Source organism: Lycorma delicatula, chromosome 7, assembly GCF_047948215.1.
Source record: "Lycorma delicatula isolate Av1 chromosome 7, ASM4794821v1, whole genome shotgun sequence".
Taxonomy (NCBI): Eukaryota; Metazoa; Arthropoda; class Insecta; order Hemiptera; family Fulgoridae; genus Lycorma; species Lycorma delicatula.
This window is the reverse complement of record NC_134461.1, coordinates 144750935-144988595: the sequence shown is the minus strand read 5'-3', so window position 1 is coordinate 144988595 and position 237661 is coordinate 144750935. Positions and strand designations below refer to the sequence as shown.

General features: G+C 32.9%; 2 protein-coding genes across 11 annotated transcripts; both read left to right on the top strand.

Moving 5' to 3' along the window:
* Window positions 1–24950: 24950 nt before the first annotated feature.
* On the top strand, window positions 24951–130570 carry LOC142328185 (facilitated trehalose transporter Tret1-like). Of its 4 annotated transcripts, none has more exons than XM_075371749.1 (3): window positions 24951–25186; window positions 114239–114342; window positions 128571–130570. In XM_075371749.1, the coding sequence occupies exons 1-3, from the start codon at window positions 25098–25100 to the stop codon at window positions 129899–129901; spliced, it is 1524 nt and encodes a 507-aa protein (XP_075227864.1). In that variant the 5' UTR covers window positions 24951–25097; the 3' UTR covers window positions 129902–130570. The 4 variants fall into 4 exon arrangements, with proteins under 4 accessions (XP_075227864.1, XP_075227865.1, XP_075227866.1 ...); XM_075371750.1 differs by lacking the exon at window positions 24951–25186 and adding an exon at window positions 69436–69533; XM_075371751.1 differs by lacking the exon at window positions 24951–25186 and adding an exon at window positions 89880–89898.
* Window positions 130571–151776: 21206 nt separating this feature from the next.
* LOC142327948 (uncharacterized) lies at window positions 151777–230936 on the top strand. Of its 7 annotated transcripts, none has more exons than XM_075371364.1 (7): window positions 151777–151933; window positions 156083–156292; window positions 162200–162346; window positions 167008–167125; window positions 214776–214955; window positions 217802–217941; window positions 230101–230936. In XM_075371364.1, the coding sequence occupies exons 1-3, from the start codon at window positions 151924–151926 to the stop codon at window positions 162310–162312; spliced, it is 333 nt and encodes a 110-aa protein (XP_075227479.1). In that variant the 5' UTR covers window positions 151777–151923; the 3' UTR covers window positions 162313–162346; window positions 167008–167125; window positions 214776–214955; window positions 217802–217941; window positions 230101–230936. The 7 variants fall into 7 exon arrangements, with proteins under 7 accessions (XP_075227479.1, XP_075227476.1, XP_075227475.1 ...); XM_075371361.1 differs by lacking the exons at window positions 151777–151933; window positions 217802–217941 and adding exons at window positions 172636–172809; window positions 221320–221448 and having other exon boundaries at window positions 156153–156292; XM_075371360.1 differs by lacking the exon at window positions 151777–151933 and adding an exon at window positions 172636–172809 and having other exon boundaries at window positions 156153–156292.
* The last annotated feature ends 6725 nt before the right edge of the window (window positions 230937–237661 follow it).

The window sequence follows — 237661 nt, the reverse complement described above, 5'->3', positions numbered from 1 at the left end:
ACTTATTTTGAATTTTTTTTATTTTTAAGAATCACAAACAATATTTATAATATTAAATATATATTTAAAATTTATGTAAATAAATACTGATGAATGAATAAGTAGTTTGTTTCACACAATAAATTTTAATTATTAAGTATTAAATGATGAGTTAATTGATTAATTACCATATTATTTTATATTATCTTCCCTAAAATTTAGTGTATGAATAACATTAAAATATAGCTCAATAATTAATATTTAAATGTAATAATCGTAGGTTTATTGTTAAGATATTAGAAAGTATATTTTTCATGAATGTACTTTGTAAAAATATACTTATAATGTTTTTGTTTTGTTTTGGATTTTGTTGAATCTCTTTAAAACATGTTTACCAAAACAGTATTACTATTGTTAATAATATTATTAATGTGCTTTTTCTAGAAGTAATTTTAAGGATATATTTGTGTGCATATTTTTATAAACTAGGCTAATTTACCAACTGCGTTTCATTTTTTCTGATTATCTGAGTATAATTTTATTTTTTCATTAAAACAAAAGATGTGTTTTTTTTGTCTTGATTATTTATTACATTTAGAAGGTAGGTATGATATTTACAAAGAATTTTTGTAACTGGTTCTTAAATCTATAAGACTTTTTTGTGATTTATGTAAATCTAGAAAATTTCTTTTTATTCATTGCAAATTTTAAAAATGTAAGTTAGTGGAATAAACTAGAAGACGAGAGAAATGTACAAGTATTAAACAATTTTACTTACAAGCTAAATCTAGATGACCATTTTGATCATTAAACAATCAACAGTCATTACAGAAAAAGTATAAATGAATCAAAAAATTAATTAATTAAAAAATAACAAATAATAATAAAAAGAATTTAATTAAAAAATTAGCAGTACTTCCATACCCAACAAAACTGTTGTTTAAAGCAGTCCCAGTGTAAAGTGTAAAGTTTGGCTTACAAACATCTAAATATTTAAACTTGCACTCCATCGTGCAATCTAAATTAAAGATTTAAACAGTTAAGAAGGGTTTCTAATACAAATTTACACATTTTATCGATTACAATTGTTTTTATTACAAGTCGTTTATGTTTATAACATTCTGTAAATATTATTTGTTGATTAATATTTATTATTATTATTATTATTATTTCTTCTTTTATTTATTTTTTTCAATTATTTTATTTATATTTTCTCTATTGTGTTTATTGCTGATTACTGTTTAATGATCAAAATGGTCATTTCAGTTTAGATTTTTTTAGATTTTAAGAAAAATTTTTGTAAACAATTTTAAGCCTGATATTATTTTTCAGTTTATTTCAATAATCATTTACAAAGGTTTATTAGAATTTTTATTCTATTAAAAAAAAAGTAACATAGTGACTGTTTGCCTATTGACAGAAATTTTAGATTAACAGAAAGTTAAAATTTAGTGAGTAAAATAATTAGGAATATGAATAGAATAAAATCTGAATTAAAGAATTTCATTAGGATAAAAGGATTTGCTATGATAAATAAAATTCTGTTGAATAGCTGGATTAACCTTTAGCCTGTGTTTAAAAAGTGAGGTAGCAAATCATTTTGGCATGCCAGACTCTATGGCACAAGTGGTAGCATCTTGTTGTTTCATCTGAGGGTCCCAGGTTCAAATCATGGTCAGATATGACATTTTTATATGCTTCAAAATTAACATTTCATCTCATCCTTTGATACATTGTATTATAATGTGTTATCAATATTTCTATAATTTTAACACTTCACTTTAATCATACCACTTTCATTAAATTTAATAATCTTAGAAAAAAAGCTTTAAGATCCTATGTACCTTTTTCTATGAACAAATCATTCCAAATTTCAAATAAGAAGAAAAAATGAGTATTTTTAATGGTTTTTAAAAAATAAAGAAATTTTTTTCTTTATTTAACATTTTTCAAATAAATTAAAATTTGAATTAACCTAAGTAAATTATTGTACTTGCTGTAATTCAATATTTATTAAATAAAAAAACCACCTTTATTTTAATTGTTGTAAAATACCTTTCTTAAAAGCTACATTATTTTTAGCAAACATTCTGGCTTTTAGAATGATATTATGCAATTCTAAATATGTTTTGCTAAAAATACCACACTTTAGGAGTTGGTTTTTAGATCATTCACTTCAGTTTTAGCAGAAATGTAGAGGTCTATGTCTTTTGGTTTAAAAATAGATTTTTCACAGATATGAAAGTGTCTGAAAGGAATTAAATAGCTCTGTACATTCCTTCTTTTCGATATCAACTTGGGAATAATAAATTGAAAAAAAAAAATCATTGTAATAAATTTTTTTAATTTAATTTATGATACTGAATTCTTATTGAAGATATTTATATAGCTACACAGATATTTGTATATAGATATTTATATATATCACATCTTCATAAGAAGTATAAAAATTAGAACTTTGATATGTGACTGATTTAAAACACTATCATGATGATGGATATTACAAAATGTCATATGAGAGTTTGAAAACTAAAATTGTATTTTGATACTTGTCTTTCTAATTGTGTTTGTACAACATTTGTTGTATTCATTAACACAGATAAACTCCATATCAGGTTAACATAATGTCTTGCGCTCAATTTGCTTAAAACCAATTCGACAACATCAAATTCCATGTAATGATTGTCAAGCTGATTTTCACAACCATGTGTTAATATGAATCACAATGATATTGAACTTGTGATTGAAGAAGATAAGATCTGAAGATGTGAAACTGTAGTAAGGAGAAAAGAAAGTCAAATTATGAAAGCCTATATCAGATGATAAAAATGTATTAGTGTTTAATTTAACAAAAGACAAAACAAGTACAGGTTAAAGATTTTAAAGGTATATTTTGATTATTAACTGTCATTTAAGTCTTATTCTATTAGATGTACTATAACGTTTTTGATTTTTTGTCATTTTTAAGAAATTATATTTTGTATAACACAATAACTTTACTCAGTTTATCTTCAATATAATTTTTAAATCATGTTTTATAGAACTGTAAGGTAGTAATTGTTCTTTTCAGGTAATTTTTTTAAATTCTGACTCTTTTATTAGACAATTTCAACTCCTTGGATTTTTTATACTGCATCTGTTTTTTATTACATTATACATAAGTTCTGAGCATCTTTCTAATTTTATTGAAATACTTTTATTATTTTTATATTTTCATCTTTTTATTAAGTATGGTATCGAGTAAACATTATTTATGGTATGTTCAATATGTATGATAAATCATTTTTAATTTTCTAATTATCCAAACTCAGCCTGTCAAAGGTCAATCCAGATAATCAGCATTTTACTGAACTTATTTTCAATAGAGTATTACCTTCCTTGATTGCTGTTAAGGCTACAATAACAACAATAAAATGCAGAAAAATACTTCTTTTTGAGTGCTACAATGAGGTCAGTCAATTTTGATTAAGAAAAAATACAAAAGTTATGCAAATTATGCTACTATCTACGTTAAAGAAAATAACAACCACAGTCATAAATATATTATTTGCGTGAATGTGTTAATCAGTTACTGGTATAAGTATATTTATTTTAAGGGTTAGATAATAATATAATATTATATACTTGTTAATATATACATGCATATTTACTTATTTTATTATTTTTTTTAATAAATCGCATTTCATACCTGTCTTCTATATTTTAAAAATACATTAATATATTCGATATATTATTTTTTGTATATACATTAATATAAAAAATGTACATATACCCATTATTATATTTGCGTAGTAGCTGTAAATGGAAACACATATTATATTCTAAATCAAAAATATGAATTTAAAACCAATGTATATTTAAAAATATGTTATTATGGTGCTAGTAAATTTAAAAAAAATAATTATTCGTTATTTTAAAAAGTAATAAATGTTTTAATTTATGTTCATGTATTGGTTGTGATTGTATCTACATTATGCAACTGTAATATTTATATTAACAACTAGAATATATTATTTAGTTGGTGTGGTAAATATATATATTTTTCATTTCTCTCATTGTATACATAAATGTAAATTAGTCATTCTAAGTTATCCATGAAACATTTTGATAATACAGGGATTTCCCTGTGAAATCCTTTTAACAATACTAATTTTTCAAATTATTCTGGGAAAATGTTAGGTTCCATAGGGTGGAAACAATTTATGAAATAGTTGTATCCACTTTACCTGGATACTGTACTCTGTAAAGCCTCTTTATTACGTATGTTTTCTAGCACGTCATCATCATTCACGACAAGGCTAAGCCTTGTCGATTTAGCCACGCCACTCTCATCTCTGCATCTCTCTTCAAGTCATTATATGAACCAAGGCTCATCTCTTCTTTAACATTATTGATGATGGTTGCTCTCGGTGTACCTCTACATTTTTTACCCAAAACCTTGTCCTCAAATATATTCGTCAAGGACTGGTCATGTTGTATTACATGTCCTATAAATTTCACTATTCTTCTTTGTAAAACATTTAGCAAGGACCTCCTCTCACTCACTTCTGCTAACACGTGATCATTTCTTTTCCTATCCAACCAGCTTGTTCTTGTTATTCTCCTCCAAATCCACATTTCCATTGCTTCCAGTCTTCTTCTTTCTCTTTCTGCTTTCCCAAGCATTCATATTTTACACCCGTAAGTTAGAACACTCCAGACATAAGTTTTAGCAAACTGTTTCCTTATTTCCATACTCATATGATTATCATTAGTATATTCTTTTTATCCTGGAAAGCTCATTTTGCCTGCTCTATTCCCACATTTATTATCGTTAGTGACAGTGCTTCTCAAATAACAAAAACTGTCAACCTTCTCTACAACAGTACCATCTAATTTAATATCAACCTATGCACTTTCCTCTGTTTTTTCTACAATCATAATCTTTGTCTTCTTCTTATTAATTCTCAATTTTAGATAGTGTTTCTAACATAATCTCCATTCATCTGTCTAATTCCATCAACACAGTATCATCTGCAAAGCAGATACAATGTATGGATTTTCCATTAATTCTTATTCCTTTTGTTTTTTCTTTCATTTCTACAACAGCTTTTTCAATAAACAAATTAAACAGAAGCGGTGACAGTGGGCAACCTTGCCTGACTCCCCTTCTTATTTTGGCCACTTTCTTTAAGCCATTGATTTTAATATCTATTTTCTGCATTTTATACAGATTCAGAATTAATCTTCTATCCTTCCAGTTCAGCTTTATTTCCCTCATTGTTTGAAATAGCAATTCCCAATCCACCTTGTCAAAGGCTTTTTCTAAGTCTACATAAGTCAAAAAGGTCTTCCTATTAACCCCAATTCTTCTCTCCAATAACACTCTCAACGCTGATATCGCCTCTCTAGTTGCCTTCCCAGATCTGAAACCGAATTTGTCTTTTCCTAAATTTGCCTCAATTTTCCCCTTTATTTGGCTTTTAACAATGTTTTCTAGCAAGTTTATGTTGTAAATATATATTTATTATTGTACATTATAGATTTGTAAATATGATGAAAATATTTTACTTTAGGACCAAACGCTTGTTTTTTAATGAGATGTTTTTGATATTAAATGTACAAGCCTTCCAATGTTTGGATGTTTAATCTTATTCATGCAGTAGGGTTTAGTTGTTTATTATTTCTTCATCTTTATTAGATAAAACACAAATAGATGACTGAAGGAATTTTGAACCAGTGTATGTATAAAATCTTTGTTTAGAAAGACGTTGTTGGCAGATAAATAATCTAAACATGACTAGGCTATTTTTAAAGTTTTGAACTATTTTCTGGGTATCATTCTTTTCATCTCTTTAGTACTCGATTCTCTTAATCTTTCATCACTAATCTATCCTAATTAATAATAATAATTTAATTTAATTGATTACATAATGGTTGAACATTGCTTCATGGTAAAATTAATGCAATTTATTTTTATAAAGAAATTGACAGCTTCATAAAAAAAAAAGGAGTCCATGAATCCATTTCAAAAATATTTCTTTGCTGGAATTAGCAATGATATTCTTACCAGATCTTGAACATCTGCTTGTTTTGTCTATGATACACTTTATTTTACCTAGTGCAGATTTAATCCAGTTTTTTTTTAGATTAAGATTTCATCTAGCATTTACATATGATTAAAATAAAGCAAATCTCCTTTAAATCAGTATGGTTATTTTTGAGCTAGGTCTGAACAGACAGATTGACAAACATTTTTAAAATTATTCAGTTTTATATACTAATTAGAGACATAAAATCATTAAAAACAATTATCATTAATATTGATAGAAGAAAATAACAAAAAAATATTTTAGTCAACTGTAAATTTATAAAGAGAGAGTTCACCCGTTGTATTAATCAATTGTTAATTATTGAAACAGTTATATTGTATTATTAAACAAACTACTAGTATAAAAAAATAGTAATATTAAAAAATTCATCCCACTTCAAATAAATTAAATGCAATTTATCTATTTGTAGTTGGAAAGATAAAATACTTTAGCCTCAAAGAGCTAATTTTTCTGTAATAAATAATAATTAAAAAATAAATAATTTGCATTATGCACATGGCATATGTTTACAAATGGTGGTGATGAGTTGGCAAAGTTTATTGAAGATCAAACAGCTCTATAAAGAAACTGGGTTAATTATTATCTTTTTTTTACACTGGAGGAGGGGAAAGCTCTGCCTGCTACTGCCCGCCTGCACAGCTGGTAGTTCAGGCTGTCACCCACTAAAAGACTGTGCTTTGTACCACTAGCAGCCTTATCCAGTATGTTAATTAGTTCTTTATTATATCTATAGTGGGCCTCCCTTCCCCAAATCCAAACTGCCGATCTGAGAGTCCACCACTATACTCAATTTTCCCTTTTAATCTTCTGCATAACATTATCTAGTACTAAGTACTAGTAGTTAAAGTGTTACCTTTCCAAAGAACATTGATAAGTCAAATCCGCCTATAACTTGAGAAATCATCCATCATTCCTGCTCCTTTTTTTACAAATACTAAACAAGCACACTTCCATTCTTCTGAAATCCATTCTTTAAACAAAAAAGTATTCATTATATCCAAGACCATCAGCAGTGCAACTTCAATGGCTACCCTGACCCCCTCCACTGGTATGTCATCTGGTCCCCTGGGCTCTTGCTTACCCACAATCTGCTATTGTACGTAGTGGCTTCTCCATTGTTAACTTAAATCTTGTCTGCAACTATTTTCCTTTGACTAAGTTCAAAAGAACTTAATGTGGTATGGACAGAAATATGTTAGATTTCAGTAAGAAGGAAAGACAGGGGTCAGTATTATTAGTAAAAAAATTTCTATATCAAGTTGAAGAGATGCCATCATTAATTTTACTAAGAGTTCTGCAAAGAACAACATAGGCTTGGGGGAAGTTTATGCCCTAAGATAGGGCATGTAAACATTTAAAAAAACGTTGTATATTTGTACTGTTTATTTATTTATTTTCTTTTGATTTAATATAACTAATATTACAATAACAATTATATAAAAATATATGTTTCCTCTGCATAAATAAATATTAATCATAAATTATATAATACTGTAATTTGTATTTTAATAGACCAACCTAGAAAGATCAGAACGTATTAATTCAAACTACAGGAATAAGCAGATTCCTGTTTTCCTGTTTTTTAAATTTCTTTTTAGTTTAAAAATACTGAATTGCATGTTGCATATATTAATAAGTCTCTTCTTCTTTACCATTTATGTGGTCAGTCTTCTAGTAACAGAATCGCTAGATTTTTACAACCTTGTATGCATTTTTACTCAAAATTAGATTTTTCATCTTTGATTCTAATTAAAATTACTCCAACTTTCATTCCTGTATGAACAAATAGCTTCTTCTGTTTCATTGAGTGTTAAAAAGATAATTGCAATGAATTGATTAAATGTGTAACTTTCTAAACTTACTATTTAGTAGTATTGATTATATATTGACTAACTGGGACCACATTCTTGTACTGAAGTATTAATTGATAAAGCTAATTATCAAATTGGTAGTTTTTTTTATAGTTATAAATTTGTTTGTATTAATCTGACAGGAATCTAAGTATAATATTAATATAAATGAAGAGGCTTTTTTAAAGAAAATCTTTAAAAAAGATTTTTTAAAGATTTAATAAATCTTTCATAATTTCATCATTTGTTTGGTGGTTCATAAATTTATTTTATCTGGGTATTTGTAACTTTAAGGTTTTTCTATAGGTTATTTTTCATATTTATTATTAATTTCAAAATTAAAATTATCAAATAAATAAATTATTTTTTATTTATTTATTTATTTATCAAATAAATTATTATTTCAAATAAAAATTATCATTGTTATTATTTATGCTTGTAATGGTGTGTTTATTTTTAATTGTGTTCCGCTACATTTGTTTGATAATTTATGGTCATTTTTAATTGCAATCATGTCTGGTTTTAAATTATCTGTTTGTTTTTCCAATAAATTGTAATCACAAAAGTCACAGGTGATTCTGAACCATGTTTATCATAATTATTTATATAGTTGGTTTTTTAATTATGTTGCTCATTAAATATGTGTATTTAATTAGTAATTTGGTCTAAAACTAAATATATGTTATTTTTATTATTATCTAAATATTATATATTATTTTTTTCAGTTTTGATTTGATGGTATGTAAAAAGAGCATTTTAATGGGAGTGATGGATTCATTATTGTCTTTATGTCAAGTTATTAAGTTATAATATTTAAAATTATTTTAATTTATACATTTTTTGTTTGTGTTATAGATTAAATAAATATTCCAGGGTCAAATCTCAATGGATCAACATTGACTTACATAATGAATAGGCAAAAGCCAGCTGACTGTCTCATGGTAAGATTGGCCATGACTGAAGTCTACGGACAGTCTCAGATCAGGTTCATCCCCAAACAAAAATTTATTGTTCAACAGAATCCCAATTGATCTGAAGAGGTTGATTTGTGGGTTCCCCAAAAAGGCATGCAGAAGTTTAATTTAAAACAGAAAAAGCCTTCCAAATCTTGTTCCATGGGCCACGGTACATGTAGCAAGAAATAGACTATGGCCTACCTTTTTTTCTGTTTAGGCTCTGGAAGCACTGTAAGGTATTAATTCAGAGGATGATATATGAGTGTAATTGAAGTGTAGTCTTGAACAGTCTCAGGTCAACCATTACTGAGATGTGTGGTTAATTGAAACCCAACCACCAAAGGACACTGGTATCCACGATCTAGTATTTAAATCCTTATAAAAGTAACTAGTCCGTGGCCTACCAAGTTGATTGGCTGATGCTAGATTCATAATGTTTAGCTTTAATTGGTAATTATTCTCACTGATAGGCTCTGATTGATATGATGTAGCCATCTGTTATCTACATGCTGTACTATTTGTATCCAGGGTTCCCATAAGATTTCACCACAGTTGTATTACTTGTTTTGATTGTAATAATACACGAGAATGTTTTAATGAGTTTTATTAAATTTTAATTTTTCCTCAAATTTTACTGCTGGTTCATTCATTTTGTCCACCTATCATTCTTCAATACTACTTAACACTTTGTATGGTAAATAATGAAACCAGTTTTTAGGTTAACATGTTGGTTAGGTACATGTTGAATCTCATTAATTATAGTAGGTAAAATAAATAGTATAGTTATAATTGTATATCAGTGGTACTGTTTTGTTAGTTTATTTATTTTTATTTTAATGTAGTGTAAATTTCTATGTGTAAATTATTATAAAAGAGAGACTACAAGTCACTCTTGTGGAAATGATGTGCCAAATGATGTAAATAAATAAATAATAGTTGTTAGTTATGTATATAATATAGTTATATATAGTATTTAAAAACAAGTAATAATAATCATATTATATTATTATTAGACAGTGTTACTGTAATCATTTGTATGCACAATTGTTGTGAAGAAATATATTATATAATTGTTTTCTGTTATTTTCTGTTTATTTTTATGAATAACTTTCATAGAACATTATACAATGGTATATGAAGTTTTACAGAATTATGAAGTAGTAGAGAGTGTGGCAGCATAATTTGCTGATTTGAATTAGGTGCCAGGAAGTGAGGTTTGGTAGTTAGAGGGTGCAGATGGTCTCATTTGAACGGGTGGGTCAGAAAGTTTTTCCTCGCTTCCACTTCGGTACTGAGAATTTGGTGGACAAAGGAACAACTTGTGTTTACCGTAGAGGCTTATTTTTCTAATGGTCACTGAATTGTCGCCATGCAGTGAGCATTCTGCTCACACTTCAAGATTGCCACCCGATTCAATGTTCCTGGTCGGCAATTGATTGTTATGTGGACAAACATATTCAGGAGAACTAACAGTGTTGAAAAGAGAAGATTAAAGTAATGGTTCGTTAGATCACTTCAAAATAATGAGGTGGTAAGGCATTCTTTTTTGCAATCTCCTCGGCGCTCGGCACACAAGCATGCAGCTGCCCTTGACAAAATGGATCTTGGGGATGTGTGGTTTCAGCAGGATGGAGCCACGGCACACATGACATGAATTGCAATGCGTCTTTTGCGGGAAAAGTGCCCTGGGTACCTGATATCTGAGGGGCGATCTTCAGTGGCCTATGTGCTCACTCGACTTAGCCCCTTGTGGCAATTTTTTATGGGGGTATCTGAAATCCTTTGTGTACACCGATCGTCCAAGGACACTTGCTGAACTGAACTGAAGGAAAATATTCACTAAGCAATAGCCAACATACCCCTTGTTATGCTGGAAAGAGTCGATCGACGCTTCAAAATTATGGTAAATCAGTGTATCGCCAATGGGGGGGTGCCACTTGTTAGATACAACTTTCAAAACTGTGTAACAGTAAATTTCCAATGTAGTAGCATATGATGAAAAAATAATTACAAAGATATCTGAAACATTTTTGTTTTTATTGACCCTTTAAATCAGCAAATTATGCTGCTGCACTCTATACGTTTTCTCTTTCTCCTGTTTAGCCTCCGGTAACTACCGTTCAGATAATACTTCAGAGGATGAATGAGGATGATATGTATGAGTGTAAATGAAGTGTAGTCTTGTACATTCTCAGTTCAACCATTTCTGAGATGTGTGGTTAATTGAAACCCAACCACCAAAGAACACCGATTTCCACGATCTAGTATTCAAATCCGCGTAAAAATAACTGGCTTTACTAGGACTTGAATGCTGGAACTCTCAACTTCCAAATCAGCTGATTTGGGAAGACACGTTCACCACTAGACCAACCCGGTGGGTTAAACTGCACTCTGTACTACCAGTAATTAAACTACACATATTTTTTTTGTTGTATTAATGTGTTTTATAAGTCAGATATAAGAAACTTATCAACTGACATGTTAATAGCAATTTTAGCAGGTAGCACAGAAAAAATTAATTCAGTAAGAAACAATTACGAAAAACCTAAAAAAGATATAAATAACAAATGTGGTAAAGGTAGACAAAATCAATTAGCCAACTGATCACAATAAATTTTCATAAGAAACAAACAGTGTAGTAATGAAACTTTCAAAATGGAATATTACACAACAATGAAATAAGCTTCATTTTTGTATCAAAGGTAAGAGATAATCAATATGATGGTCAGCTGATTAGTATAGTTAGGTGAATTTTTATTTATTTATTTACTCCACAACAATCTGCTGTGTTAAAAAATAATTTTTTTAAACTTAGTAAATTTTTATTTAATTCACTTTAATTTCTTTTTCTTTAATTTTATTATTTGAACTTATTAAATTCGCTAACATCTTTGGTACAGACATTGTAACAACTTTTTATTTATACCATTTTACTTGTCTTAAAGAGACCTTTAAATGATTTATCACACAAAGGGTGTTACCATTTAAAATATTTGAGTTACAACCCCTAGGCCACCCCTCAAGAAGGGGATGAAATTCTGTTTCTTAACAAAAGGTAAAGCAGTTACTGATACCTTACCCTGAAAGTTACAGTAATCTGGAACAATTTTAAAGTTGTTGAGGGATTTCCATTTTTACTCGCTGTGTATTTATAATAAATTATAAAGAATAGATAAAATAAACTGTAATTTATTTTGCTCTCTCTCTCTCTCTCTCTCTATATATATATATATATATATATATATATATATATACATATACATATATTGTATATTTCCGCAGATAAGACAATAATTGAATCATTAAAAAGGTTCCCAAAATCCAGGGTCTTCTTATAGGACAGATACAAAATGTGAGAAATCCCACATTCATCATCTAAGGCAAAATAGCTCGTTTTTGAGAAGCTTGTCATATGGGTCACATTCTGTACTTAGCGAGTTGATTTCTGCTTCATCATCAGTATCCCATAACAAATCGTCCTCAGTACCATCCATAGCATTAGAAATCACACACTTTTGAAGGATTTGATCACAGTTTCCACTTTAACTTTTTCCTATGATTTGATCACGAAATCACAGCACATCAAGTGATGCAGCCCGCGTATAAAGTGACAAATGAAGAGGTATTGCGGCAAATAGATGAAGAAAGAAGCATTTGGAAAAATATAGTTAAAAGAAGAGACAGACTTATAGGTCACATACTAAGGCATCCTGGAATAGTCTCTAATATTGGAAGAACAGGTAGAAGGAAAAAATTGTGTAGGCAGGCAGCGTTTGGAATATGTAAAACAAATTGTTAGGGATGTAGGATGTAGAAGGTATACTGAAATGAAACGACTAGCACTAGATAGGGAATCTTGGAGAGCTGCATCAAACCTGTCAAATAACTGAAGACAAAAAAAAATTTTTATTTTTAAAACATGATTAATTACTCATCCAGTTGAGTAATTCCTTTTCTTTCCTTAATATTTGCGAATGATCCTAACGGTAATAAAAATGATCGATCTACAACAGGTATTTAATGATTTATTTTTTAAACAGTTTGATAAGATTCTGATCTGATGATATCGAAGATTATATTATCGGCTCTCAGTAAACAACAACAGAATCTTGTTTCGATTATAGCTCCACTTTTCGTATACAACTTTTCGCCACTCATCATCTAGTTATTATATTGTTCACATATGTCATCTTTGAATGGTTTATTCAGAGAGATATCTAAAGGTTGTAACATCGAAGTTAAACCTCCCAGTATAGCAGCAATCTGTATCGTTCCATGCTAAGCGATTTTTAGTGTTCTCAGTTACGTGACTGTGAAACATATCCCATACGAACAAATTTTATAGAGCAACCGGTCGCCTCTGCCACACATTTTCCATTCACAATTTTACACCATTCTCGTCCATCCATCCCTTTTCATGAAAATGTACGAAAATGCCTGGCGGGAATTTTATTTTAGTAGTAGTTTTCCTTTTGAAAATGACCATGGGTTTTAACTTTGTTCCATCTGCCATGCATGTTAATACTGCTGTAAACCTGGTCTTCAAATTGCTTGTAATTCTTACTTTAACAGTTTTTAAGCCTTTTTTTCCACGGTTCTGTTGTTTTATCATATCGGTTAATCAGCGTTTCATCCATATTTCCAACATCAGATAATGGCAAGTTGTATTTCTGTCTCATACCAATTACAAACTTTTGAAAACTCGTGACTTTATGTTCAAGATCTTGTGGTTATTTCTACTCAATTTTTGTTTACTATCGTATTACCAGATTTTTTCTGTTAATGAAACAATTGCACCAACCTACTGTTCCTTTAAATTCTTTACTCTGTTCTGGATTGGCCCGGGTCCACTTCAATGCATAAGGCCTTATCATATTTCTTAATAATATAACAATTCTGCCTCTGTTCTTGTACTCATTCTGCAGTGTAATTTTTTAAATCAGGCCAGCAAGCTATTCCTCTCCTCATAGAACTTTTTTTAATAGCATTTTCATTCTTTTTCCAATCTCTTACCATCTTCTCTGTTATTTCGAAAGCCCTTGCTGCAGCACAGTTGTTCGATTCTTTAGCCTGTTTTATGACTTTTAACTTGAAGTTTGCTTCATAATTCCTTCTTTTCGTTGGTTCCATATTAGGCTCACAGTTTACAAATTTTATGCCTTACACTTATAGGTACAAATTGTTTGAACACACGACACAACCTACAACGTAACAATGCTAAAGGAGGCTTTTCCATTATGCGTGCAACCACCGACTGCGACTGATCTTGAAAATTATTACAACTTATCATATTATTTAAATACGCTATATGATAACTCATACATTGTAATAGTAGAATAATACTAAAATAAAATAAATATTGAAAGTTATGTTTATTGAGCTACTGAGGAAAGAACGGACAAATCGTAATTATTTAGTAGTACAGAGTAGAGTATGTCCACAAAATAGAATAGCCCGTATGACAATTTTGTGTATAGTCAAGGTCATTGCCTGAATCAGTGCGAACAGGACGTAATTCATATACGCTATACAGTTTTATTATCCAGATGATGATTGATATAAACTAAATTCTTAGGTTGTTGATAGTTTGGGTGTTGTCTTATAGGACAGATATGTGCTAAAACTATAAAACTTTGATGAAAATTTATGCCTTGTCTTATCTGAAGGTCGCCTTATCTGTGAAAATGTACGGTGTGTGTGTATATATATATATATTTTTTTTTTATTTATTTATATATCTATTCTTTATAATTTATTTCTCCTTAAAATGAGTTGTTTTACCTGGTAACAAGACCCAAGAACCTGGAAATGTAATCAATTGTGAAACAACACATTGTTATCATACTGACTACAATAGAAATCAAGATTATGCCTTTATTACCCTTTTTCTAAAATGAGTTTTTCTATAATATTCAAAAAATAGATAATTAAAATAAGTTAATTTATTATTCCTAATAAATATCAAACTAAAAATAATTTTTATTTCACATTTATTTATTTCTGATATTTCTTTACAGAATTGTTGGATAATAAATTGCAGTGTCAGTATTTTTCAATAACTTTTATGTTTTACATAATAAATAAGTTATTCAACAATATATGTTTAAAGTTCACGACTCAACATTTTTTCCTGTACAAATGTGTTTTTTTTACTAATTATTTCTTATTCAAATATGATTGAAAATATCTACTGGCAATTTAAAGTAGTTATTCTCAAACATTATTTAAGAATTGATCAATAGTATAGTATTGATGAAGTGAAAAAAAATAAAAATAAATTTGGGTATAGTATGATGAATGTGAAGAAAAAACAATATTTTTATTTATTTCCCCAATGTGTGTGAGGTCTGTAAATAAAGTAATGAAACTAGATTTTTGGCAGCCAAAGTGGCAGCACTGTAAAGTTGCTAGTAAACATATGGTTACATGAACAGATTTATATTAGGTTGTGCGTTATAAAAATAAGTGATACTAATTAAAGTTTATGCAAAATTGGTCTCAAAAAACCTCACTGTTGAACAGAAAAACAACACGGTGGAAGTGTGCCGTGATCTTTTAGGGCGAATTGAAACTGATCCTGATTTTCTACAAAATGTTATCATTGGTGATGAATCTTGGATATTTGAGTATGCCCCAGAAACAAAATGCCTGAGCAAGGACTGGTGCACTTCAAACTCACCACATCGCAAAAAAGCAAAAATAAGCAAATCAAAAATCAAAATCATGCTAATTTTTTCTACAAAGTAATGGCATTGTCCATAAGGAGTTTTTGCCTACAGGACAGACTGTAAATAAATATGTTTACCAAAAATTATTTAAAGATTGCGGTAAAGAGTAGTCTGCATGAGACCAGCCATCAAAAACAACTGGATGCTGCATCATGACAATGTACCTTGTCACACTGCACTCTCAATTAATGAGTTTTTGCCAAACCAAAACATTCCTGTAGTTCCCCAACCACCTTATTCACCTGACTTGAGTCCCTGTAATGTTTTCCTGAGTCAGACTGTAAAAAATCACCTCAAAGGACACCATTTTGAAACAGTAGAAAACATTAAAAAAATGTAACTGACCATCTGAAGGATATTCCAATTTCTGAGTTCCAACACTGCTATGAAGAGTGGGAAAACCATTTGAAGTATTGCGTGGCTTCCCAAGGGAACTATTTCAAAGTTGATAGAGTCTATGTATAATTAGACTAAAAAGTTTAATTTAAAAAGTTTTTCTGAACCACTCTCATTACTTTATTTACAGACCTTTTATATTACAATATGTTTAACTAGTGAACAATAAGCAAACCCCCCCCCCCATCATTGCCAATTAGATCAGAATGATGGATATTACATGTAAATGAGATATAGTCATATACAGACTCAGGTCTACCGTTCCTGAGATGTGAGGTTAATTGAACTCCAACCATCAAAGTACACTGGTATCCACTGTCAAGTATTCAAATCCATATAAAATCAATTAGCTTTAATTAGGATTTGAAAAGACAATATGAAGCAACAAAATATAATTTTTAATAAATTTTTTGTTAATTTAGTTTGTTCTGAAAATTGAGATAATTAATTTTCTGTTTAAATAATTAAATTTAGCACAATGGAATATGGAATAAATGAGAAAACAAAAAATAATTTATCAAGAAGCAAAATGAGCATCTGATGAAAATATATAACTCATTTCTCAACTCTAGAAAAATAATAGATCTGAATAACTTTTGCAATGATTTTATCAAGTTGATGATTTGTTAAAGACACACCACAGTCAAAATACTAACAATTTTCTGATTTAATTCAATCTTAAATTGCACAGGGTATTTTCCTCTAAAATCCACAACTTTGGATTTATAATTTAATACGAGAAAACTTATTTTGTTTGTTCAATAAATTCAATGCATTCTGATATTATTCCACATTCTAACATTCAAAAGTATAGTAATGTTATTTAAAATTGGTTGATTTTTTTTATTTTTAGCTTAATTGGTTGTAAATAAGAATTAGGAATAGAATTAATTTTAGTTCTTCCTGAAATTATGTCAGTTATCAAATTTGTCTCTTTAAGGAAAAAATGTAGAATTATCTGTTTAATTAACATCTCTTCAGATATAGTACTTTAGTACAGAATTTTACTTTATCAGTTAAGTTTAAATGAATAGATGATAAAATTTTCAAATACTGATTGCAGTAGGCAGATTATTAGAGAAAACTATAGAAAACATTTTCTCTTTGTAAATCAAGTAAATACCAACTTAATCTAAAAAAAATATTGAAATGTCGATGAATCTATAATATTAATGAATGGCATAGCATTTATGGCATTATTAATCTTGAATATTTTTATATTCTCCAGTGAATCTTTTGTGAGGTTGTATCTGTGTAGAGTAGTAATCAACATATGACTAGTATAAGATGTAGTTTGACAGGTTAGCAATATAGTTTAACAAATTATTTTAGTGAAACTTTTTTGTTTCTCCAGTCAAAAAGCAGTAACTCTTATCCGGCCAGACTTAGATTACTTTAGAATAACATATAATTCTTCTTTTTTTTAAATGGGGATCCAGGAAAAAAATATGTATAATTTAATAAGTGAGCTTTGAAATCCAACATTTCTCACAGTAAAACATTTTGTTTTCTTAACTGTTTATAAATCTATCTACAAAATAAAACTGATCAGGAGTTATTCTAGAATTACTAAATGTAATAAATGCTAAAATTTTGAATCTTATTGCTAAAATTAAGAAGAAATTGTAATTTATCAGTTTCATTGTCACAAGTTTTAGGAATACAAAGCTTTATCCAACAATGTATAATTTTTCCTAAAAAAATTCTTTGAAAAATTTTACTAAATTGTATTAATTTACCATATAAGCTCAAAGCTTATATATGTTTATTGGAATCCAAATTTTTGTAGCACATGAAAAATACTATGTTTGACCAGGATTCAAACCCAGGACTTCCTGGTTGCAAGGTGATATGCTACCATTCTGTCAGTGTGATCAGTTCCTTCTGTTTGTATTACTCTGTATCCATTTCTTAGTACAATGATTTCAGCTTTTACCACACCTGTTCAACATTCTTTGTGTTAACCGTAAATAGCAGTATAATCACCTGGATAACCAAATCATGCGGTTCTTAAAGCAGTCCTTGCAGACCCTCATTTCCAGTGGTATGAAAACCATCCATGTAATACAACACCTATGGGTGTCTGTACCTGGCATTTAATGCATCTTTTACATTTTTAACCACCTTCTACTTTCCCAACTTATTTCTGTACATATACTTCATGGAGAATCAATCCCATTAATTTTAATTACATCCTGTAATAAAAGATTAACAGCTCCTCTCATCTTTCAGCAAACATTTTACCATTTTCTTCAGACAAATCCAGATGCAATAGTATACGCAGATGAGTTGAAGCAGAATGATACCGTAGGATGTGCTTTTGTTGTAAATGACTGAAACTTACGCGTTTGGTCTACCTGGTATTACAAGTGTTTACAATACTGAACTGTACGCCATCAAAATGGCCTTCAATATCATTAAATCAAAATATCGTCGCATCCATATCTGTAGTGATTTGTATAGTGCTCTCAAAGCTTTACAGGATTTGTATTCTAGACATTCTGCCATCACCGAAATACATAATACAGTCGCCGAGTTGATCGTCACAATGAAAAGGTGAATAATTATGGCCCAGGATCCCTAGCCATGTGGGAATCCTGGGTAATGATTGTGCAGATTCCACTGCTAAAGATGCATGTAACCAGCCGTCTTGCACTACTCGAGTTACAATTAGAGATTTCATTAATAACATTAAACATACACTTCAAAGAAGGTGGCAAAGTAACTGGACCACTAAAGCAACGACATCAAAGATACAGTGTGTTACCATGGGACATTTCATGCAGAAAGATTCACCGAGAGGAAGTGGTTCTTTGTTGATTGCGATGTGTCAACATACCAGACATACATATGTGTTGACTTACTAGAGTTACTCATGGATACCTGATGTCAGTGGAGAGTGCACCACTGTATGTAGGATACAACTGCCGCTTGACTGTGCACCACATACTTGTGGACTGCAAATGTTATGCAGCCTTAGGTCACAAATTTAAATTGTGACCTAAGAAAATTCTTGTCATCCTAGGAAATGACAAGAATCTATTAGACCGGGTGTTGTTACGTTTTTAGAATTAATATACTTAATAAGATTTAATCATAAATTTTGATATTACTTTGTTATTCGCGTTACATATATTGTCCTAATTGTTGCGTTTCTTTTACTATTTCAATTTTATTCCTATTATCCTAGTTTTCATCATAGTTTTAACCCTATTATACTAATATTTTAATATCCAAGACGGTGCCTCTTATTATTATTTTGACCCGGTCGATGATAACGCGAAAGAGTTTTTCGCAAAAAAAAAGCAGTATAATACATTAAAACGTAATTACGAATTAATTAGAACAAAATATTATTTATTAATTTAATTTTTGCTATTATAAACGTATTCAGAATTGTTAATGATTTATTTCATTTTCACAATCACTATTTTTATTAATATAAAATTTTACCTTATGAATCAGATGGTTCCTATTTGAAAGATTAACTATTTTATATCCTAATTAAAATGTATGGATCCGATGAAATTGTTCCCCTGCCTAACTACATTCTTTTTCGTCTTACAATCAATTTTAAGGAATGACCCGTGTATATTCATGGTTCAGAGTATGTGAAGATTGATAAAATATAAAAATGTGTGGATAGAGATAATTATAGAATTATATATATATATATTTTTTTAATTTAGTTTATTTATTTTTTGATAAGACTTTGAACTGTTATAATCATCACATCATATTTAATCTTCTTTTACTGATTGCTTTAATTAAAAATAATGCAACAAATTAAAACTTTTTATAAACGTACTACTAGAAAATAATAAACGAAGTTTTGAATAATTTTTTTTTTAATTTAAACATTTTGAAGTCGGTTTCAGATTAAATAAGAAAAGGCGCAGCAAAGGGTTGCACAACTTTCCTGGGTTTGTTCATGTCAAATTTTTATTTCAATACGTCATTAGTATTTATAAATATCAATAATTTTATCTTTTTTACCTCGCCGCCCAGAGCCGAACCTGCAATTAAGCATAAATACACCTTCAGGGGTTCAAGGACAGGTAGAAGGAAAAAATTGTGTAGGCAGGCCACGTTTGGAATATGTAAAACAAATTGTTAGGGATGTAGGATGTAGAGGGTATACTGAAATGAAACGACTAGCACTAGATAGGGGATCTTGGAGAACTGCATCAAACCAGTCAAATGACTGAAGACAAAAAAAAAAAAAAAAAAATAGGAGTTTCCATCGCCTTACCTCGGCAGAACTCAAGGTTCCACCCAGGTAGCCGGGACCCGATCTTTCGATTAGTCGCCATGCCTCAAATGAGGGGATCCCTTCGGGATCCCTCCACCGGGACTATGGTCTTATTTACCCCTCCCATGGTTCCGCCAGGAGTCCCTGTCCATTCATCGGTGATGAGACGCCGGAGCGTACCACCTCTCCTAGACGAGGCTATCCCGCGCAGGAGCCGCCATAATTCTATGCTCCATAGCGAGTTCACTATGAAAAATGTCACTATATTTTTCTGGCTGGAAGAAGGCGACTCAGAGACCTAAATCTCCGCGTGGGCGATCGCAGACTAGACCGTGTGGCAGTAACAAAATATCTTGGTGTCATTATAGACCCAGCTCTAAAGTTTAGTCCTCATCTCGCACTGAAATGTAAAGAGGCAGAGAATACCGCAAAGGCTTTAAATATACTCGACAGAGATTTTGAGACGAGCTATTTTTAAGGAACAATTTGAAAGGGATTGGCGCAAAATTACAGCAGTTATCGTGCCCACAAAAAAGTGAAATATATATTTATATATAAACCATTAAGCGGTGGCTTTGTGGTCTGGTGGATGTGAAACGCGAAGATATATCGAAATTTTCCGGAATTCGAATCATGGTACCCATTACAAGGTAGCTTTCTTATAAAAAATCTACCTTTTTTTTGTTTAACCTTCGGGTCCACAGTTAAGTATTACTTCAGAGGTTGAAATGATTTGTAGCGTGTGAGAAAATGTCAAGCCTGACTGGGATTCGAACCCGGGACCTCCGGGTGAAAGGCCGAGACGCTACCACTCGCGCCACGGAGGCCGGCAAATGAAATCTACCTAAACAAGTAGAAAAAAAAACAGGTAGAAGGAAAATGAAGCGAAATTGGGAATTTATCCATATGAACCTTTTTGTCGAATTTGTTATCCTAAATCAGTTCCTTTAAGTTTGGTTATCACCTCCCAAGGTAACTTCCTGTTGCGAGGAAAAATTGGGTACTGTGATACCCCCTAGTCCATTGGATTGTAAATAAAAAAAATACGGAGGAAAAAAATTATATATATATATAAATATACCAGCATCCTCGTCGCTATATGGTTACTTGCGTTTCCTATCGCGGTTAATGTTTTTTTATTTTATGTATTTTATTCAAGTAACCAGATCCAGGTGCAGCCAGTCGCGTCACACACACAATAACAATGGCAGCGGCTGTGTTGGTTGAGTCGCCGCGCCATACACCCGTCGCAACCCTTAAAAAATCGAAACTCGATATATCATCTCTCGAAAATGGTTTTTAAATATACATCTGAAGAATATTTGCCAGCTCAAACAAATAGAGCATCCTAGTCGCGGCTTCGCCCACGCTGTATGGTTACTTGCGTTTCCCGTCGCAGTCAGGGAATATACTCGTACAGCCGTGTATCCGGCTATACGAGTATACAGACGAGCCATACCCTTATCCTGGCTTCCCGTATATCTAGACGGCTTGCCCCTCGGACTCCGCTGTTTTCATTAAACTAATTCTTGTGAGAATAATAATGGTAAATAAAAATTAAACCTGTTCAATTTATAATAAAAATCGATGCATTGTAATTTATTCAGAGTAACGGTTTGGTCAGTAGAGAACCCAAAACTTTGAATGATCTAAGAATGTAGGTTTCAAAACAGCCGGCCTGCATCCTAAAAATATTAGTTATAGCTAGTTACCCGTACAACGTACGGGTAAAAATGTATTTTGTCCGGTTCTTAGCATTACCCGACAAACACCACTAGGAGATGACCGTACTTCGTTTCTCATTTTTAAAAAACAATTTCTAATTACTTTTACTTTATGTTTTTTAGTCAAGTAACTGGATGCACGTGCAGCCAGTCGCGTCGCACATACAGTAACAATGGCTGAGATGGTTGAGCCACCGTCGCACCCCGTAAAAAATCGAAATTCAAGAAAACCCGAAAATGAAGAGTATTTGTAAGCTCAAATCTAGTGAATATCTCTGTTAGTATTGTCGTAAATGGGAAAAATTTTCAGTCATTGTTCAAATATTTTTACCTTTCTTCACCCCTTTTAACACTCATTTTCAGAAGGGGTCACGGCCCAGGTTTTCGCCAATGACTGTCTCCCTTTAGTTCGTGGTAATTCACGACCACAGCTAAGGGCGCAGGCGGCCTTTTCAACCCCAGAGGGCTGGATGGACATTCAAAATTTAAAGATTTCTGTACCCAAGACGAAGTTTATGCTTCTCAAGGGTGCAGACAAATTGTCGTACAGTCTCAACTCCCATATTAAATATAAAAGCTGTCTAATCAGCCGAGTTAGAGTTCATAAGTACCTAGGTGTTTTGTTTGATGAAAAGTTACTGTTTAGCAACCACATTAGGCAAGTAGCGGCGGACGCCGTCTCAGTGATGCGTAAACTTAGGAGGATTGCTCGGTAAGACTATGGGTTGTCGGGCCGTCAAATGTACATGATGTACCGAGGTGTCTTCGAAAGGATGACCTCATACGAGGCGCTCCTTTGGGCTCACAGTTTGCATATGAATAGAGTATTTGTTCAAAATTTAAGGAATGCCCAGCGCAGAACCTTAATTGTATGCACTGGTGTTTTTAAAACAACCTCCTACGAGGCTACCATCGTATTGGGAAAGGCTCTCCCAATCGATTTAGTGGTGAAAGTTCGGGCAGCCATGTGGAGATTGGTTTTTAGATATTTACATGAAAATTTCACACACATAAAATGAAATTGATATCTTCATTTGTTACCGAGAAATTAAAAAAAAATTAAATTTCATTGTTACTCCATTTTACCCATTTAAACTCAGAATTAAAAAAAAAATCCTTTCTTAGTATTCTCTTACACCGTAAGAAGAACTTGTACACAAATTTTTATCAATTTATCTTCAGTAGTTTCTGCTGGACGTTAATGAATCAATCAGTCAGGACAAGTTGTTTTGTAGGTACAGATATTTATATATATACGTACACATATACGAGTATATAGATATATAACCAAATATTTCTGTCAAATTTATTTTACTTTATTTATTAAAAAAAATGTAAAATGCCATTTTTTTCTAATTATCAGTAAAATACGGGTAAGTGTTTAATGAAAAATACAATTTTTTTATAAAAAAATTTACTATATGAAAATAAACCTTTTCAAAATAAACTTCCAAATCGAAAATTCTGTATTTTTTTTATAAAAGTTTAAAAAGAATGAGAGGAAATAACAAGAAGAGATGTCAACCGAGTGGAAATATATTTTTTCCTGTTTAGCCTACGGGAATTACCGTTCAGGTATTACTTCAGAGGATGAATGAGGATGATATGTATGAGTGTAAATGAAGTGTACTCTTGTACAGTCTCAGTTTGACCACTCCTGAGATGTGTGATTAATTGAAACACGGTGTTCGGTTTTCAGAATTCAACGGAAATATCCATTTTTGACCATCCCTGAATCCACTTTGACTAGTTTCGGTGTGACGTCTGTACGTACGTATCTCGCATAACTCAAAAACTATTAGCGGTAGAATGTTGAAATTTTGAATTTAAGACTGTTGTAACATCTAGTTGTACATTTCTCTTTTTAATTGCAATCGACTTGACTAAAAATATTCAAAAAAGCCCAAAATCCAAATTTTTTTGATTATGTACTTTTTCTTAACTGCAGTAATAGCCCTCACTGAGAGATTTTCAACAATATATCATAAGTGGTACTTATTTTCGTTGGTTCCAGAGTTATAGCCAAATGAAATTTTAATTAATGAAATATTTGGATCTTACAAGGGGAAGGCACACCGGTTCGAATCCGACTTCATTTCCTTTTTTTTAGCTTTTTTTTTAATTTAAATATATTGATTTATTAATAATTATTAACATCTGATTGTAACAAACGTTTTACAATAAATAATAATTCAATAATAACTATAAAAAAATGAAAAAAAAAATCAGAAGTTATTTGTGAAATAAAAGTTTATATGCTTTTAATTAAAAAAAAAAAAAATGTGTATATGTTATTGAAAAGCCGTACAAGGAAGTCACGTCAGATTTTTATTTTAAAATCAGTTAAAAAAATACTGAAGTACCCATGTCAATGCTTTCTATAACTATAAAAGTTTAAAGATGAAAAATACAATTTCCATTTTTTTTTTTTTTTTTTTAAAAAATCTCCTTTGAATTTCTACGAAATGAGATACAGTGCCTATCATTTCATACACAAAATATACACAAATAAATAACACCCATATTTTTCATTTTTAAATGAAACTAAATGTCTTATTCAACTAATTTTAAGCAGAAAATAAAATTATCAATCTATCCAAATATATTTGTTTGTATTAGACATTAAATGTTTTAATACGTTAAATTATTCTCACTTCTTTCTTATAAAAGAACAAAAAAACAAATACTAAATACGCATTTTTTCCGTATAAATAAATATATTATTATTAGATTAAATTAAAATCAAAATTTAAATATATGCTTATCATTGAGACTTCAAGGTTCAGATCGGACTCCTGATGTACAAAAACGCAATAAGATATGTACAAGGATATTTGGAAATGTAGAAGAGCTTTAACCTAATAACCCTGACCACTAAAATAGAAAAAAAAAGATCCATCAAATTGGCGTATTTCCAAAAAGTGAACTTTGTTCACCGGTTTAACAGACAAGAATAGTAATGTCGTCTGTTGTAAGATAACAGTGTCATAAACACAGCCCACTCTCTTCAGTAGTGTAACCTGTTCGGTTAACGATCGCAGCCATTCTTTCTAAATAACAACTATCCAACTTGTTTTTTTTTTTTCAGCTTAACTAAGATTATTCTAACCTCAAACAGACATGCCGGCAGATATTGAATATTGTGATAACGTTAATAACTGTGATTCTGATACAAATCCACTACTATCATCATCATCAAAAACATGCAGGTGAGTATTAAGTAAATAAATTCTGTTTCTTATTTTGTTATTTATTATTTAATTGTATATTTTTCGTTACTTTTAATTAATTACTTTATTTTAGTTTTAAAAATAAGAGATTTAAAGATATGCCTGTTATTTATTTGGTTATGTTTTAATGAAAATGATAAGTACTACATTTCATTTTGCAGAAATAAATTCAGAGGAGTAAAGTAATATTACTCGGACGTGACAGTGACTTGTTACGACACTATCGGCATATATAATAGCAAAATCCTATCCTCAAAGAATCGATATTGCATTATGATATTTTGGTATAAGTAATATTAATAATTTTAAGAACAGTTAACTAAGCATAAACTAATTTTCAATTTAAAATATTAACAGTAATATCATAAATATCTATAATCTTATCTAATTTGTTGCAACGTTAAATCAGGATTATAGAATAACTAATACAAAGTAAAAATTAATTACATTAAACCCTCTCCCCGAAAAAATTAAATCTCCCTTCATGTTACATTCAATTCAGCAAAAAATATCAAAGAAACATTCAAATGCTGCCGTTTTTCCATGACAAAAATAAAAGCAACATTTAATATTTTACGATTACACTTTTTAAATAATAGGTTGGACTTAAATTTTCTCTTAACCAAGGATTGACAAGTCTGTTGTGCTGATGAGCTGAATGACACGGGTTAATAGACTTCTGTGGACTTGGAAAACCTTTTTTTCTTAGTCTCGAGCCTTTTTAATAAAGTTAATCGTTTTTATTTCATTTAATCAGTTTAAATGAAAATGAATTATAGCATTTCATTTCCGGTGCTCGGTTGAGGACTTTCCTTTTTCTTGTTTAGCCTTCGGTAATTACCTTTCAGATAATACTTAAGAGGATGATATGTATGAGTGTAATGAAGCACATGTTGTACTTGTAAAAAGATTATATTTACTGTATTAATCATTGAAATGTAATAAACTACTATACTCAATTGCAGTCAGTCAACTGAGAGATAATAAAACATTGTTTTAGTGTATTTAATTATATTTTTAAATATATGTTACAAATTTTGATAATTTTTTTTAATAAATTTTGTTTAATCATTGTGTTCAAATTTGACCTGTTCAGTAATTATAATTTCATCGCTGTTTTTTATTACACATATTTTTTCCAACTTAAGCGATTTAAACTTATTTATTAATACTCTTCTTTGGCTTATTAATATAAACAGTTATTTTCATTGAATAGGAATGTAAATGCGGCATAAATGATAATCATGTCATGTCTGATCAACTTAAAAAAAAATCTAAAACAGTTACTCGATGAGTTATTAAGTATTTACAGACACCTAGTGCTGTACGTATGGGATTAGCATCCATTTGTATAGCTGTGGCATAGTAAGTTACACCTCTTGGTACAATAAGATGATCAAAATTGAGGTGCTGAAACAAATGCTATTTAAATAAATACATAATAAACATAAATACACATTAACATAAATACATATTTATATAAACACATAAAATTTAAATTCAACATTTAGTGAAATTACAATTCAAGCAATATAATAACTTCAATCAAATGGTCAATAAAAAGAATAATACAGCAATAGTGCTTTAAAAGACCCTGGTTTATAGCATTGCTTATCATATGTAAATTCACATGTATATTCAATAACTGCCATTAATATAAATTTTAAGTTCTATTTTTATAGATTCTCATTAGATTCCAAAGATATTTTATATAATAACAAAAAATAGATAACAGATTAGCAAGAAAACAAGCACAACAAAACAAATTATCAAGATTCATAGGGTAACAAGTTTTAGTAGAATGCATTTCATTATGTAACAATCAATCAACAGGTTTATTTTTATATGTTATTTAATATTTGTATTTAAAAAAATATGAGTTCTAAACTATGTCTGTATAAATCAACAAAATGTAGAGATTTTTTAGACATTAAAAATTGTTTACGTGATTTTGGGTTTGAAGGCAATGTAAATTTAAGTTATTTTGTATGATTTTAATATGTGAATCCCAATTTCTTCCTTGAACTAATCTCTGTCAACTTGTTTCATAACAACAATAATTATAAAAGAAATGAACTGTCTACTGGCACCTGCTGATTTGTTAATTTATTCAAATATCAGAAGAAAGTCCTCATCATCAACTTATTTTCATTTTCTACAAATAAACTTTCAACGAGTCTGAACTGATAAAAAAATTTATATCCTAATCTTTCTTTTCTTTGTCCTGTTTAGCCTCAGGTAATTACCTTTCAGATAATACTTCAGAGGATGAATGAGAATGATACGTATGAGTGTAAATGAAGTGCAGTCTTGTACAGTCTCAGTTCAACCATTCCTGAAATGTGTGGTTAATTGAAACCTAACAACCAAAGAACACTGGTATCCACGATCTAGTATTCAAATCCATGTAAAAATAACTGACTTTACTAGGACTTGAATGCTGGAACTCTCGATTTCCAAATCAGCTGATTTAAGAAGACGCATTCACCACTAGACCAACCCGATGGGTGCTCGGTTAAGGACTGGATTGAGCAAAAGTTGAACGGTAACACCATTTTCTGCGTTTGCTCTTTTAGCGCTTTCTTTTCTAGAGCGTTTGGCCTTATTACTTCTCCGAGATATTTAAATTTTGATACATTTTTAATTTCGTGATTTTCGATAATTTTTAGTGTTTATAACTTTTTTATCGGAGAACCATTTTGTTTTTTTAATTTTTTAATTAAAAAATTTGTTATTACTACGAACCACTGCAGTGGGATGAGTAAAAAAATCTGTATATTGGTTTGAAAGCCTTCTTCTTTCTTTTTCCTGTTTTAGCCTCCGGTATCTACCGTTTAGATAATTCTTCAGAGGATGAATGAGGATGATATGTATGAGTGTAAATGAAGTGTAGTCTTGTACATTCTCAGTTTGACCATTCCTGAGATATGTGGTTAATTGAAACCCAACCACCAAAGAACATCGGTATCCGCGATCTAGTATTCAAATCCATGTAAAAATAACTGGCTTTACTAGGACTTGAACGCTGTAACTCTCGACTTCCAAATCACCTGATTTGGGAAGACCCGTTAACCACTAGACCAACCCGGTGGGTTTGGTTTGAAAGCCTATCGATGTAGAAAATATAGACTCAAAAAACTACCACTAACTCCTTTTCTGAACCATTGTAATATAACTAAAAAAAAAAATAAAGTCCTATTTTTGGGAGATTAAGAAAATATAAAATAAATAGTTTTGGTAATTTGATAAAAAATCCAACTTTTGCAAGAAATTTTGCTAAAATGCCCAGTAAAGATTTGAAATTTCATTTTAGCCAAAACACCCCCATCCTTTTTTCCAATATTTGCAAAAATTTTACTAAATATTAGTACTTTCCTCCCGAAGGGAGGAAAATTGTACTGAAGTTAAAAAAAAATTAAAATCTTTTCTACCAAATTTGAAGAAAATCGATCGACGATTTCCAAAGTTATAAAACCACACATCAACCACATGTGTGGATTCAATTAACCTCAATTCTTATGAATGGTCGACCATTTTGTTTTTTTTTTGTTGGTTTGTTTTACCTCCGGGTCCGCACTCAAGCAATTCATTCCGCAGAGGATGAGATGAATGTTTTGTAGCGTGTGTGAAAAATGCCATGCCTGACCGGGATTCGAACCCAGGACCTCCGGGTGAAAGGCCGAGACGCTACCACTCGCGCATGAATGGTCGACCTGACTGTACAAGAGTACACTTCCTTTACTTTCATACACATGATGCTCATTCATCCGAAGTAATACCTTACGGTGGTTCCCGAAACTAAACAGAAAAATGAAGAGTTATAAGACTAAATACAGCCCAACATTCATACGCACAAACGTAGGTGTGACAAAAAACCTTTTTAGGTCTTGAATGAATTGAAGTAAAATATTTTTTTCGCAGGTTATTAACAGTTTATTTAAATATATTTTTTTGTTAAAATCTGTTTTTTTTTTAATGTCTCCTTAAGGCATTAAACTTAAAAAAAGAACAAATTTTTAGATTTGTTTTGACTGATCTACATACTTTTCCGTTATAGCTATTGCTGACAGCAGCACATATCCCTACAGTCGGGAAAGTAAAAATAGCATTTCTAAATTTTTTTTTGTTACAAGCCGATTTATAATAAACTGACCATTAATTTTTGCATTTTCGGTGTATTTTAAAAATAAAAGTATTTTCGGCTCAAAATAATTTTAAAATAAATTTAATTTAACTTTGGAAAGTTATTCTTAATATCTTGAAAAAAAATAATTTAACTGAAATTAAAAATTGGCCAATAAGGTTTTTCAGGTTTCATCAGGTTTTTCAAAATTGAAAAATCTGATGATTTCACTTGCTGCCAGTATTTTCTGACAAAATTATGTTCTTTGAAAAATATTAATTAATTATTTATTATTAGTTTAATATTCGTGAAACATATGTTTCTTGGAATTTTGATTCTAAAAAAAAATATATACATATATATACGTTTTTTTCTTCTCCGAAACCACCGTAAGGTATTATTGCAGAGGATGATATGTATGAATGTAAATGAATTGTAGTCTTGTACAGTCTCAGGTAGACCATTCCTGAGATATGTGGTTAATTGAAACCCAACTACCAAAGAACACCGTTATCTACGATCTACTATTCAATCCCTATAAAAATCAGTATAGAAACTGCCTTTACAACGATTTGAACCTTAGAATTCTCGTCTCCGATATCACTATTATTATTTAATTTTCTTACAATTAAAATTGAAATACAAAATTAAAAACCTACATGTATTTACTATTTTAAGCTGTTTATTTTGATTACATAATCACTGAACAAAACGTAATAATAGAACTGCATTTAACAACTATTGGAAGCAGAGTTTTTAAATATTAATGGGGCATAACATTTTTAAACAGTTTATAATACAGTAACAATTACATAATTTCTTCAAACATTTTATAAAGTAAATAAACACAATCTAATTTTACTTTTTATATTAAAAAGCAAGGTTATTTGGGTCAGATAAGTTATTCAACTGATTACATCATTATGGCTCTGCATAAAAGTATTGGTAAATAATTAAATGGAAATTTCGTTTGGGAATCTTTTTGGATCTCTAGGACTAGTTTTATGTTGAACCGGTTCTCATACCCTGAAGCCTTTTGACAAAGCTATATCTTAAGGTCAAAAACTATCTACTCTATCGTAACGGATCTGGCGTATAAATTTCTTGTTAAATAACTGTTACCTATTATCATTATAACATCCTACTTCTAATTTTCAGTTTTTTTTAACATGTACAAGTTTAATATTAAATTTAAAATACTAAACATTTTTTTATTATATTTATTTAAAAATTATAAGAAGTAATAAATATTTATTTTCTCATAAAAAACAATAGATTTTTATTATTAAGGTAAATTACATTAAACAATTTTAATAAAATTAAAAATAAGTTTTTATTTATTTACCTCTTTACCAGAGAATTTTATTGGCTGATCTCTTTACCTAAATCATTCTATTAGAGGATATCAACAGACATGTACCCAATTACCGACAGTAGAATACAACGATTTTTTTTTCTGTCGATTTGACCTTGATGAAAAATCTGACCTTCTAAGGACATAGTTCAGACTTCTTTCTTTTCCAAAAACTTTTCATCCTTTCACTAATCTTACTTTTAATCTCATCATTCCATTTTCAATTTTGGTTTTTCTTCTGCTCTTCTGGAAATTTAGATTCTTCTACTCTTTTTCTTAAAGTTTGTCTTCTGATTTTTTGATATATTGAGTATTTTCAAATCTTTTTTCCTTCTATGTACAGCTTTATTTTTTATTTTTTAAATTAAAACTCTGTTAAATTAATCTACTTCCATTCATTCTATTCAGGTTTATAAAATTTTAATCTTTCTTTCCGCTTTGTATGCTCTACTTTTTTTTAAATCTTTATAAATTCCTTAATTTTTTCAAATTTATAAATATTATTTTCATAAAAAATGCTTGTTATTAAGGCAATAATTTCTATTATCTTTTCTGCTAAGATCACTATAGTTTCTAAGCTTAGTACTACCTACCTTTCTTAGCTTAATTTTTTTATTATATGGTGACACGTTTCGGAACTACTTCATTGTCAAAACTTATATTGAACTGATACTTTTAAATTTCTGTTAATATTTATGTAGCGTTTAGTTATCGCCCCTCACTATATTTGACGTCATGCCTTATCTGTCCTTTTTCTTGTTTATTTGTTATTAACGATTATACTTATATTTTCATTTTATTAACTTTTTTTTGTTTTCCATAGAAAGTGGAAAAATTTGCCTGAACTAAATGCCCAGTAGCCTGCACATACTGGGTTTGTGGGGATCACCGCCTATTCGGTGGGACCCACTAAATCCCACTCCCTCACACAGGGTGGTTCTGGAATTGACGTAAAGGCATAATATCAGCACCATCCGCGTCACAGGCACACTACTCATTCACACCAATATTTACATAACATATTCAGACACTACTTACACTTAATATTTACAATTAATAATATACAGCTCAGAATATATACACTATATATATACCGTTCTCAGACAACAGGAACGCGTCCCGCGGGAGCCATTGGTGACGACAATGCCGACGCACCCCCGCCACCCGCCCACAAAGGCTGGCGCCCATCGCTGTCCTCAACCGACATCTCCGTTGTCTGCCTCGCTATCCTTCTCTATTAATTTCTGCTGTAGCACCCTTTTAAACCACCGGGTACACGCAGTCCATCCCTCCATCTGGGGCATACAAAGAAGGTGTGCTCCACCGTATCCACCTCATCACAGTATTGGCACAGTTCTGTGCACCTCTTTCCAATTCTACTGAGGTAGATCGACCCGAACGACCCATGACCCTACAACTAATGATACTGAGCCGTCCGGAAGTCCACCTCTCCATACAGACTATTGACCCAGGCAGCCACCTCCGAGATCAAGGGATAGGTCCATTGCCCCTCCTTCGCACTCCGCCACCTCTCCTACCAGTCAGCCAGCAAGCGGCCCCTCACCTACTCTCTACCATCTGTGGCTCTATCTCTTCTCTCTTTGGCCAGCAGGTTCAACGGCGGCATACCAGCCACCACCAGTTACTTATTTCCTGTTTTATTTGCCATTTATTTATTTATTTATTTCCTGTTTTCAGTAAATTGAAATTCTTGAAAAGGGAATCCGCTTGATTGTTGATCTATTCATTTATGATCGTTTTATTGTTACATTTTAATTTGAAAATTCCTAAATTTTCTAAAATGTTATTCTTCTTCCTTTATACAATTGTAAATTAATTTCACTGTTTCTTCAGTTTTCATTGAAGTATGTCCTTCTTTTAATAAATGTGTTGCATAATTAATTAGAATCTTGTTTTTATTTTTAAAAGATCTCATTGTTCATTGTATCTTAATTTTAATTCTCTTCCCGTTTTGTCATTTGAAATCGGCATTTGAAGTGATGGCAAGAACTGGCAAATAAATATGATTTTCAGTTATCTAACAAAAAAAAAGAAATGTAGGGATCAGCTAAATTTTATACTGGAAAGCAAGGGGTTTGAAAGGTGAATATAACAAGCTGAATATAACATTTTGTATAAAAGTCTGATTTAAAATTTAGGAGATAAGTTGTATATTATGGATGTGTAGAGTAGATTATTTATAAGTGTAATTTTTAGAGATAGATGTGGCCAACTTAAACAATGGGCCTCATAGGAAAAAAGGGAGGCGCTTGTGTTCAATGTGTAACCCACAGGAACTTGAATCCACAGCTCTTTTTTTGGAAACTTGCTCAATTTTAAGAGATATTAGAAGAAAGTAGTTTGATGTTGTGAATGGAGTTATTAATTATTTTAATAGTAAAAAATGGGAAGTATTAGTTGGGTATGTTTGTGAAGAATGGAAATATAGAGGATGTCTGGTTGTAGAATTTAATTGTTAGGGTTTTTTTATGGAAGAAAAGAAAAAAGGGGAGGAAGGAGAAAAGAGGGAAAAACAGAAAAAAGGAATGGAAAACGGGAAACGGAAAAGAGGAAGAAAGAAAAAAAGAAATCTGTATGTAATATTTGTAAGATAACATAGTATGGGTGCGAGCGAGTACGTGAGTGTGTAAAGATTTTGTGATCGGCAGAATTAAAAGTTCAGCTCTTGGAAGCGCAGGACAGCTGATAAAATTAGTATATTACAATTTACTTACAGAACAGCAGTAAGGTTATGTAAATAAATAATTAGTAATTAAATAAATGATAAATTAATTGTTTAAAGATAACTAGTTTTATTAAACAAAATTAAATTTTTTTGAATTTAATTATTTATTTTAAAGTTGAAATAAATAAGCAGATGGTTTAGTTGATGATTAACTTTGTAACTGCTGGAAATTTTACATGTTATTGCATCATCATGCATTTTCAAAGGATTTGTAACGAAGGAGTTAAATGCTAATAGGAAAATAAGGTACTGAATGTTGTGCTACAAAAACATTATTTAAATTAATAATCTTTAAAACTAAAATTATGAGTGGAACAAGATTGTTAGATGTAAATCTTGTAATATTGCTGTTTTTAATAAATGTTTGATTAGTCATGGATATAGTGCCACTATATTATTTCTGTTATTTTATTTCCTAAATAATCTAATTGTTTGTAATCATTTTATTAGTGATAAGACTTCTTTAGGCCTAATTATGTTATTGTAATTTAAGGAACTAAATAAATAATTGTAATTTATATTTTACAGATTGCTTCCTATATTGATAAGGGCACCTTATTTTATATATACTCGTAAATATATATATATATATATGTATATATATATATATATATATATATATGTATATATATATATACATTGTTTGAGAGAAATCGAGTCTGGCCTGGGGTAGTGATTTGAAAAGAAATTAAAAAACACTTGAACTCAGTTGTTAGGTTACCTAACACAAATACAAATGTAAACACAAAGAAAAATAATTTAATATATATGTTGGATAACATTATGGATTCAATGATAGCAATTACAAAAAAATATATATACTTGAAAACAGCTGAAGTCATTTTGAAACGCACAATAAACATAATTTTGAATTTAGTATGTTCTTTTTACTTTTAACGAAATAAACAAACTGAGAATGTGTCCATGGTTACAGTACACTTCTTTTTTTTTACTTGAAAACAGACGAAAATAATATCTTCAAACGGTGACTAAATATTGTTGTTGAGAAATTTGTTTAATATAAGTGAACATTTCATATTTTGTAACATTTATACTTATAAAATATACTTTTATAAGCAAAAATTAGTAAGTTAGTTGCTAACTTCATTTTTCTTCATTTTTCATACTTTAAGCAAAACCCTTAATTATTATTTGATCTCAGTCATCTCTTACATGACTGAGATCAAGTGAGAGTTAATTTACATGCAGTTACGACATGAGTTACCGTGTGGTTTACATGAAACAATATTTGTATTTTAAAACGTTATTAAATTAAAGATGGTTCTCAAACAATGTTGTGTGTGTGATCTTGACCAAAAACTGAACATATATATATATTGATCGCTTTTAATATCTGTAAATAATATATAAATATTTTTGTTTTTATAAAAATTATTTCAGTTTATATTTCAATTCTTAAATTTTCTTTCTTTTTTGAGGTGAAAATATTACTTTTATTCTTTTAATTATTTGGGGTCTTCATGTAACCAAAAAAATGTTAATTTTAAGAATCTGGCATACGGCTTCGTCATGCTATTGTGTTCTGAGAGTAGTTGATTTACGTAAAGTATTCCTTGGTCTGATTTTTTATTGTATTATTATTTACTACTGGAAAATTAACCTGATAATTTTAAAACGCTTAAAAGAACTATCTTTAAAATATTTAATGAACAGTTTATTTGGAATGCCTGTTTAGAACCTCTGATTTAATTTATGTCAAAATGGAAAGAAGCTGTTCACCCTGAACACTATTCAGGTGTGTAATTCATTCAGGGTATATAATTCAGGCTATTCTAAGAGCACAATTCATTCTTTTGCCACAATTTTTGTGTAAATTTTTACTTTAGTTTATTTTACAAATATATAAAGATGAAATATAAATATGTAAATAAATATATATAATGTTAATAAAGTATTGGAACACTTAAATAACTTTTTAACAGTTAAACATAAATGAAATTTATCAGATGCTCCTACTTCAAAATGGTTTATTTTTTTGGTATGAGACCACCACACCCCAAGCATCCAGGGAATCTCCATGGCGGAGGGCGGGAGTGGAGGGGAGCAATCCACTCAAAAGTCTGAATAGAAAGGGTTGGGTTTTGACACACCATTTTAAAGGGCAAAATTAAAAATTTTGACAAAACTTCTGGAAACCTTAATTTTTACAAAATGGCGATCATCTAATGTTTTTCACAGACAGTATCACAAAAGTATTGTGCAGTACTTTAAATATCTACTTAACAAAAAAAAAAGACTAAAAAAAATTTTTAGCAGAACTTCTACCTCATGGTCTATCTTTGTTATGAGATTACCAAACCGTGAAGGCCCCTTGGGGAACGCAACAATTTTATATGAAAATGGTTAGGGTTGTAAACCATTTTAAAAAGTATTGAAAAATAAAACTTTTGATGTAAAATACTTAAGGCTATGACAACTTTAACTAAAATGGTGGCTGATTAATATTTTTCACAGCTATTTCAAATGTGGCATATATTACATCCTAAGAAAAGGTCTCATATAAAAAAATAAATGGTTTTGAGTTAGGAGCATTTGTTAAATTTAAATTTTTAGTGTTTCACTATGGACCAGTTATATAAGGGATACTATAGTCTACTTTTGAAATTAGCAATAAGAAACACTAAAGGCTGTCATTCTGGTAGAGTTACAGCCCAGTGTTTTTACATGAAAATGTTTGTGTTCAATCTCTTTAAATTGATGTCACAATTCTAACCATTCCATTTAAAACTTTTGAGTTGTTCCCATTGGGCCCTCTTGGGGTTTGGGGTATGACAGTCTCTTACCAAAAACATAGGTCATTTTCAAGATAACAGCACTTAGTAAATTTGTTTTTCTACATTTAACTGTAGAGAAATTATTTAAAATTTCCCCATATTTTATTAACATTATACATATTAAAAATTATATTTAAAATTTAAGACAACGTATAGCACACTTTGATATTTAACATATTCGAGTTATTCAAAGATTTGAGTACCAATTAATATAAACTTTTGAAAATACTGATACTCATCCTATAATTAGTGAAAATATTTTGAATACAAGAATGACTTAGACTTCATACTATTACACTGTTAAAATCCAATAACAACGAAACACAAATTAAAGATATTTAAAAAAATTCTTTCTAGATCATGTAATATTTAAAAAATTAATTAAATTTTGTTTTATTTTTAATTTAAAAAGTTTTCTATGTTATTTAAATAAAAGGAAATTATTATATTTTTTTATTTAGTAAGGTTTGTATAAATCGGGTCAAATTGAGAAAACGTAGCCTTTTTTTGAAATTAATTAAAAACAAGCCCTTTAACAGCGTACTACAACAATGCAGAGAAAAATTAGGTTTATATTATAGGAAGTACAAAATAAATTTACTTAAGATTTTTAATTAAATATATATTGAGTTTACACGAAAAGTGGTTTCAACAACCTTTAAATCCTTAAAAATTGTATTTACTCTTTCTACAAAAACTTGTTATTTATAATTTTAATCTTTTTCATTAAAAAATTAACTTGAGGTATAATTGTAGATATAACATATAATTGTATGTATATTACACATATGCATACTATATATAATATACAACATATATATATATATATATATATATATATATATATATATATATATAATTGTATGTGTATGTTATTATGCATAACTGTAGACATATTAGAAATTTATTAAAAATTTTTAAACAAAATGGTTAGTGTATGAATACCACAATTTGCTCACCTATGTTTTGGTGTTAGTAAGGTCATCTGGCATATAAATACTTCTAAATCTTTCATCCATGTAGTCAGAGAAAAAACACAAAAAAATGTATTGTTATTAAAAAACTATACGTATATTGTTCATTAAAAAAAAAAGTGGTTACAACAAAACTCCACTAACCATCCATAAAAAGATTACATGTAATGCTCTGCTCTGTCCAACTTTGTCTCAAGATTATAGAAAACCATTTCAATATTTTTTTTTTTTAAAAACCTCAAAAATATTATTGACTACTTTTAAAAAAAAAGTTAATAAATTTAAATTATGTTACAACCAATTGCATTATAAAGTAACGTGTGACATAATTGCTACATGTTAGAGGCCAAATTGTTATTAATAAGAATTTGGCCTCTAAATCAATTTTTTGGTCTTGCACTAAAAAATTGATCATTTAGGCAGAGTATTTACTAAATTTAATTCTGATTATTGAAAAGTTATTTAATTGTTCATATACTTTGTTATCACTCTGTATTAATATCTGTAATCTTTTTTTTTAATAAAGATAATGTTTTTTATGCATTTCAAAAAAACAAGTATGGTAGGAAATATGAAAAATATAAGTAATCTATTAAAAATGAACAGTTAATTTTTTAAATTATCTAATTTATAAAAAATAACATAAGTAAACAAAATAAAACTTTTTTAATGATTATTTAATTGTGATACCTTTCTCTGTATTGTTTTTTGCGTAGATTAATGATATGTGAATAGAATCTTTTTATCACCCCAGTTTAATAGAAATGGCACATTATAGATAGATCTCTAAAGATTAATATAACTAATATTATGTCATCACATACAAGTATAAGTTATGTACTTGCATTAAACGTTTTTAATAGATACTTTCCTTTTGTAGGTACAACTCTAATTAAAGTCAAAGCGTAATAAGCTAACATATTAACATTATATTTACCTTTTTAATAGTTTTATGAAACTGAAATATCTTTGTGGAAACATTTACCATGTTTATCACCTACTGCCTCAAGGTTTAGCGGAAAGAAATCCAGATGTGAATGCAGGAAATGGACTTTAGCGATATATCACATCCTATAGCTGTGTAAGAATTTATCAGTTTATCCACAATATCCTGGTAATTTTGTGATCTATGGACACCCAGAAAATCGTCACAGGTGTCTTTAAATGCTGTCAAAGCAGTGAGTTCTACACTAGTCAACAGAGATTTAAACACTTTATCTCAGACTAACTCCCTTATTTGTGGACCAACAAAAATTTCTTTAATTTTTGCTTCACTTATTTTTGAGTATTTCTGCCTCATGTACAAGAATCTTTGACTGTCCTTCATAGCTTTTAGAAAATGTGTTATTAATCCCAGTTTGATAAAAACAGGTAGTAAAAATATTTTTTCTAGTTTAACTATAAGTTTTGAATGTTTTTTCACCAGGAGTTAAGTTCTCACATTTCTTCCACTGTTTTACTTCATAATATTGATCCCTACCTCTGCTGTCCTCTTCACAGATAAAACCATAGAATATTGTATATCCTAACTGCATGCCTAATAAAAGAGCTATTATTTTTATAGCTCTACTACTTTTATAAATTTAATTGTGAAAATTTAATAGTAAATACAACTTGCGACTACATTTTTTATGATTTACTTTTTCAGTAACAGTTTTCATAACACCATACATTTTTTTTCATATTAATTACATAATAGATTGGTCCAGAAAGATATTTATTTCTACTGTGAAGCAGAACTGCTTCTAAGCTACACTTGGAGAAATCAGTGAGAAGACACCACTCCTCAAGTTCATGAACATATCCTAATCGTAACATAAGCTCATTAATAATTGTAAATTAAACTGTAATTTTTTTCAGCAAAGTATTGAGAATAATTTTTGTGTTGGCTTTGATAGCCAGAAATTTTTGTATTTTTTAAAATAAATTCCAACCTTGCAATCTTGAGCCTAAAAGTTCAGCTTGATCTTTTTATGCATTTATATCTCTTACCTAGTCATTTAGCTCACCTTGTGGTATAAAATATGGCTCAGTGGATTACAATTCAAAGTCTGAATCATGATTGTTTTTTTTTTCATAATGTCTATTTCTTCATTACTGTTTTCATGAAACAAGTTTTCAGGAACCTTGGGAACTGAAATGGATTTAATGTGAGGTACAGATCCAAGTGCTGATGGCCATGAGATATTGAGTAGAGCGTGCTTAAATGTCTTAGAAATTCCAGATACACTATTTAAACAGAAATAACAATAATTTAAGTGATTTTGTTTGGTTCATATTAAACCATAGGAACACCAAACAGCAAGGCCCTTTTGTGTGCCATCCTTAAATCGACTGCATAATTACTATATATTGTAGGAGGAACCCATATCTTATCTTGATCACTGATTTTACAGTCTCAAAGTGCAATTTATAAGCTTTTTTAATTAAGCATTTTTTCTTATATGTGATTTTACAGAACTTACCACACATGCAATAAAAACTATCTGATTCATTTACACACTTAAAATACATTATGAGACTTCCCTTTTCACTTACTTAATACAGTTACCACATTAACTAAGAGATATATTATTAAAAACAGTAGGGTAGGAAGACCAACAAGCAACTGGTATGACATGTATCACACATCATTACGGGTATGATGTCATGATATGTGATTGTGTTATGACTTAAGTTATTGTTTCATGGTTAACGACTGATTAATAGAATTAAAAATATATACTGAGCACACAAATGTAAAGAGTAATCATATAAAATAAAAAACGTGCATGTACATTTATCTAATAATATTTATTTAGAGATATCTAATATTGTATTTATCTAATATTATATTTATCTAATATTATATTATTTTTTATTATATTTATCTAATATTGTTTATTTTATTCAGAGATATTCTGAATTCCAATTCTTTTCAGTATAATAGAATAGATAGATTTCATGTGCCACATATTAAGAAAAAAAATTGTTTTTATCAGTGAATTAATTTTTTAGCTTGCCGATTTTAAGAGGCATTCGTAATTGTAACGTATGAAATGAAATAAATAGGTTTTTGGAGGTCAATATTGAACATTATTTCAATATAACCTATCCAATAGCTTAGCCATTATAAGTCATTTGCAATATAAACCATTTATATAACAGAAGTTTATACTGATTTATTTAATGAATATCTTTAACAAATATTTTATTAAGTTTTATTTAAACATAACAAATAATGTTAATAAAAATATAATGTAAAATATTTATATATTTAATATCATGACAAATTTTAAACAGATGAGCACTGTGTTCCAAAATACTAAATAATTATATATTTATTCTTCTACAGGAAGTTTATAGCTGTGTTTGTGTATGCATGTATGTGTGTGTTTATGCAGTAAAGCTTAGATATGATAAATGTTATAAAAATTACATTTTAATTATCATATTTATATTTAAGTTTTATTCATTTTATAGCTTATAAATCCTGCTGAATAAAATCTGTTCAGAGATAATTTTATTTCCTCAAGGGACTAATAGAAATGACTTCTCTCTTTTTCTGCCTAGCCTTCAGAACCATTGTAAGGTATTACTACTTCAGAGGATGAATGAGGATAAAATAAATGAATGTAAATGAAGTGTAGTCTTATACAATCTCAGATCAACCATTCCTGAGATGTGTGGTTAATTAAAACACAACTTCCAAAGAACACCGGTATCCACGATCTAGTATTCAAATCCATATAAAAGTAGTTGGCTTTACTAAGATTTGAACTTTAGAATTCTTGACTTTGAAATCATCTGATTTGCGATGACCAGTTTAACCACTAGACCAACACTGTGTTATAGAAATGACTTAGATCAGTCCTTTGTAACCATCTGCTTGATTACAAAATGCATTATAATACAGTTGTTTTATGTTATATTTATGTACCGTAGTATATTATATTATTAACCTGTCTAGCCGGAACCTGGAGCCTCAGGGCTCAGGTTGGCCCAGGCAAACCCCATAGCCAACTCAAGAGCTCCTTGGGCTCCACAGGGCCTACCCAAGGGCTGCAGAGGTCGCTTCGATCACCATTCCCATTGGACTGAACCCCCTGCACTGTTTGTTAACTTCATGATTGTGAGAATAATACTGATAAATAACAATTAAAGTATTCAGGCTATATAGAAACCTGAAAACGGAACTAAATTACAGAATAATAGTAGCTATGTTAACTAAAGTACATACACTTTTGACGATGAAAAATTCATAACTTATTTCTTTGCCATGAAGGTAGAAAGATAATGATGAAGTAAAAAGGCTTAATCTTTTTTTTTCCTAAATGGATATCTTTAATTTACAACTTCATCCTCCTTGGGAGTGAAGAAGTAATGAATATTTTTAATATTTAACTTTCAAAGGAGCCTTGGTCTGTGGCTTAAAACCTTTCATGTATAATACGAATTATCCTGAAAATTTGAAAGCAATTGATTGGTTGATTCTTTGAGATTTTTCAAGATGAAATATATCTAAAAACCTTCTCAGTTATGCCAAGAAACATGGGTAAAAATCTGTTGCAATTGATCAAGTAGTTTTGTTGCTCATCCTGAACAAACAAAAACCCTCTTCATCTTTATATAATAGTATAGATATAGAACTATAGAAGTATATTATATACTATTATAATAATAATAATATCTATAATATCTTTTTTCGATATCTATTTTTCGACATTGGTTTTGCGATCGATATTATACAGCATATTCAAGAGGAATGTAACAAACTTTTATGGCATGTTTTATTTGTAAAAATAGAAAAGAAAGTTCATATTAACATAGGTTTGGTAGCAAGTGCTGGCTGATGAAAGAGTTTGTCCTGATTTCTATATCTTCAGTAAAATTAAGCCAGACTGTAATTCTTAGGACCCAAATGAAGGGGTGAATTTAATTGTGAAAATGTAATATAATATAGTGTCATTTTTGTGGGAGGGGTGATGAATATTAAATAAAAAGTTTTAATAATTGTGATTTTGACAAAAAAAGCTTTTTAAGAATTTTTTGCTGAAGTGTCCCAATAAAGATTTGCACACCTTCACCTCTTTGTTCTAATTTTTTCTTTTCTCTTTAATTTTTTCTCATTTTTTGCAAATAAGATATTTCCTAGCTACCTAGTTTGAAGAAAATCGGTCTACGGGGTTCAGTTATAAGACCAAATAAAGCCCAACAACATGCACAAACGTCCTTCTCACAAAAATAGATTTTTTTGGACTTGGGATCATTGGAATATTTTTTTTAGCAGATTATTTACAATTTATTTAAATTTAATTATTTTGTTAACATTTTTTTAATGTCTCTTTAAGCCACAAAACTTGAAAAAAATATCAATTTTTTTAGATTTTATTTTTTTTTTGTTACTGGTCTATATAATTTGTCGTTATACCTAGGTGTAGCTGCTATACCAGAATATCCCTGAAGCCGGGAAAGTAAAATGTACGTATTATTAGAAAAAAAGAAAAAAATTATTTTCATCATAAATATTTTATTCCGCATAAATTTACACTAATAAGTTTTACTTTATGTGTAATCAGATAACTTATTTCCACTTTAAACTGCTTTCCATAACCACCTCCTTTAGTGTTGCGTCTTTGAGGTTGTTAACTCTAAACCGACATTATTTCCGCTTACTAATTTCATACTCTCCTTTTTACTTCCCCAGATATTATTAATATATCAGAGATATCATATAGATAAAAAAAATGAGCTCTAACTTTTTTTAATTCTCAACTTTTAGATTTAAAAAAAATCTAATGTGGACACCAAATGACTTCCTTTACGCCTATTAAATTACATATACATATTTTTTTTTAAAGTGAAAAGTATATAAAATTTTATTTCACTAATAACTTCTGATTTTTTATAATTTTTTTTACTTCATTGTACGAAATAAAGGAACTATTGTGATCACCAAAAATTTCGGTTTTCAGATTTCAACGGAAATATCCATTTTGATCATCCCTGAATCCATTTTGACTAGTTTTGGCGTGACGTCTGTACGTACGTAGGCATGTACGCATATATCTCGCATAACTCAAAAACGATTAGCCGTAGGATGTTGAAATCTTGGATTTTTGTAACATCTAGTTGTGCACCTCCCATTTTGATTGCAATCGACTGGACCAAGTGTCCAAAAAATCTCAAAATCCAAAAAATTTGGATTTTGGACTTTTACTTAACTGCAGTAATAAGCCCACATTGAGAGATTTTCAACGATGTATCATAAGTGGTAATTATTTTCATTGGTTCCAGAGTTATAGCCAAATGAAAGTTTAATTAATGAAATATTTTGATGTTACAAGGGGAAGGCACATTGGTTCAAACCAGGCTTTATCTTATTTCTTTTTTTAATTTAAATACATTGATCTAATTAATCCGTGATTTAAAAAAAATACAATAAATAATTCAGTAATAATAATAAAAATAATAAAAAAAATCAGAAGTTATTAGTGTAATAAAATTATATGTACTTGTAAAAATGTGTATATATAATTTAATTAATAGGCGTTATTACATATGTGTATATGTAATAGATTTGGTGAAACATCTGATTATTTGAAATTAATTGAAAATTATAATTTAGAATCGTATTATTTTTGGACTTTCTAGTTTAATTTTATTTAATTATTCTACAATTTCAGTTTAATTCTATTTACATTAAAGTTAATTACAATGACTGAAAAATCGATCCTCACAAGAACAACATATACACTGAGGCATACATGCCGGATCTTTATTAAATTGTAAAAATTCTTATTTTTTAATTCATTACTCTTCTGACATTATCGGACAATATTCTCCCTGAAATAAGTCTGAGTTGATCATCATTTCGTTTATTTGTTTTTTGTTGCCAATCATTTAATCACTCTTTGATTTGATATAATTCTTCGAACCTTAATTTGTATACATGTTTTCTATTTTTCAAATTTTCTCTCTCTTTATATTCATCATCCTCTCTTAATCTTTTTATCCTTTCTTTGGTTTTTAACATTTTCTTCCTCTTCATATTCATCTTGTCATTTTTTTGAGATATATTTCTTCATATTATCTTTATTTTTCCTGTATGATTATTTCTTTTCATTTTTGATTATTCATCAAATAATCCAATAATAAAAACGGAATATTTTACACCGCAAGACTGAAATTAACATTTGTAACCGGTATACAGGAGTTTACTAAACGGAATATTTTAATTATTATTAACTTTTATTTTTACGAGATACCAGAAATCTGAAACTTTTGCTAATCAGTAACTCACGAAGATATGATAATTATGATCTAGTAATACGAGTAACAAAGGGAGTTTTACTCTAGCCCAATATTTCATGAATTAATAATGGTATAAATATTTGATGTTATAAAAACTAATATTTCAGCAATTGTGTAACTGTCCCCTTTATTAAAGAATTAGACGATCGTATCTCACTTTCAAATGAAATAAGTTTAAATGAAGTGCAGCAAAAAATGAGTATATGTAATTTAATAGGCGTACAAGGAAGTCATGTGGTGTCCACATCAAATTTTTTTCAATCAAAATAATCAATGAACTATAAGAAACTAGTTCCTTCTGCTGGATTAGTGGTTTGATGTTTATTCCTTTTTTAATCAAAATATTTCATAATAAGTAATTCATAAAGTGTTGGAAAAAAACGTGTTTGTTATAAAATATTCTTCATGCTCATAGATTAAAGTTTTTTTTGTCTAACTTCGCAGTTTTGTTACGTAAAATTTAAAGTTTTAAGATATCTGTTATTATGCTGAAATTTGTTTACAATATTGAACTAAAACTGTTTGAAAATGTTGATCTTTACATATTTGTGGTAAATTAACATTTTAATATAAATTTAGATTATTACTACTCATTTATGTACGTATGTGTATCGCACTGCTTTTGGACTTATATCTCAGGATTCACTAAACCTACTTTTTTCAAATTCGGCTGAAATATTTTTATATACATGTGGAGCATTGATGATATTTTTCAAAATTTGTTTAGCGGGTGGAGGGATATCGGAAAAAGCTAATTTCGATTTTCTTTAGAAAGGCATTTTAGAGGAAATTTGTTAGTATAATTCATATACAAATATTTAGTCGATAAAAATAGGTCGATATTTCATAATATCGACCTCCATCTATTAAAATTAAAATGTATATGTTTTGTACTTTTGTTCTGTCTTCTTTCTGTTTAATATTTTCAATAATTTTTTGAAAGTTTATTCTTCATATATAGAGCTATCAAGAAATATTTACATTTTTAAAAAACTATAGACCCGGGAACTGAATGCGAATGGTTTTTGAAAATTCTGTTTTTCTTATTTTAGTCTTTATTGAAGGGGCTGTTAAATTTAGAGAAAACTTTACTGAAGCAAATTTATTAAGCTTAACCTATATGAATATTTTTAGAAAAAACTTTCTTAAAATATATTCCCCATCTCTAAAAAATATATATTCAATATTTTTGTTTTTGTTTTTCGATTCTAACTTTTTTAATTTTTATTATGACAATTTTTTTGTATTTTCCTTCATCATTTAAACAAATACTAAATTTAAAGCTGCTTTGGCACCCATATTATATTCCGAACCCTAAATGAGAATCTATTTGTTACATTACTTTCATACAAGTTATATCTCATTTTTTAAATATTTTAAAACAATTCTCTTTAATTTTTTTTAGAGGCCACTTCTTTATGAATATTTTTTTCTAAATTTCCCTCATAAGGTAAGGAAACTCTAAAATCAAAATGTTTTTTTATTCGAAATTTGGGAATTTTGATGTTTAAATCTTATTTTGGTAAACATGATAATCAATAAAAAAATCCCGATTGATATTTTGGCTTCCAAATTTTAAAAAATTCCGGACTTTTCTTTTAGTCTTTTCGATCTCAGCGTTTATAAAAAATAATTTTGGTGAATATTAGCGTTATTAAAAAGAGTATTTTGAATACGAAAAAATTGAACAAGAATATAATCTATTTTTAAGGCTCTTTTATTTAAAAATTTCGCCGAATTTTTTACGATTTTATTTTTTTAAAACATGTTTTCCTGTTTTTATTTTATTATTTTATTTATTTTTTTACTACTTTGTAGAAGTTTTACAATTTTAGTTTTAAAATATAATTGTAAATAGCTAACAACACAGAGGTTATAATTTCCTGGCATTAGTTATTTATTCTTATTTATTGGTAAGATACATAAATGATACATGAAAAAAGTTTTAAAAATGAAAATATTCGATAATTTTTTTACTCTTCTATGTTCCCCGTCCGCAAAATCGCCTCCCAAGAAAATTTCTTGATTTATCTACTACGTTAAATGGAAGAAGCCAAAAAAAATCCCAAAGAAAAATGTACAAAGAGAAAAAAATTATCTAAGATTTCATTTTTGGGAGTGGGTTTGAATTATGATGAAATTTTGTTGTAATGTTATAAATTATTAATATTACGTTAAAAGATTAAATAATCGAAAAAAGTTTAATAAGTTATTGGTTTATTAAAAAACAATAACTTATTCTAAACTTTTATTGGCTCCTCTACCTCCAACATTGCTCCCAAATTATTATTATTTTTTTTGGGTTCGTTTGCACAACTAATATGCCTAGGAAGAATGTAAAAATAAATCGTGTTAAAAAATATACAATAAATAAAAAGGTAGCTGATTCACAAATTCGAGAGTATCAAGGTGGATTTAAGAAAGGGAGATATAGTACAGAACAGATTTTTAGCGTGAAAACAGTCATCAGGACGTACAGCTTGGCGAACAAAAGAATAGTGATCACCTTTGTATATTTTAAAAAGGCCTATGATTCAGCTGACCGGTAAACATCGTTTAACATTTTTAAAGAATTTAGAACAGACTCAAAACTAATAAACCTCATCAACCAGATTGTCACGGTCACAAAGTTCAAGAGTAAATTTAAAGGGGAAATATCCCGTCCTTTTGGAATCAAGATAGGAGTAATTCAGGAGAACGGATTTTCTTTTCTTTTCATTAATATAATCTTTAAAAAAGTCATAAGAGAGTGGAGGAAACCTTGCCAAGATAAAGGCCTGAAGCAAGTCAAATTGGGATATACGAGGAAGAATCTGAACGTTGATTGTCTGGCCTTTGCAGACGATCACGCCCTCTTGGGAGAAAATATAGAAACGGCAGAATAACAAATAGATATTCTACACGGAATGCCAAAAAGGCAGACTTACAAATTTCCATAAAAAATTACATAGTATATAAAAAATATTAAAGCCCAAAATTGCTACGGACCGAGCTTGGAAGAATTAAGCGGACTAAGAAAAGATTTACGTACGAAATAAAACTTATTGTAGTCGGTTCTTTATATCCTTAAATAAATACTTTATTGAAAATATCATATAAACGCGTGTATATATAAAATGTACGTGTGTGTGAGTGGTTGAAAATGTTATTTTAAAGCGCAGTATTTACAATAATACGTGAAAAATAAGAATTACTTTTAAGATTATTACTCTAGAATCTTTAAAGCAGGAAGTAGTTTGAAGTTTAACATGGTTCAGTTAAATTTAAAATTAAATGCATTAATAACAATAAATTATCACTTATATATTATAGCATTTAATTGCAATTTAATTAATAAATATAAAATGAGTGAATGTATGTTTGTTAGAGAATATTTTTTATTTGCCTTTTCAATAATTCATAACTCAATTGTATAATAATTTAGATAAAATAAGATGTAAAATTGATTATACTAATTAGTAAGCTATTAATTTTAATTTAAATAAATTAGTAAACCTTTTAACAATTTTTCTTCGGTATCTTAATATAATTAAAGTAATTACATCATTTTCGCTTTTTTTCTTTTGTTTTATCTAATTTCTATGTTGTATTTTAATTAACAAATGACTGACAAAATATCAATACGGATATTTTTTTATTACTTACTGTTTTTACTTAAAATCACGTGAAGTAATTCTATTTTAAAATCTGTAGTATTGTACTCGTATATCATAGATATTATTAATTATTGAAGTTTTAATTCTTGTTATTAATTTTTCATTTATTAAAAAAATGTTCAAATGTTTACATGAGTATATATTATTGTCATAATATATTTTACTGTCTGTCTTAGTCAGCTAATATTTTACAAATAGTGCACTTTCTTCATGACAATTTCTAAATTTATTAATTTGTTTTATTTTTAGGCACAGTCATCAAAATTTGGAATTTAAATAAAAAAACTTGTATCATAACAACGAATATTAATTTAATTCTCATAAAATACAGCGTATTCTCACAAAAAAATTACGTTTGAGTGTAAAATCTTTATGTGTATGTTAGATGTCATATCTAACATATTCTCAAATAAGTCAATGGTTATAGGAGGTACTCAGTCTTCGACTTCCCACATTCAAAATCGATTCCTACCTTCGTGACTTAACCTGATTATAGATAAAAAGTACAGAGTAATCATAATTTATTCAGTGCATTTCAGGTAGTAATAAAAAATTGACAAAGCGATGTACTTACGTGCATTTTTTATTATTGAACAGGGCATTTCAAATAGTTTTGTTTACAACATTTATTAACTTCAAAAAAGATCCACATGAGCACCTATTGTGGCGTGTAAAATGTTTAGACGATATTCAGTATAATGCCGTACATTACGAAGAATATATAGAGTTATTCCATTAAATACACCTTCGATTCTTCTTTTCAGTTCATTGATAATAACCTTCGATGCTTACACGAAAGAAATCAGTGGCATAACGTCTGGGGACCTCATCGAGGCCAATCCAACGTTGGGGAAATTGTTCATGTTGTCCCTAACGTGTAAACCCCAGTGTGATGATAAACATGGGTTATCGATGTTCAATTTGCGGTACTATATACCCCAGTGATATTTTTAAGTAACTAACGCTAGTATCCTTTGGCTCGGCGAAGAAGAATGACGTAGTGACTTCAAAAGTTAATTTTCGGACTATCACGTTGTGTTTCCCGAATGGCATGAGGGTTCTCGGTATTCCAAATTCAACAATTATGGCACGAATTATTGCACGCATCGACTGAATTTTGTATTCATGAGTATCTACATCTCAGCAGCATACATTATGCAGCTCTCAAGAATACTTTAAAGAGAAGTCTTTCATTTTTTTTCTCACAAAATTGAGTTTATACCGCCAATGATAACTGTTCCTTTTTCCTATTTTTTTTTTTTTAATACTATTTATTAACTTTTTTCGATTTTGAATCTTTGTCGTCTGGTGATAAACCATTTTCCAAAACCTGAAATCGAATTCCCATATTTAATGATATTATAGATAGTAGTATTTAGTATTTACTGTAGTATTTTCTCTTTTGTCAAAATTGGCCTTAATCACTCATCATTTTTATTTTTTTATTAATCGTGATAAAAAAATACACTTTTTTTTTAATCCACCATGATCTTTTTTCCCACGGGTGCACAATGAAGTGACGTCATCCGCGCCCGAACACGATAATTATGTAATAAATAAATAAATAGTAAAAAATTAACTTATTATCTAAACAACAGTAATGTAAAAACACAGGGTAGATGGAAAACGCCTATGACGTATACGAAAAGAATATAAAACCACATTGAAATATAACATTAAAAATGTAACTTAAAGAAATAAAATTATCATTTGGCATATGCCAAATGTCACAGATAGACGAAAAAATATATAAATAATTAAACTTTTGAATCCAGATGCACGGCCTTAAAAAATCGTAGGGCATTCGATAACATCGATACATTGTTGTCTAAGATATTTCGGATTTTAGCCCCTAGTTTAAAATTCCTACGCAATGCAGCGTAACAGATACAATCCACAAGGATGTGGTATAACGTTGACTTGAATATCAGCAAAAAGTAAATTATTAGCGAATCGGTCATCCAATTTAATTTCAATAAAAATTAGCATATTCTACTTCATTTTTCCAGTAAATGTTGAGGATAAATTTTTAAAAAGTGTTGCGGAAAGACTACAACCTTGTTTTAAATCCTTTGTCACAGAAACTCCTCCAGAAAGCGTCCTCCCTATATATACATAACTTATGCATCAAGCATATCACAGGATTTACAGTTCTTTTATTACTATTAGTCTTTTGCAAAACCTCCAAAGGCTGTTTGGTTTACTGGCTACTACCGCCACCACCCCATTCGGTCACCGTAAAACAGAAGACCGAATGTCTGTGCCACAAAGGGCCACTGTGCCTCGGAACAGTTTGTGCAACCAGTCTTCTAATTAGCTCCACAGCTAACCTAATAGCGCGAACGGTATAAGAATGATACAATACACCATTCAGCCGTCCACTTGTCATATATTAAACAATATCGGGTAGGCACACCCCGTCTATACTACAATACAGAACAATCATAAATGTAGAATTTACATCGTCAACTTAATTCTAAGGACAGCAATTCGCTGCCACGCCTAGGTCGCTGAATGCCAGCAGATGCCTGTCCACCATTTATAGCCGCTTGGAGCTATCGGTCGATGGCCGACCATGTTTCAAAGGTAGCTTCCCACACTAACGCGGTAAGAGTCATTCCCTTAGGTAATCTACCGATGCCGGTTGATCATCGCAACTGCATCAAGGAACTCCCACACGATCCGACAATTGACTCGCCGCTTGTGAGTGGCCAATTTTCCCCATGACCTCTAAGTTCCAGGGTGGCCCTAGATCTGCCCCCTCCCCCATAAGAGCGGGGCAGTCGAACATCATATCTTTGTTGGATTTGATCTGCCCGCAGACACACAGCTCATCAGTTTCCAGACGGAACGTATGCATATATTGTTTCAAATTAACATAGATGGTGAGCACCTGGGTCTCCCGTTGCCCTTAGAAATGAACTTGAGGCGTACCATTCTCCCCAAGTCCTGTATAAATTTATACAAGGACCGTCCCTTAGTCGTGGTGTGCCATTTTTACTGCCATACTTCCATCGCGAGGCTCTGAAGCCTCTTCCGCAGGCGGGAGATGGGCAACTCTTCGAGATTTAGATCCGGTGCACTGCGATCACCGTTCCTCTCCGATACTGGCCCTGCTCGAAGCCGCATCCCAAATACTTCGGCATCCCTACCTCTTCGCGATTTCCACATGGTCGTCGGAACTTTCACCACTAAATCTATTTGGAGAGCCTTTCCCAACACAGTAAAACCTCATAGGAGATTTTTTTAAAAACAACATTGCATACTATCAAGGCTCTGCGCTGGGCAAATTAAATATTGAATAAGTGCTCTATTTCTATCCAACCTATGCGTTTGGGCGCATAGGTTGGATAGACCTCCAAAGGCTTAACATGAGATACCTAATCGTTCAATTTTTCAAAGCAATTAAGACAGCATGCATTTTATTTCGATGTTCAGTAATAGCAATTTATTTTTTTTACTAAACGTGTTTGGTACTTACGTATTAGCTCGTCGACCATAACCAATGATCCTGTAACTTTGAAAATACTTCAAAGTTACGGGATCATAAACATATTTTACATATTAAAAATATAAACATTATCGCTTATAATTATAATTATAAATCAACCAAACTTAACCTACGTTTGCTTCGCTCGCTAACCTCGACTAATTGACAGTAATATTTTGATTATTTAAATAATAAATAATTGAAATAATTACTGATTTTATTATTTAAATACTCAAAACATTACTGTGTTAATTAGTCTTATCGCTAACTAATCGGAATTATCATACCTAATTAAAAATCTTCATTATAAAGAGCATTCATAATTATATTTTCATTTTCTACCTACGTTTTGTTCGGTGTAAGTTTTGTTGAAGGGTGTAATTAAAATAATAAATTTTACAATTATTTTATATTGCTCAATATGCTGTAAGTTTAATGCAGTTTACTTGATTATGAGGAAATTAAAAAAATTCGTGTTTTGCGAGTAATGAATTTGAAAATTAAAATTCCGCTTTATAATAATTTCTTTCTTTTTTTTAGTAATAGTTATTTCAGTTTATAAATAATTGAAATCAAACCACGATAAGCAAAATATATAAAAAAAAGGGGAATTTTAATTTAACGTATTCATTATTAATAACAGTCATGTGGTGAAATATACAGAATGATTCACGAAGAGTTTAAAAAACTTTCAGGAAATTTTGTACTGGTGAAAATAAAAAAGAAAGTTCATATAAACATAGATTTGAAAAAATTTCAACTTAAAATTTTTTATTCCGTTTCTTGTAAAAATAGATTCATCGTGAATAAAATGTAATGAGCAATATTTCTAAATGTTAAGCAATATTATCTACAGTTTGTTAAACTCTTGATGTATAATAATAATAATATTATTATTATTATTTATTTATTTGTATTTTTTGTGCATTAGGACAGCTACCTAAAGCCTTTGTGTTACACAATAGTACATAAAAACATATACGATAAATATAAATTAACAATTTAGATATAAATTAAAAACACAAAATTAAAAATATATACAATTCGGAATATAATTTTTATAATCATACATTTTAGATTAATATTAAATACAATTCATAAAAATAATAGTAATAACTGGTGTATTTTTTTTTTTTTTTTTTTTTTTTTGAGGTTTTTAGGGGCATCGACTACTTTGGTCATTAGCCCCAACCCACTTCAAAAAAAAATAAAAAAAGGGTTCAAAAATTTCACATTTTCATGTGTCAAAAAAAAATGATCATAATTTTACTTTTCTTATAACTTCTGATCCAATAAAATTACTTTCTAGGCTTTCCTTTCGGCCATCCTTTTTTACGTTTCTCCATTCTTCTGACGGCCTCAACCTCTGATGACAGCGTATCTGATGCCTCAGACATGGCATCGTCTTCCTCTATTTCGGATGCCAGTGACGTTTTCGGCTGACGTCAGTTGATGAAACTTTCGCCGGCGCTGTTAGCATCTTTGCTAAAGAATCTAAATTAATGTGCGATGATGTCTCCGCGGCGGATGAGCCGGACTCTATCTCTACTGCAGTACTGGGTCCGGCTGAAATAGATGCTCTCACCGAAGCTGGTCTTTGCGCTTTGGGAGGCTCTATTGGTACAGGTTTTATTTCATCTGCGCCTGGTGCTTTTTCTATAATAACTTGCACCTCTGTTTCCGCAGATTCAGGTTTTCTTGTCACAATTTCTTTGGATTTGTGACTACACGACGGAGCGATCTGTTTCTCTTTGTCAGATAAATCAAGATTTTTAATTCTTACACAAGTTGGTGACTTTACAATCGCAGATTTAGCTGGTTTTTTAAACGGCGCTGGTGTGTCTCTCATGTCAACGGCGTCAGTCCGGGGATGAGCCTTCTCATCTTTACCTTGTTTTCTCTGATGAGTCGACTCAATCTTTGAATCAATGATTCTTTCAATCATCGTCGCAAGACTTGGTGCCATCGTGTTAAGCAACTGCTCCACACTAATTTTTGATGTGGAAGGGGCAGCCGCTGCTTCTGCATAAGAAGTCGATGGTCGTGGTGTACGCTTATTAACAATCTTCTTTGCTTCAGGATAGCTTACCTTCTGAAGCGTTTTAACTTCCTGAATTGCTGTTTCTAATTTATATGTAGGGCAGTTTCTTGAACGACAATTGTGATGCCCTTTACAGTTAACGCAGGTTGGAGGGTCTTTACATGGGTAACCCTCATGTGTTTTCTCTCCACATATACATATTTCCTGCGCTTCACATCTTGCTGCTGTGTGTCCGAATCGTTGACACTTAAAACATCTCATCGGCTGCGGGATGAAAGCTCGTACATCAAGCCGATGGATGCCAGCTCGTACCTTTTCAGGAAGATTCGGCCTATTAAATGTCAAAACATGCGAGGCCGAAGGAAGAATCTCACCATTTCTTCTCATAGTAAGTCTGCGACATTGAGTTACTCCCTGACTCGACATTTCTTGTACAATTTCTTCTTCTGTACAATTAAGAAGATCGCGACAAACAACAACTCCTCTGGATGAGTTCAGTGTGCTATGCGGTTGGACAGAAACCGCAAATTCACCGATCTTCTTCAACGCCAAAACTTTCTGGCTTTGCATGTCGTTGATGGTTTTGACATGCAATCCATTAAAAGTTTTACGAATATCCTTGACAGGACCACCAGCACAATTTGTAACTTCTCTTGCGATAAGGAATGGACTAACTTTTTGAAAGTTTCCATTCTCCCTTGTAATAATTAAACATCTTGGCTTTGGTGCGCTATAGCCAAATAGACTTTTCTTTAATTCTTTACTGATCCTATCAGCATCTTTCATTATCCTATCAGATTCTTTACTTTTTTCCTCTTCGCTTGCGGCGAATCGGAGGTTTCTAAACGAGGGTGTTTACGTGCACCCTCTGCCACGTTTAAATGTTCAATGTTCATGAACAGTTGATCCCTTCTGTAGCAAGGCTAGCCGCCGGGGTACACCCCCACTCCAGGGCTACTAACCTTGGAGGTCCTATCCGGTACTCCGGTGGAACCGGCATATGTCCTGGCAGAGAGCGGATGCGCAGTCTCTGCACTGACTCCAGGCTCCTACTACCGAAGCTTTCAGAGCTCCCATGCACCGACATACATGGGCACCATTGCTACATGCTTGCCATCGCAGGGGGGCATGTGGACAACGGAAGGGTCTCCGTTACACCTGCAATAACATTGACCCTGGCCGCCACATCGCCAGCTCTAAGAGTGGTATGAATCCATTTCCAAAATCGTTTGTTATTCCATTTCCTGCAGGTAGCCAAAAATCCAGTCCGTTTAGTGACCTGAAGTTGGAACCAGGTCAAACTTAACAAGGCATAACCGAGGAATTTACTCGGAACCCCGTTAGCCAGCTATATGTGATGTACAAAGGTACAGCTGTTGCCGCCCTGGACGTGGAACATAGATGTTGTGTTCCGGACGTGGGGATTATCTACCTCAGGGCACTGGTGTATTAATTATGTTACACAATTTATTATTATTATATTAGTCTTTGCATATATAAAAAATTACGGATAAACATGTACAATTATTTAAAAATACACATAATTCAGAAAACAAATTTAAAAAATAAAATTTAATAAAAAGTATAAATTCAAAAACAACAAAAATAATAATTAGAGATTTTATTAAGGTAATTATTGAGTGATAACTTTAATCATGATTTTATTTATATCTAAGAAGTAGTACATCACATTTTCACGTTTACATCTTATCTCCTTCATCCAATTACATTTGTATTATAATTTAACTATAATTGCTGGTAATTATACAACACTATCAATATATAAATATATGTACAGGTAAAAATAATCACAAAAGAAATTTATATCACTATCATACAATATTAACTGTTTTTATTAATAAAGTATTTATTTTTTTATTAATATAAAATGGTTTTAATTTACATAACTTAACTACGAACAAGCAGAAGAAGGTCTGTAATAATCCAGTTTGATAGCTTTATATGTTTTTAATATCGTTTATCATACCGGAGTTATAACTTTCTCGGTTCAAAAACAAAAACAAAATTCTTCCTCGGTTGGAAAAAGTCTATTTTATCGTATTTGTTTACAGCAGTTAATTTGCATCTTTCTATGGGTGAATTAACTTGCGTATAGTACACTTTTTTTTTGTCTTCAGTCATTTGACTGGTTTGATGCAGCTCTCCAAGATTTTCTATCTAGTACTAGTCTTTTCATTTCAGTATAACTTCTACATCCTACATCCCTAACAATTTGTATTACATATTTCAAACGTGGCCTCCCTTCTACCTGTCCTTCCAATATTAAAGCGACTATTCCAGGATGCCTTAGTATGTGGCCTATAAGTCTGCCTCTTCTTTTAACTATATTTTTCCAAACGCTTCTTTCTTCATCTATTTGCCGCAATACCTCTTCGTTTGTCACTTTATCCACCCGTCTGATTTTTAACATTCTCCTATAGCACCGCATTTCAAAAGCTTCTAATTTTTTCTTCTCAGATACTTCGATCGTCCAAGTTTCACTTCCATATAAAGCGACACTCCAAACATATACTTTCAAAGTAGAGTACACAAGAGGACAAAAGTTTTTAATATTGTGTCCGAGTATTCGTAGCTATATTTCGTTTTCCGTGGTATTACACCCGTGTAATGCTTTATGGAAAAACAATAAATCAAAGTATTCTCTTCGACATACAAGAGATGGTAAATTATGAAGTGAATTAAGCTGTCGTTTGTCAAGATGCTGAAGTTTAAATTTGTGAGAAAGCCAAGATAGAAAGTTGTTCTAAATGGATTCGATGTATAGTCTCTTCAAAAATGCCAGGTTTAGGTGGAATATTCAAGCTGGTTTCGAACAAGTGACTTGAAGAGTAAGACGTAAGTGCGAGGATCAACAAAAGGTCTCGCAATCCATTTCAACAGACCAAGATTTCTCTCCTCTCTGCTCATAATCATGTCTGCGCGATAATAGAAAAGTACAGCTTGGAGTCAAGGAGTATGCCTAGATCGGTGACGGAGTTTACAGTAGTAATAGGAAGAAAATTTATTGTACAATTAAAGCAAGCAATATTAGTCTTACGGGACAACGGGATATGTTTTATTTTTGTGAAATTTAACGGCATGCGATTTCTCATTGTTCATTGGTAGAGATAATATTATGTTGTAACAGTAAAATAATAATAATAATAATAATAGTAATGTAATTTTCCTGTATCAGAAATCTTTTATTTCTTTTCTTTGCCTCAAATCATGGATTTTCATTTTTCTTGTTCAGCATAATCATAAATTAATTCAATTCTTTTATATTTTTCTATGTCTAGTACTATCTACCTTTCTTAGATTCATTTTTTTATCACTTGAGCGTTTCGGAACCACTCCATTGTCAAAGGTTACTGAACTGATATTTTTAAAATTTTGTTAATCTTTATATAGCGTTTAGTCAACGCTCCTTCCTGTATTTGACGTCATGCCTTATCTGGCCTTCTTCTTGTTTATTTCTTATTAATTGTTATACTTATCTTCTAATTTTATTTATCTATTTGCAATAAATTGAGGTTTTTGAAAAGGATATCCGGTTGATTCTTTATCTGTTTTTTAAGATCGTTTTATCCTTACTTTTTAATTTAAATATTTCTAGATTTTTTAAATGTTCATTCTTCTTCCTTTAACACATTTGTGAATTAGTTTCATTGATTTTTCATTTTCATTGGGGTATGTCCTTTTTTTACTAAATGCGTTGCATTATTAGAAACATTTTTTTTTTTTACAAGATCTCACGAGTTCGTTAAATCTTAATTTTCTTCACGTTTGTCCAATATATGTTGTATTGTATTTACATTTTATTTTGTATATATTAATACTGTATATATTTTTTCTTCTATGTTACTATTAAAATTTTTTTTACTGAATTATTTGTATTTATAACCATGTTTGTGTTATATTTACTAAAAAATTGTTTAATTGGATAAATCTCTTTTCCAGTAAATTTTAATTTACTTCATTTAAAGGTTTTTTTTTTTTTATCTTCAGTCATTTGACTGGTTTGATGCAGCTCTCCAAGATTCCCTATGTAGTGCTAGTCGTTTCATTTCAGTATACCCCCCTACATCATACATTCCTAACAATTTGTTTTACATATTCCAAACGTGGCCTGCCTACACAATTTTTTCCTTCTACCTGTCCTTCCAATATTAAAGCGACTATTCCAGGATGCCTTAGTATGTGGCCTATAAGTCTGTCTCTTCTTTTAACTATATTTTTCCAAATGCTTCTTTCTTCATCTATTTGCCGCAATACCTCTTCGTTTGTCACTTTATCCACCCATCTGATTTTTAACATTCTCCTATAGCACCACATTTCAGAAGCTTCTAATCTTTTCTTCTCAGATACTCCGATTGTCCAAGCTTCACTTCCATATAAAGCGACACTCCAAACATATACTTTCAAACATTTTTTCCTGACATTTAAATTAATTTTTGATGTTAACAAATTATATTTCTGACTGAAGGCTCATTTCTCTTGTGCTATTCGGCATTTTATATCGCTCCTGCTTCGTCCATCTTTAGTTATTCTACTTCCCAAATAACAAAATTCTTCTACCTCCATAATCTTTTCTTCTCCTATTTTCACATTCAGTGGTCCATCTTTGTTATTTCTACTACATTTCATTACATTTGTTTTGTTCTTGTTTATTTTCATACGATAGTTCTTGCGTAGGACTTCATCTATGCCGTTCATTGTTTCTTCTAAATCCTTTTTACTCTCGGCTAGAATTGCTATATCATCAGCAAATCGTAGCATCTTTATCTTTTCACCTTGTACTGTTACTCCGAATCTAAATTGTTCTTTAACATCATTAAATGCAAGTTCCATGTAAAGATTAAAAAGTAACGGTGATAGGGAACATCCTTGTAGGACTCCCTTTCTTATTACGGCTTCTTTCTTATGTTCTTCGATTGTTACTGTTGCTGACTGAAATTGTTGGTTCCTGTACATGTTAGCGATTGTTCTTCTATCTCTGTATTTGAACCCTAATTTTTTTTAAATGCTGAACATATTATTCCAGTCTACGTTATCGAATGCATTTTCTAGGTCTATAAACGCCAAGTATGTTGGTTTGTTTTTCTTTAATCTTTCTTCTACTATTAATCTGAGGCCTAAAATTGCTTCCCTTGTCCCTATACTTTTTCTGAAACCAAATTGGTCTTCTCCTAACACTTCTTCCACTCTCCTCTCAATTCTTCTGTATAAAATTCTAGTTAAGATTTTTGATGCATGACTAGTTAAAATAATTGTTCTGTATTCTTCACATTTATCTGCCCCTGCTTTCTTTGGTATCATGACTATAACACTTTTTTTGAAGTCTGACAGAACTTTCCCTTTTTCATAAATATTACACACCTGCTTGTATAATCTATCAATCGCTTCCTCACCTGCACTGCGCAGTACTTCTACAGGTATTCTGTCTATTCCAGGAGCCTTTCTGCCATTTAAATCTTTTAATGCTCTCTTAAATTCAGATCTCAGTATTGTTTCTCCCATTTCATCCTCCTCAACTTCCTCTTCTTCCTCTATAACACCATTTTCTAATTCATTTCCTCCGTATAACTGTTCAATATATTCCACCCATCTATCGACTTTACCTTTCGTATTACATAATGGTGTACCATCTTTGTTTAACACATTATTAGATTTTAATTTATGTACCCCAAAATTTTCCTTAACTTTCCTGTATGCTCTGTCTATTTTACCAATGTTCATTTCTCTTTCCACTTCTCAACACTTTTCTTTAATCCACTTCTCTTTCGCTAGTTTGCACTTCCTGTTTATAGCATTTCTTAATTGCCGATAGTTCCTTTTACTTTCTTCATCACTAGCATTCTTATATTTTCTACGTTCATCCATCAGCTGCAATATATCGTCTGAAACCCAAGGTTTTCTACCAGTTCTCTTTGTTCCGCCTAAGTTCGCTTTTGCTAATAATAATTTCCTTTTTATCATTCTCCCATTCTTCTTCTACATTTTCTACCTTATCTTTTTTACTCAGACCTCTTGCGATGTCCTCCTCAAAAATCTTCTTTACCTCCTCTTCCTCAAGCTTCTCTAAATTCCACCGATTCATCTGACACCTTTTCTTCAGGTCTTTAAATCCCAATTTACATTTCATTATCACCAAATTATGGTCGCTATCAATGTCTGCTCCAGGGTAAGTTTTGCAGTCAACGAGTTGATTCCTAAATCTTTGCTTAACCATGATATAATCTATCTGATACCTTGCAGTATCGCCTGGCTTTTTCCAAGTGTATATTCTTCTATTATGATTTTTAAATTGGGTGTTGGCAATTACTAAATTATACTTCGTGCAAAACTCTATAAGTTGGCCCCCTCTTTCATTCCTTTTGCCCAGCCCGTATTCACCCACTACATTTCCTTCCTTGCCTTTTCCAATGCTTGCATTCCAATCTCCAATTATTATTAAATTTTCATCTCCTTTTACGTGTTTAATTGCTTCATCAATCTCTTCGTATACACACTCTACCTCATCATCATCATGGGCGCTTGTAGGCATATAGACGTTAACAATCGTTGTCGGTTTAGGTTTTGATTTTATCCTTATTACAATGATTCTATCGCTATGCGTTTTGAAATATTCTACTCTCTTCCCTATCTTCTTGTTGATTATGAAACCTACTCCTACCTGCCCATTATTTGAAGGTGAGTTTATCATTCTAAAATCACCTGACCAAAAGTCGCCTTCCTCTTCCCAACGAACCTCACTAATTCCTACTACATCCACATTTATCCTATCCATTTCTTTTTTTAAATTTTCCAGCCTACCAACCTTTTTTAAATTTCTAACATTCCACGCTCCGACTCGTAGAATGTTTTTTAATTTTCTGGTGACCCCCTCCTTAGTAGTCCCCACCCGGAGATCCGAACGGGGGACTAGTTCCGGAATATTTTGTCGTTCGGAAGGTTTTGTTATCGTTTGTTATTTTAATTTCATTTAATTTATTTCTATTATTATTCATTTTTCTGCTCATTTCTTTTTTATACCCGTTATTTTCTGCTATTTGAAAAATAATGTTTAATTACTTATATGTACTGGTTTTCTTTAATGGTAATTTATGTATTCTATCTATCATGTATCTAAACGCCGTTAATTTATGCTCCATTGGGTGATTCGAATTGTAAGCTATGGTGTTGATGGTTTCTTTTCTGTATATTTTCTGAAATATAGGGAGAGACGTTGACTAAACGATATGTAAACATTAACATATACTTTAAAAAAACCATTACAATAAGTTTTGACATTGCAGTGGTTCCGAAACGCGTCAACAAGTTATAAAAGAATGAAGCTACGAAAGGTCCTCAACATAGAAAGGACAGTGATCATTGAAGAAAAGATAATAGTAATTCTTATCTTAACAACAAAAAAATTTTTTTTTTCTTATAATTTTTCGTTAAAGTAAATTTTCTATTGCTTCATTCATGCATTTAAATTTTATAAAAGGACTTTTTAGCAAAAAGAGTTTCATATTTGCGGTCTGTTTAACTAGTAAGTATTGTACAAATTTACTCACCAATCATTCTTAAATTCATTCCTTTATTGTACGCCTGTCCTTTAATAATTAAAGAGACAAATAGAAATAGCGGAAAAACTATTCAATAGAATAAACTGAAACTGTTTGACATTTCTGTTGGAAAAATATTTCCATTATTATAACCTATTTTGTTTATTTCAAAATGTCGAATCTACATGAAACGTGTACCGTGAAAAAATAGAGTCCTGTTATAATATTTTCACTTTCTGAAGGTGTAAACCCGCCCGAAATTAATTTGCAAATGTTAAAACAGTACGGTATACAAATATAAGTCTAATAAGTCAAATTTAGATCATATAGTGTGACCCACCGGGTTGGTCTAGTGGTGAACGCGTCTTCCCAAATCAGCTGATTTGGAAGCCGAGAGTTCCAGCGTTCAAGTCCTAATAAAGCCAGTTATTTTAACATGGATTTGAATGCTAGATCGTGGATACCGGTGTTCTTTGGTGGTTGAGTTTCAATTAACCACACATCTCAGGATTGGTCGTACTGAGAATGTACAAGAATCTACACTTCATTTACACTAATACATATCATCCTCATTCATCCTCTGAAGAATTTTCTAAACGGTAGTTACCGGAGGCTAAACAGGAAAAAGAAAGAAAGATCATATAGTGTGGGCTGTCTTTATGGTTCGCGGTTTGGGCTATCAACAACCCACCCAACGTGCGTCGGGAGCAGCAACCTTGCAACCCGTATAGGCTAAGACCCCGAGCCGGAGGTACTCTGTCACAGCACACACCAACAAGTCTGCCTTGATATGACACTGTACATGCTGATAAGTCGGTGTGTACCCGCATATCAAGGCTCTCACCGTAGAAGCTAAGTTTTATAAGTGGATCGAACAGTTTAAATCGTGCAGAACAAGTGTCAGCGAGTTTCAAAATTTTGCCAGGGCAGACGCTTAAAAACTTGGAAAATCGCTGAAATTTGTAATGCGAGTATCAGCACTATTATTCATGATAAGTTGAATTATCGGAAAACGAGTTCGAGGTGAACTTGGACACGGTCCACCTAAAGTCACAAATACACCCTAATTCATAGCTGTACGGAATTTAAACGATGGTTTTTAGCGGAACGTAATGCCTTTTTAGATCACATAATAACTTGTAATGAAACGTGGATTTTGAGCCGGAATTAGAAGATCAGTGTGCAGAATGGAAACATCTCCCTCCAGAAAAAGATTTAAAATGTTTTTGTCAGTTAGAAGAAGTGATGCTAACGGTCTTTTTTTGATTACAAAGGTCCAATTTATTGAAATTTGTAAGAAAAATTTACAATAAACGCTAAATTTTATTGTGACGTGCGCTATAAAATAAATTGAAACCCGCAATAAGAAGGAGGGTTTTGTCGTGTTTCTCTTATGAAAAGCGTAATTCTTCTGAATGATAATGCCTGCCCCCCCATACCGCTCAAAAGACATGGGAAGCTACTCAAAAGTCGGCTCGAGAAGTGTTGTCATATCAGCCTTGGAATCCCGATCTCACATTATCAGGGTTTTTTTTTCTTGGTGATATCGCCACATAAGCTTGAAGTTTGTGCGTGGGATATGGAAATGGAAATTTTATAGCGTATGAAAAATTCCATGTCTGACTGGGATTCGAACCCGGATATCCGTATGAAAGGCCTAGACGCTACCACGGAAATCGGGGGAGTTTGTTGTATTGTCTTCTCAAAGAGTGTTTACGTAGTATAGAGTTCGTCAAGTATTAGCTGGTCAAAATTTGATACAAGAATTACTAAGACACAGAGATGAACAATGCTTTACTTCTGGAATAAGATCTCTCACAAAAAGATATGACATGTACCTAAATACAGCGGGAGATTATAGTGAAAATTAGATTTAATTTTATTGCCATTGAATAAGTAATAATTTTACAATTTTGTAGAAGACTTTCATCTGGGTACGATCAAACCTTTATGACCGTATTCGCTTAAGTTATGAGTCAACATTTCATCTTTGTGGAAGATTTTATCTTGTCTCCCTAGATATGAATGTATAATGTCCTTTATCTGGATCCTTTAGAAAATCCCTATGAACTCTTATAATGCGAAAGATACTTCCCAAACTTAAATGTTTTCTCTGCAATATACCGACGGCAAGTTTACGCGCAGTTCTTTTTCGCTGAAGCAACCGTAACAAGAGGAGTTGCTTATTTGGATTTTCTGCGTACACGGTTCTTTCCTCAGCTTCAAAATTGGCCAGAGAATTTTGTTTGAAAATGATGCGCCTTCTCACTGTCATAACTGTGTACGGGATCGATTAAAAGACGTTTTCTCGAACCGCTGGATCGATCCGCATGGTCCCGATGACAGAGCTTGATTTCTTTGGCCTCCGAGATCCCCTGATCTGACCTGTGATTTTTTCCTTAGGGGTTTTATAAAGGATCTTGTGTAAGTTTTTAAAGCACATGATTGAAGCAGATGTCGCTTCTATTACTCCAAAATGCTGGTTAAAACATGATGCGAACTTCCTATTGGTGGAAGCTTGCCGCGTAACTAAAGGTGCTCATATTGAACAATTGCTGGGAAAAACTGTAAGAGTTATTTTTGTTTCTATTTGTGATTCATTTTTTAACAGAGTTAATAGATGTTAAATAGCTATAAAACCTGATATTTTTATTTGTAAGATTATATTTAACGGAAAATTTAATAAATAAAGCTAAAATCTTTTCTCTAGAATTTTTTTTATGAATGAAAGCATACGGAACCGAATTATTTATCAACTTCTCATGTATTACAGATGAGGAAAAGTTAGTTTTATTTATTTTTGTAATAAATCTAATTATAATGTATAAATTTTGTTGACACCCGACAGATTTTTAACCATAACTAATCTGACACGTATCGTAGATTTTTACGTGCCTTATAATGAACTGTTTGATAACAAACAATTGTTTATTATATTATTTTTTAGCAGTTTTAAAATATTTATTACCTTGTAATGTAATTATTGAATTAATCAGTCAAAAAATAAATAAATAAAACAATAATAATTAATTTTGTTTGTCAAAATGAAATATATTGAATATATCATTGCAGTTTATATTAAATCACAAATCGGTAATGTGATAATAGTCTCACTACATAGCGTTAGGTCTACCTCTTTGTAAATCAATAAAAATTAAAAAATAAACTTTTTAAGGGAAATAGTTCTAAAACTATTAGTTGCAATTATGCGCTAAAGGAATTGTTTTAAATCGACCAAAAATGTTGAATTTTAAAAATGAAAATGAATTTTTGTAAAATGGAGTTGCATAGATTAAATTTTTTTTTTGAGAATTAAAATTCATCAGTAAATATAGTCGGATAACGCGATTGGTGTAAATAATTATTATTCTATAATAATGCAAGATTTTCTGAATATTTTGGGTTAACCGCATTAATCAAACATTCCTGTAATATTTAAAAAATTTCTTCCAAAAACAAGTTAACATTTTATTACCATGTTTGATAATATCTTCATTATCTGATTATCTCCAGTGAAGTATACGTAACAAATATCCGTTACGTAAACTTTACAGGAGATTATCGTAAGAACGTAAAACAAAAGCATCTAGACTAGCGTTCCGTAAAGGGAATCATTTATAAAAGTTATTTAACTCCTTTTTTTCCTGTTTAGCCTCCGGTAACTACCGTTTAGATAATTCTTCAGAGGATGAATGAGGATGATATGTATGAGTGTAAATGAAGTGTAGTCTTGTACATTCTCAGTTCGACCACTCCTGAGATGTGTGGTTAATTGAAACCCAACCACCAAAGAACACCGGTATCCACGATCTTTATTTAACTCCTAAATAAAGGGTCCGCCACGGGAAACGGACGTTTTTTAAGTTGGTATTACGCATCCGGTAGGAGTTGGAGAGGGGAGCCAAGGCCGGCGCGTCACTCGTCTGACCTTGCAGTTTATGCTTGTTTATTGTTTAGCTGCCATCACGCCTCTTTAGAATGTAGAGCATCGCGTTTTCGTGTATGACAGTTTTGTGCGGAGCGGCGAATCAATTACGGAAGTTCAACGTCTCTTTCGTCGAAGGTTTAACGTTCCTCGGCATGGAGATATATCGAGCCGGAACACCATTTTGCGATGGGTTAATGCCCTTCGTAGTGGAGGTAGTCTAATGAAAAGGCAGCCACCGGGACCACGTCGCACAGTTCGAACTCCGGAGAACGTGGAACGTGTTCAGTTTGTAGGCATTCTGCAGCACTACGAATAACCAATAGTTCAGTGCGGCGAATTCTACACCGAGATTTAGGTTTTCACCCTTATAAAATGTCAGTTGTGCACAAGGTAACAGGGGGCGACTACCAACAACGTGCAGCTTTTGCTGAAGCGATGCTCCAAATTTTGGTAGATGAGCCCAATGCGATTTTGATAATGAGCGACGAGGCTCATTTTCATCTCAATGGTGTTGTAAATCGTCAAAACTTCCGATACTGGGCCTGTGAAAATCCTCGCACTTTACATGAATTACCATTACACAGCCCCAAAGTTACGGTGTGGTGCGGCGTCGGAAAATTTCGTATCGTGGGGCCCTACTTTTTTTAGGAAAACGGGAACACTGTAACTGTAACAGCTGATCGTTACGTAAATATGGTGAAAACATTCTTGAAAACTGAGCTGAGACGACGACGAATCAATCTGCCAGATGTTTATTTTCAACAGGATGGAGCTACGGCCCATACTGCCCGGGTGTCGATGGCTGCTGTTGGACAAATGTTCCCTAATCGCGTTATCCTCTGATTCGGTGATCTGCATTGGCCCCCTCGCTCACTAGACCTTTCGATGTGTGATTTTTTCTTGTGGGGGCATTTAAAGTCTTTCGTGTATGAAAGCAAACCTCGTACATTGGCCGTACATCGCTCAGATAAATCGTCAACTATTGGAGAGAGTGGAGGCTAACTTCAGAGAGCGTCTCCACATTTGTAAGCGTGAAAATGGACACCATCTTAACGATATTATTTTTCGTACATAGGTATGTCAAACTGCATATTCTCAGAAACTTATTTCTGCCAAATTATTTTTTAACCTTAAAATAGTGGAGTGTCGTTAATTTGTAAAACGTCCGTTTCCCGTGGCGGACCCTTTATATGCCTGTTTTTTTGACCATTTTCCAATCATGAAATGATAATTGTGCGGGGATTCCACATAACAATTCATTTGTTGTGGGATATATTTTTTCTTGCATCTGACCCCTATCGTTACGTTATTATTTTATATATCTATATTACGACTGGACTTAAACGAACTTCATTGCCAGTTGAACCCGGACGTAGTTACTTGGATTGGTAGGTCTAAACGGGATGATACCGTTAGATGTTCCTTTGTGATAGGTCATATTTTTTATGTATTCAATCTTCCTCACAAAGGTAATAAATATAATTATTATTTATTCGTTTTCCATACTCATTTATCTTCATAAATTCGGAGATAAATTCCACTACATTCTAGTGTACTGAGTTTCAACTAGTGCTGTTCAAGCACACCATACGTATAAATTTACTAAAAATTAATAATTATAGACATTCATGTGTCTTTTTATATTTTTAGAAGCTAATTGTGGTTACTAACATGCGTATTGTAGTTTTTTCGTGTTAATAACTACAAAATAATTTTAGGCTATGTAAGAACCGATGAAGAAGCTTATTCTCAGCTGGCCTTCATCAGGTATTTTATTCATTCTTGTTATGTATACTTACTGAAGCATCATTTGGTAAAACGAGCGATTCACAATTGTCAACAATAAGCTGTATCAGATTAAAAGAAAGTGTACTGCATCTTTCTTTAGGTTATCTTAGATTAGGTGATCTTGGAGGCCGGAAATGAAGAGCCAGGTCTTCATTTTCCGATGTTCCTATCAATCGTTGAGGTAGAGATTCGTTCAGATAGCGTCAAACATCTAAGTGTCAGTGGGACGGAGCTCCGTCTGTCGAATGATGAAGTCTTGTGAATCTTCATTTAGTTCTTATAATCTTCTTCAGTTTTCTAGCATTTCCTGGTACATTATACCAGTAAACGTGTTCTGCAAAAAGGTCCATAAATCTCTGTTTACGATAGGACGCAAAATACATTAATCTTGAAGGAGTCTTTCTCATGTGGCTGAGTGTCATGGAGATTTTGTAGACCCCATATACGAACATTATGTCTATTTACTTTACCACTGAGATGGAAGGTCGCTTTATCACTAAAAATTAAAACAAATAAAAGTGTCATTCTCCATGTTTTCAAGCATTTGATCACAAAATTCAACACGCTTTGGTTTGTCACTTCCGCGAAGAGCCTGTAAAAGTTGTAGGCAATATGGCTTGAAAAGTAAACGACACCTCAAAGCGCGCCACACAGTTGGTTCAAGTATTTAAAGTTCTTTGCCCGTTATGGGTTGATTTTCCTGGGCTTCGTACAAAACGTTCTTCAATTCGTTTCACGTTCTCCTCTGCCACACGCGATCAGTCCGTGCTCTTACCTTCACAGACACCCTGTTTATTCAAACTAGTGAAACAAACAACATATGCTCTCCCTTGTTGAAGGTTCAATGTTAAATCGGAGATGAAACGCACGCTACACTGCTGTTGCCGACTGAGATTTGCCGTATTTAAAATTACAAATAACCTTGCGTTGCATTGTAACCATCTTACTCACAACTGACACGTAATGGCGGCGCAATCCCTCTAGCGGTCGGTTAAGTAACTATATGAGCTCTAGCGATGTTATTCGAAACTGTCGGACCTACTCATTGAATTACTACGTAGATCAGTCAGGTAGAATATATAGTTCACGAGATACAGAGTTACTGAATTGAGTCCATCATCAACAATTACTCTGTATATATGTATATATAATATATTGTGTGAGTGGAGAAATTTAAAAAAAATTCCTTAAGAACGGAACGCAAGAATGATGGGCATTTCAATATTTCTCCCTACACATCGCAAAACCTGGACAATGTTCCTTGCTGCTGTATCACTCTATAATCGGGCGTGTTTCATGAGTAATTTAATTCCTTAAGAGGGTGGGGATATCGCGAAAAACCCAATTTCGTTTTTTTCAGACGCATTTTAGAGAAAATGTGTTACATTGCATACATACATAAATATAAAAAAAAACAAAAAATCAACTCCCACTTCTTAAAATTGATGAATACGATTTTTATTCTTTTATTCTATCTCCCTTCGGTTAATTTTTTTTTTATTATTAATTTTTTGAGAGTTTGTACTTCATATCAAGCTATCAAGAAATGTCTACAATTTAAAAAAAAATTATACACCTGTAACTAAAATTATACACCTGAAGAAGTTTTTAAAAGTTTACGTTTCTTATTTTAGCCTTATTGAAGGGGGTGTTAGATTTTGAGAAAACTTTACTTAAGTAGATTTGTTAAGCTTAATTTACATAGAATACTTTTTTAATTTTTTCTTTAAATTTGTTCTCACCTATAAAAACTATATTTCTTTTTTTAGGTTTTTTATAATATTTATTTTTATTTTATTAAAAAAATATATTTTTTTATTTTCCTTCATCACTTAAGGGCTACTAAAATTAAAATAGTTTTGGCACCTATATTATATTCCGGGCCCAAAATGAGAAGCAATTTTTTTTTTCATTACTTTCATAAAAGTTATATTTTAATTTTTCGATATGTTTTAATAATTTTTTTTAAATTAATTTTAAAAAAATTATTCAATTAATTTAAAAAAATGTCAGACTCTTAATGTTTGATTTTGCAAAGAAAAGCTTGTGTAAGGTATTGTATGACACGATTGGCGTAGGTGGGAAAATCAAAAATACTTTTCTAATTTTTTTTTTTAAATTAATAATAGAAATTATGTTGTCAGTAGTTCATCTAAAATGTGGCATTTTATTAAACATGAATTTCGGGGTATAATAACTCACCTACTGGATTGTTTGCTCATCAAAAAATAAAAATAAATATAATTTAATATTATTTTTTTATAACACAAAGAAAATTATGAAATTTAAAAATAACATACGTAACGACTGTGGGGCTAGAATGTAACAATGATAATAAATTCCTTTTAATTGTTAAGATATATTTTAATTATATTGTGTAACAATTTCTGTTGATATTTATTTAATATTTTATAAACATTAAACGTTCCTTGTTTTGTTAATTTAAAATAATTATAGCCAATGTAGCTATCCGTATCAGTCTGCGGTTGAAAGTGTTCATTGTTAGTTGTACCGCACGTAGGATATGAGTAAAGCACATAACATTTAATAGTATTAACGTCTTCTATCTAGTATCAACCAAAAATGTAACGTATAAGTTATCTCAATTATTAATTTTGAAATACCTACGGGTAATATTATCATTTTAATTATTATAAATAAACTAATATTTTGACTCTTAAAGTCTATTTTCTGAAAATAACTTTTTTATCCTGAATTTATTAATCTATTTTATTATATTAAACGTAATATATTTTCCTATATATTATTAAATTTGTACTGTTGGGTTATTTATTTGTTTTAATACCTTTGAAAATTAAAGGCTTGGGGTCCACTTACATGTAATATTTTAACGAATTCAAAGAAAATAGTGTTTTTTTAGGTATTCCTTAATTTTCCCATATTTATTACTGATTTTGATAACTTTTTTATTTATTTATTTTTTTCTGGTGGACTGTTGAAATTTTTTTTCTGAACTTAATTGAAAAGTTTTTTCAAAGAACATTTACTCCACTTTCATAAATATTTTTTTATTATACATATTTTTTTCATTTTTTCACCATTATCGTTTATTATTGTATTCTTATAGTGTAATAATAAATGTAACATAAAGTTATTCTTTAAGAAAGAAGTAAAAATTACGTGGAAAACTTTCGATAAATAAAATAATACTCTTCTCAGATTCAAATCCTAAGTAGATGCTTTTATTCGGATTTGAATACTAGATCCGTGGATACCGGTGTTATTTGGTGGTTTACTTTTTTTCTTTTTCCTGTTTAGCCTCCGGTAACTACCGTTCAGATAATACTTCAGATGATGAATGAGGATGATATGTATGAGTGTGAATGAAGTGTAGTCTTGAACATTCTCAGTTCGACCATACCTGAGATGTGTGGTTAATTGAAACCCAACCACCAAAGAACACCGATATCCACGATCTAGTATTCAAGTCCGCGTAAAAATAACTGGCTTTACTAGGACTTGAACGCTGGAACTCTTGACTTCCAAATCAGCTGATTTGGGAAGACGCGTTCACCACTAGACCAACCCGATGGGTTGTTATTTGGTGGTTTTTTTTTTTTTTTTTTTGTTTTACCTCCGGGTCCGTATTCAAACAATTTATTCCGCAGAGGATGAGATGAATGTTTTGTAGCGTGTGTGAAAAATGCCATGCCTGACCTGGATTCGAACCCAGGACCTCCGGGTGAAAGGCCAAGACGCTACCACTCGCGCCACGGAGGTCGGGTGTTATTTGGTGGTTTTTTTTTTTTTTTTTTTTTTTTTTATATTCCACCTACTCCTCTGGAACGGATCTACAATCAAGTTTGACTCGCGCCAGAGGAGTGTCCTTTACTCTAGCTCGCCTCCCCGCCCGCCGGCTGTATGTCCGGCACGCGGCAGGTCAGTTCACCGGTTAGCTCTTTTATTTCGTAGGTGGAAATTCCACCTACGACAAGCCGTCATCAGCGAGCGGTTTCTTCTTGACGAGCTTCCTCATCTTTCTTCTTTATAACTGCGGTTATAAACGACGAGATCACATTAAAGTTGTCCTCGTTAAGTAGCATTTTATCCACCACATTCTCCGTAGATAATGGCCCTATACGTCTTACACAGGATTGCCTGCTTTCAGTCCAACGGTTACATTCAAAGTTATTTGGTGGTTGGGTTCAATTAACCACACGTCTCAGGAATGGTCGGCCTGAGTTTTTTCAGGACTATACATTTACCGATACAATTACAATACACTGATAAGTTGTTAATAACTTTAATTATTGATGTGACTGCAAATAAAAGTATTATTTCTTTTTTTTTGTATTATTATTTTGTGTATAGCTCATGCTCAGAAGTAATTAAATTTAATGTTTAAACAGTAATTAATGTTGTTTCTCTTTAAGCACTTTTTTATCAAGATACTTGTATCTTCCCTTATAAATTTCTAATGAAGGTTTTTTTTAATCATTTTGAAGGTATTTTTTTCCAACGCTAACAATATTACAAACAAATAATCAGTTTTAAGAATGTTAAACTGAACTCAAAAATCGAGTAAGAATTGTTTAAATGTATTATATAAAGTGACCCACGAAGAAACGGAGAAACTTTCGGGACATGTTACTGGTAAAAATAATGAAAAACATTCATATAAATATAGGTCTGGAAACGCTTTGTTTTCGAGTGAAAGCTAGCGAAAGATTTCGCCCGGATTTCAGCTCTTCTAAAAAAAAAACCCCTACTGCAATTTTTGGGACCAAAATTAAGAGTATAAAGTTGGTGGTTTCTTATGTAATTTGAGCTGGAAAATAGGATTAAACAGTTCCAAGAACTGTAACTTCAATAGTTTTAAGATATCCGATGTGAAGCATAAAATTCGGTATCGAAAAATAAGTTTTTCTTTAGGTTTGTAGTACAGTAGCTTTGATAAATGACTAAAAAATGTGAAAGATTTAGTAACAAAACTTGTAAAGAATTTGATTCTGAGAAGATTAATGTAAATACAGCTGATAAAAACTCCTGGAGTTACAGTTCTGGGACCTGTTTTATCCTATTTCCCAGCTCAAATTAGGTAAGAAACCGCCAACTTTACTGTTTAATTTTGGTTCCGGAAGAGACCTACAGCGAAGGCAATAAGCCGAGTTATTAAATCACCGATGCAAATGACTACCGAGGCATTTGCATCGGTGACATCCCAACGAGGCCAGGCTTATTACTATGAGATGTAAAAAGTCAGAGGGCTATAGACGATTCCCGTTAAAGCCCAACAGCGCAAGGTACGCGGGGGGGGGGGAGACCGGAACGTCACTAGGCGGGTGTCTTCCCCTACGGGGTTGGGATGTTTAATTTGGTCCCAGAAATTACTCGGGCTTCTTTTTAGTAGAAGAACATCTTATTTTTAGTACGACTTCTTTTTATTAGAAGTCATGAAATCCGGGCGAAATCTTTTGCTAACCATAGCTCGAAAACAACGCGTTTCCAAACCTATGTATATGAATTTTTTTCATTATATTTTACTAATATAACGTGCCCTGAAAGTTCTCTGTTTTTTTTGTGGGACACCCTAATTATATATACACACCTTAATTACCCGTATTACAAAGTTTGTTAAACCTTAATAAACCTCTCGATAATTAAACATAGAAAAATTTAATTTAACAAACGCGCTTACCTCAAAACGATTTAGTTTCCGATATGAGATAGCCATTTAATCAGTGGTAGGGAAGGAAAGAATTTCATGATTTTTGAATGGAAAGGATAGGATTATGACGTATATTTTAAAGAGCATGGAAAAACTAAAATTTTAACTAGAAAATATCGAGCTTCGACAATTGTAACAAAAATGGTGGCCATTCAATATTTTTTTCTCAACTAATTTATAAAGTATATTATTACTTAAAATTTTCTGTAGGTCACTTTTGAAACTAGTTACATAAAATATTAAATGACTGTTATTTTGATTAAGATAATCGTAGCCGCAATTGTTTTCTCCCTTTTCTTTAAATTTTTTTTTTAAAATGGTATATCACAACCCTACCCTTTCTCATTAAAATTATTGAATTACTCGCTTTTACGGGGTATGGTGGTCTCATAATCTCATAAAAAATATATCGTTTTAAGATAGGTATATTTTATAAATTCTTTGTTTAATATTTTTCTTTGTTTATCTGATGTTCAGTTGTTTAATAGATGCTGTAGACCACCTTTTAACTAGCTGCGAAAAAAAGAATAAATGGCATCAATTTTGGTCGGGGTTGTTTTAACCCGAAGTTTTTTTACGTCAAAATGGTTGTTTATCATTACTCTTTAAGATTATTTTTTAAAACTCTACCCTTTCTGTTTATGATTTGTAACTGCTCCCCTCAGAGGTCGACTACTGTTAGGGTGAAATGGTCTTCTACCGAAAAATAGATTGTTTTAAGATAGGAGCATTTGTTAAACAACTGTAATTATCAATATTTAACTTTATTTTTCCTGTTTAGCCACCGGTAACTACCGTTCAGATAATACTTCAGAGGATGAATGCGGATGACATGTATGAGTGTAAATGAAGTATAGCCTTGTACATTCTCAGTTCGACCATTCCTTAGATGAGTGGTTAATTGAAACCCAACCACCAACGGAACGGAATGCAAGAATGGCGGGAGTTTCAATATTTCTCCGTACAGATCGCAGAGCCTGGACAATGTCCCTTGCTGCTGTATCTTTCTATTATCGGGCGGGTTTCATGGGTTATTTAGTGGCGGTTATAAATTTTAAGTTTTATTTATGGACGGATTTGGTAATTTGCGTTCCTATCCGTATGGACCAGCGTGAAATTTATTTACTGGGTCTGACCGTGAGAGACTAAGCTTTTGAGCCTAGTACTCCCGGCGTGATTTCCCTTCAGTCCAGCCGCTGAAGTCCTTTTGGTACCAGCACCTTATCGGCTAGCAGGAATACGCCTACCGGAGCCCTAGTTATTTGGAGGTGCAGACTGAATTAAATTGTGGTCTCTTAGTGGGACGGTGTGGGTTGTTGTCTAGGTTTATGTAGTTTTAAAAAATTTTTATTATGAAAACGGTCACTTTTGTGGTCGGAATTTTCGCGCGGTTTCCATTTATAGGTTACATGATACAGAGGCTCCTAAGCCTGGTTTGTTTTTTGGCTCTTGTACCGCCTCTTCACGGTGGTTCGTTTAACACGACATGAGGCCGTTTTCTTATACCGTGTGGAGTAGGGTCCTCTCGGCAGATGTCCTGGAAATGGCCGTGTTCGGACACGACCGCACTCCCGAACAGTCTGCGTGACTGCGCCTCCCCCGCCTCGGATACAGTGTGTTACTCTCCGCATCGTAGCGAAGAGTGACGTTTCTGACGAACCACGGTGCTCCAAATATCGTCCGTAATGCGATGTTTTGGACGGCTTCTAATTTCTTTTGAAGCGTGGAGTTCAACAAAGCTCCCCATGCCGGATAAGCATATGTTAGAATCGGCAGGACGTATAGTCAAAAAATGAGCAGTTAGGTCCCTAGTGGATACGGGCTGGCACTGTTCAGTACTGAGTATAGTGAGGCTCTGATGGCCTTTGCCCTTTGGGTCACATATTTAACACGTTCTCCTAAGGTAAGCCGTTTGTGCAGGACTACTCCCAGGTACTTGACTGTTTTCCAAATGAGATTTTCTCTCCTGAGATATCTGGCTGGAGCATGTGTCTTGAATGGGAACATCACTGCCACAGATTTTTCACCGTTGACCTTTATTCTCTACATATCGAGCCACAGCTGTACTAGATCCAATTGTCGTTGGACTCTCTTGATCGCGTAATCTACACTTCTGAATTCATAATAATACGTCTTGTCGTCTGCGTATAGAGCTGTTTTGACTCCTTCCGACAGCGGCATATCGTTAATGTAGGTCGTGTACAAGAACGGCGAAAGCACTGCTCCTTGGGGGACTCCAGCGGCTATGTCTCTGGTGGAGGAGAGTGTTCCCCCTACGCGTACAACAAATTGTCGGTCTAGTAAATAAGACCGTATCAATCTGACATAGCGACAGGGAATCGTCGTATGCGCGAGTTTATATAGCAAGCCGCTATGCCAAACTTTGTCAAAGGCTTTAACCACATCTAGAAAAACGGTTGCAGTTATTACTTTTCTAATTAGGCCTCCGACAAGACTGTCGATTATTTTAACCGGTTGGAGGGTCGTCGAGTGGTCCTTCCTGAACCCAAATTTCTCAGGCCGTACTTCTTTTCCCAAATGTCGCCTAAGTCTCTCCAGGAAAGTCCATTCGAATAGCTTTGATAACACTGGTAATAAGGAGATCGGCCTGTAATTCTCGGGAAAGAGCAGACTTTTCCCAGGTTTGGGTAGGCATACCACCTTTGCAGTTTTCCAGCGATTCGGAAAATATCCAACGTACAAAATTGACGTGAATATTGTGGTTATGGTCGCTATAAGAGCGGGTGGAACATTCCGGAATGCACGGGCACCGATCCCGTCAACACCCGGAGCCTTGTCGGGGCTTGTGGGTTTGATTGCTGCGGAAACCTCCGCCTCAGTGACTTGGTCTATTTCTAGTGGGGCGACCTCCACCTGTGCTAAATAATCTACGAGGAAGAACTCCACCTCGGTTGTGTGGTCGTCGTTCGTGGCGGAAGGGGGGTTTGAAGTAAATTGGTTCTCCAGGGTGTCGGCGAAAACCTCCGCCCTGTCCGCCTCCGAATATCCCAGAAGGCCACGTTGCCCCACAATCGGGTGGTGGGGCTTCTTTCCTTGTCGTAATTTTTTGTTTAGCCTGAACACCGAGGATCGGTCGTCTGAAGCCGAGGCGAGGTATTTGTTCCACTAATCCTCTCGATGTTGTGCCAGCAGCTGTTTCACTCCGTTTGATTATAAAAAGCCCTTTTATCATCGGGGGACAGGGTGATTCGGTGTCTCCTTCTCAGTCTTCTCTGCTATAGCGTCAGAGATGTGAGGTTGGAGATTATTAGGATAGGCCTCGTGGTCTTTTCTGTAGAGCTGTTTGACAGAGCCTCGGTCATTGACGATGTGACGCGTTCGACCGTGTCGTCGATTTCCTCCGGTGCGGTCAGGAGTTCAGGATGCGCTGGCCTGTAATCCCGTTGGAGAGTTTCATAGAACCTTTTCCAATACACTGTTCTTGGGGGTATAGTCGGGGGGGGGGGGGGTCTTGGCCGCCCCCTGCTTGGCCCAACCGAGCTGAGCTCTTCTATCGTTTCAATCATGACCGGAGTTGTTACCGCTTTCATGATTGCAATGTCGAGTACATCAGGTCTCGATCTGCCCGTTTGATGAACGAAGGTGAGTACGTCGGGGTCTGTGACGACTAACCGGCGTGCTTGTGCCCTTTCGTATAGCAACCTGCCTTTTGCACTTGTCAGATTACTATTCCAAGACTCGTGCTTAGCGTTGAGGTCGCCCATGAGTTTCATGGGTCCATCCCAATTTTCTAGCAGGGCATCTAGATCTGCGCCGGGTACCGCTGAGTTTGGTTTATTATAAGCCGATACACCGTGCCTAGATGCTCCACATGCACATAAGTCTGCTCCATCGCGTTAGTGTGGAGGTCGACCCGGGTGTGTATATAGCGTCTGCGGACTAAAATTGCGGTTCCGCCGCTGGCAGGGCGTCCGGGTCGTACTGGCCTATCCTTCCTATACGTAAAGTAATTCCGAACGGTCAGTTGTTTGTTTGGTCAGACACGTCTAACAGTATCACGTTTATTAGTAGATCCTCGGCCAGTCGACAAAGTTCTGCCGTCTTGCCTACTACTGAATTGGCGTTCCACTGTAGCAGTCTGAGAGTTTGCCGAACCAACCTAGATAGCAGGCTCATGAGGCACTCTACGATGGACTGAATACAGTCCTTCAGAGATTTTTCTTGGAGCAGGCGGGGCAATATCGCTAGAATTTCCGGTAGGACATCCTTATTGTCACTTGTGACAAGCCAACCACCAAAGAACACCGGTATCCACGATCTAGTATTCAAATCCGTGTAAAAATAACTGGCTTTTTATTAGGACTTGAACGCTGGAACTCTCGACTTCCAAATCAGCTGATTTGGGAAGACGCGTTCACAATTAGGCCAACCCGGTGGGTTTATCAATATTTAACTGTTGGAAAATTATTTAACTGTTGATATTATTCATTAATACTAGTTTTCTTTATACGATTTAATTCTTTTTAAAATTTTCATTTTTGAATTAAGGAACGTAAGTTATATGAAGTCAGTTTTATTACGTGTTCAATATTATTCTATTATTAAATCGTATTCGGTTTTTTATAATTTCATTAGAAATAAACCAATATTATTAAATAAAATTATTTAATATAATATTATGATGTTATTGAATATAATATTCTATTATTGAATCGAGGGACCGAAAAGTTTTTTATTTTCTGAAAAATGTTAAATTCAGTCGGTGTAATATGTTTCATTTAGAATAAATTTTTCATTTCATTTCAATATAAAAACGCTTATATAGTTAAATTCAGTCTCTATGCAGAATTACACTACTAGGAAAGTGATGTTTCATTTTGTTCTTGTATTTTTTTAAACTGTCGTTAATAATTTAAAAGTGCAAAAGTTAATTTTTTTTTTGATACTTTTATTTATAGGCGCATCAACAATTAAAGTCATTAGATATTTGTCAGTGTAATGTAACTGTATTGGTAAATTAGTAGTCTTGAACAAACTCAGGTCGACTACTCCTGAGATGTGTGGTTAATTAAAACCAAAGAACACCGGTATCCACGATCTAGTTTTCAAACTAGATAAACTGTCTTTATTAAACCTTTATTAAATTAAAGGTAAACTACCTTTATTAGAACTTGAACCTGAGAACTTGAACTTCGAAATCGACTGATTTACAACGACGAGTTTACCACTAGACCAATGAAACCTTGAAAAAAATTGAATATTCTTATGATAATAATTTTCATTTAATAGGCCTATCTATTTTAAAATGTGTTTCTGTACGTCAAGAACGCCCTAGTTATAATATTCTTCGCTTCAGCTTAACATATCAAACCTCGGTATAGAACCGAATTAAATCATTTTTTAAATTTATAGCTCTTAAAAATATACAATAAGGTATTTTTAATTTTTTTTTAAATATTCTTTTCGTAAAATACTAGAATCCAGTAGGTACATGAAACGAGATTTTTTGTTTAATATGTTTTTCTTTGTTTTTTCTTATATTTATTTTTTTATAGTTAAAATGGAAATTTTATTATATGCTTTCCAAGGTGCTAGCTTATCGTGAAATAAGGAATTACTGTCCAGTTAAAGTTATTATTTAAAAATAATGATTAATCATTGATATTATTTGTTATTATCCTAGTTCTCCGTTATAAACTTTTCTTAATAATTTTTTTTTTGATTTATTGTCAGTTCCTAACTTAAATATAACAGTAGAAATATATTCATTGATAAAAATGTTAAATGTTTTCACACCGATTAAGTATAATTTCAAGGAATATTGCCTTGTTTAATATTTTATTTCGTATTTAATTCTTTTTCAATTACTATACTTTTCAATTTTGATTTTAAAAGTCAGCACCAAATAAAAAATAACTTTCTAATCCTTAATTTGGTAACCGTTTCAAAAAGTGTTACAATCGGTAACATTTATGTAAACTTTTAGTAAATTGGATCGCATCCCAAATCACATGATAAAGGAGTCCTCAGCAAAATCCTTTAAAACTACACACTAGTATAATAAAAAATTATATGTCAAGCACATACAATTAACAATTATGAATGATACTCAACACCACCATAAAAATAGAAAGCAAAATATGATATAATACGTAGAAATAAAAAAAAAGAAACGACGAACCAATAAAAAAAATCTGATCTGGATATCACATGACTTCCTTGTACGTCTGTTAAATTACACATACACATTTTTAAAAGTACATAAAATTTTATTTCACTACAAAATTTGATTTTTTCTTTTTCTTTTTTATTGTTATTATTGAATTATTATTTATCGTAAAACTTTTTTTACAATCAGAGGTTAACAATTATGAATAAATCAATATATTTAAATTAAAAAAAAAAAAAAGGAAATGAAGTTGGATTCGAACCGATGGGCCATCCCCTTGTACAATCCAAATAAAAATTAATATCGTTAATTAATATTTTATTTGACTATAACTTTGGAACCAATGAAAATAAGTATCACTTATAGCTCTCAATGAGGGCTTATTACCGAGTTAAGAAAAATGCCAAAATCCAACTTTTTTTTTATTTTGGACTTTTTTGGTCAAGTCAATTGCAATCAAGAGGGAGGGAGGGAGGGAGGTGCATAACTAGATATTACAACAGTCCTAAATAAAAAATTTCAGCATTCTACGACTTATCGTTTTTAAGTTATGTGAGATACAAACGCGTACGTACGTACTTGACGTGACGTACTAGACGTCACGCCGATACTAGTCAAAATGGATTCAGGGATATTCAAAATGGATATTTCCGTTGAAATTTGAAAACCGAGATTTTTCGTAATTACAGTACTTCCTTTACTTCGTATAAGGAAGTAATTTTTGACACCACATAACTTTCTTGTACGCCTATTAAATTAGATATACACATATCTTTAAAATGAATAGTATATAAAATTTTATTTTATTAACAATTTCTGATATTTTTTTTTTTTTTTTTGTTATTGAATTATTTATCGTAAAACATTTTTTTACAATCAGAGGTAAATAATTATTAATAAATCAATATATTTAAATTTTTTAAAAAAATTAAAAAGGAGATGAAGTCGGATTTGAACCGATGTGCCTTCCCCTTTTAAGACCGAAATATTTCATTAATTAAAATTTCATTCGGCTATAACTCTGGAACGATTGAAAATAAGTACCTCTTATGATGTAGCGATGAAATTCTCTCAATGAGGGCTTATAACTGCAGTTAAGAAAAAGTTAAAAATCGTTTTTTAGTTAAGCGAAATATATACATACATACGTACAGACGTCACGCCGAAACTACTCAAAATGGATTTAGGGATGGCCAAAATGAATATTTCCGTTGAAATCTGAAAACCGAAAATCGAAATCGAAACCGAAATTTTTGGCGGAAAATTTTGGTTTTCAGATTTGCACAGTATTTCTTTTACATCATACAAGGAAGTAAAAATGTATGTAATAAATTTGAAGTTAAAGAGTCGAATAGATAATTCACAATATTCACATCCGAGTTTATTATTATGGACATATTAAGACACTATAGGGATACTAGATCCAAAACGTAAAGTCCGTTCGACCTTCTAATGTCATGCCATTGTCTAGTATAGTGATTCCCAAACTGTGCTCCGCGGCTCCCCGGGACGCCGCGAAATATTATGAAAGCTTCATAATTAATTGAACGAAGACATTTATAATTATTAATTTAACATTAATAATGTAATTTAATGTTAATGTTAATAATGTTCGTGTGAATATACACGAATTTTATTTATTTTTACCTGTTAGGAGTAGTCATAATTTTACTTTGGGTAGGGCGCCATCGAAAAAGTTTAATTGAAAAAGGGTGCCGCGAATCGAAAAAGTTTGGGAACCAGTGGTCTAGTAGATTTACTTCCAATTGATTTGTGTGATAGTGAGCCGTTGTACGTACTTTGAAATGAAACGTTGTATTTCCTCCCGCACGGATCGTAATCTTAAATTATCTTAGATCTCATTGTTCCGTGTATTCAAAAAGTTGAATTTTAAAAAACATAATTTTCTAATTTTTTAATTTATATTTGTTTTTTAATAGGTTTTATTTTTCTGATGTTTTTTTTTTTTAATTTTACACTTAATTTTACTTTTATTCAAAAATACTGATTATTATTACGTTGTTGCTTATACAACAATATTCCCCATATGAAAAGGAAAGCCGTTCCCATGAAACATAAAGGAGAAATCCAGGTTGGTAGATAACAAAACAGATGGAAAGAAATTATGTAAATTGATAATAAGCGTAAGATACTTTTTGGAATACGGAAATATTTTAGGTTATCTATGTTTCTTGTATTTTACCACGAAAATATGGGTTTGTTTTGAAACGCAACCCAAACAAAATACTTTTTAGAAAATTTAATATACAATAATTTCGGATGAAGAGGTTGGCAGCACGACCTATTGTTGTTAATTTATAATCAGCTAATTTTCTATTTCTTTTTTGTGAACGCTTAGTTATTTTTGTTTTTTATTAAAAATAAATGATTTTGAACACGAAAGAAAGGATTTTTATTGTGGAAAATTATTTAACAATTAAATCTTTTGTTTTGTGCCAAGAAGCTTTTCAGCTGCAGTTCCCAGGTAAGAATATACCTAATAAAGCTTCGGTTCATCGTTTAATGAAGAAGTAGAGGAACTGGTTCTGTTTGCAATCAGAGACATAAGCGAAACGTTCAATACTTAATGACAAAAATGGGAAGATATTGGGTAAGCTTTTTAAACTAAACCTAACAAATCGTAACGAAAATTTGCGCAACAAAAAGGAATATCTCTGTATAATACCTTTAAAGCTACCCGACTACTTTATCTAAAGCCATACCGAATACATATATCACATGAATTACATTCAGTTGATTATGCTGCTAGGCTCCATTACTGTTAATGGTTTAATCAGTGTTCGGGACATCATTAAAGTGTAGGATAATGTATTTTTTTACAGATGAGGCTGGGTTTCGTTTGAGTGGTTACGTTAATAGTCGGAATAATCGCTACTGGAACTCCAGTCACACACCATCCATTCAAGATCTGTACACCCACAGAAAATTGATGTGTGATGTGCAATAATAATTTTTGGTAGTGCCGAAAGGTGATGCCAGTTACCCCCGGGGTGGTTAATAAGATAAAATAAAGAAAAAAAAAGGTAAATAATAATTGGCCCCATATTCTTTGAAAACACTCTTAATGCAGCTCTCTACCAAGAGATGGTAACGCAATTTTTTGCAAATTTAGAATTAAATGAGTCAGATCCGTCGTTTCAACAAGACGAAGCTACATGCCACACGGCAGGAATTACAATGAATCTTTGAAGAAATATCTTTGGTGAAAAAGTAATATCGACTGGTTTATTGCCAGCTAGATCACCTGATTTTTCTCCTGCAAATTTTTTTTCTCTGGGGTTATCTAAAAGGTTGTGTATTCAAAAATAATCCACACACCATTGAAAAACCGAAAGCCAACATAACACAAAAATTATGATAAATTGAAGAGGTACACTTCGAAAAGTTGTACGGAATATGAAAAAGAGAGGCGTGAATATGAAAAAAGAGAGAATATGAAAAAAAAGGCTTGCATTGATAAAAATTCTGGACACTTTCAACATTTGTTATAAAATAGATTTGATCTCAAATTGTTTTGCACAAATAATTGTAATATTTATAACTAATCATATTAAATATAGCACATTATTTTTCTTTAAATTGGGTTGCTGTTTTTGGGTTGCGTTTTAAAACAAACACTCGGTACTTTGAAATTGAGCTACGCACATTACCGTTACAATAATCCGATATAAAGAAATTTTGATGACACGCAAACAAAAATTATGTTCGTATAGACATACGAACATAATGTTCGTATGTCTATGTCCATGTATGTATGTCCATGTTTTGTGTTCACTCTATGAAGACGATGTAATTTTTGATTAAATAAATTTTCCTTTTAAGTTATGTGAAAAAGTTAGTCCAGAGAACTAAAAGCAAAAATAAATAAAACATAAACCTAAACTTTTCACTTTTGCATATATTTTTTTTTGTTTTTCCTTTTCTTTACTTTTTCATTTGTATTTTAAAATTGTTATTTTCTTGTAATTGGGTTTTAACTAGACTATAATGTAATGAATTATTTTACCAATTGGCCGCCCAATTGGTAAAATAATTAATTAATATTAATATTAATTAATATATATATTTTTTTTTTATTAATTAATAATTAATTTATTAACTGATAAAATAATTGGTTTTTTGCTTTTTAAATCAGCTGGTCTACAGTTCCATTCTTGGTGAGGGATGAATTTTTTTTATTTACTATTTTTCAATATTCATTTTACTACGTTCAAAATTATCGCCGAGATCGTAAAAATAAAATAATTTAAGGAAATAGGTATTAATTTTTAAAGTACTTAAAAAAAGGATGTGGTTCCAACTGAGGTTTTGTTTTTTTATTCATTTGGTAAAGTTTTATCCAGATAACTTAGGTAGTAAGGTCTTTATCGAATATTAATTACTACCTAATTAATTATCTTTGTTTTCACGGACGATTTGAAGTCCTTTTTAATTATTTGTCGTCATTAATGCTTAGAAATAGCTTATAAAGTGTTATTATAGCTTATAAAGCTTATAATAGCTTATAAAGTGAACACTTTATAACGATATATAAAGTGATTCACGAAGAATGTAACAAATTTTTCAGATCATGTTCTATCGGTGAAAATAAAGAACAAAGATCATATAAACATAGATTCGAAAACGCTTCGTTTGCCACTTTCGGCTGGCGAAAGATTTCACCCTGAGTTCTGCGCGCCTTCGATAAAATTAAGCTAGATTGTAATAATTCTTCGGACCCAAATTAAGGAATAAATTTAGTAGTTTTATATGAAGTTTGACCTGAAAAACGTTTAAAAATAGATCCTAGATCTGTGTTTTAGCAGTTTTTGAGAAATCTGGGTAAAAGACCAAAGATTTGGGTCGAAAAACATAGTTTTGTGTTTCGGGTAAAATGCCTTTTTTAAATGGCTAATAATTAAATAAAAGGTTTAAACAAAACTTGTAGAGATTTGATTCTGAATTAAGTGGTATGAATAAAGTTCACAGAAACTAAACAAACGTAAGAATTTCGAAGATTATTAATAACAAGACATATGAAAATGTGACATTTTAAATAAGTGTTAAACGAAACAAAATTTTAAGTATTAGAAAACAAAAGAATCAAATATTTAAAAAAAATAAACAATCAAAATTTAAAAAATAATTAAAAATCAAATAAAACAACTTATTACACATCTTTACAGCTAATTAAAGATTAATTGATTTTAAATTATATAATAAAAAATTAATAAACAATTTTTTCCGAACTCTTGGCGCTAGTGGTAGTGCCTCCTCTTTTACCCGGAGGTCCTGGGTTCGAATTCCGATCAAGCATGGCAGTTTTCATACACTACAAATTTCCATTCGGGGATAAATGATCATAGCCGTCGATGCCCGCACATCTCATAAAAAAAAATTACTAAGTTTCAGACAATTAATTTTAATTAATTCTTTCTGAATTAATTTTAAGTTAATTTCACATCGAACAATTAATTAAAAATTAATTGTTCGTCGGGAAGAGTGTGTATCCGCTTTGCGAAGGTCATTTTCAGCAATTTATTTCATTATTTTTAATTTGGTTTTGTTTGTGTTTGTTATTTTTCTAAAATATTTTATTCTTATCTTTTTTAATATTGAAAATTTTATTTCGTTTAAACCTAGTTAAAATCTGCCACATTTTGATATATTCTTTATTTTTAATGAACTTCGAAACCATTATTATTTATTTTCCGTGAACTTTATTCATACCAATTTACTCAAAATCAAATGCCTACCCCATGGAATTGTATAAGGGATTGAATCAAGGGACCTACCCCATGGTCACAGAACTTTGCTCGCTATTCCCAACTTGCCAGGGGGACGGACGCCCAGGACACCCGCAGAGCGTGCTTCGGTCGCCATTGTCATCTAAACAGTGGGCTCCACCACTTGGAACCCCCGAACTGTACGTTATCCTCGTGGATGTGTGAATAATACTGATAAATAATAATTATAGTGTTCAGGCTTTATAGAAACCTGAAAAAGAAACTAAATTACAAAAGATAGAATAATAGTAACTACGGTAACTAAAGTACATATACCTTTGACGAAAAAAAATTCATAACGTATTTCTTTGCCATGGTGGTAGAAATATAATAATGAAGTAAAATGATTAATCTATTTTTTCGTTAATGAATATCTTTACCTCACAACTTATGTGAATTAAAGATATAGAGGGGAATGATAAAGAAGGGAGGGGAGTGAAGATTAAAGATTCTTCGCTTCCCTCCTTGGGAGTGAAGAAATAATTAATATTTTTAATATGAGCAAAGGTCCCGGTCGATGGCTTAAAACCTTTGCTGGGATAACACGAATATATCCTGCAAATTCGAAAGTAAGTAATGGTTTCCGCGCGATGCGATAACAAACAAACAGGCAAACTCTATATATATATATATATATATATATATATATATATATATATATATATATATATATATTGTCAGCGAATGGCTTCGACAGCACGTGGCACTTACTAACCTTATGATGGCCCTGAAAAGAGCCGTTTTTGTAGTCGATTGGCATCGACAGCTCGTTGTAATTGCTAACCTTATGATAGCCCTGAGAAGGGCTGTTGTCGTCGAATGGCTTCGACGGTTCGTAATTCATAACCTTGTGGTGGAAGCTGGTCTTCGGCGAAGTCGGGAAGTTGCGGCTCGTCCACTGAAGTCAGACTGGGCTTCCCCTCAGCGGTAGTTGGGTCCCCACTACAGCGTAGCAGTGGTGACCCCCAGAGCCCCGCAGTGTTGGGTCGGCGTCGGTCGTCCTTCGCCGGCGCGGCCGAGGCGATTCTCCCCGAGCGATCCCGCCGGCTACTGCTGCCGAGTCCGCCGGCCAGGGCAATTGAAGCCCGGCGAGCTGGAGCGGGAAAGTAGCGTCCGTGTCCAGCGGCTCTCTCGGCGGGCCGGCCAGGTCTGCTGCTCCGGCGAAGATGTTGGCATCCGCCAGGAGGTCCCACGTTGAGCCAGCCAGGGAAATTCTTCTGTCTTTCTCCATCTTCTTCTTCTTCTTGGTCTTCTCCAGATGGTGGTCGACGATGAATTGAAAATTCATGGAATGGAATGCAAAGGTGGCGGGAGTTTCACAAATTCTCCCTTCGAATCGCAGTGCCTGGACAGTGTCCCTTGCTGCTGTATGATTCTGTAATCGGGCGTGTTTAAGGGTTTATTTTTAATGACGGGTCTGTTTTAATGTTTTATTATATTTTATGGACGGATTTATTAGCATTCCGTATCCGTTTGTACCAGCGTTCTCAAACCCATTTCTGGGTCCGACCGCGGGAGGCTAGGCTTTTAAAACCTGTCCTCCCGACGTAATTCCCTTTCAGACTGTCCACTGAAGTCCCTACCGTGCTAACGCTTCATAGGCTAGCAGGAATACGCCACAACGTGGCACTAATTGTTTGGAGGGAGCAATGCGCCCCCTTCTCCGGAGAAGTCGCAATTGCTGATTTAATTTAATCTAATTGATTGTAAGTATAAAGGTATTTTAAGGAATGGATAATGAGAAGATGTTCATCCACTTCTTCAATAGCTGCCCTTCATGATGCATCTCTGCTGGGTTCTTTTTCCGGACTCCTGTCCGTGACGTCGGGTCGCGTAGTGGGTCTTCTTTCTTCTTTTTCTTCTTCTACAGATGACCTCTTCGTTCTTCTTTGGCCTGCACTTTCCGAGACTCGGCAGTAATCGAAATTACATACCAGAAACCTTGATATTCCCGTGGCCCCAAAGGGCTGAACGGGGGAATGTGCAGGTTTCTTCTTTCTTCGTTCTTCTATGCTGTCGGTGGCTGCTGGGCTCGTTCTCTCTTTAAAAATTCACTCTCGTGCACGCTCTTATATTGGAGCCTGAGAGTAGTGGGGCCGCAGCGCCGCTATGGTGGGAGAACTGCGCGTCGGTAGTGATGCTTGTGTCAGCCCGTCCGTATACAGTGCGCCAGTTCACATCTGAGGTGTTGCTACACCGTGTTCGATCGCCGATATTAGGCACATATGTGGTAACAATATATATACTCGGCAATGATTAGCTATTGCTAAATTTGAATTTTATATATATATATATATATATATAATGTTCATTTAATCTATATATATATATATATATATATATATATATAGATTAAATGAACACAATTCAAAGTTTAATAAAGCATTAACAAAATGAACATTAAGGAACTTCACAAGATTTAACCTTTCCCTTTTCCCTTTCCCTTTTTATTTTTGATCTTTTCCCCGTTTTCCCTTTTTTCCATTTCCTTGTTCCCTTTTTTCCATTTCCCCCTCTTCTTCCCTTTTACTTTTTTAGATTTTTCCGTTTTCCGATTTTTCCCTCTTTTCCTTTTTCGATATTTCTCTTTATCCCCGCGCGCAAATCGCTCCAGTAGGTTTTTAGTTTATAGCAGACACACATATCGGAAACATTGAAATGGAATCGTAAAATATTTAGTATAGCGTGTGTTGCTTTTACGTCCAACAGATAGTGCTGTTTTTCAAAAAAGCATGTTTTATCTGTCATAGGTGTGACATCTTAGGTACATAAAAACGCGCGCGTATTCGAATGCAACGTTGTGTCGAATTTCAAAGCAATCAGTAAAGAACTTTCGGAGATTTAAGATTTTGAACAAACGAGCATTTACATTTTTATTTATATATATATTTCCGAATGACCGTGATATGTTAGATCGAGAATGTACCTGATGCATATTAAAAAATATCCCGTTTCAATTTTGAAAATCGAGCGATTGTTTGTAGAGATGTTATAAGAGCACCCCCATTTCGCCTCCCTAAACAGCTCTCCAGAGGCACTCCGTTTAATTCCAGTTGATGATGTTGATTGGTCTAGCCTTCCAGGAGGTGCTCGCACACCTCACCACTCTAGCCTCACACGCAGTCCACACGGAAAGCCCATTATTGTTAAACAGAACTTTTTTAATTTTATTTAATATTATTTTATTTAATTTTAATTTAATTCTATTATTTTTGTAATATTATTCACTCGGTTGATTGGAATCACTCAGTTCAAAACCAGCTCACGCAATGTTATAGAGACTCACAGTTCATTAAAGTTTGTGTTTCGACTGGCAAATCTCTTTACTACATTTTTTTCGAGATAAAATATATTTAAAAACCTTCTCAGTTATACCAAGAAACATGAGTAAAAGTTTGGTTGCGATTCATCGAGTAATATTTTTGTTTATCCCAAACAACCAAAAACCTTCTTCCTCTTTATGTTATGGTATATATTATATATATATGTATTTTTTAATTATCGAGAAGCTTAGCCTCATTTGGTAGCAGCCTCTTTATGTCATTTTTTGGATTTATTATTTTTTTTATTAAGATGCAGGATTCTTATCTTTTCGTTTCTCGAGAACTGTTTTTTTTTATGATCAAAATTTCTGTCAGTCTATCTTTATTTAAAACTTGAATTTGACGGTTAACAAAAATAAAAGGTTATTTCTAAAAAACCTCTGAAAGTGAAATTGTTTTTCAATTCTTAATGGATTTAAGGTTTAAAATATCTCATTTTAAGGATTAGGTAAAAAAAATCTTTTATACAGTGGAACTTGCGAATAACGAGCTCGATTGCAACGAGAATTTGATTTTAACGAGCAAAATTCCGGGATTTGTGTTTGGTTTTCTGTCTCATTAATGATTAACTTGCTTTTAGCGAGATATCGACGCATCATAAACTTGGTTATTACGAGAATTTTCATTTTTTTAAATACTATAATTCAAAAAAGGTTAAATAACAACCAAATAATCTAAACGGAAGGGAAATTCCATTTCTTCATTTAAAAATTACGGTATACATCTACGATTTATACAAAAATATTGTGACATTTTATTTTAGGCTTGTTCAGGTCAGGTTTGTAACAGGACGTTGTACAGTAGAAATTCCATTGCAGTATTACAAAGGCTGTTAGTTATATATTTTAATTAATTGGGTTTTTCTGTTTGTAAAATTCCAGGAAAGACTGAGGCCAAACAGGTTCATCGCACTCAATGGCACATTTTAAACAACTTAAGTGAAAAGAGGGGCGTGGTTAAAGATAAGTTTTACCTGTTCTACCCCAACTGGTAAATTTGGTAGTCATAATTTTCAGTTTAAAAATACAGAACTGTACCATAGAATCAGTTAAACAAATAGTATTACGTTAAAGTGATCGATTGGATACCCAGTAGCCAAATACAGTACAGTAATACTGCAGTCGCGTCGGTTAATGCGTTTTCATTTTAGTTATTCTTACTAAAAAAATCTGTACCGTGTTTTTTTTAAAAGTGTACTCTATTATGTAACTCCGGTTCATTTGTAATGAACGATGTCGAGCGTCAAAAGGAAACAACCGTCCGTGAGTGTTAAAATCTAAATTATCCAAGAACTGGAACGAAGCCTATCAAATTCATAGGTTTGCAAAAAACATGGACTTTCTTCATCCAGAGTTTCAACAGTATGGAAGAATCGCGAGCAACTTACGAGTGCTTTTGAAAAAATCACACGCAAGAAAAAAACTCAGGCTATGTGACAAAACTATGGTAAAATCCAGTCTCATGCCACGCCATATTTCGACGGAAGATTACCATAATGAAGACTATATACCACTCTCAGAATGGATTCAAACTCTTAACTCGACAAAAAATCAGCCTTTCAAGAATACTCAATAGATGACTACACAACAGCTGATGACGACGTACGTACTACAGAAATTGCGACTGATGAAGGTGTTATTACTGAGGTAACTTACAGTAGTGCAGGTAATAGCGAAGCTGAAACTAAAAACGAAGATAAATCTACTACTCTACCAGTCGTCCAAGAATGTTTTAAAAAATTAACGGAGTTTAGCGTGACCAATAATGTAAGTGATGAATTTGTGAAGTACTTGAATAAACTATAAAAAAACTATTTTGATGATTACAGGAATAACATTATTAAGCAAAAATAAACTACTGCTTTAAGGTTAATTAGTTTGTATACGCAATTAACTTTTGACGTATTCTGTTAGAATGAAGAAAAAATTGATTAGAATTATTATAAACACAGTTTGTATATAAAAACGTGTGACCTAAAAATTTTTGTGTGGTGTTCATTTGTTACTTTCCTCGATGATTTTGGTAAGTTTTAGTGCACACTTATTACTTTTTTTTTTAAAAAGTAAATCGTATTAGCGTCTAAAATTGTATTACATCTAAATTTTATTTGTTAGTCTATAACACAAAACACATCGATATTTTATTTTAAAACAGCTTCTTCTTATGTACACAGTATATTTTTTGTATTATAATAGATAATGACGACGTAAAAATTTGCGGTTACGAGTTGGCAACTCGGAAGTATCGAGCAATCGTCTGTAACGAGCATATTTTATCAGTTCCTTGAATCTTGTTATAACCAAGTTTTATTGTAATTGTTTAATGTTGACTTCTAAAAGTTGAAATTTAAAAAAAAATATTTATTTGAACGTTTTTATTTCTGAAATCTTTGAATTTAATTTTGTTAAATTATTTTACATTGAAACTGTTATAGGCCTACTTTGCTATTAATTATTATTTTAATCGTTACATAGTAAACAGTTCACGTAATCAGTAAATCGTTTTTAATTAAGACTATGCTAATCAACCTACGCAATTTTCCACTCTGTTGAAATTAATATACTTCAGTCGGTAACATTACGTTAACGACATCAATATCATTTTTTATGCCATGTATGTATATTAATTCAGATCTATATATTAATATTAATACATATGTTATTCATATGAGTAAATTTTGTACTACATATTATGATATAAAGAAACTGTTTTATACTTAAGCAGTGCGTATTAATTAGATTTTTTCAAATGGATATTTTTATGTACAATATGTATAAGGTTTAATTAAAAATTACGAATCGTTCGGCAGACCATAAAGATTCTTTTATTACTGTATTATTGAACGTATCTTTGAAAATTGCTTTAGACATAAATATATTCAAATAACTCTATCATTAGATGAGAATTAAAGTTTAAAGAGAGAATGTATGTGTCGAATTTTGCTACATCATTTTTCGTACAGCAAAATTATGTTAATTTAGACAAAAGAATAAATATTATATTAATATCTCATTTATGAAAATCAACAATTTTTCTCGAGATAACAGCTATCTAATAGAATTTGTTTTTACCACTACAATTTTTTTAAATACTGAATTTTATTTTGTGTAAGTAGATACCATAATTTTTCTGTGACTATAATTAATTACGTTGAAAGTAACTAACTCCTTTGAAGTATTTTGTATTATAATTTTTTTTCATTTTATAAAAATAACTAAAGCAAAGCGTTTTTGCTTCAATGACTTTATTTTAATTCGCACCCATTATTTCGATTCGATTATTCAATTGTGTGTGTAGAATCACACAAACCGACATAATTTCTTCAATGAAACTAAAATAGTGAAGTTATTTTATCTAGACTTATAATCTATATTAAGTTAAAATATTTACCAGTTGGGTCACCCTCCCTTCTTAGAATAGGTTTTTGGCATTTACATTTTTCAGGATATACTTTATACGATAGAGTAACAAGGAAAAAAATTAAACCGTTTTTTTGTAAACCTTTTTTTATTTATATATTTAAAATTAATTTTACAAAAAATGTTATACCATAGAAATGTAAAAAAAAAATTGAAATTACTTGACGTAAATAAATTTCATTAAAAACTATCAGGGGTAGAATTAAAAAAAATAAAATTTTTAAAATACTTTCGTAAGAAATATTTTTTTAAATATACCCCTTTTTAGGGAGTGTGAAGATACAATTCAAAATGTTTAAATTGAATTTTGTTATGTGGCATGTCATTTTGAAGCTCTGAAATTTTTTTTTGCTTTTTATAGCGTTAGGTTGTTCTAACAAAAATTCTGGAAAGACAAATTTCAGATTTTTTCTATTTTTAAAAAATCCAAAATGTAATTGAATATTTATTTATATGGCAACTGTCATTTAATAACAGCTATTGATTTTGTGTGTGTGTGTGTGTGTGTGTGTGTGTGTGTGTGTGTGTGTGTGTGTATGCGTGTGTGTGAAAAACCTGATTGCTATTCGAACCCGAAACCTCTTCGGATGAAAGGCAGAGACGCTACCACTTCGCCAAGAAAATCGGTAATATTCTTTCATTTAGTAATATGATGGAATACTTTGTTTTAATTGTTATAGAATAAAATTAGCTTCAATGCTATTTTTCTTCTTACTACAGGTAAATTATACTTACTGAATTCTTCATTTAAAATTACAAAAAAATTAAAGCACCCATTTATTCAATTGACTTTGAGTTTACCAATAAAAATATAATTTAACCATTGGTTTAATTAAATATAAGTGATAAAAAAAAATTGAAAATAAAATGAAGACCTTAAAAATGAGTTGTCGTTTGATAGGTATCGCTATTTCTTCTTCTTTCTTTCTTTTTCCTGTTTAGCCTCCGGTAATTACCGTTCAGATAATACTTCATAGAATAAATGAGGATGATATGTATGAGTGTAAATGAAGTGTTGTCTTGTACAGTCTCAGTTCGACCGTTCCTGAAATGTGTGATTAATTGAAACCCAACCGCCAAAGAACACCGGTATCCACGATCTAGTATTCAAATCCGTGTAAAAATAACTGATTTTATTACAACTTGAACGATGGAACTTTCGACTTCCAAATCGGCTGATTTGGGAAGAGGGGTTCACCACTAGACCAACCCGGTGTGTTAGGTATCGCTATTTAAACATTTTTAATTGCACTCCCACAGCTTTCTCATTTTTCATCAAAAGGGGAAAATTTCATTATTACTACCAAAATGTAGAGTAATTGACTCATAAATTCTCTACGTCTCAGATCTCCATCTAAAACAGTTCAAAGTTAGAAAGGAATTGCAATACCATTAATTCATTATAAATATATATATATATATATATATAATAAAATTTATGCGGCTTTTTTTAAAATTTAAAATTCTCAAAAACATATTATCGGATGTACAGTTAAAAATCCTGTATTAAGTATGGTTGAGTTTCGATGACATGTAGATTAATGATTTCTGGTAATATCATCAGTGATTCTTCCTCTCATGTCTGAGACCCGATTCAGATCTCGTTGATAATTTACCGCCATACCTCACAGTTCTCTGCCATTACAATCAACGCGCCTAGTGTTTCTCCAGTCGCCTCTTCAATTTGGTTCAACCATCTTTTCAGCGGTCTTCGCGTAACCTGCTGCCTTCAATTTTCCCTATACGACTAGATTCTCAAGATTTTCGACAGAGCTACGGACTATGTGGCCGAAAAAGCAGAGAATGCGCTGGAAGCAAATTGCGGACAACCTCCTTTGTATATCCAGCTCGTTTATAATCGAGTTGTACTTTTCCTGACATGCGAAGCGGAACATTCTTCTGTAGATCCACGTTTCGAATGCATCAATTCTCCTCCTGGTCTTTCACTTTGATGGTCCAGGTCTCAACGCCGTTCATGATTACTGGGAAGCAGTAATTAGCTTTAAGAAGTCTCAGCTTTGAGAGTTCAAAGGTTCAAATCCTAGTGAAGGATGTTATTTTTATATGGATTTGAATACTAGATCGTGGATATCGGTGTTCTTTGGTGGTTGAGTTTCCATTAATCACACATCTCGGAATAGTCAACCTGAGATTGTGTAAGACTACACTTCATTTGCATTCATACATAAATCCTCTTTTATCCTCTGAAGCAATATTTTATCCTCTGTTTAGCCTCCGGTGGTTCCGGAGGCTAAACAGAAAACGAAAGAAAGTCTCAGCTTTGTATTCCTGGTGATTGCCCTATCCTTCCAAATAGCAGTCACCTTCGTAAGCGCCTCCTTCGCCAAGATAATTCTTCTTCTTCGTATTTCAGCTGACGAGTTTCCCCCCCCCCCCCATCGTTCTCTATTGTGAATCCCAAATATACGAAACGGTCCACTTTATTGAAATTACCTTGTCGTATAGAAATAGTTATTGAAACTTTTAGTAATTGGTACGAATTTTTTTTTTTTGAGGATATGCCTAAATGTAACTTATTGAAATATATCCCGACGAAAGGCTCAATTCAATGTCGAAAATTTAAAAAAATTATATAAAATAAATATTTATTAATTCTTACACCAATCATATGTTTACTAATACTCATTCCAAACGTTTAAGTGTAAAACCTTTTTTTCTATGGTACAAAAGTACTTATATAACCATTAGCAGATTGTTATAGGCGTTTAATAACGACTTCCAGAACATTAATTCTACAGGTATGTTTAAAGGGTTTCTGTCAACATTTTTTTATGTATTACAAGATTATGATTTAAAAATTTTATATCTGTGGGTACAGTAAATATTATTTATAATAATATTATAAATATTATTTATAATATTATTTTTGGCAATCAAATACATTTTTTTAATATATATTATTTATAATATTGTTGAGCTTTTTTATATAATAAAATTAGTATTAAGATTTATAGCTCTCTAAAAAAATAAAATTACTTTTAAGACCAGATTTCTTATAAATTTATGAACAACAATGTAATCTTAACTTCTGTATAAAACGTATTAAAATGTTAAGTAAATGTACGTTTAATATACAGTATTTGAACGATTATAACAACAGATATGGGAAAAATTAATCGTGGCCCAGTTTGCTTATAAAATGGACATTGTTTACGCCAATGCGTAAAGTTGTTTTATTTTCAATAATGTTTTTGTCATTATTTTATCTGCTGTGGTCGCAATGTTTCATAAAAGCAATTTCTATTTAACCACATTAGCTTTAGCTGTTTTATGTTATCTCTATTTTTTAATGTTGTCAAATTCCTAGAAATATACTGTTCTTTGTCTGCGACCACGTCATGTCCTCTGCTCGTTCGTATTCAACAATTTTTTATCAGTTTTACGTAACTCTTTTAACGGTCTGCTTGCTTATAAAATTAATCTTCGATATGTTGTTTCGTACCCAAACTTCCGGTCTATGCTAATTTCTTTGTCTTACCAATACCAGCACACTAGCTCTTGTTGTCAACACACACTCTTGTCCATTGCCTTCTTTGTTTCCCTCTCTTCTCATCACGCCGAAATTTCTTCAGTCCAGAATAGACTTTCATAATGTGCTGACCTACGGACTCGGTCTTTTCTCTATCTCGTACAGTTGCCGTTCAAATCTGTCTCTCACCATTTGTGGATCGTTCTCTCTCTCTCTCTCTCTCTCTCTCGTACAGCGCAGTCCAGAAAAGACTTTCACCATGTGTGGTCGACTGTGACCTTTCTCTCTAATACTTAATGTTTAAGTATTTTCGTCGTCTTCGTACTCTCATAAACGTTGGGGTATTTCTCCGACGAAATATTCTGTAGTTCTACTCGTCAGTGTTTCATGATTTCACCGATCTCTATGTTTTGTTTTGCCTCGTTTCTTTGTTAAGTTAATCTTCAAATTCTGTATATTACGTCTCCTTGAAAGTGCTTCTATCGCTACAAACTGCCTATTCTATCGACGCCGAATCTTCTCCAGCTGTTGATCATATTTTTCATCGATGCAAATTCTCTCCAAACTCGTTACTACATATCTGAGGTGCTACGTAATTATTCAACTTCTAATCACAAATTGTTACCTCTGTTATTTTTGATTCGCTATTACAGACTACGCCAAGGATAAACCGTATGTATATGTGAACTTTAATTTCACGAGTTCAGTTTTTTACCGATACTCGTGTGTTATTAAGGGATGTTCAAATCCTTCATTATTATTTATAGTAAACAGTTACGCTATTAGTAAAATTTGTGAAACTTTCAGTTAATCGTACATTATGTATTTCAAGTCAAAAAACCATTTATTCACTTAAGTACATTCACGGAAAGTGGCTTATTTAAGGTTATGTTATTGTTCATGAACTCTATATGTTTACTTATTTCAATTTGATTATTGTAATTAAATTTTTTGTACTGGAATATTATCGTGGCCTTTTTTCTATACTAAACTAGAATTACATGTTTTAATTATTTAATATTAAGTTTGATGATGTTCATAATTCAGAAATGGCCAGTGCCAATAATAAGATTTACTGTAGTTTATTTGTCTAAGTTAATGACATTTGTTCATTGCTAACTTTTCAATATTACAGAATTTGTCAGTAATGCAACAGTTTTCCAGTTACACTATGTTTATTGATGTTATGTTTTTCTAAGTATATAATTATAAATAAGGTGTTTTATGTTCTCTTGTTTTCAGGCTTTGTTAAATTGTAGATTTTCAAAATGTGTATTTGAAAAATGTATATTCATGTATTTTCTCATTTAATATTATTATTACTGATATGCCGATTTCAGCTGATATTTCTTATATAGAATTAAGTTATGTTTATTTCATAATTTCATTTAATTTAAGGTTATGATTTAACATAAGTTCAGTTGTTTTCTTTCTGATTAAAGTCCAATTTCTTTTGGTAAATACGAGCTGTGTGTTCTTTTATTTTTGTTAACTTTACCCAACAGACATAAAACATATATTTATAACAAAGAATAATTAAATAAACGGGAAACTTATTTTAATAATTATTATTATTATTATTCAACATTGTCGAATAATTTTTATTAAAACATTAAATATTGTCCAAATCTTTTGTTAAATATTTATTTATATCACTTATATATTTAATGTAAGAGATATTTCAATATTATAGTTGAAAGTTCTAGTTATATACTTTCTTGAAATAAAACTTTCATATCCTACCTAACGTAAGGGAAAGCTATTGTTGAGACCAGCTCCTGACAGTTCAATCGGCTCCGCACGATTCACTCGGCTGCGTACGATACACACAGCTCCTGACACACTCGGCTCCATCTATTCTGTATAAGCCGGCTCCGAATTAGAATCCCGCAGTCTTGTTCCATCGCTTGAAGACTCACATTGTCTTGTTATAACTCATCATTCATCATTGATATATTTGTGAATTACATAAACAAAAAGTACGATAAATACAATTTCTATTCATAATTAATTCAAGGCTTATTATATAACTGAACCAGCACGTAATCATATACATGAATAATTCAACCTAACCGAGGTGGTGAATTCGACAGAGCTATCAGACTATATTGGTTAGTTAAAGTTGATCATTTTGTTTATGTGAATTTTATCGAAAGTTAAAGTTATACTTTTAACTTGAATTAATCCTAAAATGTATTATTACTATTGCTTATTTTTCATAAATACAGTTAAAACATGTTTTATTATATTTCATATAGACTTGAAAAGAGGTGTTGCTCAAATCGACCAGTAAATTATTAATTTTCTTTGTATTTATTTTTTTTTGGAGTGGGGGAACGAAAACGCTTTCGTGTTATTATCGCCAGGGAAAAACTATAACAAAAAAATGTACCTTCTCGTATATAAAAAAAAAGTAAAATTACGTTAAAATTAAAATGAAAAATATCAAATTAACAAGATTAAAATTAAAATAGTAAAAGAAATCTAACCATTAAGATAAAATATACAACACCAATAACAAAATAAAATCAAAATTTATCGGTGGTTAACATTAAATTTATATGAAGTATATTGATACTTCGTGGAAATAACAATACCCGGTCTTTCTCTCTTTTTCTCTTTAGCCTTCGGAACCACCATAAGATGTCCATGAGGATGATATGTATTAATGTAAATGGGGTGTAATTTTTTACAGTCTCACTCAGGTCGACCATTCCTGAGATGTGCGGTTAATTGAAACCCAACTACTAAAAAACACGATCTATATTACACAATCTAGTATTCAAATCCGTATAAAAGAAACGGCCTTTACTAGGATTTGAACCTTAGAACTCTCAATTTCGAAATAAGCTGAGTTGAGATGACGAGTTCACCGTTAGACCCACCCGGTGGGTTTTTTTTTGCTTGGCATTTCCCCCGCCATCACCCCATTCAGTCGCCCTAAAACATAAGACCGAATGTTTGTGCCACAAACGGCTACTGAGCCTCGAAACAGTTCCTAGAGCTTACCTAACAGCGTGAGCGGACTAAGCGTGGTGTCATACACCACCGACTTACGTGTCCCAACCGCTCACTTGTCATATATTTACTAAAACGGGTAAACTTTTTTTTTGTAATGAATTGATACGTGAAGATCTGGCGAAGTAGTATTTCGATGAAGACATGGTTTATCTACGAAATAATTTCAAATTAAGTACATTTAACTCAGAAGTAGTTTTTCCTGTAATTTTAATTCCATGAACATATAAAGAAGTGATTTTTATTTTTTTTATTCCAACATGAAAAATCAAGAGAAGAATAAAAAGTCAGAAATCATTTTGACAATCGATCATCCGCCTTGTGACGATTCCGGTCGCCACCCCCCGCCCGCCCATTCCTAGCCTTGATGGGCTTCAACGGAGGTCGTCTTTTGACCCTCTAACTGATTACATCTCATAGCAATAAGCCAGGCCTCGTTGGGATACCGCCGATGTAAATGCCTCGGTAGACATTTATATCGGTGAATTATAACTGAGCCTTCGCCTTCGCTGTAAGCTTCTTTCGGACATCTTGACTGTCCTACTTCGTTGCCCTCTGAACTAGCTAACGGAGGAAGCTCGAACCCCGCGCCTAGTTCTACATTTTAAGTAAGCTGTTGTGAGTAAATGTCTCAATATTGGAGGCAAATTCAGTAAATAAACGTACCACAAGTAATGTTGTTCGCAACAACGGAATTTATACCCCCTTAATGAAACTCGAACTTGATAATTTATACCGTAGTTTATAGCAACTACGGACTCCGGTCTGATCTACCAGGGAGAGGAGCACAGACCTTTACTCCCACTCAGCTCCATTATGCGATTTTTTTTTATCAGCCTTTACCTTTTCATAGATGTACAACTGTTCAATTTTTTGAAAACAAATGTCGATAGATCGTAATCCATGATTAATCGTGGAATCAGTCATTATAAAATTTTTTTTTTTGTCTTCAGTCATTTGACTGGTTTGATGCAGCTCTCCAAGATTCCCTATCTACTGCTAGTCGTTTCATTTCAGTATACCCTCTACATCCTACATCCCTAACAATTTGTTTTACATATTCCAATCGTGGCCTGCCTACACAATTTTTTCCTTCTACCTGTCCTTCCAATATTAAAGCGACTATTCCAGGATGGAATAGTCGCTTTAATATTGGAAGTTAATAAAGAAGTCTGTCTCTTCTTTTAACTATATTTTTCCAAATGCTTCTTTCTTCATCTATTTGCCGCAATACCTCTTCATTTGTCATTTTATCCACCCATCTGATTTTTAACATTCTCCTATAGCACCGCATTTCAAAAGCTTCTAATCTTTTTTTCTCAGATACTCCGATCGTCCAAGTTTCACTTCCATATAAAGCGACACTCCAAACATACACTTTCAAAAATCTTTTCCTGACATTTAGATTAGTTTTTGATGTAAACGAATTGTTTTTATTACTGAAGGCTCGTTTTGCTTGTGCTATTCGGCATTTTATATCGCTCCTGCTTCGTCCATCTTTAGTAATTCTACTTCCCAAATAACAAAATTCTTCCACCTCCGTAATCTTTTCTCCTCCTATTTGCACATTCAGTGGTCCATCTTTGTTATTTCATTACTTTTGTTTTGTTCTTGTTTATTTTCATGCGATAGTTCTTGCGTAGGACTTCATCTATGCCGTTCATTGTTTCTTCTAAATCCTTTTTACTCTCGGCTAGAATTACTATATCATCAGCAAATCGTAGCATCTTTATCTTTTCACCTTGTACTGTTACTCCGAATCTAAATTGTTTTTTAACATCATTAACTGCTAGTTCCATGTAAAGATTAAAAAGTAATTGTTACTGTTGCTGTTTGGTTCCTGTACATGTTAGCAATTGTTCTTCTATCTCTGTATTTGAACCCTAATTTTTTTAAAATGCTGAACATTTTATTCCAGTCTACGTTATCGAATGCCTTTTCTAGGTCTATAAACGCCAAATATGTTGGTTTGTTTTTCTTTAATCTTCCTTCTACTGTTAATCTGAGGCCTAAAATTGCTTCCCTTGTCCCTATACTTTTCCTGAAACCAAATTGGTCTTCTCCTAACACTTCTTCCACTCTCCTCTCAATTCTTCTGTATAGAATTCTAGTTAAGATTTTTGATGCATGACTAGTTAAACTAATTGTTCTGTATTCTTCACATTTATCTGCCCCTGCTTTCTTTGGTATCATGACTATAACACTTTTTTTGAAGTCTGACAGAACTTTCCCTTTTTCATAAATATTACACACCAGTTTGTATAATCTATCAATCGCTTCCTCGCCTGCTGATTAATTTTTAGTAATAAAAAAATAAATAAAAACTGTCCTAGAAGGTGTTAACCAAACTTTTAGGGATCGATTTAGCAAATAAAGAAGAAGATTTACATGGACAATTGCCCTATCTTGTTTCGTTTTCCCTCAGGTCCGCCTTTTTGTGTTTTTCAATAACAATTTATAACTTAAGAACAGATTAAGACACTCTAATTAAATTTCGTGCACGTATATTTAATAACATCTAAATAATAAATACGTTTGAAAATTAAAAAACAATGACCATTTATATAATTTAATCGTTAATAGCTCCGGAATTAACAGTTTTATTGAAAAATATTTTATACAAAAAACATTAAGCGTATTATTCTCAATAAAATAACACTTATTTGTTCAAACCGGTTGATAAACAGCTGAGATGAGGTTAAAATTGTTTACGTGGATCGCAAAAATAATAGTGTGACAACCTTTTGCCTATCACATCATTTAACAACCGAATTAAAAATTATTAATAATAATTTCTAATATTATTAATTATTTTTAACAATTAAAAAAAAGAAACGATAACCTTGATCCGATTTTTGCGATAAATAAAAATAATAATAGAAATTTCTTACCTAATGTCATTGTGTCAGATTTTTTTTTTTATAATTTACTAGTCTTATGTAACCTTCATATATATCATACTTATCACAGGTATGATTTATTGCCTAATACAATTTTTAACAATAAACTGAGATGTACCAGATTAGTCAATCGGTGGTATCATCTAACATTGTAAATTTATTAATTTTAAATCGTTTTTAAAATACAGATAAAAATATATACAGATTTTTCCTATCTTGCTGGATGCCGTAATTAAAAATATAGAGCAGTGGATAACCTCTGGACTTAAACTGCTATCTGGTTCGTATTTAGTACGATCGATAACATTTATTGGTACTTACCGATGAAACGAAATTGAATAATAATTGAATGATACAAAATTGATAGCATTTATACTGGCTCGCTAACCTTGATTAATTAACACCGTAATTTTTTGAGTATTTATTTAATAAATGTAATTATTACAATTATTTATTATTTAAATAATCAAAACACTCCTGATAATTAGTCAAGGATAGCGAGCGTAGGTTAAGTTCGGATAAATTATATTTATAAAATAAATATAAATAACCATTTATTAAAATTAATAAAGAGACTGTTTTGAATCTATGTTAAACTCTATATCGGCCCATTTTCCACCGAAATCCGATTGACTACTTTGCTTTTAAATAAAGCTGTAGCTGCGGTGGCGTTAATACGTAAGCACCCATTTATTTAATATTTTTTTGGTGTAAATATTTATCATCCTCTGACTTTTATTATTACTTTTTTAAGTACATTTTATATAGAGTGTTCATAAAGTCAGACAACTCAGAAACAGACGTCAATTGTTACTTGTAGTTACAGGGTTCCTGGCGGTACATGCATTTTGCTAAGACTACACAAAACAAAAGCATAGATCAAGTAGTGATCATTCCACCTTTGTCAGCAGTGCCGGCCCGTGGCTAAAATTAGTGGAGATGCTGGTCCAGAAATTTTTTTTCTGAGCCTTTTCAAGGCCGTGGTTAAAGTTTTCTGTAAAATAAAAGAACCGAAAAAAATTAATCAAAGAAAGTAACTGGAAGCAGGATAATAATTCTACACTTTATCGCATTCAAAAATATAGTACAAGGTTTTTAAGAACATTGTACTTAAAACCCGTATTCGGTTTAACCGAATAAATAACAAAATGTCAATACAGATAATATTTCTTAGTATAGTTAGATAATAACTTAATAAAATGTCGGCTTAAAAACATTATAGTCTAATAGTGCTTAATTTAAATTTCTAAGCACACAGAAACAAATACATAATTAATTTTTACAAATTACCTTCTTTTTCGCCCTTCCAACGTGTTTTTGGACAGATTTAGTAATCAAAGAACCCTTGCTTTCCGCCATCTTCTGAATGTTACTGAAAAAAAATAAACCGCTTTCATATTCCTTTCACCGACTAAACTAGAAAAGGGAACGAACAAGGAACGTTCCATACACACACGGAGTAAAAAAAACCTACCTTCCACCAGCACGCCAGGTTCGGCGCTGCGGGAGCGAGAGTGCTCTCTTTTCCTCGCAGCTTCGTGTTTGGCTGTTGTGCGCATGCGCACAACAGCCAAACACCGACGCCGCTGGAACTGTGAAGCGCGTAGTTCGATACAAAGATTTTTGTTTCTTTTTCATAAACTGGGAAATAGCTACTGACATTAAGCTTAAGGATTATACATTGTACAAGTATAAAGAAAAAATGAAAGGAAAGCACTCATTTTATATATATTAAACGATAATATAAAGTGGAAATAAGGGGTGCTGCATTTCCACAGTACCTACACGCGAGCCGCCATTATTTGTCTGTATTTTCACAGAAGTGAAACAAGCATGTCGTATTTACATACCCGGTGTATATTTATTGTGGAACATTATTTAATCGCTCGATCTTATTCTGAATGTTTTTACGGCTAACTTTCCCGATAATTCAGTACCAAATAAATTGATTTAGCGCCCGGAGACAGTATAACTATCGTAAGCAATTAAAAATTAACTTATATATTAGACTGATGTAAAACGCCTATTACGTACTCTAAAAGCAAAATAATCGGTATAAACTGCTTAAACATACTATAGTAAAAATCAAACATTTGAATATAAACGGACGGCCCTAAGAGATCGAATGAAGTCGTCTCATTGTTTCCTAACATATTTCGGAAGTTAGCCCCTAGTTTAAACTTCGACGCAATGCCGCGTAACACCTATAGTTTACAACTACAGTGTAAGCTCGCTGTAACGGGGTTATAAGGGGACTTACGTGACACCCGCGTTATTTCGAAAAGTAAATTTTAAATCACAAAGGGGATCAATTTAAAAAAATAGGCAAAGATCAAGCAATAATTGTTTAATAGAAAAATCCAATACAGTATAATGTGTACTTACATAGAAACAATTTAAATGCGGAAGATACGATATTTTGTCTTTGAATGTAAATTATTTTTTTTAAATAAGAAGTTATTTTTTGTTTCGCGGTTGTTCGTTTCATCGTTACAATTTATGACTTTACGCTTTGTAAATGCAATAAATGACAATCATCAATATCACTTTGTTGCTACAGTATTTGCTACACTTTGTTATTACACTATTTATATTTTCCAGAACGTCTTTTATCGGAGGTGTAGACCTCTTCGTAACAACGACCTCTGCATAACCCCCCCCCCCCTTCTTTCTCCGACAAATTGTCGTCAGGTTTTAGAACGGAGTTTACAATTTCTTCGTCGGTCATGTAATCGGCAGGGCAAGGGGTGTGATTGCCGACACTAACATCACCCAGTCTAACATTTTGCGATCACGTCCGACTGTTTCAGCTACCGAATCGATAAAAGAACGCAATTTATCTTCTTCTTTCACCCGACCGCGTACAGTACCTTCAGACACATGAATTCCCGGGATAAACTGGTTTTCAAACGACCTACCTTACCTTTTCAATAATTTCTAATTTTTCCTTTACAGGATACGTTTTTCGTTTAGACGACATGTTAGGCAAATACGAACGAAAACAAACACTACAAAATATAATAAATTAACCGACGTAATAAAACTTAACGATACTGATATACACGGTAAAAGCAGCTCGAAATAAATCACAATACGTAATAACATTCAGATACCGTATACTGTGCCCTGTACAAGCAGCACATTGATGGTCTTATCGCAGAAAATGAGTCGTGTGCAATATATCATAAGAATTTCTTCTATTATTATATTATAATCATAGTTTAGTTTTATCGAATCGTGTTTTGGGGAATTCCAAGGCTTTAAAATTAGTCGTGACTAATTGACAGATGTTTATATTAGAAGCGTACTGTTGACAATTTCAAAGGATTTACGGTGGGTTTTACACCGATATCGAATACAGTGGTAGGGTGACTAGCGTTTCTTCATCCTATTTTATTTTTTGGGGGACCGTATGAAGCCTCGTTATAGTGGGCTGTACTGTATGTGGGTGTACAGTTAGCAGTCGCAGCGAATAAAAACGGACTCATCGATTTGATTCATGAGATATCCACGAATGAGCCTAGTGTGCCCTATACGCAAACTGCAAATAATAACCTCCTCTTGACGGTTATTCCTGCATGAGGAGGTCCACGGTAATATAGTAATCTAATAGGGCGAACTTTATTGCTCCATTCACTTTGCCGCACATCACGGATCACCCTCTTCAGAAAACAGAGAAGATCGTCAGAAACAACACGATTAGTGAAAGGAAGTTGGAAAAAATCCTCTTTTGCCGCAGCATCAGGGCTCATTACCTGAAATTCCAATTTGGCGGGGATCCAGCAGAAGCTCAGAGTTCTATTACGCTATAAATTTCGTATGTAACCTTTCTTGAAACTGAAGAGCGAAACTATCAGTTACTGCAAGATGACACCGGCTAATTCGACTATGGAACTGTTACGTGAATTTTTCAATGACCGTAATTTTCTTCGGATTATGAGTTCCACGGTCACGTTAAATACTGTTTTCAATAATAACCTGTACACTTTGGTTGAATCAAAAGAAAATTCCGAAGACAGCACTTGTAACACGTTTGCAGGAACTCTAAGGAAAGCATCGCTGAACATAAAGAAAAGCGTTGTCGCCTGGATTGATCTTTAAGGCAAACATTTTGAATATTTATTGAGAAATATAAGTGAAAATAAAATTAAAAATGTAGTCTGCGCTTACTTTCCTGTATCTTATAATTAAATTACTCTTGCCAGTAAGTATAGTCTGTTTTACACGTGGATTGCATGGCTTTATAATACTTTTGTCAGTATTCTGGAATACAAAATTTTGTTAGTTGTTTGATCACACCACCTTATTTTGTAAATTCATCAGTTTTGTAAATAGACTTCAATTACCGATGATGGTTACGAGAATTGTCGCTATTTTACATTTTAACAATAATTAATAAAAACAATTTATTATGTGTTTTATCAACATTAATTCTATTTTTCATAACACACATCGTTTGAAAAATTTTTAATTAACTACGTTTGTTAAACGCTTTAACTGACTAAAATAAAATATTATTTACGATAAAATTGTATAACTTTTATGTTACACAATAAAAACATTATATTCGGTTTAAAATTTTAGTTTTATTTTATTTAATTCAAGAAAAATACAAAAAATCTTTCTAAATATAATTAATTTAAAAATAACTAAAATTTTATGTATAAAAATAAGTAGACCTTTGGCCTTAACTTCTACTTTGTTTTCAATTTTTTATCTCATAATCCGTTGACATAATTGATGATATTTTATTAAAAACTGTGTATTTTTAATAAATACACAAATTCATCGACATATAAATGTTTACATTTAAATAGTCGATCGCAATATGATCGTCATCATATGAGATCGAATCATTAATTTCAAATCGATGGAATTTGTCTTAAAATTAGAAAATATTTTTTTTACATTTGCGTCGAGATAGCGCTGTAGCACTAGAGGGAAAGCATTGTAATCGGTCCAATTTCGGCATATGCGGTTTTCACCGGATTTTAACGTTTTGATACTTTTTTTTCTGCGATGAGGGGAGCAATCCCATTTACGGACAAAGTGTCGAGCTCACAAACAGGTTTCGTTCGCTGATGTTGTTGCGTATGTAACCTGGGCCCTACCGACTAAACCTTTTCCTCACCAACCACCTCCTCCCGAGGCCGAAACCGCATTTAAGCACTTGTCAGCCCCGGGAGGTGCCTTCAAGCTCAGGGTGTTCAGAGTCCCAGTGCATCATCACCGTCCCCCATCTATGCAAGCACAAACGAACGCCAGCTCCGAAGAGGGTTGTCTGTCTCCCTCTAGCTCTCCGGTCCGGTTATCTTCACCTCACTCCTTGAAGTCTTTGCTGACTCTCCGAGATTTCCTAGAGGGTTCACATATCATCTCTGGGAGCCTCGATTCCACATTGAAGGTGGGTGGCTAAGGCACCCTAGACATGTTGGCTGCCTCTCGTTTCGTCTTGTCTCTTCAGCTGTTCTCTTTGTTCATTCTCTCTTAGGATCCTTGCGGTTAGTTCTGCTACTGTAAGCCATTCCCTTTTGCCCCTAATTACTTTAGAAGAAGATTATATATTAAATTATAAGTAAAACATAAGATGAAGCGTTTTAATTAATTATTGCCTATCTCCGTGGCGAAGTGATAGTGGCATCATTGCCATCAACTGGAAGTTCTGGGTTTTAATCTCGATCAGGCACGGCATTTTTAATTTCTTGGCATCATAGCAGCTCTAGAGCTATGTTGCAAGAAAGAAAGTATGGTAATCGGTAAAAAATGGGATATGGGATTTTTTTACGTTACTCGACGTTTCATCATCCAGAAATCCCCCCCAAAAAAAACAAAAAGGATGTTAATACGTACGTACGTAAAAATGTAAGTTTTGGCTTGTTTTAAGCTTAATAACTTTTGAATAGATTAACCGATTTTTATGAAATTTTGTACAGACTCACGTATATGGGAATATTTGGTGGTAAAATTTTCGGAGTCAATATCACCAGAGGGTGGGTAGATAGTGTTTTAGTGTTAATTTTCTCAAAATTTTGCTAAACATAACCCCATCTTGTATTAAGCTCAATTCATGTGTGTATGTGCTCATCTTACCAGTTTTAGGAAAAATTTGCCCCAAAAAATTCCCACTCCACAAAAATCGAAAAAAGTTTATATTTTTATTTATTGCATAATTTTTAACAAATTTTTTTACTTCCTAGACATAGCAGTAGTACAAGCGACACAAAGAAAATACTTTGGAGCAATATTGTGGGAGGCAATCAAACTTTAAAATATTGGATTTTTTTTAATTTTTCAAAACTATTTTGGTTTATTTTAATAACTTAATTTGGTTTATTTATTAATTGGTTTAATAATAAACTTTTAGTAATAATATTACAATAAAATTTTATCATAATTCACCGCCCCACCCATAAAAAACTTTTAGCAACTTTTTGTTGGTGTTATATTTTTACTTCCTTGTACGAAGTAAAGAAGTATTGTGATCTCAAAAAATTTCGGTTTTCAGATTTTAACGGAAATAACAATTTTGGGCATGCCTGAATCAATTTTGATTAGTTTCGGAGTGACGTCTGTACGTACGTATGTATCTCGCATAACTCAAAAACGATTAGCTGTAGGATGTTGAAATTCTGAATTTAGGACTGTTGTAACATCTAGTGCACCTCCCCATTTTATGGCAATCGACTGAACCAAAAGTGTCCAAAAAAGCCCAAAATCCAAAACAATTTGTTTTGATTTTTGGATTTTCTTAACTCCAGTAATAAGCAATTTTCAACGATGTATCATAAGTGGTACTTATTTTCATTGGTTCCAAAGTTATAGCCAAATAAAATTTTAATTAATGAAATATTTGGATCGTACAAGGCACAAAGGCACATCGGTTCGAATCAGACTTCATTTAACTTTTTTTTTTATTTTAAATATACTGATTTATCAATAATGATTAACCTCCGACTGCAAAAATAGTTTTACGATAGATAATAATTCAATAATAACAAAAAAAAAAATATATATATATATCGGAGAGGCGAGGAGATCTGTCAGGGATTCAACGTTTTGTGTTTCACTCATTTTTATTATTACAAGTGGAGAATATATAAGATTATAATAAAGTTCAATTAATAAAAATGAGTAGATAACTCGTACAATGAAATAATTACAAATGATAATTATCACTTATCAATAACTCAGTAGCACACGAATTACAATATAAGATTAATTCAATTTAGAATTCAAATAATATTAAAACAACTTGCGATAGACCGAGGCTCAGGGAAATAACGAATTCGCGACCACCAGGACGTCTGTTCGATCTGGGTTCCAAAGCAAGACTACCCTTTCTCCATATTCTCAAATAATATACCTACTGCATATTTCCTTTTCCTTATTAATTTTATGATACCCCTATCGTCCTGGGATCCCGACTACGTTGACAACCATGTGCCTACCTAGGCCTAAGCCTACCGCAATAAAACAATTTAAACCTTATTTTACAAAACATTACAAGTAATGGTACATTTCTTAAAACTACTGAAAATACAGATATTCTAAAGAATATTCTCATCGTTTTGTCGGAAGATACTCCACTGTACTTTATTCTCCGACACGGCCATTCTGACAATCACACGCCCTCGGGTGTATCTAAAACATTGAGTTACAGTGGTATTTTAATTTTTGTTTTCAACTGACCTCGGTCATTATAAAGCGTTTTACAATAGTTAAAGTACAAAAGATAGATTCAGAAGTCCTCTCGAGTAACAGAAATCCATTAATTATTCATTATCCTAAATAGTCATCGTACAGTACTCAAGAGATCGAAAAGCCATCAATCATTATTCCTTATCAGTTAACTGTCAAATAAGATTTTATTTCCTCCACCAATAGACCTCTGCACTATCTCTAGGCTACCCTGTATGCCACATACAGTATCATACATATTCTGTAGTTGCCACAACTACCTGCCCGACACATCATCAGGTGCCCATCGCGCCCTGATCAAACTAACATTAGCCACTAATTTAGTTTGCAGTTACGACTACACACTGATGCATGTGCGAAAAATAAAAATTCCAGGTCCACGACCTGCTGCCAGCCATTAGTGCATTGCGTCATTGGTGGTCTCTTTTTAAACCATAGTCCCTGTTTCAGGACCAACATCAACAGTCTCCTCGGCACAACTTTCATTGTCCGAGGAAACATCCAACTCATTAGGAATATAATTCTCAGGCATTTCTCTCAACTTATCATGACTATACTTATAACTTCTACTACTACTTAAAGATTTTAGTGTGTACCTGTCGGTACCAAGTAATTCTGTTACTACGAATGGACTTCTAAATTTCCTATCGAGTTTCGTTTGATTACGTTCTTCGTTCTTAATCAAAACGTGATCTCCTATTTTAAACTTATTAACCTGTTTTGGTAAATCGGACAAAGGGTTTCGAGAGAAGAAATCCGCGTGCGACATACGTTTGCCTTCTCTATAAACTATATCGAACTGAAAAGCCTGTAAATAAGCCCACCACCTATGGACTCTATCATTAAGATCAATCTTATTTTGAGAAGATTTCAATGAATTACAATCAGTTACAACAGTAAATTGTCGTCCATGCAAGTAATGCCGAAAAGGTTTAATAGATTTAACAACGGCCATAGTTCGAGTTCGTAAGAATGATACCTGGACTCGGCTGGGCTTGTCCTTTTACTAAAGTATTCAATAACTTTATTTTTACCGTCTACTTTATGCATGAGTATTGCTCCGTACCCATCGGTATGCAGTTCTATAGGGTAATCCGGGTCAAAGATAATTAAGACGGGTTCGTTGGTCAAAGTATGAATTACTTTTTGTCGGGCGTTTTCATGTGTCTCAGTCCACTCAATATATTTTTTACCTGAGGTAAGAGCATATAATGGTTTCATGATTTGTGAAAACTTGGGACAAACCGTCGGAAATAAGATGCAAGGCCAATAAACTGTCTAAGCTGAGTAACGGTCCTTCGAGCGGGTAACATTGTCAAAGAGTTTATTTTACGAGGGTTTGGACGAACTTGTCCTTCTTGAATCTCATACCCAAGGTATGAAACAGATGTTTTGAGAAAAGAACATTTTGAAAAATTAAATGAGAATCCCGCATCTATAAGAATTTTTAATACCACTCGAAGTCTTTCAAACGCTTCTTCTACCGTATCTGCAATTATCAAAATTTATAATTTCGAATTTACTACATTCATTTACTACTTTAGATTTACAGATTTTAAAATTATTTTGAGAAATATTTACTTCAAAACCCAAGCTCAAAATTTCTCGACCAATTAAAATATTATAACTCAAATATTCATCTGGGACAACGTGAAAAAGAATCTCTAATGTAAACAAATCCATAATTACAATAGATAAAATTTGCATGCTACAATTTACTACAACATTTCCGATGCCTTTCAAAATTATTAATTCATTAATTCTACGTCCAGAAAACTTAATCACTATCGATTCCTTTATTAATAAGCATTCCGCTCCTGAATCAAAACAATATGGAAACGACTCACCAAGATGGTTTAGAATACCAGTAGGAGATGCAACTGTGCAAAGATTCACACGGCGTTCGACGCTACCATTCTCCTTGTTGTTCCCTGGACCGCTACGGCTGCTACCTGGAGCCGTACAGTTTGGCGCAATATGACCAGCTACCCCACATTTGAAACACGTCACATTGCGCGATGAAGAGGATTTTCTAATAGACACAGTTCTGCTGCAGAGCACCAAGCAACAGAATCCGATCCCGCACTCTCTGGATTAAATCGTGGTAAAGCAACACTTTTCTTTGTCGATAATGGCTTTTGCGTACAACACTTCATAAACTCAAACAATGTATTCCACTGATCAGGTGATGGACCAGATGGAGACGATCCCACTTCTGATATCGGAGAGGCGAGGAGATCTGTCAGGGATTCAACGTTTTGTGCTTCACTCATTCCCACCATTACAAGTGGAGAATATATAAGATTACAATAAAGTTCAATTAATAAAAATGAGTAGATAACTCGTACAATGAAATAATTACAAATGATAATTATCACTTATCAATAACTCAGTAGCACACGAATTACAATATAAGATTAATTCAATTTAGAATTCAAATAATATTAAAACAACTTGCGATAGACCGAGGCTCAGGGAAATAACGAATTCGCGACCACCAGGACGTCTGTTCGATCTGGGTTCCAAAGCAAGACTACCCTTTCTCCATATTCTCAAATAATATACCTACTGCATATTTCCTTTTCCTTATTAATTTTATGATACCCCTATCGTCCTGGGATCCCGACTACGTTGACAACCATGTGCCTACCTAGGCCTAAGCCTACCGCAATAAAACAATTTAAACCTTATTTTACAAAACATTACAAGTAATGGTACATTTCTTAAAACTACTGAAAATACAGATATTCTAAAGAATATTCTCATCGTTTTGTCGGAAGATACTCCACTGTACTTTATTCTCCGACATATATATATGAAAAAATATCAGAAGTTAATGAAATAAAATGTTATATACTTTTCATTTTAAAAAAATGTGTAAATGTAATTTAATAGGCATGAAAGTAAGTCATGTGGTGTCAAACTCAGTTTTTTTAGTACAATTGTTTTTTTTTTTAGTTTCTTCCATTTAACAGTAAACGTAGAAAAATCAAAAAAAAAATATTAGGTGATTTTGGAGGCAGGAGAGCAGAAAAAAATAAAAACGCACAGATTTTTTAAATTTTAAGTCTTTTTTGGTTTATTGAAACATGTAATGATAATTTTACAATTAAAATTCATCATAAATTACCACCCACCTCTAAAAATAAATCTTAGGTAACTTATTTCATATATATATATATATATATATATATATTTTTTTTTTTTTTCCACTACATAAATAAATAAATAAATAATGCCAGGAAAGTGCTACAACTTTGTTTTCAGCTTTTATCATACGCTACAAAAAGTTTAATCCATTATCATCTATCGGCAGCAATTAAATAAGTGCCAATAAGAATAAAAATAAAGTTGAATTTAGATAAATTAATTGATGTTAGCTTTCTCTTTTTCAAATCAATTTTTTTTTTTTGAGTTTGTCATTTTTATCCCCCCTGGATCCGGACACGCAACTAAGCATAAACACAGCTCCAGGGGGTGCCACCGCCTCAAGCTACCTCGTCGAGAACCATAGTTCCCCCCAGGTAGCCGGGACTCGGTCTTTAAGTTATGCGCCATGCCACTAATGAGGGGATCCCAAAGGAATCCCCCCCACCGGGACACAGTCTTTACGCCACGCCTCTTGGCGTTCTAAGCGTTTGGGTTTCTAAGTGTCTAAGTGAAGAACCCCAAAGGGATCCCTCACCGAGACTACGGTCTTAATTTCCGCCCCCCCCCCTCAGTACGAAGTTCCAAGAAAATACCAGGGGTCCCCGCCCAACCACCCGCTTAGGTTTGGTACACCTAAGCGGCCCACCCCTCCCGAACGGGACTGTCCCAACGCAGGTGTTTTCCAAGGCATAGGTGACGGATCTCATTTGCCGGAGCTGGCCCTGCAGCCGCGTTCCCCCAGAGTGACCCCGAACACTACACAGGGAACACTTGGTCTCTGTCGGACAATCCGCTCGAAGATGTCCCGTAACCCCGCAGTTGAAACAACGACCTCGTTTATCGGGACCGCTGCAGGACCCAGCCCGGTGCCCGATCGCCCAGCACAGATAACAACGCTCGTCTGCGGACCTCCTAAGAACTCGACAAGACACTCACCCAACGCGGATGCGGCCGTCCTTCAGCAGTTTTTCGGCCAGTAGCAGAGGAACCGCCCCCGTCGCCACTTTTGTATCCCCAAACGTGAGCCTGAGGGAGAGGACATCAATCGTGGTGGGGGGGGGGGCAGAGCCAAAACCGCCTCTTAAATGTTTTCCCCACCAGTAAAGACTCCACCTCCTCAGAGGCAGAGACCTTCAGGAGAGGGGGAAAATCAACATCACACTCGCTGATGACATCGTCGTCACTTAATTCCGTGTACAGGTCTTCGGCTCGTTTCTGGTGATGCTCGACACATCTACCTGCACGGCTTTGCTCCTCGAAGCCTACATTTGCTTAGCGACAGACCGCCGGTGCGCCTCACGGTCAGCACTATCCGCACTGTCGGTACCACTGTCGCGAACTACCGTAACAGTCTGCGTCCTTCCGGATCGCTGTCTCCCCACTGTGGTAAACGTTCCCTCCACGGGCGGGGTTGAACCCCCAGACCTTTTGGGTTCAGTCATGAGATCACCAAAAACAGAAAAAAATCACAAAAATATCGAGTAAATTTAATAAAGCTTTTCTAAGTCCGAGAATTCGACTAAGTAAATTCTATAGCTCGAATGTAAACAAACCGATCAGCTGTGGTCGCCAAGTAAACAGACCCTGACAACCGTAGGTCAACCTATAAAAAAACAAAAATAAACAGAACGACTAACTAACGCCGATTAAAACGAAAACTAACTGCAAATAAATCTACTAATAATAAAATTAGTCCCCGAGGTGTGCTAACCGATGCGGCGCTTACTTCGACGAACGAATTAACACAAAACGAAAGAAAACTTAACGAAACTAACAGAATAACATAAAACAACGAACGAAACAACCGATAACACAAATAAACGACGAAACGTAAAAAAGAAACCGAATAAAATTTAAAAACAGAGAGTGCAAACAAACACGTCTGTGCTCACTCAGAGAAAAATCTCCTTCAAATCAATTTATAGACATTCAACATAACCATTCATTCTGAGGAAACAGATCGAAGATATTAGTGTCAAAAAAAATAAAATAATATTTCAAAATATCCGCTGCGGATGTTGTATTGTTTATGTATTTACAGACGAATTTATAACATTTTTATTTGATATATCTTTATAGACTAAATTATTATTAAAAACTAGATCTAAATCATCTTTATTTTTCCTATTAACTTTTTAATTATTACGTTTTTATTATTACGTTTATAAAATTATAATTATTATTATCGTTAATTACGATTTCCACTTGTAAGACTAGTACAGCTGTTGTACGTTTGCCAGTATTAAATTAAATACGTCATGAAGTCGTTCTTGACCTCTAAATTCTATGTTGGCGACTTTAAAAAATGTATTTATATCCTTCAGTATGAACATAAACATTAGCGAGTGAACCGTCCAAGCTAAAGAAACAGATTACACGGGACTTAATTTAAGAACACACATCTGGTCATAATAAATCGAATGGTGTTATTTAACGCTGTGAATATTATAGTAATTTAAATAAAGTTAATAAATGCATACAGAGTTTTTATTATTATGAATCGTTTAATTTTTAATATCGGTGATGAGATCAATTGCCAAGTTGTCAATTTGATATAATCAAACATTACTTTATTCATTTCCTATTAATAAAAATAACATGTGCATGAAAAAAAAAATTAATTTACATTTAGTTCAGAAATTGTTATAGGATAGCGTGATTATTTTTATTGTTTTATTTACAAACAGGGTTTATTCGACAGAAAAATATTTGGAAAAACATTATTCCCAAATGAAGAAAAGGGCTATGTTTATGAGATTGATCAGAAATCAGTACTCAGCTGGATTTATTGGTAAGTTTTATTTATTTATTTTAATAAAGTAATATATTGTTCGAGTCGTTTTTTTGTTGAATTATCTGTATATTAATGTTGGTTAGTTGTGAATTCAGCGGTGAAAATTAAACCGTACGATTTTTTAATCGATAAATTATTAAACCTAAACAATTTTATCCCTAATACTTTTTTTTACTGTCCGGAATTTTAGATTACAGAATAACATATATAAATAAGGGAAGGTTACGCAGGAAGGTACGCAGTAACAATGTTGGTTTCGGTTTTTATTTTATTTTTTTAAATATTAGATTTCCTTAAATCCAAAAACGAAAGCAAAGAAAAAAATACGATGCAATTCTTATTTATGGTTGTCTGTATATAAGTATGCGTTCGCGTGTACGTTTATGTTCGGGTGTGTTGATATTAGAGTCTATTTTATTTAAAATTTTTGGAATGGGCTTATCAAAATTGTTATGTTGTGAAGTACTACATTTCTTTTTAATTTTATCAAGGAATAATGGTGTTCACCTTTAATTTATGATTTTTAGTACCTCGATGTTAGTATACTTTGACGATACGATTTTTTGGAAAATTTTTGTAAGATATTACTGGATGAAAATGTCTGTATACCGGTTACGTCTATATACTCTTAAGTACTTTTTTTAATAGATTTAAGTACAAATATTTTTGATTGAAGCAGTTGATAAAATTTACTAATTTGACATACACAATCGTTCTGTTTGTGTCCAGAATTACAAATTTTATAACCAGATTAGGTAAAAATCTAACTATATCGTTTAACAAGAGATAATGTGTAGTCCGTCCCTTAGTCTTTTTTGTCAAAAATTTAATTGTTGATTTTAAGAAGGTCGTTTAATATTTAAAGAGACAAGTAAAGGTAATATTTTTTTAAAATTTTGAAGCGTGTACGTGGGAATGCGGAAATGGAATGTCATTTATTTAATGACAATACTAACTCTAGTTTTTAACGTAATTCCGGGGCTGCAGTTAGACACATGTGACATCATTCTTTGAACTTCTTTATTTAGTAACTAGCCGACCCGTCTAGCCAGAACCTGGACCCTCAGTGCTCAGGTCAGCTCAGAGAATCCAGGAACCAATTCAAGGGTTCCTTGAGGCCTCCCGCTGTTTTGGCCGCAACACTTGCCATTCCTAATTTTATAGGAGGAGCGGCGCCCTGGACACCCGCAGAGCTCGCTTCGATCGCCATTCCCATCTGCCCAGAGGGCTCCATCCCCTGAATCCTCGCACTTACGTTATCCTCACGGTTGTAAGAATAATACTGATAAATAATAATTATAGTATTCAGGCTTTATAGAAACCTGAAAGAGAAACTAAATTACTAAAGATAGAATAATAGTAACTACGGTAACTAAACAATACACACCTTTGAAATAAAAGGATTAATCTATTTTTCCCTTAACGAATATCTTTAATTCACAAAAGATAATGGATATTTTTAATATCTTAACCTTCAAGGGAGCCTGGGCCTCGGTCGATGGCTTAAACCCTTCCCTGGGATAACACGAATGCATCCTGCAAATTTGAAAATAATCGGTCGGTCGGTTCTCGCGTGATGCGATAAAAAACAAACAGACAAACTTTATATATATAATATATATATATATATAAACAGTGATCTGTTAGACCGAGAGTGTACCTGATGTATGCAAAGGTTAGACCTTAACTTACTAACAAATACCCCATTAAAATTCTGAAAATCAGACGACTGTTAGTAGAGATATTATAAGAGCACCCCATTACACCTTCCAGTACAGCGTCCCAGGAGGCACCCCATTTGTTACCAGTTGATGATGATGATCGGTTTAGCCTCCCACGTAGTGCTCTCATACCTCACCACTCTAGCCCCGCACGCAGTTCCCAAGAGAAGTCCGTTATTATTAAACAAGTTTTTTTAATCTATTTAATATTATTTTATTTAACGTAAATTTAATTCTATTATTTTAATAATATTATTAATTTAATTGATTTTTCAAGATGAAATATATCTAAAAACCTTTCTCAGTTATACCAAGAAACGTAGGTAAAAATTTGGTTACTATCGACCGAATAGTTTTTTTATTTATCCCGAACAAAATAAAAACCCTCTTCTTCTTTGTCTAATAGTATAAAGTGTAGATATACAGATAAACGAATAAAATTTCAGAAATTTCCCATATTTTTATGCATTTGTCCTCGCAATTAAGGTCATTAATGCGATTTTCCAAAGCGTCAGTCGAAACTTCCACCGATAATCTGCTACGATGAAAATAGGTGACACTTTTTTTCTTTTTTCTGTTTAGCCTTCGGTAATTACCGTTCAGATAATACTTCAGAGGATGATATGTATGAGTGTAAATGAAGTGTAGTCTTCTACAGTCTCAGTTCGACCGTTCCTGAGATATGTGGTTAATTGAAACCCATCCAACAAAGAACACCGGTATCCACGATCTAGTATTCAAATCCGTGTTAAAATAACTGACTTACTAGGACTTGAACGGTGGAACTCTCGATTTCCAAATCAGCTGATTTGGGAATACGCGTTCACCATTAGACCAACCCGATGGGTTAGGTGACACTTTTTCCATTCGATTTAAACTGTACGATCCATTTATAAAAATTTGACGATTAATACATTTTTACTTCCTTATACAAATTAAAGGAGGTATTGCAATCGCGAAAAATTTTGGTTTTCAGATCTCAACGGAAATATCCTTTTTGATCATGCCTGAATCCATTTTGACTAGTTTCGGCGTGGCGTGTATGTATCTCGCATAACTCAAAAATGATTAGCCGTAGAATGTTGAAATTTTGGATTTAGGATTTTTCAAATTGTGCGTCTCCCCTTTTGATTGCAATAAACTGGACCAGAAGTGTCCAAAAAAAGCCAGAAATCCCCAAAAATTTGGATTTTTGTAGTTTTCTTAACTGCGATAATAATCCCTCATTGAGAGCTTTTCAACGGTATGTCATAAGTAGTATTTATTTTAATTTGTTCCAGAGTTATAGCCAAGTAAAATTTCAATTAATGAAATATTTGGATCTTACAAGGGGAAGACACATCGGTTCGAATCTGACTTCATACACATATATTTTTTTAACTATTTTTTTTTTTTTAATTTAAATATATTGATTTATGTATAATTATTAACCTCGGATTGAAAAAATCAGAAGTTGTTAGCGAAATAAAATTTTATGTAGTTTTCGTTCTAATTCAAAAATTTTTGCAGATTAATATATCAACATATTTAAATTAAAAAAAAAAAATAAAATAGTTAAAAAAATATATGTATATGAAGTCGGATTTAAACAGATGTATGCATGGTTACGTTTCTGACACGTTCTCCCTTACACCACTTAACTACTTGAGCGTCATGAAATAAAATTAATATATAAACTAATGTAAAATGCTGATACGGACACCAGAAAAAAAAAGTGATGCAATGTGGTTTCCACCACAATGCAATTGTGTAACTGTCCACTAATTAAAGAATTAGAGGATCGTATCTCATTTTCAAATGAAATAAGTTTAAATGAAGTGCAGCAAAAAATTTGTATATGTAATAATAATAATAGGCATACCAGGAAGTCATGTGGTATTCACATCAGATATTTTAAAGTTTGCTTTGTGTTCGCGAGTAAATTTCAGCCGGTTTTGCTCTTACAAAGAAACAAAAATCTTATCATAGTACGCTGCCCTTCCACTATACACGTTTCAAGCGGAACAAATATTTGGAAATAAACGAAAGAGGTATAATAATGGAAATTTTCTTTTCGAACAACTATTAGTTTTTATACAGATGTTAGATGTTTATATAGATGTATATACTAGTTTTTACACAGCTGGCTACTGAATGTTTCCAAAATAAGCTTAAATATTTGCTTCTTTGAAGCCTAACAATTATAAATACATAAAAATTAAAAAGTTGTATAAATTCTAATATTTGATGACAAACAGTTTTAAATTCTATCAGAAATCGTGAAAACATTTACAAAAAAATAAATCTGAATTCTTTAATAGTAGTTAAAAAATTATATTTATTAAATATAAGAATTTATTAAATAAACTTATTAAAATAATTACTAAAATAATAAAATTTTGCATGCAAATAATGATAATGATATTTAGAATATAATAAAAGAATCTATAAAAAAAAAATCCTTTACCTGTAACAAAAGTTAAAATTAAAGAATCGCATGAACTGGAACTGGAAATAGACAATATAAAAATATTTTAAATATAGGATTGTCAATCAAAAGTGGTATTTTATTTCAAAGTGACAGTACCATTCCCGATTTTAATTTACCGTCCTTTTCGTCGTTTCGAGTGAATTTATCCTCAATTAATCCCTGTGCACGCACAAAATCGATAATCTTCTTGTAAGCGTCAACACCTTTTGAAATTAGCATTAATCACCCTTATACGAGTCACTCTTTGTCATGACCGTTTCAAGCATTCGTATTGTCCCATATCCATTATTCCGTATAGTACAATCGGCGGAGGCTTAATAAAAGTTTGCTGGCCATTTTCAACAATGTCATCCTCCAATGTCGGAAGGTTTTCGTATTTACGAGGTGTGGCTATTAAATAACGAGACTAATGCCGCTACAGAAAAAGTGCACATGCGCCAAATTAGTACGACCGACAGCTGTTTAGCGTGAAGCCTTCTCTTTCGATTGTCGCTACTCCGAAGACCACGGTCACTGGTCGTGGCCTTCGTTTGGATAACATCTGTTAAAAACGATAAGTCTTTTACTAGAGCAAAGAACTGTCGTGAAATTTCATATGAAACTTGGTAATACCGCTACTAAAACTTATCTTTTATTAAAAAAAATATACGGCAATGAATGTTTATCACGTGCGCGGGTTTTTGAATGGTTTAAGCGTTTTCAAGATGGCCGAGAAAAGCTCGAATGGGCAAATCAAAATTCAAAGGGTTGATGATTGTTTTTTCGATATTCATGGGATCGTGTACCTTCATCGGGTTCCTGAAGGTCAAAATATTAATCGACATTACTTCCTTGAGGTCCTTGCTCAACTCCGTAAAAAATAAGAAAAAAACGACCCGAATTGCGGAATAACAAGTCATGGGTTCTTCATCAGGACACGCACCGGCTCACAGAACATTGTCTGTGAAGACGTTTCTAGCCGAGTATAAAATCCCAGTGTTAGACCATCCGCCTTATTCACCTGACCTGGCACCATGTGACTTTTATCTGTTCCGCAAGGTCAAATCTGCATTAAAAGGAACACGATTTTAGACCGTTGAAACTGTGAAAGAAAAAGCGGCACTCGTCATGAAAGAGCTCACAGAAGAAGACTTCCAGCACTGTTTCGAACAATGGAAAATTCGCATGGAGCGTTGTAGGGATAGAGGAGGGGGGGTATATTGAAGGGAATAATAATTAAATACGTATAAATTTAAAATAAAATATTTTACAGCATTAGTCTCTTTATTTAATAGCCACACCTCGTATTAGATACGGGCAGTCACTTGCAGCATTTTTTGGATTTCGCGACTTTGGAAGACGCAGTAATAGTATTGCTTGGCTCACCACGAGGTAGTGTGAGAATCGGTATCCATATCGAACATTAAACTATTCTTGACGATTTTTCAGTGAGAAAGCTTCCTAGGGTCCTTTTATTAAAGTACCGAGGGATCTCGATTTCTGTTTGATAAGAAACCAGCACCGCTAGAAGTCTCGGTTCCATCTCCTGAAACAGCTGATTGCTACTCCATGATTGTACTCTCCAATAAAAGGCTAGAGATTAACCCGCAAAATCGTTTTAAAAACTGACTAAAAGACTGCCCCGTTAAGCAGTCAAAAATTATTCTAGAATACGATACCGTTTTAAGTTCCCAAGATATCATATTTAATCCAAATTAAAAATATATCGTTTATCTTCTCACAAAGACACAAAAATCACGGAATATTACATAAGCGTAACGTCTTTCAAAAATTAGTTGTTACTTTTAACATTTTAAAATAAATGTTAATAAAGTAAAATGAAATGCTTTCAAGAAGTTTTCTGAAATTTCAACGGCTGACAGAATAATTATAACCAATATTAATGATAATTATTATTCATTTATTACAGGATTTCTTGGTAACACTTTAAAAAAAAGCTGACAACAAATTTGTTATACTTTCCTGGAGTCGGTTATTTATTTTTATATAGTGAAAAAAAAAATGATACATAAAAAAGTAAAAAAATTCAAAATATCAATTTTTTGGGGAGAGAATTTGGCGGCAAATTTTTTTTTTTAAACTGGTAAGATAATCATACACACATGAACTGAGTTTAATACAAAGTGAGATTATGTTTACAACATTTTGAGAAAATTGATCTCAAAGAAACTAACTACCTCACCCCCAGGAGATATTGAATCCAAACGTTTAGTAACAACTTGTCTCGTATACACGAGTCTGTCCAAATTTTTTCAAAATCTGTAAGCTTCAAACACGCTTCATTAAACTTCAAACACGCCACATGTAAATACGTACGAACGAACATTAACCCCCAATTTCTTTTCTTTTTTTTGGGATCATGAAATGTCGAGAAGAAATTCAATAATCCCACATCCCATTTTCTGACTGATTACCGTACTTCCCCTTCTTGCAGTATAGCTATGATGCTACGAAATTAACAATGTCTAATTGTATTCTTTTATTTTCCCGGCAAATACAGCTAGACAGCTACGTTAAAGGTGAACGTTTGGTGATCATCTATAAAATGGAGTATCGGATTCTTTGCAAATCTTTACGTTTTAGGGTCCAACTTGTTCATTTAGACCAAAAAAAGACCTGGGTATTTATGTACGTACATAAATACATATGAGTGTCGCACTCCTTTTGGCCTTGTATGTCAGGATTGACCGAGCCGATTTTCTTCAAATTTGGTTCAATTATTTCTATAGTGTACTTTGAGCATCGATCGTATTAATTTTTCTCGAAATTCGTTAAGGGAATGGGGATATCGCGAAAAGCCAATTTAGATTTTCTAAAGAGGCATTTTAGAGAAAACCTTTATTAAAGAAAATGTTTTACTTACAATGCGTATATAAATAATGAAAAATGTTTTTTTCAAAACTCAATCCCCGCCTCTTAAAATTGAAATGTATGTTTTTTGTTCTTTTGCTCTATCTTCCTTCAGTTTAAAAATTTTTCAAAAACCTTTTGAAGGTTTATGCTTCTATATAGCTCTATCAAGAAATGTCAAAAAAAATTTGAATTGTAGACTATGTACCTAAAATGCAGAAACGTTTTTTGAAACCGTTTTATTTCTTCTTACTTTAGTCTTTATTGAAAGGAAGGAGGTGTTAGAATTAGAAAAAACTTTAGTTAAGCAAATCTGTTAACCTACGTATGAATATCTTCAGAAAATGTTTTCTTAATATTTATTACTTCAGCTCTAAAAAATTGATTTTTGACTTTAACTGTTAATTTTTACTATTAAATTGTTTCTTCTTCTTCACTTTAAGGGCGATTAAAATTAAAGTAGCTTTCACACCTATATTATGTTCCGGACCCAAAATGAGAGGCTATTTTTTTTTCATTACTTTGATAAAAGTTATACTTCTTAACAATTTATACTTGACCAGAGTACCAGGGAGTCATGCAATGTTTTGCCAGCATTTTTTTAGGATAAATCATTGTCACAGTTATCGCACAGGAATTCCCTATTTTCATGATTTTTAATTATATTAAATTGATATTGTAAAAAAACTGATATTGATATTATTTTAAACCGATAACTGTTTAAACCGTGATATTTGGATGCTTTTGATCGACTCATTGTTTTGAAAAATTTCTGTTATTAATTTATTTATAAAAATACAGAGGTTTTTTTTACTTACTTTCTCGATTATATACAGAGTATCCCACGCAGAAACACAGAAACTTTCTGAAAGTTTCAAAATATTGAAAAACATTCATATAAACATATAACATTGTTTTCGAGTTAGGGCTAGTGAACAATTTTGCCCGGATTTCAGTTCTTCTAATAAAAGGAAGCCCTACTGCAATTTGCGGAACCTAATTTAAGAAGTAAAGTCGTTGGTTTCGTATGTAATTTGAGCTGATAAATCGAATAAAACAGGTCCCAGAACTGTAACTCCAGTAGTATTTATGATATCCGACGAAAACATAAAATTCGGTGTTGAAAAACAGGTTTTTTTTAGGTTTTTAGTACGATAAATAGTTTTATAAAATCACTACTAAATGCGAAAGATTCAGTAAGAAAACGTGTACAGAATTTAATTCTTAAAAAATTAGTATAAAGAAAACCGATAGAAAAAATATAAACTATTAAAAATTGGTTTTTTATTGAAGCAAATCAAACGAAAAATAGACAGAAAATCATATTATTTTTTCTGTACCTAATAAACATTATTCTTAATACAGAAAAAAAATAAAGTTAAATATATGAAATAATAAATGGTAACAGAATAACAAACTTCAGTTATAGTAATTTTTTCAAAATTCCCTCCTTCACAATGTACACAGCATTCTGCGCGACGTAAAATATTTCCGATGGCTTTTCGTATCATTTCAGGATCGTTTCGTATAAATTCAATGGCATTTCGTATTTTAACGAGTACCGTTTTCTTTAGTATTAACGTTTCATCGGTATACTATCTTTTTCATCCGACCCCAAATGAAGTAATTTAGTGGCGTTAAGTCAGGTGATCTTGGAGGCTAATCGAATTGTCCACCGCGTCCAATCCAGTTTAAGAAATTAGCATTGAAGTGATTTCTAGCTACTAAAGAAAAATCTGGCGTTGCTCCCCGTGCTGGAAAATCATTTTAAATCTAGTTTGTAAAGGTACATCCTACAGAAGAGCCGACAAATTATTTTTAAAGAAATGAATGTATGCATTTCCCGTAAAATTTTCATTGAAAACAGATGGTCTCAGAATTTTGTCATAAATATACCACGCTAATCATTAATGTGATATCTACGTTGGAAAATAGTTTCCACAGTACCATGTGGATTGTCTTCGCTCCATAAATGACTATTTTTAGAATAGAAGACTCGTTACGAGAAACTAGAAGTTTCTCGTAAAAGTGGCTTCATCAGTACATAAAATTAGATTTACTTTATCAGCGTCGTCTAGAAGCCGATGATAGAAATTTAACCGCTGAGGGTAATCTGTTAGCCGCAAATTTTGAACTTTCTGCAGGCGGAAAGGATATGGATTTTCTTTCCGTAAGATGCGCAACGCTTAGTTTTTGACAGAACAGTGAGACAAGAAATTCGCCTTTTACTAGTGCCTGGGCTACGCTGAATACGCTTAACCACACTATGTTCATAATTAACACGACGATTTACTTGGCGTTTATCAGAAACGAATGCTTGGAAATGACCCTTTCGTTCGTAAATGCTGATACACCGAAGAACGTTTAAAAAAAATATTTATTAGATACAGAAATAATAATACGATTTTCTGTCTATTTTTCGTTTGTTTTGCTTCAATAAAAAATATATATTTAAAAGTTTCTGTTTACTTTTTATCGACTGTATTTACATTAATTTTCTAAGAATTAAGTTCTCTACAAGCTTTGTTAGTAAATCTTCAGCATTTATTAGTCGTTTAATAAAGTTACCGTACAAAAATTCTAAAAAAAAAAAAATTGTTTTTAGACACCGAATTTTGTGTTTTACGTCGGATATCTTAGAAACTACTACCAGTTACAGTTCTGGAACCTCTTTTATCCTATTTCCCAGCTGAAATTACGTAAGGAACCATCAACTTTACTCCTTAACTTGAGTCCCAAAAATTACGGAAGGGCTTCGTTTTATTAGTGAAATCCGGGCGAAATCTTTCGCTAACCGTGACTCGAAAACAAAATGTTTACAGAGCTTGCACAAATGTTTACAGATGTTTATATGAATTTTTTCATTATTTTCATTAGTATTTTATCATTATATTCATTAGTATTAACTAAAGGTTTTTCCGTTTCTTCGTGGGACTTTCTGTATGTAGTTCTATTATATATACTATATAATGTGTATCTACTGTATATACGTACAGATTCATTATACTCGTATAATATAATAACATTGCTAACCGGGTCAAATTTTTCTGTTTGAATTTTTATTAATCTTATTGTTTCGCGACTTCTCCCTAACCAAAAAAACACAGGTTTAGCATTAAAAATCCCGAAAAATGTACGTATATATGTTTGCCTGGAAGTGGATGGACCGATTTAGATGAAATTTAGTTCGATGATTTCATAATGCGGGCTATTGATGCTGTATAATTGTTATCCAGATTGATCAAGGAGACAGGGAGATACGGATCTTCCTGTGTTCCGTATCTCTTACGTCTTCCGTATTTACTTTTTAAAGATTTTTTTGATAAATTTTTTCATTTAATCTATTGTCATTCCACTTAAGTACCTCACTCTTTTTCTGTTTAGCCTCCGGAACCACCGTACGGTATTACTTCAGAGGATGAATGAGGACGATATGTATGAATGTAAATTATCATTCCTGAGATATGTGGTTAATTGAAACCCAACCACCAAACACCGGTATCCACGATTTAGGATTTAAATCCGTATAAATTTAACTGCTTCTACTAGGATTTGAACTTTAGAACTGTCGACTACGAAATCAGCTGATTTGTGATGACGAGTTCACCGGTAGATCCGTAGTAGGTGGGCTTCCACCCACCGGGTTGGTCTGACGGTGAACGCGTCTTCCCAAATCAGCTGATATGGAAGTCGAGAGTTCCAGCTTTCATATCCTAGTAAAGGCAGTTACTTTTATACGGATTTGAATACTAGATCGTGGATACCGGTGTTCTTTGGTGGTTGGATTTCAATTAACCACACATCTCAGGAACGGTCGAACTGAGACTGTACAAGATACACTTCATTTACACTCATACATATCATCCTCTGAAGAAATACCTGAATGGTATTTCCCGGAGGCTAAACAGGAAAAAGAGAGAGTAGGTGGGCTCCCACCTGCTATTTTTTTTCTTTTTTTAACCTCCGGGACTACCGTTAAGTATTGCTTCAGAGGATGAGGTGAATGACAAGTAGCGTGTGAAAATGCGGTGCCTGACCGGGATTCGAACCCGGGACCTCCGGATGAAAGGCCGGTGAGCTCCCACTTAGGTACCTAAGATCTACTGATGATTATGTTTGGTTTTATCCAAACATCCATAAAGGGATGGGAAAAATTTTTTTGTCATTTCTGAATTCAGTATCACTTTTTTGTACTAATTAAATAATAAGTTATTTTCAAATATTTTATTATAAATTTAATGTAATAAAAGATTTCTTTGAATAAAAATATTTTTCATAATTATAATAATATTAATATTGTTTGTATAAATTTTTTTGTGTATCAAAATTACGTAACTCTTTGCCGGATATGTTTAATAGTACAGTTTTACAATTAGAATGGTTAGTAATTTTTTATCTATTGCAAAAAAATCAGTAAATCTCTTTTTGAAAAACATTTTTACTTAATGGGATTAAACTAAATATTATGAAATTGAGAAAATCTTTTTCGATAAACAGTTTTAAGAAAATCAAAATTATTTGATAAATTTGTAATATATAGTCGTTTTACTTTTCAAAAATGACGTGCTTTTCCGGTCTTATCTTTTCCTACTTTATGGCAGTTACATCACAATTATTATTATTTTTTTTTTTTTTACAGTAATTGATTAGTTTAATAATTTATTACGACATAATAATGACTGTAATTTTGATTGACTTCTATTATGATAATTTACATCTATTTAAATTGTTGATTGCTTTATTTTTTTTATACCAATTTCCGTATACCAGTACAGATTTTTGAACGTTGGGCAGTTACGGGTTACATACAGTTACGGGTTACATAATCCATAACGTAGTAATTACTTACAATAATATTTTGATATTATGTTGTTTAAAAATGTATATAATCAATCAAAATAACAAATAAATAAAATATTGTTAGTAAAAGATGAACTTTTTTTAATTTAACTATTTGAAGTGATGTTAAAAAACCCTCACTTCCCTCACCGCTTCTTAAATAAAATAGATATAATTAACTTTAAGAGTTATAAATTTGAATATAAAAATACTTAAAATGACCAGAATTTGTATAATACCTCTTATGCCAGGACGTGGCAGGGGTAATCTTTTATAAGATATTATTGGATAATTTTTATGAAATTTTAATAACGATGAGGGTCGATCCTATTAGAATATATGCCTGCTACCCTTAAGTCTGTTACAATATTCGGACCGATATCATTTTTTTTTTAATCATTCTTAGTATAAAAATTACTTGTAATAGGACTTTCTCGTCACGCGGCCAAAAACGCGTTCCGAGAAAGTCCAACAACTGTGGGTTGTTTCTGATCCACGACTTGCACAACAACTAAATTTAAAATATTTATTATTTTATTTAAATATAATATTTTTTCGTTTTTTTTAATTCAATGATTCTGTGTAAAGCGCGCGTGCATACCGTATTTTATTCGCGCGGATGAGGTGGTACTAGCGGCGACGGTCGGCACTAACTAAACTAACGTAATTTCACAACTTACATAGAACACATTTCGCTTGTATAGTCGGCAGACTGGTGTAGCCTCGAGCCATAACCCACCAGGTACCGAGTCGACCAGGCGATCGACCAAGCCAGACCGAGTTACTTTTATAAACTTTAAATATTATTAATTTATTTAATTTCACCGCTCACCTGTGACGTCACAATAGCAGACGACTATAACAACATTCTTTGGGGTGGGGGTGCGATTTTGCAAAAAATCTTTTTGTAAATATTATTATTCAAATGTCCCTAAGAAAATATGACCTTAATTAGGCGAAATTTCGAGATAATGAGGGTGACCTTGCTATATAGCCTCATCCCCTTGACTTTTTAAGTTGAAAATTTAAAAATAAGTTAATTACACCCTAATTTAAGTGAATGGTATTTTCCATTCAGAAAATTCATTTTCCATCCCCTCTTACTCGCACCGTGCTATCGAATCTGTACTTTTCTTCTAAGAGTCTGTGTCTTATATACGTAAATTTGCCCTCGTCAAATTCATCAACCGCTCGATTTTTCTCTTATTGAGAGTATTTATTTCGGCTACTTGACAACAAAAACATTTTTATTTACTCTGTAATTAAAATCATGTAGTTTCCCCACTTCGTAATTATTAAAAATACATTAACGTTTCGTAGTCGTTACAGATTTCCCAGAACTCATTATTTGGCATATCTGATTTACCCAAAGTGAGATTGGACATTTCCAGTTAACTTCTTTTACTTTACCATCTAGACCTAATTAAGGTCTTATTTTTCTTAGCCGCATTTGTTAACAATTAAAAAATAATATTTTGCAAAATATTGTTATTTTTAAGATGTTTGCTAAATTGCACTCCCACCACAAAAAATGCTCTAAATAAACTAGTGGCTAGGCGGGTATACTGCGTCAATAGTATCCCATCTCACCATAAGTAGCACTAGTGTAGCACAGAAGTACATCTGTTGTAGTTGTCTGCTATGTTGTGCGTTGTGATATCACAAGTGAATGGTAGAATTAAACAAATGAATAATATTTAAAGTGGTAAAAATGATTTAAAGTGACCACTAGTACTACCACACCCAGGCAAATTAAATATGGTATGCGCACACGCTTTAGTTAGAATCATTGAATTAAATAAACAAAAAATATTACGTGTAAATAAAATTATAAATATTTATATTAAGTTGTTATGTAAGCCATCCAGCAGAAAAAACTTGCATCATAGGAAAGTCCTACAACTGTGATGTCAGCTTTTTTTATTAAATTTTATCTTTTACTAATCGTACTGTAACTACGCTAATGATTGTTTAACAAAATATAATTATTAATATGTTCACAAAATAATTTTCAATAGCAGGAGAATTGTGAAATATTTTGTAATAATTGTTTAAATTTAATGTATTTACCTTTATATTTTTTCTTGTATTTAAATAAATAATATGGACTTTTAAGTGCATCTACCTCTTTCATCGTACAGTTTGGTTTTATATTTAAAGTTTATCTTATATTGATATGATCTATGTAATTATTTTTATGTACCGATCAAAATAAAGATTTATTTACTTTTATTTTATATAAATTATTCTTGAGCGTATTAATAGTTATTTGATTCCAATAGCATTTTATTGTAGATCATTCAGTGTATTTTCATATTATATTGACTTAAAATTTTTTTTTATAGGTTCCATGTCTGTAATGGTCGGTGCAAGTTGTGTCGCATGGGTTGCTCCAATTTTAAAAATTTTACAAGAAGAAGATAGTCCTGTACCAATGACATCATCACAGTCATCGTGGATGGTCAGCCTAATAGAAGTCGGACCATTTTTTACACCAACAATTGCTGGAATATTAGCTGATAAGTGTGGTCGTAAACCGTGTATTAATTTCTCAGTGCTTTTATATTTTATATCATGGTTATTGATTATATTTGTATATTCAGTACCTGCATTATATTTAGCGAGAATATTACAAGGTATGGGTTTAGGTATAACATTTACTATTGTTCCTATGTATTTAGGTGAAATAGCCGAAACAAGAATACGTGGTGCTTTAACAACGTGGTTTCAAACTATGTTTCATGTCGGTTTGGTTTATGAATATTGTATAGGACCATATTTCTCTTATGAAACTGTCGCTTACGCTAGTATTGCACTACCTGTTATTTTTTTTATTGCATTTATGTGTCAACCAGAATCTCCATATTATTATTTAATGAAAAACAAAGACAGTAAAGCGTTAGATAGTTTAAAATTATTAAGAGGCAACGAATCAGCAGAGAAACTGGAAGAAGAATTAAGTGAAATGAAAGCGACAATTGAAGGTGATAAATCTAGAAGTAATTCTTGGAAAGATGTTGTTAGCACACCTGCAGATAGAAAAGCATTATTTCTTGTTGTAGTTGTTACAGTAACAAAAGCATTAAGTGGTTTTCTAGCCATACTTTCTTATGCAACAGAAGCATTTAGAGCAGCAGAACAATCCTTCCTATCCCCAGATCAGTATACTATATTAATAGGTATTTTAATGTCTTTAGTTGCAATATTATCTACGCAGTTTGTCGATAGTTTAGGAAGGAGACCTTTGATTCTTATGTCATCATTTGGAAGCGGTATTTGTAACATATTAGTCGGTACATATTATTATTTGGATTCTAAAACATCAGTTGATGTTTCCTCTTACGGATGGTTTGTCTTTGTCAGTTTTGCGTTATTCTCATTTTTCTTTTCATTCGGTTTAGGTCCTGTAGTATTAACACTGCAGTCTGAATTATTTCCATCAAATACTAGAGGTATCGCAAGTAGCCTCTGTGCATTAAGTTTTACAATATCGTCATTTTTATGTCTGAAATTCTATCAAGTTATTATTGATAATATCGGTATTTATATGAATTACTGGTTATTTGGTATATTTTGTTTTATCGGTTTGATTATCTCATTTTTTACATTACCTGAGACAAAAGGTAAAACTTTTGCTGAAATTCAGTTACAACTCAGTTCAGAACAAAAAAGATAATTAAGCATTTTATTAAAGAATATTTAATTAGTTTTTGTTTTTAATAGAAACAAAAAAATAATTATTTTTTTAAATTGTTAAAATTTGTTGATTTTAAAAATATACCTGCGTGTAATATTTGTTGTAAATATTTGTTATATTTTTATTTATTTTATAAAGTAAAAATTATTTATAGTAACATCAAATACAGTAGCAAGTTTACCTAATAACAAATAAGCAATTTTTATGGATAACCAACATCAGCTTTTATTAAAAAATTATCATAATCTATTACAATTTCAATAAAATTACATATTAAAATACATTATATCAGCAGATTCAGTGATATTAATAAATTTCTACATGAAGACCAGCATTAAACATGATTAATAAATACTGTTGAAATCCTCTTACCACCTTTGTAAATCCTGGGAAAAATGGCTGTAAAAAAATTCATAAAAGTCTTATTTGAAAATTTATTAGTGAGCTTGTCACTTAGAACTTTAAGCTTGACTGTTTATATTATTTAAATTAAGATACTTATATTAGTTAAATAATAAGCGCAGTGTAAGTTCCACTAACCTGTACTTTAAAAGTAATATATTTACAGATATCAATATTTTATAGATTATAAATGTATGTAATTTCAATTATCTGTGATAATTTTTAATTATTAAATGTATCTTATTACAGGTGTATTCATTTATGCCATTTGATTATAATGTTAAGGTTAATGTGAAACATTAATCCAATTCTTAAATTATTGTTACTTTAAGCATAGAAAAAAAATATGAAAACTGTTAAACTATGATATAAATGCAAGCAACTACAATTACAATATTAATTAACTATTAAACCATAGGGCTTTACTCAATAGTGATCTTAGCCATTAATTTTGGTGCAAACCCTGAATAACAGACAGAGTTCTCAGAGTGTACTATTAGCCCATTGAGCTTCAGTGAAGAAGTAGTTGGTTAATAGAAGATTTCACTAAGACACCGCAGAGGGAATTAAGAAAGTAATTGACATGCTGCTGATGATCTGAACCAAAGAAAAAAAGGAGAAGGATAATATAAAAGGGAGAACTGATTAAGTGAACTATCAGAAGGAAGGGAGGGATTCGCTTTAATTTACCTTTATGTAAGAGGTATTCCCTTTATTCAGGGTAACTTACTGTCTTGTCTAGGACATAAATATTGTTGCAGTTAAAGGTTTAATAATAAAATTTAGAATGGTAAAGACTTAAAAAAACGTGTCTGTTAATACTAGAACTTATTTAAATATTTACTGTATATACATTTATATTATAAATTTGAATATAACATTTCTTTATCATTTGAAAAGTTACCAGATTTATTATATTCAACAGCTACGTATTTTTGTTTGCAGGCATGTACACCATTCTCAGAGAAAATAATTCCCCCCCCCCGCGAATCATGTTATATTAAAATAAAGGAACCCACCCCCTCCGTCATACCTACCCTAACTAAAAAATTTTAAATGGCAATGGAAACATTTAATTACGTTGACAACCCGAAAAAAATAATGAATTAAAAGTGAAAAGAAAATTAAAATCCGTCCCCCTTCACTCGGTAACCATTTAGGGTAGTAATTTTTTTAAATGAGACAAGCTAGAAGACCTTTTGAATGACAAGTAATATGGTACAAATAAAATAAAATTGGTTCACTGGATTGAAGTTATGATTAAATAATGTGGTTTTTAGGTTATGTTGGGATACAATGTTACTGACCCAAATCATTACGTCTGAAATCGTCCGTTTTTGTTAAACATACGAAAAATCAATAATAAGGTACCTACTTCATTGGTGGTAACATGTTGAAAAATTTATTACCAGATAACGTTAATAATTAAATAGAAACTAATTCAAAACATTCGTTTAAAACGAATAAATCATTTATTAGTTAATTTTGCAATGAAGGTTTTTTACAATACGTCCAGAGGAAATAATAAATGAAACATTTTTTTACTTGAATAAAATGAAAGTATCAATTTTTAAATCATTTGTTCAGATTGATTCCCACTTTTCTATAAACAATAATAAAGTTTTTGAAGTTTAAGAAGAATAGATAATTTCAGACCTAATACTTTGGGTCACTAACACTGTATCCCAACGTAACAACGTTATTGAAGTTAATTATAACTTCAATAATACCAGTGAACCAATTTTTATTTTATTTGTACCAAATTACTTGTTATTCAAAGAGCCTTCCAATGAGGCACACACACGTCTGTAAATAATGTCACTAGAAATACTAAATTTCATATATTACTAATTGTATCAATCACATCAGCACTATATTGCATGAGGCTAAGTTTTGTGTACTTAAGAAATGTTGTTCACATGTATGGTTTGAATAACAATGATATTTTCTACCGTGCTGTGACATTAAAAAGATGACTATTTCATTACATATTAAGTACTTGTAATAGTTTTTATTAATTGTAATTACTAATGTGTTGTTACATAAATGTATCCTACTACAGGTGTATACATTTATGCCATTTGATTTTTACCATAGTTAATGAAAAAACTTACATGGTGAAATATATCCTTCTTTATCTTTGGTCAGCTCTGATTTCTATCATGCAGGTTACAAGTCAAAGTAAATATCTTCCCAGTGCCAGATTTACCTTGGACGAGGCCCCAAGCAAATCAATATTTTTGAGGCCCCCCCTCAAAAATGGTTTGCATGACAAACCAATTTTAAAATATACTGTCATTATAATCTATGCTATAAATATAAATGAAGCTTTTACATAATTGAAGATAGCAATTACAATTATACATAAGTTATAAAAGTAATGCATAAAGTATTATAAATATATTCTTTATTTTTTGTTAATTTTACTTTTATTTTTCAAATTTTTTTACTTTGAGGCCCCTGTCAAAGTGAGGCCTCAAGCAGCTGCTTGTTTTGCTTTATGGTAAATCCTGTACTGTATCTTCCCTTAAAGCTGTACATTCCTTAACTCATATATTATCCGATTACATGATTATGTTATACAGATATTTAAATCTATTCACTCTTTGAACTCTTCCCTCCATCAAAGATTTCTTGTTGTAATGTTTTTCTTTTCTATCAACCAACATTAATAAATCTTGTCATACATTATTGATTATTAATCAAAATGTTTTAAATCATTCACTCCAATGCATTAATTGATTTTATACATCCCTTTGTCATTTACTCATGATGCATAATTTGTAAAGTGTTTTTTTTTTAATTTCTCCACTAAACCACTCTTACATTTTTCATAAATAAAATTGCCAAAGATGGCTTGCAAGGAACGGATTTTCTAGTTCAAAACTAGACGTGAAGTTCAGCAGGGAAGTGTATTATTACATTATCACTGAATATTCAATCCCTGCAAACACCACAACTTCAGCAGTTTTATCAGACCATTATAAAATATGTTTATATATATTATATAAACATCCTCGACTGATGTACAGGATCCTGCAAAAGTCAGGACTAATAAAAAATAAAGGGGTAAAGTATATATAAGTATATATATATATATACTTTACCCTTTATTTTTCATGAAAGTACTTTTGCGGGATATATCTTATTTCAATATTCTGTATAAGGTGGTTTACATAATGTAATTGTTTTGTTTTTGATTTAGAAATAAATAGATCTGACCTGAATGTAATTAGTAAGTAATTTTGAGGTTATTCTTAGAATTAGAAAACTAGTAGAAATATTTTTAATAATAGTAGATGATGAGGAATTATTTTCTCCTAGACCATCAAAGCTTTGAACCATCTCATGCAATAAGAGTTTTTTATATATATTGTATTTTAATAACACCTCTTGTAAGTTAAATCCATTAAGAGAGTTAAAAACAAAGCTCCTTTCATCCCATCACTGAAACTTTATAAAAAACACAAAATGGAATATATTCATTAAAAGAAATGACTTATTTTTGTACCAGTATCCAAAAAGCAATCGTAATTCAATTAATTTTTAATTAATTAAAAAACTCACTTTCTAAGTGAAGAGCATTGAAATGTACTCGCAGAAGATAATTTTGGGAAAATCTATAGTGTTGTAGGTGGAATCATACAACAAAAGTGAGTTATTTTTTTAAATTTGTTTTTCAGTATTGTTTAACCACATTTTACTGTGCAATAGTTACACTGAGGAACAAAATTATTTTTTCACAAGGAAAAGAATATATAATCTAATAATAATACTTTTCTATGCTAATTTTCTGACCTTTTCAAGGACTCAAAAATTGCTTCCTTGATTTTAGCGTCACTAAAAAAGAAATTTTTCTTTTAAATAATGAAATCCAGCACCATTTTTATCCATTGACTTAAAGTCTTTGGAAAGTCCTTATTTTATACAGAGTAGAGGTAAAAAAATCATTTTTGAGTTAACTAGTGGGGGATATCCGGACATTTATTTGCTAGACATTCAGATTTCATTGCTTCATGCTTTGGCCATTCCTTCCTGATATAATAATTTGTCTTGTCTCTACTATCCCATTCGCACAAAAAGCAATAAAATTTAGCAATAAAACACATTATTGGACTCTTAACAGAATTTTCATAATGTCAAATGTTTCTTTCATGTTAGTTACATAAGCTAATAGCACATAAGGAAATCTGTTGCCATTTCACAAAAGAACAGCCTTTAACTAATTTCTGAAAAATCTATGAACAATCTCCATTCTGTAGAGTTATGTTTATGATGAAGTGTATCCATGACAGCACAAAAAAGTATGATTCTTCGTGAAAGAAACACACTTTCCTAACTGAAGTTATAAATAATTTACTTTACATACGTAAGTTATAATAACTTACTACACTTTCATAAGTATGGTGAAGATTCTAACCTTTCAAAGCTGGGCTTGTTTTTTTGACACGGTTTAAATTCCAAGTAAGGATGTTTAATTTACCTTAAGTTATCAGATCAGGTTCACAAGAAGAAAATTCTGTTTCAAAAGTAGGATCATCTCCATCCTTATCTTTGTATTTCAGTGCCTATCTCATATTCCAGTTCATCTTCTAAATTTAAATGTGTTGGAGGAAACAGTGCATGTAAGTCCTCACGATGAGGCATTGGGCGATAGCAGATGTAAATTCAGGTACTGCACTGTGTGCTTTGATTTATTTATTATTTATTCCTTTTATACAAAAATAACAGTCCAACAAATGGCCTTTTGTTTCAGGCCACACCATCAGTATGGCAAAAATCATATGCCAATTGTTGTCTGACAGACATTTCATAAAGGTTAAATGCTAGATGTGAGAGGCGCTGTCCTTATCTTGATCCCCAACTTTACAGCCAAAACACAGCTCATAACATTGTTTACCAGTGGAGTCAAAATTTGTCATTGTTCATTAAGTGTCAAATCCCCATATACTTAACAGAAGTTATCCAGATCATTTATGCACTTCCTCAGCATATTTATTTACTCACATAATACATTTGACACAGCAACTATAAATCACAAAACAGAATAAAACCACAGTATTTGCATACTCTTTAAAACATTTAAATACTTCTGTGTTAATTGTATGACTTAGAAGATTGTTGTTCTACACTGATAAGTCAGAACCAACAGTAAATAAATTAAATGTATATTTGTACTTCACCCTCTGCTAGAAATTATTTAAAATATTCTTTTATGTACATAAATTATCCCTAAAAATATATAGAATTCTGCAAAAGCAATTCGTCAAAAATTTAGGACACAAAAATTGGGTGATGGAAAATTCTGACTGCAGTTGCATTAGAAACACAATAAAATGTTCATATGCCAAAAATTGTGTTTATTAATGTGATATCAGTAGAATGGTAAAAGATTAGTTTCATAAATTATTTGTGTTCGGCATTAGGATTGATTGTTACTGAGTAAAAAAATCTTTAAACGGGTAATTAAGATGTCTCGTAAAGAATAGAAATGTATAGTTTTTGAAATTATTATTTTTTAGTACTTTTGACATTTTACGTTAAATAGACTTTCATAAATTTCAAACTATTCTACAACCTTGACTTTAAATAGATCTATTATGGTATTTCCAAGTTTAATTAACTGAAACATTTCAATAATTCATGGATTTTGTTTAGCTTATTATTTTCATAATAGCACAATTTTCTTGATTAATATAAGAAAAACTTATAATATGTAAATTAAAACTTGTTTACTATAAATAAGCTATTTATTTATTTATTTATTCATAATAGTTTGCTAGCTTATAATTTTATAATCTAATTTTATTTGTTATGGTGTGTCAATAAATTTTTTTCTGCACAGTCTAACAAATATATTTATACATTCATTCTACCTACTTTAAATGTAAATCATGGATTTAACGATTAAATATTAAATTTCATAGAATATTTTATTCTGTCCATCCAGTAAGTATGTTTTTTGATTAAGGTCTCTTAGTAGAATCTGGTCTCTTTCAGTACAATCTGTAATAGTTAATTTTTTTTATTCTGCAATTTGAAAAAATGTATATATAAAAATTATTAATTTTTAAATGATCTATATTCATATTTCTTAAATTGTATTATTATGCAGATGAAAATACTGTTCCTTTTTATTACTAAATAAATGGTATGTATACATCAGTGGCGTACACAGAATTTTATTAGGGAGGATTCATTATTAAAATTGTTCACAATTAACATCGGTATTTTAAATTTTGTGTGATTTTATTATCATTATTATTATATCAAGTTTAATATTTATTTTACAATGTTTGTTCAAACACATTCATAAATACCCTAATAAAATCTTCTATAATGTATTTTTTTTTCACAACCTTAGGCTACATATTTTTTTAATAACTTTTAATATCCATTTCATTTTGTATAATAAAAATGCTTGTGCCTGTGCCAAATGCCACTATTACACTTAGGCTATATAATAATCATATATTTTAGACAATGGTTTATATTTGTATACGACGGTAAGACACTTCACATAACATATAAAATCCATGGAAGCAATCAAATATAATGAAATAAATTTAATTAAACACATATCTATGGAACTGGCACTGATGAATCCACATTCTGTGAAGGAAGGAATTTGAATAAAGAATTGTCTCAATAAACAGTTGTAGAGAAGATTCAAATCAGTACTCTACTAGAGTGTATTGTTTTGAAAAATAATTATTTAAAAAGAGTGCTGGTAGTTAATATAGTATTTATAATGTAAGTAGCCTACGGTATATTATGTTTCTACATTTGGAAATTCCAGCATTCACAATACAATGTCCAAACGATGTTTCTTTTTCATTAGTTCATTTAACACATCTTCTGCAGTTGGAGTGTAGTTTCTATGTATGTTGAGGAATACTAATCTATTCAAACTTGTATTTCTAGTAGAATTACAGAAACATGTTTTTAGACTGCGTAATGTTGAGAAACATATTTCAGTTGTACATGTGTACTCTGGGAGTGCAACTAGTATTTCTAACAAAGTAAATATATCTGGCATTATGTTGGGATTGCACATAGTTAACCCATCTACAGTCATTTTCGGTTGGTTTCGGTGAAGGGGACAAGCCCCGGAAAATCGTCACGCAATCCGGTGAAGGGGACAAGCCCTGGAAAATCGTCACGCAATCTGGTGAAGGGGACAATCCACGTAATATCGTCATGCAATCCGGTGAAGTGGACAAGCCACGTAATATCACAATCCGGTGAAGTGGACAAGCCGCATAATATCGTCACGCAATCCGGTGAAGGGGACAAGCCCCGGAACATCGTCACAATCCGGTGAAGGGGACAAGCCCCGGAACATCGTCACAATCCGGTGAAGGGGACAAGCTCTGGAACATCGTCACAATCCGGTGAAGAGGACAAGCCTCAGAAAATCGTCACACAATCCGGTGAAGGGGATAAGCCCTGGAAAATCATCACACAATCCGGTGATAATCTGGTGATGGGCATAAATCCCAAAATTTTGTCATAATATTGTGAAGGAGATTATTTGTCATATCCTGGTGGTCGATAATTCTAAAAAAAAATGCTAAAATTGTGTACAATCACTTCAACTGTAGATTAGGCCGGGGACGTTGGTATAGGGCTGTCATCTTTGACAATTTCAGTTCGCTGTGTTCTTGTCCCGGCACATTACAAATCAGCTTCTGGTTGTATCTCACTGCTATACATGCGAATTACGTATGACTTAATATAAATATAAATAATATGTAAAAAAATAATTTAATTGCACTTTTTTTTGTAATGATTTTTTTCAGTAACTTGCTTTACTATAATCCTTGATAATTTCTTTTTCCTTTGAATTTCTTTTTCTATGCTTTTTTTAGGCGCATTCTTAATGAAGTATTGTATTATAACAGTAGTTGTGAAGAAGTGAATGTTTTCCACCTCCATATGAATTAATATATTAATAAAAAATATTTTATTTTTATTTTTTGTTATTTTTCAGCCTAACATTAATTTACTATTGGACTGAATGGAATATACATTGACCATTTTTCAGATTAAATAAATAGAATACATTTTGTTTAGTTTTTTTTCTACTTTAAAAAATGTTTATAATGGACTAATGGTTGAATTTATATTATAAATATATATTATTATGTTAAAGCCTTTATTTTTAATGTAATTTTTAAAACTCACTACATCAGAAGAAACATCTAATTTAAATGACATTTTAGACATTTAGATATTTATCAAAATGTGAGGTCGAAATAACGGCGGCATTGCAATTATTTGTGATTACTTGTGAAAGTATTCTTTTGTACTATCATGTATTAAGAAATACTACATTGAAAATTAGTAAGTAGTGTAAACTAAAATCAAGCATCGCCTACCACATTCTCTATGATTAACAATTAAAAAACAACATGTGGCAGTTTTACAGCGGTAAACTTAATGTTCTAGCTTTCCACACTTGTTTTATAAAGCATATAGCAGCTATCCTTAATCTCAGGGATATTTATCAGTTCATCCCAGATAGAAGACCGTTCAAAAATAACCTTACATTCCTTAAAGGATGCCATATATATTATTTTATCATGATAATATTGATGTTATTTTGCAATTGAAATTTTGAATATTTTAAAACATACCTGTATATTTCATCAACAAAAATTTGTTAATTTATCACAACTCTTTCCATAACTAATTTCTAACAATTATAACAAAAAACAGTGATCATTTTTTAATAGTATATGATAAATGATTTTAAATAAGTTTTATCGTTTTAATTAATAATTTACAAATGTTTCTGAGCTTCATACAATGAACAGGTAGAGTTTAATATTTTTTTTAAATTAACTTCACAACAATGAAAAATCATTACCAGTGTTTTCAATGAGCTCAAGCATGATTATAAGTGAAAAATAATTCAGGTAATTCCATTATTGGGTGATAAGTAAAAGTAAAATTTTAACAGCAGAGAGTGCGCCTTATTTCACAGCATTACTTTCAGCTTATGCTTAGCAAATGGATTTTTTCAATAATTTAATTAGTATTTTAATGCAACAACTGATTTAAGGTTTACTTATGTTAACAGTTATTTCAATTAACCATAAAATCTTCTTTTTTTTTATCATCAGTGAAACAAATTGCCTTTGTCATTATTCTTTTCATATATATATATATTTTTTTTTTTTTTTTATTGTATTCAGTAAATTATTAATTTATTGCAATACTCACTGATATACAAAGACAGAGAAAACAAAGTTTTGGTACACTAAGGGTATAGGTAGCTTCATCTTCAATCAAGCAAGGGAAAGAAAGAAGATTATAAACAAAACTACAAAATATTGGCTTTAAAATTTAGCTCTACAGTAAATTCATAATAAGTTTCTGTTAAATATTTCAATATTTAGCCATTTTCTTTCCATTTATTAATTTTTTTTTTCAATAACTAAAATAGTTTTCCAGCAGGATAACCAGTTTAATAATTTTCTTGAAATTTATTCATTCAGGAACCAAAAAGAATTACATAGTATGCATTTTAGCTAAAGTGTTTCAAGCAATAAATATTAAAGGAAATATTTATGAACACAATTTTGTTGAAATTTAAAGTGGTTCTTCTCTTCTCCCAAGTAAGATTTTTACATGAGAACCTCATCATGTATTTTTCATATTTTAATAAAGCAATTAATGAAACTTTTTTTGGAACTTCAATTTTGGTTTGTTCTGGATAATAAATATATTCTGGTACTTTGTTTCACCTGTACATATAATCACCCAAATGATATTTGTTGATTGTAGTTCAGTCATTTCTCAGATAGGGAGTCTTACCACTAGACCAACCCGGTCTAGTGGCAACTACTCCACGCTGTCGGCTGTCGACTGTCGCCTTACACCATTCTATTACGCTGGCTTTGTGATCTAGTGGTAACTGTCAGGCTATTTTTCCACATTCATTATATTTCTGCATTTATTTATCTCAGTTACCTTTGTATTTTTCTTTAATTTTTTTTTTGTCACGTATGTTTTTCTTTCTAAAAGTGTTAATTTGCTACTTGCTACTTATTTTCTCTCTACTTTTCTGGGATTTTACCACCCTCCTTTAAATGCTATCATCCTTTAATTGCAGTATCTTTCTTAATATTACTTTTTTCTGTTTTTAAATACTCACTAATTCATATTTTTCCTGTTTTTATCTTTTGATTTTGTTATTAGTACTGAATTTTTGCATTACTGTTTACAGTCATGGTAATTGCAAAAGGTAAATATCCTTTGTCAGTGTAATTTTTATCTTTAATTTTTTTTATGTTTTTATAAATATTTTTTTTTTCTTTATAAAAAAACGTTTATATATTCTTTTATATTCTTGAATGGTTTTGATAAATGGTAATTTAACATAAAATTTATAATTTTCAAATGAAGTAACACATTATTTTAGGAAATAATTATGGAAGAACGTTTCATCGCAAAAAGTAACTGCTTCTGAGAATACAAATAGGTCTTTAATGAAAACTACTGTATGGTTTACGGATGTCAAATGTATGAAATTCATAAAGGGGGAGAGTAAATGATTTTAAAATTTTAACTGTTGATGTTAAATTAATGAGGCAGTTAAAGTTATAAAAATAAGGAGTACTAATACGCCGCAACGAAAAGTTGCCTGGATTGTTGTAGAAGGGTGCAGGGAAAAGGTCTAAGTGAGCATGCACTTTTGAAGCTATTACTCGTTCTAAAAGTATTAGGTCAAGTAAATTCAGTGCAATTGCTTATCAGTCTGTCAGACATTATAAAATCAAATTCGGGTGTTGTGTAGTTGTGTTTCCATTGCTAGTGTTGTGTTTTGACTGTCACGTTTTGTATTTATGGTTAATTTTACGTACCGGTATTATTTTTTTTTAATTTTTGTTTTATAATTACGCAACTTTAAGTTAGTTGTAATAAGCATGGTTGAAAAAGTTTCTAATGTTCAAAAACAATTTTTAGTTCTCTGAAAGAGAATTAATTTCTCACGTCAAAGATTGTTGCAAGGAAGAGAAAAAAATTCAACAGGCTGAGGATTCCACTAATTAAAGCGACCAAACGAGCAGCAAGATACTGTAATATCACGAAAACCTGTGAAAAAAACTATAAAAAAAGAAGACTGCTATAAAAAAAGAAGTTCTTGCTGGTAAATGTGAATCGCTAACAACCCCTGGGAAAAAGAAGAAGCGTCTTCATTACCGTAACGCAGAGATAGTTTTGATCGGGAAGTTATTTGAAATACCGAAGATTTCTATGTCCGACAAAGAGGTAGTCCCGACAATCTCAAAACTTCTTCCGGTCTTAAAAGAGCGATTTAAATGGAAAAGAACCAGTCTCGGGAAAATTTTAACCGAAATGGGCTTTAAAGGGAAGGAAGACCTGCTCTTCGAAACGTAAGGTGTTAGTGGAATCACAAGACATAATTCAAGTTAGAACGAAGCAAAGAAAAATATCTTTTTTCGACGAAACTTGGACTAATACCGATTTAATTTTCAACAATGATGGGAAAGTAAAAACGTCAGAAACACTTGAAACTACCAGTGCCTCCAACAGACTTGTCAATGTTCACATCGGGTCTTTTGAGGGGTTTGTTAAAGGTACAGAATTTATATTTCAAGCAGGTTGTGCATTTGATGATTACCACGGGCAAATTAATGCTGCGAAGTTCAAGTAGGATAAAAAGAGAAAGTAATCCCAAATTTGGAACAAGGAAGTGTTATCACTAGGGACAACAGACCGTACTATGTAAGCTAAGTACACAAAGTGCCGGTTAGGTCTTATTTAAAAGACTACTCGGGGCAAAATGGGGTTCGTTGTGATGAGAAACTGAGGCAAGTTGATCTATTTCAGTTTGATCAATCGACATATGTGACAAACAGTTCTTATTTCTTTTAGATGTGAATGGAATGGAATAGGGACAGATTAATCGAAGAAAATATGTTGTTTTGCAAATAGATACCTGGTAATGGAACAGGCCATTATCTTTTTGATTTTTTTTTATGAAGCTACTACTAAAAACTGTAATGTAGATTGGACAAAATGACAGTATGTAGTTGGTGCAAAGGTGATATAACAAGAAAGAACAGTGGATCTCTGAAAAAATTAAAAGATCGTCTTATACCAAGGGCGGGATGGACGCACTACTTTCACAAACATGCTCTTGCCACAATATATACCGGAAAATCTCAAATAAATTCGTTGTAAAGCTGTAAAAATGGTTAATTTTATTAAAAGTCGACCATTACAGAATAGGCTGTCAAAATGCGCGAAAACTAAAAATCTCTTCTTTTCCATGTATAAGTCAGATGGTTATCGCGGGGGAAAGAGTTAACCCGGTTATTGCAATTAAGAAATGAATTAATAATATTTTTCCAGGATAAAAATTTCCATTCTCAATGTTTTTACAGAAGACTATATGTTGCTGTTGGCTTACTTAGTTGAATGATGTAAATTTACAAGTAATAAAAACATTTTATTAATGTCAGACAAAGTTCATGCTTTCATTAAGAAGAACGATATCTGGATTATTCGCCTTCAAAGTAAACATTTTGATGAAGACACTCTTATCCACCACACTTTGGATAGCATGAAAATGCATTTGCGTGAGCTAAATATTCAGTCAGCCGAGTATTTTCCGGATGATAAAAATGATTTCTCGAAGACGGGTACTGACTCCATTTAGTGAAAACATTCTAGCAGCTGCTAAGTTACCAGTTGTAAGTCACGACCAGCTCATCGAAATGTCTGCCGATAAAACGTAACAACTACAATTCTAATCTGAAGATTTAGATTTTCATCCAGTTTTAGGTCGATCTTCCTGAGATAGTTGTGTTGATAATTATTCCAACGATTAAATTATATATGTAACATGAGCATTTAAACTCGGTTCAAAGTAATTTTACTAAAATATGATAATATAAAATATAACAGCTGTGTTTGGTACAGATGCTAGAACCTATCATATCCAGATCGACGGATTGTACCAATAACAGCAATGATTAACTTGAAATCGCGTACTGTTTATAACTTCTTATTCGTAACTCTATCCTCATTATACTTTCCCGTCTAGATAAGCTTATAAAAAAGCTACAGCTCTAGAAGGGAAAGTATTGTAATCGGTCCAATTTGGACATATGCGGTTTTCACAGAATCTTGACGCGTTGACGTCTATGAAACCCAAAAAACCGGATGTTAATGTTCGTGTATAAGTGTGTGTGTTCGATGTTGGCCTTTAAACTACCTTATATCTCTAGAACTACTGGACCTATTTTGGCCAAACTTTGTCATATTACTTCTATATATGAGGCATTGGTGCTATTAAATTCTCAACTTTGGTCAAGATCGGGGGGGTGGGTCTGTAGAGCAGTCACCCTCAGTATCTCGAGATTTCGTCTAATTAAGGTCATATTATTCTTAGGCTCGTTAACAATAAAATAAATAAATTTAAAAGTAACTAAGAAGATCCAAAATTTATTAAAGGTATCATCAATATTATAATAGTATTATCAACAATACAGTTTTGAATTTAATAACAAATAATATAAAAAAAAAAAAAAATACCTTACCTCCACTATCAGCAATTCAGAAATATTTTTAATAAGTGTCAGAAATATATTTACAGGATTTTGAGAGTAATGTAGTAGATGGCATCACTCATACACGTAAAGTTTTAATATGGTCACTATATTGTTGGTGATATTCTCATTATTTAAAACCTTTTCTTTCTTTGTCTGTTTAGCCTCCGGAACCACTGTAAGGTATTACTTCAGAGGATGAATGAGGATGATATGTATGAATGTAATAAGTGTAGTCTTGTACAGAGATCGACCATTACTGAGATGTGTGGTTAATTGAAATCTAATCACCAAAGAATATCAGTATCAGTATCCATGATCTAGTATTCAAATCCATATAAAAGATTCGTATAAGTTATATATAACCTGATAATAAATAATGAAAATGTAATAATATTAAACAGATTAAATTCATTTAATCATAATTTAACATATTCTATTATTATTTATTTAAAATATCAATGTTAAATTATTCAGAAGTCAATCAATATTAAAATAAACAAGGACAACCAAATTGAAACAGTTTATAGAAAACTTATATCTAATAATTCATAAAAAATCAGATCACCCTTGGTCTCATAAAATTAACACAGAAACAAATACACTAATTATATCAATGAAAATATATTAATGAAACTTACAATAAAAATGTATTAAACCAACATACAAACCTAATAACTACATAATAAACAAAACTAATAATAATAATAATAATAATAATAATATTAACAATTATTTAGAATTTATAAATTAAATTAATGATTGTGATATTTATATAGGAAAAACAAGTAGATTTCTTGAACATTATAGAAATTACAAAAAATTAATAAATTAGGTTTATCTAATATGGCAGATCATGTAATGAACATCCTATTTCTGTTACAAACCAAATTTAGAAATATTTTAATTAATAAAAATGACATTTAGAAATCAACTCCTCGACTGTAAAGCATATCCTGGAGCAGACATTGATTGCGACCATAATTTAGTGATAATGTAGATTGGGGCTTAAAAACCTGAAGAAATGATGTCAGATGAATTTGTGGAATTAAATACAAAGTTACACAAATCTGTGACTACATATTACTAGCAAGCATAAAAGAAACATGAGTGTACAAATAAAATCAAGTAAATTTCCAAAAGCCAACAATTTTTTTTTTTTAATTTAACTAAAATTAAAATTTTTTAAAAAAGCCAACAATTTACTTACTAAAATATAAACAAATGAAATATAATTTTATATATTTTATTAAAAAGGAGTCAAACAAATGAATCATTGTCATCCAAATCATCACTACTGAAACCCCATATACAATATTTCTAAATGCATGTAAAGGAAAATGTGATTTACAAAATTGTTCATCAGTAAGCCAGTTAATGGTGTCAATTTTTAAATTGGATACACTAAAGGTTACCCTTTGTTATTACATCAGATGTAGAATATGAAAAAACTCATAAAAACATAATACTTAAGAAAATACAATCAAAATTAATCCATTCAACAAAGTTCTACACTGGGCAAATGAGATCTAGCTTCAAGCAATGATAAAAAGAGTTAATAATTGGTAACTACCTCACAGAAATAAATTACAAAATACTCATATATTATGCACATGTAGCATGTCTTAACCACTACACTTTTTATTAAAAATTACTAATGATTCAATGTAAAATTACATTTCTCTTCTAGAAGATCTTTTGAGGTTAAATTATGAAGCTCTTTCATCAGTAGTGTCACTGGCATCTTCATTGATGAATAATTAGTATATACTGCATAATTATTTTAACAAGATCTGGAAGAACACAAGTTCCACAGTAATTTGAAAGAAATTCATTAAAAAAGAAAAACATTAAAAAAAGGTGTTTCGATGTACAAACTACTCTATATCCTAAATATAAGGGAGAATATCACAAGAGGAGTGGTACCACAGGGCAATTTGACTTAACTATTCGTTAACATTTAAATGATAAATTTACCCTTTAATCCTTTATGATACCCCTTTATAAAATAATATATATAATCAGAAAAAGTATTTTCTGAAAAATTACTTTCTAAGATATGAGTAATTAACATCTAATTAGTAATTTTCATTAACTAAAAGTCAATCTTGAGATTGTCAAATACAAACTGAATAATTTTGAGCAAAAATGGAAGAATACAAAATTTTTTTTTCTAAAAATCTGTATTTAGGGATAGCGACCCTTAAGATGGGTCACTTATCCTACTTTTCTAAGTGTGTTCCTTCATCACTAGAGGGTCTATTAGCACTGTAGGTTACATACACCACATCCAAAATGAACAAATACAACTTAAACTACACAGAAAATGCATCGGAACTAATATACTTAACAACACCTCTAACCAGTTCACAAATACAGTGGAACACACATTATCCACATTGACATTTGCAAGGCCAAATCCACATAATTTTATTATACATACTGAACACTAATGTTTAATGAGTACCACACTTGAGACAAACAATTTTTTTCAGTAATTTTTTTTGTTTTTTTTCAGTAAAATTTAAAATAAAAAAAAAATGCAGTACACATTACAAAAACTCCAATGAGTAGAAATTTGCAAAAATCATCAGAAAGAAATTAAAATTTACTACACTAATTTTATAAATTTTATTAAATCGCGCATAAAATAAAAACATTAATGCAAATTAATAGTTTTACATTATATTATAACATAATATTGTAATTTTGCAGTACTGCAATGAACATTTCACCATGTGCATGGTTTAATTTTAATGACAAAGTATGTGTTAATTTTAATATTTTTATTTTAATGTGCAATTTTATAAAATTAATTCAATCATGAATAAATATGTGAGATCCTGTGAAAGTACTATCATAATAAAATTATGATAAAAAGTGTCTTCACAGTATTATGTATTACTTGGTTTATGGTAGTACAATTTAAAATACAACCAAAATATATTTTCTTTTCTTTTGTTATAATGGATTTTCATCAAGTAACAGCTTCATCCATCAATTAAATTGAATTATTATTATGTTTAATAAAATAAAAAAACTTGTGATGGTCAGTCAATAATCAAAATATAAGATTTTTTTTTTTCTAAAAAAAAGTGTAATCTGCACTTGCTTTAATGCTGATCATTGTTTACAAGCTGAAAGATCACATTATCATTTTAAACAAAGGATCGATGTAGAATCGCCTAACTAGTCCGTGGTGATAAGATAAGCACATGATCTTTTTCATGTGACTGCCCTGGATATAAGTCATTAACATCATTATATCATAATTCATACTCGATCAATTAATATATTTCCACCAAAATATACTTCCATATTTCTTTGCAGAAGTTAATTTTATAATTAATTTAATACAGGCCTAAATTTATGTATTTATATAATTCAATTAAAAATCCGGTAAAGCCAAAGATCAATAAAAGATCAAATAAAGCAAAGCTTTATTTGAATATTATTTTAATAATATTAAATAGTGTATTTTTAAAATTGTCTAGTGAAGATGTAAGCAATCCAGATAGCTGGACATCCAGAAAATCTGCATTTAGATAATTGGTGTATGCTATTTTCTTAAGCATGTTAGTTGTCTTCTAATACACACATAATCAGTTAATAAAACATCTGGCAGATATTAATGACTACCCACCTCTGCGCACTTACAGACAGAATGCTACATAAAATATAGAACAAAATCAAAACACTTGGTGACAGAAAATACATAACATTTGAATCAGCCATCAAACTTGACATTTTTCAGGAAAGAAGGTTACTGTGCTGTTTTCAAAATAATGTAACAAGATCATACAGTATACTAACGGTAAACACACTGACAAAAACAGCAACCCAGAAGTGTGTAACTAAAATACAATGACCACTTGATACTAGCTGGTTAGACTGAATGCACACTTACCCACTGATATAAGAAACTTAATTCAAATTTTGAAAATTATCATAAAAATAGGACAAAAATAAAAAGACCAATTACTTTAATAGGCATAGTTTACAAATAACACTTAAAATGTAAGATATTAACCAACTTGAATAGTATAAAATACACAAACACAAAATTTGACAAGATTGAATATATTGTTTGATTAAAGTACAGTAACTGCACTGAAGAATGTGTTGCTAATTATTTGTAAACATCTGTTTGATGTTTACAAAGTACCGGAACTTTGAACATGATTTTTGTAATAATTTTAAATGTTATGTTTCATTATACTTGTCTGGACAAGCTACATAAAATAAAATTATGCATAGCTCGTATTTGCCAAAAGAAAATTGGACTTATTTTTTACAGAATGAAATGAGAATTATATAACCATTTTTAAAAACTGCAAAATGCATTATCATAAATTTATATACAACAGTTCTATTTATACAATTACAGTATAGGTAAATTTGTTACCTTTAATATTTCCTTGAGATACACAAAGTATATAATAACAACATACACAAAATATATAATAATAACAACTTACACAAAGTATATAATAATAACTTACACAACAATGATACAAAGTATAATAACCTTATTTGATGGACGATTACCTTATTATTTAACAGACGAATTATTGTTCAATGAAAAACATTAATATCTTAATATTCACTTACGCAGAATTGTAATCTGGACTTAGAAAGTTTAACAGACAATTACTGTAGGATGAAAAACATTAATACTTTGCTGTTAACTTGCACAGAATGTAATCTCACAATCATGAATTTTATATATGTCGACATGAATTCCTTTGATTTTTATGAAGCATACAATTATAAATAAGAAAAATCACAAACATAATATTTACAGAATTTTTGACATACAACTTAGATTCACGTATTATAACATAACAGAATATTACAAAGATTCATACAGATTATAACATGACAGAATATTAGCAGAGTTCACACAATAAAGATTCATGAGTATTAAAACATAACATAAGAAACTTCAGAATTAATTGAAACATAGAATTTTTTAACAACAAAACTTAACAATTTTAGAGAGAACGTAACAAGAGAGTTTTAACACTGTGTAGTGTCTTATACATAAGATTAGTATAATGAGAAGAACATGGTTTAAATATGTGAAAAGAAAACAATACAACAATCAATGAATGAAAACATCAGCTGAGCATATATAAATATATATGTTGAATGGAATACATAAATCCCAGTGTATGAAAAATTTCTTATTTATAGTTGAAATTTTCATTTTAATTGAAATGCTATTAAATTTTAGATGAAAATAAGTTAAATATCAAGTTGAATTAAAACTGCTTTACGCATTGGCGTAAACAATACTGTTCAATAAAATATTACAATTTAATAATGAATCATTCATGGCTTCCACTATTTGTAATGATGTCTGAAGTACAAAAAAAAAACATAATCTTGAATCTCACAATTGCAAAACAAGTTGATAACAGTCTACATATAACAACCACAACTGACATTCATATGCAACTCTTCTAATCACCTCATGCAACATGAACTTTCAGCATTTAATTCCATGCCAAAAGACTACATAACAATTTTCTTTAATAAAATACTATCTAGATTAACCATACAAAATAAAATCATCATTAGATATTGATCAACAAAGGATGCAACTCTCCTCCTCTCCTTACACAATGGATGCAATAATGTAACAGCTGAAGCAAATAGATAGAACAGAACACACAATGAACAAATTTAAGAATAAAAAATGAAGTAAATACAAATTCATAATATTCAGTTACATTAACAACAAAAATGAAAAAAAATAAATGAAAATTCAGCAGGTTTCATTATAGCATGCAGAAACACAAAAAATGTAACAGTAAAACATTCACACAAATAATTCAGTAAATTTTATACATCTTTGGTATAGAAACTAGCCTGCTCTTGCTAAAACCAAGCTCTATATAGGACATACAAAGTACTGGTTTTCATAGCAATACAAAGAACATATAAAATTATTTCACTCCACTACAGAAACTACTTTATTGAAACAACTTGCATGTGAACAACAAGAAAATCTTAAATATAAACAACAAAGGATACAATAAAAAATAATTAAATATGAACAAACATAATTTAAACATGTGCTGTTTCTATATAAATAGAAAAAAAGGTGGAATTAACCATCAGACTGTGTATAGATGATTTTCTGTAAATTATTTGTCTAAAAGCATTTCCTAATATTTTATAGTTTTTAGTCTACAGGCTTTGATAATACAACACTGAAAATTACAAATTGATGATGTGGGATCCCAAGAAAATATTATTGTAGGTGTAAGATATGAGATTTACGTGGTTTATTGAAATAACCTGGAATTTGTTTACATAGATTGAATGATAATACATAAAATTACAAATAAATTACTTTATTTTTCTACATGGTTTCCATCAACAAAAATACATTTTCTCTACTGGATAGATAGCTTCCTGACACCCTCATCAAAAAAACAAAATTGCTGGCCTAACAACCAATTGTGCAAATAATGTTCGACTATGGCATTGTCTTTGAATCTTTCCCCAAAGTGTCTTTCAACAAACCAAATATGTGGAAATCACAACGTGACATTTACAGTACGTGTTGCAGTGAATTTTTGCAATTCTGAGCTGCTGTATATGGCAATAAGTTGTGGAGGAGGACATTGTGATCAGTTGTCGGCATCTTTTTTTGCGATGAGCAGCCCTTACGTTATCTAACAACTGGCAGTTGTATGCCACATTTATCATCCTTTTTTCATGCAGGAAATCATCACCTGAGTCACAAAACACAATTGCCAGAACTTTTCCAGCTGACAAAATTTCTTGGCCTTGATCGGAGCTCCCTCCCCACTCTTTCCCACCACTTAATACTTATTTTATTGCTTTGTGGGATGTAGTATAACACTCAAATTTCGTAGCAGGTATATGGTTCAAAATTGCCTCTCCTTCTTCCTCAAAGCTATTCAAAAGCCACTCACATATGTCCAAACATTTCTTTGTAGCTCAGTGAGAAGATGTGGAACCCACCTCGCCTACACTTTTTTGTTACAAAGTGCTACAACCAAGAGTTGCCCGTCTCTGATGCAATTTCAGCGGCGGTCTCCTTTCACAAGATCACGACAATAGCTGGCCGGTTGCTCCTTTCGATACACATCCAACTACCCGCAGCGCCCTCACATTCACTGCTCTTCCTCGGTCCTCGCGGCAAAATTCCGGCTTATATTTGAATGACCCTCGTGTCTTAAATTCAGATTTATAATCTAGTGGCTAACAAAGATCGTTGCAGATGATGGCAATGACTGATAATTCTAACTGCAAACGAGCATTTTTGTGGTTAATTCCTGACTTTTTTAAATGAGCGCTGCTAACAATGCTACCGGATACTCTATGGAAGAGTATACGGAAAATTAGCTCAAATGGCTTTTATAAGAAAATGTACCATTTAACAGAAATATTAATTTTTAAATGTTCTCACACTTTATCACGATATTCTACGAATAGACAAAACTATCCACCAGTGACAACCTACTTATTTTTCTACTGAAAATTATAAAATCACGAACTAATATAAAGAACTTACCTGCTTTTAGAAAAATAAATGAAATGACATAAATGTGTGTATATATATATATATTAAATAGTTTATAGACGATACTTAAGTAATTTATTTAAATGCGGAGATAGTTTTTAAAGTGGGGTAAACTTTCTGATTTTCCGATTGTAAATTAAATGTTGACTTGTTTTGAAACTACTTAATTCTTTAGATTCAAATATTTTATGTAGATAAATTATAAACATTTTTAAATGTGCATTTCAACAAATCTAAATATAATATTATAAACTAACTATGCGTTGAGCTTGCATCTTTTCGTTCAGTTGGTTTTGAAGGCAATAGGGATTGCGTATTGAGGTGTTTTTGTTAGCATAATTAGGCGTTTAAATTTTTTGAATAATTATGAAACTGTGTTGGCTAAATAATTTTGTGCGTTGTTTTTAGTTGTTTGAACTATTTTAAAATTTTCTTTTTGATTTCGGAGAATCATGTTTCAAGGCAAGTATTTATTTGAATTACTCCGTCCGTTACCTCGGAATTTGTATGGTTACAGTTTTGATGTTAAAAATAAGATTTATAGTAATTAATTGTGAACACATGTGCTATACATGTTTAAGAAATATTTTGGTACTTTTAAGTGATTTTCTTCGTTCAGAAATATTGTATTTAGAATTTTAGGTTAGGTTTTTAAATCGTTCAAAACACGATGGGTTTTGCAATTTTCGTTGCACGATATTTCATTAACTGTTTTGAAACGTTTAAGTTACTATTATAGTTAACTGTTTGTATTTTACTATTAACAGTTATCATTGTGAAAATTGATATTTTGCTATATGGCACAATGCGAAAGTGGTGCTCATTGCATAACATTGGCATCGTCATTACTTTTTTTAACTAATGAATTTTGATGTAAGCTGTTAATATGTTATAGAAATGTATTTAAATAGTAACTTTTCCATTTATTTATAGGAATGATTAAGGAAATGAATGTAGTAAATAAATATTTTATTCAACTGATAAATAATAATAAATGATCGTCATACTAGGAATGGGGCATTGAATAAAGTAACTTATCCCAGAATTTATCCAGATTGAACAAGGAAAACAGTAAAACCTTTTCAGTGCAACATCAGAAAATACATATAAACAAAATTTTGTTAAAAGGCCCTTATTAATGTTTTAAAATATTACATTCCTGAAAGAATAGTAATGAAGTGAAGGAACTGAGTAAAATAATTTTTGTTGAAATATACAGTGGAAAAAAGAAGAGAGACTGTAGAAGTTATTTATGGAAGTCATTTGAGCACATATTTATTTGTACACATTAATAAAGATGCAGAAAAGCAAATTCTTTTTTTATTAATTAATATATTTTTAGTTATGTTTTCCCAGTGTAAATGTTGCAATCTGTTCAACTAGTAAATAAGCAATCTTCAATGACTGAATGAGATGAGGATGATATGTATGACATATAAATGGGGTAGTCTTGTACAGACTCAGACCAACCATTCCTTAGATGTGTAGTTAATTGAGCCCCAACCACTATAATACACCGGTATACACAGTCTGGTATTCAAAGCCATCAGTAGAGAAATATTTGTTTTTTAGTTTTGTGCTGAGTTGCGTGGAAATAATTCTGTTGTCTGGTTTGGTAGAAATAAGTAGTTTTTCTTTTAATAAGCTACATCTTTACTCTAAAAAATTGTATTTTTTCTATTTCTAAAAGGAAGTAAAATTTTGGAATTTTTTAAGATTTTTGCTTGAATTGTTTTTTTTTTTTTTAAATAAATTAAAAATATCTTAGCTGAATGTTTAATTTTGTTTATTGAACATTATTTCTTACAATTAAAGTACAAAATAATATTGATTCTGAGTGATTAAGTTGAGATTTGATAAAATATTATCTATAAAGTGTTTCATTATTGATGACCATTATTTTGTATGTATAAGTGATAATGTCATAACTGCTAGTTAAAACATTATCATAATTTGTTCAAAAATAAATAAAAGATAATTTAAAATGTTAGTGATCGGGTAAACATTAGCCAGTCTCTGTAATGCCGGTATTCATTGTCTGAATTTTTGTAAGCCCAGCATGTCCCTGCTGCATTGGCACACAGAACATGCCCAATGGCATGTGCATTCAAATTTATTTTTAATATCCTGGAAAAAACCAACTCATATTTAGACAACTCTAAACACAGCCATTAAATTGTGAAACTACAGTACCCAGCTTTAATAAAAAATCAAATTTAGGGCTATTATGGTTACAGATTTTAAACCTAAATGATAAGAAGTTATTAAAATTAAATTTTTTATGACAGGTTTTTATTTTTTATCAATATTAAAAAAAATTGATAGGCTGATATTTATTTTAGAAAAGCATTTGATATTATCTATAATAAAATGTTTATTATTTAAAGATGAAATGAAGCAGGTTAAATACCTGCTTAATTTCATCTTTAAATAATAAACATTTTATTATAGATAATATCAAATGCTTTTCTAAAATAAATATCAGCCTATCAATTTTAAATAATGAGCAGGTTTAAAAAAATATTTATTAAATAATAAACACCTATGCTACATTATTACTGTCACAATACTACAAATTTTGATACATTTTAATCTCATTAAAGGAAACATATGATCCCATTGTTTAATCATCTGTAAATTCTGTTTATCCTTCTTTACAAAAAAAAGAAGAAGAAACCAAATATGAACATTAAAAATAATTATGTGAAATTCTTATAGACAGAAGATATACAATTGTTCCATCATCATTCTTGATTCCAGAAATCATAAACTTGTTTTCGTATTTATATTTTACCTATATTACAATTACCATTTTCACAGTTTTTTGTTTGATTGTGATTTAAAAATTATAGTAAACAGCATAGTCAGCTTTTTTAATAAAATAAATTATATAAATCATGCAAATAGGTAATTAACTTTATGAAAGCTCTGTTGGGTTTTAGGATTATTTTATATCAATTTAATTAAATGTACATCTTTCTTATGAATTCTGTATCTTGCGCTACTTGTAACAAATAGTTGTACTTGTTTAATATATTTATGTATGTTGTGAATTTTTTTTTAAATTTATGTATGTTTGATTTTTAAGTATAACTTAAATTTATACAGACATTAAATCAAATATTAAAAATGACTGATTAGTTAATTTTGACATGATTTTATGGCTTTTTTAATCCGATCACATCATACATCTGATTTCCCAGCAAGATTTGCATGTTATTATTAGTTGATCCTTACCTTCAAAATATTTTCATCTAATGTTTATATGTTGTCAAGGCAGTACAATTTATTCTAGAATAAAATATTAGTATTTTGTATTTCATTTATCAGTATTCATACTAAAATTTGTTAGTACATTAAGAATATATCTGTTTATTTAATTTGAAGCAGTACTTTAAAAAAATAAATTTATACATATATATATATTATATAGACATAGTATTTAAAATTAAATGAGAGCTGTACCCAAACTAGACAATGAAAGTTTTATGTTAAAAATTCTTTAAAAGGCATTAATCAGCAGTGCCTTTTTGATCTAAATTTCCAAAAAAAAAGTCATGCTTATTATGATATAAAACTTTTCGTTCTTGATATATTTATTGCAGAAATTATGCTGAATTTTTATTTAATTAAATTCAAGTTATACATGTGGTCACAATATGATCTAAGCAGATTATATAAGTGTGAAGTGGTGTGGGTTGTAAGATGCCTACATAAATAAATATCTAGTGGCAAGAAATCCCAGAGTCCTTAGACCACAGAAAATACATGGTCATCAAAAAATTCATGTTACTCCACGGTCAAATTGGCAGTGTGGCATAATGGTGTTATAGTAAGAACCATCTTACCAAAATTTTCATTTCAATTTCAAGCAAAGCTATGCAATTTGTAATTTTTGAAGCACTTTCTGCAATTAATATTTTTAAACTAAATATATATTTTTTAAACTCTCCCTCTATATATATATATATATATATATAGTGTCATATCTTATTCATTCTTTGTCAAATGTTATAAGAGTATCACATTAGTCATTGGAGACAAATTTTTTAATGACCCATCTACATCATCCATCAGTAGACCTAAGTATGAATTGTGCTGTAAAAAAAATTCTCAACTATATTCTCCTTCAAGTTTAGCATTCTTATATCAATATTTCCTCATTTTCTTATCAGATTTTTTTTAGAATAATTTCTAATACCATTCAAGCTATCAAACAAAATTTCAGAATTCTAATTGTTCATAAGATGTAAACAACATAACTGCATGTTAAAAAAATGTTCAAACCATTTTTAATTAGTTAAAAAAATTAAAGTTTTTTTTTCAAATTTAAAAAGAAGTTATAAGGCACTAGAAAATATTAAGAAATTGTCTATTTTTACCAGTGGCTGTACTGTGTACCAATAATCAGTAGAGTAAAAAGAGGTTAATAAAGTTTAATTTAAAAAAGAAAAATACAATCATCCTATAACAAATAACTTTGTTTATAAAAAAAGTTTACTTATATTGATTCTAAAAATTAAAACAACTTTACTGATTACAGAAATATTTCATAAATTATATTTATAATTGAGAATAGTGTATGAACTTTTGATTATTTTTTTTTTATAGGAAGTGGATTTGGAGCTGCATCTACCAGAACACCTTTTGGACAGACTAGTACATTTGGCAAACCAGCAAGTTTATTCACAGCTCCAGCATTTGGTTCAACTAGTTCTTCTTTATTTGGTCAGACGACCCAACCTCAGACAAGTAGTTTATTTGGAAATACAGCTCCTGCACCTGCTTTTGGACAGCCACAGACTATGCAACCATCATTTGGTATGATTTAATATGTATAATAATAATTTCCATCAAAAAACATAAAAGAACATAAATAAAACTAGGAAAGAATTGGATTAGCTAGTTTGTATAAAGAAAAATTTTATTATTACATAATACAAAGTGTATTAATTTAGTCTTTACTTTCATACAAAGGAAAACAAATTTGTTGTTCTTTATTAAAGTTACTGTAATTATAATTGTGAACTAATCTTTTTCACATAATTACTCAAAAGATCTCTTCTGTATTGCAAAGCCATTTGCTTAGATTCCTTCAGAATTTTGATAATTATTAAGTACTTTAAGTACTTTAACCAAGATCCTTGGTTCACAGATCTACTTTTATAAAAAAATTAATCTTATTATACTAAAAATGTACAGGTGACAATCCATAAAAGAAATTAAGAAAGTAGCCTGGTTTCCTGCAAGAAAATGACTGAATCTGTTTTGTGCTTTCCTTAAAGCATATCCATGTATTATGTCCTCATATAATACAATACTGCAATTTGGAGTGAATCAAGAAGAGAAAAGTGCATGTTTGCACATGATCAACTTTCTGAGATTATATTTTAATTGTGAGTTCATTGTAGTTGTCTCTCCTTCCATGATTGTTTTTCATAGACTGATTTTTATAAGATTTCAGATTTTCCAAGATTCTATATAAACATTTTATCATTTCTCTTCAATTATGAAATATAAACTTTGAAATTGAAATCTATTAAATTGAAGTTAGCATGATATTTAAACATTTTTATTCTTTTATTTAAATCATAGCCATTTTTTTTAAATCCTGTTTTTTGTTTTCCCATATTGCTTCTGCATCCTTCAGTATTCTCAAAGCAAAATCATGTAACAATTTTGCTCTTATAATTGAAGAGTAAGCTGATGTATAATTTTATTATTTAGACTATCTAGGAAAGATGACTAATATTGTCAAATTATCATTTTAACTTTCTCCAAATGGTCATTGAAGATGAGCAAATAGTCAATGAAGATGATTTGGTCATAAGCATCCAGAAAGACAGTGACCATCAGCTTTCCTGTTGATAGAATGGTTTTCTTCTTTTTTTGGAGCAAGTATCCTTGACTGTAACCCACTGTTTTGTTATATTTAGTTTCAGATTGTAGCGATGTATCAGTTTCAACTGTTATGAAACTAACTATATTTATCGAGCTTTTTGGATTTAGTCTCCTGTATAGGTTTGCTATTCAGAAAATATTTATCATCAATCTCAATACTTTGTTGAGTGAAGTAGGCAACAATAGATGTATGAGTGTATCTCACTGAAACTTTGAGTGTGCTCCTAATGTGGAAAACTAAAAATGGCATCAACAATGTACTGTTAGCACCTTTCCCAACTTTGGACAGACTTATAAAACATACCTAGCATGAGTAACAATTTTGAGACACAAAATTGTTACTTTCACAACAATTTACTGTGTAGTATGACACATCACACATAACTTTCATTAGATAAAGTGGGATCTCATACAACAGAAGTGTATATTTTTTAAAATCCATTTAAATAAAACTAGTTGTTCGCTAAAAATATGTTAAGCTGATTAATCAAATCACATTACAAGTATGTGTCTCATATACCACTCTCTAATTGTCATGATTTTGTAAATCCAAAGATGTGTAATTAGTTCTTAAATTAAAATCTGTAAATCTTCAACTTCAGATATTTAGTGACTGTTTGACAAATTGGATAGATGATCCAACCTATACATACAATTGTTAAAGAACATGTTATAAGAAAATAAATGCTGATTTAGTTTAATAGGGAAACTTTAGTTATTATTGTTTTAAAACAATTGTTAAAAGATAATTTAACTAATTTACATGTTTATTATATACTCTAAAAACTAAAATAATTGACTAGAAAAAATGCTACACTGCTATGATAGTATTCATGGTTTTAAGGCACAATAAGAATTTAGAAAAACACATTTGAAAAGTGAATTGATTGCACTCATTGGTAAGTTGATTTTCTTAATCAACACTTACCATGTGATTCTTTTTCTATCTTCATTATTAAAATGCATATTTTTAGCTGCATATCCAGCAACTGGAACTACTAGCTTGTTTGGCAATCCAGTGGTTTCCCTGGCCATACTGGTACCACTAGTGTTTTTGGACAACCACAAGCTCAAGTATCAAATGCACAAACTTCATCCCTTTTTGGACAGACAACTGCCACACCAAGCACTGGTTTATTTGGCTCATCTTCTGGTAATTCATAGTATTTTGAGTTTAATTTTTTCAAGTAAGCTGGTTTCTGGTTGCTTATGGAAAATAAGTTACTGCAGCTGCTACTGAAACATTGTCAACAGATGATTCTATTTTAAATAAAATATGTTTATTATATTTTATTCGAAAGATTCAGTATATTTCAAACAATACTCTGCTCAGTAATATAAAAATTAACTTTTTACTTATTTAAACTGTTTTTTAACAGAATCAAAAAGATTTAAAAAAATCTTTTTGATTGCTCACCCGAGGAAACTGTTTTAAAACAACTCTCACAGTTTGTAAAATGCATGGGTTTAATATCATCAGCTAGTATTGATAATTTTATAAATATTCCTATAGCATTATTGCCGTATAATTTAACTTCTTTTTATAATAAATCTATAATGTTTTGTAATGAAAAATGAATTATAAACATGTTTGTGTACTACCTACCTAAACATGTTTAAACTTACCTTTATAAGTTATTGAAATAACTTAGTGGAAATATGGATGAAATAATTAAGATATGATGTATGAAGGAAGATTGTAATTGCACACTGATAGCACAATTTTTGTAATTGCACACTGATAGGTAGACCTAGTATGTTGAAACAAATGGAATAAACTGGTGATAAGCTTTAGAAATACGGTTTTTGTAATAACTCACTACCATTGTTAGTACTGCAACTAGAGTAAATACATGTATATCTTTGAATACATACCTCTTCTCTGGTTGTTAACAATGAAAATTAGAGATGTTAAGGAATAATCTAATAAGTTCTGCTTTAACTTGCAAAATTTTTACAGAAATGATTTAAATGCTTGCTGAAGCATATGCAGTGTCTTTGTATGGTTAAATTGCTTCTGTCAACAGAAGGAAATATCAAATAAATTCATGGTACAATTTGTGAAGATTGTCATTATTTGAGAAATTTCTTAGTAAATTAGATATCTGCCTAGAATCCTGTTCCGTGATTTTTAAGGGAAAACTCGACATGAATCTTTTGTTGATCAACAATGTTGAATACATTAGCTTTAATAAAGAACCGCGCGACAGTCCTGTTATGACCGAAAAGGTTATGAAAAATTAGCCGTGGTCAGGGGGCTGTGCCTCCTAGACCCTCAACACATTCGTATCCTCATGTTTGTGAGTATAGGTATTTTACTGAAATATTTTAAAATTTTTTTAGCTACTACTCCACTTTTCAATCTGCAACTTATGGAACCAAAAGTGCATCTCTATAGACATTTTTAAGGAAAACATTCTTCAATTTTTTTAAAAATCTGTACTCAATAGAGTTTGAGCAAAAATTTTTATGGTTTACAGCCTAAATATTGGGTGTGCAAAGGTCGTAAAAACGTCAGAAATTCATAAAAATTGAGATTTATCATTGTTCTGAATCTCATCTTTATGTTTCATTTAAGTATACCTATGTATACTTAAATGTTTGTTTTTTTGTATACCTATGGGGGTCCTTAATTTTGTGTTTCAAAGAAATCAACTCATTTTATATATATTGCACTGGTGAAATTTAACATTTCAATAAATGTAACTCACTTTATAATCATCAATTTATATATGTATATCGAAGGTAGTTCCTAACAATTTTGTTACTGCCAGTTCCAATTATTGGGATATCCATTTAACATTGCTCTAATATATTAGAAATATATTAGATTATATTATTATTATTATTATTATGCTTTTACGGCCAACATGGGACCACTTAAGTCAATTTTAGTTGGATCTTTTCTGAGAAAAGCGTGTTATTTTACTCTTTCGAGCTGCCCAGTATTTCTTCATCCGTTCAGATCTTGCTTTCTTTTCTTCATCCGTAAACACCCTCTTCGTTGTATTTTGTCGTTTGTCTGTCTTTTGTTTAAATCTAATGCTTTTATCTTTTAGCTTTGTAATTTTCCAGTTTTATTCTGTAGGTCATTCAGGGAAATTCCCAATTCTTTCATATCTTCTCTAATTTCTTTGATCCATCCTACTTCTAGCTTTTGGAACCAGAGCTTTTCAATGATATTTCTTGACAGTCTTGTTTGCGGTGTCCTTATGAGATGACCGAAGAAAGAGATTCTTTTTTTCCGCATAGTATCAGTAACAGGCTCTATTTCTCGATACACCACCTCATTTGGCACAATCCACCATTGGCCTTCTTTTTGGTGTTTTTTATTGATACACGTTCTGACAATTCTCCTCTCTATTTTCAGAATTTTTTCAATTCGGTTTTTCTGAGTGATTTTGAAAAGGGTCTCGCTTCCGTAGGTGACTTCTGGCTGTACTACAGTTTTATAATGTTTAAGTTTTGTTTTAGCAGAAAGGCATTTTTTATTATATGTTGACCAAGTTAATTTTTGGGATTTAATCATTTTATTTGTCCTGTTTTGCCATGTCACTTTTTCATTTAAATTATAAGTTATTATTTCCCCTAGATATTTAAATTGTTTTACTATTTTAATTTTCTGATTGTTTACCGTAATGTGCTCTATTACCAGAGGATCTATGGCCATTAGTTCAGTTTTTTCGAAAGAGATATGAAGCCCTATCTTTTGTGCTAGGTTTTGAAGGCTCATGATTTGTGTTTTGGCTTCTTGAATATTATTTGCTAAAAGAGCGAGGTCATCTGCAAATCCTAGGCAATTTAGTGTGATGGAGTTTTTCTTAGTACCCATTTTTATATTTTTGGGATTTATTTCATACCATTTTCTCATGACAAATTCAAGGGCGCAGTTAAAAAGGAGTGGTGAGAGGCCGTCTCCTTGCCTCAATCCAGTTTTTATGTAGAAGGGTTGAGAGAGTTCACCTCTGAATTTCACTCTGGACTGGGTATTGGTTAAAGTTAATTTTATCATGTTTACGAGTTTAGGGTGAAGGCCCAGGTTTCTCAGAATATTCAGCATGGATGGTCGGTGTATACAATCATAGGCCCTTTTAAAGTCGACGAAGGTGATTATTAGTTGTTTTTTCCGTCTTTTATATAAGTCCATCATAAGTTTTAAGGATATTATTTGCTCCGGACAACCTCTCCATGGCCTAAATCCCCCTTGGTATTCCCCAAGTTCCAGTTCAAGTTGGTCTTTGCATCGGTTGTATATGATTCTCGACAGGATTTTGTATGTGCAATCCAGGAGAGATATGCCTCTGTAGTTTTCAGGATTAGTTTTATCCCCTTTTTTATGTAATGGATGGATGAGGGCTGTGGTCCAGTGTTCTGGAAGTTTTTCTTCGTTCCATATTTTCACGAGGCATACATGTAGGGAAGTTTTGACTGAATAAACTGATGAGTGTTTCCAGAGTTCTGCGAAAAGCTGGTCTTCTCCGCTTGCTTTGTAGTTTTTTATTTCATTTAAGGCTGCGAGAACTTCTTGAATTGTTGGCGGGTTGATATTTACTGGTGAAGTTTTAACTGGAGTTTCAGTGTCAATCTCAAAAAGATTAGATTATATTATTATAAAGAATGATAGCTAGTTGCCTTTGAACCTGATTATTCTAATGTTGCTGTATTGTAGCTTATTCTGTGAACATTTTTTTTTATTGGTACAAATGAACCATTTGAGTGAAAGGATTTTTTAAAATTATTTTAATCGATTAATAAAATTATTTCATATTAAAGATTGAAGTTTTTTTACAGTAATATTACAATAAAATTTAAACTTTCTATTTTTAGGTGCATTTGGCTCAACAGCTGGTGGTGGAACCACTGTTAAATTCACACCAGTGATTGGTACAGATACTATGGTAAAGAATCGTGTCACACAAACTGGAAGAACTTCGTCTTGAAGATTATGCAGCAAATCGAAAAGGCCCTCAACAGGTTATTTTACTGTTTACTTTTATTTTTATTAAACATTAGTTTTATAATTTATTAGTCCTTGATTTGATAAAAATTATTTGAACTACCTAAGGTGTAATGAAACTATCCTAATTCAGATGTTTCTATATCTTAATTGTAAAAATATCTTTATTGAAAAATTACCTTGTATCTAAAAATATTGCTCAGCAGAATATTTTTAGATATTTTTAGAATAGTTTGGTACTATTCTAATACTAACAAGCCCAGAATTGCTACGCTTGTTGTTAGTAACAGAATATTTACATATTATAGAGAAGTAAATATTTTGTAAGTAGTTTGACCAAAATATGGTTTTTCTGCAGGTTACTGACTACATTGCGCAATGGTTAACTACCTGAAAACAGAATCAGTTGTAAAAAGGAATCATATATGGCCTTGATGAGCTTTTATAGGCCCAATATTTAACTGAATCAAATTTAACAGCATTCTGCTTGATTTGGCAGTTATATTCCATCTCTGTTATATGTAGACGTTTACATAATTGGCTTAATGTAATTAAAACATTAATCTAATAGTTTTTTGAATCTAGAATGAATGAATGTTTTGTAGTCAGAAATCTGTTATAGGGATGTAATTGGCATAGTCATATTAGGATATATAGCTCTATTTCTTTTTTAATAGGAGGTTAGAAATTAAGTCGTACTAAATAAATTTAAAATCTGATTTAAAAGAAATGGGATTTTAGAAAATTAGAAGGAAGAAATATCCTTATATTTTGGACAACCTCTGAAAGAAGGATCAAAAGAAAGAATTAAATATTCTGTAAACAACTTGGATAAATTATTTTCATGGGGTATTTACTCATACTAAGAAATAAGGAAAAATTTGAATGATGAACGAAAACATTTAAGACTACACTTAATACATTTTTCTTTTATCTGAAAAAATGTATCTCATTCCGATAACAATTAATATGTATTGAACAAAAAATTCTATAATTTTTTGCAACCTTAAATTATAACTGTTATAAATGTCAGAGTTTGAATTAAAAATTTTTTAGAAAACTAAGTTTTCTAACTATATACAACTATAGTAGTGAAAATTTTGATGTGATAGTAACTCATGAGGAGAGGAATGATAGTGACTACGGTTGTAAAACTAGAAAAGATGACAAAGAAAACATAACACTTATTACTACAGAACAAAATTCCATTGACGGTTTTGAAAACTTAGTTTAACAATGACACTCCTGTTGCCAATGAACGCGTACAGATTTACCTTCTAATATTTTATGGGCATCAGTATTGTCAAATGTGAAAAATATCCAGTTTACTTTCATTACCATGGTTAAATTTTACTTTTTATTTTTATATGTAATCTGTTTGTAATTGTATGTATCTATAATTTTTATGTATTTTTGTTTTGTTTTGCGTAATTGTATTCTGTAGTTTTTCCTGCATAGTAGTAATTATACTAAAAATAAAAGTGATTGTTTTATGTGTAAGTAGGTCATAATAACAAATAAAAACGTAAACAAGCTTTGACTACTCATAATAATAATAATAATAAGCAGAAATACAGTAATAATAAAGAATAAGTTGTATCGTCAACCAAGAACTATTGAACGATTGATACATGTTTGACCACCGGCACCTTACATACGTTGTCAGTCACCAGCCCACAGATGCATCGTATTCATTTCGTTTTGTTTTAACCAAGCAAATATTTTTTTTTTACGTAAACACTACAAGTAAATAAATTATGACAGTCAGTTAGGATTTTTTTAGGATTTCAAAATATTCAAACCGGTACTGAAAGTGTTAATTCTATAATTGCATTAAAATAAATGTTTTATTTCATCCTCACTCTTAAAATCATTTCATTATTACATAATTTACACCAGTGCTGCTACCTATTGCAGTTTTTAAGATGTCTTATCTCAATATTCTGTACTAGGTGGTTTATTTAATAGAATCTAAATATAATTTAACAATACAGAGGTATAATATGAATCATACAAGGATGAATTTCAGTAAAGTAATAATATATGTATATAACTTTTTGAATATTAAACCAATTCATCAACATATTGACCTGTGTTAAAATTTAATATTATATGAAATAAAAACCACCAAAACACAGTAATTAGATTAGCTAAATTCACCATATTAATTTCCAATAACTAGTTTTTGCAGTGTCCTGCATCTTACACTGGTGTTCAATTCTGTTTCTATTACATAAAACATATTCTTTTAATTGATCCTTCATTTTATTTGATTTAAGTAATTTTATGAGCGTGTAAATAAATTTTGGTGTCCAGTACTGGAATCTAATATTTATATTTATTAATAAAATATCACTACTGTAACAAGTCATTTTCTGTGAAACATCGTATTCTGCTATTTGCAACGTAGTCATTTCTCCACTTGTTGCTCCAAACAAGTGAAAGTTTCAACACTTAATTTTTATCAAGCTACAAACTACATACATCTATTGTCCATAATTTGAATTTAATTATTTATTAACATAACACATTCGTATGTTTATGACACTACATCTTTTTTTATTAAAATATTTTAAAACTGTATGTAAAAAAAATCCATTGGTGTAAGACAGCAATACATTTTTACCAGTTTGCAAATAGATGACTTACTGTTTGTTTGAAGAAACTGATTAAATTTTATTAGTACAGTATTTCCAAACTTCATTATCTAATGAACAGAATTATACTACACACTTTTAAATTTTAAAATAAAGATTACTATAAAGTATAGAAACTATAAATATAGATAAGTATTATTATACATAAGATGCAAAAGAAATGACATTTATTTTGACTTATGAGATCATCTTGAATAATTGTAATGTTATTTTTCCCTGTTAATACTTTATATTTGTACATCTGATTGCAATCTAGTAAAAACAAAGCCTTTTTCAAGTTTTTATTCAGTGTTTTATGAAACTGCGGGACTATTTGTGTAGTGTAAAAGTAGTATTCTTCAGTTGGCATTTAGTATTTCCAAAGTTCAAATTTCAAAAGCAAACTAACGCAGTTAATTATTATTTGTTTACTGCTCTTAATCAGATCTAAACATGATCTGATAAATTTTTACTTAACCCAGGAAGTTCCTGTGGCTGCATGTTCTTTGTTATTGCATATAATGTAGATTTGTTTCAAAGAAAAATTGAATTGTTACCAATGGCTATCATTTGAAATTTTTTAGAAAGATACCCATAAGAATGGGTTATGGGATTACATGATAATAAAAAAAATAAGTGGTCCAAAAATAAGTCCAAATTGGTAAAAATCTCAGAACATATGTATTAAGTGTAAATAAAGACTGAGAAAAGTAATAAACAAAGTTATAAGGAAATTATCCAAGAACGCTTTAAAATGAGTGGGATAGAGAACTAGAAGAAATTGACTTGAAATTGAAAGAGGACTGGCAAGATTTTATCAGAACTTTTGAGGTGAAATTATTCATACATTTTTTGTTAAATTTGTCATATATAAAACAGTGATACAATTAGATCGAATTAGGATGAGTTGTTAATAGGTTAAATCTTGATACAAGAAAAAAATGATTTTCCCTTTGTAATTTTACTACAGAAAAGGGAAAAGTATTTTATTTGAAGTACTTCAAAAAAAAAACATTTAAATAAAATAATTGATACATGCATTATTCAAGAAAGAATTAACAAAGAATTCTTTGTCAGTATAAAATAATTGTTTATATTAATAAACAGTATTTTATGTGTAAGGAATTAAATAAGTAATTTTTAATATATAACAACTGTGAACCACTTTTAAGCAATGTACAGCACCTACATTTCCTAAGGTGAATACATTGAAGGTCATGAAAGGAATACAGCTTTAAAAATAGACCCACCTATATTTATCTCATATTTACTATAGGAAAAGTTGAGTAAAATGGGTTTTCATTCTTTTTCTACATTGTGATGAATTTAGTACTCTGAATGTTAGATAGTGCTCAACCCATCAAATCTCCTTATCTGGTTATTATAAAAAATGTTTGCATAATAAATATTACACTTAGAGAATTAGAGAAAGAGTGTTTCAATCTAGTGTCTTTAATAATTTACATCAAATATATTTGCTTTGCCCTTTTATTTTATATTCCTTTCTGTTGTGATTCAGTGTCCATTATGCTTTATACTTACAATAACATTTCTACTGATAAAAACAATACAGGTAATATGTTCAGCTTGAAATTTTTTAATAGAGTATGTGATTTACAAATTGCAATCATTTTGTTAAAAGTAATATGGATGTCAACATTTTTTGGTTTGAAAGTTAAGGATTTGAATGCGTAATATAAACTACCTATTACAGAATATTGAGGTAAGGGCATAATCTTACCGTAATTTTATCATAAAAGTAATTTGCAGATCCCATATTCTCAGCCATAATTGAATTAAACTGAGTATTAAATAAAAATAAACTATGTTCATGGTGTAATGTTTGTTAGTGACCGTTTATAATGAAAGTTGTGTATTAATTTATTGATGCTGTTTTATAAGACTGTCTCCCTCTGATAGTTTATCAAGTTTTGTTTTGGTTTATCAAGTTTTGGTTTATAAAAGTTTTGTTTTATATATTTATTCTTTTTATTTTTGTGAAAAGTTCTACTGTCTGATTATTTTTGTTCTGTTAAATATAGGGATTGCAAGCAACTGGTGGGTTATTTGTATTTGGATTTACACCACAGCCTTCTTTGTTTGGATCTCCAACTACTACAAATCAGATATCAACTGGTACGTCAGGAAGCATTTTTGAAGGTAGAAATGATCTTTTTTTTTACTATATTAACTTCTCTTATTGGTAAAATGTATAATTATCTTTGTTTCTGATATACGTTGTGAGCTATTACCACATACCTCATCTTTGTTTGCAATAAATAGAAGCACTAGTTACATATTATCTCTTAGCCCCGTAACTGCTAATACACTTCCAGCATCAATGTACTGATTCTTGTGAAATTTATTAAGATGCTAATAAAAAAAATGTTTATCTTTAATATATGTAGTCATAAGTAATAAGAATTACACAATTTACCACTGATAAAATTTCATTTTGATTGATAGCAATACTGAACCTACTAATTTCATACCTTTGTGCTGAAAAAAAATGCATCTTTTAACACAAACTGGGGATAATTAGTTATTAGTTTCTTGGTTTTTTTTTGTAGTTAGGTCACTAAAATCAGCTTCTTCAAACAAACAAGTCATCTATTTGTTTGGAAATTGGTAAAAATTTATTGCTATCTTAACACAAAGGGATTTTTTTTACATATTGACTTTTAAAATATTTTAACAAAAAGATTGTCATAAACATACAAATGTGTTATGTTAATAAATAATAAAATTCAAATTATGGACCATAGATGTCATTTGTAGCTTGCTAAAAATAAAAGTATTGATCCAAACTTTCAGTTGTTTGGAGCAATGAGTAGGGAAATTACTGCATTACAATATATGATGCTTCACAGAAAATGACAACTTTTAACAATAGTGATATTTAATTATATGTATATTTATATATGTATATAAATTTACAGTACTGGACAGTAAAATGTACATAAACACACACGTAATATTACTTAAAATTTCATAACGTAAAACATAATAAAAAATAAAATGACAGAACAATTAGAAGAATATGTTTTAATGTAATAGATATAGAATTGAACACAAACATAAGATGTGGGATACCACAAAAACTAGTTGTTGGAAATTAATATTGTAAATTTGATTTGTCTAATTACTGTGTTTTGGTGGTTACTTTAAATTCTATTAAATAAACCACCTAACACAGAATACTTAGATCTAAGATAATATCTTGTCTTTTTAAAATCTGAAGCAGCACTGGTGTAAATTAATACACAGTAATCATTTTAGCATTATATGTTTATTGCACAATAACGGAATTATTTCAATCATGACTGAAGATGCAGGATCCTGCAAAAAATAATTTCTTAAAAAAATTAATGTTTAGAATATATATATATATATATATATATATATATATATATATATATATAGGGTGTATCACAAACTTCTCCAGGGACTTTTATATAACCTATTCTATATGTGAAAATAGTGAAAAATGTTTATTAAACATGTCCCAAAATCGGTCATTTGCTAGTTATGGCTAGTAAAAGATATTTCGTTCTGATTTCATTTTTCGTGGTGAAATGGGATTGTACTGAAATTTTTCAGACTTTAAGGGGCAGATTTGGTGATTTATAAGGTTTTGACTAAGATATATGCACAACTATATATGCAGAATATTTTGAGAAATTTGGGGTGAAAATAAATTCCTGTAAAACCCTGTTTTGATGTTTGATATGCAATAATTTGTTAAACGGGTATTAAACACATTAAAATTTAATTCTGAGCAAAATGGTGTGTAAGAAGTTGAATAAAACAAAAGGAAAGTTAGAAAAATTTTAATTTGATTTAAAAACTGGTATTTTTTTAATGTACACAAAAATTAAATTCTTTTTTGATGTGAAAAATTCATAAAAAAATTTGGTGTTAAAACTGAAATTGTACATAAAAAAAATAATAATTACTTAGGTATTAATGACAAAAAAACAGTAAATTATTTGAAAAATTATTATTTCAAAGTTGGCAATAAAATAACTACAGCTGATAAACAATGCGCAATACTGTGTTAAATCATTCTGTAAGGTACATTAAGTTTATCGGGAATTGTGAACTGGTGCTGTTGTGAGTTTTCTGTGAATTTTAGTTTAAATGAGATCAGTTTGCCAATCACATTGAAGTAATGCCGAATTACCATTAATTATTGAAGTAATGCTGTATTTATATATAAAGAAGATTATGCTGACGTGGTATTCAATTTTGGTATGTGTAATAGTAATGCTACAGCTGCTGCAGTAGAATCTGAATCTCAGGATTCCAGATCTGAAAACAATTAGCATGATTTTTCATTATCTTCAGGAAACAGGTTCACTACCTAGTATTTATACCGCCTACCATATATCTGTCTACACGATTTGGTTATTGATGAAATTGTTATCAATACATTTCAGCGCAGTCTGGGTGTCAGTACACATCTTTCTAACCACTCGTTGGTTTGGAGAACACATAAAACAAGTTTTTGTTTACAAACAGGGAAAATTTCACTTGAGATTGCATCAATTTAATAGCATACATTGGCAGAAATAAATCCTCATGAAATGGTGGAAGGCAATTTTCAACACCAATTTAGCATCGCTGGATGATGTGGCCTTTTTCATAATCAGCTGTTTGGACTGTTCATATTACATGGCTGTTAAATGCCGAGGTCTACTTGCACTTTCTTCATGAATTGCTGCAGCAGCATGAAGATGTTATAATGCTCAGAATAAGAATACTTCCAGCACAATGGCAGGTCTCCCCACGTGTCTTGTGCCATTTTCAGTCACCTAAATCATTTTCCTAAAATATGGATTGAAAAATTTCCACATTCCTGGTCACAACATTGCCTGATTAGATTTTTTCAGCTGGAGATGGATGAAAAATATTGTATACAAAACAAAAATACATGCTCATGAGCAACTTTAAGGACAGCCCTGAAGAACTAGAAAGAGAAGCGTGCCAAGAAATGTTTAAAATGGCATGCTCACTTTTGAACATTTATTAAAAACTAGTATGTATAATGCTAGTATACTGGTAATGCTAGTATAGGTCTAGTATACTGTTTCTAAATAAAATTTGAATTTTCTAATTTTTCTTTTGTTATATTCAACTTGTTTAAAGGTTTTATTATGGTTTTTTTCATGTCAAAAAAACCATTGTTCACTAATTCTGCCCCTTTATTTATAATTTATTTTACAGGAGTAGTTAAAATTCAAGCGAAATCTAAACTAGCCATAACTAGCAAACAAAACATTTTAGGCACATATGTTTAAAAAAAAAATTCCCACAAGAACTTCATGATACATTCTGAATATTTTCTTTTTGAAAATTCAAATAATTCATTAAATAAATTCGCTATTAAAATTTCATTAACTACCAAAACACAGTAAATAGATAAGTAACATATTAATTCCAAGAACTGATTTCACAAGATCCCCCCACATCTTCAGTTAAACATGAAAATTTTTGAAAAATTAAACTATAATTAATTATGTAACTATAATTAATTATATTAATTAAATTATTTTAAATTATCATTTTCAGTTTCCTTGATGACCTGCCTTGATGAACCATCTCTCATCCATTACTTTCACCATACCCTTTCACCGTATTTATCATTCTTGGTCTCTACCCCTTGGTCTTCTGCCTATTTTCTCTGCATGCATCCTGTTTTGTAATCTCTCCTCATCCAACCTTTCAATATGTCCAAACCACCTGAGCTTTGATCTTCTAATTAACTCGTGAAGGCTTTCAGTTCCTCTTTATTCATGCTGCTCCTTACCCTATCCTTTCTTATCTTCCTTAGTAGAATGCTTTTTAAATTTCATTTCTGTTGCCTGTACTCTACTCTCATCTTTGTTACCAGTCCAGGTTTTTGCCATGTAGGTAAGAATTGATACAAAGTATGCCTTGCAAAGGTTCCTCCTTGTTCCATACCAGACTTCTTACACTGATAAAAATCACTTGTCTTCTGTATTATTTCTTTAGTCATTCTTCCATCCTTAGAAAAAACTGTTCCCAAATATATGTAAACTCATTTAGCCTATTTTTCTATCATTAATAGTTATGACCACTGAATTTCCCTTTTTTCTGTCTTTTACATTTACCTTACTCTTCTCAACACTAAACTGCATACCACATTTTTGAATTTATACATACATTTATTGCGCACTAAATTCTTTTCAGACTCCCCCCATATAACCAGGTCTCTTGCAAATAAAATATTTTGTTCCTTCTGCTATTTCCTTTTTAAATTTCTTGAAGATTCCATCCATAGTTATTATAAACAATAGTGGAGATATCACACTTCCTTGACTCAATTCATTCTATACCTCAAACCAATCTGACTTTGTCAGTCTTGTCCAAATGCAGCTTTTGCTCCTGTCCTACGTAACTTTAACCCATTTCTGCTTTATGCACATTTCTTTCTTCTACCTGCTACACAACTACTCTATCCACAATATCATATGCCTTTACTATGTCTAGGGATCCATCATTTTTATTATAATCACCCTTCTTACTTACTTGTCTCTAGTGCAGTTACCATATCTGAATCAATTTCTTCCTCTTCCAACCCCCCCACAGTCTTCTTATATGGTTTTTGAATATCCTTTCAAACAGCTTTGTCATGTGTGGAAGTAGTGTAATACCTCTGTAATTACTACACATCTAGTTCCCTTTTTTAAATTTGGGGATTATTAATCCAGTCATCTGGAAAATCACCTTCATTTTCCATATACTTATGAAACAATATTTCCATCATTACGTAACATCCTTCTTCTGTCTTCACTCCTTTCACCACTGTCCTGTCCTTTTCTTCCCATCAATTTGGGTTTAGTTCACTAAAATCTTTCTTTATTTCTTTCTTTCTTTCGCATGTCCTAGATTGTTGTTGATAAACTTACTAATAAACTTGACAACAGCATTTTCTTATTCCCTTTTGACTCCCTTTCCAGCTCTTCTCTGAATCCTTTCTAATATTTGTTCTTTCGGCTTAGAACTTTCTTAGATTCTCTGCACCTGTGGTGCATACACTTGTTTGATATCCTGAGTCTTGCCTCCAAAGCTTAGCCTAAATCTTATGATTTTATCATCTATTTCTGTTCTTTATGTTCTCCTTTATTACTTTACCCACATTAGTCATTCCATTTTTTGCATTTTGCCCATTACTCCAATACAGAACATATCCTTCCCTAAGATTCTTTCTATCTTTTCCCTTCTATTTAGTCTCGCTTAAACCCAAAATCCTCATTCTTTTTCTCTTATACATTTTCTTCTTTTCTTTGTATCCAGTAGCTCATTTTTCATGATCTTGCTGGTACATTCAAGATGGCACATCACCTGTGGTTAATGCCCTAGCCTTTTCCTACCTACTTACTCTAATCTTCATTTTAGGCTCATATGCTATGAACTTACCACACTCAGGCATTATTTTAATCTACTGTCAGGTCCTTAATTTATTGCCCCTAATTTACTATTCTTTTTCTCACTGCATTGAGGGGAAATGTTGGCTTATTTACTGGCGGTTAACATTAACCAGTAAATTAGTTTATAAAATTGTGTTTACAAAGTTTTTTTCTGTAAATTATGTTAGTTTTATAAGAATAATTTTTTTGAAGTGATTATTTTTTCATGTTATACAGGTAACACATCAGGAGGATTTGGCTCACCTGGTAGTTTGTTGGCAAAAACTGGTACAACTTCTGAATTTGGGAGTACCACAAACACTGCTAATCAACTATCATTTGGATTCAACACCAGCAATACAACTAATAATCCTTTTGGTGCAAATACTGCTCAACAAAAACCTTTTGGAGGTTGGTATATAAATTATTTTTTTATTGATATTATATTGATTGCACTGAATACAAGCCCAATTGTAATTGAGCAGTTAGCCTCTTCTAATCTCAAGCAGATAATTAGCTGAATCCTGATGTTTAAATGTATCTTCAGCACCAGTATACAATTTCCTAGATTTGAACCAGGATTTTGTCACAAAATTTTCCTTTGCATGGCATCTGTTAAACATAATGAAACAGTTATAGTATGTTGTAGCCTGCTGCGTAATGTATTAAAATAATGGAACATTAACATAAGCTATTAATACTTCACCAACAGTCAGTTTTTATGAAATGTGCTTACTTATTACAATTTGTTTTTATTGTAATTAACTGAATTCATATTACTCTTTTTAAATTAATCTAAAGAAAATAACTCCTGATGTGAAGTTATGTTTTTGAATTTTGTAATTTATATTTTCAAGAGAAAACTCTATATGACTACTCATTTCAATTTGATTACATTATAATTTTCTCTTTTGTACTGTAATATTGTTGTGGCCTTTTTTCTATAACTAACTAGAATTAAATGTTTTAATTATTTAATGCTAAGTATGTTGATGTTCTTAATTCTGAAAAGGCCAGTGCCAATAAGATTTATTGTAGTTTATATAAGTTAATGACATTTGTTCATTGTAAAATTTTGTTCTGTAAAAATGTTCATTTTTACAGAATGTCTGTTATGTTTATAAGTATTTAATAGAAAATAAGGTGTTTTATGTTCTCCTGTTTTCAGGCTTTGTTAAATTGTTTATTTTAAAATCTGTTGTTTGAAATGTATTTTTATTTTTTTGTCATGCATTATAACTGATATGCTGATATTTCTTGTATAACTTCTGTATAGAATTTATAATTTCATTATAAGAAGTTATAATTTCATTTAATTTTTTAAGGTTATGATTAACATAAGTTTAGTTGTTTTCTTTCTAATTAAAGTCCAATTTCTTTTGGCAAATACGAGCTGTGTTCTTTTATTTTTGTTAACATATCTCGTGGTTTATGAGTCCTCCAGGCCGGATGTTTAATTCTGGATCTAAAGTTCAGGCTATATTTCTTAAAGTAATATTTGTCATAAAATCTCTTCAAATATTATTTTGATCTAAACTTATTCTATTATATAAATAATTTTCAAATTTAGAATGTCTTTATATTGTATTGTTCTTAAGCATGTTGTTACTGAAAGTAGTGATGTTATGAAAGTTGTAAATGACAACTTCTAGTTATACAGTAATTATATATTTACTTATTGTTGATGATAGTTGAATATAACAAATATCTTCTGCATTAATTTTCTGATGAAAAACTCTTAGATTTTATATTGTTGTTGTATAATCTAAGTTATTTTAAGAGTGGTACTTCATATTGTATCTAATCTTATACTATTTAAATATTTATTGTAAAATTTAATTCAAAAAATGACTTGTGCTCAGGCTACCATTATTTCAGCTAACGCGGTGCTGTTGGCTAAGGCGCAGCTCCACATTGACCAATTAAAGGATATGGTCAGTTCTCTCAGGACTTTGGTGTCTAGTGAACAATTTGACGCTATAAAAGCTCTCGATCAACAGTTTTATGATATCCTCGATCAAATTCTTACAAATAACTTTGAAATAAAAGAGCAGTTAGAAATTTGTGATATAGATTCAATCCGCGAACGCATTATATTGTTCTATTAAACTCGTCAAATCAGAAGCTCCAGATTTCAAACCGAATATTAAACCAGTTTTTCAATCGTTATTAGAGACTGAAATGTCATAAGCAACTCAAGTTGCTTGACATTTTGATTTCTAGTTATGACAATAATAAACGTTCTCTTTTGAATAGCTTTTACAGTCGTATAAAATGTTTTCAGTCTGATGATCGTAAAAATTACTTCGCTAATTTTAAGGCAACGTACATTTCTTCTTCAATCAATGCGTTAAAAAGCCTCAACATAAATTTAGAAAATTTTCTTCTGCAGCTTGGTTTAGAAAACCCCGCCAATGTTCAAACGGGTTTCGAAACCCGAATCGCATCAAGTGTACCCACAACTGATTGAATTCCTCACGGTTGAAGAAAAAATTTCCGAAAGCCTTGATGCTAATGCATCAAGCATTGATAATTGAAAGCCTTGATAATTCTAGCCCTCAAAAATCAAACTTCTCCAAACTGATAAAGTCCTTCTTCGTTCAAAATCAAACTCCTTCCGACAGGTGTCCAGTATGTGCGGATTCTCATTGCATTTATGGCTGTAAACAATTTCAAACTTTGTCACATGAACAAAAAATCGCCTGGTTGCGAAAAAATGATTGTTGCTTCCGCTGTTTGGGCTTTCATTCGCAGAAAACTTGTACATAAAAATTTCACTGCTGAATCTGTAATAATTCTTTGCATCATACCTTATTGTATCAAAAGAGCAACATCGCTCTCTTCGGAACTTCAAACAGCAGAACTTTGAAACGTTTTACATCGTCAGGTCATCGTACCACTCCATCCCCTACTTTTTCCCGGCAAAATATCATTGAGAATAATAGTCCCTCTCAGCTTTCCAATAATTTTCAATCTCCCCATCATTCATCTCCACGCTCACATACTCCTGCTCTATCCTGTTGTCATCCTGCTCATAACGCTTGCCCCTCACCCTCTGTCACCACACCTACTCCCACGACTAATTTTCTCTCAAATAATCCACCTGTCGCCTCCAATTTCACCGCAGTCTGATCCCACCACAACGTGTTTTTCCAGTCATTCCTCTTGTGAACAGTCTTCCACTGTGCTCCCTGGTACTGCCATCGTCTCCTTAGAAGACTCCTTCGGAAAACTACATACTGTCCGTGCCGTTTCGACTCTGGTTCACAACGTACCTTAATTATGGTGATGGAGTGGGTAAAATGTATCTATCCAAAAATGTGGTCAAAGAAAAATTGGGGGGGGGGGGTCAAAGGGTAGGAAAAATTTATGGATCTGATAGATCTTGAGGAAGTTTTGGCATATTGCAAATAATATTGAAAATATGAAGGAAAAGGATTTGCCTGTATGAAAGTATGTCTAACACTTTTTAAGTTAACTTTTAACTTTTTCATCACCAAAACTCATGAAATTTTGTACTTAGTCAGTTATCCATACCTCGAAAATGTTCAATGTCCAGTTCCAATAAATTATCCAAAAAACCCACCAAAAAAAACTGTAAAACCACTTAGGTCACAGATAAATATTACTGTTTTATTTGGTACACCACACTGCACCAAATTCACTATTTTGTGTTGAACCACCACTTGGTTCTTAAATATAAGTGGTTGATCGACACAACCAAGTGGTGGTATAACCACCACTTTTTTTTCTCTTTCCCCATTGTCTCCCTAGGAGTTCCCTCCCCATCACCGGAACCGGCATACCCTCCGAGGAGGAACTTTCCTCCCTTCCCTACTCTGTAGTTACAGCCCATCAAATGTATCCAGCTAATCAAATTCTCTGGTGTTATATTATTTGCTGTTATTTCGTTCCTATTACGTTCCCATCTAAGACAGCTGAAGACCATATGTTCTGCGTTGTCTATTTCTTGACAATACGCACACTGTGGTGTTGACCTTTTCCTGATTCTGTTCAGGTATTGTCCAAATGAGCCATGTCCGGTCATCATTTGCGTTAAATAAAAATTTTAAAATGTTACCTCGTTTCTTACCTATCCAGTCTTCTATATTTGGAATTAACAGTCTGGTCCATTCCCCAACCTGCGAGCCAGTCACTATAGTAGCTTCCACTTCATTTCTTGACATTCCTACAGATCTCAACATCCCTTCACCTGCAATTCAATAGGTGGCACCTCAGTCAATACGCATAATGCATCATATGATACTGTGCAATAACCCGCTGCTACCCGTAATAGTGCTAGCTTGTGTATGCTTCTCAACTTAGATTTGTGCTTTTGCGTGTTCATTGAGTTTCCCCATGCAGGGGCCGTGAGGTCGTGGCTGCTGCTATCAGTCTCCTGACTGTAGTCAGGATAGTAGGTCAGCATATGACCACCTTTTTTTTTTTTTTTTATGTCCTTTTTTAAACACCCCCAACATCCCTGGCCTCTGCCGTTAGGCTTTGCGCAGGAATGTCAGGGTGTCGTGGCAGTAGACTGCCCCCCTGTCTTGCCAGTTACGGCAACCCATCGGGGTCCTTCCAGCCTCATCAAGACGCAGTTGCCCCCCTCTTCTGGGCGACCGCTACGTCCCTCAGCTGAAAGGCTGCCCTTCCCGTCCCTAAGCTAGGTTGCCGACTATGTGTTGCACAGAGCCGGCAAACCGCCGTGTCCCCCCGTTACTCATACCTTCAGGGTCCCGAATGCATCATCGGACCAACCCCGACTAACCTGCATTCTTGCATATGCAGGAGCCAGAGTGGCCTCTGCATCCAAGCTGCCTCCTGCCCTACACGGCAACCACGATTCGTACTAGTTGTCCCCTTCTTTTTTTTTTTTTTTTCTCTTCCACATCCATGTACAACCCAAGACCCCCTGCAACGGTAACTGACAGTGCCGTTGCCGAGGGCTTATGACACAATGACGACACACTTTAAACTATACGTGAGACACAGCAGATAAGTTGTCGCTGGGTTCCTATGGTTCCTCCCAGTTTCTGCCAGCCTCCACCTTGGATTTCAGAATGCAGTGCCGTTGCCGAGGGCTTATGACACAATGACGACACACTTTAATAACAGAGCGACGTGATGGAATCATCACGGTCTCGAAAATAATAACACAATGATAACACAAGACACAAAAAAAAAACAACAATAATAAACTATACGTGAGACACAGCAGATAAGTTGTCGCTGGGTTCCTATGGTTCCTCCCAGTTTCTGCCAGCCTCCTCCTTGGGTTTCAGAATGCTAGCCACCATCCTCCTCACCTCCTCCCACTCTCTCTCCCCACGGAGCATAATAACACAAGACACAAAAAAAAAACAACAATAATAAACTATACGTGAGACACAGCAGATAAGTTGTCGCTGGGTTCCTATGGTTCCTCCCAGTTTCTGCCAGCCTCCTCCTTGGGTTTCAGAATGCTAGCCACCATCCTCCTCACCTCCTCCCACTCTCTCTCCCCACGGAGCATATGGGCCACCGTTGTTTTGGGCGTTAGGCCTTCCGTCCCGCACCTGTGACGCACCTCAGTCCACCTGTCACAAGCATAGAAGGTGTGCTCAGGTGTGTCCTCTCTCCCGCAGTACATGCATCTTGACGTACGCCCGCGATGGAACCTGTGCAGGTACGTCCCGAACTCCCCGTGTCCAGACAGGAACTGTGTCAAAAAGTAATCAACCTCGCCATGCCTCCGCCTGACCCACGGGGCCAAGTCCGGGATCAGCCTCCTCGTCCATGCCCCTGTCGAGGCCGCCGTCCAAACCTCCTGCCAGCGCGCTATGAGGTCTCGTTTAGCGTCAGCCTTCGGCATACCCTCGTATGTCCGTACGAGTTGCCCGGCCCGTAGCTCTATGGGAGGAGTTCCTGCTATTACTTCCACCGCCCGCCCTGATACTGTGCGGTAGGCCGACGTGATCCTTAGCGCAGCACGTCGGTGTAGGGAGGCAAGCATCCTGACGTTCCGTTGCCGAGTTAAGGCATCCTTCCATGCCGGAACTGCATACAGCAAGACGGAGGTGACTACTGACAGGATCAGCCGACGCTTACTCGCTCGCGGACCATTCCTTCCTACCATCAACTTGACGAGTCCGTCATGGACCTGCTCAGCCCTCGTCACTACCTTTTTGAGGTGGGTGTTGTGGAGTCCATTCTTGTCAATCCACACGCCTAGGTATTTAGCGCACCCAGACGTGCGGACCCGGACATCGTCCACCATAAACGACATGTCCTTCAGCCTTCGCCTGCCGATAATCGGGACGGCCGCCGTCTTTTGCGGTGCCAACCGAAGCCCTCTTCCACCGAGCCACCTGCTGACGATAGCTACCGCCCTTGTCGCCCTGTCCTCTACCTCTCCTTCCGTCCGTCCCGATACCATGAGTGCCAGGTCATCTGCATAGGCAACAGTCTGGCAACCCTCCGGGAGATCTTCCCTCAAGAGACCGTCATATGCGATGTTCCAAAGAAGAGGGCCGAGCACCGACCCCTGCGGGACGCCGCCATACATGGTGAAGCGGTCTTCTCCACTCTCCGTGCACACCCGCAGTGGCCTCTCATGCAAATAATCGTTCACCACGGCGAGCAAGTAGTCGCTGATCCCACGTTCACGCAGAGTCTCCATGATCACCCTCCATGGGACGCTGTTGAATGCGTTCTTAATGTCCAGGAGGACGATCAATGGAATCCTCCTCCGGCGCCATGTACCTTCCGCCTGGACCCTGGCCCAGTCCGTCACCCTGCGGATGGCATCCACAGTAGACCTTCCTCTGGTGAATCCATACTGATTGGGGGAAAGACCACCGCCCCCTTCAATCTCCACCCGCAGCCGTTCAGCGATCAGTCTCTCATATAGCTTACCCATCGTGTTGATGAGGCAGATCGGCCTGTACTTCCGGTCCTCCTCGGTGCCAGGTTTTGGGAGAAGGACCAACCTGGCCTCCCTCCAGCAGACAGGGAAACTTCCCGCGGACAAGGCCCAGTTGAAAATGTCAAGTACCGTCCACGGGTGTCTGTCCACCATCATCTTCACGATGGTCCCGGGAATGCCGTCTGGGCCCGGGCTTTTCTTCTGATTTATCTTCCCCGTCGCCCAGAGCAGCTCGCCGATTGTGAAGTGTCGAAGTTGGTCTCCCTGAACCGCTTCCCAACCCTCCACGTCCGTGTTGAAGAGCTCCGAGATCGCAGCTAGAGACTGATCCCTCGTCAACGGGGTCAGGCGCCTACCAAATTTTTTCGTAATGATCTGGTAGGCCTTTCCCCATGGGTCCTGGTCCAGGCCTTCAATAAGGCGTCTCCACGCCTCTTCCTTGGCTGCCCTTATCGCCTTGCAGAGGCCCCTTCGCAAGGAATGAAACACCTCCGTTGCTTCTGCAAGAGTCGCATCATCCCTACGCCTCGCTCTCTGCATCCTCCGTCTTGCTGTCCTCGTGCCAGCTCGTAACCTCGCGATGTCCCTTGTCCACCAGTACACCTTCCTCACACGCTGGCCTGGGTGCGGGCGCGCCCGTTGACATTCTCCTAGCAGGATGGCCATGAAGTCCTCAGGGTGTTAAACACGCCGTTGGGCCACCATCGCAGCCGTCGCATCCACCACCTCCGAGGCCTGATGTTCCGTCGGCCTCCAAATTGGGTCCTGGGTAGCTTGGTATACCCGGTCTCCTCGCACTTCAAAACTAATGGCCTTGTGGTCGCTGGCGAAGTCATCTTCCTCCACCTGCCAGCCCACTATATTGCCAACCGCCCTGTCCGAGACCGCCGTGATGTCGATGACTGACCCATCTCCTCTCGCATCGTACGTGGGTACCCCCGGCGTGTTCATGACGACCAGTCCCGCCGCCCCTAGCATTGCTGCCAGGGTGTATCCCCTCTGTGTGGACCGGTTGCCCCCCAGTTCAATGCACTCGGAGTTGAGGTCCCCGGTCAGTATAACCGGGCACCCAGCCCTCCTTATGCACCGCTCCAGGTCCCCCATGAACTCCTCGTGTCTCTCATTTCCGCTGTTGGGTGAAATGTAAGCGCTGACCACCAGATGCCGATTGATATTCACGGCCACAAAGCCTTTCCCTCTCTCGACCCCCGTGACCGCGAACTTCCCAGTAACATTTCTGATGGCCGCGTCACCATCCTGGTCTACATACCAGTGGTCCGAGGCAACAAGCCGCTGATTGGGTTCTGCTATTAACAACAAGTCGTATCCCCCAACCAGCGCAGCTGCCCATGTAAGGTCATGGGCAGCCACGGCTCTATTTGCATTGATCTGCAAACACCTCATTTCCGAGCGTGCTTACAGTCACTGCTGCCCAGTCTGTGACCCACTGTTCCGCAGCTCACGCACTTGGACGGTTCACGACACTCCGCCCTCTTGTGGCCAGTCCCGCCACAGTTGTAGCAGCAGGCCCTTCTATCCGGCCCTGTGCAGCGTGCCGCGACGTGTCCCGTCTCCCAACAACGGTAGCAATTGATGTCAGGCTTGCGTATTTCCGCTCGACACGACTGCCATCCAACAAGGAGCCTCCCCGACTGTGTTAGCTGCTTGGCCTCTACCCATGGCAGCACCACCGTGGCATTCTGCGTAGAACCATACGCCTGCCTCATTGACGTGACCCTGGCGGACGTCTTGTCCCCCAGGGCTCGCTGTACCGCCACCATGACCTCCTCTTTTGTCACCTCAGCGTCCAAGCCCCGTATGTGAACCACCTCATTTCTGTCGGCCCGTCCCCTGCCTCCGATGCTCACCTCCGGCGCGCTCTGCGCCACCTTTTCCTTTAGGGACTTAAGCGAGTCGGTCCCCGCACGCACCCGCACCTCAACTTCCTCGCCTCTTCCTTTGCGCACCGAAAGAATGTTCGGGGCAAGCTCTTCTCCCACGGAGGACTTAACTCGGCGAAGCAGCTCCGCGTACGTCTTCCCCGGCTGCTGGAGAACCACAACCTCCGACTGCTTCTCCCTCCTTTCCACAGCCGGTCCCCCAGCGAGGAAAAAGGTGATCCGCCGTTTGTGCTTCCTCGCCCAAAATTCCAGGGTCTTCTTGACGATGCCACCAAGCCTGCCTCCAGTCGTCGCTACCGTCACCGGGTGCAGTTCATGGGCCGCAACCGTGTCCAGCCCCGCCAGGAGCCAGTCCATGGCGCTGCCCTCCCCCTTAAGCGGGATGACATATAAATTCCCAGAGGGGTCAAGCTCTTCCTCCTCCCCGATGACGTCCGTCGCAGCAACATGTCTTACAACAGAGCCCGGGACCATCGTTCCATCGTTCAGCTTCCGTCTTACCCCTGGCGCCACCTCACACACCCGGCACGCCAGCTCCGACCGTTTGTCACCGTCGATGTCGAGGACATAGACACAGGCCCGAGCATCGTCCAATCTTGGCAGTCCCTTTTCTTCCTCAACCTGCTCGAAGGCTTGTTGAGGCCACCTTCTGTCAACAACTTCCTTCAGATCTTGCACCTCCCCCTTCAGGAGCGCCGCTTCTATCACAGCCAGGTCCATCCGCGAGGTCTGCGTATGTTTGTCCTCATGACCTTCAGTGCCACACAGACGTTGCAGCACCGTTGCTACCCTTTCCGCCTTCTCCAGCACTCGCCCAGTCACCTCGCTTCAGTGACTCTGAAGCGGATGGCATTGAGAATGCCATCCGCTTCCGAGTCCTCCCCCACACAGAAGCCGTAAGACCATTATTTCATCCAGGAGCGATTGCATAGCCGGGTGTTGAGCCCCCTTCATGCCTCCTCTCTCCTCCTTCCTACGTTTCCTCGCCCGGAGTTTCCCCTCCTCTCCTGCCTCCTCCTCAGACTGGTCAGTGGAAGATGTCAGTGGGGGCCGTGGTGAGCGGAGCGCCTTCCGAGACTTATAAAAGGCTCCCTCCTCCTCCATCACCACCACGTCGGATCCAACCGAGTCCTGCGTCCGCAGCTCTTCCCCCATGTCGTCTACGCGGTCCGAAGACATCACTTAGGGCAGTGTAGCGATGTTCTGTGAAGTCCACTTAACCCCTAAGGCGCTATAAACAACTTTAACTAAGCGCTACCCAGCTAACTCCACTCCACGCCGCTGGTAGCGCTTCTGTCGCTGTCTCCTGTACTCTGCAGTGAGTGAGCAGTGAGCCGAACTAATCGACTGTACAGGAGAAGAAGAAAATAGAAATAAAACAAAAAGTAAACAAACCAAATGTACACAAACAAACCACGGTCACCTAGGCAACCTAGGCAACTCAAAATAAAATAAAAATAAAATAAAATAAATAGATAAATTATTTACGCTGTCTCTCGTGTCCTCGTCTATTACAAATCACAACACTTCACTAAAAAGAAACTGTACTACCGATAACAATTAAAAAACGTTCCCTAATATTCACTTATGTAGTGATTTCACAGTAACCTCAACAAAAAAAGTAAATCATTGTCCAAAACTCATAAAAATCAACAAACTTGTCCATTAACCATTCCACATTAAGTCCCGTACACCAAAACCGCTAAAGCAACCGATAAACCAATCCAAAAACGCATAAAACTCAGAGCTAGAAACACGCGTCTGATCAGGCTGAGTATCCACACTCGACTCAGCATATGACCACCTACCTGGAGCTTTAACCACTGTTGTCTTACTTTCTGCTACAGGTGGCATGCCTCTTCTTGCCGACGCCAACCTAGAACTGGCACGCGTCTGTTCTCCCAAGTTAGGCAGGACCATTCTTGGAAGGGTTTTTCCTTTCCTCATCAGATGACTATTTTCCTTATCAGTGTACCAGCCGAACCGAAGGGTATTACAAAAACCGAAGACTCGGACTTGCCGACGACCCTCCTAAGTGCCTTAACAACGTGAGATGCCAAGTTCTTGTCTCCGCTGCCAGGATCATATAGAACGGTGTTTGTGCCTCGTGTTGTATCTTATTATCCTCAAGAATTGTGAAGTCTTACAGTACTATAGCTCCCGGACTCGCTCCTATGTATTGACTGCTAGGCCTCAAGCCGGCCAAATCCACAATGACAGCTGTCATCTTCTTGTTTCACGGCACTCACCTGGGTCAGCCGGTTCATGACCCAGGCGGACCATCTAGCTGGTAGTCTATCTATGAGCTGTTCGTCTGTTAGATCCATGCCTAATATGTCTGACATCTCATTTCTATAGTTTCCCTCAGTTTGTGTACTTTGATTTGCTGTGTCTGGTATCTCTTCGTTGAGTCGCTGTAACTCCTTGTATATGTCCGTTAGCTCGTGTTCGTGGGCTTTTATTGCCATGATGCTTGCCTTACCCGTTATCTGTCTTAGCTGAGCCCCAACGCGTTCCCTAATTTGTGTTACTACTTTCAAGGATAGAGGGGCCTCCTCCTCCTCTGACAAGCCGGCTCTAACCCTTTTGGCCGCTCTACCTTCAACTGGCTTCCAGTTCTTCTTATCCTGTTTAGATATGGTCCCACCAATACTGGTATCCATCCCCTCTGATTCCTCTGTTGTATTCTCCTTCTTTCCTCTGGTCCCTCTTGACGGTCCAGCCACTTGCGAGGCTGAATCTTCAATAGGCAAAGATCCTCGTCGTTGCATGTTTTTGGACTCAGGAAGGAATTCTGCATCCAATGATATACCCCACACAGGTGGGGTTCATTTACTATGGTGTCCCTATTATGATTCGCCATGGCGGGCAGAAATCTAAAATTATTTCAAAGGCCTATATTGCGCTTTTTATTTGCTTAGTTACTAAGGCTATTCATTTAGAACTTGTTTCAGATTTAACAACTGAATCCTTCATTGCTGTCTTAAGACGATTTATTGCTCGCAGAGGGGTATTTGTAATCAAATGTATTCAGATAACGCTACTAACTTTCGTTGTGCTAGGAACACTCTTATGAATTGTTTCAATTTTTTTAAAAGGACTTCAATTCGGCTATTCAATCTTTCTCAAATTCTCAAAATTTCAAATGGTAATTTATAATTCCCCCTTCCACACCCCACTTTGGTGGCTTGTGGGAAAACAGGATCAAGAGTGTTAAATTTCATCTTCGCCGTGTCGTTGGACAAACCATTCTTACCTTCGAGGAATTATACAATTTTAACTCAAATCGAAGCATGACTTAATTCTCACTTTTTGCTATTTCTAATGACCCTAAAGATCCTGAACCGCTTACTCCTGGACATTTCTTAATCGGTTCTCCTCTTACTTCATTTCCTGACCCAGACTTTTCTGAAATTCCAGAAAATCATTTAGGTAGGTGGCAATTATTGCAGAAATTTATTCAAGTTAAAGATGGTCTAAAGATTATTTGCATCAACTGCAACAACGCAATAAATGGCGTTTTCCTAATAGAAATCTTTGTGAGGGCAATTTAGTTTTAATTTGTGATGACAATACTTCTCCATTATTTTGGAAATCTGGAATTGTTACTCATGCTTTCATGGGTTCTGATAATTTAGTTAGTTGTTGACATTCATACATCAAATGGTGTATTTCGTAGACCAATACATAAATTGTCTGCTACCCTTATCAGATAATTAATTAAAATTTTAAGTTTTTATTCAATGTTCTTTTTATATGTATTCATGTTGTGTTATACTTATTACTTATGTATATTATATCTTAAGTGTATCTTATTAAATAAAAAAAATTAAAATATTTGTCAAAGTTATATTGTTATAAATTGTATCATATTTGTATTATATTACATTATTAATATTGTAATGGCAGTTTTAATTGTCGTAATTCTTTTTCTTGCCGCTCAGCTGACACAATTGTAGAAGACATATGTAATACGGTTATACACAATGCATTCATCTATTCAATTCATTTATTAACATTAATATTACTCAATATATTCAATGTGTTTAAACTAAAATGCAATTACGACAAATAAGATTACCAAAATTCAATCAAAAATATTTCTTTACAAAATGTAATTCAATCAATAAATAATGCATAAACTTAATACATATTCGTCTATAATCATTTAAACTTCAACAGAAATGTGTTTACAGTCATACTCATATTATATGAATCTATCCAATAACCAAGCAGAAATTTGGCTATAAACTTTATGGTCAATAAAAGGTTTCCTGACTGTACTTTTAACTGGTTCCAAAATGTATTAGTGGTGCAAATAAGACCCTCTTTCTAAAAGAGTAAATTTTGTTGCTTTAAACAGAGTTACTAACATGGAGAAAAATAATCTTTGGCAAGACTCATTCTAATCTAATTATGAGAAATTCTTATTCTCTGCTTGATCTCACCCCCTCAAGGAGTTGTTACCTTAAATCTTAAAACAATCCAGATATTCTGAAATCATCTGGTGGCAAAGGATACAGTTTTGTCAAGTATCTTGCCCACAACTCAGATTATTATTATAACAAGTTGTTTAAAACTAGATACATAACTATATATAAAAAAAAAAACCTGAGTTGCTCGATCTGCTACGCCACGCTGCACCAAATCCACTATTATGTGATGAACCACTACTTGGATGTGCTGAACCAACTGAAAATGTTACATTAATTCAATTGCTTAAAAAATAAATTAAAAAAAATTTATGAAATGTTTTCAGACATAATTAAAAATACATATGTATTACTACTACTTTGTGTATGCTATAATTCCATTTTACTAGCAGTTAAATGTATATAAATGTGCTTAAAATAAACTTATTATCTTATAAAATAAATATATACAAGAAAACAATAAATATATACAAAGATCTTGATTATAATTAACCAGTTATGAAATACCACCTTTTCAACAGAAATGTGTTTACAGTAAAGAAAAACATACTCATATTATATTAATCTATCCAATAACCAAGCAGAAATTTGGCTATAAACTTTACAGTCAACAAGAGGTTTCCCGACCGTACTTTTTAACTGGTTCCAAAAAATATTAGTAGTGCAAATAGAAAAAAGACCCTTTTAGAAAGAATATAAATTAATAAATTTTGTTGCCTTAAAGAGAATTACTCACACCCTTACTATTGTGTAACAATACATGGAGAAAATTCTCTTTGGTGTAAGAATCATGCTAATTTAATTATGAGAAATTTTTATTTAAAAAATTAAAACTACAACTTTAACAATAAAAGTGCAGAATTTATTAAGACTACCCCAACTGTCGAAAAAAATGATGTAAACTAAAAATTACAGATACCAACAAATTTCAATCAATTCCACTCAAGTGGCAGCGGTACCTGAGATTCCTCTTGTATAAGAAATTTAATACGACTAGTCAAGCAAGGGATACTACTATTATTTTACACAATTTTATTTGGTACTTAGGTATTAGCCCATCCACCATTAAATTGCAAACTTTTGGGTTATTATCACCCGATACAACCATTGTATTACTATTTGTTTATTTATTTCATAAATATAATTAAACCACCTTAACCTATACTCGCTAGCCTAGACTAATGAACACAGTAATGATTTGAATAAATTCAATAATTATTGCATTTTTCTCCCATCCTCCTAGGCCTAGAACCTCCTAGATGCTTAACTGCAGATTTAAGCATCTACGCGGCCCTAGGAGGTGCCTTTTCTCCAACCACTAAGGCAGAGCAACCAGGTCCAGCTATGCTGTCCCCAGCCACCCCACCCTGCAGCTGGGACTCTTTTTGTGTCTTGCCTCCAATGAAGGCACCCACAAGGAGGCATGGCCACTGGGTCTCTATCTTTTATTGCTTAGGAGGTCGGGGGTCCTACTGGTTCATCACCACCACCCATCCAGGCAAGCCTGGACGAACAGATTCCATGAAGGATTGTCCCTCATTCTTCAGCACCCCAGTGTTTTTTTCTTCAATGTACCCATAATGATGTTTGCTGTTACACCAAACTGCTTCTTATCCTTTAAAATTTTAAGTATGATAAATCATAGTGTCCCAACCATCAGTTCATGCTGACATTGCTCCTGAGTTCACCTATCACAGTGAAACACCATATGCTCAGGTGTATTATCACTTCCACAGTACAGGCATACTTCAACCCCAGCCTGTCAGAAACTGGGTGAGCCAGTAATTTAACCAATCCCTTCGTTGACTCTTGACACGATGCTGGGTCAATTGCTGTAGCGGGACCATTCCTGTGACCACCATGATGATGTCTTGGGTGGAGACAGAATTATGTCTTTGCAACTCTTATGGCCATTTTTCTTTGAAGTCACAATCTCATTTTACGGCCAACTTGAATACATAGCAGGATATGTAGTTAAAATTACTAAACTTCAGGAAATCCTGACACATTAAGGTATTGGAGAGATTTTGGATAAATAATTAAATATTAAGAAGTATAAATCCACCTTACCAACAAATTATTTTGAACTTCAAGATCTTTCAGTCCTTACATCATCGTCAAGAGATTAAAATATCGTAATAAAATAGTTAAAAAATAAAAATTTGACTACTTAATTTTTTAATTTTTAACTATATTTTATTATATCTGCTGGTAAGGTGGATTTATACTTTTTAATAAAATTTAATAATTTATTAATATATCAGCTGTAAATATGTTTGAGAAAGTGAACGTTAAATAACCTAGATGGTCAGAGATTACCACCAAAAGTTAGAATGTAATTCAATAGAAAATTAACATAACCATAAATATTTTTGTGGTTTACAAATGATAAAAAAACAATATTCCAGAAATACAGAATCATCATTTTCATTAAATTAATCCTATTAATTTTTGAGTTTATTTGCGAGGGTGTCTAACTATTATTATTATTTAATATTGTTTAATATTATTTCATACTGTGAAAAAAGAAATATCATGCTTTCTGACAATGTTAACACATGAAAGGGCTTATGGAGAAAATTTTCATATTAATAAACTGAATTATTATGCTAGTAAATCACTTGTAAATTTGACAACTAAATCTACTCATGTCAACAGTCTGGTAAGTATTAACAACATGGGAAAACACTAAACCTAAAACTTGTTTAGTATATCTCAAAGGCTATTAACATTTTTTTTTAACAGAAACAAATAACCATTACATTTGTTTTTTTTCAGCAATGCTTCTCATGTTTTCAGCAATGCTTCACACTTTCACGATGTTTTCTGGTGTTATGCTTGGTGATGGTCTTCCTGAATACTCATGGTCATTGACTGTCGTTCGTCCATCTTTGAATCATTTGTAACACAAAAAGTTTCACTTTTACTCATAGCATTGTCACCAAATGCTTCCACAAGCATGCGATGGGTTTCTGCATTAGTTTTTTTAAACATGAAGCAAAATTTGATGCTGGTTCTTTGCTCTTTAAATTATGCCATTTAGAACTTCACTGAAGCAGTAAAAGACCTTACTACAGAAGGGATCAACGATCATGCAAACTGATCAAACGTGGCAGAGTGTTCACGTAAACACCCTCGTCTAGAACCGGCAGTTTCGCCTGAGGCAAAACTGAGAAAGTGTGGAGTTCAAGAAAATTGAAGGTGAGGCTAGAAAAAGCTTTTTTTAAGAATAGTAATGTTTCAAAACCTAAGTATCTGGTCACAAAGGAGGATGGTAATTTCTCGAGAGTGAGTCCTTTTCTCATTGTTCGGGAGGTAACTAAATGCGCTGGAGGCCCTGTGAAAGAAATAAGAATAACCTTTACTGGACTTCATGTGGAGATTGTGAATGATCCACAGTCTCAGAAAATCCTAGGGCCCCAAAAGATAGGAGATTTTGCTGTACGCGTTGATCCCGACGGCACGCTCAACACTTCAAGTGGTGTTGTGGTCTGTCGGGATCTTCTTAACTGCACGGAGCAGAAAATTGTGGAAGAATTAGCACCGCAAGGAGTACTAGTGTTGGAGGTTGAACATGAGAAGGAATGGCAAAGTCCTACCTTCAGCCTCTCGTGTACTTACTTTTAACCGGCCAACTTTGCCGGAGAAGATAAGAGCGGGCATACATCGATAAGACGTGCGAGCATTTGTCCCGCAACCAATGCGATGTTGCCAACGCTTTGGCCACATCGCTGTCAGGTGTGTGAGACCACAGATATGCATGTGCGGTCGTGAAGTACATGAAGGAGAGCCATGTAAGGAGCCTCCTACTTGTATTAATTGCAGAGGACAGCATTCTTGTAGATCCAGGAACTGTCCTGTATATACAAAGATGAAGTAGCTGTGCAGGAAGTAAAAACCCTGCAAAAGGTCAGCTACTTTGAAGCAAAGAAGATTATAAATGCCCGCAGACCTAAATCAACAACAACCTATGCTCTGGCTGCGGCTGCTGTTCCTGCTCCTGCTCCAGTTGCTGTTGATGAGAACGGCTACATTGGCTGGCTTAATTGAAAAGATAATTGAAAATAAAATGAAGCCTTTCAGCAGTAAAGAAGCTGTTAAGCCAAGAATAATTGTACAGCCTTCTGAAGATACATCTTCGAAAGGGAAATTTGCTCCTGTCCAAAAGAAAACGGGACGTTAATCCAGAAGTCGAACTAAGTTCGACTTGGTGAGATATTAGATGATCAGAAAAAAGCTATGGCTTTGCAGTCCATTATGGAGGCTCCCAAGCCTCCAGCAACTGAAGTGGCCTCTAAGCCTCAAAGGCCACCAAAAACCACACATGGCAGGGGGGGGCGAGTGTCTTCCCCCCTTCCACAGGCGGTGACTGCTGCTAGCCCCGTGACGGGGGTCGGCCAGGTTGCCGCCTCTCAATCGGCGTTTGAAACCGGCGCCGATCCATGTCCGTCGTCGTCGGCGGCTTCTGTTGTCTCCGATTCGGAGACACGAAGCTATACGTGCGACATCATCTTTTTTTCTCTTTTTTTCCATACTACGAACAGCTTCGTGTTCGCAGTATGGGAAAAAAGAGAAAAAAAGGTTGGCCAAAGGGAAAACCTAGGCAATAATTTAATTTAAAATCAGCGAGTCGATAGTACAATGGAACATCAACGGATGTTTTTCAAACATCCATGAGCTCCAATGCTTGGTACATGATGTAGACCCGATTTGTATATGTCTGCAAGAAACGCATTTCAGCCGAAATGTAAATTTTAAATTAAAAGGATATGATATATTTCGGCGAGATCAACCGCCAAATGTAAGAGTTAGAGGTGGAGTAGCCATATTAACATCGACCAGAGCTACCACCGAAGCGGTTGTTCTAAATACAAACCTACACCCGGTCGCCATTAGAATGAAGCGTCCACTTCAAACCACTGTCTGCAGCATATACCTGCCGAATTTTGATTGGAAGGAGGATGACATAGCACGATTAATTTCTGAGCTTCCCCCCACCTATTTTACTGGTGGGTGATTTTAATGTTCATAATTCTCTTTGGGGATCGGGTCGAGTAGATCCCCGTGGAAGAGAATTGGAAAGGTTCCTGATGAATTCTGAACTTATGCTTTTAAACGATGAGTCGGCAACCTTTTTCAATGCCAGAGATGGATCGACGTCCTGTATAGATATTGCACTCATAAGCGAATCGATAGCACTGAGGTACTGCTTCCATGTTTTAGACGATTTGCATGGAAGCGATCATTTCCCGGTGTAAATTGTAACTGATGTTACAAGAAAAATATATCCCATCTCTAAAAGATGGTTGTTTGAAAAGGCATATTGGACGAGCTTCACAGCTAGAACGATACTCCCTGAAACAACTGGAGTTATCGGGGACGATGTCGACGCTATAACAAATGAGATATCTGAGTTGGCATCGAGATTCATAACCTAAACATCTGGGAAACTTACGAAACGACCCCTTCCATGGTGGAACGAAGAAATAAGTGAAGCTATTAAAAGAAAGAAAAGAGTGTATAACACCCTTAAGAAACGTCCTACTCTAGAAAATCTTATTGCCTTTAAAAAATACAGGGCGTATGCAAAATGTCTCATGATAGACTCGAAGAAACGATCCTAGGAGCAATACGTTTCATCCATCGACAGAACCACTACTGCATCAGATGTTTGGATGAATGTGAAGGCTAATTTGTGGGCGTAAACATTTTGCCCTCATAAGTAGCCTTCAAGATGAAGACGAAATTAAGGACACTTCAAACAATCGCAGATTTATTATCCAATCATTTTGAGAAGGCCAGCAAAACGGCTAACTACGAAGATGATTTTCGAATGAAAAAAGAAGAACTTAAAGGTCTACTAAATTTTAGAACTGAGTATAATAATTACTCATATATGTACCATGTACACAAGTCCGGAGACTAGTCTGATGTCCGAAGCCGGAATAATGCCAGTACATTAGAGAAGAGAGATTCTTTTATTAAGATATGCAGCAAACGTATGGGCTTTTCCTGCCCATATAAATAATAAACTTTTCATAAATCATGCTATGGCTGCAGTATATGAACGTCGTCCTACCTATTCCAGACCAGCCGGAATTAGGTACCACGAATTAAGAAGAAAATACGAAATTGCTATTCCTGAGACACTAGCAATTAATACAAGAGAAATACCGCCATGGCTTTTGCCAGCGGTAAATACAAGGTTGGAGCTCTCTCAGGAAGAAATAAAATAGAAGCCAGATCATCCAACCGTCAGTAACTACGAAGAACATATTAGAATTTATACTGACGGCTCTAAAACCGAACATGGTGTTGGATGCTCCATATATGTAAATGGAGAGGCCCACTATTGGAAACTGCCAGATATGGCCAGTGTTTATACGGCAGAACTTTCTGCCATTCAACAAGCTCTTCGCTACACAGAACACTATTGCGAAGAGAGAGTGCTAATATGTTCCGATTCTCTAAGTACACTTGTTGCAATTTGGAACAAAAACATTAAGGATGTCCTAATTTCAAACATCCTGTCCATTTTACACGTTTTAAAGCAATGAGGACAGCGATGCGTATTTGTATGGACTCCAGGGCATGCTGTTATTACAGGTAATGAGAGCGCAGACGAAGCTGCCAGAAAGGCAATAGTCTGTGATGATTTGGATGTATTTCCTGTAAGAGTGGCAGATGTTAAAAACTGTCTAACGAACATAGTAAGAAACAAGTGGAATACTGATTGGAGGAGTTTAAATACAAAAAAAAACTCTTTGAAAACTAAAGCGACTTTAAGTTGACTCGCCGTGAACAAGTAGCTGTGACCAGACTTAGAATCGGTCACACGCGATAAACAAATTCATATTTGTTAACCAGCAAAGAGAGATCAATGTGCGGTGTTTGTAATAAAACACTGACAATCAAGCATCTAATAAAAGAGTGTAAAATAAGGACCTCAGAAAGAGGTTCAGTCTAAGAAATGACATTACTGCCGATCTGGATAATGGAAATGAAGAAAAGATAGTTGCTTATTTACACGCCAGTGGACTTCTTATGAAAAAAAATTTAAAGCTGTGTTAAAGAGTCTCTAAGAGGTAGTTTATTTGTATATGGGAGTCTCGAAGCGTGGCACGTATAGTGACGGGAGGTAGCCCTCTTGCATAGGCCACCCTGGCTAGTCTGCACTCGAGAGCAGTGAGTCGGGGTGTGTCCATTGATGGCATGGGAGACCCTCAAAAGTGGACTGAGGGCGCGAGGCTATGGGTAAGCGCAATGGATGCCTGTAGCCTATTAATAAGGAGGAGTCAACTGCCATGGCACCCTGGTGCGACTGATATACTGCTCAACGGCGGTTCTGGTCGCCCCGAGAGTGCTTAAACAAACTAATAAACGAGACAGGTAGAAGAAGGAAATGGTTTTGTATAGACATATATTTTTATTTTCGTGTTCATTGAGTATTTCATCTCATTTTTTTATATCGGGGCCCTTTACACCACGTAAGTGTTGTTTGTCCCTTTCTTTTGTGTCTTAATGTTTTGTGCAGCTTGTGCTTTTAAATAAAATGTAAGGGCCCTTTACACCATTACATATGACGATCCTGATGGTGATACTAATTTCTTTCTAAGAACGTGACAAGGGCTAATGACCTTAGTAGTCGATGCCCGTAAAAAAAAACAAAAAAGAAATAATGCCCTGAGGTAGGTAATCCCCACGTCCGGAACACAACATCTACGTTCCACGTGCAGGGTGGCAACAGCTGTACTTATGTACAATACACATAGCTGGCTAACGGGGTTCCGAGTAAATTCCTCGGTAATGCTTTTTTACGTTTGACCTGTTTCCAACTTCAGGTCACTAAACGGACTGGATTTTTCGGCTACCTGCAGGAAATGGAATATTAAAGATTTTGGAAATGGACTCATACCACTTTTAGAGCTGGTGGTGTGGCGGCTAGAGTCAGTGTTATTGCAGATGTAACGGAGACCCTTCCGTTGTCCACATACTCCCTGCGATGGCAAGCATGTAACAATGGTACCCATGTATGTCGGTGCATGGGAGCTCTGAAAGCTTCGGTGAGTAGGAGCCCGGAGTCAGTACAGAGATTGCGCATCCGCTCTCTGCCAGGACATATGCCGGTTCCACCGGAGTACCGGATCGAACCTCCAAGGTTAGTAGCCAAGGAGTGGGGATGTACCCCGGCAGCTAGCCTTGATACAGAAGGGATAAACAAAATGAACATACTTGAACAACAACCTAACGTGGCAAAGGATGCACATTAACACTCTTGTTTAGAAACCTCCGATTCGCCACAAGCGAAGAGGAAAAAGAGCAAGGAGTCAAATAAAATCAAGAGAGATGCCGACAAAATCAGTAGGGAAATGAGAAAGTCGTTGTTTGGAAACATTGCTCCCAAACCAAGATTTTTTATTATTACAAAGGAGAATGGAAACTTTCAAAAAGTTAGGCCATTCTTAATAGCAAGAGAAATAACAAATTGTGCTGGTGGTCCTGTTAAGGAAATTCGTAAAACTTTTAATGGATTGCATGTCGAAACCATCAACGACATGCAAAGCCAGAAAGTTCAGGCGTTGAAGAAGATCAGTGAATTTGCGGTTTCTGTCCAATCACATAGCACACTTAACTCATCCAGAGGAGTTGTTGTTTGTCGCGATCTTCTTAATTGTACAGAAGAAGAAATTGTACAAGAAATGTCGAGTCAGGGAGTGCAGAGTAACCATGCGAAGAAATGTGAAGTTGTTCCTTCGGCCTCGCATGTTTTAAAATTTAATAAGCCGAACCTTCCTGAAAACGTACGAGCTGGCATCCATCGGCTTGATGTACGGGCATTCATTCCGCAGCCGATGAGATGTTTTTAGTGTCAACGATTGGGACACACAGCAGCTAGATGTGAACCGCAGGAAATATGTATATGTCGAGAGAAAACACATGAGGGTGAACCATGTAAAGACTCTCCAATCTGCGTTAACTGTAAAGGACATCACAACTGTCGTTCAAGGAACTGCCCTACATATTAGAAACAGCCATTCAGGAAGTTAAAACGCTTCAGACGGTCAGTTATCCTGAAGCGAAGAAAATTGTTAATCAGCGTACACCACGACCATCGACTTCTTATGCAGAAGCAGCGGCTGCCTCTTCCACATCTAAAATTAATGTGGGGCAGTTGCTTGACACGATGGCACCAAGTCTTGCGACAATGATTGAAAGAATCATTGATTCAAAAATTGAGTCGACTCATCAGAGAAAACAAAGTAAAGATGAGACGACTCATCCCCGGACTGACGCTGTTGACATGGGAGACGCACAAGCGCCGTTTAAAAAACCAGCCAAACTTGCGATCGTAAAGCCATGAACTAGCGTAAGGATTAAAAATCTTGACTTATCTGACAAAGAGAAACAGATAACTCCGTCGACTAGTCATAAGGCTAAAGAAATTGTGACATGAAAATCCGAGTCTACCGATATGGAGGTGCAAGTTATTATCGAGAAAGCACCAGATAAAAATGATATAAAAACTGCAATAATGGAGCCTCCAAAAGCTCAAAGAACAGCTTCGGTGAGAGCATCTATTTCAGTTGGACCCAACATTGCAGTAGAGATAGAATCCAGCTCATCAACTGCGGAAAGTGCATCGCTTGCTAGTTTAGATTCAGTTGCAACGATGTTAACAGCACCAATGAGGCTTTCATCACCTGATATAAGCCGGCGAATGTCATTGGCATCAGAAAGAGAAGAAGATGCCATATCCGCGGCCTCAGACACTCTTTCGTCAGAAGTTGAAGCCGTTTGCAGGATGGAAAAACGATCCAAGAAGGGATGGCCGAAAGGAAAGCCTAGGTGGTAATTTTTGGATTATGAAGTTATAGAAGAATGTAAAATTTTCAACATTTTTTGACACATGAAAATGAAATTTTGAACCTTTTTTTCTAATTTTTTTTTTGAAGTGGGCTGATCAAAGTAGTCGATGCCCCTAAAAACCTCAAAAAAAAAAAATAATAATAATAATTAGATACCCTCGCAAATAAACTCAAAAATTAATAGATTGACTTAATGAAAAATGATGAATCTGTATTTCTGGAATATTGTTTTCTTATCATTTGTAAACCACAAAAATATTTATGGTTATGTTAATTTTCTATTGAATTACATTCTAATTTTTGGTGGTAATCTCTGACCATCTAGGTTATTTAACATTCATTTTCTCAAACATGTTTACTGCTGATATATTAATAAATTATTAAATTTGATTAAAAAGTATAAATCCACCTTACCAGCAGTTAATTATCATAATAAAATAGTTAAAAATTAAAAAATTTAGCATTCAAATTTTTATTTTTTAACTATTTTATTAAGATATTTTAATCTCCTGACGATGATGTAAGGACTGAAAGATCTTGAAGTTCAAAATTAATTGTTGGTAAGGTGAATTTATACTTTTTAATAATATTTATTTATCCAAAATCTCTCCAATACCTTAATGTGTCAGGATTTCCTGAAGTTTAATAATTTTAACTACATATCCTGCTGTGTATTCATGATTATAACATTACAATTGTCAAAAATAGCTTGAAGTTAGCTGTAAAATGAGACTGTTGAAGTGACTTCAAAGAAGAATGGCCATACGAGTTGCAAAGACATATAATTCTGTCTCCACCAAATCCATCATGGTGGTCGCAGGAGTGGTCCCCCTACAACAATTGACCCAGCATCGTGTCAAGAGTCAATGAAGGGATTGGCTAAATTACTGGGTCTCCCAGTTCCTGACTGGCTGGGGATGAAGTATGCCCGTACTGGGAAAGCGATGATACACCTGAGCATATGGTGTTCCACTGTGATAGGTGAACTCAGGAGCAATGTCAGCGTGAACTGATGGTTGGGACACTATGATTGAGATCGTCATTCTTAAAATTTTAAAGGATAAGAGGCAGTTTGGTGTAATAGCAAACTTCATTATGGGTTCATTGAACAAAAAAAAGACTGCGGTGCTGAAGAATGAGGGACAATCCTTCATGGAATCTCTGTTCGTCCAGGCTTGCCTGGATGGGCGGTGGTGATGAACCAGTAGGACTCCTGACCTCCTAAGCAATAAGAGATCGAGACCCAATGGCCATGCCCCCTTGTTTGTGGGTGCCTTCATTAGAGGCAAGACACAAAAAACAGAGTCCCAGCTGCAGGGTGGGGTGGCTGGGGACAGCATAGCTGGACCTGGCTGCTCTGCCGTAGTGGTTGGAGAAAAGGCATCCCTAGGGCCGCGTAGATGCTTAACTCTGCAGTTAAGCATCTAGGAGAATGGGAGAAAAAATGCAATAATTACTGAATTTATTCAAAACATTACTGTGTTAATTAGTCTAGGTTAGCGAGGGTAGGTTAAGTTTGGTTAAATTTTATTTATGAAATAAATAAACATAAATAGTAATACAATGTTTGTATCGAGTGATATTAACAATAACCCTAAAGTTTGCACATTAATGGTGGATGGGCTAATATGTAAGTACCGAATTAAGTTGTGTAAAATAATAGTAGTATCCCTTACTTGATTAGTCGTACTAAATTTCTTATACAAGAGGAATCTCTCAGGTACCACTGCCACCTTGATTGAGTGGAATTGATTGAAATTTGTTGGTATCAGTAATTACAATAGTTTACATCATATTTTTCAACAGTTGAGGTAGTCTTAATAAATGCTGCACTTTTTATTATTAAAGTTGTAGTTTTAGTTTTTTAAATAAAAATTTCTCATAATTAAATTAGCATGATTCTTACCAAAGAGAATTTTTCTCCTTCATATAATGTTACACAATAGTAAGAGTGTGCGTAACACTAACTTAGTTTAAGGCAAACAAATTTACTAATTTATATTCTTTCTAAAAGGGTCTTTTTTTTATTTGCACTACTAATAAATTTTGGAACCAGTTAAAAGTAAAGTCAGGAAACTTTTTGTTGACTGTAAAGTTTATAGCCAAATTTCTGCTTGGTTATTGGATAGATTCATATAATATGAGTATGTTTTTCTTTACTGTAAACACATTTCTGTTGAAAAGGTGGTATTTCATAAACTGGTTAATTATTATATAAAGATAATAAGTTTATATTAAGCAGATTTGTATACATAAATTATATTGAATTAAAAATATTAAAATTGCTAGTAAAACTGAATTATAGCATACACAAAGTAGTCGTAATACGTATATGTATTTTTAATTAGTTATGGCCGAAAACATTTCATAAATATTTTTTTAATTTATTTTTTAAGCAGTTGAATTAATGTGTAACTTATTTTCATTAGGCTCAGCACAACGAAGTGGTGGTCCATTTGCGAATGTATATCAAGTCTCAAATGCACTTGACACAACAGGTAACACTGGATTTGGTGTCTGGCATTGTAGCTCAACCAAATCAGTTTTGTATTTATATAGTTATGTATCTATTTTTAAACAACTTAATGATTGTTAATGTGTTATAATAATTAATCATCTGAGTTGTGGGCAAGATCAATTTTTTTGTAGTCTTTTCCTCTGTATGTAAATTCTAACTAATTATGTAATATTAACTTATTCAGCCACTCCACAAAGTGAGGTACAGTAGTGTATTAACATTGACGTGTTACAGGAAATTTTAAATATAAAGTTTTAAATTTAATTTTTTTTGCCATGAACAAATATTTGTTTGACAAATTCTAATGTGTAAATGTAAAAAAAGAAAAAAAAAAATTACCGAAGAAGTGCACTTGCACATGCACTTTAATGAAAAAAAGTAAAGTAAGAAGAATGTTCTTTAATTCTGTACTTTGTGGAGTGGCTGAATAAGTTCATATTATATAATTAGCTAAATGATGTTATATGTAATATATATTTTTATATGAACAGAATTAATTAATTTGATCACTAAATAAGAAAATATTAAAGGAAGATTTTTGTGCTGTATTTATTAAAGTATACTCATAAAAATATATTACATATATAATAAGTATTTGTGTTATAGTAAAGATACATTATCTGTTGTCATTGTTGCCATCTGATAAAGTTGATAATGATTTTAACCCTAGAAATAATACATTAACACTGAACTGGAACATGATTTTAGAATAAAAAATACACAATTACAAAATTCTGTAAAAATAATATTTTTTAATCCCAAAATGCAAGTTCCCACTCTTAAACTTGTATCTGTGTAGATTATATACTTATTACTTATACACTTATATTTTTGTGTCTAAATAATTTTTATACCACTCAAAACCAAAGAAATCCATATTTCTACCATATTTATATATAAAACCATATTTCTGAATATGGTCTTGTTGACCATATTTAGAAATATTAATTTATTCTAAAATTTATAAACAGTAATTTTTTTCTAAACATGTTTATTTTCAATAGAGATTTGAGTGTTGATGGGATATGTTTGAAGCCTTATTATTAATGTGTCACTTATTTTAAAATAAGTGACGTTTATTATTTATAAACCTTTGTAAAAAAGATGCCTACAAGATTTCAAAGATTAATTCTTCTTTTTTGAATAGTAAAGATAGTTGAAAATTTTAAAATACAAAAGAGTGTGAAATATGTGAATTTTGCCTGTAAATGCTGTTTTGCTAAATCCCTTCGATACTGTATTTGATTGCAAGCAGTATAAAATGTTCATATACGAATTGGTAATGTAATCGTGTATTCTCCATTGATTATTAGTTAAGTCTGCTAGTTAGTTTATTCTGCATGATTATTAGTTAATTAGATAATTAAATAATTATTAGAATCATTAATGAGAAAATTGTGTTTGCAAAACAGTGCGAAATATGTTAATTTTGCCTGTAAATCCTGCATGATATGTAACTTTTTCTCTAAAATAGAGTAAAAATGAGTAGAGTAAAAAGATGGTTGAAATAGAAGTAAAAATACAAGTTTCACGTGTAAGTTTAGGAAGGACAATAGAATCATAAGTAATATATCAGTTTATGTTCCTGATTCTTTTGAGGGCTCTAAATAGATCAATAAATATACTATTTGGTGATATGACAATTTGATGTGTAACAACAGGTTTAATGCAATTTTTTAAATTAAATTTAATTTAATTTAAATTTCATAAATTTTAGTAAAATTTAAGAGGAGCAGAGAACATTCAATTTCATATTTTAAGGGGCCAAAAAATAACTGGAAGTAAGTGTGGTTGTGGTATGCAAACTAGAATAAGTATGTGATATACTTGTAGGTGTCACCATAATTATTCTTAAGCATTTACCTGGAATGGAATGGAATGCAAAGTTGGCAGGAGTCTATTACTCCCTACTTTATCGCAGAACCTGGACAGAGTCCCTTGCTGCTGGATCTTTCTAATCGGGCTTGTTTTTAAAAGGGTTATTTTTTTAATCTCGGATCTAATTTTTCAAGTTTTGTCTATTATTATTTTAGTGAATTTAAGACGGATTTAATTGCATTCCAATCCGTTGTTAAACCAGCGTTATCGAACCCATTTCATGGGCCGACCGCGGAAGGCTAGGCTTATAGAGCCTGTCCTCCCGGCGTAATTCCCCTTCAGACCGTCCACTGAAGTCCTTTCGGTGCTAACTCTTTAATAGGCTAGCAGGAATACGCCACAACGGGGCACTAGCTATAAGGAGGGAGCAATGCGTCCCCTTTTCCGGAGGAGTCGCAATTGCTGGGTTATTTTATCTTACTGTAAGTTTAACTTACAGATGGTGATACCTATTCGCGATCGCGGTTTTGGGGCGGCGATTTTCTGGAAAGAAGTAAACAGTAATTATTCTCTCCACGTAATTATTAACCTTCAGACACGCGTGTGTCTGAGAAGGGGTTGGGGGGACCGCGTGGCCGCAGTGAAGAAACCATTTGTTTTTGTGGTGGCTGTTGGCATCTGCAACAAAAGAAGCAGAACACACACACGAGAAAAAAAAAAAAAAAAAAAAAAAAAAAAATTTAATTTTTACTTTCCTTTCGACTGGCAGGATGAGACGGCACGACGCGTCGTTCCACATCCACGTTTCTCCCGTTTCTGAAACAAGAGAAACAGAACAAAACACACGCGAGAAAAAAAAAAAAAAAAAAATTTTTTTTTAGACCGCGTTTTTGTTTTGTGCGCGACTTACCGTATTTGAAGTCTTCAAACTATATAACTCGCGAAAAAACTATTCACTCGCGACCCCGGAAACGCGTCTGACGCACTATTCCGTTTATGGCTCATGCGATATGGAGGCCCCTAAGCCTGGTTTGTCGATTTTCGGCTACCGCACCGCACCATCACGGTGGTTCGTCCAGTACGGCGTGAGGCCGCTTCCTTACAACTGTCGGAGTTGGGTCCTCTCTGCAGATGTCCCGAAGATGACTGTGTTCGGACACAGCCGCTCTCCCGAACAGTCTGCGCGCCTGCGCCACCCCCACCTCGGACACGGATTGAAATCTCGCATCAGATCGGAGAGTGGCGTTCCTGACGAACCACGGAGCTCCAAAGATCGTCCGCAACGCGATGTTTTGGACGGCCTCGATCTTCTTTTGAAGCGAGGAGCTCAACATTGCCCCCCATGCCGGGTAAGCATATGTTAGAATCGGCAGTACGTACAGCCGAAAAATGAGAAGCTTAGTTGCCAGTGGGTATGGGCTGGCACTGTTCAGCACTGGGTATAGTGAGGCTCTGGCGGCCTTAGCCCTCCGGGTCGCATAATTTACATGTTCGCCGAAGGTAAGCCGCCTGTCCAACACCACCCCCAGGTACTTAACTGTTTTCTCAAAAGGGATTTTCTCCCCTGAGATTTCCAGCTCTCTGGTCGGTTTTCGTGTCTTGCATGTGAACATCACGGCCACCGATTTTTCACCGTTGACCCTGATTCTCCACATGTCGAGCCACGGTTCCACTAAGTCCAGCTGCCTTTGGAGCCTCCGGACCGCGTAATCCACATTTGCGGATTCGTAGAAATATGCCGTGTCGTCTGCGTAAAGGGCCGTTTTGACCCCTTCCGACAGCGGCATATCGTTCACGTACAAAGTGTACAAGAACGGGGAAAGTACTGCTCCTTGGGGAACCCCAGCGGCTATTTCTCTGGTGGAGGAAATCGTTTCCCCTACGCGCACGACAAAATGTCGGTCTAGCAGGTATGACCGCATCAGTCTGACATAGCGGTAGGGGATCGCCGATCGCGCTAGCTTATAAAGCAGCCCGCTATGCCAAACTTTGTCAAAGGCCTTGGCCACATCCAGAAAAACGGCTGCAGTCACCCGTTTCCTGTTCAGGCCTCCGACAAGGTCGTCTATTATTTTTACCAGTTGGAGGGTGGTTGAGTGACCCTCCCTGAACCCAAATTGCTCGGGCCGCACTTCTCCCTCCATGTATCGCCTCAGTTTTTCGAGAAAAATCCTCTCGAACAACTTAGACAATACCGGTAACAGGGAGATTGGCCTATAATTCCGTGGGAAAAGTAAACTTTTCCCCGGTTTGGGTAAACATACGACTTTGGCCGTTTTCCAACAATTCGGGAAATATCCAACGTACAAAATGGACGTGAATATCACCGAAATTGCTGTAATCACGGAGGCCGGTATGTTCCGGAATGCACGGGCGCTGATCCCGTCGACACCCGGGGCCTTGTCGGGGCTTGTGGCCTTAATGGCTGCGGAAACTTCCGCTTCAGTGACTTGGTCAATCTCTAGAGGGGCGTCCTCCACCTGTGAGAAATAATCTACAAGAAAGGATTCCACCTCGGTTGTGTGCTCGTCGTTCGGGGAGGGAGGGGGGTTTGGAGTGAACTGCTCCTCCAAGGTATCGGCGAATACCTCGGCCCTCTCCGCCTCCGAGTATGCAAGAAAACCTCGCTGCCCCACAACCGGATGGCGAGGCTTCTTCCCTTCTCGCAGTCTCCTGTTCAACCTGAACACCGAGGAGATGTCGTCAGAGACCGAGGCGAGGTATTCGTTCCACGAATCCTCTCGATGGCTTGTCAGCAGTTGTTTTACCCTGTCCGTTTGATTATAAAAGGCCCGCTTATCAGCGGGGGACAGGGTGATTCGATATCTCCTCCTCAGTCGTCGTTTCTCCGTTATGGCTTCGGAGATATGAGGAGGGAGGTCGTTTCGAACAACTGCTCGAGTTTTGGCCGATGAACTGCCTGCCAGGGCCTCGGTCATTGACGACGTGACGCGCCCGACAGTGTCGTCGATTTCCTCCGGGGTGTTCAGGAGCTCAGGATTTACCGGCCTGTACTCCCGCTGGAGGGTCTCGTAGAACCTTTTCCAGTTGACTGACCTTCGGGGTATAGGCGGGGGATCTCGGCCACCCCCTGCCTGACCTAGTTCCAACAGGACAGGGGAATGGTCCGAGCTGAGGTCTTCTATCGTTTCAATCATGAATGGGAGGGTACCCCCCTTCATGACTGCGATATCCAGCACGTCAGGCCTAGATCTGCCTGAGCGATGCACGAACGTGGGCACCTCAGGGCCTACGACGACCAAGCGGCGGGCTCTCGCCCTTTCGTACAGCAATCTGCCATTCGGATTTGTCAGAATGCTGTTCCATGACACGTGTTTGGCATTGAGGTCGCCCATGAGTATCATGGGCCCATCCCAATTTTCCAGCACGGCATCCAGATCTGCGCCGGTTACCGCGTCGTTCGGCTTGCTATAAGCCGAAACCAGCCGATACACCGTGCCCAGATGCTCCACATGCACACACGTTTGCTCCATCACGTTTGTATGAAGAACAACGCGCGTATGCATGTGGCGTCTGTGGACTAAAACCGCAGTTCCACCAGAGGTGCGAGATCCGGGTCGAACTGGCCTATCCGTCCTATATGTAAAATAGTTCCGAAGGGTCAGTTGCTTGTTTGGGTTCAAGCACGTCTCAGACAACAGTATCACGTCTATCAGTAGATCCTCGGCCAGACGGCATAGTTCCTCCGTCCGGCCTACTACTGAGTTGGCGTTCCACTGCAAGAGTCTGAGGGTGGGCCTAACCATACCTGGACAGTACAGCCATGAGGCACTCTATTAAGGACTGAATACAGTCCTTGAGAGATTTTGCCTGGAGCAGGCGTGGCAAAACCATCATGATATGTGGCAGGATATCCTTCACTGTCATCTGCGACAGGAACTCCATGCCAGTGGTCTCCAACGGGGTAGCCGGTTTCGGATTGCCGCTGGAGGTGCCTTTCGGCGCGGCCGCCCTTTTGGTGGGGCGCGGGGCCACAGGGGCCGTGGTGTTTTTAACAGCCTGCTTGGCCTTCCCAGTCGGAGCAGGCTTTGCCTTTCCCGTCGAGGAAGGCTTGGCCTTCTTCGCCGGGGCCGGCTTTGTCGCCGCCTTTTGTTTCACCACCTTCTTGGTGGTCGCCGCCGGTTTTGGCTTGGCGGGTGTTGGGGAGGGTACCTCCCCTTTTTTCACTACCGCCTTGGCCACAGGTGCCGGCACCTCCGGTTTGGGGGCTGATTTTCCCCCACCGGCAACACGGGCCCAGCTGCGGCCGTCAACAGTCGCGGGCTTTTTAATGCCCTTGACCTTATTGACTTGCTCCTTATAATAGGGGCAACCCCGGTAATTAGCCGGATGAGACCCCTTGCAGTTAACGCATGAGGCTGGTTCCTCACGCGGCTTAACGCATGTGGCAGTGTCGTGGTCCCCACCACACTTGACACATTGCTGGGCCCTCTGGCAGTAATTGGACGAGTGTCCAAATTTCTGGCATCTGTGGCACTGGGGTGGCCCCCCTCGTGACACAAACGCAGTCACTGCGACCTTGCAGTAAAAAATACTGCCAAGGTCATAAATGGTCCGGGCCGAAGGGGTCCTCTTAAGGGCCACTAGGCAGGTCGGGGTTTCCCGACCGTCCCTTGTGAGGAGCTTCTTAACCGAAACCACCTCATAGCCAAGGGAGGTCAGTTCCTCCCTTACTTCCTCCGGGGCAGCCCCATAGGGGATTCCCCGTATAACCACCTTCAGCTCCCTGTCCTTCGGGAGCTGAAAGGAGTGAAAGGCGATTCCCTTCGAGTGCAGAAAACTCTGCACCGCCCGGTAATCCGCCTCGCTGCCCAGCTGCAGCCTTATCGAGAGCCCGGTGCTTTTAGCCACCAGGCGCCCCCCGATCCGCGACTTAATGTCGCGCGCTAATGCTGGCCACTCCTTCGGGCAGTCCAGCATTATTGGCGGGATTTTCTCCCGCCTGACGGTAGCAGGCTGTGATGGGGCCCCATCATCAGCCTGCGGGTTGGCGGCTGCTGCAGCCTTGCTGCAGCCCGCTACGGGCTCCGTCTCCATAGGAGGCGCGGAGTCCCGGCGTTTCTGGCGCTTCCTAGCGCCAGACCCGCTTTCCTCTCCACCGACGGACAGTTCCGGGGTGGGAGAACGGGGTGGGGCAGGCCTTACTTTTCCTTCCATTGAGGAAAAATAAAGAATAAAATTTAAAAATTAAAATTAAACTTAATTAAACACTTCTTAATGTATACTTGCTGCAAAATAAAATCACTGACAAGAAAAATCAAAACAAGATATAACCTGTAGACCTAAATAGGTACAGATTATATCAAACAATTTAAAATAAAATTATTTTTAAATCAGCACAATAGTCCTATAATAATAGGCTATTAACTTAATGTGTTCGTAATGACTACAAGAGTTCACTTTACATTATTATAGAAATTTGAATAGAATAGAAATAAAATTAAGAAAAGGATTATCCTTTTCTTAATGTAACTGGCCTGTAATCCAGGTAGCTGGCCGCCCGGCTGATGTCCTAGCAGACCCTTCTCACATTGTCTGGCGACGCAGGTAGAAGAACTGTTGAACACCTGGCAGGACTGGTTACAACTCACAATCACAGAGCACAACAAGACACAACCTTTCACTACAAGAGCCAAGGATGGAATCCCCATTTACCTGCATAGTGTCGCTAAATATTAATGTCAGCAATTTTTAATGAAAAATTGAAAACAAGATATATATATATATATATATAAAATTTATTGTACAAAGTAAAACATTCACGCTATTTGATTGTTAGCCTAAGTTTGAGAGAAGAATTTCAAAATTCAGACTCTTTCTAAAGTAACATTAGAGATATGAGTTTGTCCTGCAAACAAATAGATGGCAGATTTGATCAAATAATGAAACCCATGTTGATTTGTTTATGTTAAAAGTTTATGTTAAAGGAATTGTGCGTTAAAAATGTGTTTGCTCTAGTCAAACTGTGAACAGATAATTTTGTTAAGAGTTGAAACGATTACATCATAGTGTGTGTGTGTGTGTGTGTATGAAGGATATTATCAAAGATTTGGTAGCAGTGATTAGATTATTAACCACAACACCCTCTCCTTATATGAATTTGAGTTTGTTGCAGTTTTTTCTATTAAAAAACAATCCCTCATCCTTGTTTACCCAACCTCATGCCGTGATTTGTCTTTATTACTACCTCATAAAATGCCAAATGTAAGTGAAAACATTTCACTGTTGTCAGTAAAGTGAAAAAGAAAATGTTGAAGTTCTTGAACTACTCCTACACTGAAGAATTACAAAAAAGTTCTATCATGGGGGGAAAACATCTTCTGTTGAAAGTTAAAATAAGAGTACAGTATAGTTAAGAAGCTTTAATTTAAGTCATATAAAATCTTACAAATATTTTTTTTAAATTTTAAATCGCTTTATTTTTATTATTCATTTTATAAGGTTTGTAGTAATAGATAAAAGAAGAGGTTGGTGTTCTACAATCTTCAGTGCTGTAATTTAACCCTAAAGTAAATTTACTAATGTAAGATGTAATGAAAAAAGGTAATTCCAGTTTTGATTAGATAGATATGAGGTATATTCTTAATTAGGATGTCAGTTTTAAATTTTCATAAACTATAAATATATGCAATGTAACCAGATGGCGATTTCAGAGGTGACAATTACTTCAAGTAGTTTTCAGATGTTAGTAACAATAGTTTAGTCATTTTGTTGTTTATATTCATCCATTTATAATGAGTGCTACAATTTGTGATCCCCCAAGGGTGAAGTTCTAGGAGTAATCCAATTTTTGATTGGAAAAAACAGTTTTGCAATTGAAATTCAAATCCACATTTATAAAGTTTATGGGCTGAATATTATAAGTGACGCTAAAGTAAGACAGTGGTACTGTACATTTGGAGAATGGCAAACGTACATTAATGATGAACATAATCGTTGGCAGTCAGTGATAACAGATAATTTGATTGAAAAAATTTGAGAACTCAATGCAATGGTAGAATTCATCTCCTACTAGTCCAAAAAAGTTCAAATAAGAATCTTCAGAAAAGAAGCTTATTGCTACCATTTTAGGAAAAAAGTGTCTTATAAAAAATCTTAAATAAAATCCCGCAGGATTTTGTTTTTGATAATTCTGCTTCTTCTACTCATCCAAGGATGTTCTCACCACCAAAATCTCTTTCTTCTGGACAGAAGTATGTTGAATAATCTTAATTGTCAAGTAGTTTAATAGTTTTTTAGCATATAAATGTTTAACTCAACTTGACCAATTTCCAGTTACCAAAACTGAAAAACCATGATTTTTTTTACTATTTTATTATTGGTTAAAAATATTTGTTTACATTCTACAGTTCAGTAAGGTAAAGTTCACAAATTTTTACTATTGATAAGTGGGAGAAATTGTGTAAGTAGTCACAACAGAATGCCATCCGTTGTAGTCTTGACTGTTTTTTGTCAGTTTTGTAGATGTTGTCAGTAGACCTGTGGTTTTTAATTGAATGCATTTTTTGTTGGAACATAAGTTTCATGAAGCTGATAAATATAATGAAGCATTGGTTACATATAACATATAATGTAACAGCACTATGCAGAAATTAAATTTAGTGAGAGAGAGACCATGTTAATTGAACAAATAGAGTTACTGGATATCTTAACTGCTAAATAATACACATAAGCTAACATAGCAGCATGAAATCAATGTCTTGATTACCTAAAAAATAAAATAATTTAACAAATATTAAAGCTTTGACTTTACAAAAGAATATCGTTTCAAGAATTGCAAGAGACTGTCTAATTTGAATTATTGATTTTATGATAAAAAGTTTGAAGGTGTGTTAGATTTCACAAACTTAGCTAATATAGTTTGATCTTCTAGAATATTTGTCTGATCATCAGAAAATCCACATGGTGTGCAGGAAGAAAAAATTTGCAAACTAATGCTATTAGTTAATGGAGTAATGTTCTAAATGCTTTGAATTCATTATTTTTACTGTATTTCTGATAACTAGCATCCAAAAGCAGTTGTTTGTGCTCCTGTTATAAAAAAGTGTTTTTTAATCAACTAATTTAGGTATTTTTTCATTTTTATTAGTGGTAATAATATGTTGTGTACCAAGATAACAGCCAAATTTTTTTTTTTTAACACTGCAGAAGAACAACAAAGAGAGGATTATACAATGTAATGTTACAGAAGAATTTTGATAAAATACAAGATGAAGAGGTATTGCAAAAATTAAAGTTCAGAATCTTATAAAAGAAACTAGGTTGGTGGGCCACTTGTTAAGCCAATCCAAGCTGTTGGTTAATTTGGTTAGAAAAGAGAATTTTAGTTTTGAGAAAAAGTACAAAAAGAGTATAAAATATGGGGAAATTTGATTAAGTTAAGAGGTTTGCACAAAATAGAAAGGAATGTAAGAAAATTAGATCAAAGCAGTCATTTAACTAATAAAAGAAGAAAATATAACAACCAAAAGTTTTATTTTTACTCTTTGAATGAGTTATTTTACATTAGTAATTCAGTTTACCAAAATTCCATTTGACTTTAAGCATTTTGGCTATTTTGCCATCTTCAGGAAGAATTTATAATTAAAGTATATAAAAATGTAAAATTCATATAATAAAATTAAATAATTAAGAATTGATTAAATACTAACAATTGTCATTTTGTAATGTTGAAATCATAACTACGTCCATTTTAAGTATCACAATTGTTATACTATTATAAGACAGATGTAGTTATTTTAACATTACAAAATGACAGTCAGTTGTTACGTATTTAATTTTATTATTTTTATTTTATAAATTAATTTATAATTTATTTATTTTTTTAATTAAATTAAATTATTTTATTTTTTAAATTCCTGCTGAAGATAACAGAATAGCTGAAAGCACTTGAAGTCAAATGGAATTTTGGTATGCTGCTCTTAAAATGATGTTTAATAGTTAGTTTATCAACTGTGCCATGTTCAAAAAACTTATTTCTGCTAATGTCTGTTACAAAAGATTTGCACAGTTACTTAGCAAAAAATATTTTCAAAACACTATCAAATATAATTGACAGCAGTTATCTTGCTAGTTTGGATAATTATTTTTACATTTAATTTCTTGTAAGATGAAACTGCCAGCTTATTTGAAAGATATGGATATTATCTATAATAAAATGTAGATTTGTATTTTTTATATCTCGTTGTAAACACTTAGACAGACTCTATTATTGCATTATGCAAGTATTATCATTATTACAAGGAAAACAAAATAAAAAATTAACTCTTATTATTCTTTCTCTGTACAATAACATTTTTATACATACATATAAGATATAATTATACAAAATTATTTTACATATAATTTTTTTTAATTATATTAAAATCTAGATTTTTATTTTTAATGTCTCATTGTAAGCACTTAGATGGACTCTATTATTGCATTATGCAAGTATTATCATAATATTCTTTATCTGTACATATATCATTTTTATATGTACAAAATATTATATTATTTTTCGTTTCACCTGAGTTCCGAATATATTGGATCAATCATTATTTTTTTGTGTTATGTGCCTTTCTTTTAGTCCAGTATTGTTTCATTCTTTTCAATCTTATGTTCCTTTCTTTGTCTGGGAATTAATCTTACTTTTGTTTTTGGCAAGGAAATTTGTTTTCTTGTACTTCTCGGTTTTGTATTAGAGCATGCTTTCTGTTATTTGGTTATTAAATCTACTTTTGTTTGCTTGAACCAGTCTGGTTTGGTTTTTTTTTTTTTTGTTATGGAAATAATCAAAGAATTGTTTAGTCAGTCCTTTTGCTCTCATTCTGAGGATTCCATAGAATTTGATTCTTCTTTTTCTCATTGATAATTTTTGTGTTTTTTTTTGGATAGTTGTATTTTTGATATGGATTAGTTTTCTGTTTTGGAATTTTGGGCCTAGGATTTTTCATAATTTTCCTTTCTTTGATTAAGTGTATTTCAATCGGGCCATAGTTGGTGATGGATAATCCATATCTAAGGTTATTTATTTGTTCTTAAATATGTGTCATTGAAATTTGTATTGACTGATTTCAGTTATTGATAGATTATAATGAAACATTAATGTGATTAAATTACAAAAATGAAATTAAATGATTTTCTAAACTTTGTACGATATCAACGAACATAACTTAACATTCTCTTCTCTTGCTGACTGTCTCATTACAATTAGACAGAAGTTAAACTAAATTAGGCTGTAGTCAATAATTGTATACAATAACTGATTAAATACGATAATATATATTACACTTTTACAGTAATGAATTAAAATACTTTTGGTGAGGTACTGTGCAACTTACAAGGAATATAACTCGCGTAAAGGCTTCGTATTTACACTAAATTTAAAAACTATGGTAGAGAGACACTTCTTGTTTATTTTGTTTTTTCTTGTTTATTGATGAGTTAAACAATGACCGTAATAACATGTGCCAAGACTTTTGAATATCCATCAACTTTCTAAATAATTACCAGATTTTACGTTACAGAGTAGGATGTGGAGACTGTTAAGCAATCCACTTTGTAAGTTGTTGACTAGAAATGTTTGAACAGATAAAGAATACAGTATATAAAAAAGCCAGTGTTACATTTACTCAGTCTTTACAACGTTTGAAAAGTTGTGTTAAAACAAGGGAAACAAAATTGGGGGGGTTTTTATGTTCTCTTACATGATTGTGAAACATTGGAGGGTAGCTAAAGCAAACTCCAAAAACATAAAGAAATGGCATTTATTCATTTTTTTAACACAGTTAGTAGCTCCTCATTAAAATTTTTGGTATACAAAATCTACAGTAATGGTAGGCTTTACTCATTTTTAGGCAGGAGAAAATTTGTCTAATCCTATTTTGTGCTGCTATAGATGTGCATAGTTAATGATTTTGTTATGCGTCTGACCTTTTGTTTTAATTACTATTATTTCTTTACTTAAATTGATACTAGGCCTACTTGTTAATCTTAGTCTTTATTTAAAACAAGTGTTCCTCTAAGATTTTATAATATTTGTTCTATTAATTTTATAACCCAGGTGTAGCTTAGTTGAATAAATCATGTTTAGCAAGCAAGACATTGAAAAAATAAAGAAAATGGTAATTGTAATATAGGTAAAATATAAATATTATAAAATTAAATCTGATGAAAAAATACTAATTATATCATAAAAAATAGTAGTTAATTTAAAATTAAAATGTAGTTATTTTATAACTAAAACAGTAGTGTCTTCTAAGCGAGTGGATTTTACTATCCTATTTTATTAGAGACAGTAATCTCATTATTTTCATGAATTTTATGTCTTGAAGTATTTTTCTGTTGTAATTTCAACCAATTAATTTCTAACCAATACAAAAACAAGTTTATGATTTATGGAATCAAGAATGAAGATGGAACAATTGTATACCTTCTGTCTATAAGAATCTCACTTAATTATTTTTAATGTTCATGTTTGGTTTCTTCTTTTTTTGTAAAGAAAGATAAACAGAATTTACAGATTATTAAATAATGGAATCATATGTTTCCTTTAATGAGATTAAAACTTATCAAAATTTGTAGTAGTGTGACAATAATAATGTAGGCTAGTGGTTTATTATTTAATAAATATTCACTTAATCGTGCTTTATTTCATTTTTATTAAGATATTTAAAGTTAATAAGAAATAGATAAATTCATGAAATAAGTAATTTGTTCATAGTTTTTTGTTTGATTGTGATTTAAAAATTAACACACTTTTAGTAAACAGCATAGTCAGCTTTTTTATACAGTTTTGTCAAATATCTTGCCCACAACTCAGATGATTAATTATTATAACACATTAACAATCATTAAGTTGTTTAATAATAGATACATAACTATATAAATACAAAACTGATTTGGTTGAGCTACAATGCCAGACCCCAAATCCAGTGTTGCCTGTTGATGTGTCAAGTGCGTTTGAGGTTTGTGAAATAAACGTGTTTGATTCATCAACCCATATAACCAGGTCTTTTGCTAATAAAAAATTGCTTGTTCCTTCTGCTATTTCCTTTTTAAATTTCTTGAGGATTCCATCCATAGTTATTATAAACAAAAGTGGAAATATCACACTTCCTTTACTCAATTCATTCTACATCTCAAACCAATCTGACTTTGTCAGTCTTGTCCTAATGCAGCTTTTGCTCCTGTCCTACGTAACTTTAATCATTTCTGCTTTTATCCACGTTTCTTTCTTCTATCTGCTACACAACTACTCAATCCACAATATCATATGCCTTTACTATGTCTAGGGATCCATTAATAATTTTTTATTATCACACTTCTTACTTACTTGTCTCTAGTGCAGCTACCATATCTGAATCAATTTCTTCCTCTTCCAACCCCCCCTCAGTCTTCTTATATGGTTTTTGAATATCCTTTCAAACAGCTTTGCCATGTGTGGAATGCCTCTGTAATTACTACACATCTAGTTCCATTTTTTAAATTTGGGGATTATTAATCCAGTCACCTGGAAAATCACCTTCATTTTCCATATACTTCTGAAACAGTATCTCCATCATTACGTAACATCCTTCTTCTGTCCTCACTCCTTTCACCCCTGTCCTGTCCTTTTTCTCCCTACTTTCTTCCTATCAATTTGGGTTTAGGAGTTCACTAAAATCTTTCTTTATTTCTTTCTTTCGCATGTCCTAGATTGTTGTCGATAAACTTACTAACTAATAAACTTGACAACAACAGCATTTTCTTATTCGCTTCTGACTCCCTTTCCAGCTCTTCTGTGAACCCTTTCTAATATTTGTTCTTTCGGCTTAGAACTTTCTTACATTCTCGTTTGCTTCCCTAAATTTTTCTTCTTTTTAAGTGTCATCCTTACCAACATCATTCTACCACTGTTTCTTTTCCCACTGGTTCTGCCATATAACCTACATTGCATTCTTGAAGAACTCCCTCTCTTCCTTCATCTCTTTTATTTCTCTATTAGGTAAGCATTTTCTTTATCCTGTCTTCAAACTCTTCCCTTATCTTGATTTATTTCAACTTCCAAACATTAATTTTTCTTCACACTGGGAATTATCCCAAATCTAAACATAGCAATTTCCAATCTAAAATCTCCTCCAACCACTATATCTTCACTCACCACCTCACATCCATCAATTCCCTTCTTATTTCTCTCTTTCCAGTAACACATAGAATGTTAACAAATTTTTTCTCTCTCCACACCATACCTTGTAATCTTTCTATTCTTATCAAACCAAGAGTTATCCACTAAGAAGTTATTATGTTCACAAAACTGTACCATTATTTTACCTTCCCCATTTTTTCCTCCATATCCATGTGGTCCCAGTACCTCCTATATTCCATTTTTCTTTCCCAACCTGCACGTTCATGTCTTCTATTATTATTGTCTTCTTCTTTCCTCTTTCTTTGTTATCCTCTTTCAACACATTCTACCTGTGGTGCATACACTTGTTGATCCTGAGTCTTGCCTCCAATCCTTAGCCTAAATCTTATGATTCTATCATCTATTTCTGTTCTCTATGCCCTCCATTTTTCGCCTTTTGCCCATTACTTCAATACAGAACATATCCTTCCCTAATCAATCCCACATCATTCTACCACTGTTTCTTTTCCCACTGGTTCTGCCATATAACCTACATTGCATTCTTGAAGAACTCCCTCTCTTCCTTCACCGATTTATTTCTCTATTAGGTAAGCATTTCTTTATCCTGTCTTCACTCTTCCCTTATCTTGATTTATTTCGACTTCCAAACTTTAATTTTTCTTCACACTGGGAATTATCCCAAATCTAAACTTAGCCATTTCCAATCTATAATCTCCTCCAACCACTATATCTTCACTCACCACCTCACATCCATCAATTCCCTTCTTATCTCTCTCGTTCCAGTAACACGTAGTCTGTTAACAAATTTTGTTCTCTCTCCCCATCCATACCTTGTAATCTTTCTATTCTTATCAAACCACGAGTTATCCACTAAGAAGTTATTATGTTCACAAAACTGTACCATTATTTTACCTTCCTCATTTCTTTCCTCCATATCCATGTGGTTCCAGTACCTCCTCTATTCCATTTTTCTTTTCCGACCTGCACATTAATGTCTTCTATTATTATTGTCTCCTTATCCTCTTTGCAGCTTTCTAGTTTGTCTAAGAACTGTCCTATATTTTCAACACATCCCACCTGTGGTGCATACACTTGTTTGATATCCTGAGTCTTGCCTCCAAACCTTAGCCTAAATCTTATGATTCTATCATCTATTTCTGTTCTCTATGCCCTCCTTTATTACCTTACCCACATTAAAGTCAATTCCATTTTTTGCCTTTTGCCCATTACTCCAATAAAAAACATATCCTTCCTTAAGATCCTTTCTATCTTTTCCCTTCTATTTAGTCTCACTTTAAAACCAAAATCCTCATTCTTTTTTCTTTTATACAATCTACCAGTTCCTATATGTACCCAGTAAGAGACATAATATTTTCTGTCCCTGTCAACATATCATTTTCTCCTCTTTTCTTTGTATCCAGTAGCTCATTTTTCATGCTCTTGCTGGTACATTGAAGATGGCACATCACCTGTGGTTATTGCCCTAGTCTTTTCCTACCTACTTACTTTAATCTTCATTTTAGGCTCATATACTATGAGCTCACCACACTCAGGCATTTTAATCTATTGTCAGGTCCTTTTATTTATTGCCCCTAATTTACTATCCTTTTGTCACTGCACTTGAGGGGAAATGTTGGCTTATTTACTGGCGGTTAACATTTCCCGGTAAATTAGTTTATAAAATTGATAGTTCTGAGGTTATTCGGTGCAAATATACATGTGTCCACAGACGTTTTGTTCTGTAAATTATGTTAGTTTTATAAGAATAATTTTTTTTTAAGTGATTATTATTACACGTTATATAGGTTTTAACACATCAGGAGGATTTGGCTCATCTGGTAGTTTGTTTGGCAAAACTGGTACAACTTCTACTGGATTTGGGAGTTCCACAAACACTGCTAATCAACCATCATTTGGATTCAACACCAGCAATACAACTAATAATCCTTTTGGTGCAAATACTGCTAAACAAAAACCTTTTGGAGGTTGGTATATAAATTATTTTTTTATTGGTATTCTATTGATTGCACTGAATACAAGCCCAATTGTAATTCAGCAGTTAGCCTCTTCTAATCTCAAGCGGATAGTTAGCTGAATCCTGATGTTCAAATGTATCTTCAGCACTAGTATACAATTTCCTAGATTTAAACCAGGATTTTGTTGTCACAAACTTTTCCCTTGCATGGCATCTTGTTAAACTTAATGAAACAGTTATAGTATGTTGTGGCCTACTGTGTAATGTATTAAAATAATGGAACATTAACATAATCTATTAATACTTCACCAACAGTCAGTTTTTATGAAATAAATTATTTCGATTGTGTTGTTTAAGTTTCAGACCATTAATTTTTCTATTGTTCATTTCATTTACCATAATGAAGTAAACAAATGAAATGGTTTTTTGTTTCTGTTTAGTCACCATTGTAATTGAACTGTAAAATAGGTAAAAGATAAAGTTTTAAAAAAATAAGGTAAATAGCCTTTGAGATATACTAAACAAGTTTTAGGGTTAGTGTTTTCCCATGTTACAGTTCCTGTAATGTATTACAGTAATCACTGTAATCACCATGTTACAGTACTATACTATGTTAGAGTACTATACTACACCATGTTACAGTGATACTATATGTAATCACTGTCAATATATTGACAGTGATTACATATAGTATCAGTAATCACTGATAATATATTGCAAGATATGTGGCAAGTGCAGACTTTATGAAATAAAAATTATTTCATATTGGTTAGAAACTTTACATTGATAACATTTCACTCAATAAAACATTACTAATATTAAAATTCAATAATAATAATAAAAATATGTTTTTATAATTGCTTTAATGAAATTCAAAAAATTATTTATAAAAGTAAATTGTTCTAACTTAAAAGGAGACACAGAATCATCTTTGCAAATCATATAATAGGTATGACAAATTCATAAAAATAAATTGTTGAATATAAATTTTACTTATGGCACAAAAAACTAGAGTAATTAATTACTAGATTTGTTTTTATAATTAATTTCTAATTTAATAAACTTTCAATATTTCAGAAAAGGAGATGTTTGTGCAGTATCAGTCAGTATGCATTACCTAATGGATCATTGTTAATACTTACCAGACTGTTGACCTGAATAGATGTAGTTGTCAAAATTACAAATGATTTACTAGCATAATAATTCAGTTTACTAATATGACATTTTTCGCCATGAGCCCTTTCATGTGTTAACATTGTCAAAAACCATGATATTTCTTTTTTCACAGTATGAAATAATATTAAACAATATTTAATAATAATAATAGTTAGATACCCTCGCAAATAAACTCAAAAATTGATAGGATTAACTTAATGAAAAATTCTGTATTTCTGGAATATTGTTTTTTTATAATTTGTAAACCACAAAAATATTTATGGTTATGGTAATTTTCTATTGAATTACATTCTAATTTTTGGTGGTAATCTCTGACCATCTAGGTTATTTAAAGTTCACTTTCTCAAACATATTTACTGCTGATATAATAATAAATTATTAAATTTGATTAAAAAGTATAAATCCACCTTACCAGCAGATAATATCATAATAAAATAAAGTTAAAAATTAAGCAGTCACATTTTTATTTTTTAACTATTTTATTACGATATTTTAATCTCCTGATGATGATGTAAGGACTGAAAGATCTTGAAGTTCAAAATAATTTGTTGGTAAGGTGGATTTATACTTCTTAATATTTAATTATTTATCCAAAATCTCTCCAATACCTTAATGTGTCAGGATTTCCTGAAGTTTAGTAATTTTAACTACATATCCTGCTATGTATTCAAGTTGGCCGTAAAATGAGATTGTGACTTCAAAGAAAAATGGCCATAAGAGTTGCAAAGACATAATTCTGTCTCCACCAAAGACATCATCATGGTGGTCACAGGAATGGTCCTGCTACAGCAATTGACCCAGCATCGTGTCAAGAGTCAACGAAGGGATTGGTTAAATTACTGGCTCACCCAGTTTCTGACAGGCTGGGGTTGAAGTATGCCTGTACTGTGGAAGTGATAATACACCTGAGCATATGGTGTTTCACTGTGATAGGTGAACTTAGGAGCAATGTCAGCGTGAACTCTTGGTTGGGGCACTATGATTGAGATCGTCATACTTAAAATTTTAAAGGATAAGAGACAGTTTGGTGTAATATGGGTACATTGAAGAAAAAAAGACTGTGGTGCTGAAGAATGAGGGACAATCCTTCATGGAATCTCTGTTCATCCAGGCTTGCCTGGATGGGCGGTGGTGATGAACCAGTAGGACCCCGACCTCCTAAGCAATAAAAGATAGAGACCCAGATTATAGACAAACAATCCATGATGTTTGTGCAATCGTACAAATGTCATATTTGAGACGCATTGCTGCAAAATTCGTACCAAGACTGTTGAACAGCAACCAGAAACAAAATAGCGTAGCTGTAGCTGTCTGTAGTAAATTGAAAGAGATGACCCTAACTTCATCTCCAACATCATAACCGGTGATGAGACATGGTTGTACAGGTATGACTGAAACTAAGCAGCAGTCATCAAAGTGGAAGTCGCCACAGCCAAAATAAGCACGCTAAGTTCGCAGCAACGTGAAGTCCATGATGATTGTTTTTTTAGACATCTAAGGCATTATCCATAAGGAATTTGTTCCTCTTGGTCAAACTGTCAATTTCTTGGCTTCCAAAAAGATGGTAGTGATTCCCCACCCACCCTATTTGCCTGACCTTGCCCCGTGCGACTTTTTTCTCTTTCGAAAAATAAAATTCAATTGAAAGGCCGTCGTTTTAACATAATTGAGTTGATTCAGGAAGAAACGCAGAACATCCTTTGAACACTTACACCTGCAGACTTCCAGGGATGCATGGAATCATGGGGAAAACACTGGGATCACTGTATCAATGCCCAAGGGGATTACTTTGAAGGAGACAGTGGAAATTATAAGTTATGGTGAGCTATTTTATTATTTTTGTGGTGAAATTCCCCGAACTTTTGGGTAGCACCTTGTATTTCCGTAACCCAGAAGTTATATACACACACCATAATTTACTTATACTTTCCATCCTCTCCCAACTCTTGCTTTTTTGTTTACTTACTTTATTATTACATACATCATGCTTGATGTGTGGGATAAATGGAAATTTATCCTAAACATATCTATATCTAGCATTCTCTTAATTTTCACTTTGCTTCCACATGACAGTATCATCAACAAATACATGACAGTGGCAAAAGCTGTCACATTATTCTTGATTTAAACTTTCAGTATGTTGCCTTGACCATTTTTATTATTCCCATTCTTGCCTCTCTTTATTTAACCCTTCATGTTAGTTATAACCTGCTACCAAATGACTTTGGTATATCAAGAAATACAATCACCAAAACATTTATTTCCTTTTTCTTTTCAATCAGCATATCATCATACAGTATGAAGGATTTATTAAATTTGTTATTTATTAACATATTTAAAATTAAAAATAAACCAGCTACACCTGGTTATATATTTGGACAGAATCAGACTACTTCTTCCACATTAGATAACTTATATAATTTTAGTGTGTACTTTCTGATTAACCTCAGATTTTTTCTGTTTTGTATTATTTTCAAAAATTATTTTATTATTATTTTTTTTGTTTGTAGTCTTTTCCTCTGTATGTAAATTCTAACTAATTATGTAATATTAACTTATTCAGGCATGAATAAATTATTTTTTGCCATGAACAAATATTTGTTTGACAAATGTAAGAAAAGAAAAAATTTTTTTAAAAAATTACTGAAGATGGGCTTATGCTTGAATGCACTTTTCAAAAAAAATAAGGTAAGAAGAATGTTCTTTAATTCTGTACTTTGTGGTGTGGCTGAATAAGTTCATATTATATAATTAGCTAAATGATGTTGTATGTAATATATATTTTTATATGAACAGAATTAATTAATATGATCACCAAATAAGAAAATCTTCCTTTATTAAAAGAAGATTTTTGTGCTGTATTTATTAAAGTATACTCATAAAAATATATTACATATTTATTAAAGGATTTGTGTTATAGATACATTATTTACTGTTGTATCTGATAAATTTGATAATGATTTAACCCTAGATAATACATTAACACTGAACTGGAACATGATTTTAATAAAAATACACATAATAAAAATACACAATTACAAAATTCTGTAAAAATAATTTTTTTATTCTTAATCCCAAAATGCAAATCCCACTCTTATGTAGATTATATACTTATTACTTATACACTTATATTTTTGTCTAAATAATTTTTATACCACTCAAAACCAAAGAAATCCAAAGAAATATGGTCTATAAATAGTAATTTTTTCCTAAACATGTTTGCTTTCTATTTTCAATAGAGATTATTGAGTGTTCATGGGATATGCCTTATTAATGCGTCACTTATTTTAAAATTGGAAAAAATATTGTTTATAAACCTTTGTGAATGTCTACAAGATTTCAAAGATTAATTCTTTTGAATAGTAAAGAGAATTGAAAATTTAAAAATATAAAAATTGTTAAATAAATTATTAAATAAGATAAAAAGAATGTTATTGTCAAGTAATCAGCTTGGAATAGTAATATATAAGTGAATATGAGAGTAAGAAGTGTGTTGTGTATTGAATGGATACAAGAAGTACATTTGAATTACAAACCTTTTGCAAAAACATTACAACTTTATTATTTGATTGTAGAATGAGTAAGTAATAAATGATTTGTTTGCCAGTAACAAGTGAATAAAAAAAGTTTTTCAAAAGTGGTGTAAAATACACTTCCCATTTCTTGGTATTAGATATTCCAAGAAAGGATTTATCAAGCAAATTGATCATAAGAAGAAAGAAGTAAAATATATTAAAAATAAGATTTCATAATTCCCTAATATATTTTACTTCTTTCTAGTTTACTTATAAACATTTGAAAATAATTTTTTTTTTGTTGCTTAGCAGAACCCAAAAATTGTACAAATGTAGCTATAATATATCTTATACAGATAAGATATTATCATATCAAAAATTAATACCCAGTGAAGAAGAGAATAGCGATTTTTATTTTATTGTGATTTTTTTTTTTTTTTTTTGTGAGGAGTGAGGAGTTTAAGAGCAAGTTGCATTGGAAACTGGAAACTCAGAAACAGTAACAGGGAAGTAGTATACCAAGGAATGCTTGTCTTATGTTGTCAAAGCGCTAATGAAGCTGTGTCTAACTCAATAATAAACACATCGTTTCTTCACCACAATAATGCCCCAGTGCAAATTCCAAAGTTTGCTCCAAATGTTTGGCCAGCACTGAAATAAAATGCTCCTTGTGATTCGTTGACTAGAAGGGCAGCATTTTACAAGCGATGATGACCTCAAGTGCTTGTGAGCAGTGAGTGAGTGAGTGAGTGGTCTTCAGGCAATTGAAGATTACCATGTACCAAGAAGGGCTTTGATTTCAACTGATGACACACATTCAGAAAATCAATGATCTGATGCATGAAAATCACCAATTGACTTTCAGAGAACTTGCAAAAAGGGTTAGCATCTTGATTGGATCATTCCATTACATTTTGACTGATACATTGAACATGCAAAATGTGTTTCTCGTTTGATGACTGCAGCAGAAAGAACAAAGATATGACAGCTTCTGTCGCTCTATACAGCCTAATTTTCTCCAGTGTGCTTTACATTTCAGCCACTTCTCATAATTGCATATAATACAATGTTAGTACACATTAACAGAAATCAAAATTCAAGTAATTATTTATCACTTACTTCTGCTAATTACACCTGTATCTTCTGATTGTGATTGTCTAACAATCAAAATTTGTATCTTGGCCAAACTGATTTTTAAACATTGTTTTTTCGCAGTTTTATTTTAATTATTGTAAAGTTGATAATTGCTCTAAGTAAATATAAAAAAAGTTTCCGTTTCTTGATGTTCAAGTTTTCATACTGATATCATTCCATACCTGATGTATTTCATTTCATTTTAATTGTAGTAAAAATAATTCTTTCAAGTAGTTCAGAATTTTAGTTCCAGATTTGGTGAATGAATAATTATAAAGTCAATTTGTAACTGTAACATAGTCATTCTGTAATAAAATGTATTAGTTAATTTGTAATTTTGCTGAATATATAGTACAAATGCTATTAGCAAGTACATAATCAAAGAGTTATTCTAGCACACTAGGAAATGTTTGGTATGTCTAAAACAGTGCTGTATCATTAAAATTATCCTATTCCTTTTGAATTCTTTTTGTTAATTTATACATGTAACTTAATAGTTTTTAATGGAATTTAATAGTAAATAAGAATATTTGTTTCATTTTAAAACAGGAGTAAACACTGAATCCAATCAGTCCACAATCAGATGTCAAGGATGCACTCACTGACTCAAGTCCTGCCACCCTCAAAATGGAGAAACTAGTAGATCAGAAATGTGCCCAAACAATGATCACGGACAAGGTATAGTCAATTTCATGTAGGGTTACTTACATGAAATCTTGACTTCATGTGTCTTGTGAAATACCTTTTTTGTTGCATGTGTAAAGTTCCAGTAATAAATGTGCATTTCGAATATTAATTACTTGAAGTAAAAAAAGGTAATTATTTAGTTGAGGTGCCTCACCCTGAAATCACAAAAAACTTATCAAATCATTGTAAAATCCTTTGAAGTGTTGGAAAAGTAGATATTTGAATATTGATACACTCGATAATGCAGATTCTCACCTCCGGATAATGTAGAATTCTTTCTTATTCACTACACTACTTTCACTAAGTTTTCTTTATAGAATTTACAGTGTTCAGTAAGTAAATATGAAATAAGAATGAACTAAAATGGATGAAAAAATATCTGGTGGACCTCAAATGTATATTTAAAAATTGTGATTTACATTTATGACACTTCCTTCCTATGACAATTCCTCTGTCGGTTGATAATACGAGACAATTTTTTTACAATCATGGCAGGCATTTTGCTTCGCAGACAATGTCCATTGTGTAATAAGGAAATGAAGCTGAATGAAGATCGACACATATTCCATTGTAGAAAATGCCTTTGTATACTTAACAAACATAAGAAATATGAAAGTAAACAGTGTAAAGTAGCCATTTCGCAATATGCCAATACATGGTTAGCCACCGCTAGATTAGAATTACCTGTTATTTTACATTTCTTCATAATATGGTGTGTAATAAAGTCACCTTGGCAAGATATGTTGTGTAGTGAGCTAAATTTATCGTCTAGTACTGTAGTAAATTGGAGTAATTATTTTTTGCGAAATTTGTTTTGAATATTTGAGTACTAATTCAAAAAAGGTTGGAGGAGTAGGCAAAGTTGTAGAAATCGATGAAGCCAAAATCAGTAAACGAAAATATAATCACGGCAGAATTATAAGTGGAAATTGGATATTTGGTGGAATGCAATGAGACAAAGTTTTCGTGGTTCCAGCACCAAGACATGATAAAGAAACTTTGCTCTGCATTATAAAGGACTATGCGCACCTAGGTACTACAGTTATTAGTGACTGCTAGAAATCTTATGATTGTTTACAAACAGGAGGCTTCCAACACTTAACTGGTGAATCATAAATACAATTTTATACATCCAGACACTGGGGCACATATGCAGACAATCGAACGTCAATGGAAGGAAATAAGAAGCAATGTGCCACGTTATGGAAATTCCAAACACCATTTCCATGGACATATAGTCAAATTTTTATTTAAAAAGAAGTATTGTGATTACAAAACACGATTTCACCATTTATGGCAAATTATAAGTGAGATACACATTGATTCGGCAAATCATGTGTGTGATGATTCTGCAGAAGTTTCATTGCAATCTGATTCAGATTGTTTATATCTTTAAATATTATGTTTCACTATGATATAAGTATGTTTTTTGTATCATTTTGTAATTTGTATTTGTGTATTTTCGTATCACTGTAAATTTTAACTAATTTTCTATTTTCCGACACCCAGAATACATTTATTAAATGAATAAACTTTAATTTCAAACAGGGTAACTTGGTATCCACCTTTTGGACCTACTACTTTCTTTTAAAAGATCCACATTTTCATTAATAAAGTTTTCAACATGTAAATTTGACAAAGGTTTTCAATAGGGCAGTAGTAAAAAATAATCGAATATATTCAACAGGTTTTGTTGAGGGGAGGGCAATGCAACTCGTGGGTTTGAATATTTTCAAATCTTTAAAAAATCCAAACTGATTTTTTTATACAATTTAATTTATTTATGTGTAGTAAGTATATTTTTAAAAAATTCACCTGGTTTAAAACAAAATGATTAGTCTGTGGGCTGGCAATTTGAGAAGTGTATGTACAGCGCCCAGTGGTTGAACATGTGACATCAGTCATTTCTGTTCAAGATTCTACAAATTTATTTATTATTTATTCAAATTTATTATTTATTCATTCTGTTCAAGATTCTACAAATTTATGAAAATCCTAATTACAAACAGATTACGTAGAAAAATAAAATAAATTGAACCATTCTAATGAAAGTAAATGTGATATATTTCAGATATGGCGGTACTGATGCCCACAAAATATTAGACGGTAAATCTGTAGACATATTTTTATTAGCAACAGGAGTCTGTTCATCATAGTTTTGCTCTTCAACTATGTTTCTAAAATCAATCGTCAGAATTTTGTTCTGTATAAGTGTCATGTTTTCTTCATTTTTCCAGTTTCATAATCATAGTCACTGTCATTTTCCCACCTATAGTATGTGACTCATACTATAGTATTAGTCACTATTACCATCAAAATCTTCATCCCTACTATTTTATACAAAAAACTTTAACTTTTTAAATTCAAAGTCGGACATTATTTTTTTTACATTTAGTCCGTCCTTACCTCTTTGATTATGAAGGTCCTGGTTTTTCATCATCTGCCACAAGTAATTAAAAAAAAGAAAAACAGAGACCAAGCACGAATTTACATTTCTGTCAGACACACCACTAGAATATAAAGAATGTGAATGAAGACAACTGCTACAACAACTTAGAACGTAATGACTGCACTCACGCAGGCTGGGGAATGAACAGTAAGAAGCCACCACTTAAGTATCAATGGCACCGAACATCTTAAACTGAAAATTATATTTTTATCCTGTATCATCACCCTAGTTTACTTCTGTCCATGCAGTTTCATCTGATTCACTGGATGAATCGCTGCCATGTATATGGTTGACTCTTGGGTGTAGGAGGTACTGAAGCGGTTAATGAAATACTTTCATATTCAGAATCATAATTCTTATGTCTTCTTTGATTGAAATTATCTGATGCTGATAGTTGATTGATGTCTGCATCAATCAACTATGTAGATCAATAAACAAGTATGTTTTGGTACTAGTTCATATGATAAATCTATGGAAAATGCATTGTTCAAGGTTTGTTCAGAAAATAACCAAATTTTATTTTTTTTAACCTTCATTATTAATTTTACAGATTATTGGTCCTCGTCCCCTTCAAATTACTTTCCTCCCCTCATTCATACATTTTTCCCAGCAGTGTTTTCACTGCACGAAGCGGCCCTGGATAGATTCATTTCAAATGGCCTTTAAGGTCCATGATGAAATGTCATTAATAGTTTCAAAACTGCATTCTTAGAAAATGAACTGACAAAGCTGAGTGCAGGTGCATTGTTATTGTAAGGAACTATGAGTTGTCTCGCCACAACTCTGGTCACATTTTGCTGAATTTTTCACGTAACCATTGTATAACGCACGGTTCATTGTTTCACCTTAGACAAGAATTGAAAATGCCTAATTCCATAAAATTGAAAAAAATTTTCAATTTTTTTCAATTGTCAAAGTGAGAGCATCACTTTGACATGCTTTCTTGGCTCGAGACTGACATGCTTTCTTAGGGCGTGGAGATCCTTTGCCATTCCATTGTAATGATTGAACTTTTGTCTCAATGTTGTAGCCATAAACCTAGCTTTCATCTCCCGTTATGATCCTTAGCATGAATGTTTCATCGTCATTGGCTTGTTCAAGAAGTTGCCAACAAACATCCACTCTTATGTTCTTTCTGCTGTTCGATCGTCAAACAAGGAACAAACTTTGCTGCAACTCTATGTATGTTTAATTTTTCCAGTCGAAATGTCATGGCATAATCAAATTGAGATGCTAACCTCTTCTGCAAGTTCTCTGACAGTCAATCAGTGATTTGCGTGCATCAGATCATTGATTTTCTGAACGTGGGTATCATCAGTTGAAGTCAAGGGTCATCTTCAATCGACTGACTTCCAGTTTTAAAAAGAGGAAACCACCAGTTACATTGCACACGACCCAGAGCATCATCTCTATAAGCTTGTTTCAAAAATTGAAATGTTTCTGTGAAAGTTTTCCCCAGTTTCACACAAAATTTTATCTTTTATCGTTGCTCCTGAAAATCACACATTACAAAAATCATTTAAACACATTGCACCCAAATAACAATAACATGAAAACCAAAACAACATATCAACAATCCAAGAACATGTAATTACAGAGGAGGTTATGTGGAACATATTGCTGCTAACCACACATCACTAATTATCTCCGTTGGCATGTAATTAAAAATGTTTGGTTATTTTCTGAATGGACCTGTATGTTTCATAAGTATCGATATACTCAACGTCCTGAAAACGGGATGTTAGTACTTTGTGCATAGAGACAGGTTCCAAAAACCAGACATTAGTACTAAAAGGGTTAGTGTAAGTATGAATTTAATAACTGAAGATGCAGGATTGTGGGAATATTGATTTTTGAAATTAATACAGTAAATTTAACTTATCTGTTTACTGTGTTTTAGTTGTTTATACTTCATTTAATATTAAATTTTATTAGCAGAGTGGTCAATTTGTTAATGAATTATTTGAATTTAAAAATAGATGTGTGTGTATTAAATATACAGGGTCATTAACAGCAACCGGATGTTTTTGAAGTGGGTTGTACTTGGGCGTTCGAGGTGGGAGGGGCACGTGGCTGGTGTCTGACGTTTCCTTTGTTCATAGCATTTACATTTTAGTCGTTGAGATGGAGCCGTGGACGCTAGACCAACGCCTGTACGCGTATCACACGTTTTGTGCGAAATGATTAATCCGTAACTGCTGTTCAGCGAGATTTCCACCGTCAGTTTAATATCCATCATAATCCAAGTGTCCCTTCTCGTAACACAATATTGCGATGGGTAAGCAACCTTCGAACAAGTGGTTCAATATTGAAGAAAAAACCACCGGGTCCCCGACGAACATCGAACGAGTAAGGGAAGCCATTGTCAGAAGCCCACGCCGCTCTATTCAGAGGCATTCAGCAGTGCTTCAAATGATCACAAGTACGGTAAGACGAATTCTGCATACAGACCTGCATTTCCATCCTTACAAGATAGCCGTCATGCAGCAGTTAAACGAGTAAGATTTCACGAAGCGATAACAATTTTGTCGATAAATGCTTTTGAAGAAAATGGAAATATGTTATTGTTAATGAGTGACGAAGCCCATTTCCATCTGAATGGCTTCGTCAACAAACAGAATTGCCGGTATTGGGCAGAAAGAAACCCACATCGGCTTCACGACAGACCACTTCATAGCCCAAATGTGACTGTCTGGTGTGCAATAGGAAAGGTCGGTGTTATTGGACCATATTTTTTTGAAGAAAATGACGCTGCCATAACTGTAACAACCGATCGTTACATTGCGATTTTCATCCGTGAGTTACGAAACCGGGGAATCAATTTTCAAAATGTGTTATTCCAGCAGGATGGAGTTACAGCGCACACAGCGAGGGCAACGATGGCTGTTCTCCGTAACTTGTTTGCGGGACGGATCGTTTCCAGATTCGGCGACATTCCTTGGCCCCCTCGGTCCCCCGACCTGAGTAGTTGTGATTTTTTTCTGTGGGGGTTTATGAAATCGCATGTGTACGGCAATAAACCGCGTAGATTGGAGGACCTAAAGATCGCAATTCGTCATCACGTCACCCAGATTGATGTAGACATGCTGCATAGAATTGAGCCCTGTTACCGTGAAAGGCTACAACAATGTATCGTCCAAAATGGACAACAATTGCCGGACATAATTTTTCGTTCATGAGTAACAAATGCTTTGATTTAACTAGTATTTCAGTACCAATAAAACTTTTTAAAGTAAATATTCAATTTATTATGATTATTTTAAAAACATCCGGTTCCCATGAATGACTTGTACCACCTAGTACAGAATTTTGTGATAAGACAAAAAATCTTTAAAATGTTAAACCTAACCTTAAACCTCGAGTCAAGTGCTGCTATCTGATGCAGATTTAATAAGACCACCTCAAATATTGTCTGGTTTATTAAATTGAAATTTTGAGTGTATGTATGTAATATTTTTCTAATATATTTAATTTTGTCATCTTTATTAATTTCACATATTTTTAAATTTGTGAATGTTCTCTCATTTTACCATATTAGATGAACCTAATTTACTATTTTTGTAATTTCTATAATGTTTTTTAAAACATTTATTTGAAACTGAAGGTGCATTCTATACACAAGTGATTCCAAATTACACTACAGTGTGTAAGAAGAATTATTTTATTCCAAACCTAAAAAGTGTATTTTCCAGCAAAACACTTTAAAATTTACCCCATTTTTCATAAAACCTAAGTGAGATAGAGATCTGAGACCACTTTCATTCAATTTTTACATTAAAAACCATAAACACCAAATTTATCCCTTGATTTGTACCCTAAGAATTTTAGTATGGTTTATAATAATTTCACAGAAGAGTAAAAAGAACAGAGCTAAAATATTTGCAAGCTGACTTCACTAACGAACCGAACTGAGTAAATATTAATTATTAAATTAAGTACCTCTCAGGTAATAACTTACGAATTTAAAAATATTTAGCCTTTTTATGTATCTTATCGCTAATAATTGGTGTTTCTCAGTCTCAGTCCAGTCATGTAAGCACAAAATAGAACAGTTACTCTTTATATAAAAAGCTTTCATTAAATTCTTTGTTATTTTTCCAATTGACATTTATGATGTAATGATATTTTGTCATGTCATAATATAATGATTTTTAGAGATGTAATCAAAAAAACCTGAAACTAGTAGATTGACTTATGAGAGTTTCAAGGACTAGTTCTTGAAAGCACCTGTTCTTTAGCTACGGGGTGTTCAACTTAGAAGAAGCCACATCACTTAATCTATAAATAATAGTTTGTCATATAATAATAATTTACAAAAGGTGTTGAAAATAATAAAATAACTTGTCAGAACATGTTCCTGGCTACTGTCTGTTTTACTGGCAGCCTGTCTGTTTTCCTGGATGGCATTGGTAATGTTTGTCTTCAATTCTTGCAGGGTGTATAGATTCCTCCTATAAACAATTGATTTTAAGTAACTCCACAGAAAGTGGGTTACTTTCTGACTAGTCAAATCAGGAGAGCTTAGTGGCCACTATGGAGATGCCATATAGCATCTCCATAGTTGAGTGGCGCTGCTTGTTACAACCAGCAGTTACACTCTTACTCTCCAGTCCCTGACAACCAACATCTGTGAAAACACTTGTTCTAAAATGCCAATGTTGCCTCTAATTAAGTTGTTGAACCATTGACATAGTGAAACCTTTTAGCATAATCAGCATTAGTTAGCTCATAGAAAACCTGCATTTAACACAGATAACATTTTAGCATTCTCCTCACTGCATTGTAGGCTGAACCTAGTGAAATGTTGACTTAGTCTCTTCAAAGATGTATGAGGGGATCTTGTAACTGCTGTTTTAATGTCCTGTACAACATGTGTAGTTGAATTGATCTGTGTCTGGTCTACATCGAATCTATTTCACATTTTTTAAATAACTTCGGAATAATACTTTTCATTGGTGTTTTCTTTCCAGATTTTTCCTAAACTCTCACTGACACATACATCTAAAATAGGTAACAGTTATGAACAACAACCTTTTTTTTTTGAAGATTTTGAACAACCTTGTTCAAAAGCCAATGCTCAACAGACTGGCAATACCAAAATATGCAGGCAACTTCCCCACTCCAGTTCCAGTCATACCAACATATCCACATTACTTTAATTATCTCGCATCAGTATATGCATTTTAACAAAAAACTATGCATTTAGTTTAAAATACTTTGTGATGGGGGCCTCTTTAAGTAGAGCAATCAGTATATCAATTACCTTCTGCAACACCCACTTAATTGTTTTTTGATTAATGACCCATCAGCTTAAAATTAATCATGAGTAAGAAAATCATCTCTGAGTCAAACTTTGTAAACACAAGAGTACACTACAATTATTATGCTGTTACAGATGAAAACAGGTTTTGTTTCCTTGTCATCAATATTCTGATGCCTCAGAGTGTTACAATAGAAATTAATTGAGCCTTTCAGAGACAAAATCATGGACCACAACGCTATGCTGAAACCAACAAAAAGGAAACAAAGAACTTGTTTTTAGGCTTACTCCTAACCTGCCTTGTAGTTTGTTTTTGAGAGATTCAAATACGGCTTGGCTCATTGCTTCATAAGTCAAGGCTGCTGAATTATTTCAGAGAACTTTGATGTGGATTTCACAAGTGGTCATAAAGATTTATTTAACACAGATTTTGAGTGTATTATGTTCATAATTCCATGATTCATGACACTCATCATTGCATGATTAAAGTAAATATTCATTAATCAACCACCAAATAGAATTATGAATTAAAACAATCACGAAACAAGGAATATATTTGATTCTTAATCATCTTCAACCATGAATTTTAATACATATTTTATCATCGGTTCAACAAAGTATATTAAGAGGTGTAATAATATGGATAAATGTAATTCTTTTCTTTTATTTAATAATTAAACTTTTAATTATGCTTCCTTTTAGGAAAAACTGTGCCCTTGTTTTTTTCTATTACATCTTTTTTTTTTTCAACTAATATTTTGATTAGTACTGTAAATAATATTGTAAAGGTTAATTGAATATATTGTGAATAACTGTTTTATGTTTTCTTATTCTTAAGAAATGAGTATTTGTGTATGTGTGATTGTTTTGATTGAATTATAAGATTTTAAGACATTTTAAGACAATAGCTTAATTATTTCTTTATATATTTAAGGTTACTGGGAAAACAGATGAGTTACTGAAGCCTACCAGTCCTTGATAACCACCGAGGACTTAATCAGAAAAGATCATCTGCTCAAAGATTTCCAACCTGGCCCTTCTTGAGAGCTGTTATTGGTTGATTGTTCATGACCATTTAGGGTTCAGAAAGGTTTCTGCACGTTGGGTACCACACATCTTAACAGAACATCATAAAAAATCCAAATGGGATCTGCCTTGGAATTTTTTAATGTGCTACGCAGAAAAAGGTAATGAGTTCCTTAATTCAATTGTTACCAGTGATAAAACATGGATTTCATGTTACATGCCAGAAGTAAAACGGCAGTCAAGTGAATGGCGTCATCCTTTAATCACCAACCAGAACAACAAAGGCCACAACCATTTGGATGCAGTCAATCCATCAGCCACAACTGATGGGCACATTCTTTTGGGATTGGTTTGGCATACTGCTGATTGATTTCATGCAGAAACCTACTGCGAGGATACAGCACACCATTCAAAATCGACATCATGGGTGGCTGATTGACGGCATTGTCCTCTGCACGATAATGCACGTCCACATGTTGCAGGTTTGACACGTGATTTACTGAGAAATTTCCGATCACACACCATATAGTCTGGACTTCACTCCTTCTGAACTTATAAATGCTGTTAATCAATGGATTAAATAAGTGTAAACTGATCTTTACCATTAGAGATAACCTCAATTTGCAGAAAAGAAAAGATAGCTTTTTCATTCAGAAAAAACCTATGCTCATATTTTACATATGCTCATATTTTTAAGCTTTTTTATTTAATAAGTGGTTCAAGAAATAAAGAAATGCTCCTGTGCTCATTTTGTTTTACTAATCTATGCTTATGATAACTTCTAACTTCCTCACAAACTCCTATCTCGTACTTTGAAAAAATAAAGCTAAAAAATACTTTGATGTTCTACAATTAAATCTTCTCTGTGGGCTGAATAAACCTTTATTTCTATCAACCGTGTTGAAGATATATCTATTAAAAGCATTTGAACTAAGGTGTCACTGTTATTTTAAATGATGAAACAACAGCTATTTGAGATTTTCTTTTATTTATGATATTTAATTTCTTTATCTTTTGTAGAAATCATTGTTTGATGGTTTGGAAGAAGAAAATAATGGTAGTAACTGGCAAACAAAAGCAAGTCCAAAGCATTTAGTTCGTAAACCAAAACCATCCACTGGAAATATTGGCAGTATTAGACGATTAACAAATGCTACAAATAATGATGAAGAAGAATCTAGTGTGATGCAGTTAAACTAAAATGTGTTTAATGATTCAAATACCAAAGAAAACAGAGTAAGTATAAATGTTGTTACTTGACCTATAAGTCATGTAAACCATTTTAGAAATATCAAATTCAAATCAGTTTTTATATAAAATATTATAACTCTAAACTACGTGTATGATAGTCTTAATGTTCACTATACTAATAATTAAAGAAACTATTTCAATAGTTTTTTGTAAAGCGGGCCCTAGAGATGCATAACATCATAGTAAGTGTAACAAATACTTCCATTTATTGTTTAATAATGTATAATTATATAACCTTCAAATTTATAATTACCACTGAATGAGCTGAAAATTTCAGCTCGTAGGCACTAAAAAAAAATTACTGAAGTAAAAATACAAGTTTCACATGTGTGTAACACAACAGGTTTAATGCAATTTTTTAAATTAAATTTAATTTAAATTTCCATAAATGTAGTAAAATTTAGAGTAGCAGATAACATTCATTCAATTTCTTATTTTAAGGGGCCAAAAAATAACTGGAAGTAAGTCTGGTTGTGGTATGCAAACTAGAATAAGTATGTGATATACTTGTAGATGTCACCATAATTATTCTTAAGCATTTACCTGCATATATATGTCAGCAATTTTTAATGAAAAATTGAAAACAAGATATTTCTATAAAATTTATTGTACGAAGTAAAACATTCATGCTATTTGATTGTTAGCCTAAGTTTGAGAGAAGAATTTCAAAATTTCAGACTCTTTCTAAAGTAACATTAGAGATATGAGTTTGTCCTGCAATCAAATAGATGGCAGATTTGATCAAATAATGAAACCCATGTGGATTTGTTTATGTTAAAGGAATTGTGCGTTAAAAGTGTGTTTGCTCTATTCAAACTGTGAACAGATAATTTTGTTAAGAGTTGAAACGATTACATGGTAGTGTGTGTGTAAAGGATATTATCAAAGATTAGGTAGCAGTGATTAGATTATTAACCACAACACCCTCTCCTTATATGAACTTGAGTTTGTTGCAGTTTTTTCTGTTAAAAAACAATCCTTTCATCCTTGTTTGCCCAACCTCATGCTATGATAATGATTTGTCTTTATTACTACCTCATAAAATGCCAAATGTAAGTGAAAACATTTCACTGTTGTCAGTAAAGTGAAAAAGAAAATGTTGAAGTTCTTGAACTACTCCTACACTGAAGAATTATAAAAAATTAATTTTTATAACTTATTAAAATAAGAAAGTTACAGTATAGTTAAGAAGCTTAAAAGAAAAGTCGTATAAAATCTTACAAATATATTTTTTTTTAAATTTTAAATCGCTTATTTTTATTATTCATTTTATAAGGTTTGTAGGAATAGATAAAAGAAGAGGTTGGTGTTAGTAACTGTCAGATGTTGAAGTTCTAGGAGTAATCCAATTTTTGATGATCGTTGGCCATCAGTGGTAACAGATAATTTGATTGAAAAAATTTGAGAAATCAATGCAGTGGTGGAATCTACTTGTCCAAAGCAGTTCAAATAAGAATCTTCAGAAAAGAAGCTTATTGCTACCATTTTAGGACAAAAACAGTGTCTTTAAAAAATCTTAGAAGAATAATAAAAAAGAAGTGACATGGGATGCTATCCCTTAGGAGTTTGTTTTTGCATGACAATGCTCAGCCAAAAGTTGAATATCAATCAGTGAGGCTATTGGAATAGGGTGGTCATCCATCTTATAGCCCTGACGTAGTTCCCAGTGATTTTCTTTTTTGTCATTTTAAACAGCAGTAAACATGCCATCATACATAACAGCAATTGGTTCTCGGATCTTTGCCTTCAGTTCTTCCGTTGTAGCAGGTCTACTGTGGAACACTTTGCTTTTAAGGTGACCCCACAAAAAGTAATCACAAGCTGAGAGATCAGGCGATCTGGGAATGTCACCATTTTGTGAAATGACACATTGTCCAAACAATCGGCGTACAGATGCCATCGATATTCGTGCAGTATGTGACGTTGCTCCTCCATCTTGTTGAAACCAGGCTGTGTTAAGAAACGGTGGAATCTCTTTTGTTGTTCCACCACAAAGGTTTCAAGCATGGCTATGTAATGAGCCGACGTCACTGTAATCGCAAAAATAAATAAACCGTTGTCATCCTCAAAAAAATAAGGGCCTATAACACCGTAAGATGATGTAGCACACCACACGGTCACTTTCTGGCTGTGCAACGGACGCTGGTGTAGCTGTGTAGCATTTTCTTGTGCCCAGTATCTGAAATTTTGCTTGTTAACAAATCTTCTGAGGTGGAAATGTGCTTCGTCTGACATCCACAGTTCATGAACAAACTCTTTGTTATCATTTATCTTATGAAGCATTGCATTACAGAATATTGCTCGTACAACTGCATCGTTCGGTTTCAGTTACTGGACGATCTGCAACTTGTATGGATGGTATTGCAAGTCCTTCACTCAGAGACGACGGATGTGATTGACCGATGTGGACTTCATGTGACAGAATCTTGTAAAGCTTGAACATTCTTTGGTGTACGGACGGTTCGCTCATGGCCTGGAGGTTTCTTTTTCATTGCCGAACCAGTTTCCTCAAAATTAGATGTTTTAATTGCATGTGCTGATGGAACACGGTCGTGCCGTCCCAGATTATGTTTTTGTAAAACACTTTGATAGCAAATGCACGTTGCGCACCACTCCAAGGATCCATGACAACTAAATGGCAGGTTAGGTTAGAGAGGCTGGCGCCACTTATTATTGGTAGCCCACGGCTACAACACAACTTTCAAAATTTCCTGTGTCTTTGAATCATCCTGTAGAATGTTAAATTATTCAGAAGTCAATATTAAAATAAACAAGGGCAACCAGTATATAGAAAACCTACATCTAATAATATATCAATTCAGATCACCCATGGTCTCATAAAATTAACACAGAAACAAATATGATTAATAGAGCAATCAAATACAAACATAATAACAAAAGTTAAATAATGAAATAAACATCATAAAACATAGCGGTTGAAAATAAATATGATACTACTTTTAATTAATAATATTTATAAATAACAACTATCAGAACACAATAACAAAATAACTGCATTACAACCAATACAAAGCAAGACACAAAAGAGTGAAAAAATATACATAAAGTATTTATATACTAATTTGATGAAAATATTAATGAAACTTACAATAAAAATATATTTAAACCAACATAAAAAACCTAATAACTACATAATAAAATATTTAAAAAACAAAACTAATAATAATAATAATATTATATTTAGAAGAAAGGGAAAATGTTGAGAAGGAAATTCTTAAATCAGCAGAAGTGAACAAAGAGAATTGGTAGGAAACCTTGGATATCGAAGGATACGTTGCAGCTGATGGATGAACATGGAAAAAGTATAAGTATGAAAAGAATGCTAGTGATGAAGAAGGTAAAAGGAACTATCAACAATTAAGAAATACTGAAATACTATTAACGGGAAGTGCAATAGCGAAAGAAGAGTGGATTAAAGAAAAGTGTTCAGAAGTGGAAAGAGAAATGATAATTGGTAAAATAGACAGACCATACAGGAAATGACATAATAAAAGATAGTAAATGATTTATAATATGAAAGAAAAGGTTGATAAGGTAGGTGTAATGAATTGAAGAGTTTTATGGAGGAAATGAATTAGAAACTGATGTTGTAGAGCAAGAAGTCGAAGAGGATGCAAAGGGAGATACAATATTGAAATTTAATAGGTCATTAAAAGATTTGAATGACAGAAAGGCTCCTGGGATAGACAGGAGCACCTGAAGAATTATTGCGCAGTACAGGTAAGGAAGCGATAGATAGATTATACAAACTCTTGTGTAATATTTATGAAGAAGGGAAAGTTCCATCAGAGTGTTATTTATGAAAAAAAGCAGGAGCAGATAAATATGAAGAATACAAAACAATTAAGTTAACTACAAACACATCAAAACTAAAAACCTTGCGCGCACGCAAATAAGTTACAGTTAGCCCCTTTTAAAACATGTCTTGTTCTCTATATAACTGTTTTTTTTTAATTTTAATGTCTGCATCTGAGGTGATTTTAATGTTTAATGTTTTACTGCATTGGCATTACGGTATAAAAGCAGAAAGTAATTTCACAAGGAAGTGCTTACATCAAGTTAATGAAATAAAAAGCACACAAAACTAGTAAATAATGAACAATTAATGTTAATATTCTAAGTAGACATTCCGTTTTATATAGAATATACACAAACACCACACAAATAAAAAATTAAAATTTTGCATATTCTAAAAATTACACAAATCTGTGACTACATATTACTAACATACACTTGGAAAAAGCCAGGCGATACTGCAAGGTATCAGATAGATTATATCATGGTTTAAGCAAAGATGTAGAAATCAACTCGTTGACTGCAAAATATATCCTGCAGACATTGATAGCAACCATAATTTGGTGATGAAAAAGGAAGATAGCAACCTGAAGAAAAGGTGTCAGATGAATCGGTGGAATTTAGAGAAGCTTGAGGAGGTAAAGGAAGAGGTAAATTTAGAGGAAGAGGAGGTAAAGAAGATTTTTGAGGAGGACATCGCAAGAAGTCTGAGTAAAAAAGATAAGGTAGAAAATGTAGAAGAAGAATGGGGGAATGTTAAACAGGAAATTCTTAAATCAGCAGAAGCAAACTTAGGCGGAATAAAGAAAACTGGTAGAAAACCTTGGGTTTCAGACGATATATTGCAGCTGATGGATGAACATAGAAAATATAAGAATGCTAGTGATGAAGAAAGTAAAAGGAACTATCGGCAATTAAGAAATGCTATAAACAGGAAGTGTAAACTGGTGAAAGAAGAGTGGATTAAAGAAAAGTGTTCAGAAGTGGAAAGAGAAATGAACATTGGTAAAATAGACTGAGCATACAGGAAAGTTAAGGAAAATTTTGGGGTACATAAATTAAAATCTAATAATGTGTTAAACAAAGATGATACACCAATATATAATACGAAAGGTAAAGTCAATGGATGGGTGGAATATATTGAAGAGTTATACGTAGAAAATGGTTTTATAGAGGAAGAAGAGGAGGATGAAATGGGAGAAACAATACTGAGATCTAAATTTAAGAGAGCATTAAAAGATTTAAATGGCAGAAAGGCTCCTGGAATAGACGGAATACCTGTAGAATTACTGCGCAGTGCAGGTGAGGAAGCGATTGATAGATTATACAAACTGGTGTGTAATATTTATGAAAAAGGGAAATTCCGTCAAGACTTCAAAAAAAGTATTATAGTAATGATACCAAAGAAAGCAGGGGCAGATAAATGTGAAGAATACAGAACAATTAGTTTAACTAGTCATGCATCAAAAATCTTAACTAGAATTAAGTGTTAGGAGAAGACCAATTTGGTTTCAGGAAAAGTATAGGGACAAGGGAAGCAATTTTAGGCCTCAGATTAATAGTAGAAGGAAGATTAAAGAAAAACAAACCAACATACTTGGCGTTTATAGACCTAGAAAAGGCATTCGATAACGTAGACTGGAATAAAATGTTCAGCATTTTAACAAAATTAGGGTTCAAATACAGAGATAGAAGAACAATTGCTAACATGTACAGGAACCAAACAGCAACAGTAACAACATAAGAAAGAAGCCGTAATAAGAAAGGGAGTCCCTTACTTTTTAATCTTTACATGGAACTAGCAGTTAATGATGTTAAAGAATAATTTAGATTCGGAGTAACAGTACAAGGTGAAAAGATAAAGATGCTACATGCAAGAACTATCGCATGAAAATAAACAAGAACTAAACAAAAGTAATGAAATGTAGTAGAAATAAAGATGGACCACTGAATGTGAAAATAGGAGGAGAAAAGATTATGGAGGTAGAAGAATTTTGTTATTTGGGAAGTAGAATTACTAAAGATGGACGAAGCAGGAGCGATAAAATTCAAAAATCTTTTCCTGACATTTAAATTAATTTTTGATGTAAACAAATTATATTTCTTACTGAAGGCTCGTTTAGCTTGTGCTATTCAGCATTTTAAAGTGTATGTTTGGAGTGTCGCTTTATATGGAAGTGAAACTTGGACAATCAGAGTATCTGAGAAGAAAAGATTAGAAGCTTTTGAAATGTGGTGCTATAGGAGAATGTTAAAAATCAGATGGGTGGATAAAGTGTCAAATGAAGAGGCAACTAGATGAAGAAAGAAGCATTTGGAAAAATATAGTTAAAAGAAGAGACAGACTTATAGGCCACGCATCCTGGAATAGTCGCTTTAATATTGGACACCATTGACACCAT

What these genes read in the sequence shown, in the direction of transcription:
- LOC142327948 (XM_075371358.1), top strand. Translation starts at nt 162,318, where the DNA reads ATGCAGCAAATCGAAAAGGCCCTCAACAG. An exon ending in GTCAGGAAGCATTTTTGAAG is followed by an intron (nt 167,126 to 172,635) that starts GTAGAAATGATC and finishes CATGTTATACAG; the next exon opens with GTAACACATCAGGAGGATTT. An exon ending in TCAACAAAAACCTTTTGGAG is followed by an intron (nt 172,810 to 214,775) that starts GTTGGTATATAA and finishes CACGTTATATAG; the next exon opens with GTTTTAACACATCAGGAGGA.
- LOC142328185 (XM_075371749.1), top strand. Translation starts at nt 25,098, where the DNA reads ATGCCGGCAGATATTGAATATTGTGATAACGTTAATAACTGTGATTCT. An exon ending in TCATCATCAAAAACATGCAG is followed by an intron (nt 25,187 to 114,238) that starts GTGAGTATTAAG and finishes ATTTACAAACAG; the next exon opens with GGTTTATTCGACAGAAAAAT. An exon ending in GTACTCAGCTGGATTTATTG is followed by an intron (nt 114,343 to 128,570) that starts GTAAGTTTTATT and finishes TTTTTTTTATAG; the next exon opens with GTTCCATGTCTGTAATGGTC.